The 267,955-nt window shown below is 38.7% G+C and overlaps 2 protein-coding genes across 2 annotated transcripts; both read right to left on the bottom strand.

Moving 5' to 3' along the window:
- Positions 1–26,113: 26,113 nt before the first annotated feature.
- ITGA8 (integrin subunit alpha 8) lies at positions 26,114–156,509 on the bottom strand. Its single transcript, XM_063303582.1, has 31 exons — positions 156,174–156,509; positions 152,618–152,742; positions 136,521–136,621; positions 129,318–129,441; positions 128,190–128,251; positions 125,101–125,146; positions 121,790–121,915; positions 118,519–118,563; positions 117,011–117,054; positions 115,642–115,698; positions 115,344–115,396; positions 111,177–111,382; positions 109,587–109,778; positions 102,327–102,372; positions 99,139–99,246; positions 91,936–91,991; positions 88,110–88,264; positions 86,065–86,202; positions 85,534–85,601; positions 83,828–83,975; positions 80,556–80,648; positions 77,954–78,033; positions 76,766–76,846; positions 74,634–74,739; positions 71,338–71,496; positions 68,503–68,625; positions 65,037–65,150; positions 48,772–48,873; positions 34,310–34,432; positions 26,769–28,168; positions 26,114–26,449 (listed from the first exon to the last, which is right to left on the bottom strand). Exons 1-30 carry the CDS (start codon positions 156,398–156,400, stop codon positions 28,082–28,084), a joined length of 3,195 nt encoding a protein of 1,064 aa, XP_063159652.1. The 5' UTR covers positions 156,401–156,509; the 3' UTR covers positions 26,114–26,449; positions 26,769–28,081.
- Positions 156,510–165,240: 8,731 nt separating this feature from the next.
- Positions 165,241–198,437, bottom strand: MINDY3 (MINDY lysine 48 deubiquitinase 3). The gene is made up of 16 exons (XM_063303572.1): positions 198,287–198,437; positions 197,577–197,865; positions 192,996–193,075; positions 192,284–192,341; positions 190,940–191,113; positions 187,010–187,061; positions 185,811–185,925; positions 185,071–185,144; positions 184,630–184,709; positions 180,323–180,393; positions 178,852–178,932; positions 173,613–173,685; positions 171,399–171,471; positions 168,640–168,727; positions 168,095–168,166; positions 165,241–166,320 (listed from the first exon to the last, which is right to left on the bottom strand). Exons 2-16 carry the CDS (start codon positions 197,671–197,673, stop codon positions 166,171–166,173), a joined length of 1,338 nt encoding a protein of 445 aa, XP_063159642.1. The 5' UTR covers positions 197,674–197,865; positions 198,287–198,437; the 3' UTR covers positions 165,241–166,170.
- Positions 198,438–267,955: the final 69,518 nt, after the last annotated feature.

Below are 267,955 nucleotides of genomic sequence, written 5' to 3'. Positions count from 1 at the left end.
TTCTTTTTCATTATACTAGATCCCAAGGTTGAAACCAAACATAAGGAGAATTCAGGGTCAATAAAAGGAAGTCCTTCTTCACACCATGCACAGTGAAAGAATGGAATCCACTGTTACCAACTGCGATGGCCACCAAATAAGTCAACTTTTAAATGGGTTTAGAGAAATTCATGGAGGATAGAACTATCAGTAGCTATTAATGTTGATGGCACATGACAGAAATACCAGTTGCTAGGAAACAATAGTGGAAGAAGTTATAATTCTCATGTCCAGCTTGTGAACTTTCTTGGCCATTTGACCACATCTGCACAGAATGCACAGAGTACAGTATCAGATGGCCCATTGATCAGACTGAACAGGGCTTTTTTTATATTCTTAATGGACACACATCTGTCAATGCTTTGGTATCAAAGGGTTCCTTGATTTAAATCCATTTTTAATATATTTCTTCCAACAGCTTATCTCTAGTAGTGGAACATCCATCCTGAACTGAAGAAGCAAGGCTGTTCCTTCCTACCTATATTGTTCTGTGGGCATCCGTGGAGGGCAAATGATGACATCAATCAAGGCATTCACATAATAATATCATCATCCACATACTGCATTTTAAATTCGTGTTATTGGGGTTTGCTGCATATACCACTGGGCGATCATCTTAAATTTGGAGAAGATGGCTCTTCCAGTGTCTTGGTTCTGAATCACTTAGATTAAGAACACCTTCAACCAAGCCCAGAATGACTGGCCTCATTTAACGTAGTATTCTCCTCCCAAGTGTATCTTCATTACACCTCTCTGAGCTATTAGATAGCAAAATACTGACTGGCTGAAAATTATCCTGTGCATCTCACAGCTGGGTGGGAATCTCCCCAGTCCTAGTCCAACATTCTAATCATTACACTCCAAGATTTCTGCACCTTTTAAACCACTCCTCTGAAAAAATCCACGAGCTTCCTGCAGAATAAGTGTCTGCCTAAAGCTATCTATCCCTATATACAGGGAACATTTTACTTCTGAGCCACTATTCAAGGAAAACTGCTAGAAATGCACTCTTGAACTAATGACGAAGTATGGATGTTTTAGTAATAGGACTTTGTAAGTATTTTACCAGTCAATTTTTTCAATACTCATGGGCAATATATTTCCAGACGAAAACAGAGTTTTCTTCTTTGTTAGCAATCAGCTTCTAGCAGTCAGACTCTTGAAAAGTGAGAAGGATCGAATATTCTTGTTTACATTTAGTTCTTCCACTACAACAGAATTAGCTGTTGCAGGCAATGTACTGTCAGGGAGTAATCTCTTTTAGATTCTGCTCCTTTGCACTGGGGTAGCCATGATCCAGCTGCCATTCACTAATACCAAAGCCACAGGGCATCTGACCAAGGTTTTGCTTGCAAGTCAGACAGGCCAGACATAATCAGGATAGGGCAGTTTGAATGACATGTTCAGTGACAACACATACAGCTAATTTGGAAAGTTTTGCTGTAGGAAAATAGATCACATTCTTAAAGAATAAACAAATCAAAATAGCACCTGTGCCCATGTATAGATCTAGCCGATCAAATGTTGGCAATGAAAGGAAGAAAGGAGGCTCATGGGGCCAACTTCTGGTCTGGTGAGGCCTGAATGCCTATGTTGGCCCAAGCTGAACAGGTCTGGCACTGATCCCATCACCTGCTACACTCTGGACATACCTTCCTACCCAAATGTTGCAAGGACTTAGACCTCAGTCCTGATATCCAACTCTAGAGCAGTAGTGACAGCTGGATAGAGGAGAGGAGACCCCAAAGCTCCAGAAAGTGGAAAAGAGAGAAGAATTTAAGTGAAACAGCACCTCTACTTACTTAGACAGCCAACTTCATAAGCAGGAAATGCAGAAAATAGCTAGAACTGTTAGAAATAATTCACATGGGGGTTTCAAAGAAAAAAAAAAGAAAATAAATAAAAGCCAAAGGAAGAGTTTCATTGCCGTTCCTTTCTTGAGTTCTTACCTCAGGCCTATAAAAGGCTATACTACACTGCTGTGAAAAGCAATGGCATGAGGAATTTCTTGTTAGGATTTTGAACTCCACTGATGTTTTCTTCAGTAGATGATAAATGTGCTCTGAAGATGCCATGATATAACTAACATGACTCACAATACAGAGACCACCCTTGATGATGGGAAGATATTTGGCTTCTGGCTGTAATATGCATCTGGCAGCATATGATAAGGATGCCTTCATGTCTCTTGGACTCAATGTAAGGTGCTAAACTTGTGTATAAATTCCAATAATATGTGGGTTAAATTCTTTAGTACACAGCAGCTTTTCCCAATCTAGTGTCCTCCAGATATATTAGCAGGCAGCTTCCATGGTCTTCAGCAAATAGCCATGCTACTTGGGGAACACATCTGGAGGATAACAGTTTGAGAAAGGTTGACATAGAACATGGATCCAAGAGAATCTACATCATGCTAGGAATTATAATCTCAACTCATTTGGCTGTTGCAAAGTTGGGAAAGACTGAATACAGGTATGCAAAATGTTTCAAGCTCAGAGCACTTCCAGTGAAGTTGGATCAATATTGGAATCTTTCTGGTAAGGTCTGAATAACCTGGTTCAAACTGGAAAGGTTGAAAATTCAAAATGTTTTGCACATTTCTAAGACCTAACTAGATGTTATTTTAATGATCTACCTTGCCTCTCTCTTAATAGCCTAGAGCAAGCTCACATCAAGGTTTGGCCATCAAGCATGAGGAGGGAAGATTTAACCCTTGCTTCCCTAGTAAAGCTCTACAGAACCACTAAAGAAAGAAACAATACCTTCCATTGGTGCAAGTGAAGACTTTCCTTTTTAACTGCAACATGGGAAGCTCGAGTAAATTTGGGAGCTGATGGGGAAAAGACTGACCTTTCTCCTTTCATGTTTGCTTTAGAGGAGAAGTGTCCCCTTTGGGTAAACATAAAGATTTCATTCCTTCACTTCATACCTGCCTCCTCCAATAATTCATTTTAAATTTCAAAATCACAATTAAAAACCAATCAAAGCATTTGTGAGTATAGAAGATATACGTCTTTCCACCCTCAGTTTTTTTTATACCAAGCCTGAATAATTTGTTTCCATGATTAGTAGCTTGTGAGCTCTAGGGCTGCTAACTTATCAGAGGCTTTTTAATTCTAGGCAGTGGGGAAGACAGAGCAGAACAGAGGTCACTTGCAACATCAAGCCTGCTATGCTGCTTGTTTGTATAGCCAGAAGTGCAGAAAAACCAGCTTTATGAAGTTATGTCCATGAAAATGGGATGACCCATAGAGCTTGCTTGCACACTTGGAGTGAAGAGACAGATATTTTAGCAAAAATGCTCCAGAGTGATTTGCTGGGAGGTATCTTTGGCAATCAACTCAGACCTAAGTTCCAAAACCTCTTGGTTTTTCTCTGGCAAAAATTGAACATAAGTGGAAAACAGTTCCTCACAAACTTCCAAATGGGATTTTCAGCCATGATGTCTGGGAACTCTCACCCAAAATCATCCAACTGACAGGCTAAATGAGATTTTTTTTTTCACTTGAGATCATTTTCAGGAACCTGGTTCTGAAAAGTTCGAGAAGATTATGAGACATTTCTTGGAGTTTGGCTATAAATGCTTTCATTTATGTTTCATACATGAAAATAAATGTTTCAGAAAAGCTGAAAACTATGATTTTCTAATACTTTAAACCTTGGATCTTATCCAGGATGGTCCAAAAATAGGTTGGCTTCTTTCTTCTGTTCATAAATCCATTCAAGCATATTTCCTTTGACAACTACTGGATCTCAGAGCAGAATGGAGTAACTTTAAGAGCAGCTCACAAACCTTCACAAATTAACAAGGCAAATTATGATACTGTTTTCATGTAATTAATTGTCTTAATAGTGAGATGAGGCATTCTCATAGAAGGGAATACCAAGCAATGAAATATGCAATCCATCCAGAGGATGGATTATTTTTTCTGAAATCCTATTCGTTAGCTCACCATTGCTAAAGCTACCCTCGGTGACAACTCCAACCCTTTTTTTCTAATTCAGCTAATTTGTTTTTAAGAACGTTACCACAGTTTAAATATTTTATCAACATGGATGGTACTCCAAAGCTTGAGAAAACAACATTTCTTCTTCCACTATCTTGAGCTACGTACACACATAGACAAATAATGGAGTATAAATCCCTTTATGAGTTAATTCACCCCAACTAATGGCAAAAATGGGCAAGTGTTGACTTTTCTAGAGCGTGAACTTGAACTATCATTAGCTAAATCACTATGGAATCGGAGAAGGTATTTTGTGGGAGTTCCTTCTTTCCTCCCCTAACAAAACGTTGGCATCCGTCAGAATGCAAGGCTTTGGAAGCCTTCTTCAGAATGGTGCAGAGTTTAGTTTCCTTTGCAGTCAGACGGACTATCTCACAGTAAATTCTCACAGTCTTATAAAATGTCTCACTGTCCATTTTTATGTTTTTCAAGGAGTTGCAGTTGGCAATTTTGTAATAAAGTTATAGTGAATTTGGCTCAAATGTTCAAGTCAATAAGGATGCATGGTGTTGTTTCTGAGTTTTTACATATTTTATGCAATGAGCATGAATGATGACTAGACTGTATGAATAACTCACAACAAAAGCCTTTCCAGGACAGAAATTCCTATTCTGTCTCTTCTTCTGTCATCTCTCTATTATTTTTAGCAAGGAATTTTATCTGTGAAACTATGTTGAGGCTTGCCTAAATTTTCATAATTCCAAAGACTAATGCTTTTACTTGCGTTTCTCAAAATTCCCTTTCTCCTTTCTCCTATGTTCTTTTGGGGCAAATTACATTAACTCTACCAGAATATGCATTGGTATGGGGGCAATGGTGCAAATCCAGCACTTATTTAAGGACCTCAGTCTTCCAGTTACAATTCTAGGAGGGGGAATTAAACATGAATCCCTGCTTCTTCCATGCTTAATTTTTAGTTAGCATCCTGGGGGTTCATGGGAGAGCCAGAGTATCCCTGGGCTTCAATATTTCACACCAGACTTATACAGGTAGGAAGAATTTTCACAAAGAAGCACTTTCACAATTGTTATCCTCATGAAAATGTATTTTTGAATAGCTTTGCAAAAGCAAATGGTATCAGTCTGCACCAGGTATTACCTACAGTATGTTGTCAACCATTTACTGTAGCATATCCACAGGGAAAGCGCCATGGGGCTGAGGCAGTGGAGAAAAATGCATGCATGTGTCTGTGTGTGTGTATACATAAGAGACTTGTTACTCTCCAGGTGTCTTCTCTTCAGACATCCCACTTTAAATAGTTTCCATGTTTCTTTGCAAACAATGTTACATTTGCTAGTTTATAGTTTCCTGCCGAGAGTCCATTAATGTGCTTTCAAATTGATCTTAATACTCTGTAATCTTTGGGACTCTCTCAAAGTCTCTTAAATGCTTGGAAAAGTGCCTTTGAAAAGTTTTCTCACTTCTGGCCCACTAGGGTTTTGTGTGGGCCTTGAGCTTTATCTTTATAAACTGATGTAATGTTTTTTAGGGCCACTGCCAATCTTATCTAGACTGTCATCTGTGGGCAAGTGAACCCTGATGTGTGTAAGAAGTCCATATTCCCTCCCCTTTGTATGGACAGATACAAATGAACTGCTAAAAGGATGTAGCATTTCTTATCATGCAACCTCTGCTCGTGGCTCTTTCTGCAAGACACCCAGGGATTATCCTGGGCCTATTATGTGCATAAGTTAAAAAAAAAAAGGCTACCCTCATCACGCCAAGGTCTTAAGAAACCTGAGTCACTTACCAACAAAAATGAGAAACAGTATTTTGCGCTTGAGGCAGAAAATTCTGCACTTTGGTCATAGATCGGCAATAGAATTGCTTCCACATTCACTCAATATGGTGATGCAAATATTCACATCAAAAATTTGATTAAAACATGATTAAATTGTTGAGGACTGATTTGAATGACTTTGACCTACATGCTCATATATTTTTATATTCTGATTTTATTTGAACCCAAACTGTCCAATTTGGTCCGAACTGATCAGTTCAGACTGAATTGACACAGTAGTCTAAATCAAACTGGTGGCTTGAGCTGGATCAAGACCAATTTGTATCCTCTTGCAATGCGATTGTATAGCATTCTCCTGAACAGAAGCATCACCACTTGTGTACAATACTCCACTCTCAGGAGGGGAATATAATTAGGGAATATATTTGGACTAATTGAACAGTTGCCTTATACTCCCCTCCAGATGAAGGGTATAAGAGAAGTTTAAGTTTATTCCCTGTCCAATCTTTACCCTACACTCTCTCCTTTGGGGTCTTTCCAAAGTTACAGTACACTGTCCTGTCACCGCTTAGAGGGTGTGAGTAGACAGAAAAGTCATTTATAAATATCCAAAGCATGTGCTGTTTCATGGAAAAGAAGCCACATTATCAGTAAATGTCCATATTCAGACGGAGCAGATGTCTGGGTACCAAATACTGGGGCAAGCCTCAGGAAGGGATCCTTTTTTAAAGCCTGCTGGTATGCATCACAGAAGCATCTGGACAGTCACTGTTGGGAACAGAAAGCTGGATTATAAATGGCACAGATCAAGAAAACCTCTTCTGTATGGTTTATGTAGATTAGCACTGCAAGAAGGAATCCATATCCCAGGAGGAGCCTGTTTTCAATCCTCCTGTGTAAGAAAAAAAAAGCTGATCTCTCACTGAAGAAAAACACCTTTTGATCGGGATGACTTCATGTTTGACTGCTCTCTGATTCATACACATGAACTCTGAGCTGCCTGGGAAGATTCAAGTCATTCAAATTATGCAGGCATCGTCAATAGATGGCGGTCAGCAAAGCTAAGCCTCCTAGTTTCAGCAGAAAAGAGAACTTTAGCTTTATTCATTATTTCCAGAAATTCTCAAGATGAAGTGCCCCCAAGTGCACAGAATAGGTGCTTACCAGCTGCTGCACTCCCTTTGATTCAAATGGTGTCTTGGCTATTAAGGTGGCCATTTCAGAATGGGATGCTCTTTTGCATCTGTTTTGTGTCCTTAAGAAAGCACTTTCAGTTTCTGTTCCAAGCACAGGTATGAATAGGTGGGCCACCTGATGTGACTTTGGGCCCTTTATCCCCCCAGTCTTTTGCCCTGATCACTACCAAACTTTTCTACCATTATCAAATGTTTATTCTGTCCCACTTCTTCCATGTTATTTCCCAACTGGTGGGGCGAGAGCCAGTTTGGTCTAGTGGTTAAGGTGCTGGGCTAGAAACCAGGAGTCTGTGACTTCTAGTCCCACCTTAGGCATGAGAGCCGGCTGGGTGACCTTGGGCCAGTTACTCTCTCTCAGCCCAACTCGGTGCAATGTAGATTAGCCTCCTCATGGTGCACTCCGGGCAACATGACTTGTCATGGCTAAATAGTCTACACATCTGGCTGCTGGACCTCACAAGGATTTCCCAGCAAGAAAAAGCAGCATGAACACCAAACTGCTATGCCATATGATAAAACAAAAAACAAAAAACTGGTGGGGCCATGTCTTGTTTTTTTAAGTGCACTTATGTGAGAGCAGAGGTGACTAAGGTTGTCAGCTGGCCAACTGGAGTAGAGCATCCATTCCTGGTCACTTCTATAAACTAGTTAGGGTTAATGCATAGGGACTGTCTCTAAAGGAACTATGCAATACTGTGTGTATTAATTCAGAAGCAGTTCCCACTGAGTTCAATAAGCCTTAATCCCAGGTCTGTCTGCGAATGGGATGGCAAATCATATTAAGCTCAATTCCCATAAGAAGGAAAGGCTACACAGTTTCAGTGGGTGGCCCAAAGGCAAGGTCTAAATGTACAGGGGCTGAAGGATGGGAAGGCCAGTATGTGCAAATACTATTCATTCCATTCAACTTCATTGCATGGAAAGAATACCATGCAAGCTGGAGCATTGAACTTGCACCCCATCAAAATCTGTGGGAGAAATCATGAGCTAAGTCTCATTAATTTCAGTAAGTGTTAAGTGCTGTTCAAGCTCTTTTCTGGCATTAAGCCTGAAAGTGAAACAACGGTAGAATAGAGCAGTGTTTCTCAACCTTGGCAACTTTAAGATGTGCGGACTTCAACTCCCAGAATTCCCCAGACAACAAGGCTGTCTGGGGAACTCTGGGAGTTGAAGTCTACACATCTTAAAGTTGCCAAGGTTGAGAAATACTGGGATAGACGGTATGAGATGCTAAGACCAGATTCTCAATGTCTCTCTGCAAACAGCTTTAAGCTGTCTATATCCAGCCTTCCATTCTGAATTGGAAGACTGCAGAAGGTATAGAATAGTCTGGGTTATATATTTAGGCTAGGTTTTTCTATAGTAATACTAAACTGAATGTGAAGTGTTAAATGAAGTATTCAAGACTCAGTATGTGCAGTGGGAACTTAAGTATTAGAAGAATGGATTATGTTTAGAAGCTACTAGAACTAGAAGGCACTAGTTTATTTGGCTATTAAGCCTTGTTATGTGACATGCTATTAAAAGAAGCAACAAGAAGGCTGCGGAACAAGATGTGCCATCAGACGTTACATTTAATTAAGAGATTATGAGGGAATAAGAAGGGTCTGAAAGTTGGGGTCAGTTTTTAGAAGGTTTCTCCATCAACTACTGCTGCTGACCTGGACCCCACCCACTCAGCACTGCTTCATTTCTACATCTGCTCACCTGGGTTCCACTGGCTGTCCAGCTAAGGGCCTACACCTTATGGAAAGATCTGTTACACAGAATTGAGAATTGTTAAGAAGTTTCTGAGAGTATTTGTGAAGTGAAAATGATTTTACTTTCCTGTCTGTAACTGTTTGCTTGCTTAAAAATCATCTGTGAAGTGTTGGCTGTTTTCCTTTGTTTACTAGAGCCATCTGGTCTAAGAGGATCTATGGGGAGAAAATAGAAAGGCAAAGGAGTGAAAGGAGCAACCTATTGTTGATAAGACTTTTCCCAGAGTGGACTTACTAATTCACCGCTGCTCAGAAAAGCTCAAGGCAGTGTTATGTAAGGCCGACAATCCATTGCTCTGGTTCAGTGTTTCTCAACCTTGGCAACCGTAAGACGTGTGGACTTCAACACCATCCATTACTGGAGCCTGGAAAGAGGCAAGGAAGCTTTTTTCCAAGACGGGTGAAAAAGCTGAATTTTTGCAACAGGTCAGTTGCTGGTTTGAATTGGTATCCTGCAATAGGGAGGAAGGAAAGTGTTCAGCAGCAGAGGTGCGCTCAAACCACCATGCTTTGGGCTTATCACAACCTTGCAGCACCCTTAAAATTTGTTTTTACCAGAGCTGTGAAAAGTTGGGGATATTATTCTATCCGTAAGTCCTCCTTTAAAAGAAACTGTCAGGAGGCAAAGTGACTTTTTTGATCAGATGAGGAGTGTCAGACAAAAGGGAGTGCAAAACATTTCGCACCCAAATGCTCTCCTTTACACGCTGATGTGGACTGCAGCACAAATGGAAAAGCCTTGCCCACACGGCCTCTCAGCCTGGCTTCACTGTTGACAGAGAGGTGAAAGGTCAGCTTGGACAAGCTAATTAAAGCCATGCTAAACTCCACGTGCAGCTTTTACAGGAAGGTTTTGGATGTGAATGGGAACAGACAACGCCTTCCTGTGATTTCGAGACCGGACAAGTCAATAAGTGGAGCTGCGGTACCAAATGCAGAAACTACTGTAGAGGCTGCTTGGTTGCTTTCTGATATAAGCAGCTCATCTTGTTCAGAACGCTAAAAATACTCTGAGTTTAAACAAAGCAAAGGTCCATTCTCTGTCTTGATTTCCTTTTGCCCTGTAAATAGCCTAGCAAACAAAACATAGTTGTGCAGATTTCTTCTTCTTTGCTTGAGGGGAAGAGGGAGATCTCATGACTCACACCTCCGCTGCTGACCCTTCTGCCCCGTATTCTGGTAACAGGAAGGGGACTGGATTTTGGAGGATAGGTTTGGATTTCAAGGATGCCCTTGCTATCTAAAAAAGCTAGCAATTTATTGAGGTCACTGGGTCCCTCGCATACCTTCTTCTTTGTTTTCCTGTCCTCAGGGGCAACAGCTTTGAATAACAACTCTTCTCTCCTTGTAACTGAGGACATTTAAAAAAAAACACTCTCCATTGTCCAAATCCTGGGCTTTGCAAGCAGCGTTCTCAGCATGCCCAAGACTCAAATCACTGCATCTGTTTCACATTGTGCTGCACGGGCCCCTTTTTTTGCTTATGTTACTTTAGGCTGTAATCAAGACTAAATCCCATTGTGCTGAGCATCATGGAACTTGACCTTGACCTATAATGTGATGCCATGGGTCCTATGGGCACAGTGCATTGGAAGGTTTCCAGGTTTTGGATCTCTGGCTGTAGGAGCATCTATGATTTGGCCCCATAGAGTAGCACTGGTAGTATCAGTGACTGAAACATTTGAATTTGGGTCTATATGGTAATGTTAGGCTTCTGCCAGAAGTGCAGGATGAGTAAACCAAAAGTTTCCCTGGTGGCACCAGTTCAGTGTTTCACTGAAGCTGGCTCTGTTGGGGCAATCTTCTGATGTCACAGAGGTTATCAGTAGCTTCTAGCAAAAATTGTCATCTGCATACATGAGTTTATGAACACAGCCAAATTCAATTCCATGCTATTTTCTCATGAAGGTCTATTGTAGTATTGCATAGCAATGCAGATAGGATGCATCCCTGGAGTACCCCAATGTGAACTGGGAAGCTATACGCTGATTCATGTTTGAAGGCAAGCCCTGCAAGTTAAGTCATATATGGCTTTAGGAGTCCTATGATCTTACCTGGCAATTCCTCAGCAGCAAGTGCTTTCCAATGAGCGGGTTGATGCATGCTGTCAAAGACAGCTGTAAAGTTAATGAACGCTATGAGCCATTTGCTGCAATGGATTCATTCTTCTGTGACTTGTAGTACAATGATCTGGTCACAGCAAACCTGATTTGGACAGAAACCAGCCTGTTCTTCATGGACTGCTTGTTCTCTCTGTAGCTGTTTTTCGAGTTGGATTATCTGCACAAATATTTTACTAATCACAGAGAGTGCACTGATCTCATGATGGTGTTTTCACTTGTGGCTATCTCCCTTTTTTTGAAAAAAAAAGATGAGGACTGTGATGGCTTGCTTCCATGTGCTTGGTATGTCTCCTGATATCCAGATCAACTGAAGGCCAGTGTGGTATAATGGTTAAGGCAGTGTTTCTCAATCTTGGCCACTTTAAGATGTATGGACTTCAGCTCCCAGAATTCCCAGGCTGGCTGGGAAATTCTGGGACTTGAAGTCCACACTTCTTAAAAGTGGCCATGGTTGAGAAACACTGAGTTAAGGTATTAGACTAGAAGCAGGGAGACCCAGGTTCTAGTCCCCCTTTAGCTACAGAACTACATTAGATGGCTTTGGGCCAGTCGCTCTCATTCGGGTGGTTGTTGTGAGAAAAAAATAGGAGGAGGGAGCACTGTGTACACCACCACAAGTTCCTGTATAAAAGTGGGATATAAATTTAATAAATAAGTAAACTGAATTAGGGAGTGCAGTCATCACAGCAAAGAGCCATCTCTTGAAATGGTGTGTGGGAATAACCTTGGGAGACAGGAGGAACAGCTGCAGCCTAGACAGTGGTCTGATGAATGAAATTTTAGTCCGAAGGAGGAGAGGTGGCGAAAGCATCTCAAAAGGGACCATTACTAGTTTTGGGGAGAGTAAAAGTGAAGGAAAGAAGGGACTTTCAGACTTGCAAGATTCTATTAATGTAACCTTATAATAAAGATAAAGCTAATCCTCCTGGTTGTGCTAGTTGTTTGGACTACTTGCAAAGTTAACATCAGATTTGCAATTTCATGTGCCACTGCAGTTGGCTGAAAAGTGACAATACTGTCAATGCCTTTTGATCCACTGCAAAATCAATGCATTCCGTGTGCTGGTGACCCCCCACCCACAAGTTATGTAACATCATCCATTCTTCACTGTCTGGAATGTTGATTTGTATGTTGCTTGAGCCAGGCCATCACAGTTCAGATAATGCAGTTATCAACATCCTGTAGTGCAGCAGTTCATGCACAATTATCTTTTTCTGGCCAACATGGAAGCCAATAAAGGCATTCCAGGAAGCCACTGTCAGCTGTTTCTTTGGCTTGAAGGCTTTCCATCTTGACCAGTAGTTAACTTTTCATTGGTGTGCTGGTTTAGGTTATCCACCAGGGCCAACCCCTCAGATGCAGTAGCATTATTTTGCAAACATTTCTGCTCATGTACATTTGTGCCCCATTTTATGATCCCTCAACAGGGGATTAACTCTCCCTGTTCATACAGATATCTGCATGGCTGGGTTGAGCATCATGGAGAAGCTTAAGAAGTTGAGGTCTTTGCCTCAAAGGAGATAACCCTCAATATCACTGGGGGCAACTTGAACAAGATATAGAAATAAGGCATGGTCTGGAGGTATCACCAATGAATCCTCCATCAATTGTCCAATGAAGAAATTGAGAACCAAGGATTATGTTTTGAATTATGCAGCTATGGTGACCTTCTCTGACTTGGTATCTTCCAGTTGTATGGGACTATATCTTCCAGAATTCATGCCAGTCTAACGATGGGAGCTGTAATGTAAGACATTTGGAGTCATTAGCCATGCTGGTAGAAATCCTGAGAGTTGAGGCCCAACACATTGGAAGGGCAGAAGGTTAGGGAAGACTTACATACATGGAATTTCTAATTCCTACTGGCTAATTACCAAACACTGTTCCCCACTCTCACCCTCCTTACAGAAAAGATTGATTTCCTTCTAGGGGCTTTGAAAGCATCAGTTTCTAATAGATTGAATATAGCAACCCGAGGCATCTTGGAAGAGAAATAGCCACCGATGTTGGCACGCCGGAACTTTATAGGCTCTTTTTACCCTTCATTCTGACTTATACTGATTTTTAGGAGGTTGCTGTAGAGCCAAGGGCTACTAATAAGCCGTATGAAACAAATCAACATCTATTGTTTCTAAGCTTGATCTGGAGTTGTTCACTGTGACCTACACTTTTTTTTCTTTTTTAAATATTCCATATGGAAATATTCTGGACTGCAAGCTTCAGAAATTCCTGTCTTTGTATAAACAAAATATATTTGCTGAAACTTGCAGGAAAATGTGGAACTGTTTTAATGGCACAATGTGCAACAAATGTTTATATCGCCAAACTCCATCGAAAGAGCATTAATCTAAAAGCACATTTAAAAAAAGCTTTGGGACACATTTTATAGACACACACACACACACACACACACACACACTCAGTGTCCTTGAATTCCCCCTAACATATGGGAAATGTACTTAACTCTTTATGAGTAGGTGGAAGCAAAATCAGCATTTGGGAGCGATTTAGTTCAGAAACCCCATGTAGCTAAATCAATGCCTGTTTTTTTTAGCTCCAGGGCATATAATCAGTTCTCACTAGAGGGTCTCAACCCTGCCTCTGTGATGTGCTTCTTAGAGGGCAATGGGATGTTTTCTGATTTTGGGAAGGAAAAAGGTACTTCACACTGCCTGGTCTTTCCAGTCACTCTGTGTGGTGTCAAAATTATTTATTTATTTAACTTTATTGGCTGCCCAACTCCAGAGGACTCTGGGTGAGGTACAAAACTAGAAAAAACATAAAAACAGCTAAAAATATTAAATCAAACAGACAGCCCAGACTAAATGATCTAATAAATAACAAAACCAACATAACAAAACAGGAGCCATTGAACCAATATAAATATCAACCTGAGGCCTGTGACTAGAGCATGAGTGACTGTCTGAACACTACTAGCAATGCACACTTAAATAGGTAATTGTCTTCAACTATTACAGATGTGAGCAACTATCCCAAATAGATCCTTGGATGGCTGGAAAATGTAACAATTATAATCAAAGATATCTTGGGAGGGGGGAGCACAGAGACCTCTATAAAATTCCTCTATAAGTCCCTTATTTCAAAGAAACCCTGGCAAATTTACAAAATGGGCACTACTGCAGGTTGTATTTGCATATGTTATGTGGAGAACCTGGACTGACTTAAATCTTAAAGGATTTAACATAATCCAGATTAATCTAGAAGTTGACTTTCTATGGTAAGGAAATGTAGAGCTCCTCTGCCAAAGGAAAAAAAGAAACATATCTGGATAAATCAAATTGAACATTAAAATACTTTGTATTTGTATAATGATTTTACTGAATGTTCAAGTGCTTAATAATTCATTTGCCTCATTTTAGCAGTGCACAAAAATGCATTTTATCTTGGTGCCATGTGGTTACATGTGATTTGTCAACAGATGCAGTCTTTTTAGGGAATACATCCTAAAAAAGGAATAAACTTAACCGGTGGTTCTAATCTTTGTTAAACCTTTCCATAAACCCATCTTATAATTTATATGATTTTTTAAAAAAATTAAAAATTAAGGTCAGTCTTCTGCCTTCCAGAAGTTTTGGACTACAACTGCAATGGTCATGCGGTCTGGAGGTGGTGGGAAAAGGCCAGGTTGTGTGAGGCTGTGGATGTATCATCAAGTATATATGTTTAGAAGTAAAGCATTGGTAAAGAATAAATGTGTATGTGCATGTGTGTATTGAATATTCCCACTGAAGTTATAAAAGAAGACCTGCTCCATTGGCATCTGAGAGACCTCTGCTATCTTTTCGAGCTTAAATCTGCCAAGTGCTGACACATAATCTAAGATGGGGCAAGCCATCTAGATTTTTATGTTTTCGAAGCATCTGGGATTTTTAAAATGAAGAAAGGCTCTATGATTTATGGTTCTTAATTGTCTTATGAGAATGTTAGAAAGAATAGATTATCACTGGAAGCCAACATAATACAGATGTTCCAGCACTGACACTTTACTGCAAGGAATATTTTTCTTCCCTCCTTTTTAAAAAAGATCTTGTCTCATTTTTCTTGTACATTTTGTATTTTTTCTTTACTTCATACTTTGGAGGGGTATTAATGGTGAAAAGAAAAGCCGCAAAACTAATCTTCCAAGGGACATTCAGTGCCCTGCAGCCATGTTGGCTATGGACTCACCTGGAAGTCATCTATGAAGTCCCTCTTTGATTTCATGGTGAAATGAAAGCGGGAGTGAGCATGTTGCCATGTACAACGATCTGTGCTTGAGTTCTACAGTTGTCCTAACCTTTGGAATGAAGATAGAGAAAGAAGACATCAACACATAGTATCTAACATTAGGAGGCAACTGTCCAGTAATAATTTTCCAATTAGTCTGACCCTTCATACCTCCCCAGAACCAAGAAGCTCAGCATCAAAAAGGAGAGCCAAAAAGACAACACTGATTTGTTGAAGATTTGCACATGCTAATTTAAGCCTATAAGTGGAAACTGAAAAATACTATAATGTAAATTGGTGTGATGAACTTCTGTCAGCCCTTCAAGGTAGATCAGACTAGGAATCCAATGTCACGTAGATCAGTATAATAAAACTAGCAGTAACAGAATCTTGCAAGTCTGAATGCACTTCCCCTCTCCCTTCCTTTATCTTTGTGAGAATTGGGGAGGACTTATCCGAGATGTTTACTCACATTACATTCCTGCCCCAGACTCAGGTCCCTCATATCTGACCATTGTCTTGGTAGCAGCTTTTCTTCTTGCTCCTGAAGGCCATTCCCTCTGCCTCTACAACTCCAAGAATTCCCTCCCCCACTCCGTCAATAATCTATACAATCTCCAAAATCTCATGTACTTCTTTTTCATGTTTGGCATTTGTGTCATCTTGTGAGCTCATGCAAACGTTGTTGGTCCCTATGTTATAATATAATCTATAGTATTAATATGGCTCCAACCCTTTCTTTTGTATTGTCTTGATGATTACACATGAATTATTCAAGGGTTCATTGCTACCTAGCCATAACTGATGATTTAAGAAAAGAATACGATATTTATCATGCTTTACTCAAAGGCTAGATCTGCTGCCCTGCATCCCACTGTACACAAAAGCATTGTGATCTGACGTATAAGTTAAAGAGTTGAGTAAGTCAGATTGCTAGGCACAATGGTAGCCCAACCATGTACAAGTGTTTCTTTTTGAAGAGCTTTCTGTCTTTCTAGATCAATAGAAATCTTAATACCAGCTGTCCTGTGCAGCAGATGGCTCCTTCAAGCATGGTGCCCCCAAGTCTCCTACATCTTGCACCAGTAGGCAATTTTAGCTATGGGAGCTCCATACTCATGAACATTTTTTTTCATATTTGGACACTTCCACTTCACTGTTTTGCATAATTTCTGGCTTGACTGTGCACCTGATTGATCTCACAGTATTCATCTTTTCTGGGAAGCTGACTAGATTTATTTCTGACCCCATTTCACTTTCTAGCTGCTATTTTCTTTTGAATAACTTTGCTTCCGGAGACCTTGCAGGTGCTCTGCATTTGTTCTTCTAATTGCTCTACATATGCTTATATATTTTAGGTAGTATTAGGATGCTGAGAACATGTTGTGTTGTGTGGGTTCTGTCCCAAAACATGCCTATGGACAACATGGCTGACATGGAGGATGTGGTCAATCACAGAACTCCATTTACCAGAAGACAAACTGATAAAGTTACTCCCCATTACTCCCTCTAGCAGTACAGGTAGTCCTCACTTAACAACCATTGTTTAGTGATGGTTCGGACTTACGATGGTGCTGGAAAAACTGACTTACAACCGGTCTCACACTTACAACCATTGCAGCATCCCTGCAGTCATGTGATCACAATTTGGGTGCTTGGCAACCAGTTTGCATTTATGACTGTCCTAACAACCAGGAAACACACTGAGACAAGGAACTGGTCTCTAATATTTATTGCTAGTACTTAACAGGAATCCTAACAAACTGAAGAAGCGTGGGGAAAACCCAGACATGTAACCCCCAAGGGTTAAGGCGGTCCCGATCTGTGTCTCTTTGAATGGCTGAACAATTCATCAGTGCTACGCATGCGCTTGACAGTCTGGATGGGAGCCCCCTGCTCACCATCCTTACTCATGACAATGACTATTGCAACATCCTGTGGTCACATGATTGCCATTTTTGACCTTCCTGGCTGGCTTCTGGCAAGCAAAACCAATGGTGAACTGCATGATTTGCTTAACAACCACTTGGTTTACTTACCGCCCATGGTGATTCACTTAATGACTGCCACAAAAAAGGTCACAAAATCGGGTTAGATTCGCTTAATGACTGCTTTGCTTAGGAACTGAAATTCTGGTCCCAATTGTGGTAATTAAGTGAGGACTACCTGTATTACCTTTTTTTCCCCAGGCAAAATGGGAAACTTCCAAATAAAATCCCTGGACTGCAATTACCCTTAATGTTTATTTCCTAAGAATGTCTGTGGGGCCCAGCCACCTCAATTGACCAGACTGTCGCCAGACAGAGTCCTGCTGGTCACAACACGCTTTTCATTTGTCTCGATTCCTGGCTTTTCTTCTCCAGGTTTGGCCAAAATTCTTGGCTATTGGATCTTCCCATCTCTTTGGAAGTTGGCCAATGGGTCTTTTTACTTCTCTTGGATACCATTCAGCAACTGCTGTTGTCCAATGGCCATCTGACATGCGCACGGTGTGTCCTGCCCAGCGTAGTTTCCATTTGCAATATTTGACATCATTTATTCCACTTTATTATCCATTTATTCTAATCTGGCTGCTTGGGATGTGGTCACAGAGAGAAACTTTCAGCATGGATCTTTCCATAGCCCTTACTGCTCTTGAAAGCTCTTCCTCTTCTGCCTTTGTTAGCAACCATGTTTCAGTTAAAAGAATATTTTTTGAAAATTGATGGAGAGGGAAGAGAGCTTGGTGAATACCAAGAGAAGGGTCTAGGTACTGGATGAGTCAGTTTGTGATGATTGGTTTAATCAGGTTTTGCCCTGTGTACGCAATATTCTCTTAATGGTTTTTGCATTTATTTTATTGTTAGCTGCCCAGAATCCCACATCAGTTGGGTGGCCATAGAAATAAAATCAATCAATCAAACAAACAAATAAACAAATAAAGGTTATAAGGCATGCTGGCTGGGGAATTCTGGGAATTGAAGTCCACATGGATTGAGCCAAGATTGAGAAACACTGAGATATATATAATATTTGAGCTTTTCAACCAACCTTCTATTGTTGGCTTGGAATTCTGGGATCTGTAGTGCCAACACATCTGGAAAGCTCCAAGCTAGAAAGTTGGGTTAAATCAAAGAAATATTAGATAGGCACCGCTTCCTCCCCCCACCCCCAGCAAATATTTGGCAGCAAGAAGATGGAGGAGAACACTGTGAACACTATAGATATATAGTGTTAGGAATACCCTTTGTATTCCTAAGCTAGCTGACTGTCTTCAGGTGCAGTGGGGGTAGATCCAATGGCTTTTGTATATGGAGTTGGAGGAGTACCCCATTTTCCTTTCCCCAGGTCATGAAATGTCTTGGTCCACCTCTAATCTTGGGAGTTTTCCATTCTTGAATTTGGAGCTGATCACTTGGGGTTCACGGATGCAAGCTAATTAAGTTCAGATGGATTTGTTCTTTTCAGGCTGATGCAGCAGTTGCATGTGGCAAAACTGGAAAGCAACAAAGATGCACTAGAAAAACAAAGAGAGAACATTTCTATAAATAGTCTTCTCCATGGAGTTTCCATAAGACTTGGATTCACTGAAGCTAAGCAGTTCTTTTTGCATTCTCCCCGAAGAAAACAACATTGCTGTACACAAGGAGCTTCTGTATTGCCTACATTCCAGCTGTCTCCAGGATACAACTTTTAACTGTCTCCAGATGTAACCCTTCCAGTTCTTCCTTTTTTCTTGTTTTTTAAACAGCTTATTATCCTTCCAAACAATCAAAATATGGGAAAACATTTTGGCAAGTGTCACTCTAAATGACAATGATCTAATGCAGTGTTTCTCAACCTTGGCAACTTTAAGGTGTGTGGACTTCATCTCCCAGAATTTCCCAGCCAGCTTTGCTGACTGAGGAGTTCTGGGAGTTGAAGTCCACACACCTTTAAGTTGCCAAGGTTGAGAAGCACTGATCTAATGTAAAGAATAAGATTCTTATTTTTATCCTCACAAGCTCCCCTTCTAAAAAATATACGATTAACCTTCAGCCCTGCCTGCATTCTGAATTCCAGAGCACGCAGAAGACACTGGGTTTTTTTTTTTACTGAAATACCAGGGCAGTTTGAGGGATATTTTGAAATTGATAATGCTTATTTCAAAGCCATTTAACATAGAAATGCATTCGTTAAATTTTTCAGGGAACTGGGGACATAAATTACACTGTCCTGCAAATGGCCAACAGTATATAATCCCAAAGGAAACCCTTAGTTCTAAAAGGTACCCCATGCTTTACTTTTGAAAGATGGGGAAGAAAATCAGAAATAAATAATGGAATCATACAGATTTTTAAGAATAAAAATAGCCCATTCAAGCTTAGTAGACTGAAGTAGGTGAGCTGAAAAATTACTTCAGTTGGCAAGGGGAAATTTCATAATTCTTGACCGAATCTGTTTTTCATCAACTTTGAGCTCTGCCCAAGTTCACAAAGAGCTATAATATAGAAATGTCCATTGACGTGAATCACCTTTTATCCATGGAAACAAATACTTCTGTTCTTCCCCACACAACACTCCTCAACAGGGGGATATGCAGATTTTTTCTGCCTTTGATAAATTGTATGTACCTGAAGCCCTAATTGATTTATTTGAAAATGTTGTATGCTGACCTTCAGAAGAGTTTTCCCATGGCAACATATAACATACCAGAAGTCCCAACACAAGTACAGAAGGGCAGAGTTTGTGCTGTGGGCTTGCAAGGCACATTCTCCCTCTTGACACATATAATAGGAATAATTTTTCTTGGTAGTGGCCCCACATTATCAAGTCTGCTCTCCCAAAGGTGCAGTTGGCCTTAGTTTATGTCAGTGGCCTTCAGACCCTAGAATAGTTAGTTTTCTTTTCTTTGGTTTGCTTTATTGTTGTTATAACTAATGTACTGTTTTAATAATGGAGGTATCCTGTATTTGTTTTATTCCTATAAACCCTCCAGAGTCTGCTAGATTGGGGTGGTCTATAAATATTGTTAAGCAAATAAATAGTAAAACTTCAGTTTAAAAATGCAGATGCAAATAGTGATTAAAAATACAATATGATTGTTAAGCATAAACCCTAAAGCATAAACAGTAATAGATGGATTTGAAAAGCAGCACTGAAGCATATTTGAAACACTAAATGTACGTTATTAAACATATAACATATAAATTTACAGTCATAGCATATATTTTCCCACATTAAAAAGGCTTGGAAGATAAGAAAAAGGGATTTCTGGGCACAGAAGAACACTAAATTCTAGGCATGTCTCTTGGAGAAGGCCTACCAGAACCAGGGGTTAGTGGTGATTTATCTGGTAGCTATTTGCAGCATCTCAGCTTGGAGAAGCACATAAAACAAAGTTTCTTAAGTTACAGGCAGGACTGTAGAGGAAGAGATATTTCTTCAGACACAGTGTTCTTAATCTATGGCTCTGGAGGAGTCCTAGGTTAACACCAGCAGAACTTGCTAAGGTCTCTACTGAAGATTCCTGTTAACTTTCTTTCAAGGGGGAGAATAGACATGAACCCATTTACCATCAGAAGTGTTGATTATGTTAAATTCACCCACCACTAGAACCACATAAATGTCACCCTCCAAAAAAATGCATTTTTGCTGTTTGTGAGAATAAATAATTCAGGGAAGCATCCTGTCCAGTGCAAGGACCCTCCCAAGCCTAGCTGCCATAGGGATTGCTGTTACAACACATTTGGAGAGCATCAGGTCGAGGTTGGTTGACATATAATGACTGAACTCCCACCCCAAACCTGCCCATACAACCAATTCTAGATTGGATTTTGCTGTTTTCCTTGCCTCTTGGGGTTGGAGAACAGCAGTCATTCAAGCATAAGAGACCAATATAATATATTGTCTGAAAGAAAATCATTTCAAAAGTATGGGCATTTTGTAGCCAAGTGCCATGGCTGATAAAGCAATGCTTAATAAGGTGAGCTGAGTCTTTTAACAGAAACCCAAGGCAGTTCCTTATAAGACCTTGGTAACTGAAGTGGAAAGGAGGTATACTGAATATTAATCGCTCCCACCCACTTGGCTGGCTTTCCACACAGCTTGGGAAACAATTATCTGCTGGTTTTGCCGTTCCTTAATGTTTGCCTTGAAATGATGAGTTTAGCTGGTTTCAGGCAGATGGTAATGCAATAAACAGGCCTTCCAAAGGTTCTGGAATAATGGCCCACTCGTCCCTTGCCCATCATTCATTAGGTTTATGTTATCAGTAATAGTTATTGCCCTTTAAGTGAGGAAAATATCAACTGTTGATAATCAGCCACTTTAATATTACATTTTAAAATAGGTTTCAGAATAATAGACAATAGCCTTTGGCTGAATTTGACAGGTATCCAATTTACCTAATAGTGATGCACCTGGAGATTTAAACAACCTGCCCCCCAAACACATTTTTGGTATCTGCATAAAGATATCTCATTAATCCTTTAAAATTCTTTTAACTTCCTACCTCTTCTTCCTTGAATCTATATTTGACTGAATTAAAATCAATGTAATTAATTAATTACATGTAATTAATTGGATTATTTCCCCTGTATTTAATATTTTTCTCCCTCAGTCACATTAATCTATTTTCTTTTTAAAATTTGTATGCCAACCTTCACATTTCTCCAGAGTGGCTTATTTTCATTTATTTTAAAAAACAGAGTTAAACTTTACAGTTTTGTGGCATCTTCTAGAGGGATATTGGGGTTTTCACTCAAGTCACAGAGTAGGCCATATGAAGACCTGGGGTCACAGGTTATCAACTGTGTTTTAAGTTCAGGCTGTAGCTAAGCTATTTAAACTCCCCTTTATATAAGTATCATTTATAAATCTACATGCTGTTTAATGTCAAAGAGAGACACTTCCATAATGATAAACAGGAAAGCATCTTTTCCTCTCCAAACATTCGGGCAGTGGGGAAGATTGTCACTTCGATATGCTTATCTCAGAATAGTACGCAAGACAAGCCAGAAGTGCTTCTAGTTCTTTGGTTGTAAGAAAGAATTAAAGTTTTTTTCTGGTTTCGTCCAAGATGAAAATCAGTGATGCTTTGGCCTTAACCTCATCTTCAATTTGATGAAAACTAACGAGCAGACAAGAAGGATATTTTGAATTGTTATGATCACCTTTGGGAGATTCACCAGTGTTTTTGGCTCATAGAGAAGATTGTTACCAGAACAGTGTAATATTGACTAATCCTTTATTGAAAAAGGGCAAAAATAGAATTACCTCAGTATTAAACATCCTGTTCTGTTGAACTGTTGAGTAACTATTGCCTGCAGAAGACAACAGTGAGAACCAAATATTGGACTTGATATTTTTTGTCTGGTTTTCTTTTCCAATCAGCTGCTTTGTTGTTGTTGTTGTTTGTTTTACACTCAGTAGGGTAGCAACGAGGAATGATGTCCCTGCAGCACAATCTGAAGTCAGTTAAAAACACACTAGTTCTTAGATATTAAAAACATTCCTGCTGTGTCATATCATGGCGCCAGCATATGCTAAAGTCAAGATTTTACATTGTCAAGAGGCACTAACTTCAGAAAGCATTTCAACATGGATGTGTGCCAGCCAGCATAAATAAAGAACTTGCCCATAAACAATAGCTTTAGGAAGTATGTGAAGCATTTTTTTTACTAAAAAATATTTGCAGAAAAGGAAGTATGCTACAAGAAATTAAGTACAAAGTATGATTGTCTGTTTAGGACTTCCCATTGTCTTGTTGATCTGTAACCATGAAGAAAGGCCATTTAAGCAGTTCCTCAGATGCTGGTATATCTGGCAACAGCAGTCACAAGAAGAGAAATATTTTATATTTTACCCAATAAAAACTCTGCACTATCCTCCAAAAATCAGGACACTCTGGCCCTTGAAATGCTACGTAAAGCCTGGTATGGCTCTTGAGTCAATAGATGCTGTGCTCTCCTGCCCTAAGAGTACAGGTTGCTCAACCTAATCAACATGAAGTATAATGGCTTTCTTATTAAATACTGTATAAAATGCATGCAATAGAAAGTTTTTTTTTAAATTAAGAACCCACTAACACTAACAGAATAACAACAATTTAACCAAGCTAAAGTTAGCTATTAGTACTAAAAGAAGATAATAACACAGATACTTAGACCAGTGATTACACAAATTGGATGATGTCACTCAGAACTCCATCTTGCCAGTCACCATCCACCTCTCTTCTGATGGCAGAGTCTTCTGGGAAAAGGCATCAGATAATGATCTTAATAGACACACATGCTGCTGAAGAAAAAGTAGCAGATGATCCTTCAGATGTCCTTGGTCCCAAGTCATTCACGGCTTGAAAGAGACTGGTAACAAGGAAGGACACTTAAAATCCTTGAGCATATATTCCCATTTTATTGGTCCTCATCAAAACCACCTGTGTGTTTCAGACCACACATTCTTCTTTTACATGACTAGAAAATGATTACAAACAATTCAGTCTATGATTCTTCCATTTAAGTTAGGAAACTGGCATACTTTTTTAAAAAAAAAACTCACCCCTTACTATTAAATATTTAAAAATAACAAAATCAAAATATCTTTAAAGTACCTCACTTAAAAAAAATGAATGGGAATTTGATTCTTGCTACCTTTCCCTGAAAACTTAAAATTTCCTCTTTAGTCTCAATCAAGGCTTAATCATCATAACTTTGTAGCTTTATCCTGATTGTGGAAGGTCTGGTAGGGCAGTTTAATTTTATCCTTGTGCACTACTATATGCATCAATAGCCTTCTTATTGCTTTGATTGCACTTATAAAACAGAAACAAAATGATCTCTCTCTTTTCAATTTTTTACCTTTTCTTTGGGACAATTAGTGTTCAAAGTCAGACAAAGAAAAAAATCACTGTGATTGATGTTATTTCCCTTTCTGTAACTTCTCCATTTTTATTTTGCTCTTCACTAAAAAAACAATGAGCAGAGACTTAATCAAATATAGGTTGACTTTGATCCTGATTGTACTTGGTGCCTCTTTATGGGCATGGTGGTTGTCCAGCACTTGTTGACCTCATTTATTTTAGCAGATGAATAGATCTGTGAGAAAGACAAAGATTTGGCTTCCCCCAGTGAATTGAACGAGTTACCCTTTGTGTACCTCTCTCAGGGCTGTCCTTGTAGGTGAAGCAAATAGTTGAATTTTCATGGCCATTGGGAAGCAGTAGACTAGTGTTTGTGGCTGTTCATAGATCTTTTTTCATCAGAGGACCATATAAAATGCTGATTCTGTTTTAAATAAATGCTAACGAAACCTGTAGGTAAGGTAACACTTATTTTATTTCTTAATACATCTGAACTTCTTTAAGAAACACAAATGCCAGTGTAAACATGCACCATGTACACAGATAGTACAAAAGTATTGCACATATGAAACTTTAAAAAAACACATATTCTATCTCATTCACCCAAGAGAGTTATGTGTCACTGATGTACATGTGTGTAATGGTACATGGGAAAGACCTTGGGAGACGGAGCTAATTCTACTTTATTGTAAAGCTACATTAACAGAATCTTGCAAGTCTGAAAATACAATTTTCCCACCATTTCCTTTACAGCCCAAGAAACTAGGGATGGATTTCTTCTGAGAATCTTTCTGAGCCTCTTGCCCCTCCCACTATGCAGCTGCGGGTTACGCCCTCTCTTATCTGACCGTTGCCTAGGCAGCATCTCTTCACCCCATCTCCCAAGGTCTTTCCCACATACCATTGCAATGTGCGCAGCCAGGCCATTGTTCTGGATTATTATAAATCAATATTTACTATTTACAAAAACAACACTAATTGCTTTCTCTACATAGATGGATATTAATCAGTTGAGGAGGAACTGCTTTTATAGCTGGAGCAGTCATCCTTTACATGTTTTATATAAATCCAGAGGAAATAGCACAATAGCACTCCACTCTTGACTATTCTTCCTCAATTCATTGTACGACAGGTTCCCTCCTCCCACCCTTGATCAGTGTCTGCTGAAATGAAGATCACAGTAAGTCTAATTATGATCAGGTAGAGATCTCAGGCTAAGGGAATACTGTAGCCTCTTTAGGCGCAAGACAACTTTTTTTGTGTTGAGAGTTGTAACAGGAAACAATGCAATATAATGTTATACAGCTAATACTGTACAGTGCAGCTGAAGAAAGTAAGTGAAATTAGAATAAAAATAAATGGACCATAATTCTCTCCTTTCTAATACTTTATTCTTTTTGACATTTACTTTTCTTTCTTACCAGTCAGCAGATATTGCCAAAGAATAGAGTTCATTCTTACCAGGACTCTCATCACTTGCAAAGGCCTCTTGAAATGAGATCAAAGGCCAGATGAAATTGACCAAGGGGCAGAGGTTGTCCCTCCCTAGCTGAGTGATTACAGGCCTCCTCTATTTTTTTAAAAAGCAACTGCTTGTTTAAATACTGCCCTGCAAAGGTTCTTTGACTCCTACAAAGCCTGTTACTTTTAAAATAGTAGCCAATGGAATAAGATTTTCAAAAAACAGGTGACAGCATCTAGCTAACCTTGGCTAATCTTGAAAAAATCAAACAGGGTCAGACCTGATAGTACCGGGGCCACCAGGAATCCCAGGATTGTGGGTTAGACTGGAAGGTAAACAAAAATCCCAGAGAAAGACAAAAACAACTTTCTTCTAGCTACCGAGTTAACTGTTGGAAATTCAGACTCTTCTTTGAAGAGAGGATCAACAGGTACAACGTCATCTAACGTATTTCTTGGCTGGAGAAAAATTGTACAAAAGGTATTGGCATGTTCAAAGGGTTCTAGCAGCAGAATGGGATAGGGGTCTGAAGGAATAATTTTTTTCTCTGTGTCTACCCTGATGTCAACAGAAATGACATAACGGTTTTGGGGTTTGGCAGGTCAAACAGTAGGAGTATTGGAACACCTGTAGCTAGGACATCTGGTGTTAGACATAGCATCCATAAACCAACCAAGGAGAAGAGAAGATAATGAGATGCTGAAAAGCATAAATACTACAAAACTTAATGCAGACTTTTTCATTGTTTGGTTGCAAATAAATGCATTTACTCAAAAAACACAAATACATTTTGAATTTGTTTCAATGTTTCATACTTTGGTCCTATCATTATATAACCTATGGACTGGAAATCATTTTATATTTGGCCCAATAAAAAAAATACAATCCATTAAAAAAACAAGAAAGAATGTTCACAAATCTGCTCGCTGTACTGAAGTCATTCCATGGGAGATAGCTCCCAGGCTTCTAAAAGCTGCTGGAATCGTTCTTATATGTATAAGAACTAATGTCTCTGAACCGTCTTCCATTAGAGAGCAGAAAAACATCCCTATTGGAGATACATAATTCTAGATTACCTACACTTTTTTTTTTCATCGTATGGCATAGCAGTTCAGTGTTCATGCTGCTTTTTCTTGCTGGGAAATCCTTGTGAAGTCCAGCAGCCAGATGTGTAGACTATTTAGCTGTGACAAGTCACGTTGCCCAGTGTCATGAGTACTGACACCCAGGGTGCACCACAAAGAGGCTAGTCTACATTGCACCGAGTTGGGCTGAGAGAAAGTGACTGGCCCAAGGTCACCCAGCTGGCTCTCATGGCCAAGGTGGGACTAGAACTCACAGACTCCTGGTTTCTAGCCCAGCACCTTAACCACTAGACCAAACTGGCTTATCAACCTGCACCTAGAGGGAGTCATGGGAGCAAAAACACAAACAAAATACACTCATTTCAAAAGCGTTTTGAACAAAGTTGATGAAGGTCCTTTCCAAGATTAATCTGCTAGCCAGATGTCCCATAGTGAGTTTAGGAATGATTTATGTAACTACATCTTCAAATGTTTAATTCTTATGAATAATCCACCCATTCAAAAGAAAAGTTAACTATAGTATTAGTGAACCATAGAACTTTTCTTGGAAAGGCTTGGGGAATGATTTTTATTTCTTGATTCGATTTATTTTACATAGGAATATTTTTACCAAATCAAATTTTCTAATTGGTTTTTCTCTTTGCCTGCTTTTATAATCTGTGACTTGGAAAGAAGTTAGATATCTAGTAATATAATCCAGTTCCTATTAGAAAGATCTGTATTTACTTGAATATAGATAATCTATACAGATTCAACCCCCATTCCCCATTTTAACTTCTGTCTTCTCCCTGGGATACCAGACTTCTCTGTGCTTTACAGTCACGATATTGCAAACAATCTTAATCAGTTATGTTCATGGTGTAGTGTCATTAAATAAATGGAAACATCTATTTTGTGCCTTAGGAATTAGGGTAACGTTGAGGCTCACTTCCAAGGCCTCCAATTCTATGGATCTTTATAATACATTTACTCCTATAAAATAATATATAGCTTTGCTTCTTTCCAAACATTTATAATTGGTATGTGGAATGCAAAGGATATATTCACTCTATTTACATATGAGATAGTGAAACCATAAAATTTCAGACCCCATTTTTGTTAGGATGCCCAGTCTACAAAAGATGGAAAATAAATACTTGTGTGCCTTACTTTCAAGAAGTATTTTGAAAGGTTATTTTTGCTTTTTGGAAGTACTTTCATAGTATCCATATCATTGCTTGTCTCCCTGAGCCAGAGTTTATAAAAGTTCCTATCCCTAGGGAGATGCCTCAAGATTTTGCCTTTATACAGTAAAGTTGAACATTGTGTCTTGCTCGTCCTTCCTCCATTTAAGCATCGTTGGCATTCCATCACTGCCCCATTTGGATTTATGAATGCTTTTTATGTATCCCATGATCTCACGAAGAATCAGTTTTGAAAAACTGAAGCAATTCTTTTTCATTTACTCCCTTGGGATGGAAGGTTGCTCATCAGTTCTGAGGCAGAGATAATATTCTTTTCTGTCATCTATGTTCTGAATGTGTAGAAAATTGCATAGGTCCAATTACAGCTAGTTGGCCATCTTGAATCCAAATTAAGGTTCCTGGCACATGAACCCAAGCTCTTGATATGGACTCTCATTTTCTACGTATCAGTAGTCTTGTCACTTGTTAGTTGTACTCTGTCAGCCATGTCATCTCTAGGAGGCCTGGCTCTGTCAAAGAAGCCACACTAGAACAAAACAATCAAATGTAAGCAAGTTGGGAAATCAACCATCTGATAACTCTAACATCTTGTTTCCAAACTTCAGACTACCATTAGGACTTGACTAGATATGCTTATGGTTGTCTCCAGATGTATTATAGTTCTCGTAATCATTGGCAAGTGGAGCTTGAGTTGCCATTTAAAACATCTGCACTTTTGAAATTAAGTCATTTTGGTATATTATCTTTTTCAAAATAGTAAGATTATATATCAAACTGACTTAAATTCAGAACTGTTTTTGTATATAGAGAACTGATTCAAATGCCATGCAACTGATAGAAAGGCTACAAACAACAAAAAAATCCTGTTGCATGGCATATGGAAATCCTATTACTACTACTACAAGGAGAACTTCCCAGAAGCACAGCATATTCACAAGTGTTTAACTTATCTATAGAATCAGTCTTATGTACACTTACCAGGGAATAATCTTACACAAATTATAAACTGTTATAAACTGAATAAGCAAATTATAGGTTGTAAGATCCTCGGCTGTTGCTTTGTAATGCCAGGTCTGTTAACAGGAAGGCCCCCCTCATATGTGATTTGATCACAGAGGAGGGGGCAGACGTGGCATACATTACTGAAAACTGGCTGGGCCTGGAAGGAGGTATGCCTCTTTTGGAGATGTGCCTGGCCGGGATTTGAGTGTGGCAGCAGCCAAGACTTCAGGGCAGGGGGGGACCGGTGGCTGTTGTCATCTGGGAATCTCTAGTGGCCTTCAGGGTACTGCTCCACAAGTGGCCAGGTGTGAGACCCTGTTTTTCCAGTTGGGTTCCCAAGAACAGTTGGGGGTGTTGCTACTGTACCAGCCTCCCTGCTGCATAGCGACCTCCCTGCCTGAGCTGCTGGAGGCTGTCTCGGGGTTGGCGGTAGAGTTCCCAGGCTTATGGTTCTGTGGGACTTCAATCTGCCTTCCTGAGGTGGGCCTCAGAAGCAGCTCAGGAGTTCATGGCCACCATGGCAGCCATGGGCCTGTTTCGGATTATTCGGGACCCAACTCGAGACAGTGGCCTCACCCCGGACGTAGTTTCCTTGTAGGAGCAGTGGCAACGTGATCTGAGGGGATCAGATTTCCCCTTTGTCATGGTCGGATCACACCCTGGTGACCTTGAGATTCTCTTATGCCACCCCCCTCCACAGGGAGGCAGGACCTATTCGATTGGTCCATCCTGGCGACTGATAGACCCGTTAGGGTTTCAGAGGGAGCTGGGGGTTTATAGCTGAAGATCTGCTACACAGTCCAGCAGAGGCCCTGGCTACAGCCTGGAATAGGGAGGTGACTGGGGCCTTGGACAGGATTGTGCCTGTGTGGCCTCTCTTGTCCCATCGAACCTGACACTTCCTGTGGTTTATAGAGAAGTTGAGGGTTCTGAAGAGCCTTAAGAGACACCTGGAGCGCTGCTGGAGGAAGACAAAGACCGAATCTCACCGAACACAAGCTAGAGCCACTATTAGGGCCTACCTTGTGGTGGTAAGAGTGGTGAAACACCAGTATTTCTCCGCTCTTATTGCATCTGCGGAATGCCACCCAGTGGCCCTGTTTAAGATTACCTGATCCCTTTTGGGGAAAGGGGATCCAGAAATCCATCTACAGGGCCATGCTGAGGAGTTTTCTGGGCATCTGCAGGATAAAATCACTCAGGTCCGTTCCAAGTTCCAAGCATGAGACAGGGTCTGTGAAGATGCTCAGGGAATGTACTTACCCAGTTATCTGGGAACAGTTTGACCCTGTTGGGCCCAAGAAAGTGGACAGGATCCTCCGGACTGTAAACGCCACCACTTGCCAATTAGATCCATGACCCTCCTGGCTGGTGAAGGCAGCCCAGGAGGGGACGTGTGGTTGGGTCCAGACGATGGTAAATGCATCCATGAGAGAGGGGGTGACTCTGCCAGCCGTCTAGTCTCCCACCTCCCCTTTTTGGGGAAGGTGGTTGAGAAAATGGTGGCATTGGAGCTCCAGAGGATCCTGGATGAAATGGATTATCTAGACCCCTTTCAGTCAGGTTTCAGGCCTGGTTACGGGATGGAAACAGCATTGGTTGCATTTATGGATGACCTCTGGCAGAAGCGGGATGGAGGCAGTGCATCCATCCTGGCTTTTCTTGACCTCTCAGCGGCTTTTGATACCATCAACCATGGTATCCTTTTGGCTTGGCTCAGGGAGTTGGGGGTGGGCAGCGTGGTTCTATACTGGTTCACCTCCTTCCTCCAGGGCTGGTCCCAATCGGTGTTAATAGGGAGCAAGAGATCCAGCCCATGGCCCCTTTTTTGTGGGGTGCCACAGGGCTCGGTACTCTCTCTGCTCCTTTTTAACATGCTCTGTGTGAGATCATCCATCACCATGGGATGAAGTATCACTAATATGCTGATGATACTCAATTATATATCTCCATCCCGGGTGAAGTAAGTGATGCCATGACCACCCTCTCCAGGAGCCTGGGGGCTGTGGGGGCCTGGATGAGGAACAAGAAGCTTTGACTGGACCCTGGGAAGACTGAGTGGCTGTGGATTAATGGCACCTCAGGATCTGGGAAATTGTCATCTTTAGTTCTGGATGGGGTTGCACTGCCCCAGACAGACCTGGTGTATAACTTGGGAGTCCTCTTGGACTCACGACTCCTGCTCAAAGAGCAGGTGGCAGTTGCAGCTAGGAGGGCCTTTGCTCAATGTCATGTACGCCAGTTACGCTCTTTCCTGGACCGAGAGGCCCTTCGAATGGTCATTCACATCCTGGTCATCTCCCATATAGACTACTGTAACGTGCTCTACATGGGGCTACCCTTGAAGAATATCTGGAAGCTACAACTGGTCCAGAATGCAGCCATACGGTCAGTCTTGGGTGCTCCAAGGTTCGCACATGTAACACCTTTGCTATGTGAGCTGCACTGGGTTCCAGTTTGCTTCCGGGTCCAATTCAAGGTGTTGGTTATTATCTTTAAAGCCCTACGTGGCATGGGTCCAGGTTACCTGAGGGACCATCTCATCCCCATCACTTTGACCCATCCCACCCGGTCATATAGAGAGGGCATGTTATGGACCCTGTCCATAAAGGAATTCCATCTGTCGGGGTCTCAGAAGCATGCCTTCTCTGTAGTAGCTCCCACCCTTTGGAACATTCTTCCCCTGGAGGTGAGACAGACCCCCTTGCTCCTAGACTTCCATAAAAAACTAAAAACCTGGTTTTGTCAGCAGGCCTGGAAAGGGAAGGGGAATAGCCATTCCCGGGGATGGCTAGCGCCCTAGAATGATTTTAGAAGGGTCCGTTATATTCACGGACTGATAGAGAACTCTCAGCCATCTAGATTCCATCTCATTTTTATTCTTATTGTATTTATTATATTTATAATTGTCTTGAATTTTAACTCTGTTCTTATTTTAAACCGCCCAGAGTTCCTCCTTTTGGGGGGAGATGGGCGGTGATAAAATTTCATAAATAAAATAAATAAACTCACTGAATGTAATAGGGCTTCCTTTTGAGTAGACTTGATTGGGATTCTGTTGTATATCTCAGAAAGAGACTATGGTTGAATCAAACATAAACAAGGGCCACAATGGAGACAGTTTGGTGTTGTGGGGAGAGAGCCAGTTTGGTGTAGTGTTTAAGGTGCTGGCCTAGAAACCAGGAGACCGTGAGTTCTAGGCCTCCCTTAGGCATGAAATCTGGCTGGGTGACTTTGGGCCAGTTACTCTCTCTCAGCCCAACCCACCTCATAGGGTTGTTGTTGTGGGGAAAATAGGAGGCAGGAGTATTAGGTATGTTTGCTGCCTTGAGTTGACCAAATCTATTTACCTATAAAATAATAACTTCAGCTTTATATCTCAATACTGTGACTGGGTGCTTTGGATGGGATATACTTTAATAGCTACATCCAAATTCATACAGTAATTGAAAATGATGTTATTTTTTGCAGAATGATACCTACACAGAAAGATACTTTGGTACAAATGTTTAAGACTGGGGAGTTAGCCTGTCTACAATTCTTCATCCTCCCAGTGTGAAAAACACTTGTTTCATGCTTATGAGAGTAGATTACTTTATAAAAGATATAATGGTGAAAACCAAGCATTCAATATCAAGAAAAACATCTTTACAGATTTCAAGTCTGAAACTCTTCATAACTGTGACCATGATTTATCCTGAAAGGCAGATCAAAACAGCTGGTGAGTCTTTACTGAGTATTATTGGTGAATTGCTATTTCATACCAAGTTGCACTGTGGCTGATCTGTTTTCCAACAATGTAAGCAAGGGGCAGATGAAAGCCTAATGTTGAACAAGAGCCAGTCTAAGTAGCTGGCTGTGATTATCTGCCTAGATGAAGGTGATATAAAGAAATGGAATGATTTTTAAAAAAAATTAAGAGCTCTGCATGGCATGTCTTAGGCAGCACTTAATACCAGGCATGAATAACTTGTATCTCACCATGCAAGGTGAATCCCACCCATCATGTCTCTTTGACAGAATATCATCTAATTACTCAGAATATTATCTAATCAATCAGAGATTTTTGATTAAAAGGAAAATTGCATAACATTACATTTATGGTAAAATAACCTAGCACAAAAATCAAACCTGAATTTAATACAAAAAAGTTGCTAAATACTATACTCAAGTTTTAAACTAAATTCATGTTCCTCTCAAACACTTTATTTGCTTTGTTAAAAGAAAATCCTTGGAGAAAATTAATTTCTTAAGCATAAATATATGTCATGCATTGTACTGTGTCATGTATATGAGATGGGCGGGTATAGATGGGCGGTTATATAAATTGAATACGTACATAAATAACAGAGCAAATTATGAATATTCATGATTCTTTCCACATACACAAACATTTTTATTTTATTTCATAAAGGAACACAGTTTTATACAATAATTGTTGACACTCTTTCTGGAAAGTTCTGGGCACTTATCTCATAATCTATCATATTTACTCTACTTCAATTAAGTGATTTTGCATAGTGTACTTTCATATGTACATCATGCAGATCAGAAGTCTTTAAATTTAAAATTGTTATGCTAAGAATAAATTCAGGAAGTGAATCAAGATCAAACTGTTCTTTTGTCTTGTTAATTTAAAATAATTTAAATGGTCCTTTTAAAAGTTAATTTAGCTGTTACATGATAATAACATTTAACTATGTCCCAATTTGCAGTCTGTATGGATTTTCTCTTAAAAAATTAAATGTCTAGAAATTATCAATAGCCATTAATGGTTCTTTTGTAGGATTGCATTATTACTGTCCTAAGATACCCTATTGATTTCAGTATGTATGTGACACTAGTCTACTTTATCTGATATACAAAGATCACCAAATTCTAGAATGACCAATGCAAGTAGAATAAGTAGATAATATTAGGACCAAATAAGGACATTTCTATAAGAAATCAGGATGAAATTACTACAGATTCAAATTATTTTAATTTATTTCTAATTTGAGCAGATAGTACCTAATCCCATATGTTCTATCTGTTATAGAAATGCTTATCAACATATAAATACCAGAGGAAGGATTTAGGAAGAAGCTAAATCTGAGAACATATGGGACCTGATTAAAAAAGCTGGTAGTCATTAATACACTGGAAAACTATCTCTGCGAAAATGCTGTTTCCATATTCCCTTTCCAAATTAAATTATGTCTCAGATGTTGGCTTATTGACTGCAAGTATTTAGTGACGTAGTAAAAAAAATTAAACAGAATCTACCAATTTTAAAATAAGATCGCATGAAGCTTTACAAAACAGTATTTATTCTCCTCAAAGTAGCACACAACAACATGTTGCAAAAGATAACCCCTTGAGGATTTAGGACGAAACAATACTAGTGATGCTTCTTTGTCACATGCCGCAGAAACTTTGTCTTGCTGGACAAAATATAAAGGTCTTGGGAATCACAGCTGATCTTTCACTCTTACTTATAACCAGCCTTTAATAATGTGTGACTTTGAAAACAAGCTGTCTCTTTTTTTAAAAGACTAGCAACACAAACATATCTGTTCTCCATTAGAAATGACACACCCTTCTCATATATCTGTTACTGTTTTGATGAGAAGAGCAAATTCTTTTCTCTTCCCCCTCTAACTCCCAATTTTATAACAGAACATACCTTCCACAAAGCTAAGGTCAACATAGCCAGAACCAGCAGTCCAAGAAGTATGGCCAATATTATAACCCACAATGGGATTATAAAGGAAACATTTGGCGTAGCCCAAATAACAGATGTTTTTATCTGAAATGAAATATGAAAGAAATTAGTAAAGATAAATGAAGAGAAAAACTCTACATTACTGAATCACAAAGAATATATGGATAATATGTAAAAGGTAGTGGGAGTAGCATTCCTGAAGCAGCAGGCTAGGAAGGAAGGAAGCCTGGCACACAGTCCTCTCAACCTCACTGGTCCCTCTCTGACTCTATCATCTAAGAAACATGCGTCATTCTGGCTGCCCCTTTTCCCCTGACCTTTCTATACTTGGATAGTCACTCCTGATGCTTAAATCACCAGCTGCAACATAACTGACTGTTACAAGCTTTTACCTGGACACAGAATGTCAACTGAAGCAGCACTCAGGAAAGTACAGGTACCTAGAATAATTAAGTTTATTAGGCCAAGTTTGCACTATGACTCAACCCGATACATCTGAGTTCTCTTAGGCAATTACAGACGTAAAAGTCACTTCCCAAATAGCTATAAGTTAGCCCTGTGGTCTCAGGCAGTTCATGTTGCCATATGCTCTTTTAAAGTTTGGGTAAAAAGCCCCTAAATAAGCCCCATAAGTTTTTTTCTTTCTTTACAGGAAAAAATTAAATTAAAATAAGGACGCAAATGCAACATTTATTTATTGATTTTATTCTACTATCCTGCCTTTTAGTATTATTATAAATAACTCAAAGGGGCGAACATACCTAATACTCCTTCCTCCTCCTATTTGTCCCACAACAACCCTGTGAGGTGGGTTGGGCTGAGAAAGAGGGACTGGCCCAGGGTCACCCAGCCGGCTTTCATGCCTAAGGCGGGACTAGAACTCACAGTCTCCTGGTTTCTAGCCCATTGCCTTAACCACTAGACCAAACTGGCAATACCCTTTTATGTCATGTGAAAGAGCCAGCAGACTTATAGAATGACAGACAATGTTCTTCTCTGACACCCTCAAATATAAAAATAACTTGAAATATAATAAAAATATAAAATGCATTAGCACCATTTTACTGGGTTTTGATTTAATCGTGACTACAAAAGCTGGTCTAAATAAATGGGTCTAGTAAAGCTTTTGAAATTTATTTAAATGTTGGCTTCCTAGATCACCAGAGGAAGATTACAAAAGGAAAAATATGTATTTCTTAATCCATTCATAGTTTCCAACGTAAGTTGAATGCGAATGCTTAAAGCCTATTTGGACATGATACAGGGGAAGCAAGTATTATAGATGCAAACCTTTGAATTCTGAGCATTGTTAACACAGATGAGTTATCTGTGGTTACATTATTGATCTATAATATACTCTAGAAAATGTAGGTCTGAAAATCTCCAATTTAGATATTCAATTAATATATTAGCAGATATTCAGAAGGCGAAGAAAAATACACTGTAATCTATGAAACTGGGGAAAGGGCCCAAGCCAATTGGGCCCCCAGCTGAATGGTGCAGAATTTTTACTGGCTATGGCACCTATATTGTTGAAGGCCTATTATCCATCATTTAATCTTTCTATATTTCTTTATTGCTTTACAAAGCTTACATTACAATAATATTAAAGCTTGAGAGAGAGCCCACAAGATGTATAAGCTATACAGCAGTATCTGGTTAATGCAGACACTGTAATATTAAGTAGATAGAAGGCTTTAGAAAGTAATATCATTTCTCCCCTCTCAATCTAGATTTATAAAAAAAATATAGACACCTGACAATATCCACCTGATGATTGATATTCTGCATATTGCCATAGATAAATTGGAATCCATTGTTATAATTTTGTTAGATGCTGAAAAGGCCTTTGATATGGCCCAGACTGACATTATTAAACGCCAAGAAGATATGGGTCTCCATCATCTTTTGTTCACTGATTTTCAATTTTTTATCTTTACCCACTGACTAGAGTTCTTATGAATGGATTTGTCTCTCAACATATCAAGTTATATTGTGGCAACCAATAAGGATGCCCCTTGTTTCCTTACTGAAGATTGGTCCTTTAACCACTGACTTCTTCCATTACTCAGTCTCAAAGTATTAAAGGTGTGGTGCATTCAACACTTATGATATTATGGCTACCCTTGATAATTATACAATGTCATTACCAAAACTTATTGAAGTAATAAAACAATATGGTTTATATTTTGGTTATACTATTAATTGGAACAAGTCTAATTTGCTACTTTACCTATAGAATGCCATAAGAGATTAGGATTTATAATTTGTACAGACTTGATAAAATACTTGGGTGATATGTTTCTCGAAATATATCACAAAGTGTTGAATTAAATAGGTCTAAATATATTCTTGCAATTTCAGTAGATATAACTAGTTGGTTAAACCTCCCATTAAGATTAATGTTATCAAAATGAACTTTACATCAAGATTAATGTACATTTTAAGAGGGATTCCAATGTTAATTCCTGTTAGATATTTTATAGAGATAAATTAATGAGAATATCTTTATGGCAGGCTAAAGCCCCTTGAAGATTTGGCCAATTGGGTTGATCTTATCATGATGGTGGGTTTAACTTATCAGAATTTTTGTCATGAGCACTGATGGTGAGCAGGAGGGGGCCCCTATCCAGGGGGGAAAACGCATCTGTAGTAGCGAGGAATTGAGCAGTCATTCAAAGAGACACAGAACAGACCCGCCTTGACTTTTGGGGTTTATCTGTATGGGTTTTCTTCAGTTTGTTAGGATTTTCTATCTAATGTAGCAGTAATAAAACACTAGAGATTTATTCCTCATCTCAGCGTGGTTCCTGCCTGTTAAGACAATTTTAACTATATCATCATTAGACTTTTATTTAATTTTTAAATGAGACTTTATATGAATATTTCTCTCTTTGGACCCATTTAGAAAGCAAGTGTATAACACCTTTAAAATCTTGGCATGTTTTAGAGTCCAGGTGTATTAAAAAGGGATCTTGATTTCCAGCCTTGAATGCTGTTAGCCACATTTATTATTAATAGGCAAGCAGTTATGTTTTCATCCCAAATCACATGAAAAATTGACATTGTGGAATAATGCAAATTTGAAAATAGTCCAATAGTCCAAGCAACCTTTGCTTTGCGAGTTGCACTGGACTTGGGCTTCTGGGTGAGATTCAAGTTGCTAGTCATCACCTATAAAGCCCTTCATGGCATGGGTCCAGGTTACTGACGCAACTGCCTTTCTCCACTTGTCTCTACCTGTTCAATCAGATCTGGCAGGAGGGGCATGCTCTGAGTCCCATCAATTAGAGAGAACCATCTTGTTGGACTCAGGAATGTGCCTTTTCTATCTCAGCACCTGTCCTCTCAAACACCATACTACCCAAAATTAGATTAGTCCTGACCCGATCCTGTTGGCTTTTCAGAAAGCTCTTAAGACTTCTTTATTTTAAGAGGCATGATGGTCAGGAAGTTTGAGCAGGATGGTGGTAGTAGTGGTGATGATGGTTTCCTTGGTTGCCACTGTATAATGTTGCTCTTTAGTTCTTATATCATTCATCATTTTGTTTTAAACTTTGGTAGCAGCCCAGAGTTGCATTTGTGAAATGGGCAGCCATATAAATTGATTGCAATAAATACATACATAAATATACATATACATGGATCTTTGTGTATGTGTGTGAATTAGTTTTCTTTTTTAGATCATATTTAGTTTATTTTAATTACTATAACATGTTTAGGTTTTCTTTCTTCACTGTAGAAACACTATCTACCTTTTTTTCCCTGTTGTTATTGTAGGGATTTTTTTTTTATTTCACCATTTTAAAAAACATAAAAATACAAAAACACAAAGTCCCAGTGTTTTGCAATCTACTACGAAGAGATGCAATTATATTTAGGCAAAAATAATTAAGGCAAACTCAATAATTTAAATATGCATTTTAACATTTGAAATTAGTTAAATTTTAAGAGTGAACACTTTGTTAATTCAGAGAAATTTGTATTCAAATCCACACCCCCAAAATCATATCCAAATATATGGTATGATGAAAGTTTAATGAGTGCATTTTCCTAGTGCATCAGTCCCTTTTGGGTACTGATGATGGGTACTGATTTTGGGTACTGATGATTAATTGTAATGGTTTTCTAGGTTAGCATGTCTGACAGTTGTAGGGTGTGGCTCAGTTTAATTAGCTAATAAATATTTTTGAATGGCTTTCCTTGTATTTCTCACAAGACTCTAGCTGGCATGAAAATAAAAGGGCAAGATGAACAAGAAAAAGGTCATTAGAAGAAAAATAACAGTACTTCTGTTATTCCTATTCAGAAAGAGTATATGATGAAACAGATACATCTGGAGCAACATACCGTCCTTCAGAGATTCCTTCATGCCCTAGTCACCTCATGAATGGACTACTGCAATGTACTCTCAGTGGGGCTGCCCTTTAAAACCATTTGGAAGCTACAGCTGGTCCAGAATGCAGGAGTGTATTCTGGAGCATGGTGGGTGTGCTATGATACATCCATGTGCCATTGCTGTTTCACAAGCTGCACTAGTTGCCAGTTGGCTTCCAGGTGCAATTCAGGGTGCTGGTAATCATCCATGGCATAGGGCCTGGCTATTTGAGGGACCATCTATCTCCAATAGTTTTTGTCCATCCAGTAAGATCAGGCAGAGTTATCACACTCCAGGTCCCTTTAATTAAACAATGTCTTTTATCGGGACCTAGGAAGCAGGCCTTCTCTGTCAGTCTGTGGGAGCATCCTTCAGAGATCAATATGGCTCCTACCCTGCAGCTGTTCCAAAAGCTTTGAAAACCTGGCTTTACTCCCAGGCTTGGGGTTAGGGTGGCTGTCAAGCCCAGTTGATTTTTTTGGTGTGTTGAGTTTGTTTCTTTTCCTTTTCCAGTGCTTATTTTAAAAATATAAGCCGTTTAGAGTTGTCTGGGAGTTGGGTGGTCTCTAAATCAAATAAGTACACAAACAAACTAATAAATTTTTATGGTCACTAGCTAAATCACCTATAGTAGCATACATAGTTATTTTTTATTACAGAAATCTATTTAGCATTTTTAATGAACAGCCACCTTTGCCAGCCATGAGATTTTACCTATTTTTATCTACATTCTCTGTGCTTGCTGCAGATGATGAGGATTATAGCCCAAGATACTTTTGAGAACTTCAGTTAGGGTAAGGCTCCTATAGGAAGTTCCAAAATATTGTAGGGTTGCAATTTTGAAGTATAATTTAAAGAGAACGTTCAGCATGTTTGAAGGCATCTACTCAGGTCCCCAAAATTTTGTGAATGAGAAGAGATTTTACATATGGGTGTACAAAAGGCAAGTCTCAAATTCTTCTATAGTTTTCTTTGTGCCTTCATCAGGGGAGATTCTTGGACAGCACAAGGTTGGAGAAGATTGCTCACATCTGGAAGGTACCAGTTTTTTGGAGGAGAGGGAGATTGCTCTGTTACAGCTACATTATATGTGACTGACTGGCCTTCAGGATTTTCTATAGTTTCAGCACCCATGTTTTCAAGGTTTTCTCTGCTACCATGGACCTTAGCAATGCCTTTTAAGACAAAAAGAAGAAAAAAAAGAAAGGAAAGAAAGAAAGAAAAAGAGAAAAAAGGCTTAATAATATTCTCACAATTTTGATAAAGGAGTATTTTGCATTCTGTTCTCTCAAGCCAGATGGCAGATACAGTAAGTGTATTTGTTTTGAGATATGTATTAATATAAGCAGCTGCTGCCTTATATTCTGCACAGTCATATCAACCATTAGCAAATACAAGAAGCAAGATATTACACAAATCCACCGAATGGGAACTGTATCACAAGAGAGATGGCATTTTATCAAGTGAATACTATCCTTTTAAGGATACTTCTGGCATTCACAGACATATGAACACAGCAAGGTGAAGGCACAGCACTGTCTAGCAGTTGTATGCGTGGAAGTCAGAAATGGACAGATCGGTTTATTTCCCATCCCACTTCATTACTAGCCCTGGTTTATCCCTCTACATTAATCTACATTAAAAAATAAGCCACATGAAAACTATTTTTAAAATACCGAAGCATATTTTTATATCAAAGTACACATTTTAAAAGCATTCTGAGCCACAAATTGCATAGGCAAATTGAAAGAAATTAAAAATCCAAAAGATTAATTTTTGATCCATATCATAGTAAGATGCTGTACTTCCAATATCCCACATTGTATGTGCGTGTGTGTGTGAACACCTACAAGTACAGTATTGCAATATACCACATATTAAGCTTTTATTTACAGCTTACATGGGTGTATGTTCTGCAACTTGGATAGTTTCTGCATTGTTCCATGTGGTTTTAGAGTTAACACTATTTTGTGAAAAAAGAGCCAGTAATAATTCAGAAGTGTTTTATCTCTTTCAAAAAACATTTATTTTTATTGCATTAAAAAATCTAGGGACGCGGTGGCGCTGCGGGTTAAACCGCTGAGCTGTCGATCGGAAGGTCAGCGGTTCGAAACCGCGCGGCGGGGTGAGCTCCCGTTGTTAATCCCAGCTCCTGCTCACCTAGCAGTTCGAAAACATGCAAATGTGAGTAGATCAATAGGTACTGCTTCGGCGGGAAGGTAACGGCGTTCCGAGTCGTCATGCTGGCCACATGACCCGGAAGTGTCTATGACAACGCCGGCTCCAAGGCTTAGAAACGGAGATGAGCACCGCCCCCTAGAGTCGGACTCGACTGGACTTTACGTCAAGGGAAACCTTTACCTTTACCTAAAAAATCTAGGAATGAAAGTCTCAACAAATATTTTCTGTTCATCCTTTTATTTGACAGGGCTGATAATACAGACGTGGAAACTTTTCTAGAGATCTTACAGTATTTCTGGCAGATGGTTTGTTATGTACTGGCTTACTTATACAGTACAGTCATTGTTAAAATAATTCCTATTGCAAAAATAAAAATATCTCTTTAACACGATAAGAAAATTATGTTTACAGAACTGAATAAATGTTGCATGTTTTCCAGTATGCCCTCTATGGCAATAGGAAAACGCTTATATCAGGACAATGTGTCATATAACTTGGTACTGAACATCGGGATGATGCTGGTTGAATTCGTTTAGTCATAGATGTTAAGTCTGGACTCTACTCCTGATCTATTATTTTTCTGAATATTAAGAAAGCAAGTGGATAAATGATACAAGCAAACCAGCAGCCAGAAGAAAAAAATGGGAAGGGATTTTGATGTGCCTTCAAGAGAATGTTATGAGAAAGCCATCCAATATTCTCTGCAACAGATCACAAAATGTATTCCAAAGTATAGGGACAATATTCAGTTCGACTGTATTACGAAAAACTGAATGTTGGACTGTATTAATGTGTAATTTGGAGTGATGTGGTTGCAGCTAGAGATGGATGGATCAGCTGGTTCTGGTCTGTGACATTCTATACATGTCCAGTTATAGAAACAGACTTTTCTGTACATATTTTTAAGTGTATCCCAAAATTCAGAAAAGTATATGGTTCAAAACCCAGTTGTGTTCTGATGTACTTACATGTTAACCTGGGAAGTATGAATTTTGTCAGCTAGTTTTAAAATGTGAACAAAATTCTCCAGCATAGCTACCTATTGCTCCTATCTGATTGCTTCTACAATACACTGATTGAATCATTAAGATCCTTCATGGCACAGAAAAGCTAAAGACTGACTAACATCCACAGAGGCGTTTTTTTCACTATGGAGAGATACTGCCATGGGAACCCAACTTTTGGTTTTTCACTCCTACATCATTACAGTTATGAGTGGGAAGTGATCTAGTGAACAAACATGCTGCTGCAAGTGATGCACATAGAAACCCTTTTTTAATTAGCAGTGATGCAGCCCTGAAAACACTCACTGAGGCAAAACTCCTCCCCTTTACCCTAACTCAGTTTAAACAACCCAGTTGTTTAAACAGGAAAGTAGCTACCTGAAGATTTCAGCTTCTACATAATTCCAAAAATAAGCACAGAATTATAGGACAGATTCTGAGGTTTTGATATACTTAGTTTACTATTCTTTTTTAAAATTACAAATGAATGGGCATACCCTGATTTATCTGTCATAGATGAAAAGTTACGGTAGCATTAGATTTACAGTAAATAAGTTATTTTTGTAATGCTGTTGGTGTCTGTTTACATAATACCCCTTTCTCTGATCTTTAATCATTTTTGTTTACAGAGGTTAGAAGACCATAAATTACTCATAGACTATTCCTGCATGTTATTCTCAAATATTTAACATTGTTTTCAGTTTGAAAAGGGTTTCAGAGCAGCCTTTAAAAGCTCCTCTGAGATGAGTATTGACATCTGGGCATTCATATTATAACTTCTTTGCATAAATATATTTTAAAGAGAGCACAGGCTAATTAAAAAAAAAACTATTTCTGGTCATTTATTTTCTACCAGCATCGCTGAAATTATGGAGCCGTCTGCACCTCCAAATGTTACCTAATTTGTTGGGTTCCAGGTGTGGTGGAATATCAGACTTTTGGACACGCTGATAAGGCAAATGAGAGAGTTGTAGTTCAAGGTCTCTAGGAAGGTTATCCTAGAATATAAACAGTATGATACTATGAGAAGTTTATCAGCTGAACCACATTCATTTTCCTTGTTATGTAAACTTATGTTTACATAATGTAATTATTTTACAATGAATTTTTTAAAATGTATTTCTATTTGCATGTGTTCGTGGTTTTATTGATTGGTGTACGGTGCTCAGAGTTGCTCTTTGGGAGATGGGTGGCCATATTAAATTGGAGTGAGTGATCAATCAATCAATCAATCATCTCGCTGCCAATTTGTTAACAAGGGGTCTCTGCTCACAGATAGCGGGATTGGGGAAGGTGGGGCAGGAGAACTCTTGCCTTGGGGGTTTCTCACTTTCTCTGTCCTGCTGGTCACATGGACCCAAACCACGTGAGACAGACAAGTGTGATTAACACTGTCAGGTGACAGTGCACAAGCTTGTTCTGTAGTGAAGCTTCCTCACAAACTCTCTTACCTGGCACCCCTCACACGGGATCAAGTTGCAACCCTTGTGGACCTGCCTTAATTCTTTCCCCCTGTGAGCAGTCCATGGTCAGCGGATTCCCTTCCACATTCTTTCACCTTGGTTTCAAGATTACGCTTTATCAATTTTTTTCTTTTTTCTTTTTAAATAAGGGGCTCCTATGAAACCTCTCCAGCACATCCTTGGCTGTTAGTGTTGTACATTTAAACCCATTACATTTTTTCTACCAAATATTTATGAGATACAGGCATAATCCATAGAAAGCTCTCTCTGTGTGCATGGGTCTGTGTTTTAAATCCTACACAACTCAGTGGGGATTAAATGTCTAACCACAAACTTTGTTTTCCAGGAAAAAATAATGTTGATCAAAATGATCAACATGTAATCTATATCATTAATAATTGTTTATTAGTCAAAATTACTAAAAGAGAGGAAGGCTATCTGTGGACATCATAGCCTTGCTTTTAGCCATGAGGATGGCCACTGTTCTTCCTAAAAAGCATCTCACTATTTCACATAGCACACAATTAATTAATTCAAAACACTGCCATACAACATGATGGGAAATAAAATGAGAGTGAGCTGGGCTCTACTGGATGTTTTTCTTATAGGGTTCTCCATCTTGCAGGGCAATTCCTTACATTCTCATATTCACAAACCTCAAAACTGGCACATCATATGCACTCCTTACTGTGTATGATGGTCTCACTCATTTTCAAATGGTATCTAACTGGAGAAAGACTGAATCAGAAATGAAGAAATTTGAAAAAGAGACTAATTTCAAAGATGTCATAAAGGAAAGATTACAGGGAAATATAAATGAGAGGGCACATTGTACATTTGTCTGACAACAGGTAGACACAAAAGTGACCTGCGGTAGCCTTATAATTGCACATGGCCACGTAGATGACCTCCTACGACATGAAGAGATAGGTTACAAAAGGATCTTGGTGCCAATTGGCACCAACACTGAATGAAATATATAGTTGCTTCAGATATCAATACTATCCAGATGAATATGACAAAAGTAAAAGTGATCTAACTGGAATGTTAAAATCTAAGAATATGTCTCTGAATACTAGGTACTGGACACCAACAATAAAGGTGGACTATTGCTGTTTTACTTATGGGCTTCCTGGATAGCATCTAGTATCCATTTGTTGGAAAAGGAATGCTGGATTTGATGGCTCCTTAGTCTGATTCAAGAAAGCTCTTACTTATTTGCATTCATATATGCAAGGTAAATGTAGAACAAGTTGAAATGAGTTGTAAGAAAATTAATCATATAAAATAGTATTGTTCTGCTTCTTTGAAAGCATTGTAAACCCAACCTGGTTTCTTTCAGATGTGTTGGAATTATGCTCAGTGGCTATGGTCAATGGTAATTCTGAGAATTATATCAACACATCTGGAGATTGGGGAAGGTTAAGTTGAAGGAAGATTGGGAAACAAAGTTTCCAAATCAATAAACAAGAGGCTTTTTAAAATGAGATACATCAGTTACTATTATAAATATCCACAGCAACAATGATGGCAAAATGCATATGTTCTTTTCTTTGTACTTGTGATATCACAGGCAAGGACAGAACAATAATGGGCAGAGTTTACATTGTGACATCACAGTGTACGTTTTGTTACTTGCCCCTCACCCAATCTCATGGCTACACAGGCACATGGCTGTTGGCCTATCTTTTCTATACAGTATATTACAAATAACTCCTAACAAGATCAGGAATGCTTAGCTCCTGATTCCACTCATATAAAGTGATAATACAAAGAGCAGCAACGAAGTTTTCTGTCGAGGGTGGAACTGACTGTTTGATAAAGAAATAATGCCTGACTAGCTTTTGGTGGACACATACATAAACATTGCTTATGTATCTCTGGAAAGTAACAGTTTAGGAACAATCTAAAATTTGTTGCACAAGCATTCTGTAAATAGGAAAAAGAAAATCAAATGTATATGAGGACCATTCAGAGTTATAATAATGTTGAAGATTGCTTATATGAATTTCTGAACACTTTCAACCCCTTACTTTGGCTCGTGTAAAGAAGCTTGATGTTTCAAATATCTCCCCTGGACCAACAATGAATATTCTATTGATTGATTCCTGGAGGAGAGTAGATAAAAGCATAGCTAGTACAAACTTCAAAAGAATCTCTGCCTACAACACATCAAGTTGTAGAACTGGCAAATCTCCATAAAACATGGTCAGATCTGAGAAGACATAAAAGCAGTATCATTTTTCAAGAGTTTATAGTCTGTTTTGGGCATCTGGCAATAAATCAACTGTATGGAAAAATATGCCTCATTCTCAAGTAGTCCTTAAAAACATTTATCTGATCATTCTGCATATCATCTGAAACTTGTTGAGAACACCAGGGTAGCACCTGCAGGAGAGCACACCAGTGCAGATGGAGACAATACTTAGCAGCCATTTTAAAGAACACGTGTTTTTGTTATAGAAGACATGCAGGGCAAACATATATACACACCTAAGTGCCAGAATTTATCTTCCACTGTGGCATTTTTGAACCCTTTGGATGAGCAGTAAATATGAAGGATCAAAACATTCAGCTTTCTACAGTAAGAAAAACTGATTCTTAGCTGAATCCTTCTTCTCTTACAATATTTTTCCTATGGTGTTATCTCTTCTGCTATTAAGGAATGGGTACTAATTCTTAGTAGTACATAATAAGGACCTGGTTTTAATACTTACTTTTTGAAGTTTGAGAAAAAAATCAATAAAATGAATAGCCTAAATATATATAATTCATATATATGGGTATGTATACTGTATATCTATATTTATATCTACTGTATATCTGTATCTTTGTGGTTTGGCATGTATCAACTTCCCAATTAGAAATGATGCCTCTCTGAAATAATCCTTATGTTTACTCTAACACAGCAGTGAGGATATTCCAGGATTTTGTTCAACCAGCATCTGTAAACTGAACAGATTCTCACTTCCTGGGCTAATATGCATATTGGAATGTAGGCTCAGTTTATGGATTTCTCTCAATGCATGATACAGTTGCACAAAAAGATACCAAAATGCATACCGTAGAGTCTCTTTGGTAAAACTGTATGCAAAATTATATGTTTGGATCAATACTGAAATTACTTTCTTTAATAAACAACTTTGCAGATTGATGTGGAAGCATGATGGAAAATACTTAAGCATGAACCCATGTGAAACTGAAATGGATCACTGTTGGAGGGCGTAGTCCATTATCTAAATGGTAACTGACAAGTTCCTGATATGTAAATGCTGCCAAATCTGTCCAGTACAGACCCTCCAGATGAATTGGACTTTTGCTGTGGATTATGGGAGTTATATGGAGGGCATTCTTCCTTTCTCTTAATTTCAGCTACCAAAAGGTATCTCTATCTATTTCGTTCGAGTTAAGTTTCTAGTAGTCTCTCTTTTTGGATAGGTAAATGGAACAACAATATGTAGAAGTATCTTTCTGAATATTGGATATTGAAATGAATAGAATGTTTTCCACTTGTATGTGATACCCCAGACGCATGCCAAACAATTTTTGGAAGCACAAAGCCTCAAAACAGGGAGACATGCCAGTTGCCACAAGCTAATCACCAAGCTAATCACTAAAGTCAATCTCAGAGATCATAGGTAAAAACTGAGGAAAACTTTAATCTTTTCCCATACTCCTCCTCAAAACAAAAACAAAACAAACAAACAAAAACCATGAGGAAACAAGAGCACTGTTAAGAATGAAGATATTAGTACCATAGTAGCAACGGGTTACAAGCTCCAATCTGTCTTTTTGGAACATTTTTACTGTTTCAGAACTGGCAACTCTTGAGATAAAACAACAGTCATAGATCCTCTGCCTCCAACCACATGGTGTTCCTAACTCTAAAGACTAAAACTGCACCTTTCAATTCCTAAAGTGCAGGTCTGATTAACGAAGCTCCATGTGTAACTTCCCAAACTCTTCAAACTATAATTTTTGAGACAGGAAACATAGAGTTTAATTTTAAGCTGTTGAATAGCCTTTAGAGATAAAGCAATATCAAACTTCTCCCCCAACAGGGCAAGGGGTGGAGGAGAGGACACAGAAAAAGCCAGCCCAATTCATGTTTATTTTAAGATGTCACCAAATAGGAATTGAATATTAGTAACTGTTACTATAGTCCTTTTCTGGGAAGTTCTAGAAGATGAAACCACAGAAGAGATGCCAAAAGCACTGTTAAAGAAAGACAAATAATGAATTCAACCAAACATGTGTAAAAGCCTACATTATGGATTACACTGTAATCCATGTAATTTTGGGGGGTGGGGGTCTTCCTGGACTCCCAGTGTCTGTTCAAAGAACAAGTGGCAGCTGTAGCCAGGAAGGTCTTCATACAGATTGGTCTTGTGCACCAACTGTGCTGATTACTGGACTGGGAGGACGTTCTCACAGTCACTCAAGCCCTGGTTACCTAACATGTGCTACTGCAATGGGCTCCTCATAAGGCTATCCTTGAAGACAACTTGGAAGCTTCAGCTGGTCTAGAATGCAGCCATACAAGTGGTTATAAGCATACATACCCATGTAACACCTCCGCTTTGCTAACTATACTGGTTACTGGTTACTGATAGGTTTCTTGTTGCAATTTAAAATGCTGGTTATAACCTACAAATCCCTACGTGGCATACAACCTACTTATTAAACTCATGTTGTCTCTGCCCATTCCGCTCCAGGTCCCATCCATTAAATAATATGATCTGATGGGATCCAGGTGGTGTGCCTTTTCTGTTGTGACTTGCCCTCTGGGACAGCATCCCCACAGAGTTTCAAACAGCCCCAACTCCACTGTTCTCTAAATGAGCTTTGAAGATCTGGCTCTTTCTTCCAGTTTTGACTCCTTTTGTGAGGGGTTCCTATGTCTGTTCCACTGGTAAGACCACCTTTCTTTTCTGTTCTCTGATGTTGCTCTATTTCTTTAGTTTTCAATTTGTACACTGCCCAGGATTGTTGAGAAACTTGGTGGCTTTAGAAATGTGAATTATAAGCAAGCAAACAAATATAGCATGTGTGTAATATGGTCTTGCTCATTTTGCATCACTGCCTCATCCACTAGGACCATTGCCCTTTCCAAGAAGGTCATGTGGACTCCGGGTACCAGAAGCATATCTATCCTTGATATATTGGGATTTGGGTTTTTTCCCCCTATTATATGCAACTAAGAACCATTAAAATAGAAACACAATCAACATTAGGATTATTTGAAAACTCTCAGATGACAAGCTTTTAAATAGCATTCAAAGAATAGACCTGCATTAGAAAACACAGGAAACACTTATCTTGGAACTCTTGTCTATAAATATATTCTGTCACAGTAATCAACATTAATGTTCTATATTTATTTTCTGTGCTACTCACAGCTATGCTTCCTTCAGGAAGTTTTGCCGGCTGAACTTTGTATGGCATCTTCTTTACTTCAAATGACACATTGATTGAAAGAGCATAGCGGTAATTTTTCCTCTGAAAAATATGATACAAAAAAAAAGTTTTGATTAGTCTTCTTAGGCCAAGATAACAATTGAATCATAATCTCTCCCATGATGACAGACAGTAAGTTGGGACTTAGAAAGATGATGAATAAGGAAGCAGAGGGAAAACAAGATAAAAACATATAAAACTATATACAATATGGAAAAAGTAGATAGATGTTTTTCTCCCTCAGGACACATTATTACAGGAAGAATCAGGATTGATAAAAGGATGCTTCTTTATAGAACATATACTTAAACTAAAGAATTTACTGCCTCCTCATAGGAGATCCATGAACTTACATAGTTTAGAACAGGGTTTCTCAACCAGAGTTCCATGGAACCCTTGGGTTCTGAGAGAGGTCACTAGGGGTTCCCTGGGAGATCATGATTTATTCAAAAAATTATTTCAAATTTGGGCAACTTCACATTCATTCTTTATTCTTCAATATTTATAATACTGCCTTTTGGAAGTTTTGAACTAGCACTCCAGTATCTTCCCAATGGCCATGCGGGATGGGGCTGATAATTTTGAGAGCCAAATTATCTAAAACATACTTGTTTGCTCACCCCCGAAACAGACCATTGGCCCAATCCAGCAAAGTTCTTGGTATATTTTTATGGAGAAAATTCTCATGTTAAAGAAATAATTCAAATGTCCTGAATATTTATCTGAAATGTTCCCTACAGTATAGCATTCTAGACTTCATGACATTGGAACAGAAAGCATGAAAGGTGAGATTTTACATGCTGGGCCTTTCTGCTTCTTTCTGTTGTTGTTGTTGTTGTTGTTTGTTCGTTTAGTCGCTTCCGACTCTTCGTGACTTCATGGACCAGCCCACGCCAGAGCTTCCTGTCGGTTGTCAACACCCCCAGCTCCCCCAGGGACGAGTCCGTCACCTCTAGAATATCATCCATCCATCTTGCCCTTGGTCGGCCCCTCTTCCTTTTACCTTCCACTCTCCCTAGCATCAGCATCTTCTCCAGGGTGTCCTGTCTTCTCATTATGTGGCCAAAGTATTTCAGTTTTGCCTTTAATATCATTCCCTCCAGTGAGCAGTCTGGCTTTATTTCCTGGAGGATGGACTGGTTGGATCTTCTTGCAGTCCAAGGTACTCTCAGAAGTTTCCTCCAACACCACAGTTCAAAAGCATCAATCTTCCTTCTCTCGGCCTTCCTTATGGTCCAGCTCTCGCAGCCATATGTTACTACAGGGAACACCATTGCTTTAACTATGCGGGCCTTTGTTGTCAGTGTGATGTCTCTGCTCTTAACTATTTTATCGAGATTTGTCATTGCTCTTCTTCCAAGGATTAAGCGTCTTCTGATTTCCTGACTGCAGTCAGCATCTGCAGTAATCTTTGCACCTAGGAATACAAAGTCTTTCACTGCTTCTACATTTTCTCCCTCTATTTGCCAGTTATCAATCAAGCTGGTTGCCATAATCTTGGTTTTTTTTAGGTTTAGCTGCAAGCCAGCTTTTGCACTTTCTTCTTTCACCTTCATCATAAGGCTCCTCAGTTCCTCTTCACTTTCAGCCATCAAAGTGGTATCATCTGCATATCTGAGATTGTTAATGTTTCTTCCAGCAATTTTAACTCCAGCCTTGGATTCCTCAAGGCCAGCTTGTCGCATGATGTGTTCTGCATACAAGTTGAATAGGTAGGGTGAGAGTATACAGCCCTGCCGTACTCCTTTCCCAATCTTAAACCAGTCTGTTGTTCCGTGGTCTGTTCTTACTGTTGCTACTTGGTCGTTATACAGATTCTTCAGGAGGCATACAAGATGACTTGGTATCCCCATACCACTAAGAACTTGCCACAATTTGTTATGGTCCACACAGTCAAAGGCTTTAGAATAGTCAATAAAACAGAAATAGATGTTTTTCTGAAACTCCCTGGCTTTTTCCATTATCCAGCGGATATTGGCAATTTGGTCTCTAGTTCCTCTGCCTTTTCTAAACCCAGCTTGTACATCTGGCAATTCTCGCTCCATGAACTGCTGAAGTCTACCTTGCAGGATCTTGAGCATTACCTTACTGGCATGTGAAATGAGTGCCACTGTTCGATAGTTTGAACATTCTTTAGTGTTTCCCTTTTTTGGTATGGGGATATAAGTTGATTTTTTCCAGTCTGATGGCCATTCTTGTGTTTTCCAAATTTGCTGGCATATAGCATGCATTACCTTGACAGCATCATCTTGCAAGATTTTGAACAGTTCAGCTGGGATGCCGTCGTCTCCTGCTGCCTTGTTATTAGCAATGCTTCTTAAGGCCCACTCAACCTCACTCTTCAGGATGTCTGGCTCTAGCTCACCGACCACACCGTCAAAGCTATCCCCGATATTGTTATCCTTCCTATACAGGTTTTCTGTATATTCTTGCCACCTTTTCTTGATCTCTTCTTCTTCTGTTAGGTCCTTGCCATCTTTGTTTTTGATCATACCCATTTTTGCCTGGAATTTACCTCCAATGTTTCTAATTTTCTGGAAGAGGTCTCTTGTCCTTCCTATTCTATTGTCTTCTTCCACTTCCGCGCATTGCTTGTTTAAAAATAATTCCTTATCTCTTCTGGCTAACCTCTGGAATTTTGCATTTAATTGGGCATATCTCCCCCTATCACTGTTGCCTTTTGCTTTCCTTCTTTCTTGGGCTACTTCTAGTGTCTCGGCAGACAGCCATTTTGCCTTCTTGGTTTTCTCTTTCTTTGGGATGTATTTTGTTGCCGCCTCCTGAACAATGCTGCCAACTTCTGTCCAGAGTTCTTCCGGGACCCTATCTACTAAGTCCAGTCCCTTAAATCTATTCTTCACCTCCACTGCATATTCCTTAGGAATATTAGTGAGCTCATATCTAGCTGATCTGTGGGTCTTCCCTAATCTCTTTAGTCTGATCCTAAATTGTGCAAGAAGAAGTTCGTGATCTGAACTACAGTCAGCTCCAGGCCTTGTTTTTACCAACTGTACAGATGTCCGCCACCTTTGGCTGCAAAGGATGTAATCAATCTGATTTCAGTGTTGTCCATCTGGTGAAGTCCATGTATAAAGCCGTCTCTTAGGTTGTTGGAAGAGAGTGTTTGTTATGCAGAGTGAATTGTCTTGGCAAAATTCTATCAGCCTGTGTCCTGCTTCGTTTTGTTCTCCCAGGCCATACTTACCTGTAATTCGAGGTGTCATTTGACTGCCCACCTTAGCATTCCAGTCTCCTGTGATGAAAATAACATCTCTTTTAGGCGTGTTGTCCAGTAGGTGCTGCAGATCCTCATAGAACTGCTCTACTTCAGCTTCTTCAGCATTTGTGGTTGGGGCGTATATTTGGATCACTGTGATGTTAGATGGCTTGCCCTGAATTCGAATTGAGATCATTCTGTCGTTTTTTGGGTTGTATCCAAGCACTGCTTTAGCCACTTTACTATTAATTATGAAGGCTACTCCATTTCTTCTGTGGTCCTCTTGTCCGCAGTAGTAGATCTGGTGGTCATTTGATGTGAAGTGGCCCATTCCAGTCCATTTCAGTTCACTGACGCCCAGAATGTCTATCTTTAATCTTGACATCTCACCAATAACCACATCCAATTTGCCCTGGCTCATAGATCTTACATTCCAGGTTCCGATGGTGTGTTGATCCTTAGAACATCGGATTCGCCGTTCACCACCAGCACCGTCGGCCGCTAGCCGTCCTTTCGGCTTTGAGCTAGCTGCGTCATCACGTCTGGGGCTAGTTGAGCTCATCCTCTGTTCCTCCCCAGTAGCATTTTGACCATCTTCCGACCTGGGGGTCTCATCTTCCGATAGTATACCGACATATCTCTGGTTGTACTGATCCATTTAGTTTTCATGGCAAGAATACTGAGGTGGGTTGCCATTACCTTCCCCAGGGATCGCATTTAGTCTGACCTCTCTGTCATGACCTTCCCGTCTTGGGTGGCCCTTCACGGTTTAGCTCATGGCATCATTGAGGTGCTCAAGCTCCAGCACCACGACAAGGTAATGATCCTTTGCTGAAGGCTTCTTTCTGTATGTCCCATATATGTGGCTCTGTGTCTCCCATCAAATACACAGCAAAAGTTCATTTTGAAAACCCTTTCTTCTCCAATATATGGAGGGCCAGGGCAACAAGTATTTTTACAATAAGACCCCTCACCATCTTGGCAGTCTTCCTCTGAACCTATTTTTGTTATTGTCCATTTTGAACTGTGGTTCCCAAAACTGGATATATAGTACCAAATGGGGTCAGACCAGGGCAGAATAAGTGGGACAATTACTTCCCATGATTTGGACTCTGCTTCTGTTAATTTGCCCCAAAGTAGCATCTGCACTTTTAGCAGCTGGTCATGTTTAACTTGTGGCCTACAAGGATATCCAGATCCTTTCACATGTCTTATTACCAAACCAGATCTCCCCCATCCAATACTTGGGCCTTTCATTTTACCAACCCAGATGCAGAATTTTACATTTTTGTTTGTTAAATTCCCTCCTGTTCATTTCAGCCCAGTGTTTATGTCTGTCCAAATCTTTTTGAATCTTCTTTCTTCCCTCTACAATACATATTAGCTGTCCCTCCCAGCTTTGGGTCAACTGAAAACTTTATAAACATCCCCTCAACTCCACCTTCCAACCAAGTCTTTGATAAAAATGTTGCACAATGTCCAGGACAGAGCCTCTGACACTCCACTTGATACTTCCCTCCAAGCTGAACTTGAACCTTTAAAAAGTACTTTTTGGGTGCAATCCTTGAGCCAACTCTGAGTCCATCAAAAATAGTATTAACTAGTCACATTTTATTATTTTATTAAGAAGAGAATTATGGGAGGCTCTGTCAAGACACTCTGTGTCTGTAACATTCCCATGGTCTGCTAAGCTACTAACTCTAGCAAGGTAAGATAAGCTTTGTCTGACATGTTCTGTTTGCAACAAATCCATACTTGTATCTGTTAATCGCAGCATGCCTATCAAAATGCTCACAAATGTGCCATTTAATCATTTGTTTGAAGACTCAAACATTAAGCTAAATTTGTTGTAAAGTAATTTCTAAATTTTTATAGCTTTTAAAATATAATTATAAATAACATATTATAAACAAAAATCCACCAGCGGACAAATAACGGAGAAGAGCCTATTTTATCCAAATCTTCTCACTTTATAGTTAACGCTCACCATTATTACACTCACTATTTTAGTAATATCTTATAATCTTTACAATCACTACAATCATAACCAAATTCTTTACAAGTTCTGACTTATACAGTTGTGAAGGAAGAGACTGTAAACTCTGGGAACAAGCACTCACGTAATCTTGACACCTTCCCAATACCATCCTAATGCTTCTTACTTTTACTGCTTTGCTGAACTTTCAAACTGCCCTTCAAGGAGTTGTGTTGCCTTTGTTGGGAAATGCTGTTCTAATCCTGTCGGCATTTTCTTTTCTCCATGGATGTATACAGTACTACAATTTCACAGTGTTGTTATGCTTTTGAAACATAGGCATGATCTGAAGAGAGTTTTCAAGTGAATCCTTAGAGGGTATGGCTCTCATTTTTATCAACTGCTTCACAGTTTGGAAGCAATGGCTGGCATTTCTTGAGAGGCCCAGAATAATTGGCAGAACATCTGAATTATTTTAACAATCTAATCTAAATCCATACATATAAAAGTTGCAATATGATTAAAAGTGCAGTAAGTATACAACAATCTACTTGGAAACTCAAACAAGTGGAGAGAGAAATAAGCAAAAGATATTTCCACTCTTCTTAAGGTATATTTTGCTAAGCAAAAAGAAACTGCCTTATTTGTTGGCACAATATACAGTATTAGTATCATAGGGAAACATGTATTGGGGGATTCCTGACTTACGCTTAAGGAAGATCTCCTTGGCTTTCTGCTACAGGACAAATTTTGGGGCTTTCTTTGGTACATTTTCAATGTAGCCAGAATTTTTATCTCACCAGTGGTAAATGTTTATATCCCTTGGAATTTCCTGCAGTGTCAGCATGCTCCCCCATTCTTGCAGCTATACTTTTCCCCTTTGCAGCTGCTGCTCTGAGCAGGCTTCCTTCAGTTATTTTATCTCTCATCAGCAAGAGGATTTATGAGTATGCTAGACCCTGACCTCTGGTGGGTGGAGCTTATTCAAACACATATTCATTCAAAGCTCATATGATGAGCTTCTTGCTTTTTTCTTGTGAGAGGAAATCAGCTGACCAACTCCCTTCTTTTTGAATTCAGATGTTGGCATTTATTAACACCAGGCATTAAGAAAATGCACAGCGGCATTCCAGATATCCAGAACAGCTAACAAAGGATCGAACAATTCTCTTCCTAATATGTGGTGGCCCTTCATTTATGCTTTTGATTCCTATCACTGAGAACAGAGTGGCCAGTTGGGTATCACCAAAACAATGCGTACATACTAATTTATATGTACAGCAGCAGTTAGAAACAGTGGAGAATGGAGGATTCCCCTTTCCTCCTCTTCTTTAGTTTTAAAACATGCTTGAGCAAGACCAATCCAAATAGAGGACCATCTTTTCAGAGCTCTTCAAACACAGACCTTTCCATTGTAAAGGGGACCACATAGACAATCTTCCTGATTTACTGCTTATTCAAAGATTACTTTGAACTCTGGATCCAAAGGCCATCAGCCTGGCTCAGGCCTATCAACTTAAGTCATTAGTAATAACGGACATTCTTTTCAGCTGAAAAGGAAAGAGAAAAACTGAAATCTGGGTCATAAAGGCAAATTTTGCCATCAAAATAATGTATGGTGTTTAACAGGATGGACATTTAATTTCCAAAGGATTGCACTAAGGGGCAACTGTGGGGTGTATCAAAAAAGTCAAGATGATGAGGGAGATGGGGGAGAGGGAGTTAGAGGAGGTATGATGAATGGAAATACTGTTGCATGGGGCAGAACCTTCTAAAATTGGAAGTCATGGTCAGCAATAAGATTTTATCCTCAAAATGTATACTCCTGCTATGCTTTATACTAAACTGAGAAATAAGAGTTTTGATCCAAACATCACAAATAATTTCATGCTGATTTTTATATGAACCAAAATATGAGCTAATTTTGTCTGAAAATCCAGCACACAAGTTGCATAAAAATGGATAAAGTGTGTTCTCAGAATTAAACAAAATATGTTTAGTATTCCAATAAAATAAGGAAAACTATTTGATTTGAATGAGTTATTTGATGCAGGGAAGCATTATGTGGGGAAGAGTCAAAGATCTCTTCCTTGTTCTCTTCTGATTCCAAACACCCTTCCTTCTAAGCAGCTTTCCAAGTTTCAAAACAGCAACTAGACTACTATTACACTGTTTGGGGGAGACTATAGTTCAGCTTTCAGTGTTGCTTATTTGCAGATGAAAAGAAATCTGAACAGCACTTATTGATTTTACCCTTATTAGAATCACAGAGCCAACTCACTCAAAAAGACAATTATGCTGGTTTTGGTCAGTGGTAAAAGAAGGGGCCACCCTAGGACTCACTGGCTTGACACCATCAGAAAGGACATTGGAATGACTTTGATGGAACTAAAGGAAGCTGTAAGAGATAGAAAGGCATGGAGAGCATTGATCCACAAAGTGACCGAGAGTCAGACACGACTGAACGGATAGACAGACAGACAGAATCACAGAACAGAAAGAGTCATGGTTTGGTCTCAAATCCCTTGCCCTTCAAAACGATCCTCTATAATTCAGATAATACTTTTTGTCAGGAGTGTTATAAGCATTTTTGATTTCCACTTTACTATTGTCAGGATGCACCATTATCGACACAATCATCATTTTCGTTTTCCAGATGGCATGTAAATAGCTGAGCATCCATTTTGGTGAAACAAATAATCAGCGCTCTCTCTTTCTCTCTCAATATATGTATATATGTGTGTGTGTGTGTGTGTGTGTAGAGAGAGAGAGAGAGAGAGTCAATTTTAAAATGTAATGTAAAATCCTCCCGTGATATTGAAGTCTTCTGTAAAGTGAGTTCTTAAGATAAAATAACAATCCCCACTATAATACATGACCCCATATGATATTTTAATGTTATCTCCTTTCCAGATCTTCTTTTTCTATTATTCCCAGCTACTGAATCCCCCAAAGATAGCAAACATGTTTATTATTAGTCCCCTGGTATATGACCACAACAGTTTACATTTTTTCCCTGCATTCCATTTCTCTTATTTGAGGTCATGGGATCACCCAGTTCACTCTGTATAATTTCTTGATGGTTTCCTGTAATAATAATACTGTCTCTCTAGATGGGGTTATCAGTAAATGCCATCAATGTACTTCCACCTCTATTCCACAGATGTTAATAAAAATAAAATAGATCTCACACTGGTCCTCTAGCAACATTATTTGTAACGTCCCTTCAACTTGAAAGTCTACTTTTTGACATCATAATCAGCATGTCATTCTTGCCTTTTCTTCCTCTTCTATTGGACACCGCTGCTTTATGCACAATTTTCCAATTCCAATTCTTTTCAAATCCTTTCAAACTGTTGAAACTCATCATTTTTGTTGCCTTTTACATACAGAGGACCATTGTGTGCTGTAAATGTTGGCTTCCTTATTCATGAAACATCTCTGAGGAATTAAGAACTCTAATTTTCCAGGGTTTTCAAACACATGGAGAAGTTCCATGGGTGGAAAAGGCTCTCCACTGTTATAGCCACCATTAATCATGAAAAGTGGTGGGTGTGTGTGTGTAAAATTTACAGATAACTATGCAAAGGCTTAGATGGTTTTTGTTCTGGCCTGAGTCTAAATGAAATCTGTCTATATTGGTTCACTGGCAGTTCTCTTGGGAAAAAGATATGATTTAGCAGGTAAATTAAATTAAAAATAAAATACAGTTTTACCATGCTTCTCTCATGAGCCACAAGTGCTATGTTTTATCAGTTTCTTTAATATTTTCTTTTATTTTTCTTGGATCCTGTCTACATAAAATCTGTTTAATTAAGAACCACAGCAGTATCTGCCCTTTCTGATAATCAGATTAGGGAGCAAAAACAGGCTTATGCAGAGGTAGGCAGTTTGTGGCCTGCAGCCCCCCAAATTCTTTTTGGGGGACCTGGGACCCATTTCAATCATACTGCTGAATTTTGGTGCACACAGTCCTACCATTTTGAGACAGACTGTTAAAACTCAGTAAACAAAGTATGGCAGAGTATTGGCTTCCTTTAACTGTAATAAAAAAAGGCGTAGCACCCGTAACTTCCACCCATAGATTTAGTTCATTGTTAACAACAATTATTTATTCAGTCTTCTGTGTAAGCAAGAATCCATCAAAACATGTTGTTCTTGATATTAGATCCCATAAATATTCTGACCTTTTATTTTTCCAAATACTGAATACAATTAAGCACCAGAAAGAGCTGCAATGAACATGAATATAGAAACTACAGTGGAATTACTTTGTTAAGTGTGCCTGGGAAGGTGCTTGGCAGAATTTTGATTGAGGGGGTGAGAGGTAAGAATGAACAAAATTTGAGAAGGTGCATAGGTATGCAAACCAGATATTTGCTCTTTAGCACATCACTGCGAAATGTGTGAATGTGAAAAAGAAAGTTTATTGTATATTTGTTGATTTAGAGAAAGTGTATCTTGTGCAAATACAGAGTTGAACGTTACTCACTTCATATGACTGGTATATAATGGAAGTGAAGCATACTGTACATAAGAGTAAACTGAATGTTTAGCAAGTAATCTGGACCCTTTTCAGTCAGGTTGCAGGCCTGGATAAGGGATGGAAACAGCATTGATTGCACTTTTGGATGATCTCTGGCGGGAGCCGGATGGGGGCAGTGCATCCATCCTTGCTCTCCTTGACCTCTCAGTGGCTTTTGATACAATTGACCATGATATCATTTTGGGTCGGCTTAGGGAGTTTGGGGTGGGTGGCATAGTTTTGTGCTGGTTCACCTCCTTTCTGCAGGACTGGTTGCAATCGGACTTGATAGGGAGCGAGAGATCTGGCCCGTGGCCCCTACTTTGTGGGGTGCCGCAGGGCTCAGTACTCTCTCTGCTCCTTTTTAACATCTACGTGAAACCACTGGGTGAGATCATCTGTCACCACAGGATGAAGTATCATCAATATGCAGATGATACCCAATTATACATCTCCATCCTGGGTGATTTAAATGATGCTGTGACTACTCTGTCTTGGTGCCTGGTGGCTGCAGGGTCTGGATGGGGAATAACAGGCTTCAGCTGAACCCTGATAAGACAGAGTGGCTGTGGGTTAGGGGCTCCTCTGTATCTGGGAATTTACCATCTTTAGTTCTGGATGGAGTTGCACTGCCCCAGACATTGCTGGTGCAGAAACTGGGGATTCTCCTGGACTTATGACTCCTGCTCGAAGAGCAGGTGGCAGTCATGGCCAGGAGGGCCATTGCTCAACTTATTTATTTGTCTATCTAATTTATCCCTACCCATGTCCTCCCGTTGGGGGACTCTGGGCGGTTTAGAACGATCGATTAAAAACTTCATGTTGTGTGCCAGTTACACCCCTTCCTGGATCAGGAAGTCCTATGGTCAGTCACTCATGACCTAGTAATCTCCCATATAGACTACTGCAATGCACTCTATATGGGGCTACCCTTGAAGAGTATCCAGAAGCTACAGCTGGTTCAAAATGCAGCTGTGCAAGCAGTCTTGGGTATCCCAAGGATCGCACATGTAATACCTTTGCTTCAGGAGCTGCACTGGGTGCCAGTTTGGTTCCAAGTCCAATTCAAGGTGTTGGTCATCGCCTTTAAAGCTGTACATGGCATGGGTTCAGGTTACCTGAGGGATTGTCATACTCTCATTACATTGACCTGTCCCACCCAGTCAGGCAGAGAGAGCATGTTACGGACCCCGTCCATGAAAGACTGTTGATTAGTGGAGACCAGGAAGAGAGCCTTCTCCGCTGTGGCTCCCGCCCTATGGAACACTCTTCCCTCAGAGGTGAGGCAGGCCCCCACTCTCCTGGCCTTCCAAAAAGGGGTGAAGACCTGGCTCTGCCATCTCACTTGGGGCATGAGGAGGGGTAATCAATCCTGGGGTGGTTAGCATCCTGAAGAGGCTCCCATGAATTAAATGAATTTAAATTAAGAACTTCTTAACATCTCTATCTTGTATTTTATATTTTTTACTCAAGAATATTGTTTTTATTGTATTTTAATCTTTATTTATTTTAGTTTTATTGTAAACTGCCCAGAGTCCCTCTTTGAGTAAGATGGGCAGTGACAAAATTTGAAATATAAATAAATAAATAAATAAATAAAATAATGCAAGGATAGAAAGGTACAGTGGATTGTGTCTGTATAAAGTTTATTTAGCTTTATTCCCTTTATTAATGGATGAGCAGTAAAGGACATGAGCCATTTCCATAGAGCCCTTCTAGAAAATACATTAACAGTAGAAACTTCTTTCATCATTGGGTGCATTCTTTTTCAATTCTGAGCCTTCAGCACTGATCAAGGAATAAGACAAGGATGTCCTCTGTCCTTTTGGTTGTGTTTGTGGGAAAACATATGAGAATATATAATTCTCATGAACATGTTAGATGTGTGTTGGCTGTGTATCTGAATGAGTATGTACTTTGTATGCAAACCAGGCTGTGTTGTTGAGAACCTCAATGATTTGCAGCAAATATTATGTACTTAAGCAGTATGTGTGATACAACAAGAAGAGGTAAGTTTAGGAATGAATGAATGAATGTGGATTAAATACAGAGATGAGTAATCAGTATTAAAGAAATAACTTGAGATGATCTGCTCATATACAGAGAATTAATGAGACCTGAACCACAAAACAAACATGAAGGAAGTGGGAAGTGTTGAGAGGAAGGGAATATTGAGAAAGTTGTGGCTGGATGTTGCTGATGAAATCCTCAAAGAGAGAGATGTGAAAAGGTTTAAAGAGTTGCAAAAAGCAATGTATGAACTGACTTATGGAGATGGTGGAAGCAAGCGTGGCTTGCAAGGACCGAAAGGTACAGTGGATTGTGTTTGTCTAAAGTTTATTTAGCTTTATTCCCTTTATTCCCTTTATCCCTCATGTCTTCAATTTCTTTTGCTTACTATTTCTCATGCCTTCTTCCATGCTTTGTATAACATTGCTTACCCTAGAATAGTGTACAGGTTTGTATGAGTAACATGATATAAAGCAATATAGCTTCCTGTGAAAAACTTCATATATTCAAGCAAGCCACTTAAACGCTATAAAAAGACCCTAAATTAAAGGCATGTCCTATCTTCCTGACATAATCAAATACACACACTCTATGATTAATGGATGAGCGGTAAAGGACATGAGCCATTTCCATAGACCCTTTCTAGGAAATACATCAACAGTAAAAACTTCTTTCACCATTGGGTGCATTCTTTTTCAATTCTGAGCCTGTCACAAACCTACTGCAGTACGTTTCCTGGGGATTACCATCTGCCAAACTTCTTTTTAAAACTTAAACTTTGCCTTGGGCCATTGAATCCTCAGAGTTGCTTCATAAGCTCTAGGAATTCAATTTTTATCACTTAATATAAACTGAAGATGGGGAGGGATTGATGTGGGAAAAACCTTGTACAATGTATTATTTCAATACACATGGAGCAATTTGTCTGTGGTAGAAAGCTATTCATGCAATATTCACAGCCAGCAACAATCTGCAACTGAATCTTTCAGATTTCTCCTGGATGTAGACACTCTATGTTTCCCACTCTTACATATTCAGTTGACATACTTCTCTTCAGCATGGCAAGATTTAAGCTTCTAGTGCTTAAACACTCAATTTTTGCTGGAATAGTAGAAACTGTGGACAGTTCAAAATATGATGTTACAGGACTAGTAGAAGTTGTGTACCAAACACTGGAACAGTTTTCCAATATAAGTTTAGTTTTTTTCAGAAATTATTTTCAGTTAGTTAGTTGGATCTGTGACGTGTCCCCACCTACAACCCTGTGGATTTAGCTCTGAATCTCATGTGCTTATAAATGTATTTAAAGGGACAGATTCCTTCATTTGTATGAAGATATGTAAACATTTCATGAAAATAAGACTCTTGTGCTATTCAGGATCCTAATCTATGTGTTCATTTAAATGTAAGTTGGTGACTTTTTTAAGACATTCACATCAGACATCAGTAGTATTGGGCCAGTTCTTCTTTATCTATTTCCACCTTTGGCATGGGATAAAACCTTGTTAGAACAAAACCTGAAATATGTTTTCTCCTATTAAGCATTATAAATTCATATCTGTGTAACAGAGATGAAGGGGTTTAGAGAGCTCCACAAACGTATGGTTGTAATGATATCTTTTATCATTCTCTGGAGTATTAGGACCCTTCCAAATGTTAAACGTATTCAATCTATTATCATACTAAAAAAATGAGAGTTTCTGTTTCAGCAAATGTGAAACATATGGGTACCTGGATTCCAAATAGCTAAGCACTTCCAAGACATGCTGAGTACAGAATCTGTCTGCATACTACCCAGACTCAGGCAGAGGTAATTTGGAAAGCACATCACCTATCAGCCCACCTAAGTAGTAAAAAACAATTTAAATGAGTTCTCAGTAGGCCTGGTGATGGATGATGGTGCCTGCTTTGGTCTCAATGAAGCACAGCAGCAGAAGTCAATAACCCACTCCAAAGGTATATAGTGGAGGCCAAGCAAGGCATCTGGCTTGCAGGTGGGATTCCTGAGAGGAGGAGAAAGTAGTCGTTTTTCCCAGTCTCAGTAGTCAACTCTATTGGGGAAAATTTAGGTTTCTCTTCAGATTTTAATGATTTTCTAATCTGTGAAAATGGGTTTGCTACTAATGCCATAGGACCAAGCCCCATTGCATTTGGCTTGCTGAGTTATACTTGGGGAAGAAAAACCTTTTCCACTCAGAACAGCAGTATCACGGAAATTCTTCTAAGGTAGTGAGTGGGACACATTTTTTTCAGGCCAAGGATTGCATTTGTCTGCTGAATAGTTTTGGTGAAGGACATCCCACCCCACCATTAAGGTGACCCAAGACAAAAAATAAATTTCATTTCATTCAATTGAATGAAAATTATTAAATTAAATCATTACAGTGTATATGTTTATAAGCTATACATTTAGTAAGCTTCCCTTCTATGACATTAAAAAGTAAACTTCTGTGGCAACCTTTCAAAGGCTTTATTTGTCACATCTAAGGCTTTCAAAGCTGTATGCCATTCTGGAATTATAGGCTGTAAACTCCTGCTCTCAATACCAACATTTTTCTCTCTTTAAATTGGGTTCTATAATCTGTTGTTAAGTTATAAGATTGGTGTCATACTTCGGACACATTATGTTTTTTTCCCCTAAACTCAAAGAACTGTGGGTGGGGGAAGAGCCTGGCAGGCCCCCAGGGAGGAATCTGTGGACATATTGAGGCTTTGGTGCTCATGGGCTCCCCATGCTTACCCCAGTACTATACAGATTGCCTCTTCAATGGCTGTGTATTGTATTTAATATAGATGTTGTTGTTGTTTGTTTAGTCGCTTCCGACTCTTTGTGACTTCATGGACCAGCCCACGCCAGAGCTTCCTGTCGGTCGTCAACACCCCCAGCTCCCCCAGGGACGAATCCGTCACCTCTAGAATATCATCCATCCATCTTGCCCTTGGTCGGCCCCTCTTCCTTTTGCCTTCCACTCTCCCTAGCATCAGCATCTTCTCCAGGGAGTCCTGTCTTCTCATTATGTGGCCAAAGTATTTCAGTTTTGCCTTTAATATCGTTCCCTCAAGTGAGCAGTCTGGCTTTATTTCCTGGAGTATGGACTGGTTTGATCTTCTTGCAGTCCAAGGCACTCTCAGAATTTTCCTCCAACACCACAGTTCAAAAGCATCTATCTTCCTTCTCTCAGCCTTCCTTATGGTCCAGCTCTCGCAGCCATATGTTACTACGGGGACATTGCTTTAACTATGCGGACCTTTGTTGTCAGTGTGATGTCTCTGCTCTTAACTATTTTATCGAGATTTAATATAGATAGAAAAGCAATAGAAGACATACCAGAAATGCAATTAATCTAACCAAATAAAGCTATTTCTTCTTTGTATGATTAGGCAACTGATGACCTGAAGGTTCAGCTACATTGATGACAAAATTTAACATATGTTTCTGTTTACATTCAAGTTTTGAAATAGAGCCAAATACTTGCTCGTTCTTCTTGGCCTTGATTCAGCAGCCTTCATTATCTTTGTTGGCTTTTGGGGGGACCTTAAGCAGCTTGTTTACTCAAGCTTGTTTAATCATCTCACTTCATACAGCTCCAGTTTGTGAGAAAATGTTAGGCCTCAAATGACAGATTAGAATTAGCTGCAAGATTGAACAGTCAGCAAGTGTCATTTTAATACTGTGGAAAGTTAGGTAATCATTGAAAAATTACACAAAATCAATATAAACATAACATTCATTGAAATGAAATATGCATTCTTTATTCTTAAAATAAATCATAATGGATTAAATCAAGATTATGCTTTTGTATCTGAAAGGATATGCTATTCCATTATTTTGCCATATGTCACATTGGACTACAGAACAGAATTCTTAGTGGGAGGTGTTTTCTATCTTTTTTCTCCCAAACATTTAAAACATTTTGTAGAGAGAAAGGCAGGCAGGCAGGCAAGGGAAGGCAGCTTAAGTCAATGCTGTAGAATAAAATAACAGATTCACATACTCATTTATGAGATCCTGAAATCAACCTATAAACTGAGAGCAATTTGGGAGCAATTTGTTGCAAGATTTACATACTTTTCAGAGAAAATATCAATTGATTGACTGACCTGAATTACACAGTCCTTGCATTTTCTTGAGAGCTAGTATGGTCCAATCGCTAGTTGGAAGTGTAACTGAAGATCTGGGAAATCAGATCTCATTCTGCCATATTTTCAAAACAGCTTCACACATTACATGTTTTATTACAAGGCAAGTTTTAAAATGGTAGATTGCAAACATTGCAAAAGGGAAAAACATTTATTTTGAAATGGTAAATTTATGTTTGATTGTTTAGCAATCAAAATGGTTTCTTGATGGTGCTTGAACTGGAGTGAAGTGGGATTTCCAGTATTTCCGAGAAGCAAGAGGCATCTATGCTTACAGCTGCAATGTACAAATTTATTCTATGCACAGGATAGAAATACTTTAGTTTGCATTTCCTTACCTGTAGAAATGTTGAAGCCCATAAACGAGATCGGATTTTCAATGCAGCACTTTTCCCTCTTTCCAAGAGCCCCACTGAACAGGTGATCATTAAACATTCCACATTTGTGCAGTTCTATACAGAAAGTAAAAAGACATGCTAACTATTTATTGAAGACATTCACATGGTCAAATCCATTAGGGGAATCTAGAATACCAACATGCTCATCTTTCATTTTTAGAAGAAAGGAAAAAAAAGAAAAGAAAAGAAATGCTCAGTTTTGAGAAAGAGAAATAATACCAGCTTAAGTTCTTGATAAACCTGTTTAAGTAAAGAATTGTCTTGTTGGAGAATTGTCAATAAAAAAAAATCTGTGTTTCTGAACTAAATTCTTGGTTTTGGTGTTAAAAGTAAATTTAAATTTTCTCAGTAAGCTGCATAAGGAAATAGTACTTATGTTGATATTTAGTGATGTCTTCATAACATTTTAACAATATTCTTTTTTTCCTTACATTTAAAACATTGTTAATAAATCTTAAAGAAATGCATGAGTTTGCGTATCGTGCCATCAATATCTGAAATATGATTTGTTAAAACAGTCTTAAAGTCAGCATAACATTCAGTTTCTTTTGCTATTTGATCTTGGATGTAATGTATGCTGAAAATCCACTTTTCATTACGGTATGTTGAAAGTATAGTGCTGTTCAGGGAATACAAGCGGTTTGCGGGATATACTTTAGGAAACACTGGCTTTGCTAAGAACACTCCTAGCATTTCAGAAAGAATCATCAGTAATGTAAGTAGTCACCGCTTTAATTAGAACATGGATCGTCAGTTGGATGATGATACATCATAGGAGGATCACAAGGAGCCACCCGGACATATGTGCATTTATGAATGGATGCAAATCACACAACAGGATAAATATTGGGTTTTAAGACCTGTGTCCAAATCCCGAAGTCCCCAGTACATAACTTGATACTCTGGGTTTCTGTAAAATAAAATGCTCTCTTAGAAAAATAATTGGAATTATATAATGTTATGCTCTATAAATGCCAGGTTAAATTTGTACCCAAAATATAGAATATCACAACAAATGTTTCTTCATTAAAACTGAATGAGAGATTGTGTTTTTTTTGTTCAACTCCCATTCACTTCCTCAGCAGGAAACCGATTATACAGAGCTTACTAAAAGGCAATGTTTTAGAGGAAGTATTTGTTTAGTTTTTCTTATTTAATCTCTCTTTAATCTAGCCAAAGTGTTTATTCTCTCTAATGTAGGAGCAATGAAGACATGTCTTTCTTTCTATTCACAGTCATACTAGATCAAAAAAGAGCCTCGTAATTAAAGGCTAAGGCAGATACTTAAAAAACAAAACAAAAAACAGATGCATGTAACTTAGATTGAAAGACTATTTTGTTGTGACTTTCGCAGTAATTAAACAGACTTACAGGCCAGGACTCAAAAAACTGCTCATTTACTTTTCTACACTCATGGGTGGTTTGGACCTTTCCCCTATTTTTGAATATGACCCCCTTTCCAAGTGAGCCACTTGTTTTTGAAAGAGGGGGTTTGAAAAACAGTTTGACATGCTGTTCAGAAACAAGAAAAGAAAGAAAATGAGCCAAACATTTTTCCTATGCTAAAGCAAGACTTGTGGCTCACCATGAGCAGCTTTCAAAAATTCTAACCATGGAGTTGTAGGATTTGATATAATCTTGGTTTGCTGTAGATGCATTCTTCACCCAAGATAATATGGTAGTGCCACACTGAAGTATACATGGGGGTGGGGGGATGCTGAGATATATAAACAGTGAAGCAGATGATTAATCATAATCTCTTTTCCCCTCCCCCAATCTCAGCTGCTTAGAGGTATATAAAATACAAGTTGAGAAAGATCTAGAATGTAAAGTGCTACCTGGCTAAATCCAATGCACTTGAATCAAACTACTGGAAAAAGATTTAGCTCTGTTTATTTTTACTATAAAAATGCAGGTTCTCTTCCCCCAACCTACCCGTACACAAATTTTAACAACTGGGATAACCATTTGGTTGTTGAATTTGTTTTGGCAGAGGTTAGTTGTTGCAAAAAATAACAACATCTTGAAGCATTATTCTGTTATGGATGAATAGGCTTTCTATAATATAACACTTGTTTCATAGATGGTCTTCCCAGAAATTAGAATTTATATTTGCTTAACCTTGATAATCAGGATAAGAAATCAAGAACACTGGTAATTTTCGTTAATTTGTAATTGGATTTACAGGTTCTTTAAAAAAAAAAAATTAAATAATACCAGGTTTTAAACCTGCATAAAATGTGTTAGAAAATACATCCAAATATAGATTTGAATTAGAATACCGAAAAATCAAGAGGAGAGTAAAAAGTGAACTGCAGATTATATTTTTCTGTCTTTTTCTTAGCTATTATTTCTTTCTCTCTCTAAGAGAAATGAGCAGAAGAGGACGGAGAACGTTACAGGTATAGAAGGAACAGAGAGAACTACTCCATTGCATAGATAGGACATTTTCCTGTACATGAGAAAAAAATATTTTTAGACATCATTATGATTCAAAAGTAGAACTGTATACAGAAATCAATGAAAAAATTAAGATTTTAATTGACTCAAGCTGTTCCACCCAGGGGAAGCAACCTATACATTATTTAGAATGAAATAATTAAAAGTAACCCTTGTTAATGCAAATTCTAAAACAGCTATTGTCTCCATATTGCTGGCTGAAAGAGCTTGTGACTGGAAAGAATTACTTATTGCAACTATATATTGTGAATATTGCAGGTCAAGCATTGAGTAATTTACAGCAATCCAGCACTGTAGGGTAGAGATCTTATACCACTGCAGGTTGGTATGAATCAGAGTAGCTTACAAGAACTCTGCAGTGGTTTCTGTTACACTTACACTTCCATGTTGTGTGCTTGGTTAAAAGAGTAGTTGCACTCTTCTGCCCCAACTGCAGATTGAGTGAAAGGTGCTGGACTCAGAGAGTAATTCATAGTAGCCTGTTATTAGAACATTACAGTATTAATATTGTAAATCAGTATTGGGGCTGAGGATAGCTTTGATTCCCAGTTAAAACTTCTCCCATACCTTTTAAGATATGGAAATTAAAGAAGCCAGAGAAACTACCATTATCTCTTATTGTGTCCAATCTTGGCTGACACAGCTAATTTTATATTCACAGGTTGGTCTGAGAGTTCCACATCTTGTTGCCTATTAGCTAACTGTAAATGGTTCTCTAAACGATGATGCCTGAACACAATAAACTAGTATTAAGGTTTTTTTTTCAAATGTTCCTTCTTCACAAAAGAACAAACAATAAAAAGTTCTTCCATGAACATGCCAAGTAAAATGAGGGTCCTGCTGGCATTACCAAGGCCAAGATAAAGTAATCATTCTATTCTTGTAATTGAATTGTAAGCCTTGTATTTTGTATTTTTGTAAGCACAAAAATATATAATTATCTCACCAGAATTTTTGCAGAGTTCTTTTGATGCTCCATCAATTTGGCTTCCCTCCGCCCAACAGAGTGAGGGACGGAGGAATTGCGTAAAAAAGCAGCAAGTTCTGGAGTGTTGTCTGGGACAGTAAACTGCAGAAAAGAGAAATGAATTTTAAATCCACTTCACAATTGTCCTAGAAGATGCATTGTTCTCAAGACATCTTGGCTTTCATCCTGACCTCTCTCTCCACCACATTAATTGTTCTTCCCTGAAAGCTCACACTTTATAATTAAACATCAGCAGGATAAATTACTGTCTAGAAAGATCCTGTATTTGTGTGTGTGTGTGTGTAATTATTATTATCCAATTATTTAAAGCCTGGATACAATCCCTGTATGATGATACTGTATATAAATAACACTCTTGGGGCCAGATTCTGTTACAGTCATATAGAACATCAGCATTGATAAGAAAAACCCTTTCATTATTAATTAATCATTCTATTAGGACCAATAAGATGCTTATTAAAAAATAGACCAATAAGCTGAAATACAGGATCCCTTACGGTCTCCAAATCACTTTTCAGAGAATAGCAGAATATTGGAGCAACATTACTTGCCCCAGTAGAATTTATATAGTTATCTAGGTTCCTTGTATTAATTTTGCTCTGAAGTTTCAAAATGGGAGGGGAGTGGTGAAAGGAAAGAGGGGAGAAATATTTAAGTCAAGTACACAGCTGAAGTAATGCAACACAGGCCTCGTAAGATAACTGTATCCAAGGTCTAAAACTGCTGCTTTCCAGAACATGAAATATTCAATCTCTGACTGAATAGGTCCAAATATAACAATGCAAAAAGAGTCAATATCTACATGACTTTTCTTTGCAGGATTTTTTTACATTATTTTTATTTATAAAATAATGGATTTAGATTCAGCTTGGTTTTTTGTAAATAGGCAGGATATGAATTTGGGAAAAAGTTAATTTGAGTCTCATCAGCAGAAGGAAGCTGTGTTTTTCACAGTATTGAACCAATTAGAGCAAAGCATTAAATGCTTTGCACTTTAATGCTGGAAATCAACACTGGCATTCTTGCAGAAATAGGTACCTGGAAACTTGTCTCACACAAAATGGAAATGATAACAAAATTAGAATATATGCCATAAACCCTGAGACTATTCTCCCACTGGGCAAAAATCCCCAAGCATTCTGCATGGCAAGCAGAAATTTCACTTCTGTTACAGGTTGACAATAGTTCCACATGTTATCAGAGCCATAAGTTAACTGTAATTAAACTGTATTATAGTTAGAAAAAACAAGATAGCTTCCTAAACTTTGATTTTGTTCTTTTCCACTGAACTACAGTATATTACAATCAAAGTCTGTCCACGTTTGGATGATGCACTAACTTATTGTTAATCCAAAATCAAAATCAAAATGAAAAGTACTTGCAGGTCTGCTGAGGTATTTCCCACCCAGTCTGGCTTGTAAGCTTCTTTTAATGCTAAGTTATGATTCTTCCCATCCATATGGATCAAGTCAATACTCTTTAATTTAGAGGCACCGAGTTAAGCTAATGTAGCATGATGTCTGAACAAAGCTGAAGATTTTTCAGATATTTGAAACAGAATATTTGCAAACAACAGTGGATTTAAGTTATTCTATCTTAGAATTAGAGTGGTCATCTAAATAGGCTGGACAGCTAAGAGCTGTGTAATTTTCTTCTAACATAGTTTTAAAATGAGGTAAAACTGGATGCCTCTATTATCAGAAAACTAATTTCAGTGTAATACATCTTCTATTCAAATATTATGGCTGATTGTAATTTTTTCTAGAAACTCCATGGAGCATTAAGCATTAAAAAATCTTGACTGGGGACATTTCCTGTAAATTCCATGGGCATTTTTCATTCCAACCATTTTCTAATTGCATTCTTCCATACACAATTTCCCTTGAAGAAAAATACTGTATCACAATTGACTCAGAGGTGGTTTAAATTTAGAAATTCCTATTTTTTTCTGAATATCTTTGCATATACTTTCCAAATTTGCTGAGATTATGATTATTTTGAAATATTTAAATGAACCTTTAGAAGCATTGCTTGATCAAACACTTCATATAAATATACGATTAACCTTGATGTGTTTGAGGTGAGGCTGTAGAAGAAAAAGCAGTATTTTGCACTCACAACCTAGCATGAGCAAATATATGGTAGAGAACTGGGTGCACACTTATGTATTTAGGTTTATTTTCCTTTCCTTTTTAGAGTGGGAGCGATTATGCAAGTTGGCCTCATGTGTAGTATACTTGGGTTACATATTACATATAGCATGAGAAATGAGAAGAATGCAAAAAGAATTCTCAGCTTGGCAAGTGATTCCTGATCAAACAAGGGGAGGAGATAGGATAGTCCCTAAAATCATCCTTGGAAATTTAATAGACAGTTATCACTCCTGTACCTCAGTCTCTTATGAGGAAGGTGCTATTCTTAATTTGAAACTTTAGCATGATGTAATTATATAAATAGCCGCACCAAGGTACACTTGAACTGCAAAGATGGCTTTTCCATGTGACAGAAAGTGTGACTTTATATGAAACAGCTTCTTTAGGACTTGTATACTTTTTACTGCACAACTGCAAACTAGAAAATAAATCCTATATACTAGTACTGATTGATAAATAACCAGAATTACCCACAAGCCACTTCCTATGAACAGCAAGTTTTCCAACTTTATGCTGCTGGCCTATATGAAAATACCTCTAAATAATTCTAGAATTAACTTATTGGCATGATCAAGTTTAGAAAAGTCTAAAAGAGCAAAGATTTAGTGAACAGGAGAATCAAGAAACTCTTTTATCTTACCTTTACTTCCAAACTGTTAATTGCAGAGCTTGTGTGACACTGCAGAGGCCCATGTGTCTGAATGTGAAGAATGTAAAGAAGGAGTTCTGTTTTGCTCAACACTGGCCATTCCACATACAGGACTGTATCATTGATGGCACTTGGCCCAATGTTGTGCAACTATTTGGATCAATAATAATAAAAAAATTAAGCTAAAATTGGATAGCAAAGATTTTATTCACATTATTATGCAATTTTTTATTTTATTCCTACCTCAGTACTGCAATGCCATCACTACTTTTTGAAGCCACAGCTATGAAAATTTCCCCACCGGGGTGTAGACTGAAAACGTAGTTAGATGATGTTACCAAGACTTCCCTGCCCTGGGCCAATAGTCATTTGGCCATCATTGCTCTAAGTTAACCTTCCCCAGTCCAGATGGATTGGATTGCAACTTTAAAAAAATTAGGTGGGATTTCTGGGAACTGGAGTCTACAGATGTCCCAAAGGCCCCAGACTGGGGAAATCCACTCTAATCCCTTTTTGGTTGCTTTCTTGTGCCTTTCCTCTTAACTTTGTGGCCTCCACATTCAGTATTTTTTCAGGCTTCTGCTTTTTGGATCATTTTTATCTCCCTTCTTTAATTACTCTAATGCTTCATCAGCCTTCCTAATACAACTTTCTTCTTCTCTCTCTCTCTCTATATATATATATTGTTACCAAAAACTGATTAATTTCCACTTTCTTTATAAGCCCATCATAGAGCAGGATGAGACCCCAGGATGGGGTGGGGAGAGTATACTGCCAGTTGTCTCACTGTCTGTGTGCATGTGCCTTTGGCATCACAGAGAGGCAGAGGATGCCAAGTGCCTTCCCAACACCCAAAAGGATGCCCTACTTAAGGAAGTCATCAGATTGGAAAATTGAAGTATTTTGATTTGCCTTTTCACTTGGATTTAATGTAAAGGCAGCAAAATCATAAATGAACAAAATGAATGTCACAGGACATTCAGGTATTTTCTAATATGGGCATGTAAAACCTTTCATTTCTAATTATTTTGAGTGCAAAACTTCATGAAACTTTACTATGAAAATATTTCCACACATGTTCAAACAGCTGAGCAGAACTGCAATTTTGCATGGAAATGTGAAGTTTTGCACTTGAAATGAAACACTTTTCATTCTCTTTTTTTTATGATTCAGTAACATTTGGCAATTTGACTATTCACTCGAAGCTTAGCAGTACTTTAAATTGACTGAAAGTCTAAGTTAATTATTAATTAGATTACAGGTAGTCCTCACTTACCAACTGCAATTGGGACCAGCAACTCTGTTGCTAAGCAACGTGATTATAAAGTGAAATGTCATGTGACCATGCTGACTTACATCAGTTCTGGCTGTGGTGATTAAGTGAATCACCCACAGTCGTTAAGTGTGATGTAACATGACTGCAACTTGCAACTTCCTGCTGGCTTCCTCATTGACTTTGCTTGTTGGAAGGTGACAAACAGTGATCACGTGACTGTGGGGATGCTGTGACAGTCACAACTTCAAGCTCTGGTCACAAATCTCATTTTTCAGCGCTGTCATAACTTTGAATGGTTGCTGAATGAGCAGTTGGTAAGTGAGGACTACCTGTAGCCAATTATTACTAGGTTGTCACAGATATTCTCAGAATTCTGACAATCAGATGCAAGGGATAATTTGGGAGCACAATACCACTTCCAATAATATAACATTACAACTAAAATTCTCTCTTTAAAGGTATGCTGCTAAAGCAGCTATGTTATCATTCTGGTCAATAGCAAACAAGTATATTAATGTGACATCAGCGCAACCACTCTTTTCCAAATGTTCTCAACTCTGCAGCTTTCTTTTCCCCACTTCATATCTTACCCATTAAAGCTATTAACTTTTCCGTTTACTCAAAACAGTATCTTAGACATATTATAGTTCTGTAATAAGGGGCTTTAGGAGCACAGCCTAAAACTATGATAGGTATGTTTTTAATACACTAATGTGCTGAGCTAGTGATAGCATATTAAACTTAATTCCAAATTATCAAGAACATTCAGTAAGCCCTCAATAAGCGACACAAACACAGTGTTTGCCTTGTAAGATTTCAATTTATAATTTTGTTTATATTTTGTCATCCATGGTTCCCTGAGATTGCCCATCCTGTCCTGCCTACTGATTTGTAAATAAAAACCATATGTGAAACATCCTGTTTCACTCTCAAATTTGAGTTATCCATCAAATTCCAAGGAGATTATGTATTCATTATATTTCCCTCTCTCCATAGTGCTCATTTGAGTAACTCTTTGAAATGAAATGATAATAATATATATTAACATTTATGAAAGGTCCACATTCATTTCAAGATGTGATTCTGAATTTGTTTTTAATTTGCACTTCACTGTAATTTAGTTTGGTTCATCTTGATTGTTTGACTTATCTAATATGCCTAGTTTCTGGGATAAGGGCATGAAGTAAATGTTAGGAAAAACATCATTTTTCATCATGTCCCAAAAGCTTCATAATACTGAAGGAATGGCTATTGAGATTTCCTATCTTTGCCTAGTAAATTAAAGATAAAAGAACGCAATATACTACATATATGTCCAGTGGTTTAGAAAGAATATTGCAGTATTCACGGCAGAATTTTAGAAGGAAGAGAGAAAGAAACATTAAATAGAAAGTCACAGCCTTGCTTTCCTAGAGTAGCTCTGCAATTTAAAGTAACAGATGTACTTAGCTATGACTGTCATGGTGTCACAGATTCAGTGCAACTCTTGCTACATTCATGCATGCCAACTGAATATGGTCATGGATGGGTCTTCTTCATTTGTCACAATGCTTCTTCCCCAAACATGGTCACATTTAGTTGGGAACCTGAAGAGACAAGAGGGCTGCACTGAATCTGTGAATTCTGATGCAACTTCTCTAGATGTTGAGAAATAAAGAAAATTCCTGATTGGCTCAGGCAACCAATGTTGCCTAAAGCAAGGTTCTGAAATCAGCTTTTCCAGAGATTTGCATTAGACTATAGTGGGGAATCTGTGCCTTCCAGAAGTCTTTGGAATTCACAACGACCTTCACAAATGGCCATGCTGTCTGGTATGCAGGGAGTACAGCTAATTGTAACCTGAATAATTATAGGTTCTTCACCCAAGATCAGCAGAACAGATTTAGTAAATTAAACATAGCAAAGAGATTTTCACAATTCTCAATAAACTTCACTCTTTCTGTATTATGCATTAAAAATATGCAGTTTCTTATTAGGAAGCTGTTTTTATATTTGTTTGTTTGTTTTAAACCTCATATATATGTTCCACCAAAGGTCCAATCTCATCTTCTTTAGTAGGCTCATCGTTTGGTTCCCAGTTATGAATTGGCAACACAATTTGTGGAGGATGAGAGACTCTGAAATGGTTCATAAACATAATCACATGAGATCAGTTGTTATGTTTAACAAAGGAAAAGTATTAAATCCAATAGAAAAGGATGGATAAGTAAGATACTAAATGGTAATTCATCTTCTACTGATTCATTTATATAAGTCATCCATAAGCACTTCCTTACAGATAAAGCTCATATAGCTTTTTAGAAAGAAAGTTACAAATCTTTAAGCATGCTAGAATGCTAACAGAGAAACGCTCACAATACAGCTCTGCAGGCTTTATGGAAGAGATAGCAACTATGCCACTAGTTAGGGGCATCTGTAAGATGGGGTCAAAATGTCAAGATGGCAGCCACAGCTGTATGATTGAAGCCTCAATACAGGTAGTCCTCGACCTACAGCCACAATAGGGACTGGGAAATTTGTCATTGTGGTGTGGTTGTTAAGCGAGGCATCACATGACCGCACCCAAGTTTATGACATTTTTTGTGGTGGTCGTTAAGTGAATCACATGGTTCCCCATTGATTTTGTTTGTTGGAAGCCAGCTGGGAATGTCACAAATGGTGATCACATGACTCCAGGATGCTGTAACCATTGTAAATACATGCTGGTTGCCAAGCTCCTGAATTTTGATCACATGATTGCAGGGACACTGTGATGGTCGTAAGCTTGAGGACTGGTCATAAGTCACTTTCTTCATAGTGTAAGTAACTGTTGTAACTTCAGTCAATAAATGAATGGTCATAAGTTGAGGACTACCTGTTGTTATTTGGGGTTGTACATATAACATGAAAAAAATTGACAGGGCTTTGATTGCACAGCTGCAATTTTGTGACCTCCTTGTGGACACTTCTGACACTAGTCAGAGATTCCAAAAAGACTACCATTTCAACATCACATACATATCCATTCATTTGGTATTAAACAGCACCTCTCAACTCTGTTGTATAGTTTAACTTTTAATACCAATGCAAATTACTAGATTACTAAAATACTGTACGATGTAGTCACTTAAATAAGAGCCAATCATCAGTTCTTGATTTTTAAAGAAAATATTTTGTAATGGGCAACAAAATGAAGCAGAATGTTTCAAGAAGGGATGTCATCTTAACTGCGTATATATTAATTCTGCTAAAACCATCCCCTTGAATGTTCCTTAGGAAATAAGGAAATGTCTTTGTTTTACATGATATGAGTAACATCTGTACTGGCAGGATATTCTTTCAGGAAATATACAGCTATTGTTAACTGTGCTCAGCTATAGGATATGAAAGATACGTATAATTTTTTATTCCCTCAGCAGCATTCTTCTAAGGATCAGATGATTAGATTTAGATATTTAATTAAAAATTTACATGTCAGAATATTCACACTTTAAGAATGTTTTCATGTCCCATGTGGAACCTTGGCCATTTGTTTTTGAAGATGAGTTTTTCATGTTGCTGTGGTGTGCACTTGAAAAAGTTGCAAAAACAGTGCGGAAATCATGACTTGAGGCAATCCTGCTGCATGAATAGACCCTCTTGGGTAGCCTAAAGGAACTCTGACTATTCTTCCACTAACTTAGTAAATTTAAATCTAATTTATTATGATGGAAGACTCTTCTATGAATAAGAATGAATAGAATGGCACAGGATGTCATGGTTTTACGCACACACACACACAGGAAAAGTAAGAAAGTTGCCTGGTGCTAAATGAGCAGCCAAACTGGTAATTGTAGTTTTATTGTATTATGTGATCACATAAAAGACCCGTTGGCACGGATTCATCATACTCCATCAGCCCTCACATGGCTGTCACCTTACCGTTAAGCCAATATGCCAGTTTGCAAATATACAATCTGGCCATGCACGTGATACAGCAGCATCAGAAGATATGTAAGAAGAATTGTTTTGGTAGGATGAAAACCAGCAGAACTTCTGAAAAGAAGTATCTTTTAAGGCCTACCAGATTTGGGAGCCAATAATCACAAGTGCCTAAATAATGCACAGCCACAATCAACTAATTATGATTCATTTTATATTTGAGCTCAGAATAAATGTACTTACCCTCTGATCTGTACTTGAGCTATTGCACTGATGTCAATCTTAAGTTCAACCAAATTACTGTTGGGATTAACTTTGTTGGAACTAAAATAAATTAAGGTAAAGTTTAATTATGCTTCAAATATATAAATCTGAAGCATTTTAACTTAAATCTACAATGCTCAAGGGATATAGCTTCCTCTACCAAGCATATCCTAGATGAGTAGACTCCCTAGATATGTCCTTAGTCAAAGTAAACTGGACAAATTAGTATCAGTATAAAGCAGTGTTTTCTTAAACCTTTTGTGTAGGACCCCTTCCCACTTTTAAAAATTATGGAGGACCCCAAAAGAGCTTTTGTTTGTATGGGTTATATTTATTGATATTTACTGTGTTAAAAATTAAAACTGACACATTTGTAGAGTATTTATTTATTGAGTCATGTAAAAAAAAAATTAAATCCATTAGATATTAACGAAGTATTTTTCATGAAAAAATGCCTACATTTTTAAAAAATTTAAAAAAAATGAGAAGAGTGATTTTGTTTTAAAATGTTGCAAATATCTTTAAGAACTTACAAATCACTTTGATTTTGTGGACCCCTGAAAGGGTCTTGGGGGGCCCCCAGGGGTCCTCAGACCATACTTTAAGAAATTCTGGTATAGAGAAAGAATAGTACCCCCACGCCCTTCAATTGTTTTGGACTGAAACACCCACAATTCCTTCTCTATTAATCTGTGCTGTTGAGGCAGATGGGAGCTGAGGTTCAGACAGGATCTCCAAGGTACAGTAGTGTAGTGAGGTGAGTTAATAAAATATACATATGTACCCATTTTAACACTCTTCCTTCTGCATTATTGGTGGGTAGGTTTCATGAGAGTTTTTATAATCACAGACTTTGCCCTTGTGGCTCAACGGAGATAGAAACAGTGTCTTTTATATGATATCCTGAGATGTGTTTTGCTTTCCCCAAATATTTCCAAATTTGAGAGTCATATAAATCAAGATAATGTTCCTCATTTTTTAAGGGCCAAACCTTTTTACCAAGCCAGACAACTGTGCAAAACTTTGACGTAGATGTGTTGTTCTATTGTTTTATGATAATTTCTTGGTAATGGGTTTGCTGTAGCTATATACTTCCTTTTCTTATTTGTAATGCTGGTCAAAGACCATAATAAAGAAATTTTTTTCATTATACATACGTATTCTTACCTTTTCACTTGGAGCGTGAATTGAATGCTCAGTTCAGGATTTTCAAAATGCTGAACAGTAAATCTGATGCCTGTAGAAAACTACAAAGTGAAACCTATATGTTAAAACTATGAACATGTAATTAAATTGTGTATATATGTTAAGATTACAGTTTATGTCTCAGGTGACCAGACGTTGCCTTGGGTAAAGTCTTTGTCATGAGTACTGATGGCGAGCAGGAGGGGGCCTCTATCCAGGGGGGAAAACGCATGCGTAGTACTGAGGAATTAAGCAGCCATTCAAAGAGACACAGATCAGACCTGCCTTGACTCTTGGGGTTTATCTGTCTGGGTTTTCCCACGCTTCTTCAGTTTGTTAGGATTCTGTCTTATGTAGCAGTAATAAACACTAGAGAGCTACTCCTCATCTCAGCGTGATTCCTGACTGTTAGGACAGTCTTGTTACTTGCTTTTCAGCAGGCATTTCAGCAGACAAGCTGCAGAAAGGTACACTGTGGCAACTAATTCTACCGATCTATGTACCTACCTTCTGTCCTACACATCGACTACAGTAATCTTAAAAAGAAACTAGTGTTTTCAGTTCTGTCTTTCCCAAAGCAGTAAAATACTTCACACTGTGTCTATCTATTCTCTTTTTATTAGAGTACTGACCCTAAGGTCAAATGTATGCAACCAGAAATGTGTGTGCATGTGTGTTTGTATGCGTGTGCATGTGTGTATGTTTATATGATTACCGAAATGTACAATATTACAATGCTGTTGGCTTGAAAGCTGATGGGATTTTAATGTTTTTGCTTCCAAACTTGCAAAACCTCAGGTGGGAACATTTTGTGAACTTTGGTGATTTTGTGAGATTGCTAGCTTTTAAATAAACTTTATTTGTTTGTTTGTTTGTTTGATTTATGGGGTCCTATGTGCCATGGAATCCGCAGGGACCAATTTCCTGGATGCATGGTATTCCTCAAAATCTTTCAATGATGAATTGCTGGTTTGTATATAGGCTGGCTATCTTAAATTCATGAAATGAACACTGTATTTTTTAAGGTGTTTTATTGTAAACCACCCAAAGTGTTTTGGCTATTGGATGGCTTACAAATGAATGAATCTGACTGGAAAAATCCAGCATAAAAACCCACCATATCTGTACTGCCCCACTCTGCATAGCAAATGTCTCTTGTAGATTTAATAGTATATTTATAACATCTATTTCTGGCAGCTGAGTATAGAGTTTTCTGGTTCCCTGAGATCCACTGGAGCAGACATGTACTACAGTTCTGGTGATCTATGAAAGCCCTCATTACATTAGCCTTACTTTAATGCTTTATTTAAACATAAAATTGTACTCCTGATGTATGTGTTAACGAGCAGCAGATGGTGCCTCTGGGTGGCAATGGGCTTTAATGATGGCTTTTGGTCCTTGACACTGCTAGTAATAATGGGCAAATGAGGTTCACATATGCCAACAATAAAACTCCACAGAGGTCAATGGATTTTATCTGTTTAAAGCAGTAGGAGAGTTTTTCTGAAGAAAGAAAGAAAGGGAGGGAGAGAGAGACAGCGCTAGCTTTTAGAATACTTTCACACAATGTTACCTCACAAGTTCTTTCATTTTTAATGTACAGATAGTCCTCAGGTTACGTCTATTCATTCAGCAACCATTCAAAGTTATGGCAGGGTTGAACAAATGGCAGTTGTCCTTGGAGTTCCAGCTGTCACAGTGTCCACACAATTATGTGATCACAATTTCCAATGTTCTCTGCTGGGTTCCCACAAGCAAAGTCAATAGGGAAGCCGGCAGGAAGTTGGAAGTTGTGGTCACATGAGGTCCTCGCTTAATGATGGCAATCGCGACTGCTGGAACTGTCATCACTAAGTAACACAGTGATGTGACGTCACGCTTTATGGTTGTGAGTCTAATGACAACTTTGGCTTCAAGGTGATTGAAGTAAGCAAAACCATAATTGGACCCATTGTGATGTACCCTCATAATAAAAATACAAAACAAATAACATCAGTGAATTGGGAAATTCTCATGATATTTGTGCTACTTTATATGATTCTACTCTCAGATTTAGCTGCATATGGATATAACTACAAGTACTTTGAATAATTGTATCAGTACAAACTAGTATGTGTCCACTCAGAAGCATGCTCAGTGGTACTTTCAGATATATGACAGGGCTGGAGCCTGACAATGTACACCTAACTCTGGAGAAATCACATCTATAGAATTTAGTGGATTTACTCCCAGGCAATTGTCTATCAGATTACAACCTAAATATCAGTGAAAACTATGGAACACTTACATGCTTAAGCCCTCAAAAATGTAATTAATCTTATGTGGTCGCTGAGAGTTGACAACAACTTGATGGCACATAATCAATCACCAATCACAGCAGCTGGAATGTGTCTGGGGTCACAAATAAGCTCACTAGAGTATTATCTTTTTAAATATACAGTATAATGTTGTCTCCTGTTCAACTACCAATTTCATGCCTGCAGATTTTTTGAAGTGATCATTCACTGACATTTGGTAGTTTTCCATTAATTCTCCAAACAATTTAATTTGCTAAAACCAACAAATGTTTTTGGTTTTGCCTTACATTTATTCCAGCTGCCATGGGGTTTCCAAGGTCGCAAATCACCATTCTAGTTTCATTTTCCATCTTATAATCACAGCTCAGCACACGCAGTGCCTGTAACCAAAGAACATCAACATGGAGGTGAAAGGTCAGTCCAGAATGTATCCTGTTGGAAAAATGAATGGCTTTCAGATAGCAAGATTGCTGATTTCAAAAACCTGCACAGAAGTCCAATAACTTATTCATGAATAAGGCAGATTTGACATTAAAAAAAAAAGAGATTTGCCCGAATTTTAACAGTGCTCAAAGATATGTATGTATGTATGTATGTATGCATGCATGCATGCATGTACATACATTTTGTCCCTGGTATCATTTGTTTCTTTACTGCAGGTACGAAAGGAACATGGAGAGATTATTGGTATTACATAGCTCAATCACACGAGGTTGGGAAGTGAAATAAAGAAAGCTATCTTGCCCTAATATTCTGACAGCAGAATTGGAATTCACAATAAAATATATTTTTGCAGATCTCAGTAGTTTAATTTTTTACAGTGATGTTTATGTTGGAAAGCTGCTTTATCATAAAACAGCATAGAGCCATAAAACAATGTAAAAGTCAATACAGAAGTACTATAAAACTTAAAAGGCAAATGCTGCCATAATCTTTAAATTGATACTTATATGGCAATATAAGACTGGATGAGAAATTTGTTCAATTTTTGTTTAATGGAAACTTACTTTATTAGCATTTTCTGAACCTACGTATGAACTTAAATGGAATTATACATTAATATCCACACAAAATGTGTATTATAGGAAAAATGCTTGCAAAAAAGTGTATGTTAAGGGAAAGTACATACAAAAATATTTATATTAAGAGGAAAGGGCTTAAAATGCACATTTATTTTTATCTGAACCTGATGTAGGAATGGGATTGAAGAAATTAAAGCTGGAAAAATGGGAAAATGAACTTGCCAAATTGGCCCATACTCATACATAAATAGTGTAACTCAAATTAAATACATGTGAACTTATAATATTGAGGAATACATCAAGCACTAAATGTATAGTTAATAATTAGTATGATAGCATATAGATCAGTGTTTCTCACCTTGGCAACTTAAATCCTGGCTGGGGAATTCTGGGAGTTGAAGTCTATACATCTTAAAGTCATTGAGCTTGAGAAACACCGATCTAGACAATGGCTGAAAAGTCAGGGCCACACGCGATTCTGTGTGTAGCTTAAGTCTTGACAAAAAACAATGCCAAAATAGTTTGATATGTTGATGACTTTTTACTCCCTAGTAAATATAGTGCTAACTTCTTGTATATTATCTTTGGTCTTTGCTCCCTATCTGGGTCAACTGAATCAATTCAATTAAACAGGAGATGGGAAGAAGGAGAAGCATAGAAAGGTGTAAGACATGAAAAGTTACATATAACAGCCTTCAACAAAACAAAAACATATTTGCCTTTTTTTTTCTTTAGCATAATTCACAGGAGAAGTAACATCATTTAACAATGTATACAAAATGCTTTTTAAAATCATAATGTGGCTGGAATGACTGCTATGCATGTTACTAAGCAAAGGTATCTTTTGCAACCTGATGCCTTCCAGATATATTTAACAATCATTCCCATCATTTTACAGCCAGTGGGGTAAGCTAATTATTCCAGATGGGCGGGAAGACCTGCCAGATACCAAAAAAGATATTTGTGCATAGTAATGTCCTGAAATACTATGCTGAAGACTCCAGCTCTATATAACCTGAGATATGACCTAAAACAGTAGCTCATAATTAGACACTCTGGGATATATCAGCTGTCTGAAACAAACCCAGGGTACCAATATTAATGCTGTTCTTAAGGAACCATGAATAAACAGAGGGAACCCAACATGCTTAAAACAACAGTCTGATAATCAAAGATCTAAGTATTCTGCTCCCATAAAGAAACCTGTGGTTTGAAGTCATGTCAGGTTACAGGACTGTGCACATGTATTTGGAAAATAAGACTTGGTCTGTGAAAAGGGAAAATATTCACATGTTTGGCTGGCAACTTTACTGATCATATCGGCATATCTAGAAAAACCTCTAATACCTGTAACAACTGGAAAGCAATCAGTTTTGGGTTTTTTGTTTTAATAGTAACACGTGGTTCATTTTACAGCTCTGAACAGTAGCAAAGCCTGACCAATTAGCACCAGAATGATCTGGAATTGTTTCAAGTGGAAACCACTGGAAAGTGGGTGAAAAAGAGACAACCTCGAAAAATTACTGGATTAATAATGTTGTAATCTTTACATCTCGCAAAAAGGCTTTCATGACAATGATTATCACTGATCAATTTGTATTTCTCCAAAGATCAATGAACTGAGTATTTCCTGTTTTAGTTTCATTGTCTTTAGAAAACATTACTCATTTGTCAACATTATTATTAGCTGGAGGGGAAGGTGAAAGATTGTGCAACAAATAGTTTCAGGGCTGTTCTGGAATATTCATTTAGGTTAAATATTGGGGGCTACCAAGTGAGTTTTAGATATACAAGATTAGAGATTTCAAACTCAAACAAATGGTCTAGAATGTATCAACTTTCAACCATTTGTAGTTCAATAAAATGATATATTCCTCTTGCCCACTGGTGAATACATGAACCATGTGTGCATCTAAGGGATAGAATTTCATCTTGGCTTTTTGAAAAGTACCTCTTCTTTATACTTTTTAAGTAAAATGTGCTACATCTAGATCAGTTCATGCTACACTTGCCCTGCTGAACGTTATTGAGAACTTTTCCTAACCCACCTTCTCATAACCTCAGCCTTCTGATGAAGATTTATATTGAAAGAACATTAGTTATTTCAAAATCTGGGCCACATTTTAGGGATGTGTGAAGATCAAAGATTAAATTCCAAAGTGATTCAGTTGAATCACCTTTTCAAATCTGGTCTTTGAAGTGAACTGCCAATAATTATACACACTAAAGCAGGTGCTTTTGAATTAATGAGAAGATCTGATATACATTTTTATTCAGTTGAATTGAATCTTCAAACTTTATTGATTATTTGAATCAATCATACAAATCAAATTTAAAATGTGAATCAAACCAATTATTGAAATTAAATTCTACGATATACTGACTGAATTGATATACATCAGTTTAAAACCCATATGAGACAGGACAGTTGTTGGGTTCCTGCCACCCCACCCCCAAATGTTACAGTTTTGTGCAAATTTTGGTTATGCAGTCTCCAATGGAGATAAAAAAAAAATAAAATGAGTGCTGACCATTACCTTGTTATTCCGCTCAACACCCGTGTAGTCTGCTTCTGGAGGTATTTTTATATGCAGCTCAGCTTCATAGGCACCTTCTCCTTCATTTCTTGAATTGACTGTAAGCATGAGATAGTTTTCTTCGCCAATTACAATCTGATCCCTATCTCTATTAAAAAAAAAAAGCATTGCAAAAGAGTTTTGAACAGGAGCTAGATCTATTTCTGAGCAGATTGTGATCTAAAACATCAGTTGTATTTCACAGATCAGGCCAACTGGTCCCATCTTTTGTTACTAATCCACCCATAAGATGGACAATCCCAAAATTTGCCTTGGCAAATAAATTGATATTTCAAGATAATGTTCCACATTGGGTTATGCAATGTGTGCCCAAAGTTTCCCCATACTATATATCTTCCTTAGTGCTCTCTACCCAGCCTTTGCCTTCCGGCTTGTGAAAAAGGATGCTTAAATGAAAATATTGAAGTAGGAAGCTGGTATACTGCAAAGTGAGGCATCAGTCTCTAGAATCATATTTACTTACAGGAAAGCCTTTGGGGTGCATATAACTCCCAGAAGACGATAAAAGACATTCTGGGGTGCTAGATCATGTTCTAGTAAATGTGTGCTTTGTGGCTAGTCCTTGAGTAATTGGAGCACCTTATAAATAGGCAAGTCTTCCCTGAAAGCCATTATCTAAATCTGCCCCCGGCATGATCTCAAAATTCTACATCTCCTTTCTTCCCACAATCTGCCTGCCCAGATCTGATATGTCCCTTATTTAGTCATTGGATGGAACTGTGCTGAGAATCCCAGAAAAAAAGAGTGAATTAATTTGACTACAAATCATGACAAATAGTTTTGAGTGCCAGATCCTGTCACAGATGGTGCCACAATGAAGATAGCACAAGTGAGTGAAAAGGCACTCCTGGGGATTCCAAAACCCAAGCTGGTTACTATAGGAGAATGCAGTCTTTGAAATAGAGCAGGAGCATCTGTATTTGTGTAGTGGTGGAGTCAAAAAAGTGATTATGGTTGCATGGTCATGGCCTTGATGATGATGATAATTTACAATCCTAACCCTCTTCCCCCTTCCCTCCCCTCCCCTCCCCTCCCCTCCCCAAGGCTATTAGCTATGAATGCTAAGCTCTTTGGAGGAAAGGCCACATATAATGAAATGAAATAAATAATAAACAGAAGCAAACAATGTCTGGGAATAGCAGGGCAAAAATGCATTCAAACAGTGGAAACAGCTACTGGAATATAGCTGATTGTACAATGTCATGCATCTCTACAGAATGTTTCTGAAACCTGTGTCCTCCAATCCATTATTGTGGGAGTAGGCTATATGGTATGAGGCTAGAACTGCAGCAATGTTAAGTCAATGCATTCCTGTAACCATTCCTGTGACAAATTCTGAGTGAAAGTAAATACATGGAGTTTTGCTCTAATGAGGCAAAATGTTTAATCTTTTGCTTAAATAAACAAGGTTTGAAGAAGCAAAAATATACAGAGAGGATTTGGATTTTGAAACTGCAAAGAAAAGTAAGCTAAAGACTAAAGTTAGCTCAACATGCAGTGCTTAAAACTGATTTATAATTGCAAGGCATGCCCCTTCCTACTATTTTACTATTGTATTTTATACCACCTCCCACACACACACTTTTTAATGACCACCTTTATTCCATTAAGTACAAATACATACATGTTTACTTGTTCCAACTTACGGCATAACGGAAAGTCTCAAGTCAGGAATGCACACGTTGTCTTCTCCACAATCCACAAGAATGTATGCCTAAATTGTCCAAAACACGCATTGCTCATGTTAGGGCTATTTGGCAGGAATTCCAGCCATTTCCTTTCCTTCCTTTTTGTTTCTTTGATAGCCATTAAAAATATCTTCCCAAAAAGATTTTGATCCTTCCAAATCCTGATCTCAGTACAAGCCACACTTAGTTACTTGTATATGTAAAGCCAAGTTATGTTCTGCATATTGGGTGTGTATACATATTTTTTCCATTCCAAGGCAAGGAATATGCTTTCACATCTTGTTACTGTTAGCTAGGACTACAAGAATGAGAGCACTTTGAAAATGCAGTTGGAAGACGGTAACAAATTTAAGGTTAGTCTGGTTCAATTAACTCACCACAATGAACTAATTCAGCTTTTGTTGTTAAGGGAATGCTGAAACTACTGAGTAGACCACCTTATAGAATAGACTTCATAATATGATAGAATTTGCATGCAAAGACCCACACCTGTTCCTCCATTCTGTTTTCTTGGTAGTAGTTCAATACTGGGCTCACAGCTAATCCATCTGAAAATGTGGATTCATCCAGTCTATAGTTCAAGCTAATATTGATTGGAGACAATTTATCTCTAAATTCAGTTTCATCCTGCAGGAATTAAATTATAGGAAGCTAAATTTTGAGATATATGCATCATCATACTTCATGAATGTACAAAATAAATATCTGATCTTTATTTCAATAATAAAGCAATTAATATTCCAGCCCTATGACTGTCTATTTAGATGTTGGGATGACTACTTTTATTGGAATGCATTTTTTCACTACAAATAAATATGCATATGATCAGAGGCTATGACTTTTAAAAAGACAAAGAACAAGTTTAATTTGTATTAAAGCGTCTATGACACTTTGCCTTCATGAATTCATACTTAAGAAGTAGCTAGCTAAATTTATTTTCAAAAGTGATACAATGGTAAAAACACTGGATTTGGGAGCTCCAGATTAAAATCCACACTGAATTATGAAGCTCATTCAATAGCTTCAGATCAGCCACTGTCTCTCAAAGTAACCTAGGCTTGTGGGATTGTGCAGAAAAAATGTGTGAAGGAACTTGTACGTCCCCTCTGTTCCTGGAAGAAAAATGGGAAAAGAAAAGAAGAGTTGACAAATCTATGGTCTTCCAGATGGTTTCAAACTGGAACTCCCAACATCCCCGACCGCTGGTCAAGTAGAGTGGAAAACTGAGATCTAGCCCATTTCAGAACAAAATGAAACTTTTGCTGCTAGCCTATTACATAAACATTAAATGCACTTCAGCAAAAAAAAAACTCTGGAGCTTTTGCCAGCCTAAAGGGCCCAACTGATTCTACACTGTCTGTAACAAATACATTTGTTTCTGTGCCTTTCTGACCATCCTCCAGAATTAGGAAGATAAGCAACACCAGAGAAACAGAATTGAACTCAGCTATTAAAATTGAACATATCTGATGTTCTTGCAACATCTGCAAACACTATTCATACAATTGGTGTTGTATACATGAGTATTATTACTGTATTTGCATACAGTTGATATAAGCTTGCACTAATATATTCTACCTCATCAAATCTGATGTCAAATATTCTCCACATATTTTGTGGATTTTCAGATATGTTTAGGTATTTTATATTTGCACATGACAGCCAATTATACCTCATTTCAATATCTGACATCTCTCAATTGACTTTTCACAGTTCATACAGAAAGAATTTAGTATTTAATAGTACTGATAGTTGATATCTTCTAGTGTATCAAAATATTTTTGAAGTTACTAACTTTTGGGAAACAATTTTTGAATTAAAATTTGCTATGATATTTTGTTATATGACTGCCATGTCACAGAAAGTTCTTGGTATGTATATTAAAGTGCACACTGATATTAAAGTTATATTAGATTTCACCACTGCCAACTGTGAATTTATTATGTATTTCCATGTGGTTTGCATTGCAAAAAATGTGATGGGCAACAGAAATAAGACAATATTTCATGAGCTTCAAATACTGTATTATAATCTGAACAATCAACAAGGAAACTTTTGAGAAAAAGATTCAAAACACAGAAACCATTTCTTTGATTTTGGCCAAAATTCTGAACACTCATAAACAAAGGAAAGGAGAAAATACACCCCAAATTTGTGTGATCTAGATACATTCAAGTTTTTCTTAATGCCGCAGGCACAGTCCAAATAAGAAAGTAAATGGGATCAATTTACACCTTAAAACAGATAACCCGCAACTCATCTCACTATTTCCCCCCCCTCATTTGTTGAGTGTTTCAGCAAGTATGGCTATCTTTCAACTATTTAAAGTTTGAAGGAGAAAGTTCATGGAAATGATTTATTATCATGCATATATTCTAAAGCCATACAATTAGAAATGCATTGAATTTACAAAATCAATTTTACTATTTTAATTGATTTTAGCTGACATTGTTTGCTCATCCATATTCAAACTATATTCCAGAATAACTACCCTGAAAGTATAATTTTCTTGACCAGCAAAGAACAAAACTTACTCTAAGATAAATCACAAAGTCCTTGCAAGTCAGCCAATTCTGTGTAGTTATCATGAAGGAGAAGACATGCTGTGACTGATGATAATCAAGGAAGAGAGTCCTCTTAACAGCTCCTTTGGTTTTTAGTGAATCTAACTGTAGTTCAGCTTTCAGAACTAAAGAACATTAGGAAACAAAATGTTGTAAAAGGCAAATATTGTCCTTCACATTCTGCTCTGGTTTTAGAGAAAGCTGCTGTTTTGGCAGCATCTATACATTCAATGGATCAACCATATTTTTCTACAAGTAGGATATCCAGATATTTCTTATGGCATTGTAAAGAAGAAAACAAAGACTGTTGTGAATTCTTCACTGCCTTTTAACGACAAATGTACCACATCAAAACAAAAATGTACAATACCTCTACAATACTCTCGCAAGTAAAATGGTTCTAAGTTTTACATTTTTGACAGACCCAATGTCTTTGCAGCAGAACTGATACCAGCATCTATGGATTTCCACAAAGACAGCCTTGATTGTCTCTATCCTCTTTTAAAACATTATTTAAACAGCCAAATACAGTACTACGAAGAAAAGTGCTGGGTTAAGTGGCAACAGCTGCCCTCATCCCACAGAGTGGCATCTAGAGGCTCTGAGAAAATGAAGTCAAAGGAGCGCAGTTCAGGCAAATTGGGAAAATAAGATGATTGCTGCAGTTGCCCTCATCCAATGCTTCTCTTCAGACTGTCAAATTAAGGAACTGCTAACCTCAGAAAGTGCCAGTACTCTTCCTCTCATGGCCACGTATTCTTGTTTGCTTTATGGCAAGCTTTAGGAGGGCTGTGGCCCTACCTTAAATCTTCTATAATCTAGACCAGGATTTTCTAATCTGTGTTCCATGGAACCCTAGGTTCTATGATAACTTTATAGGATTCCAAGAGAGACTAAAGGAAATAAAAGTTAACTTGAACCCAGCAAATTTTCTACCACTATAGTTTTTTCTCTGGAGCTGGGGTTCCAGGATTTTTCTTTAAATTAACAGGTTCTGTAGCCTGAAAATGTTTGAAAAACCCTGCTCTAGAACAGTGCTTCTAAACTTCAGCATCTTTAAGATGTGTAGACTTCAACTCCCAGTTGGCATGCTCCCAGCTGGGAGTTGAACTCCACACATCTTAAAGTTGCTGAGGATGAGAAACCCTGCTCTAGACTTTCCTCCTTAAACATTCCAGTTTTCTCTTCTGGCTCAAAACTCTACCATCAGCCTGAGGAAGTCTCAATGTCCAATGAAAAACTAGTCACTCCACCTCAGGGACAGCTCTCAGCAGAACAAACTATGCCTTGCTGACCTGAGGGCACAGGCCTTCTCTCATCTTCAGATGCCACACCTTTGCCATTCTCATAGCCAAGTGAAAATATGAGGCTATGGACATAGCTGGGGCATCTTTAAAAATTCACAATCAGCATCTATCAGGAGTGGTACCACTGAAGCACCAAGCCTTGCCAATCTCTTTGACCCCTTTGCTATGAGTAACATATGGTTATATCTACTCCTGGAGGGAAGAGGGTTTTTTTTAGAATTGTGTAAAGATTTTTGTTAATCCCGCCTTTCTTATTTTTATAAATAAGTCAAGGTGGGAACATACCTAATACTCCTTCCTCCTCCTACTTTCCCCACAACAACAACCCTGTGAGGTGAGTTGGTCTGAGAGAGTACTGGCCCAAAGTTGCCCAGCTGGCTTTCATGCCTAAGGTGGGACTAGAACTCACAGTCTCCTGGTTTCTAGCCTAGTGCCCTAACTACTAGACCAAACTGGCTCTTTAAAATGGGATATGAACTAGTTACTTCTAAATAATTTTATTTTTTTATTTTTTTATTCAATTTGTCCCCATCCATCTCTTCCGATCAGAGGACTCTGGGCGGTTTACAATAATTAATTAAAACAACAATCATACTGGCTCTTAATTCATAATTACGTTACATGGGCTTAAGTTTTGTCTCATTCTACCAGATTTCTTACAGCACAGGGACTGCAAAGTATACACACAAACACCTTATTTATTTATTAATTTATGATAGATGGCAGAACAGTTTACAAACAGAAGACTAAGAACAGCAAAAAAACAAAAACAAAAAACAACCAACCAACCAAAACAAACCAAAAACTCAAACCAAGAAGAGCTACTAATGAGGACTGTACTTGAGAACCACCTAAAAACTTCAACTACACATTAAGCAGGCAACCCAGTGTTGTTGCTCAGCACAAAGAATGCAAGAGTTGCATTGGCTTCCAGTTGGTTTCTGGGTACAATTCAAGATACTGATCACCTTCAAAGTCATACATGATTTGGGATGTGAGTCAGCCCACTTAAGTGTGCCTGTAGAGTGTACTTGCTGAGATGCCCCATTCTTTGTGAGGTATGTCCAGAGGGGACTTTGAAGGCCAGCATTCTCTGCAGAAGCTTCCCTCCTGTGATATGCCCTCCCTTCAAATGTAAGGTACATACATTCACTTTTAATATTTAGGAAACTTATAAACGTATTTTTTCCAGTGTGTATTTGAGGACTGATGTGGGAATAGCCAAAATATCTGAGTATGAAATGAATTTTTTTATTGATGGATGATACATGGTGCTATAATTAAAATATACAGTAACTGTTTATTATATTTTTATGGTTTGATCTATTTAATACCTTTTCTTTGATTGTTGTATTAGTCTGTATTTATATGTTGCTGCTTCTGAGTTGCTTAGAGTAAAAATGATTGAAGAAGCATAAAAGTAATGACTTAAATTAATGGACCCATTTTGACATTTAAAAAGCAACAATAAAAACTAGTACAATTGTTGAAGATTAAATGTCTGCTGAAGGAGAAGTTCTTAGCTTCTCGTCTTAAATGCTTGCAATGAATATACTAGCTGCCTCTCCCTTGAGAGTTTATTCCACTGTTAAGGGGCAGAGATAGCTCTTTTCCTTTTAAATTTATTTATTATCCCACCTTTATTATTTTTATGAATAACTCAAGGCAGTAAACATACCTAATACTCCTTCCTCCTTCTATTTTCCCCACAACAACAACCCTGTGAGGTGAGTTGGGCTGAGAGTGAGTGTCTGGCCCAAGGCCACCCAGCCAGCTTCCATGTCTAAGGTGAGACTAGAACTCTCAGTCTCCTGGTTTATACCCTAGCACCTTAACCACTAGACCAAACTGGCTCTCATCTTCTTATGGGCAGTGGCATCTAGAGAATAACTCTGAAGAAGAACTTAATAACTGGGGAGGAACAAATGAAATCAGGTTTCAAAGGTATGAGTTTCCCCATTCACTTCAATTGTGTTCTTAAAATTAAAGGTCAAACTAGTTATGATGTTAATTGCATGTGTTTGTCACAATGGCATCTTTTCTTGACATGGCAGTAGCAACTTATGGAAGCAAACTTTTGGAAGAATTGTTTCAGTGAGAGAGTCCTAAATTCTCCTACCACCTGTTAGTCTTCCCTAACATGGTGATCTCCACATGTGTTGGGTTACAATTCCCATCATCCAGAACTTGTATGACCTTTAGTCATACATACTGAGAGTTGTGGAATTTGAAGTTCTGGAAGATTCTGAGCTGAGGATGGTTGACTTAAAGGTTTTATCATCATCTGTAATTTTAAACATAAAGCATGCTTGTTATTTGCATTCCTGGTATTAACAACTGGTTTTAAGAGTGTTAAACTGTGCAGGTCATAAAGACAACTTTAATTTTAAAAAATCCCTCAATGTTCTCATGCAAATTTTCAAACCCCTTGCCCTCACCCCCACCCCACAACCTTCAATGCTAACATGCAAATATTAAAAAAGACTTACCTATTTTATCTGAAAAACCCGGACTTTGAAAACCTGCACAGACTGTTACAGTAAAACTGTAAAGGAAATGGGGAAAGGGGAAAGAACTCTTATTGAAGTTCTAGTGAACATTTAAAAAAAATCTTATCAACATTGTTTTCTTTTGTCTTCCTTTATAAAACCTGCCATAGAAAACATCCTACTCAAATAGCATTTTTGCTATTGGTTTATCAACCTTCCCATCTCCACTGCTTAACTAAAGGAAATCTAATTCTGAATATTTCCTTTCTAGGCACCATCACTAAATAATTATGCTTTCTAAACCAGGGTTATGTAATCTGAAGCTCACAAATCCCAAGGCTTATGCCCAGTCATCTAACAAAATCTGTTTCCAAAATGCAGAAATTTGGTTGTGATTTTTCATAGGTTTTGCTCAAATAACAATTATGGGTGCTCAAGCCACTGGTGGGCTTAACAAACCTATTTTACATATCCTAACCCTTCCCACAACAGTAAGAAATGGCAGCTCATCCCCTTTAGAGATGTTACCCCTTATTACCAGCTCAGTTTTTTTTTTCCAAATATGCATATTATGATTGGTTTGCTGCTTAATTGGTCTGTTGTAAAGTTGGCCTTAGCTTCCAGGTCTGATCACACTGAGACATTAAATATTTTATATATCCCATTTATCTGGCCATTGCCTAGTCAATGTTACAAATTAAGTCATAATCTCATAAACTGAAGAGCATTTCAACTGTAAGATTTTCCCATGTATTATAATATAAATTTTTAATCAGCCTATATTCAAAGGGCTTTCACAAATAACCACAGATAGATGGTTAAATCATTATACCCCCCCCACACACACATGTATGTCTATATGTATTTTGTGCCACAGAACTACAATTTCCTGCTAACTGGAAATCCATCATCTGTGACTTGACCCTGATGATAGTCTATGAGCTCCATGCTAAAGAAGAGGAACAAAAGCCACACACAGCAGAATATGCCAGCTTTCCTCAATCTGGAATTCTCCCAGAGGGTATATATGGCTAGGAATTATTAGGGGATACAAGTTAGGGATGGCTGTTTTACAGAAACTAATTATTCCTAGTACAGCAGCAAAACATTTCATATATGAAGTCTTCTTAGATGCCAATTAATTGGGGAAAACTGTAGGATATATATAAGCACTGTGTTCAGATTTCCCCCAAATACGTCTGGCAGAGCAAAACATACAGTTATAGTTTCTAATGTAATTTTGCTAGAAAAAAAAAGTATGTGTACAATGAAAAAGCCTGATGAAACATTATGTAATACAGGTAATCCTCACTTAACAAGCATTCATTTAGTGACAGTTCGGATTTACAACAGTGCTGGAAAAACTGACTTATGACTGGTATTCACACTTATGACTTTTGCAGCATCTCCGCAGTCACACAATCATGATCTGGGCGCTTGGCAACTGGTTCGCATTTATGACCATTGCAGAGTCATGTGGTCACATGATCTCGATTTTCAACCTTGCCAGCCAGCTTCTGGCAAGCAAAATCAATGGGGAACCACGTGATTCGCTTAACAACCATGTGGTTCACTTAACGCCCAGTGATTCGCTTAACGACTCCACAAAAAAGGTTGTAAGATCAGGACAAATTTGCTTAATGACCGCTTTGCTTAGCAACTGAAATTCTGGTCCCAATTGTGATCATTAAGTGAGGACTACCTTTATGTAATGATTTCAACCTTGAAAAAGTTTTAGGCCAACCTTCTTTCCATGTATGTGGACTTAGCCTCCCAGAGTTCTCCAGACAACATAGCCATTGCTGAGAATTCTGGGAATTGAACTCTACACATCTGGAGAACACTAAGTTTGTGAAAATCTGCTCTAGTTTTTAAGTATTCTAGTCCCACTCTTCAAGGGTCAGAAGGTACTATCTGAACCAGGTTGTACTCCGTTAATTGTATGCTTTCCTTTCTGATCCTTGCCCGCATTTATAATTTTGGTGTTGATAATCAGTCCACTCCCAAATCACCAGAATGTCTAATGCCCAGTTAAGTCTACCTTAAGCTGGCTAAATTCTGCTATGAATACAAATCTCTCCTGAAACAGAAAAGATGGTGTTCATTTATTTTAATTTTTGTTGAACTCTACTTGGATTCAGTGTGTGGGAAATTACTTAGGAGGACTGGACCTAGCCAGGCCTTATTTATGCTGGCACAGTGGGAATGGCCTTAGCCTGGCTAGTGTTTGAATATGGTATTACTTGCTCTGCCCCAAATCTGCTCCCTATCCCCCAGCTTTTCTGCAGGCATAGCTCGAAGTCACTAAATCTTGGAGTCAACCAACAGAAGGAGCACTCGGCACACTAAGGTGATTCATGCTTCATCCAAAAAAAACCCCATCCATATAGATAAAACATGTCCCAGTTAAATGTACTAGAAAAAAAGGAAAACAAAGGAAGCAATCCACTGCAGGTATCAAGAATGTATGCTGCCATGCTATAGTCTTACTGAAAGTAATGGGACTTAAGATAATTATGAGTAGCTTTTTCTGCTGATTTCTATAAGACTAATGCATCACTAACTTAACTTGAATTCAACTCCCTGCTTACTACTCAATCCAAGCTTTAAATAAAGTTTTTATGATTTCTCTGTAGGTAAGAAAACAAAACTCACACATTTTAATAACAATTTCCCACTCAGTTTAAAACAATATTTTCTTTATACTAACGAATACTTTTATATTAGAATTCAAATCTTTAAACTTCTTGGACTTTTTCTGGTTAGTAAGATTTTTCATTCATTTTATCTTGAAATGTAAATCAATAGGCATTTTGTACAAGTTGCACAGCTGGCTAAGAGATACAGAAAGCTATCCCATGGGGTAAAGGAAATCTTTGTCTCTTGGAGTTTCCCTAATAATTGTTTGCATGTGTATAACATGAGGCTATAAAAACTACAGAGAAAAATTACAGAATAGAAAACTAGCAGCTGCTCTTCAATCATTTGGGAAGACTGGATTAAATTTTTTATAGTAAGAGTTAAATCTCCAGGGCGCTATATTTTATAATATAATAGTCCGAACTATAACCATCTATCAACTATTGCACTCATGTAACATATGCACTTGTACATTCTATGAGAAAATCACATTTAAGCAATCTCTTTCCCATAAAATCCAGTTCCAAAATGATAGGAGAAATCAGAATGTAATCGGGCCTTGCCTACCTATGCAGAAAAATGAGAGAGAATTCTGAGAGGGTAAAATGAATTGAGCCACATCTAGCTGTGGTCTCTCATAAATTAAATTATTTGCAAATTAAAAGAGAAGCCAGTATGTCATAGAGATATATGTGAAACCAGATAGCTATTTGTGCAGAAATATTTTGGTTTTTTTAAAACATAAATTCATATTCACATTCAAAAATGTGATTTTTTAAAAGTGTAAATCCACCAATCTGGAATGGAATATTCCATCAATTTTTTGACTCTGCTACTATTTCAGTTTGCTACGTGTAAATTGAGTATCAGTATAGCTTAGTCTCCTCCAATTCCCTGGCCTCCAAATGTGCTGGATTTCAGTTTTCGTAAGGCTATGCTGGTTGTGCCTTCAGCAAAGGATCGTTACCTTGTCGTGGTGCTGGAGCTTGAGCACCTCAATGATGCCATGAGCTAAACCGTGAAGGGCCACCCAAGACGGGAAGGTCATGACAGAGAGGTCAGACTAAATGCGATCCCTGGGGAAGGTAATGGCAAATTGGATGTGGTTATTGGTGAGATGTCAAGATTAAAGATAGACATTCTGGGCATCAGTGAACTGAAATGGACTGGAATGGGCCACTTCACATCAAATGACCACCAGATCTACTACTGCGGACAAGAGGACCACAGAAGAAATGGAGTAGCCTTCATAATTAATAGTAAAGTGGCTAAAACAGTGCTTGGATACAACCCAAAAAACGACAGAATGATCTCAATTCGAATTCAGGGCAAGCCATCTAACATCACAGTGATCCAAATATACGCCCCAACCACAAATGCTGAAGAAGCTGAAGTAGAGCAGTTCTATGAGGATCTGCAGCACCTACTGGACAACACGCCTAAAAGAGATGTTATTTTCATCACAGGAGACTGGAATGCTAAGGTGGGCAGTCAAATGACACCTCGAATTACAGGTAAGTATGGCCTGGGAGAACAAAACGAAGCAGGACACAGGCTGATAGAATTTTGCCAAGACAATTCACTCTGCATAACAAACACTCTCTTCCAACAACCTAAGAGACGGCTTTATACATGGACTTCACCAGATGGACAACACCGAAATCAGATTGATTACATCCTTTGCAGCCAAAGGTGGCGGACATCTGTACAGTCGGTAAAAACAAGGCCTGGAGCTGACTGTAGTTCAGATCACGAACTTCTTCTTGCACAATTTAGGATCAGACTAAAGAGATTAGGGAAGACCCACAGATCAGCTAGATATGAGCTCACTAATATTCCTAAGGAATATGCAGTGGAGGTGAAGAATAGATTTAAGGGACTGGACTTAGTAGATAGGGTCCCGGAAGAACTCTGGACAGAAGTTGGCAGCATTGTTCAGGAGGCGGCAACAAAATACATCCCAAAGAAAGAGAAAACCAAGAAGGCAAAATGGCTGTCTGCTGAGACACTAGAAGTAGCCCAAGAAAGAAGGAAAGCAAAAGGCAACAGTGATAGGGGGAGATATGCCCAATTAAATGCAAAATTCCAGAGTTTAGCCAGAAGAGATAAGGAATTATTTTTAAACAAGCAATGCGCGGAAGCGGAAGAAGACAATAGAATAGGAAGGACAAGAGACCTCTTCCAGAAAATTAGAAACATTGGAGGTAAATTCCAGGCAAAAATGGGTATGATCAAAAACAAAGATGGCAAGGACCTAACAGAAGAAGAAGAGATCAAGAAAAGGTGGCAAGAATATACAGAAAACCTGTATAGGAAGGATAACAATATCGGGGATAGCTTTGACAGTGTGGTCGGTGAGCTAGAGCCAGACATCCTGAAGAGTGAGGTTGAGTGGGCCTTAAGAAGCATTGCTAATAACAAGGCAACAGGAGACGACGGCATCCCAGCTGAACTGTTCAAAATCTTGCAAGATGATGCTGTCAAGGTAATGCATGCTATATGCCAGCAAATTTGGAAAACACAAGAATGGCCATCAGACTGGAAAAAATCAACTTATATCCCCATACCAAAAAAGGGAAACACTAAAGAATGTTCAAACTATCGAACAGTGGCACTCATTTCACATGCCAGTAAGGTAATGCTCAAGATCCTGCAAGGTAGACTTCAGCAATTCATGGAGCGAGAATTGCCAGACGTACAAGCTGGGTTTAGAAAAGGCAGAGGAACTAGAGACCAAATTGCCAATATCCGCTGGATAATGGAAAAAGCCAGGGAGTTTCAGAAAAACATCTATTTCTGTTTTATGGACTATTCTAAAGCCTTTGACTGTGTGGACCATAACAAATTGTGGCAAGTTCTTAGTGGTATGGGGATACCAAGTCATCTTTCTTGTCTGCCTCCTGAAGAATCTGTATAACGACCAAGTAGCAACAGTAAGAACAGACCACGGAACAACAGACTGGTTTAAGATTGGGAAAGGAGTACGGCAGGGCTGTATACTCTCACCCTACCTATTCAACTTGTATGCAGAACACATCATGCGACAAGCTGGCCTTGAGGAATCCAAGGCTGGAGTTAAAATCTCTGGAAGAAACATTAACAATCTCAGATATGCAGATGATACCACTTTGATGGCTGAAAGTGAAGAGGAACTGAGGAGCCTTATGATGAAGGTGAAAGAAGAAAGTGCAAAAGCTGGTTTGCAGCTAAACCTCAAAAAAACCAAGATTATGGCAACCAGCTTGATTGATAACTGGCAAATAGAGGGAGAAAATGTAGAAGCAGTGAAAGACTTTGTATTCCTAGGTGCAAAGATTACTGCAGATGCTGACTGCAGTCAGGAAATCAGAAGACGCTTAATCCTTGGGAGAAGAGCAATGACAAATCTCGATAAAATAGTTAAGAGCAGAGACATCACACTGACAACAAAGGCCCGCATAGTTAAAGCAATGGTGTTCCCTGTAGTAACATATGGCTGCGAGAGCTGGACCATAAGGAAGGCTGAGCGAAGGAAGATCGATGCTTTTGAACTGTGGTGTTGGAGGAAAATTCTGAGAGTGCCTTGGACTGCAAGAAGATCCAACCAGTCCATCCTCCAGGAAATAAAGCCAGACTGCTCACTTGAGGGAATGATATTAAAGGCAAAACTGAAATACTTTGGCCACATAATGAGAAGACAGGACACCCTGGAGAAGATGCTCATGCTAGGGAGAGTGGAAGGCAAAAGGAAGAGGGGCCGACCAAGGGCAAGATGGATGGATGATATTCTAGAGGTGACGGACTCGTCCCTGGGGGAGCTGGGGGTGTTGACGACCGACAGGAAGCTCTGGCGTGGGCTGGTCCATGAAGTCACGAAGAGTCGGAAGCAACTAAACGAATAAACAACAACAACATGCTGGTTGTGCAGTAGAGGAACCTGTCCAATAAATCTAGAGGGCACTGGGTTAGGGAAGCTTGGAACAGAGTTATGATGTAGATCTTTCTTGCTTCAAGCTAGGATTTCAGAAGATTGCAATGGCTGGAGACCACATTTCAGATTTTCTTCTATAGAGGTAGAAAGACCAGATGGATAAATGACAAAGCAAATAAGCACAAGCAATTTAACTATAGTCCTTCAGGTTTTCAGATATAATATACCTGTCCAAAGTTTGTTGGTTGCTTAAAAATTCAAGCACTGATTATTATTTCTGATGGTGTCAGAGTATAGACCTATACTCAGCACAGTGGAGAGTTCAGATCAATAGATTACATTTAAGCTTCCATGCACAGTATGGTAAATTTCTACTAATTGTAATGAGGGTGTCTTAAATGTTGGATTTTCTCCAGGAGAATTTTTGAAAAACAGATTTTGATAATGACATTACAGGATTTGCACAAGCAGCTTTCTTTTTTAAGCTTCAGTTCATGCATGTACAAACTAGGATCACAAACTGCCCTGTGCCATAATGTGGACTATTTAGTTTTGAATTAGCATAGTTATAATATAAGACCTCAGTGAGAAAAACCACTTCGCAAGCAAATGAGGAAACCTTGTCTGCAAAATGTTCATCTCTTGCAACTTACCAGGCCACCAAAGTCATAGAGCCAGCAAGCTGACATGTTTTATTTTCTGGATTTACAATCACTGGGGACAGCAGAAGCTGAGCATCTATCGTCACAACAGGTCTTGCTCTGAAAGGGGAGAAAAAGTAAACCAAAACATGCTTTAAAAAAAACAGAAAAGACAAAAGGCCATTTTCCAGTTTCTGTGGATGTTCATGACATTTAGGAATACAGAAAATATGAGTAACACTTTATGCATACAGTAAACATCAAAACACCAGCAGGGACACGTATACAAAATACCCACATCAAGATTAGACAGATCTGTCTACAGGGATGATGCACAAAACTCTGCTTTCAATGTTAATGATTCACTCATGTCTGCACATAAGATAGCATCTCTCTCTGATCTCTATTGATAGCAGTTAGCCAAATGCTCTCCAGAAAAAGGTACACAAGTAGGAGAAGATAGTTGTTCTTGGTACTAAGATATGAAGCAGCAGGGATTTATTTTTACAAATAAACAAATAAAATATATGCATCACATTCCAATGAAGTTCACAGCCAAACCGTAAGGCTACAGTTCCCAAATGTGCCCCACAATGCCTCAGGGTGCCTCAGCAAACTCACAGGGGCACAACAGGATAACACAGTGATACTTGACATCTGTCATACACCACACAAACTATTAGCCTAGGGGCACCATGAAAAATTTCTGAGACACTAAGGGCGTTGTGAACCGGGAAAGTCTGGGAGCCTTTGCAAAGTGTTACTTTATACAATTCTAACATGGCAAAATATAAAACAAAGCTAGTACAATCCTATGCATATTTACTCAGATATAAATCTAATTGAGTTCAATGATATGGTCTAGATTACAGACTTTAATCCAGAAATGGAAAAGAACCATTTTATCAAGAAGTACTTTACAGAGTGGATCACCTGAGATCAGTGGAATTTAAGTAAATCATGAAGTAATCTGGAACCACCCTCTGATGTCACAGTGAATGACATCTGAGGGTGTCCTAACAGTCAGAATCACGCTGAGATGAGGAGTAGCTCTCTAGTGTTTATTACTGCTACATAAGACAGAATCCTAACAAACTGAAGAAGCGTGGGAAAAACCCAGACAGATAAACCCCAAGAGTTAAGGCGGGTCTGATCTGTGTCTCTTTGAATGGCTGCTTAATTCCTCAGTACTACGCATGCGTTTTCCACCCTGGATGGGGGCCCCCTCCTGCTCGCCATCAGTACTCATGACAGAGGGACAGAAAAACTAAAATGTTGTGTTATAAAATAACTATTTTTAAACAAAGTGTCTTTAGTGATGTCTGATGTTTCTAAAGACACGTTTGCAAATAAAAATTGCATGTCTCATAGATGACTCAGTAGAAATCCAGATACAGGCATCAAGTGTGAAATCCATAAAAACCATGGATTCTAAGGCCTGCTTCCTACTTGCTGAGCTGGAGTGTGACCCAGCTGAAATAAGCAAACTCATATTCTGCTGAATTCTTTGTTCCCCTCTTTTTTGCTCACTGATTAGCTAAAAGCAGCAAATGCATGCTCACTATTTAAAAACACACATCATAATTTCCTACAGCTTAGCATGGGGGGTCTCAAACTCAAATTGTCACGAGTGCCCCATGAGGGTTAGTTAATTAGCTCAAGAACTGCAACACTGAAGCCTTTTCGTATATTGATGTAAAAGTCTCTAGCAATTAATATAAAATGAAGAAAATGAATATGACGGTATGCCTTTAAATGCAAATTAATTAAAATTAAAAACTTGAATGTACAACAGAGCTATTTCATATTGGCCATTTAAGCTGTGGTGATGGCTGTGTGGAGACAGTTTACCTTCCTATTGCCATCAGAACTGGGTGTATGCTGGATGGCTCTTGTGTGAGCAGTGAAGGCGCTGGCGCTGTGGAAGAGAGTCCAGAACCCCCTTGCCAAGTGGAAGCATGGAAACTCCAGACAGATGTGTGTGTGCCCCTGATCCTACCAGAGCTGTGCCCAGACCATTGCTCTGCAACTACAGCTATGGCTATCAGGCTACTACTTACTCAAAGTCAAAGTGACCAAAGCATATAAGGCAGGGAAAGATATTCAATCTCAGCCCCATTCTACTGATTCAAGAGACCAAGTTTTTAATGTGCATAAAACTATATCTCAACAATGTAATGTTCTTTCTCAAACATACAGACAGAGAAATTTGGCTCTTGTTTTACCACATTTTATCTTTGTGATTAATATGCGAGAAGAAAGGAACCTTTTTTCAGATTGTTCTATGGTGTAAAGTAGACATACAGACAGACAGATTTTGCCAAGTGGCCAAAAAGCCAAAAAGAAAAAAAAAAGCTAATCATAAGAAAGTGCAGTTGGAACTGGCATGGCTATAATAAGTGAATTAACTGTACCCCTTTCATTAACACTTTTAGAAGAAAATTATAAAGAAGAAAGTGATACGCAAGTATATGGTTCATTTTCCTTCCAAATTCATAAGCTTTAATAATAGCACAGAAAACAGACTAAGAAAAGTACATACGGCAGAAAATAGTAGCAGCAGGTAAGTTCTTCCATGCACACAATGGTGTAAAATCAATTTAAATGTTAACTATAACTCATCAACATGAACTTTTTCAAATATATTGTAGCTTCAGACTGTAAAGTTACTTGTTATACAATTGCACATACAACCATTGTTTGATGATTATTTTTTATTTTTAAAAAATTTATTTATTTTCTATCCCACCTTTATTAGTTTTATAAATAACTCAAGGCGGCAAACATACCTAATACTCCTTCCTCCTTCTATTTCTCCACAACAGCAACCCTGTGAGGTGAGTTGGGCTGAGAGAGAGAGACTGGGCCATGGTCACCCAGCCGGCTTTCATGCCTAAGGCGGGACTAGAACTCTCAGTCTCCTGGTTTCTAGCCCGCTGCCTTAACCGCTAGACCAAACTGGCTGTCTTACAAATCCAATGAATCCAATTTTATTACAATTATTCCCAAGTATTTGATCTGTTTCTACAAAAAAAGAAGCCTTTTCCAGTAATATTTGAGTTCTGTTATGAGCTAGAATACAGTTTGAAAGAATGGGCTTATGAAAGAAGGGATTTGCAATGGCAAAAACATTATGCGTATGTGGATTTTTTAATTAAAAAATTAAGGGTGGAAACAGTAGGAATAGTAGCATTGCATACCTGTAAACAACTACTTTTCCAGCACCAAATGCACCAACAATTAGATCTGTGGGGAAAACACATCACATACTTAGAATAGAAGGAAAATGGTTAGAATAGTAATTGACATTATTGATACTGAAAATGAATGAAATTACTTAATGTACAGTTTTATTGTGGAAGCATGAAAATTCACAGAAACATTCATTTTTCTAACTTTAATTCAGATTCCATTCTCATTTTTTCATACTCCTCTCTCCTATTCCTGCACACACACACACATACTTTCAAACAAAAAAGTAATAGTGACAATGACCCAGCTCCTGCTCAAGTATCAGAGCATCTTTTATCCCTCTTCATTATATTGTACCACTTCTTATCCATATTCTTCTCCCTGCCCAAAACCATAATTATACATTTCAGTCAAACAAAGAAATCAGGCCACAAAAATCTCCTTGTAGATTGTCTAGACCACTAGGTTGGCTAACAGGTTGGCCCAAATGGAGGTTTGGATGTTGGAGAAGAATTTGGACAAAGATTTGTAAACCTAATAATGGATGGAAGACAATAAAAATATAAACAGTGCAGTGTTTTTCGTGCTGATAATTCAACTGGTTTTAACACATTTTTATATAATTTCATCTTTTTTTACTATTCAAAAAAGGTATACTATTTAACAAAACAATATTATTATTTACAAATAATTATTAGGAATCTTCAAAACATGCCTCTTTCATGCATGTTCATAACGTGGACAGCTCCACAGAAAATCAGCTGTTTTCCTTCTTTAGTTTCTTCTGGCTAAGAAATAGCTTTAAACATCCTGAGTGCCAAAATCATTAATGAGTTTTATAAACATTTTGAATTCTGCAAAAGAAAATAATCACAATCAAGTGTTCAAGCTGTCTACATTATCAGAAGTTTGGCAGCACCATTATCCTAAAAATAGATAATGTTTTAGTGAACACTGTTGTATTTCTTCCTAGAAAATACCAGAGACAGAATTTGCTAGCTGAAAGGAAAATGTTTGACACATGCAGAATATTGTCAGCAAAATAAGAGATTATAGTACTACATCAAGTATCTAAATCTTTCTAGCAGAACCTGGAGAAAAACTGCACATATTTTTTTTAAAATGATACTATTTCATTTTCTAAAGATTCAGCTTTTATTGCTTACTTTAAAAAATGAACAAATCTTCATGGCTTTGATTTAGAGGGAAAATCTATAAAAATAATGTTTAGAATACAGCTGAAATTCCAGTGTTTTGCATTTTGTATCTCTGAATTCCATTTGTGCATTTCCACTTCCTAAAGGAAGCAACCATATAGACAATGAATAATGCTGATCATTACCTTCTATGGTTATGACTGAATCTTTAGAAAGTAATGAACTAACCATAGACACATTTCTAAAAAAGGAGGGCTGCCAAGATCTCTAATACTTTGTAAAGATAAGGAAGACTTTTAATCATCTGATTTGTCTCCAGCTGGTGAGTAAAGGGATCAAAATTAGCAATAATCCTGAGGGGACAAATTGTTCTCTAGGGTTATGTTAGCCACAATTGTTGGGTGTGTGTGCATATTTTGATAAAACATCTATTCACTAGTCTGGGCAGATGTTGTTACACAGAGTTTGATATAAACACTACTGTATTATTTTAAGATGTAACAGAAGTAGGAATGATTACTTTAGCTGTACTCAAAATAGTCAAACCCATTGCACATTAGAGCCTACAAGGATGCTAGTTTATCATGTCTATTGCTTCTTTGGATTGGGCTATAGCAGTTATGACATATTCACTGTACTCTTCCAAAATCTGGAATTATGTAACGCTTTCTATAGCTATAAATTTAAACGAGTAAGAGAACTAGAAACAACTGAGCTATGAACTAGAGCTAACTGCCAGCAACTGACTCTGATCGCTTGTTTGCAAACAGCAGATACAAAACAGCTCTAATTCCTTGTTTGATTTCTTTTTCATTCTATGTACCCTTGTTTTCAGTAATGCTCCTGAATGGACTTCATAAGGGAAAAAAACAATCTCAACTGAAAACTTGGTAATTGTAGAACTGCTGGCATTCAGCTTACAAACTCTGTTATTTATATATTTCAAAACCCCTGCTACTAAAATATTGGAAGGTTTCCTGCTATACATCTTGATGCATGTAACAGATGAGCCACTAAGAATACTATTATTGAAGGAGGATTATTCTTTTATTAATTTTCTTTAGTTCCCATTAGCCACAGCTGTTGCTTTTGTATTGTTAGTCCATCTAGGTAGCAGCACCTAGTTGATCTTGGTTGAACTTGAAAAGCCAAGCAGGATTAGACGTGCTAAAACTTCAGATCAACAGCAAATCCTGGGCCTGTTGGCTAGATTCAGATTTTTTTTAAAAAATCCTAAAATAAGTCAGTGACAAACGACCACTTCCATATTATTGCCAAAAACACCTACATGAATATGCCTATGAGGTCACCAGGAGACAAGGCTATCCTAAGGGAGATTTCAGATTTATTGTTGTTTATTAATATATAAGCATATATAATTATTAAATTCAAAGTTGATGCAAACTTATTCTGTGCTATAAAGAAACACTGAGCAATTACACTTATACATGACATCAGTCTTGGACAAAGTTTCTTCAGTTTGGATTATACTTGGGGCATAAAGAGTAACCAATGTTACTACAATGACAGTCCATATCTATATTCATCACATGACATTGCCAAACCATAATTAATGTCACTGAATTTCAAGGATAGAGCAAAATATATACTATTAAAAATAAACCAAATTATGGCAAGAAAAAATTGGACATTTTTCTAGATATCACATGGGCGTTATATAGCATATTGTTTTTGAACTAACAAACCTACACACTGGATTTTTTAAAAAAAAAATAAAGCATCTTTTGCTATTTAAATTCACATTAATAATATTAAACAGATGGGCACAATGAGTATATTACAGGAGTTCCCCATCACCACCACTACACAGTTACACTGTGCCTTCCATATGTCTGGATTCCACTTTTCTTTGGAGAAGGGGCTAGCTCAATGTCTTTAGAAATCATCCTCTCCTAGGCAGTTCCTTAATAATTATTTTCTGCCCCACGGTGCAGCTCTAAATGTAGCTTTAAAGCACATACTTCTCTGTATCAAAATTTATACAATATAGGAAACTGGCTTATGCTGATCTGATTCACCCAGCCAATGGTCCAGTTTGGTGACTGAGCTAAACCATAATGAGATTTGTTTGGTTTTCATCTTTATTTCTATCTACTTTTCATTCACTGTATTCAAAGATCAATCTATCTTCTAATACTTTTTCATGCAGGACTTCTACTTTCTCTTCCTGTACTGAACGTTTTACTTCAGATTATTTCCTTTTCTTTCCAAGTTCTACTCCAAAAATGGTCTGTGAAAATCTTTCATCACCCTTATGTACTTCACTAATTCTCTCAAACTTTCACCATAAACAATAAATCGACAAATTGCCAGTCACTGTTCTCATTCTTTCTTGGGCCCATAACTTGTCCAAAGAGTTTCTGTACTCTGTTGTCTTGTTCCTATTCAGCCATCATGTCACCTAATGTTAATGCTGACTCTCTGAATGCAGTTAACCAGCCACATGTGGATCTACATTACCAAGTGACAGACAAACCACACTTTAACAACTATTAATGAGAATGTCATGTGGAGCCTTGCCAGAAGCTTTGCTGAAATCAAGGTAGATTATATGCATGGCATTCCCCTTGTCCACTAAAGTAGATATTTTGTCAAAGAAGAAGAGCAGAACTATGATAGCACCTCCTTATATATCTTTTAAAGTAAATAAAATAGGATGATATGGTAGGAATATGTGGCTGAGTCCAAATCTACTCTGTGTCATTAAGAAGTGTATTCTAGTATTAGTTTATCCACTAAAAATCCTACAAGTTTTCTAAATATATAGATTTTTTTCCTTCACAAGTTTCTCAAATATATAGGTTAGACTCAACTTGTAAAATATGTATTTTTGTACACTTTTTAATTTGAAAAATATTTTGAGACTCCATGAATTACACATGTGCTCTCAAATCCATTACAGATTTCATTTCTCTCTTTAGGATGTGGGGGTGTCTTGGATCAAAGCAAAATATTGGAGAAAAAGCTTATTTAATATTTTTATTATTCCTAGCTCTTGCAACTATTTTTGTACTAGCTGGGAAAACCCAACAATGCATAAAGATTCCAGGTATCTACCTTTTTATCCACAATGAGAATTAAGGTGGTCTATTAGTGGTATTAGTTTAACCAAGGAGTAAAGTTACTCTAAACCAAGGTTTCTCAACCAGAGTTCCATGGAACCCTAGGGTTCTGCAAGAGGTCACTAGGGGTTCTCTGGGAGATCACGATTTATTTAAAAAAATATTTCAAATTCCGGAAACGTCACATGAAAGAGGTCAGTTTCATTCTTTATGTTTAGTTTAAGAACACTGTTAATGCATATATACAGGCCTACACATGAAACAAATATAATAATTTTGTAATGTCTGGCCTATATTTGAGCATGAATGTGCAGGGGTTCCCCAAGGCCTGCAAAATATTTCAAGGGTTCCTCCAGGGTCAAAAGGTTTGGAAAGGCTGCTTTAAACACATATATCTCTACTTCTATGTTTACGTTTTGTTAAATCAAAAGATCTGATTGACCTGTCATGTAACTTTGTTTAATTCCAGGTTCCATTGATCCCAATACAAACAGTCCTCTGTATGGAGACTGTTTGGAAATATTCCAAGGGAGTCTCCAGATATGACTTTTATCAGCCAGTCACTCTCCTAAATCACTTGATTTTATAGGAGATCCAGAGGAGCTTACTTCAATGTATAACCTGTTTATATTTTCCCACTTCTTCCATCATCATCATCGTCATCATCACCACCAGCACCACCAGCACCACCAGCACAAGATATACTGTACAATTAAGGTAGAAGAGATGGCTTAGCTTCACAATGCCTTTTGATTCGTAATGGTAGGAGTTGGAAGCATCTAAAATACATCTTCTGAAGCCTTTGTAAAGATCCCAAAGAACATGAAAACACCTCACATTTTGTTCTTCTTTTCCTCTTTTTCAAGGTCAGTGCAGATGAGAACACAAAACTACAACCTTAACCAGATGGATGAATGTAAACAAAGGAGGGTGGGGAGAATCACCGAAAGCAGGTCTAAAACACAAACCACCCCAAAATATTAGCACAGTAGGTTAACAGAGCAGAGTGGCAAAAATATTCCAGAATGCTCTTCCAACAATTAATTACTATGGGATGCATGCCAGCAAAACAATCTACAGCTTGGATGACAGCAACTCTACTGCGTATGTTATGTTACAAATGTTTGAGAGCCTTCTCAGATCCAAGATAGATAAATGTTGTGGTCTGCTGTATGCTGATCCCAGAAAAAAGTGGTGGTAGTGGAAGTGATGGGGAAATGGATAAAATCAGAAGTTGTGCATTTAGAGTATAAATGGTATTGGAACACTGCCCTAAGATGGACAAGCTCACTTTCAAAATAAAGACCAAAACCTTCAGTAATGAAGCAGTGTTGATAAATACCAGATGACATCAGTAAAATATTGTTCAAGGATAAATATTTTTAAAAAAATAAGAAAAAAAAAACAATGGAAGCAGCCCCATTTGAATCAAGTTAAGTCTTAGCAAGCAAATAAAATTGTTTGCCATACTTTGCCTTCTGTTCTTAAAAGACAAGCCTCTTAAAAGCAAAAGTATTTAAAGGGAAGGATCCTGATATGCTTTGATTCAGACTTCTCCAACAAGGAACCCTCCAGATGTGTTAGAGTATTACTTCCATCATCTTCAATCTATGCAAACACTGGGTTGTGATGGCTGACCATGATGGAGGCTGTATTCCAACACATCTGGAAGGACCCTGGTTGGAGAAAATTATTTTAATCCCATTTAAATGTATGAGACAAATGGATTATGATTCAGTTCAATTGGTTTCAATTGAATTATAACACTGCTAGCTTAGTCTGGATCCAACCCAACATTTAAATAATGGTTTTCCTAAGTGCTCAAAGAATATGTTATTATAGCACTCTTTTAAAAAGCCAGGTAGGTCAATATTACTATTCCTTCTCTTCCATGTGGATCTCTCATGCTAAAAGTCAGATGTTTGCATTAAGCCATCAGATTAGTTAATAGTTCTTGAAACCTTGATCTTGTTGCTTATTCCAACCATCCACAACTTCATGTTTTCCAGATGTTGGGATGATTCCCACCATCCTTGACTCTGTAAGAGGTTATGTCTAGCACATTTGAATGGTACCAGCTTGAAGAAGACTGTCTTAGCCAAAGCACTATACAGTAAACCCTTGATTTACTGGACTTCAGTTTAGTGGACTTCAGATACAATGGCTTGTTTTTTCCATTTTACACAACCATAAAATCCCATTTATACATCCCTCCCCCCTCCAATAGTCTGTCAAACTGAGTGTTTACTGGTTTTATTTTCAGTGAGTTTAGTATAACTAGGAAACTATGTTCACTTGATATATCTATTTGGTACAATGTATTTAGTACACAGCAGATGGTAGTATCTGGCCAATCTTCACTAATCATGTAAAATTAAGCAGAGTCAGACCTTGTTAGTACTTGGATGATATGGCTCTAGGGACTAACAGGTCTGTACACCAAACTGGGAAGTTGAGAAAACATCCCAGAAGAAGGCAAAGGCAGACCACTTCTTTATTGTTCTCAGGAAATCTATATGGACATGTCCATCAGGACTCCAGAGTCTTCAACTTCAAGGAGACATTTACAAATAAATGTAAATGTTTGTAATCTACAACTACAAATAGGACAATATCATAAATGATTTAATTACTGATCATTCTATTTTGCTTTATAGTGACAGTTTTATCTATATCTGTGTCTATATAATCACTCTGGGAATTTTCATCATTAATCTTCATCCAAGATATACAAGAGAAATTCTTTCATTTAGTTTTTGGACAGGAAACAGAAGAGTTAATATTCTCTCTTCTTCTTAACAATTCAGGTGCATTATGTTAATGTATCCATTCTTGGAGCTATGAGGTTCAGATGGTATCTCAAAACAGGAAAGAAAGTATCTGCTTTGTCCAAATTCTCAGGGAAGCAAAGCTAGAACTACACACAAAATCAAAGCCTAGTCTGTTTTGACCTCTGCTCTCCAAAAAGAACAGGCTGAGAATGATGCATTTTCCAGAGAAAGAAATTCCCCCTCTGGTAGAATGTTACCTGGGTAATCATTCTTGTCTATGTCTGAGTCTCCTCTCAGTGTAAATCCAAATCCTGCAGGCATAGATTGGGAGGCCCATAGGCCACTGAGAATCTGAGAAGGGTTAGGATTTAACCCATTTCTGGCTCCATTGTAGATGAATACCCTCCCTCTTCCATCTTCTCCTGCAAATGGAGCACCTACAGCAATATCTGCAAAACAGCAAGGTCAAATTGCACTGTTAGAAAGGCCACTGAATCTGTTCTGTATCTCTTGTTGTTGTGCCTGCCCTATGGAAGAGCATTTCCTCTGAGATCCAGATGGCCGCTCCCTGACTGCCTTTTGTAAGGCCCAGTTCTTTCCTCAGGCACTTGGTCAGAAGATACTGTACAGTGAGCCCATCTGGACTGAATGTTTTGGGTTGTTGAATTGCCTCTGGCATAATCTGCATTGTCTCTTCTTCTAAATTATTTTAGTTTTATAATGTTGTTTTACTTTTACAGTACCCTAAGTCACATGTTGAGAAGGCAGCTATACAAATGACTGAGTGACTAAATAAATAAGTGCTAAGTTGACACGGGCAGGAAACGTTTCAGCTATTGCTGCACAGGAAAAAGGATCCTGCTTTCTTTTTCTTCTACCAGTTCTTTTTCAATTAGATGAAAGAGAATTTGGGGGCTGTTCTTGCACTAATTTGGTTATCAGGTAGCCAAGAGGCATGAGTGAACATCCTGTCTCTCAGCATACAGTTCTCTCTCCAGGAATCTGCAGGTTCCCTGGCTTCCAAGGGAAGACATCATGAAAAAGGCCCGAGAATCAGGTAGAAAAAAATGTCTCTTTCACAGAGGAAGAAAACTTCTGAGAGATTGCAAGGCAATTTTTGGCACAGCGTTAGCTTCAGCTAGTTTTGCTTTCATAATACGCTGACGTTTGGGGCAGTATTTGAAAAGGTGTGAATAGTTTATGAAGGAGAAGAGGATATGGATCCCTTGCCAAGCTAACTGGCTGACATTAGTTGACCCAGGTCCTGTTCCCTGTGGTTGGAACTGAGGCTGTAACAATTCAGGAGGGGATTTAAAACTTCTCTCTTTTCTCAGGCTTTTTAGTATAGAGTTTTTTACATGGCTGGTTTTAATTCCTATATTTATTCTACTGAATTTTAACTGAATTTTGGAGATTGTAAGCCACCTAATTGCCAAAAATGAGTGAGCTGCATACAAATGGGTAAATAAGTACAATAAATAAATACAAAAGAGCAAGACACTGTAACTGGAATCTACTTCAAGAATAAAGGTATATGAATGAGCAGCTACCACTGCTGCTGCTGCTACTCCTCTCTGGACTGAAAACTGTGACAATTCCACCATTCAATCCACCCATCCATTTTAGTGATAGCACAACATCCTTCAGGAATGATGAAGGATGTCATCGGTGTGTTTTCATCACCTTCATTGTGGGCAAGACAGTAGCCTATCAAGAGTTCAATTTTCACAACCCCTGCCTCTACGTAAGTATACTGAGATTTCTTAGAGTAAAAGAAACTTTGCTACTAACCATTCATCCCCCTAAATTATTTATGTACATCTCTTTAAGATGTTGTAGTGCCTTACCTTTATATCCATCCTGATTGATATCTCCCAGAGGTGCAATGGAATTGCCAAAACGACCAAAAACCTCAGTGCCAGACAGTGTCTGTGCTTCTCTGAAGTACAAGACAGCATCTTGCAGGTACAGATACACCTGCCCAACCTCCTTAGGATTGCTCTCAAATTCACGTTCCATAAAGAGAGGAGCACCAACGAGGATGTCATCCATACTAGAGAGGAAGAAACAGGAAGGAGGGTCAAGACTGACATCCAAATTGGTCCACTCTCAATAAATGTGCTTGTTTTGCAGTGGTATCTATGGGGAAGGACAAAGTGGACAGAATGACTAAAGCAGAGTCACCCTGTCACAGTGCAAGCCCTACCCATTTTGTAATTGCATTGTGATACCTCATGCACGTATGAAAGTGGTGGAACTTCGGGTGAAGCAGCATGTTGATGAAAGCAGTAAGATCCTGCAGAAACCCATACAGCCTTGCATTGTGCTAAGATTTGATAGGGCTAGATTTCTACCCATTGGGAAGTTACCCAGCCCTGATCCAACATCCTCTCTGAAAGTTTCTCATGCATAACATCTGGACTGCACAGGGGTTACCTATGAACCAGAATTAAATGGCCCAGCAGTACCTGCTTTTTGGGCAGGACACTGCTGAATGACTGGTAGATGAAAGGTTTACCCTTCCTTAGTTACTCTCCCTTCAGGTTTTTGTATGTCCTTGCGTCAATGCATGAATTCAACATCTTAGGCTGTCTGTATCACTGCCTCTGATCTTTGCTATACTTTGTTTTTCCAACTCCAAATTCTGATAACAAAAACAATGATGTCAATTTCACTTCCATTTGTTCTCTTCTCCTGTTTCCAGCCTGTCCTGAATTGTTCTAACATTGCACAGGGTGTGTTTTAAAACATCTGTTTAGAGTAGAAATTTTTAAACTTGAGAAACATTTCTGTTTGTCTGCATTTATAAATAGCCTTGTTTCTGAGCCAAGCTCAGGCTCACAACGGCAAATGGGATGGGAAATGAAGCGGCAGCTTTACAAATGTAACAGAACACTGCAGTTCACAGTGGTGTTTAATACTGTGCTACAAGCTGTGCCTGCTACACGTTGCTTCCAGTCAGGAGCGTCAAAAAAGTCTGAATGGCTGTCATGACTACACGATTGTGGCTGCCATCTTGATTTTTTTGACCCCCAGCAGATATCCCCATTTCCAATGAAGGAGGAAATAGACTTCATTGCCAGTTGGTGAGAATCATTACCAAAAAAGTAAGTTAGGTCACCCATGTCCTGCTTGTCTGCTTCCTATTGGCATCCTTTTTGCCATAATGTGAACAGAAGGTGGGACAAGAAGGGTATTTGGTCTGACCAAGCATCAATCTTCTGTTCTTCCACTTTCACATCTCTGCACTGGTGCAGTATTTGTGTACCATAAATCAACAATGTACCCATGCACTGACCAGGAGAACCCTAATGATTTCCTTTTAAGAAAAATGACATTTAAGAAGCACATGCTGGCCACCCACAGAAATTTTATGCAATTATTTTGTGTTCTACTGGGTAGTAAGCAGCAGGAGTGTAGTGCAGCATCTGGGGATCACAACTTAAGTATTTAAAGCTTTGATATAATATGGGTGATGTATTTTTACTAGACATTTGGTTTTAACTCACATAAATAAATCTCTACCATTTCTATGAATCTTGTGCATAAACTATTATGGCTCTTGACCACAGGTACTGGTGCCTATTTAAAACAACACTAATTCCCACTAATTGTACCATCAATGCAACCATGCAACTATTCTATCAAGAATATCACACATTGAGCTTTTAATGTAAGGGTTATACGTCAATAACAGAACATATGCTTCTATTTCAGATTTGGAATCTGGGGCATTTTTGTCCAAGAGACAGTGTGGTGTAGTGGTTAAGGCGCTGGACTCATTCCTGGGAGACTGTGGTTCAAGTCCACTCTCAGTCATGGATGTTTACTGACTGTCTTTGGGCCAGTCGCTCCCTCTCAGCCCAACCTGCCTCACAGGATTGTTACTGTGTGGAAAAATGGGAGGAGGGGTGCTATGTACCTTGCCTTCAACTCCTGAACAAAAGATGGCATATAAATATATCAAATAAATTTAGAGGAAGGAAAGATGTATGTTAGTAACCTACTGTCTTAAGTATCAAGTTAAGCCGGGGGGAGGGGGCAACTTTCAGCCTATGGATCATATGCCTTCCCTTAGCCCTCTTCTGTGCCTGTCAGCCCTTTGAGGTAGACCAGAAAAAAAGCACCAACCATGAGTTTTACACTACTTTTACTGTAAGGTTACAGAAACAGAATCTTGCAAGTGTGAAAATACCTCTCACCTGTCTTATTTTTACTCTCCTGAAAACTAGGGAGGGTCCCTTCTGAGACGCTTTCTCTACCCCCACCCCTCCTTCAGACTCAGATTTCATTTATCAGACCATTGTTTAGGCTGTGGCTCTTCCTCTTGTCTCTCAAGGTCATTCCCCCATATCATTACAGTGACCCCTGAATATCCTCAAATTTTATAAAATACTTCTTTTACAGTAATTCAGTAATTCACATTGAAGCAAACTATGGCTTAGTGCACTGTGAGAGCCTAGCCAGATGTTTCTGATTCCATCAGCACCTATCAGAATTATGGGACCTATAATCCAAAATACTGGAGAGTACCAGATTGCTTCCCTGTAATGCACACAATGTAACTGAACTTCCTAGGATTTTGAGAAATAAATCCTGTCTGGACCCATCCTCAGTTTTGAGCAGCAGGTGGGGTAGTGGTGGAAGGCCTCAAACAAATATTTTCTCCATGTTCCAACTATTCTCAAAGCTATTAACAGAAGCAGGTCTTTTATCTTTCCCTTCTATCCACTCCCATATCCAGCTGTGGAAAAATCCCTTACAAAATCGCAAACTTATTCTCCCACTTCAGCTGTTCCTTAAGAACTACTTGTTTTTGAAAGCTTGTCCAAGTCTGAGCAAATTAGGAATCAACTGACTGAATTGGGAACTAGTTATAGCAATAGAAAAAAGTAAAACAAAACACAAAACACATAATTCTTGAAAAATAAAGTGATCTGCAATGTTTGGATGAGGAAATTTATAATTAAGTTTCTTATTTTGCTGGGAATGCAATAGTTTTTATGGTAGCATTTTACAATTCAATGTTTATTTTTGCATGTTCTAAAGTTTTAAATTTTATGTCCTGAAAGATCAAAACTGAAATAATCATATGCAACTGTCACTTCAGAAATCAATCTAAACTCCTTAATTATATCCTTGTTTCAGTTACAAATAGTCAGCAGTACTGCTGTAATATAGGTCCTATTAAAAATAAAATACTCTAATAATTCCCTCTGCATACCAACACAAACAATTTTAAGATGGTGAATTAACACATCTGCTGGGGGAGCACAGACAAATGCACTTGGCTTACTAACACACGAACCTAAAATTCTGAAATAAATTAAAGGGAAAATATTCCAAACAGCATAAACTGCAAGGGAAAAATGGAGGAGTTTGCCCCGACACTCACTCAGCCATATTTCACATACTATTCCAAACTTCAATGGGGCCAGGACTGCCTTACAAAAGAGGTTGAAGCCAGAACAAATGTGTGGGCACAGCAAAGCCAAAAGGTACCTCTATTTTCATTTTAAATTCAAATTTGATTTGATTCAATTCAATTAGATATAATTTATATCATTATAATGTACTCAAATGAAGCTGGAAAGCTATGAGAGCTATGAGTGCATATATTGGAATTTTATTGTATAGTTATTGTTTTATGCTGTAAACCGCTCAGAGTCCCTCTGTTCAGAGAAGATGGGCGGTGACAAATTTGATAAATAAACAAATAAAATAAATAAATAAATTAGAACCGAACATATACAAGTGAGTTACAAACTTTTTCAAGATAATTTGTTTTGGCTGGCCCAGAATACTCCCCTAGACCAAACAAACAATTTAAGAATACTCCATAGGGTTGTTGTTATGAAAAAAAAATGGGAGTGGGAGTGCCTTGAGTTCCTGAAAAAAAGAGTGGAAATCCACTCAATCAATCAATCATGTTTTAAATCCAACTGAAAAGCTTAAACAGGGTACAATCGTATAATAATGCACTGGAGTTAATAAGTTGTTATTTAGCAACTTACCCATCATTGTTAATGTCTGAGACTGCAACTGTGTATCCAAAGTAAGATGCCATCTGTTTAAAAAAAACATATGTTTTAATCAGCTATTAGCAAACTTTCATTCCAAATAATGTTGCTTTCTGTATATTGTGGAACATTTCCATACTGTTGCCAAAAACCAAAACAAAATAGGATGTATTCATGAAGTTATCAGGAGCCAGCTCAGAGTGATCTTTACCTTTTATATTGTAACCTTTAATTACTATAATCCATATCTTGAAACACAGAATAATTATGTAGAATTATCAAAAATTATTACCTGCTCGCCTGTGAAATTCTGAATAAAGGTCAGATCTGTGGAATTTATGATTGTAACCTGAAAATGAAAATGCTGTCAGACATGCCATAAAGTATTATATTCCAAAATCATTACAGGGATCTATTTTTAAACTTTCCCTCCTATTGACCTTGGTGGATATAAAATAATGGAGAAAAAATGGCATTGGCATAGGAAGCCATTAAAAAAATGTGGGTGGTTGCAGGACTCAAATTAACATCTTTGCCAGGTCTAGGGTACATCAAAGACCATATTCTCAAATGAAGCCATGATGGACTATCCACATTCATTTCTTTTGGGAACTATAGTTCTAAGAATAACAAAACCTTTATTCTCAGCATTTCTTTCCATTTCTTAAAAGCAAAAATAATTAGGCCTTTATGGGAAACCACCCAGGGGTATTTACAGGCAGTCCTCATTTAGCTACCACAATTGGGACTGGCAACTCCGTTGTTAAGCAAAGGGGTTGCTAGGTAAAACTGCAACTGTGCTTATGATCTTGCTTCAGCTTTACGTTACTTTACAGACTTGCGAAGGTCATAAATGCAAGGATTGGTCAGAGTTACTTTTTCATCACTGTCGTAACTGTGAATGATCACTAAACAAGGCAGTCACTAAATGAGGACTATCTGTATGGGGAAAGGGGCAGACAAAAAATCATGATGATGGCTAAAGCTTGTGATCAAAGCTCTGCCCTTTTTTAAAAAAAAACATATCTGGCATATTCAGTGCATATAAAAAAGGAATGGAACTTTGATAACCCAGTCCCAGCTTCCATCTTGACTTTTTTGCAGCCCTGCCCCAATGCTGCTGGAATGACCAGAGGAAAGGAGGGCGTACTACTGCTATAGAAAAAAAGTCCTGCTACCTGAGTTCATAGCATGCTAAACAGCAAACCCAGATTAGCAAATACATTACCTTTCTAAAATGTGCTACTCAAAGAAACTATATTAGGGCTTAACTTGATGGCCTGGCTTACACTATTTGCTAAAACAATGACGGAGCTCTTGTAACATACTAAAATGCCAAAGCACCCAACCCCGTTTTACCCTGTCTAACATGTCTGTAAACTAGGTTATTGTGTGTTATAAATCCCTGGATATATCTAAAGGTGTAAACTGGATTATAATCTGCTGCACTATTTGTAAAATCTGCAGCCCAATCTATTTTTCCACTTTATTGTTATAAACAATAAACAATTGTAACCCTTGACTGAAACCTTTTATACTTAGAGTTAAGGAAGGAATGAAATAACTATTTTATAAGAATTGATTTCTGTCTTTCACAGACTTTGCTTAATGCTAATGGTTAAAATGAGGGGATGAGGGAAAATACTCGGTAGACTACATACATAGCCAAAGTTCTGTGCACCTCTTGGAACTCCAGTTACCAGCTCTGAAAGAAATGAACAGACTGAAAGTTAACTTAGTATAATATCTGCTCACATTGCCATTGCTCAGAAACTGCTAGCCATTCATTTTAATATTTTAAGAGGATGTAAGTGACATTTGGAGAGGGATATAACTACTATTAAGTATATTATTAATATTCAAATGTGTGTGAACCATTTGACATAAACATTTTAAAAGCCCAACTTCAAGAAGCCCTAGGATCAACATACAAGATAGTAAGTTTACAAGAGCACACTGATATAGATATACCCACCCGCACATTCACAAATCTTCAGTTCAAATAATCTGGTATTTGATGGAGGAGGAATGCCCTTGCTTGCTGATGAACCTTACTGAAGATCAAATAACAAGAAAGAACAGGCATTCCTGCTGTACTATTTCCTGTTTTTCTTTATTCTACAGGAGGGCCATAGTAGCCCACTCTGGCCAAGGTATATCTCATATGGAAGAGAGGCAAGCCTAACCCTTTCCACCAGTTCCCTTTTTTCTATATAAAAAAAAACCTTCCATGGGTGCCACTGTAGGATTATTTGGAAGCAATGAGGCTGAGGGGAAGGACAAAACTATCCATTCTCTATGCACTCTATCTGGATCTAATCTCCATACACCTAGAAGTGGTACATAACAATTGTTTAGCTTAGTTCTCATACAATCAATTGGGAGAGTACTAAAGATATGAAGCCGGAAGCCAAACCATATACTGTAACTGACATTAGAGGAACTGAACCCTTTCTAACACTCAATACTGCTATCTAACTGGTAAGACGAAAGAAGTTCTATATCTATGTGGCTCAACCCCAGCTGTCCCCATCTGGCGACTACAACTGCTATCGTCCCTGTGCTAAGAATAATGGGAATTGTAATCCAACACATCTGGAGGCTATCAGATTGGATAAAGTTATTCTACATTGATGACTCTCAGAGCTTGATCTGGAAACCTGCAAAATACAGCTCAGGACGGGAATGACAATATGATTAGTAGTTTCATTACACATCTGGAAGCTCCAAATTTTTTTATATAGAATCTTACTCAAGGGAAATTCCATAAGGACCCATATGAACAATACATTTATAGATTATACAAACCTGTGACAAAGGAATTAACATAGAATTCTTAAAATTCATCCAATTTCATTTGTCTTCCTATTGCTTTTATGGCACTAATGCAGGGTGTAGTACCTTTAGAATACAACAGAGTGTTTGGTCCATGCAAGGGCTTATGTGGATACAAAACCACATAGCATTAATTGGCCTCAAGTAACTATGCAGCCCTACAATTTAAAATTAACCCTTTTCTTATTTTGAGAAGGAAAGAGAGTAAGGCTGTATTCTAGCTTGGACCAATGAACTCAGTTTGGAGAAGGTATGCATTGGACTGCACCATATGCATACGACTGCATTGCAAGTAGGTAAATTATGGCCCAGACCTCTCTTAGTAGCTTCTTACCTTCATGCAGATCTCCAGTAAATTCACCAGCAGCCACTGAGTAACCTGTTTAAAAATAAACCTACAGAGATGAAACCTGACAAACAACCTATGCTTAAAGAGATAAGAATAGCCAGATCTATCCTCTTTTCAATTATCTGTAAGAAAAACATTATAAACTGGAGTATATAAAGCCAGAGAGTGGTAAATAATTTTTTAGGATCTCAGGATGAGCCTTCATTATATGGCTCAGAAGCATAATAGATCTACAGAATGAGATGTAGTTTCCTATAACTAGGAAAAAGATTGACTGTAATTATATCATAAGATGGTTATCATTCACCTAGATGTAATATTTCATTGTCACCATGGGATGCTCAATTCCACCATCTTACATTTATGTACACTCCTTTCCAAGGAAGCTTCTTAGAGCACAAATCAGCCCAATTCCCCAAATATATCTGTCAGATCCCCCCGATCAAAGGTTTCACAGAAACCCTTATCGTAGCATCTCCCATCATTTCCTTCTCCAAGGAATGGAATCTGTGTTGCCAGATGGGAGCGGGTGTGAAGTTGGAGTGTGAAGTGGTTATTATGGATATGGAGGACATCAAGGACACGGGGTTGAGATATGCCAGGAATACCATCTGGATGGGAGGGGGAGTGACATGGTTTCATGGGAAAGGGGACTAACTAAGTGAATGTAGTTTTAAGTTAGGTTTGAGCGGGAAATCTTTATTCGCAGCTTGCCTTCTGTACTGTTCATTACGCTTCATTAAAACAGTTAAAGGAATCCCAGCCTCCTGACTGTGATTGTGTGAATGCTCGAATGACCAGGTGCGGACAATATCTGACATAATGTCTGAAATTAAATAACCATTTCCCTCAAGCAGGGTAATGCTTAATTAAAGATTTGTGAGCACTGTCGAATTTTCCATTTGCCAGATGCTCCTTTACCTTTGTTCCTGTTCTACACTCAGAAGTTCAGAATTTCTTTACCCAACTTGTTGCAGCCTACAAGATTTCCATCCTTTTGGCAAGTAGAATTCTTGTCTACCTTACAACCTTTGCCTCTTTTCCAAACTGGGCACTCAAAGAATTCCATTCCTACATACACACATCGCCACCTAACTGAACCAATCCCCAATCAGGACAAAATTGGGGGAATTCATGCAGTTTGGAGCAGAGCCTAGGATGGCATGACTGGAGTGGAAGGGGTAGCACACTATGGAAAGTAAACACTGCAACTAATAATAGCCAAATAAATAATATTTTGTGCATTACTCTTATTTCTTACATTTTTAATTTTTTCATATTTTATCTTTTTTATAGTATACATGTACATATGCATGCAGAAACAAACATATATGTGTGTGTGTGTGTGTGTGTGTACACACACACACACAAACTTGTCAAGTTGCAGATGTAAGAGCAATCATTGAAGGCATACTGTAGGGGCTGACTTGGGAGGTTTTAGCTCTTTCTTCATCTATTTTTCTTTGTCTTGATTATTTTTTTATCTGCCATACTGTAGATAGTAGTATAATCAAGGGCAGTGCTACTTCTTAGTTCCCTCTATCCTCTGATAATTTATATTCTTTTTTAGAATGATTTTCAGTTTTATAACAAAGCTCCTGGTTTCTTGGAGTTCTTTTGTCTTTGGCTCTACCTACCATGAAGTCTGATTTGATCTCTAGTTTGTTACACCTTCAGTTAGCTGCTTGGGCCCTCCATGCAACTCTGTAGTGGTTTCCTAAGCTAGTTTGTTGAAAAAAATCAAGAGTGTGTGGCACTTTTAAAGATTAACTCATATATTATGACATCAGCTATCAAGGGCAAGAATTCACTTCCTCAGATATATGATATGTTAATTTAAATGTCAACCGTACTATGGATGGAGAATAGAGATGATAGATAGTGAAGTAATAAAATAATTAAATGCAGAAGTATAGACAGCAATAATCAAATTATCAAAAATAGTCATTCACAAAAATAGTTTTTGGAAACTAACACTGCCATTCTATGTTGTGAACTAATTAACACATCTAGTGCAATAGAAAGCTTTATCTCAGCTTTAAATTAGAGGTATTAGGATTAATCTTTTCATGATTAATCACCCATTGGGGAGAGGGGCGGTAATATAAATCCAAAAAAATAAATAAAATAAAATAAAATAAAATAAAATAAAATAAAATAAAATAAAATAAAATAAAATAAAATAAAATAAAATAAAATAAAATAAAAATAAAATAAAATAAAATAAAATAAAATAAAAATAAACAAACAAACAGGAAAGTTGCTGCAGATTATAATGAACATGATTTTTAATTATGTATACAGGTACTTGCTTACTGTCTGCCTCATTTAGCAACTATTCAAAGTTCTGACGGTGTTAAAAAATAGCTTTGCAACCAATCTTTGCATTTATGACCATTGCAGTGTCTGGCAGTTCAACGATCGCCATTCAGGTACTTCGCAACCAGCACACATTTATGACTGTTGCAGCAACCTGTGGTCACATGATTGCCATTTGTGTGTTTTGCAACTGGTTTGTGACAAGAAGAGTTACTACGGAAGATGGAAATGAAATTATAAGTTGTGGTCATGTGATGTTAACAACAAAATGGGAAATGAGGTCATAAGCCTGATGTGGTCATGTGATTTTCCACTTAGCAGCCATGGTGCTTAGTGACAGTTACCAGTCCCAACTGTGGTCGCTAAGTGAGGACCACTGTATAAAAATATTCTGACGAAGTGTTTGAATGATCAGGATTTCATTACATTTTCATTATATAGAAGAAAGTTTTGTCTAGTGGTTAAGGCAACGGACTAGAAACCGGGAGTCTGTGAGTTCTAGTCCCACCTTAGGCATGAAAGCCGGTTGGGTGACCTTGGGCCAGTCCCTCTCTCTCAGCCCAACTCACCTCACAGGGTTGCTGCTGTGGGGAAAATAGGAGGAGGGAGGAGTATCAGGTAGGTTCGCCGCCTTGAGCTATTTATAAAAATAATAAAGGTGGGGTAAAAATAAAATAAAATAAATAAATAAATATAAATTTATTGAACTGACAGTTATTGTTGGAGTAAAAACAGGCAACTCTTCATGTTTGCAGAGACATATATTCATATCAAAAGTTGAGTTGATAATGCAGTATTTTGATTTATATTCATAACAGTGGACATAAAGGTGTCTTATAGATCTGAGCCTCTCCTGCTTAATCAGAGCAAATATTTTCTTATATCAGATTTCTAAACAAGATGAATGCCACAACCAGCGAAATCACACGTAACTTACCCAAATAGTTGTCATCATATATAGATGGGGCCACTCCAGTTTGCTTTTCTTGTAAGAGTTTCCTTAGAATATTCTTGAATGAATAATTTGTAATAATATCTGCAATGCTGCTGGTGATAACCTGACCTGTGATTCAAAAATATAACAGGTTATCCTGCAGGGCAACTAGAGAAATACAGGCAGCAATTAAAGTTACATCAATAAACCATCCATTTTTTATGAAGTAATTAATATTAATTGATAGGAACTGTAAGGAAATACAGAACAATTGCTGATAGCTTCATAGTCTAAATAAAAAAGCAAGCATGAGAAGAAAGAAGAATGGAGGGAATAGAGAAGTTTTGCAAAACCTGGGGGAAGTAAACTAAGGTTTTTTGTTTTTTGTTTTTCACTAAGCAGCTTATAGATGACTATAATAGAACAGAGACAGAATTTGTAGAAAATATTAAAGAAAGGAGTCTACCCTGCCCTGATATCCTGAGTAGAAAGTGGGATATGTATATAATAAAAAAAAAAAGTTTGATTATTTCATCTTAGTTTTTCTGTTGTCTCTAATTTAGATTTCCCAAATATGTTGGAACACAACATTCAGAATTTTGAGCCAGCAAGTTCAACCACCCACCGATTTTGGTAATCCAACACATGCAGCACTCCTCTTGGATGGGGAAAGATACATTATTGAAATAAGAGTTTCTTGAGAATATATGACACCAGTGTATTCCGTGTAATTAAGAAAACAAAAATGTAGGCATCTGTCCAAGATCCAGCTCTAGGCAAACAATGTAACTCCAAGCCAGTGTCACCAAGTTGTTCTAAACTTCAAAGACTTTAATGAGCCCCATTCTCTCAAAGATGTCTCCACTACTAAGTCTTGCCAATCTCCTACATGCTATGAACTACCAATCAGCAATAGTAATTATAGAAGAACAGTGTCCTAAGAATTTTTCTACATGGATGCCTAAATTTATCCTGCATTTATAAGGAATCTTTCTCCAGCAGCTGCTGAATAACACCCACCTTGGGCTGGGGCAGTGTTCTAATATGCCACAAAAACTATTCTAGATTGAAATATATAGTATTTTGCTTTCTAAAATGGCACTATTGCAAAATGTATTCAGGCTACTTGTTTCAATTAACCCTAGAAAACAGACATCACAGTGATTGTGTGCAGTTGGATCAGCCAGAGGGCAATGCCTTGGGGGGAGGGGCTGATGCCCAAAGGCCAGATGTACCCCATCCCCTTTTTGTACCCTTTTCCCAGTCCTTCCTCACACAACTGCAAAAATCAAAGCCCTGACTTCCTGCACATTGAAAAGAAGACCCCTCAACTGATCATGTGACTCTTTAAGAGGCTTAATATAAATAATTTTCAAAGAATAATCCCATCTCTCCCCACAAAAACACTAATAATAATAAAAAAGAAATCCTGCCTTTCTCTGCTTACATCATTGGTCTGCCTACTATTGTATTCCTCCTGCAAAATGTTAAACCTGGGCTCTATCCTCTAAAAGCAATTGTATCATCTGCTCTTTGCGTTTTTGTCTCTTAATACCAAAAAATAAATAACATTTGGTGCATGATCAGGTATGTCTTTTAGTCATCACAACCTGTAATGCATTTTCTTTATATAATTATCTTTATGCATCCTGTCAGTATGGATTACTGATATCAACAGATATGGCATCAAAGATGAGAAAATGGAGGGAAAAATTTTAAGAAGGGCAAATGTTGATAGAAAAGTAGCACATAGTATGCAGTTTGATTTGAGGAGTGAATGTATGTCAAAAGAAGTAAAAATGGCTATGTATAACAATGTGATTCTGCCCACTCTGTTGGGGGAACTGAGAGTTGGGTATGTCAGAAGAACCATAAAAGAGCTGGATGCAGTGGGTAGTAAAACAAGAAGAGACTGGATCAAGAATAAATTAATGTGGATTGAATACAACAGCAAGGGGCCAGTATGAAACAATTACAGAGAGATGGTTTGGTCACACAGATAGAATGAACTAAGAGTGAATAATAAAAGAAATATGTGAAGGAAGAGTGAATGGGGCAAAAGGAAGGGCAAATCTGCTGAGAACACTGAAGTTGGATGGAGATGGTAAGATCCTCAGAAAGAAAGAGGTGAGAAATTTACAGGAGAAAGGGCAATGTATGAAGCAGTGTAAGGATATAGTGAAAGCAAGAATGGTTTGCAAGGACAGAAAGGTAAGGAGTGAGTGGTGCTGCGTAAACTCAATTTAGCTATATTTCTTCTTTCTTCTCTTGTCCAATACATTTAATTTTTTGGCTTACTGGTTCATACTTCTTTTCTGCATTCTACAGAATAATGCTTACACCAGAAAGGAACAGCGTGATTGGGATGTATGTATGTACCTACCTCAAAAGATATTGGAAAATAAAAGGAGTAAAGAAGGATGGAACATGTTGAATGGGGGTAACAAGAACTGCAGATGGAAAGCATAGCAACTCCTGCCCTAAAAGGCACCTACATTATCTTGGCATAACTTGTATCTCAAAATACATGCAATGTTATGAACATGAAAAGGTTCATATGAGCATAAGATAATAAATTTGTTTGCAAGTCTGAAGAATATAGGGACTTGCAAAAAATACCAAAACTCTCAGCTCAATCTCCAGCATAGCTAGGAAGAGCTGGTAAAGTTCTTGTCTGAAGTCCTGAAAGGCAATTTATAGGCAGTGTCAATGTTTAAGGATAGTTGGACCAAACAGTTTGATTTAGGACAGTTTCTATGTCTTGACTGCACTCACAGCTAGCAGAGGGGAGTAGAACTGCAAACAGTAACATCAGAAGCACATGAAAGAAAGGAATTACAGTGATAATTACCATTGAGTCGTCATTTGCAAAACAGTTGGTGTGATACAGATATTTTTGCAATGGAGACCTGACAGACCCATGCAGTGCAATAATAACCCTTTTCTCTGTTTTAATCTATGCTTTACAGAATAGAATAGATACATATGTTATTTATCTTGTCTACAGCACAGCAGAAGAAGTAAGTATAACCTTTTCCCAGGCCCTTTACTCTTATAGAATAGAACATACAATGTTCCAAGAAGGTTTATAATTCAAACTATAATTCTGAAAGCAATCCAGATCATGTCAATTTACAGAGATAGAGAAGAATGGACAAAAACTTGTAGTCCTTTATAGACTGACTCAGATGTAAATCACATGTTGTAGGGTGGGGATTATTCTCCAGAAAATATGACATATTCCATGACAGGTTCTGCTGATATTTCACTTCCATTTTCAGATCATTTTTTGCTAATGAAAAAGATGAACATACCTTGCCAGTAAAAACTGCCGGGTCCTCCTACTATGAGTTCTCCATTCTGTACACAAGACAGACAACAGCAGCAATAACACAAAATTAATGATATGCACCAAAGACCAAAATCAAATACATAAAAATCATCCAAACAATTAATATTAATCAACTAATTACAATTATAGTCAGGGGAAAAAAATATAAGACACTCCCCACTGCTTGGCTGTTACTCAGCACCAGTGCCAAACCTTGTGCTACCCATACTTGCTGGGAAACCAAATCCCTGGATGGCCTTTGCTGACTGGAAATCCTGGGAGACATAGTTAATTGTAACTGCAGAGTTCTAGATTAGAGATAACTATGCTATAGTATATACATTATTCCAATTAGGACTGCTGCTGGAAGAGGTATTTTTGATATTTCTATGGGAATGATAGAGATATGTTGAAGACTAGAACTGAAGTGAATGCAGTAGTTAGTGTCCAAGAAAAAATGAATTAAAAGAAAATCATAAATGTTGTAACAATGTTGAAAAATGGTAAGGCTGCAGGTACAGATGGCATAACTGAAGGAATGCTGAAATATACATTTGAAAAGCTTCTGAAGTAGCTTTGCAACTTGCTTCATATGTGTGTGCAGACTGCATCTAAACCTGACAACTGGAAGAATGTCAGTATTGTTCTATGCAAAGCACAAAGTAGGATGCAAAAGTTATGGGAGGGGGGTTGTTTTGCATTGTATGCCTGGGAAAATGTTTTATGGAATTCTGATCAAAAGGATAGAAGAGATGACAAACTGATTTATTAATCACACTGACAGACTGCTGCAATGCAATGGGAATGAGATACTTAAGCATCATGGTAACACAAGAAGAGAAAGGGTCAAAACAGGAATAGGTACTGAAGCAATGTGGATTGAATACAAAAGTAAGTGACCAACATGAAAGAACTAGATTTTACTGTTTTGTCATACAGAAAGGATATATGAGGGTAGAACTGCAAAACCAGTTCATAAAGGAAGATTGTAGACAGGGAAGATTGTCTTTGGATGAGTTAATGAGATCTTCAAAAAGAAAGAGGCAAGAAGTTTAAAAGACAAAAGACATATATAAAGCAGTGAGTGAACATGGTGGAAGCAAGGATAGTCTGCAAGAATAGAAAGATATGGAGGGGTATAGTGAATGATGTTGGAATAGATTAGTGTTAACATGTCCTCCCCCCTCTCTAATTTTTTACTCCCTTTCTGTGATTTGTATAACATTGTTTACCCTGAAAGTGAACAGTGTGATGGGTATGGATATATGTAAATATGTTCTTAAATTGCTTATAATTCATTTTAGATAGATAGCCCTGTGGATACAAAGGGAAGAGTACAAACTGAAGTAACAACAGTAACAACCACCACGGTGACAGCAACAACTGCAACAACAATTGGATTACTGCAATGTGCTTTACATGGGACTGCCCTTGGAGAATATTTCAAAACTTCAGTTGGTACAAAATGTGGTGATGCAGGCAGTTATGGGTGCTGGTCATTTGGCACATGTGACACCTCTGCTCTGTGAGCTGCACTGCCTACCAGTATGTTTCCAGGTGCAATCTGAGGTGCTGGTGGTTACCTTTAAAGCCCCTTAAAGCTTAGGGCTGGGTTAATTACAGAACCATCTCTCCCCAGTGGTGTCTACTTGTGTTACGGAATGTGTCTCTGAAAGGGAAGGTGATGTGGTGGATTTCGCTAATGTCGCTGTTTCTCAGGAAGGAGGGAGCACATTCCAAGAAGGGGAAGAAGATAAACAGAAACATAGTCCAGGGGGCAGTTGTGGGAAAACCAAGAGACTCAGAATAGCCTCGCCTTAGAGCTTTCCCAGAGATAGAGTTGGGTTAGGTAGAGTTGCTTTAGTCTGGCAAGATTCTATCTATACGGCATTAGCAAATAAAGAACTGAAGTTTGGCTGGATTGATTCCTTGTAGTTCTTGGGCTGGGCCTGACAACTCATCCCGTTAGATCTGGCAGGACAGGCATGCTCCGGGTCTCATCCACTAGAGAGTTCAATCCACCAGGAACCAAGAACAGAGACTTTTCTGCTGTGGTGCCCACCCTCTGGAATAGCATCCCTCTGAGATTAGACTTGCTCTGACTCTGCTGGCCATTCACAAGGCATTACAAACCTGACTTTGCCATCTAGCATGGGGCCCTGGCAGTAATGGTGAGTCCATTTCATGGTTGTCTTGAATGTGGAACATTGTGAATGTTCTCCACAGTTATTCTATGCTCTTGATATATATATTTAAAATTTTGGCTGTTTTATCCTATGTTTATTTTGTTTTAAGTCATGTATATGAAATGGGCAGCCATATAAATTTATTAAATAAATAAAAACAAACAAACAGGAAAGCCTACCTGTGCCATTACTGCTTAATAGCAGCACCCAGCTGGCACCACAAGGGCAGTTAAATGTCTCCATCGTCTCATCACAGCTTCACCCAGGCCTGCTTCTACCAACTAACATCAGCTTGTAAGGACATGGGTGGGGGGCTCAATTTCAGCTCAGGATTGTAGCCAGGAACTGTAGTTATTATATTATGTTTTTGTTTGAATAAGGACAACTGACATTAAGAAAATGTTGTTTTTACCAGCCCTGCCTCTTGCCAAGAATTCATCTAATATCACTGATAGAAGAATAAGGATCTTGTCAACAAAATTGCCTGTTTTTATTAGAACTGTTAATCAACTACAGAATCTGTAAGTGATTAATCTCTTCCTTCAAGAAAACATATTCTCCCTCTGGTGCAACAAGAAAATTGCACGTTTCCCATTGTTCATTTGGATGCCTGCCTAGGATTAGTATAAGAATTGGGGAAAATGCCAGTTTTGTAGAAGTCTTTTAATAAAACTTGAGTTTTTAGGAGTCTTGAGATATTTGAGACTCAATACAATGTATGTACATATGTGTATGTGTGTGTATGTGAGTGTGTTTGTGTTCATATATATATAGACAAATATTTTTGAGATGGGAAATGATGAATTGGAGGAAAAGGGTGCATATGAGAGTCAATGTGAAAGTGATTAGAAAATCTAGCAGCCAGTCAATCACTGTGGATGCTCACCTTATAAAAATCTAAGCTGAATCCTGCTTGACAGTAACCTTGCCCCTCAGGATCTGGGTTATCTGAAGGTATCAAAGGATGAACACTGAGTTAGTTTTATATTGTAAATTGACTCAAATATTATTATAACTAATAAGGGAGGGTTTTCCATGAGTTAACAGGCTGCAAATGTTGTGCTAAAACCTAGGCAACAATTTTTAGATGAATTCTAGATCCAAAGTAAAATAAGAATGGTGACAGTGAAAATGATAACACATGATCATCCAAAGCCAAAATCAAAACCAGTGTGTGAGTTTTAGCAAGGAATCATTAATCTAAGCAAAAAGTTCATATTTGGAAGATCCAAAGATGAAAATGAAATCCTTGGTTTGGTTTGTTTCTACATGAGTTTAGCTTGAGTTGGGGAAAGGACCTTGGATTGCACACATTTTGGCTGCAGTCCATCATAGCCAGAGAGTCTGCAGAGGGGCCAGAACATCAAGATGGCAGCTGCAATCACATGATCAAAGCACCATTCCTTTTCTACTTCCTTTTTGCATATACCATGCAGATAAAATAGAGGCAGCCACTATTTTGAATTTTTGAGCCCCTTCTGGATGCCCCTGCCTCTGTACATTCCGATGTAAACTGTCTTTCATATATGACCAACACCTTAACGGGTGCACTGAAGAATGACAATTAGAAGGCCTGCAGGAATTGTGCACTTCTCTGTTAATTTAGCAGTCTCCCATCTCATGCTGTACCATTTCCTTGTTCACAGACATAATTATCTTAGCACAGGTTCAAGCAGTTAACTGCCAGTTCTACAAAAAGGAACAGAGAGAGGGATGGCTATATCTGGAGTAATCAGCTGCTTTTAAAATTTGGCTTCTGCCTATCAAGGTCTGTTTGCCATACTGAAAATTCTTTTAAATTAAGCCAGAGTCGACTTGTCATCTTTGTAGCACCAGCCCCATCATTATTCTTTTGATGAAACATAGAAGCATCCCAAATGGAAAAAATATATAATTAAATGTCTCTTTGTAACCAAGGGCTATTGATTCAGAACTGTATGCCTAGGCTGAACGCGTGAGACCACAGATGAAAGTTTTTCTACAGAGTTCAAATTGTACTACCCAAAGAACTTACTGTTGCGACAAGGAGAAAATTCTGCATAAGTACTGAAATTCTGAACAGCAACATAGCAGGTGCCCACTGGATCTTTTTCAGGAGCAGCCTTCAGAGTCCTCCAATGATATAAGGGAGCACAAGCCTATCAAAATATGAGTTGCACAACAAAAAGCTTTTAGGTGTTTGGGTTAGGTTTGCAGTACAGTAATTTGTGTAATGTTGTTTATTCGTTCAGTCGCTTCCGACTCTTCGTGACTCTTTTCCCTGCTCTGTCCTATCCTCCATTCTGCTCAAGAGCAACTGTACTTCAGGACCCAACAGATGAGAAATCCAGGATCTCTCCCCATCTCTCATCTTGTTGGCTGTAATACTCCAAACAGTGGGGCAGAGTTTAAAAAAACCAACAGCTTCTGCCTGAGCCGCCAAAGAGTTGTTCTAATGTATATGCATTCATTCATTAGATTTATATCCCATCTTTTATCCTGAAATTCAAGAACCATATACAACTTGCCCTCCTGGAACTATCCCTGTGGGGTAGAGCTGTGCTATGAAATAATGACTGCTGCAAAGCCACACAGTACAATTCCATGACTGAAGCTGAGTCTTGCCAGTCCTAATCCAACCCTAACCCAACCATGGCATCTCACTGCTTCTTTTAAGATAGATCAGCTTAACACAACTGGAGTCTTTAGATGTTTATTTATTTAGAATATTTGTCACTACAGGTAATAATTAGGTTACCACCATTCATTCAGTTACTGTTCAAAGTCACAACGGTGCTGAACAAGGAGGATTTATGACCAGTCCTCGAAGTTGTGGCCATTGCAGCGTCTCCATGGTCACATGATCCCAATTTGGGTGCATGGCAACTGGCTCACACTTACAATGGTTGCAGCCACAGTCACATGACGACCATTTGCAACCTTCCCTGCCAGCTTCCTACAAGCTAAGTCAATGGGGAAGCCGGCAGGAGGTTGCAAGACGCCCTGGTAAGTTGTTCCTGACACTTTTTCCCCCGAGGAGCCCCTGGGCAGCAGGGCAAGTGCAGGCCCTGGGTGGGCAGGCAGTCACACACCTGCCCACACTCACACCAGACCAGGCCATAGAACCTATCCCTTGCCTGGCTGCACTCACGCCACATCGCAACACCCTTTCCCCCACCCACCTGCACTCGCACCTGGCCATAGCATCTACCCACGTGTCCAGCCACACTTCCCCACGCCACAGCACCTGCATAGCTGAACTTGCACTGCAGCACCCACCCACCCCCTGCCTGCCCGCACTCTGTAGCATCACCTGCCTGCCAGCCAGCTTGCAAGCTGCCTAAGGAAAGGCTAGTCGTGACCAGGATTTGCAACTTCCTGCCAGCTTCCCCACTGACTTTGCTTGTTGAAAGCTGGCAGGAAGTCACAAGTCATGGTCATATGTGGTCCTCGCTTACTGACCTACAATCCTTGCTTAACGACAGCAACAGGAACTGCTGGGATTGCCATTGCAAAGTGATGCGGTCATGTGACATCACGCTTTATGACCGCATTGCTTAGCGATGGAAATTCCAGTTCCAATTACCATTGTTAAGCGAGGACTACCTGTACTGCCTTAATATCTCATGGTGGTCCATGTTAAACTAGAATGTTCATTATCCCTACCCTTATTCTCATGTACTGTGGATAATACAAACTCTAGCAAAAATTCTGAAGGTCCTAAAGTTGGGAAAACCAAGGACAAATACTTTGATGTGCTAAAAGTCATGTTCATATAAGGGTACTTTGACCTGTGGGGTTAGTATGGATTCTGATATTAAGCAAACAACGGTGAGTTGGTAAAAATATATTACTATTCAATATTTGCACAGTAAAGAGGGGCACATGTAGCAAATCCAGCATCACTGCTGCTTTCCACGTTCTCTGATCTTTGAACAGAGCCTGTCTGGGGAAATTTCCTGGGCTATACCACTTGAACAGAGACACTATATGGATTATTATATGGTGCGACTGGTGGCCAATATGGCACTTTCCAGCCTACTGATTTAGTGTTCTTTCTCCCACTAAACTTAGGTAGGTCCGCAGGCATTTTATGCATAAATGAAAATAAACAACTATTACTGCAAGTGAGCAGCACGGAGCCTGAAATATCTTTAAAATGGAAAAGCATATGACAGAAAATTAGCTCTCAGAAAACTTACTAAACAGAAGCACTTTTAACCTGGCTAGAAAACACTTCCAAGAAGGCAATCACGTTTGTTGCAAATGTGATTACTGGATGCCTCCTTTTCCCATTCAACATCCAACTGATCTCAGAAGGCAGGAGCATGAAAGGAGGAAGTCCTTCAGTTGCTCAAACTACTTAGGGCATCAAGGCTTAACAGAGCAGAAAATATAGTGAGGAGCTTTCCTAATTTGCAATGTTGTTTGATACTCTTTATATTTAAAAAAAGTCCTGAATTGCTAATGGAATATTGTGACCTCCTTTCCCGCTTAAAAAATCTGATAAACACCACAGACCACTGATCAATAGATTTTACAAATAGCTATCTTAGGCTTCTGCAGTAAACTAGGGATTATCATTACCAGCAAACAAACTCCTTCAGCAATCCCACTGCCTTTTCTTCTAGCCTCACTTTCTCAATGAAGGCCTTTTTAAAAGAGGATAATGAGTTTCAGCTAGAGATATTGTCCAGTTAGGATTGCAAACTCAAGGAATGTCCTTAAACTGTTACATATGTTGGTGGGAAACCAGACTAACTAAGGGGCTTGTTTCTTGGGTGTGACTGAGGGTATTGCTGTTGGATACATGACAGCCGCCTCAGTTGAGATGAAAACAGTAGGAAAGGAACCTGGCTACCTCTTTGGAATGCCTCTGTTTCTTCCACTTATGGGTTGGGCACCCTTTGGGTGGCTTGGAATTCTTCTTAAAGAGATGGCTCTTATTTTGGGGATGGCTGGGATTCTGACCCTTTCTCTGGATATTTGAGATTTGGGGGTTTTATCTTGTTCTACCACTTATTTTAAGCCGGTTTGAGGATATTACACTGCAGCTGATGTAATTTTTGTCTCAAAAGCGAGCGAATTGATACCTTTGATTACTAGCAGTTAAGGACAAAGAAGGTTCAGTAGGCCCAAAAAGGGGTTTAGGACAGTGGTACAGTGCTACATAAAACATGTATTACAAAGGTATCTAAGTTCTCACTCAAGTCCAGAAATTCTTACCACTCAGGGAAACAAGGAGCATGTAGTAATAATATTTTGTCATAAGTAGCTCCTCAACAGGCTCTTCCATTCACTGCAAGAGACATACAACTAAGAGTAAAGATGTGTGCTTGATCTTATGCTTTGGAAGAAAATGGCCCCTTTGCTTGACCTTCATGGTTGACAGCTACCAAAGATTATTTCATGACATTCTATGCATGCTTCGCTTTTGACAGTCATTTTGTGTAAGGAAACCAACACTGCATTTCAAAAAGAGGGAGAAAAAGGAAGACAAGCAAAGGAAGGTAAATCAGTTTGGAATCTGAGAGCTGGGACTGCTTGGAAACTGCTGGGAATTTCATGTGCCAACTAGCTCTGTAACAGGATAGGGTGATGTTTTATTCATCACCTGCTTTATGTCAAGGTCTTTTTCCAGGGTTAACCACATGAGCGAACATTTCAAGCAAGGCATTTCCTTTAGACACACACTCCCATTTAGAAATAATTCAAACGATTTTGAAACAAATCCCCAAGACAACACTTGCTGCTTCATAATTGTTTGAGAAAATTAAGCATGACCAAATCTATAGTTCACAACACAAAATGTTTTGCTGTCCTTTCTAAAGCTTTGCATTAAATCCTTCTACATTAGCTACTAATGTGAAATGCCTGCTCTGGTAAAGAAACCATCACTAGTGACTTACAACTTAATAAAACTGCTCAAAAGAAAACAAATAGATTGCTATGGGGTTTCACCTGGGGATTTCCATCAGAGCTTGTAAACACTCTGCACAAGGATTTATGAGAGAAACTTCAGGTTTAGAGCCATAGATCCACTGATTCTACTATAGTAGAGCAACAGTTCTACAACTGTGAGGAACATTCTCCAAGTGAGGTAATGGTAAGCCAGGATTTATTGAATAAAACCACAATTGCTATGGTTCACACAATATGTTAAGCATAAGTCATAATTTTTTAATTGCAACACCGAGGTTCACACAATACATTGAGTCAGCTGATTGCTAAAGGAAACAAAAGTTGCTTTCTAGTCTCCAAGCTATTCCTATCATCCTACTAGCCAGGCTAGTTAGACAAGTATTCTTTCCACTACTATCTAATCACCAACTCAATGCAACTTTGAGACAAATATCTACTGAAGGACCATAGAGGGAGGAAATAAGTTAGACTTACTAGGCTGCTGAATATGTAGACTTTAGAGTATTCACACCAGGACTATCAAAAAAAATCCAGGTCTTGTAACATTGATATATATTAAATATATACACAAGTTACTCAAGTATATGTTTAAGAACTGTTCCATGTTCCTTCTGACATTTTTCTTCCTCAAGAAGTGATGGATACATAAAAGGAAGGCAGCATTCCATGGTCAACTCAGTAACTCAATCAGAGTTCCTCCTTGCATGGCGGAACGCTAATTTCATCCCAGTCCACTGAAAAACAATTGACTAAGCTTTTTTCCCCCAAGCTAATATATTAGCAGATATGCTTTTTTGCTTTAAATCACCCAAATTAAAACAGCTACTTTTTTGTTAATCGTTTTTGCAAATTAAAAAATACTAAAAAGTACAGAATTTACAAGAAAATCGACCAGTGAAAAAAATCAAAATCAACTGAAGATAAAGAATAAAAATTGGGAATGTATGTTTCTATGTATCATGTGTACATAGACCACTTCTGATTTGGCCTGACCCAAATAATGCTCTTTCCCAAAGTACCAAAATAAATAAATCTTGTGGTTGCTGGACACCTACCTTTTACTAGTGTTTTAAATTATTCATGTTTGTAATTATGTATTATTTTATTTTTGTGAACAGCTCTTTGAGTCTCCAATTAATATTAAATAATTACAGCAAGAGTTTACATAACTTGGACTCAGAATGAAATTCATTATTTCATTCAGCCTTTGAAGCATCTGCCTGCACCCTGACTTGGAAATTAGACTTTTTGAGAGAACTCTATATTTATATGCCTCTTAGTACCCACATTTAAAACATTATTTTACAGGCTAAAGGAGAAGATGCACACTTCTTTTCCCAGAACTTTTCAGGAGCAGGCTGGTGACTATACTACCGAAAGTGGCAGGGGGCATGCTGGACAAAGAACTAGGTAGGAGAATGACCAAGAATAAATTTGATTAATTTATATTCAAGAGCCAGTTTGGTGTAGTGGTTAAAGCAATGGGCTAAAAACTGGGAGATTGTGAGTTCTAGTCTCACCTTAGGCATGAAGCCATCTGGGTAACCTTGAGCCTGTCTCTCTCTCTCTCTCAGTTCTAGGAAGAAGGCAATGTCAAACCATTTCCAAAAAAGTTGCCAAGAAAACTGCAGGGCCTTGTCCAGGCAGTTGCAAGGAGTCAATGCTGACTTGAAAGCACAACACACATACACACACCTAAATTCAATTAAAATAACTAAATGCAGATAATATATTACACTCCCTGTACTGAACCTTTTCCCCCTTCTCGCACAATTTAATGATAATTTTTTGGAAAAGCTCCAGATCCCTTGAGCTATTTTTAGAAACAAATAAGCACATCTTTTTCCACCTCTTTCTGAGAATAGTTCCAAACCCAATACTAGGCGCATACATGAGAACAATGGGATTTCTTATATAGGCCTGATTGGAAATTGAAATAGGGACAACTAAAGTACTAACAGGTGCCGAAATCTCTGTTCGTAGTCTTGTTATAACACTAACATGAACTATGGAATTGTGTGAGTTAAACACTGAGGAAGGTTCTAATATTACAAATTCAACTTCTGGAAATCTTTTGATTGCCGTCCTAACTTATTTTCAGTATATAATTTCCTTGAAGCATGCTTTATTTTGGTCTGCTAAGTCTTCCATGTGTGCGTTCACCATGGATATTGCACTGAAAGGGCTATTTAGCAAATGACTACAATTTATAACCGAACTGAATTTCACAGCATTTAGGTTATTACAATCTACTCTGGGAAATAGATTAATTTAGAATATAGATGTAATGGGAAGTAGGAATAACCTCGAGGAGGATGAGCTGCAACCAAGACAATGGCCAGATAAAAGGAATTTGAGTCCAAGGCAAAAATGTAATTTGAGAAAGCACCTCAGAATTGATCCTCCCTAGTTCTCAAGAAGATAAAGGGAGGGAGGGGGGAAGTGTATTCAGACTTGCAAGATTCTATTACCATAATCTTATAATAAAAGTAGTATTCGCATTCATAACTTTGGTTTCCTGGTCTGGTCTACCTCGAAGGTAAAAATTTATCCTAGGATATTCTTCAAAAATAAAGCTCAACATTAAAATCAAAGCAAAATCAGAGCAAAAACACTGGCAGTGTAGAATACCCCACCCTCAGAGCCAGTTAGCAGTATAGTAGTCTCTTCCAATTAGAAGAGCTTTTGTTGACAAGTACACAGGAGGCATTTATTGTAAACCGCCCAGAGTCCCTTTTGGGAGATGGGAGGTGATACATTTGATTAATAAATAAATAAATAAAATCACGTATGTGCACACGCATACAAATACCCTGCAAATTATATAGATTGATAAAGACCTCCCTTTATTTATTTATATTGCATTTATAGCCCATCAAAATCCTTTAGACTGAAATGATTTTGAGAGCACACTCTCTAGGGTTGGGAACTGCTTTGGATACATGCTTTGCAGCAAGAAGGGGTGTGCATGTAGTATCTTCTTAAAACCAGATGTGTCTTTACCCAAGATCATGCAGCAGCTGCAAAAGATAGCTAAACAATCTTGGAAAAAGGATGTAGCTCCTTTAAGGAGCTGCAGGCAAGTGCATCTTGTGCTTGCCAAAGCACATTTTGCCTTCATACCTGAATCACTAACCCTAACCCTTATATTGTCTATTTCATGACATTTTGGCTAGTCTAATAAAGGCCAATAATGGAATTTGGAATTTTCTTCTTTAAGAATCCGCATAACAATATTTTTTAAACAATTAAACACTTTGAATATATACAGCTGAAAATAAGAATCTAAAATAACAACAAAGGTGTAAAAACTTACTACAACTTTTCCTTTATGAGTTCTGATTGTTGCTCCAAACCATTGATTTGATTTAAATTCAAGAGGTTCTCTCGTACCATTGACTCTGATTTTCCTGTTGTCTGTAAAAGAAAGAAAAATGTCTGTTTTTACATTTACCCATGCTGAAAAGGAAAAGGAAAAGGAAAAGGAAAGATTATATACAAGGTTATCTCGTTTTCATTGCTATTTACAATGAATTGGATCTGGATTAGATAAGTTTAATTTTTTCCCACTGAAAACAATGTGACCAGTTTTTTTTATTAATTCATTCAACTTATTTCAAAATACCATTTATCTGCCTTTTGAGGTAGACTAGGTTAGAAAACTAACACAAGAACTAGTGGAACTCTATCATTATAGGGTATGATAACAGAATCTTGAAAGCCTGGCAGACATTCTCTCTCTCCTCATACTAAAGAAAAGTAAGGTGGTGCAATCTTGACCTTTTTTCTCACTCTCTGTCTGAGCTAAGATGTTGCTTACATAGCAATTGTTGAATCCCTTCTTCGAGTTCATCTCTGTACTCCTCCATACCAGTGAAACCCATCTGCAGCCAACCCAATCACTGTATCCACTCCATATAGGTTAAAAATAAATAAATAAATCATTTATTTAATCACAGCTTACTCAGTTGGGCCCTTTTGAGGTTTGCAGGAAACATTGACCCACAATCTAACCACTTGGACTGCTAGTGGTTAGATTGTGGAATGCTAGCCTAAAAGGTGGTTCAGTGGATACAGCAAACACAGACAGTACTGATAAATATATATTGCTGAAAACACTAAGATTTTTTCCAAGGTTGATTAAAATTGTAAAGATAGTTTTTCTCCAAATCATGATTTTTATTTGATTGATATGTCCATGTCATTTTCTTGGCAGTCATATCAAAGTAGTTTGTCCCTGCTTCCTTCCAGTATGTTTTTCAATTCCCCAGTCTAGCCCAGAGCTCTGATAATCCCTGGTGGATTCCCACCAAATTCCTATTCTGCTTAGCTTCTAAGCAAAAATAAGACTAGCCAAGTTCTGCCACCTACTGAGACAACAAAGGAACTGTTATAAAAGAAACTTTTTGTATTATTTACCCTCACTCTCCAAGCTTTAAACTCAGGACAAGATGTTTTAAAGTGCTCCAGGATACCTAGAAAAGTAAAAACTGAGCAACAGTTCAAATTTAAGTCCTCCAAACATAAGAAAAGTTTCTTCTGAACACAGGAACTCTGATGTGCCCCAAAAGCTCCTATAAATTAAGTTTTTCTTGGCCAGAGACTGATGCACAGCAGACTAATTTTTCCCACCAAAAAAGAAATGCTCCATGTGCATTTTACAATATATACCAAGCTCTGCATCATGGCATGGAAATACAAACTAAGCCTTTTTATATACTTCGATCCCCAGTGTGCCTACATACCCAAAATAGCAATCAATTTCTACAGTCGAAAAATATGTGAATATTCCAGTGTCATGAATACAGGTGCTTGGTATCTCTGACTATATTTAGTTTAAATACACTAACAATAATTGGGAAATTGATGTAAAAAAACAGTATGAAACCCATCTAGATAGGAGATTCAAAATGCTACTCAATTGTGATTATAAATACATTTCTAAAAAGACACTTCAATACTTTCCCCTTTGTAATGAAATGCGACAAATTATACATTTTTATTTGACCAGCGTGACTTCTCAAACTCTGCTGCTCCATTCTGGCTACTAGACAATTTCGTTTGGACCAATACTACATGTGTACCATACTGCCACAAGAGACAGCTCTGCTCACTGTTTTATATACACGTCACAGCTGTCATCATAAGAAAAACCATCTGTGTAAAAGTTCAGCTCAATTATAATGTATTTCAGGTTGTAATAAAAAGCAGTCCTCCCTTCCTTTCACCCTTAGTCCTCTGAAGTAAACTGATTTCCCATATGTTCCTAAGCTGTGTTCCTTCTTCACCAGTCATTCTTAATGAACTTCCCTATTTATCCCCCCAACAAAGACCGTACTCCTGGCCTTTCATATCTGGGTAGCTCTGCCTGGTTTCTGGTTCCTATCAAGGAGTTCACCAGATCTATTCTTGTTATTTCAGCTAAATAAAAACAAAAGCATATACACTGTGAAAGGTGGAATTTGAAGTTTTCCCCCCAGTGTCAAATTATATTATCAGCATTAGCAAAAGTGCAGAGTGTTTGCCACGGTTTAATACACTCTGCATTAAACACACAGTATATTTTAACTAGAGTGTTTAATGACTGAGAAACTTTTGTGTAAATTAGATCTAACTTGCTGCCCATTTCTGTCTCTCCCACATCCATGGCTCACGTTCACCACTGTAACATTCAGCATTACTAACATAACTGTGTCCTCAAAACAAAGCAAAGAAGGCATGCAGAAAACAAAATGGATTGGAACTGGTTTAAAACAGGTCACAAAATGAATCTTCCATGGAGTTGGTACTGAAGGGAAATTTCAGTGTTGCTCACAACCCAGCAGCTTGGAGGGAATGTGTATAGAGGAGAGCCTCTCATTAGAAAGCCATGGAAGTGCAGCAAATGGTTAATTATTTAATTTGCATTTATTGCCTGTGTTTTGTCAACTTGTGAGAACTGCAATCAGGTGTCAATGACTTGTCTAGTCAGCATTGTTGCCCACCATCATAAGACAGCATCAGTCCTCTATCTCAGGTGATGATGGATCAGGAAAAATGACTGATAAGGTCAGGTCCCTGCCAGATCCCTACTACCAGGAAGGTCCAAGATGGATGCCCCCTTTGATAATGCTGCTCTGGAAAGTCATGAATATAAACAATTTGGACCTTCATCCCCCTTTACAGTATCATTTCCTTTCCTTATTTTTTCTCCTCTGTCTTCTTGTATCTCTCTAAGGCAGTGTTTGTTAAACTTTTTGCTCTCAGGACCCCTTCTCACTTCTAATAATTATGGAGGCTTTGTTTGTGTGGGTTATATTTATCATATTAAAAATTAAAGTGGATGCATTCATGAAATATTTATTTATTAAATCATGTAAAAATAACAATATTAAACCCATTAGATATTTAAAAAATTAAATATTTTTCATAAAAAAAATATTTTTTAACCAATAAAAAGTAAGAATGAGAAGAGTGACATTGTTTTAAATTTTTGTACGTATCTTCAATATCTGGCAAATAATTTTGATTTCGCAGACCCCTGAGATGGTCTTGGGGGGCCCCCAGGGGTCCTTGGACCACACTTTAAAAAACATGGCTCAGGGGATCTGCAGGAAACAACTTACGTGTTTTGTTCTGAACTCAGAAAAAACATTCCAAGTGGACTCTCTTGTAATGAAACAAAACCTCAAACACTGTGAATGTTCAGCCTATAGGAAATATGCTCCCTTTATTTTCAGCCCCCCCAAAACCCAGATAGGTATATAACAAGGAAGGCATCCTAGAGGTCAGACCAGCCCCTCTCTCTGAAGTACTCTGGTTCTGCGGTAACTCATGCCTGGAGATGAACAGCAACTGCAATAGGAGATCCTTTCATTACAGACAGTCCTTGTTTAGCAACTGGCAAATCAGTCATTAAGTGAAGCAGTCACTAAGTGAAACCGCAACTGTGGTTACAATCTTACTTCAGCTTTTCCTTTGTTTTACAGACCTGTGAAGTTCGTAAATGCGAGGACTGGTCTTAAAGTTACTTTTTCATCACCGTTGTAACTGCAAATGGTTGCTAAATGAGGCAGTCACTAAATGAGGACTACCTATACCACCACTTTCTCACTTCCCCTCTGGAGAAAGCAGAAGAAGGTTGAAGGGTAAATTCTCACCCCACCCCTGTCCTGGCTAAATACAGAAAGGGAAACCAAACAAAAAACTTTTGGGAGTCCATTGTTCAGCCAAGCTGAGGTGGGTACTAGAAGATCACTGGTCAACTCCATGATTTGAACAAACATCAACTTTCTTAAAGGTGCCAAAGAAGATAAGGCTCCACACACTTAAAAAGAGATTAAATACAAAAAAAAACCCCTAATGCAATTCTTGCTACAGCCAAACAACTCAATTTCCAACCTTGCCTGAGGTAACCTCCTCCTCCAGGACTTCAGCCAACTCTCCCCTCCCTCCCCTGCCAAACTCTTGCCACCCAAAACCTGACAGAACCCTTTCTTTTCCTCTATTGGCTCTCAGGGGTCAGGTGACTCCCTTTGGGCACATAAGGCAGGTTTGTGCTTTAAAGGGCCAGCTGCTCCCCACTATAGCATGGTAGTCTGTGCTGACTATTATCGGCCACTCAACCTGCAGAAAAATGGGCAAGCGTTGAATTTCAAAATATTTTTGAAAACATTAAAACAAATCTCCATAGGAAACAGTGGGAACACAACTCTGCTGTCCCCATTGAGTTTATTTATATTTGAACTTGCTATAAAAAAAAAAACCTCTTAAGGTTTTTTTTGGAAAATACCTTTGACTAAATCCTAAAACGCTAAACCAGAATAACAACAGGGCAACACCAATTATCTCTTTAATGTTCCCTTTAATTGCTATTTATCTTAGCATGGAGATAACCAGCCCCAGACAGCCAAGTACAAATTACACTATGAGATTTTCATAAGATTTCCATTTCTTAAAAAAAAAAAGTTTTTGCTAATTTTTCCATTGACATTACCACACCACCAACTTAAGATCAATCACAGATTTCTTTTGTTTTACAGCCTTCCTGCCCAGCAGAAAAGCCCAGTAAAAGCAACTTTGCTGATGTTGTTACTTGCACAGATGGAAGAGAGAAAAAAAGCTATGTATGCAAAGCTTAAAAGGGTACTTTGCCTTGATGAAGCTTCAAAGCATACCTTTAAAGCTCTCAGATGAAATGAAGTGACTCCCACTTTGAAACCTCAGAGTGGGGCAGCCATTTCCCCTCAGTCTGTTCATCAAATGAGGCTTCTGTGCCTTGTTAAAGTGAAAATACCTAACCAAAAAGATCACAGAGCATCCCTTCAGATAAACTGCATAAACAACATTAACGTTAGTACATGACAAAAGAGCATGCACAGAATACATACATAAACCAAAGCTCAACAAACCAGCCCAGACCAACACAGAATTTCTGAATTTTTAAAAGCTCAACATCAACAGGAAATTAAAGCTGAAGAAACAAACCAAGCCATCATTGCACTGAGACTACACCACCTCAATAGCATTAGCAACACTCATTTGTAAAACACTATAGCACACATGCACCAGCATTTCTTCATCATCTAAAAAATATGAATGTTATCCTCTCCTTAACACAGATCTTTTAAAAAATGTATTTTTGGCAGGCAATTTTCTTCTTCTGTCTGCCCATCTGCCCCACTGCTGCTTTTCTTTCAACACTCCATGCCCATATCATCCCATTTAGTCTAACCCAACAGCAACTGGGACGTGACTGGATCCATCTGCTATATTGGCTAGGCTAGAAAAAGTAAACAGACGCAGACACACTATCTCCACTGCAGCATTCAGAATGGATGAAACTCACAAAACTCACAAAACAACTCAGAAAAAAACACTCCAAACACCACATTTTGTTTTGAATTGTAAGCAAAATTCTCAAAGCATACATATTGTTTTGAGCATGCACGCTCAAAATGTCAAGTTCAAGCTTAAAACACTTTGCACATCGCCTCTCCCTGCTTCTCCTTCTAGCTCTGCCCTTCCTCTTCCCTAAGCTAGACCTCTATTCCAACTGCAATGTATAGTCATCACCAAGAGGCTCCCTGCTCTATGTGGGAACCTCTGCTGATTGTTAGCCATGCTAATTCAATATCAAGAGTCTCATTCATTAGACGGGCAGCTATATACATTTGATAGATAGATAAATAAACCTAGATCTAATTCACTGAGTCTTTGCAACATCAACAAACACAATTTCCTCACTACTACAAAGTTAGAAACAAACATCATTGTCAGGAAACAGACTTTGCATGCAGAAAGTTCAATTTCTGATATCTCTAGCTTCAGGCTGCTGTACTCTAGGTGGCAAAAATCCACTTGACTGCAGATGGCAGCAAAGTGTTAGAGCTTGCCAGATAACTTTGCTGTCATTTAGTGGTGAACTGGTAGCCCTAATCTAACCAAAATGACTAACAAGCAGATTCTGAAAATCTGGAGAATTTCTGTTAGTCTGAAGAGAAAAGACTGTCTGAACAGACAGGCTGGGTTAACACATCACAGTAAGCCAGCGTTTATTTATTGAATGAAAGCACAATCAGCTGGGTTTGCACCAACATACAAAATCATAAATCATAGTTATCAGACCATAGTTATCCCTATTTTTGCTAAGGCTGCTTGCATCCAAATATGATTTGGTAGATATAATGTGATATAAATTACCTTATTTTGTTTTTTTTAAAAACTAACTGAACATTTTTGGGGCTGAAAAAAGCTCTACATACTATGTTTAGTCTTTAGAATAAATTCAAGACTTGTTCTTTTAGCCAAGGTTATGTTTTTGTTCTGGTCTTTGATAGTTACAAGTGCATATTTGAAAAATTGTGCATTCAACTATACTGTACCAGTTTAATCCTAAAGAACAAGTTTACATATGGAATACAGGTAATCCTCATCATAAATCAGTGGCTTTCTTGACCCCCTTACTAGCATATTTCCTAAAATACTCATAGGATTGGGGCTGCTTCACACACGCAGTTGAGCAAGGTTTCCTTGTACATACAAAATGCATCAGCCACATGTTCCATCGTCAGCCACAGCTGTAGCAAAATGTCCCCACATGGAAGTAATTTCTAGATATGGCAGTCCTGGTGCCTGTAACGGTCAGTGGCTTCTAATACAATGCAGTAACTAATTACTAGCAGAACATCTACGAGTCCACAAATCTATAAACATATAGAAATAATGGAACCCAGTATGTAGGCTGCACTCAGTTAGTCCCACCATTTTAAAAAAAGAGGCACAGGATGAATAATAAAAATTTTAAAAATCATCCAGATCTGGTTATCTAGTTATTCCAGATGTCGAGGTATTCCCCTTGAGGTGAGTAATAGTTTTACCCAACGTGGTAACAACATGAGATCCAAAAAATTGCAGGTGCACTAGAATATCTTCTGCAATGACTCTTTCCTAGACTGCAAAGCTCGCTTATTGCTTTTGGCAGAAGTAAGCAATCTATCTATGGACCCCAGAACCATTTTTTAAAAAATGGCCTACAGACCTTCCTCAGATAGATCACCAACCATTCGTGGTACGTACTTGTCCACCTTGAGGTGGAAAACACATAGAAATCATAGCATAAACTGTGGTGTAAACCATTGTAGTGTAGCCACTAAGTTGCTAGACCAGAATTGGGGAGACCCAGATTCAGCTTCAGCCCAAGCCATGGAAGCTCATTATCTCCCAGCCCAGCCAATAGGAAAGCTTTGTGGTCCTGGAGAAAACATGGGAGGTAAATCTGAAGGAATGAATAAAATAGAGTCAATATAGTGCCAATATCTTTAAAAGAATTTCGGGTGGAAAACCACAGCTGTCTCCAACCACATGCATGACACATCCCAACTTAGTTTGCGTCATGACTCCACCAACTACAGTCCTCAACATCTGAAAAAATGCTAAGTGTGGCCTCTGGCCCCATCTCCGGCTTATATACAAGGTCACCCATCTGGGATGGGGTCAAAAAGTCAAGACAGTAACTGCAACTATGCAGTTGAAGCCCCGCCCCTTTCCCAAGTGCACAGAGGCATGGAAAAGAATACACCTTAAGTTCCGGGGCCAAGCAAGATAACTTGTATCTATTTCTTTCCTTCCCTAAAAGGTAGTTGATAAAAATAATCAGGCCTAAATACTTTATCTTCAATTTTAAAGGTAAATTGGCACCCCCAAATTGCTGGTATCCCAAAGCAGTGAGAGAATATTATTTTTCAAAAGTTCTTTTGACACTTAAACCCTATTTCATACTACATCTCTCACAGGGCCTCATCGCTGTCAATAATCTTTTCGTGTAATTAAACCTCTGGAGACACACAATATACAATCCTCTTTCCCTAAACAATTCCTGGATTCTGTTACAGCCAGCTCTGTTTCTGGACAAACTGACTTAGCTCAGCTTTATATTTTGCCAAGCCCCTCCTTGATTCTTGACGTGGGGTTCCTACTTTGGATGGAAAGCATAACCTGTACTTTTCAATGTACAGCTTAGCACACACCAAAGGGATCAATGAGCAGCATTTCTCTGGTGCTGTGGGCTTCAGTACTAGGAGGAGGAGGAGGAGGATGCAGAGGAAACAGTTCCTACTCGCAGTTTTTTAAGGTACATCTTTAAGGGAAGAATTTGGACATCATGCGGTATTTAATATATTAAATAATTTATATTTTTGCACCAGGGAGATGATTCATTTTAGGTTGCTCTCTAGCTACCCCTTCTGGCAAATCAGAGAATGACAATATAATCATAGCATTTTTCAAAACTGTTTTTGTTGCCTAGATTGATGATATATGTTCAGCTTACAAAATAATAAATCTAGACCAAGAAACCTATCAGCTTATTACACTAGAAACAAATTTCAGTCTGAATAGATCTGTTCCAATTATTGTTTCATTAAAAATATTATTTAGTCCAATAGATTAAACTAAAAATACTGAAAATTGTTCCATGAGTAGTATCTGTATATCTTCATAGAGGACTCATTGGAAAAGACCCTGATGCTGGGAAAGACTGAAGGCAAAAGGAGAAGGGGACGGCAGAGGATGAGATGGTTAGGTGGCATCACCAATGCAATGAACATGAGTCTGAGTAAATTCTGGGAGACAGTGGAGGAGAGAGAGGCCTGGAGTGCTATGGTCCATGAGGTCATGAAGGGCCGGACAAGACTTAACGACCGAACAGCAACAAAAATCTTCCTTAAATATATTTATATTTCGCGTTTCAGTACAAAGGCTTCTGAGATGGTTTACAAAGTAGAGCAAGAACACTGTATCTTTTAAAAAATCCTACTTTCCTTTCCGTCTCTCTCTAGCACGCCTTACTCTCCCCGCCATACAAATATATATAAATGTATGAACTTCAGCACCCAGAATTCTCCATCCTGCACAACCCTTTCTGAGAATTCTGAATAATGAATTCCACCCCCCTGGAAGGCACCCAAATTGATGATGGCTAATACACAGCAACAGTTGTTAGGCTAAAAGGCTAGATCTGGCAGAAACAAATAGTTAAACGATGGAACTTTCTCCTACATGTTCAGCGGTAGGCACCAATCTCTATTGTTTAAAAAGAGATAATACAGGTGTGTAGACAGAATGGGGTTAACCTGGCTTCTGGGCAGTTGTTTGTCGTTTTACCTTTGTATCCCCTAGTGAAATAGGGGGTCAGGGAGTTAGTGCAGGTGAGACTGGAGGGGGGAGGAATCTGGCAGTTCATACTGTGCTGTGGATGGTATGGACAGCGATAGGCTATTTTGTACTACATCTTTTGTCAAGAGGGAAAAGATGGCTTAAGCTCCAGACAAGAAGAAGGTATGCATAAGCAACTCAGAAAGACACCTCCCTAATTCACATGGGTAGAAGGGGCAGGGAAGTAAAGCAGTCTGACTTGCAAGATTCTGGTCCTATAGCCAATATTAATAAAAGTAGTTCTAGTGTTCTTGCAAAGTAGATCTCTTGAGATTGACAGATGCTCAGAAGTGCCCTAGGGCTGACCACACAATCTGTCGAGAGAGAATTATGATTTGGTGTGTGGATGGGACTCTTGAACTAGGTGGAGAGAAGGCAGGAGTCGGGGGGAATTAGTTTCCCTGCCTGTGCTGCTGGATGATGTGGCTGGGCTGGCAGTGCAGTTTCCCAGGCTAATAGAACTGGGGAACTTCATCCTGCCTTTCCCTGGAACATACTTAGAAGCACTCTGGAAGTCCATGGCCACCATGGCCCTGACCCAGCTTATTGAGGTCTCAACCACAAGGGGGTAGTCACATGTTAAACCTGGATGGGGAAGAACAATTGCTTAACCCTACTCTGTAGAGTAAGCAAGATCACCTTGACAGAGATAGGCAGGAACCTTTACCTAGGCAAAAGGGGCTGAAACGTTTTTTAAGTCTAGAACAGTGTGATAATATTTGGAAGCAGCTCAGACAGATGCCTCCCTAATACACTGAACTATAAGGAGGAGGAGGAGGAGGAGGAGGTGGTACAGCACTGTCAGACTTACAAGATTCTGTTATTATAACTAATCTCAGTTAAAATAGCTTTAGCCTTCATGTGGAGTTGATTTCCTGGCCTGGTCTAGATAGTGGGGCTGACACCTTCCAAATATTTAGTAACAGTTCTTGGGCCCCCTGGATCTTGGGACTGAAGATATTTATTTATTTATTTGAATTTATTAAGGCCAGCCACTCCAAAAGATTGTGGGTGGCTTGAAGAGCAGGTGGCAAGTATAGCCAGGAGGGCCTTTGTACAACTTCATCTTGTGCACCAATTGCATCTGTTTCTGATCAGGAGGCCCTGCTCATTGTCACTCAAGTCTTAGTCACCATCTAGCTGCACTATTGCAATGCACAGTACATGAGGCTGCCCTTAAAGGCCATGTGGAAGCTACAATTGGTCTGGAATGCAGCAGTGCTGCAGGAGTGCTGGTAGTTATGGGAGTATCTTCATATGCCCATGTAACACCACTGGAAGCCTACAGGAGGCCTGTAGGCTTCCGGGTACAATTCAAGGTGTTGTTTTTATTTGTTTGCTTTTATGGCCACCCATTTCAAGTACATGACTCTGGGCAGCTCACAACATTATCACCTATAAAGCCCTGCATGGCACTGGACTGGGTTATTTGCAGGATTGCATCTCCCTAATGGTATCTGCCCATTCCACATGCTCTAACAGGGTAGGCATGCTTTGGGTCCTTTCCCTGAAACAGTGTCTAGTGGACCCTAGTAGGCATTCCTTTTCCACTATGGGTCCTGTCTTCTGGAACAATTCCTCCCCTTCTCTTCCCCAACAATCATAAAGTTGGTCCTGACCCTGTTGGCTTTTAGAAAGGCACTACAAACTGTTGTTGCTGATGATTCTCAACCTGTGTTCCACATACTAGAGAAATTCCACTAAAAACAGGGGGATATAATCCTATGCACCTCTTATTTATGCATGTTAGATGTTAGACTATTACTTCCAGTTTCACTTGCCTCACTCATACTGTTGCACAATATAATAGTTGCCAATTTTAAATAATGACTTTTTGTGAGATGCCAATGTGAAGTGATGTTCTTTATACATTAAGTGGTTGGAACATGGGAATACAAAAATTGATTGGTGGTTTTTATCTGGCAAGCTCAGGAGAACATATGCAAAAAAAAAAATTTCCTTATGGAGTGGTTTGCAAAACATTTTGATGATGATGTAGCGGTCTGCAAAGGAAAAGTCTGGGCACAGCTGGGCTATAAGTTGACTCCAGGATCAGAGGCACCATGTCTCAAATATCAGTCCCTAGGAAACAGCAACAGTGGAAGATAACAGAACCATAGAGTTGGAAGAGGCTACTGAGTCCAACTGTCTGCTCTGGGCAGAAATCCAAATTAAATCAGCTCTACAGATGGCTGTCCAGCCTCCACTTTAGCACAATCAAAGTCTAGAGAGCCTGGATAATTGGTACCATTGTCAAACTGCACTTACTGTAACAATTTTTTCCTAATACTCAACTAGAATCTTCTTCTTTCCTGTAATTTAAATCCATTACTCCATGTCTGCACTCTGGGATGATGGAGAACAGATCCTGGTCCTCTTCTTTGTATCATCCTCTCAGGTACTTGAATCATCTTACCATGTTTTTCCTCAATGTTCTCTTTGCAAGGTTAAACATTCCTAATTCCTTCAGTCTCCTCTTCAGTGGACTCTGCTCCTAATCATCTAAGTATCATTATCCTTCTCTGAACCTGCTCCAATTTATATGAATCTTTAATGTTCCAGATAGCCTTCTTAATGGATTTATAACGTCTATTTTTTCTGCCCCAGGGATTACTGGAAGCATCCACCTGGCCCCTGTGTGACTCAGGATACTCAACTAGACAGAGTCAGCTTTGATCCAGCAAAGACTGCTACTTGATCGCTAATGACTGCTACTGGAATGAGTTGGTACTGCACTGTATAACACTTGGGATGGCGGAGTACTGTTACACTAGCAATACCCCACCCTTCACGAATTCACCCAACATGAGATTGTGGCGAGATCTCACAAGATTTGGCTGAGATTGTTCAAGTTTTTGGTGATTTGTGCATATCCTAATGCAAGAAAAAGGTTGCTGAGAAACTCCAAGGCAAAATGCAATCATTTCAAATTGATACAAGATGTATGCATAATTGTTTTTTTTTTCAAGAAAAACACTTGTAGAAAGTTATCTCCTTCCCATTGCTGGTCCACTGACTACATGGCTGTTATTACTGGCAACAGAAGTGAGAAACTCATCCAAGTCTGCTGTGCAGTTTCCTTGCATGGAAAGATTAGAAGACCCATATACTATCCAAAAAGCTAACATAATCAGGGACAGGGGAGAGAAAGCAACAGCTTCCCCTCCTAGTGTGAAAAATCTTTCAAAGGAGTCTTGTGTTCAGCATTTAAGAACAAACTGGAAATGGAGTCCAAAACAGGAATGTGATTCACAGTCTGATATTTTTACCTTTTTGCCTGCAGCTATTTTCTGTAATCTTTTTAATGTAATAGTGATGTTTAATGATGTTATTATGCAAACATAAATTTATAAAGAGACTGAATTTATTCTTAAACATGTATGTACAATTTACTCCAAATTTCTGCACCTAAAATATTCTGTTTTAATAGTAATCCTCTACCTTCCTATATACCTTTTGTCACACCTAGAACTTTGATAAAGGTAATTCCAAGTCTTCTATAAAATGATTGTAACATTTGAAGCACTCACTTTTTAATTAAAAATTTAAACCAGTTGGATTCCATTCCTAACCTGTTCTCTTTCCCAAGATCTTTTGGGGTGCAGAGGATGAGAAGACTCAGGAGACGGCTAGAGAGTGATGTAAGCTTTCAGAAGCTCTCCTCCATTCTACCAAGACATTTGCCCATGTACCTCAGTCTAATGGTATCAGAAGTGGGATGTGAAGATTAGTCTAAATATAATCCATTTCACTGTCCATCTTGCAGGGCAGATTTCTGTTTCTTGGCTCTTTTATGTCTGGATTTTAATTATGAATGTACATATTGGCTTGTTAATTTGTGGGCAGGAGAATATTTATTTTGAAAGCTATTAAGTGGCCTAAACTCTTGGCTAATTTCTTTTATTTCATAAGGTGGGGCTCTACAGCTTTTCAGCACTTCCAAGAATTAACATGCAACTGCATAATAGGGTTGCCATGAAATGGGCCTACTCACAAAATGAGGATAGCACTGGCAAATGATGCTTTCCTTATAGCCTTCCTTTCCTATTTTTATATTTATTTTTAATTAAAAGAACCTTTAAAAATTGAATAAAGCACATCTGAGAGCTTGACAAATGCTAGCCTTTAGGGGAGAAAATGGTGGTTTGCTAAGAGACAACATTAATCTGCTTTGGTGACAGGACAGCAGATACTAATGGCTGCTTCTTTATGGTCGAAAATACCTCTTTGCTAAAGAGATTTTAGGATTCTCCATGCCATGCCACAAAAGATAATTCCTAATTCTGATCAGAACCACAGTAATACCCACTTATTTCCAACAGACAGACAGACAGACAGACACACACACACACACACATACACACACACGCACACACACGAATATAGATAAGCTTTACATTCCAGCTGTCATATGGAATCTTCTTCATCTAATGTCACCACCCTTCTGGTAGATCAGGGGCTTGCAGGATCTACTTTGTTTTACTAGACCCCTAAGATTCACTAGTTGGAACCAGATTCAAAATGGTAGCCACATATGCTTAGAATTAATTAGCAGGATACCCCTAAACATACATTCAGTGCAGGAACTTGTTTTGGATCCAGGACTGAGCCTACCTTCCTTTCACACAACAATTCATTCCTGGGTTTTCCTTTAAGCTTATATATATCAGCAATTAATCTAGGGGAGGGGAGCATTTTTGCTGGCACCATCAGTAAACAGTTGAAAGGATGCAGAAACCTTTATTAATCCATGGTAGGTCATTCAAAGCTTCGCCAATAGTTCACCCTCCAACTTCTACCTTTACTCCTGCTGGAGGTCCCAAATTACTTTGCTAAGGAAAAAAAATAATTATGGATTAAAAATCACCCTGTCTCCTGATCAAATGTGGCTCCCACTGTGACCTCTTTGACTTACTTTTCTCCTCACAGAGGATTTTGATGCCACATTGAAAAGGCTGGGAACTATACATGGGAAAACATAAGTGTCTGGAGGCAAAAGACCATTGTTTCTTTGTGAGTCAGTAACAAGAGCCTGTGCACAATTCCTTAAGATTTAACTCCATTGTTTGTCAACCATTTCATGTGCTGAGGCATAGCTCGTAGCAATTACACTACCAATTCTTTCTGGCCCAATTTTATCCTTCAAGGTCTTTTTTGCTTGTCGATTGACAAATTAAGCTTAAGATCCAGCCTCCTATTTGTTCCTGGGGAGATACTGGTATACTCAAAAGATAACACCTTACTGATGTTGATTCTTTATTCCAGAGAGGTTCTAACATCAAAATGAGTGTGGATACATTCTTGCATTCACAAAAGCACCAGAAAAACCTAAGCTGAGCTTGATGAATCATAGCTGTCACTTCTAAAAATCAGATCTGTTTAAATTAAAGCCTTTCAGTTTTAATGTTTCAGAAGACACTAGCAATAAATGGTTTTTGAGGGCCATACAGAGAGAAACAACAGAAAACATAAACAGCACAAATTGTTTCAAATGTGTTTTCCCTTTAATTAAATAAGAACCATCTGTTGTGGGGGGAGGCATTTGGATGTGATCCATATTATCCCTATGTTAATTTCCATCCAGCCTCCATTACTTTGAGAGAAATATGCATGCAACACTGGGTGCTTTTATGCTTGTATTGGACAGAAGGCTTCTTATATAGAAGGCTGCTAAATCCCAACATTACACACATATTAATTTCAGAAGCCAATGATGAACCAACCTGTAGGTAAAACTTGAAATCAAATATATATTTAAAACAACAGATTAAAAATTAAATGTGAACAAGAAGACATGAAAAAATCAGAGTCACAGGGTTATAAAGAAGGCAGAAGTGGATTATCTGAACCCCTTTGTTCTCACAACCATGGATTATAACATCCTCCTTGGCTGCTGTGTTTTAATTTTTGTTATGTGATGATAATTTGTTTTGTGATTGTTCGCCGCCCAGAGTCACTTGTAGTAAAATGGGCAGACATACAAAATGAATGATTGAATAAGTAAGTAAATAAATAAATAAATGACTGGTTGCAAAGCTATTAGTTTTTACACTGTTGTAACTTTGAAGGTCACTAAATGAGGCAGTTGGTAGGTGAGGACTACCTGTATTTGTTTAGAAGATGCTTCCCTTGCAGCATTTCCTGTAACGATTGGGAGATGCACAGTGTTTGAAGTATTACAGAATCAATCTCTGGACAAACAGCCCCATACTACTGTGGATATGCAGGGCATTTTTACAGTTAATAAAAATACGTATATACAGTTTCCAGCTGTCTTGTATGCCTCCCAGAATAAGTCCAAATCCTGGCCTGTTGCAACTGGTCCAGCAATTTTTTCTCTAGAGGTGATACTAAAAATCTGGAGGAAAAACTGGTGAACTAAAAATCTAACCGCTAAATGGGCAGATGAATAGAATAGATTTCCTTCAACTCTAATCAGGGATAATCAGACATCTTTGTTAAAGTAGAAAATATACAAGTCCAATTCCTGGACATCACGGCATCATGTTATTTCTCTTGGGACTCTTAAAGACTTTTGCACAAGGCACATACATAAAACATCCAAGCGTCTTGTCTCCTCCAGAGAGCCACTGATTTAGATCAGACAAACTGACATAACTAAAGGGAGCATCCAATCTGCTCACACCTGAGACAATGATCAGTGACAGAGTTCGGCTGAATATTCCCATGCAGAGGGTGCCCCAGAAGCAATTTACTCACTTGTATTATCAAAAGGGATCTGTTTACACTCCGTGGCTGGCCAAGGGCAGTAGTAGACAGCTCCTCCTTCCACTATGTCTGGCTGGGTTGTGTTGGCTTTAGGAGCTCCAACTAGGACACTTACTCTGCAAAAGACACAAGGGAGAAACAGTAAGTGTGGATCTGAAAGAGTCCAGGCAAGTTGCTTTGTGGACAGAGGTCTGATTCCAGAAGCCCTTGGCCACTCTCTGATAAAAACCTGACACCTCTGTCAAGAAAAGAAGCAAAGCAAGACCAAAAAACTCATTTCTAATCCCAAAGACTGTTTGTCAAATGGCAAAGATTGTCAGATGACAACCTATGGCACTCAAGAAACACTAAAGAAAGAACTGTGTTTTTAGGAGGTTTACAGAAATATCAAGAGCTAAGAAACAACGTTTTCCCGCCATTTCTCTGAGCATTTGTTTGCTTATAGAAGGCCAGACGCAGAGCTCGAGGTCAGGTCACTGGGTTCCAGGTTAGTAAAAGCTCCTGTCCCACCAGTATTGTTTATTTCATGTATTACTTTTTAGTGATTGAGCTGAAGACCTACTTTTGGCACACAGCTACATGGTTGCATGTCGTTTTCACAGCAAATGTGCGCTCTAAGGAAAAAAGAGAGAGGCTTCTACACAATCATGTAGAAAACATTGACAGAAGCATGCATTCAACCGCTCCTGCTTTTAAAGGCACTGCATTTTTTTAAATGTAGGGCCTACCTTATCCCAGAAATCTTACAATCAATACAACTATAAGGATTACATTATCATGGAGACCTGAACACTTTCCTCAGCGGGTGAAAAGTAAATTTGAAGGGCTGGAGATGTTGAATTACAAATTGGAGAAGTCCCTGTTTAAAGAGCTGATAAGAAGACAATCAAAGACCTCCCAGCTGTGTGGATTCCATTTCCCAGAAATCCTGCCACTGCTAAGAATTCTGGGAGATATACATAGTCCACAAATATAGAGGACACCCAGATTGAGAAAAGCTTCTGTAAGAAAGCCACTCTCTTTATCTTAGCTTTAAAGATTCCTTCCCACTTCATCTGCCACACAGAGGATATAACATTTTACAGAATGGTTATAAGGATTGTGTCACATAGTTGGTAGCTGATCTTGGTTGATCTTGAAAAAGTGAAGCAGGGCTCCGATCTGTATTGGATGGAAGATCATCAGGAAATCTTAGGGCTATAGGCTAAGTTGGAAAATTTATAAAGGCAAGGGCAAACCACTTCCATATTATTGCAAAAAAAATAATAATGACACAGATGAATCAGTGTAGTAACAAGAATCCAGTTCAACTTGGAGACTTTATGTTTTTGTAAGGATTATAATTAGATAAAATTTGTGAAGCTCCTTGAACAAATATTAGAAAAATGTTGCATATATTACCCACAATAATTAAACTATCATTATCATTATTATATGGGCTTTGCTCACTTTTGATATATAGTCCCAACTTGAAACAGGACTATATATCACCAAATTTCATCAACTTGCCTATTTGAAGAAATGGTACTGGGCATGCAAAAGGATACAAAAGACTCCTTCCCTAAACCAGTCATTAATACACTAACATCTTCTGGGATCCATCCAGTCCATTCAATCCATGCCACCATATTTCATAATTAGAATGTAATCTTCAGAATCATCAGATACCTACATGATTCATTTCCCCAGTGTTGAGAAAACACTCTCTTTTCTACAGTCAATGCCCACTCCTAAACATTGGGATGCAACACCATTCACACTTCTGCATCCTGTGCCTGCAATATCCAATGGTGAATTGTAGGTATAAATGGGATGCCACAGAGCAAAGACCACAAATAGAAGTTCTCTCTCTCCCCACACAGACTTCATTTGCATGTGCAGGGATATTGGTTCATCCATTCACTTATGAAGCATAAAGCAGTTTAGAGTAGAAAAACCAGACAAGGCATACTGGCTTCACCCCTATACAGATTTCATCAAGGCAACCTCTTCATTCACTTTAATTACAATAATTCACCGTTTGTAACAGAATGTTTCCTTGATGTCTAAGGAGAGAGCTCACCATACACCCAACACCAGTAGAAAACTGCTTGCTTCTAAAATCAGTAACTGGTAATTTGACTCCCTACCTATTGGGTGAAGGTAAAGACTCCCTTGAGTTGAACTCAATTTCTGGTGATTTCTTGGACACACTTAAGGAATTTCCCTGGCAGCAGTGTAGAAATGGTTTGCCAATGCATTCCTCCAGACTTCTACGGAATTGCATTCTACAGCCCTGGGCCTTCCTGATAATCTCCTCGTCAAAACACCAAGTCCTAATCTGTTCTGACTTCTGACCCTTGCTTAGCTTTTTGTGGCATCAGCCAGGGTTGTCTCAATGCTGCCACCTGCTGAATTCCTGCTCAGACAGAATAAAGGTAATTGTAGGCATTTCAAATTTGAAACAGAAGAAATCCGTTTTTCTTTACAGCTTTTCTTTAACTCATATAAAGTACTGATAAACTGTTACCATCCAACTTAATAGATGAAATATATAGATCTGAAATCCGTATGCTGAATCTGGGTTATTTCCAGATGTGTGGGGACTACATCTCCCAAGATTCCCAGTCACATGGCTGGGGAAAGCTGGTACAGATCTTTTGAAACTAGGTGGTCAGTGCATTTTCAGGAAAGGCTGTATTAGCCTGAACACTGAAGTAGAGTTTGAAGTGGCTTGCAAGTGAACATCAATCAAGCAGTTCATTCCTATAGGTTCCCCTATGACTTTCCCACTTTGCTGAATAGCAGCTTTATGGAGTTCCACTGACTTCAGTGAACTCGTATCAACTGGATCTTCCCCAGAGCCAAGGGATATGTGGATGCATGGGTGATTCCTCCTCAGGCCCCCAGCCCACCACACTACAGCTCAGTGAAAAGATAGGAAGTGCTGGATTTGCATCCGTTTTGCTGCTGTGCAATCAGTATTGTCACTAAAATTCACAATAATTATCAGAGCACTTATTAAATTCTCTGGCACTCTGGGCAAAAGATGAAGGTTGGTTTGCATGGGGGCGCAAACCCACCACTTATTTGCTATGAAATGTTTTTTCCAGAACCCCCACTGCTTTAATCTATGGAACCCCCATTAGCAACAGAACCTGTACATTTCTACTCAAAATTTAATCCTACTGAATTTAACGGTGCGGAATCCCAATTATGCAGGTCTTAATTCTCTGATAATGCCATTGCTACGCACATTTGCTTGGAAATATGTCTAACAAGGGACTTGTTTCCGGGCAAACTTGTGCAGTTCTGCGTTGCACGGTCACAGTCAATAGGCATTAAGGGAGTAACGACTTCGCTGACTATGCATAGGATGGAGCTGGAAAAAAGTAAGTCGACTCCGCATAGCAGTAAACCGACCTCAGCTCGGCATCTCCCAGGGCTCAACTGCGCTGTGGCTTGCGTGGATGGATCGCAACGGCCGAGATCCATCCTCCTTCTGCAATTCCCAAGCGAAAAAGAGCAAGGCACATCCTTGCGCCCGTCAAAGGGGAGCGCTACTTACGCATTCGGTGCCGGGCTGTAAAAATCTAGCGCGTAGCCGAAGTAACTGCCATCGGGGCCGCTGTAGACGGCGAGCTTCTCTTCGTCCAGGTTGAAGGCGCGCAGCGGCCCCGCCAGCGGCCCCAGCAGCAGAAGCAGCGAGAAGACGGCGCGGTCGCCTGCCGCGCAGCGCCTGCACCAGGCGGACGAAGTCGGCAGCGGTGGCAACCTACGCCGCCGCCTCCACATCCTCCTGGCAGCGGCTCCCTCGCTTCGTTTCTTCCTCCCTCTCTCTCTCTGGGGTCTGAAGCAGCCGGCCGGAATTGGAAGCTCGCCGTCTGCGAGCCTCACGGGGCTACCTCTGGCCGCCGCCGCCGCCGCCGCCCCCGCGTCTCGCTCTGCGCGCGCCGCCCGCCGGGCAAAGGCTTGGCGAGGGAGGCGCAACGCCATCCGCCTCAGAAAGTGCGAGCCAGCCGCGCTTCTCTGAAGGAATCCGGCTGCCTCTCGTGGCGCCCCCTGGTGTCGTTCCCGCGGGTGAGATTCGGGAGCGGCGCAAGAACCGGAGGACAAGGCTTCCCGCTTTAAACGGTCCGTCGCCTCTGGTCGTGGCTTTTGCACGGGCGGGTTTTTAGGCTTCTGCCTGACAACCCCCCCGCACCTGTTGGACTACAAACCTCATCCCCCATAGTTGGCACCAACTGCTGGCTGGGAGTGATGGGAACAATGATCTACGTCCCATTTTTTTTTCTGCAAACAACAAAACACGCATGGCACAAGCATAGGCAGAACTCACAGGGTTTAAGCCATAAATTGCTTTATCTTGGTTTGCTGACTAAGGCACAATTGGCTAGATTCACATAACATCCTAAGACATGGGAAAATAACAAATCACATTTGAACAGTATGAGTGAATCCAGCCAAAACCATTCAGTTCATCCCCTGCCATCTCAGATAACCTAGCACATGTACTGGAATACACAGGAGGGCATCACCTCAACAGGACCTCCCAAATCCAATTCACATGCAAGCTTTAAAGTTCTCCAGAAGTCTTCATCGGTCTGGGTGATACAAAATGCCTCAGATGAAAGAAAAGAAAGAACCAAAATCAGATCAGGTCTTCTGACCTTGAAGTTTGCAACTTCAGTTGTCTCTCACTTGGTTTAATGAAATAGAATTTTGTTTTAAAAATGTCCTCCAACCGAAGGTGTCCACATGGTATGGTCAAAATAGTCAAGATGATGGCTGTGATAGTGCAATCAAAGCTACTCCTATTTTTGTATGTGTTGTGACACATATAAATAACAGGCAGGACTTTGATCACACTGCCACAGCTGCCATCTTTACCTTTTTTTTACCATACTCTCCGGATACCCCTGTCTCCAATGGAGAAGAGAAATTCAGAGAATTTTTCATGAATCAGGTGTACAGTAGTGTTCTTGCACTTATTTAATCAGTGGCAAAGATATTTAAGTATGAATATCCTGTCTTTTGGTGCTCAGTCATATTTCCAGTGGTCTATGGTATTCATGGCTTTCTATGTGCCAATTAAATTCCTAGGAAAGACATCACGAAAGAGTGTCTCCTGTTGGTGCCACCTTTTCTACTAATTTGTTAGAGAATTTCTCCTTCCCCTGGAGAAATTCATAGACATTGTCCACCTAGTTGCCCAATAATTTCAGAACATCATTTGTGCTCAGTTCTAGTCACCAGGATCAATAGATCATGCAAGTAAAGAGATGTCAGGGCAGATCCTGCTGCACACGGACATGCCGACTTTACCCCTTATCTAGTTACCCCAAATTATTACAGGACCGTTACCTTATAAAGCCAGTCACAATTTCAAGAGTTTATTCACAGACCCATATAAGCCAGAAGAAATAGGCTTAGATCTTTGAATAAGTGGACATCAAGTCTGACATCAGATGGGGCAGTATCCAGAAACCAGTAACCATCCATGTAAATCTTGCAGGTGATTCCATTGTTGACTTTTAAGATGGGTATTCTCAAACAAGGGAGAATGCAGCATCAAACAAACTGATTAACATTTCTCAAGAAGTTTAATTTTATCACTTATGGTTTAAATTGAGATAACAGATCTTTATTCCTAAAAATGTGAATTTATTTAACAATTATAAACTACCACTATCATGGTGGATGAAGCTAAAAGCTTATGTAGACCAATATGAGGTGTCACACAGAAAGCAAAGGGTGGTACTCCATTTTTGCTATCAGTACTCATTGATAGCCTGATCCTGTTCTCCATGAATTTAGCTAGATCCTTTTTGGAACTTTCTTTGATGATCCCAGTAGCAACTGTATGCAAATGAAGTTTTAACTGATCACAGTTGTCTCTATTTCCTTTATTTTATCCTTGTGATATCCTTGTTCTTCTCCTGCTCTTTCCCCTTCCTACCCTTCTTCCCTCTACTCCTTGCATGCATATGCATATCTGGCATCTTAAGAGGGGCCACATGTTTCTCAGGAAGTAGGTTCTGGTGCACAAACTCTTCTGCTAAAGTTGGGCAATATATGGCTCAGCTTGAACAAAAAATGGACATAAGCCAGAGTGGCCAGTAGATAATCTTCCAGATGTTGTTGGATAGGAGTTCAACACCTGGAAAGCTATATATTGGCAGCTTTGGTTTATGCTGCTGCTGCTGCTGCTGCTACTACTATTACTATTTTAGTCTTCAAATTGCTCTGAGACTCTTGGCTGTTTACAGCTATAGACCTTATTTAGTTGTCAGGGTGTTTCCTCTCACTGTCCCATTCTGTGACCATCCCATTCCTCTCAGTCCCTGATAAGTGCCATGTTGAGTGGTAAGGTCTGAAGTTAATGCTTTTTGTCTTTAAATGAATGAAAGTCTGAGAGCAATGGGGAATCTTCTTAAAGCAGGGTCCCCCACTGTATGGGAAGCTCAAGTGACCATGAGCAGACCTCCACTTCAGATCTTGTCACTCAGTAGAGCAAGAGGGGAAAACATTGGGACATCTGTCTTGCACATGGGAACGTTCCAGGTTTTAGATTGAACAAGAAGCAGGATTCTAATCAAGATTACTTGCCACTCTGGAAGCCCTGGTCCTGGCTCTATTCTGCATTAGATGCACATTTCCCACCTTCTGTTATAGCTTAGAGCAAAATGAACAAACATGACTCAAGTCTGTTTCCATCCAGACCAGCTTATCCTACAATCTTGATGAGACAAAACTAAAGAAAAAGCAGTAAAAGGAGAAAAACTGAGTAAATATAGACTTAAAAGGAAAGTTGGAGACCATGTACGGTGCATACATGAACAGCTGAATGTGCTTACTGAAGGCAGAGTATCTTGGCCACAGCTAGCAACTTGAAAAAAGATTGAATTTATTTCAAGGGTTAAGTGTCCTGCCCTGAGCTGTCATCACCAACTTGTAGGGACTCACCATATTTTACTCTGAGAATCTCCCATCAGCTGCAGGGTTAACTGTTACATAATCACAATGGTTGTAGGGCTATTCTAGGGTGAAGTTAACAAATCACCTTCCCAGACCAGAAGGGACAGAGTCACAGACATCCTCTTTAATTCAAAACTGGATGGCAGATTAGCACAACTGAAACAAAACACAAGATCTTCATTTGAATTACAGTTGTTCACTTTTTTAAAAAGTGGGAATAAAAAGAGCTGCTTTGTTTAAAATTTATGCTGAAAATTAAAAAGAAAAGAGAAAGAAAAATTGCATGTGTTCTTAGTTCAACAAAAGACTTGGAGAAAAGACAATTATGAGGTTATATGATAACCATCTTGGAATATTTGATAGTCTGTCAAGAGAGGATGGAAGACATCTCTACAGTCCCGGAAAGTAGAATCTAAAGCAAAAGACTCAAAGTATAAGAAAAAGTGATCAGACTAAACATTAGAAAAAACATCCTGGTGGTATCAGCTGTTTGAGAGAGAACAGACTGCCTAGAAAGTGGTAGAACACCATTTTGTGAGTCTTTAATGCAAAGGTGGGCCACCCCATTGAATGTCAATTATGAGTCTCTTGCATTAGCAGGAGGCTGCATTTGATGACCTCTGAGTTCTCTTCCAAATCTCTTATGCTAAATCTATTTATGACGTTTTTAGATTGCCTAGCAACAGCAGTACTCTGGACAATGTACAAATAGAAGCAAACATATAAAACCACCATATAATTATAATGAATGCACGAGATAAAACTGGCAGGCTGGAGTAAAAATAATACAGTATGTAATAAAATAAACCAAAAGTGTCAGCAAACAATAAAACAATGTAAAATCTTAAAACCATGCTAAGAGTTCTTAAAATGCCTTGGGCCATCTGTAAAGCAGTATTCACCTAGCACTGAGATGATAATAAAGTAGACAGATATTCAGAGATGGTCTATGAATACGGGGATAGATAAGCTTTCAGGTAACTTGTCCCCAATTGTTTAGGGTTCTAAATAAGTACTTTAATGGACTTTGGGAAGAGAAATCAATAATTTTCCTTTATATATTTCAACATCATGTTACCTTATTTCTAAGCCAAAGCCATGATGTTGACTACATTCTGAATTCAGAATCCTCAGTTTAACAAAGGTGTTCACTCTCAGCCTTTAATCTGACCCTCAAATGACATAATGGAAAGATTGATCAATATGAATCCAGACGGGTAAGGTTTCATTTGATGTTCAAAATCTGGTTCACTTTTTCACATCAATTGCAATACTGTATATATGGGTATTGGTTTCATTGGTTTTTGTTGTTCTTTATGTGTGTGTGTGTTTGTGTGTGTTTTGCAGTCCTTTTTCATTTTTTCCCTTTTGTAAATTAGAGCAACAAAAATAATTTTTATAAGGCTAAGACACGGACTGACAGCCAAAACAGATGGCAAAGATTTTTCAAATTTGTTCTTCTCAGAATATGTTAAATTGCTTTAGGATTTCTTTTCAACATACTTATATGGAGGCAAGGTGGTGGACATGACTCATCATGGGTGTCCACAAGGTGTAGTAAAAAAAGTCCAGAGAGGCCCATGACAATGGTGAGATCAAAGCTCTGCCTGTTTTTGTTATGTGTGTTGCACACACAATGCTCATAAAAACAGACAGAGCTTTGATTGCACCAGTGGCTGCCATCCTGCCATTTCTGGCTCTACCCTGCAGATAGTCCTGCAACTTGCATAGTTTCCATCCCTCTCTCTCCTGTGAAAGGATTTTCTCCTAATGTCTTCCCTCGGAACTTAATCGAAAGAAAAAAGACAGTTGCAGAATCCAAGGTAGGACATTCACACACATCCTTTGGCCATCCTGTAGCTAAGGAACATACAAAACGGTTACACCCCATTATGAAAATTATCCTGAAATTATTCTTGTCTTTGAAAAAACTTCCACAAGCAATTTTTTTTCCATTAAACTCAATGAGAAGGGTGGAAGAAAAAGAAAGAAATGTTGTGGTGTACCATTGTGACATATTACAAAATTACACAGGCTTGGTGATGTATGAAGAGACCAGAAGAAAACATGGAAAGGGGCACCAGTCACTTCGGATGCCAATAGATGCTGTCTGCTTTCTTGAGCAACTGACCCTAAGCAGGTGCTGCCCAGTTGTGCTGGACTGCAATATCCAGCATCCACATCCATTAAGGCTGGGAAACCTTTTGGTTTGTGATGATGGAATTTGTGGTCCAGCAAATTTGGAATGGGTGTTTTTGAGAGATTTTTTTTAAAGCATATTTTTTTCTTTAATTTTTTTGTAAGATTTCTGGGGAATCTGTTCAGGAAAGCAGTAGAAGCAGCAGGAGTCCTTTCCTGTAAACAACCATTTCATTCTCCTAAGAAAATAAGCCTGTAGCTGTGATATATGGAGAGGAAGATGAACTTGAGCCTCTATTGCTGCAAACAGGAGGGAGAGGGCAGCAGCACATCCAAATAAAGCAGGAAAAGAAACAATGTACCCCCCCCATGGAATTACGCTAATGACAATTGTTATCGCTGGAAGGAAACCTTTCCCAGGAAGGCCTGGGGGTCTCTGCAAGTGGGGAAGAGTGTGAGAGGGGGGAGATCACCAAAGGGGGCCCTGATCAAGGCAAACAGAACCTTTCCCCACAGAGGTCTGAGTTTATTTTACAGGGTGCTTGCCCACCCAGAAGAACACACAAACACAATCAAATCAAGATCTTAGCCCTGTCTCTGACCTTGTTCCCTTGCAAGTTATGGAGGGAAGAGGGCCACTTTATAACCCAAACAAGAGAGAATTATTCTATCTCCAGATCGCTAAAAGATCTTAAAAGTGTCTAAAGGATGCTTAAGATGACCTCAACTTGATCTTTGTGGCCAAATGTCATTGGGAAAATACTTGGTTCCATGGTTCGAGTCAAGAAGATCTTACCCACACCTACCCCTTTGGAGGTTTGGAGATGTTTTCTACTCTAAATGCCACACTTCCACCACACTAATCCTGCTCTTTTCCTTCTCTGCTTGGGTGAGGGAGGCAGGAAATGACTGAATTTTTTAAAATAGGGAGCACTGCCTTAGAGGCAGGATTAGCCACTGAATGGAAAACAATTGGGAAGGGGGGAAACAAAAGTAAGTAGATCTGTGTCCCTCACACCCATAAATGGCAAAGGATGAAAGTTAATGTGCTCTGAGCACCCCCAGCTCAATTAATTAACACCCCCCCCCGCATTGAACTAAATGTGATTAGTGTTAGTCCCTCTAAACCCAAGGTCTTTGAGGATGAATCTGATCCTTTTGTGTGAATTACTTACAAGGTTTGCTGTTTATTCCTTGGTGCTAGAAGAGATGAAGTCTGAGGAAGGTCCCATAGAAATGGGGGTTTTCTAGGAACTCTATCCCTCTTTCTTTTTTTTACTCCTCCCATGGCCACTGGGGTGAAGCAGGCTGGAGAAGAGGCAGAAAGGGGTAGGTGTCGGTAAGATCTTCTTGACTCAAAAGAACCATGGCTCACTCACCCTGATCATGCCATTGGAGATTTTTTAAATTCTTTTTCCCTTTGATTAAAAAGTAAAAGTCAGGAATTGATAGCCTCCCACACCATGGGTAGAATACAAAAAAATCACCACCTCATGACTGATCAATGACTGTCATGGCACAATCTGCTTCTTCAGTAAGATGGTGGAATAAAGATATTGACTGGGGTTTTTTTTATGTCCAGTACTGTTTGTCTGAAGCCTCATGAGGCGCAGAGTGGTAGGTGGGGGTATTGCAACTGAAACTCTCCCCATGACCAGAGTTCGATTCCAGCTGAAGCTGGATCCTCTCTCGGGTAGCCTGCTCAGGTCGACTCAGCCTTCCATCCTTCCGAGATTGGTAAAATGAGAACCCAGTTTGCTGGGAAGGTGACAACTGGGGAAGGCAACGCAAACCACCCTGCTATAGTCTGCAAGAAAACGTTGCGAAAGCGGCATCCCCCCAAAGGGTCAGACATGACTCGGTGCTTGCACAGGGGACCTTTCACCTTGCACTGTTCGTTTGCTTTAATTTGGAAAATACCAAATGTAGTCCTCCATCAGTGAAAAAATATTTTATACCAGCAACACTGATACTGACTTCCCTACAGCAAGGGATCCCACAGATGGAGGGGTTTCTTCAATTGAATCAATGGAATATGATTTAAATTAATCTGGACCTCGTATCCATTCTTTCTGTTCAGTCATATTTGATTCTGTATGACCTTTTGTGCATTTTGTGCCCAGCCCAACTTGTCTTGCATCAGCTCTCTACCATCAACCCTCATCCCACTGTTGTTGCTCAGCTTCTATAGATTTAAAGTTTAGCAATTCCCCCTTTTTCATCCCTGGAAAAGTCCTGTTCTACAGATGACTTTTTCCTACTCTTGCTTAATTACCAGATGGGAATTTAAAAACAAAGTGTTGTTTAAAATACTTAACATGTAACATTTTAAAGGGTCAAATAGAAAGTGTGAAAAGCATTATTAAACTGGGGCTGTAATCTGTAGTCAGTTGCTAAGACAGACAACACAAAGCACATAAACAAGTTGGCAGAAAACCCACTATAAACTAGAGACAACGATTATAATGCCACTTCATAATCATGAGACTGGCGTTTAGGCTGGACAAGCTACAAAATTGAACTGGTACTTCAGTGTTTCAAGAGCAATAGCAAACCACATGCTAAAGCTTCTAGCCATATGATCTCTGAATTTCCAGTGCAATCCAAACACACAAGGGCAGGGCAATGTTATTTAGCAATAACACGTTTCATAATGGTTTGAATCTTAACTAAGAAAAATCTGTGGGTCCTTTACTGAAACAAAGTAAACAGCTCCTCTGCCTACTCAAATATCCTTTAGAAGGCCATCTGTCCATCTGAGAAGGCCCATACCAGATTAGCAGATATCAGAGTTACAAATATGAATTCCCAAGTTAATTGTTCCTAGCCAAATGATAACACCTTTTTTTGTACTAAGATACATTTCTACCCCTTAGGAAATCCAGAGGGAAGTCTGCCAAATAGGAAAACCCTAGAAGATAAAACTATTCCAAGGAAAGTGGAAAGGTTTTTTTTTTTCTTGTTTGCTTATTTTAATGAATAATTTTTTAAAAGATCAGTGCTGGTACTTAGTTCATTAAGCTTTTGCAAAATACAACTCCATAGATTTAACAATTAAACTTTTAGTTCTAACTATAGAAAGCCTAAACAAAGACTAACATCATTTAGCCAATCATGTTCCTTGTTCTCAAAATGATCAGTAACCCTCAGGCAATTAGAATCTCATTCATGACCAGAATAACTGAAGGGGGCTATGCGGAATGGGGGAGCTGGTTTTTGTGGGGCATGAAAATATGGCGAAATGCTTAACTTTAAGGATGGTACCAAAAAATAGCAGTCATGAACCTTTGCTACCATGTTGCCCCAGCAATTAAGTTTACATGGTGCTAAAGAAAATAATTCTGTAGAAGAAATGTTAATTAAAAGAAAGACTTGCCAAGACTCTACGTAGCCAAATTACAATAATTAGCAAGAAGAAAATAACTCATTCATTACTGAGCAGATTTTTTTTAATTTAGATTTTGCTAGATAATAAATAATACACTATACTACTTGAATAACAGATGTTCTCATGCATGTTAACATGTACAGTAGTGCTGTAGGCATATGTTTATTAATACATATTGAGAAGAAGTATTTGGCAATAATAATATGAACAACTCCAAAAATCTCAGCGCATTTTTTTCTTCTGTTAGGTTCTCTTTTACATTTCCTTTATACAACTCTGAATATTAATATGCAATTTTATTTAAATCCTGCTTTGTCTAATAGGTAAACTTTGAGAATGGCATAACACCCAATAAATAGTATTTATCATTTATCATCAGCCATACTTTAAAAATCATCATTCTTGTTTCATTTGCAAAAAGCTACATAGGTAAGAGTCAGATTTTCAGAGAAAAGCAGCAGAGATGTTACTCATCTAAGCAAATTCAGTGCAAATATCCATCTAGTCCCCAAACTATGATACTCTAGTACAGGCCACAACCCATCAGATAAGTTTTCCGGCAGAAAGCCTCCTGAAATAAGAACAACCTAAGAGTATTAACTCGTATTTTTATAGTTCTTTTTGTTTCAGTGGGGCTTGGACATGGGGACTCCCAAAACAGGTTGTACCCTAAGGCAGTTTAATTCAAATAAACCATATGGCTGAACAAGTGTGGAACAAGTGAATACTATGATATTTAAGACAAACGTAATCTACTATGCAGATGCTGCCTTACTAGATCACTTCCTTGTTCTTTTTAGGCTGAATGAGCAGGTTCATGGGTGAGAACTCACATTTTACCTATACTACAATGGCCAAACAGGAACTGTTTTAATACAAATCAATTCAGTGGTTTTAAAAAAAAATTCTAACACTGAAAAAGTGTTTATTTACAATTTCTCAGTGACACCAGTGTATAGCCGCAAAGTAAAGTTTGTTCTGTTAATTTAAATACAGTCAGCTGCCTATCCCGCATTCATTCAAAACGTTGGATAAGGGAATACAAAGTCTCTTCTTAACATCAATTTAACGAAGGGGATCGATCTGTAGTCCAAAGTAGTTCTATATAAGGCCATTTTGTCTGCAAACAGCGCTTGATTGGCGTATCATCAGTTTGTAGCATTGGGTCTTCAAAGCCCATAATTACTGCTGTACCTTCCACATACATGACCTGCCAAAATAGTATTATCACATTTAATCCTATACAAATGGAATAAATAATCTAAAGTTGCAAATAAATTTTATCAGATATGCCATTTTACACATATAAGATACTTCAAGAGCCAAAGCACTGATGCTTTATATTTCTTTATTAGCAATGTGAAAAGATGTTTAGAACTCTTAAATAGTTTTGTCCCTTACTACATGAGTTCTATTATTCAGAAACAAACTCCAGACCAGCTTTGTCTTTAAGTATGAGCCTTTGAATCTGATTAGCCCTAGGCGCTCTCTGAGCTTGGTTGTTGGGCTTGCAGACGTTTCATTACCCGACTAGGTAACATCGTCAGTGAGAGGGAGTGTGGGGTTTGCTGCCTGTTTATATACAGCAGCTTGCCCTGCCAGTGTTGGAGGCGGGGTGTTTTTCTTCTTGGTAGTTCCTTGATTAGGGTATTGTTTGTCTGCTTGATTGTTAGTCTACTTGGTAGCTCGTTGAGTGAGGTATTGTTTTCTGCTTGGCTGTTTGTCTGGTGTTAATCCCTGCTTATCTGGGTGTAGGCTGCTGGAGAGGATGTGTTCTGGTCTTCCAGTCAGGTAATGAAATGTCTGCAAGCAAACAACCAAGCTCAGAGAGCACTAAGGACTCCAACAGTTCAACACTGAACTACATATATTCTGCTCTACTGCTTAGCCCTAAGTGTCAAAAGGGATGCATCTTCTCATATAGCAATGGTAAGCAATCCATGGTTTGCAACCCCTGAAGCATTCAAGAACCTCTGCCAATTTGCTTCTTCCCCACTGTCACTATTCAGAGCCCACTGGCTACCTCAGTCCCCATCTTCGCACATGCCCTGGTGGCCAGCTGGTTCTCGAAATTGATCAGAGGCTGAAAACTGATTCACTGATATATAAAAGCAGTAAAACAAGTAGCAACGTGAGTACTAATATCCAAGAAATTGACAGATGAATGTCTTAAACACAGTTACCAAGTCCACATACGTTGAACTAAATGGAATTGTAATTTACACAATGAACTCCAGAAGAAAAATGCATATAGGAAATAGGATGATAAACCATTGTTTTCAATTTTATTTTAATTCTGGGTAGTTTTTAAAAGAATTGATAGATTTTATTGAAGTAAGGAGAAATACTTTTTTTTGGATTACGTGTATTTTATTTCATTATTGAAACTGCCTGGATTTCTTGTGAGCGAGCAATATATTCATTCACGTAACTAACGAATACATGAGATTTTATTGAGCTGGAGTCTCTTAGTACCTAAGTAGTTTTTACTGAAAAACATTTTAGATCAGCTACAATTCAGTTAATGTCCATGACAGCAGAGAGTTTGCTGAACACTGGCTTAATGCATCTATTCCATTTCAAATTCACTATAACCCCATAAACACACCACAAAAGTTTTATCCCATCTATGCTAGTAATGTCACTGTGTTATTGTTAAACCTCTGTGGTCCTTGTACAGGTGGAAGGGGTGGGTTCAGAGAGAGTACGGCTTCTGTCTGAATAACACTGCTTGCCCCACTATTCTGTACAGAAAGAGTGTTATATTGTTTTCACAAAGGAGGTGTAAACCTGCGTTATTTAGATGCAAGACCCATGCTGATCTAAAATGCAGAAGGATGCAGAATACCAACATTTATTTTCAAATTCCAGAATTTCTGTATTAGAACCTGTGGGGACTATTTACTGCAAAGCAGGCTAAAATCTACTGCTCTCCTTTTCTAAGGAAATGGCAGTCCAATTATATGTACCTGACATTCTCATACCTTTTCATTATAGTTAGACTGCTTCAATCCATTGTAGTGGTATACAGTGAATGATTCTTGAACCTTTGAGTCCTAAGAGTAAACATAAAGCAATCCATTTCAGGTCATAAACTAATTCCATGCAGCAGATTTATTTCATCACTCTGCATTTATACACTGTTTTTGGTTTTTATTACAAACGTACTTCCAATGATTTATAGCAAAGTAAGGTTGTAATACTATGATATTTACTAGGAAGAAATCTTCACTCCAGAAGGAAAAAGAAGGAGAAAACAACTAGCAGCAAGCTGGATGGACTTAGTAACAGTGGTGATGAGTGCACCGTTGAGAGATTTGAAAAAACAGGTTAGAGATAGATTGTCATGGAGAAAATCAAGGATTGTCTGGAAATTCATCATAAGAGCTAAAGCATCACAGCAAGTCTCTGCATTAGGACTGGCTCTATTGGTTTCAGAACTAAGATTTACTCAAAGTCTATCTAAGGTTTACTCAAAGTCTATTTACAAATGCTCTATCATAGGAACACACAAATATGGCATTATTACCTGTTCAGGGAAAAATTCTTGAAGAAAGGGACCTAGTAAGATGATTCCTAGTCCTTCTGGATCTAATTTTGTCTTCATCAGGTTTACACTGATAAGATGAAACACACAGAATATGGTACATTCATATTTTTACATGATTAAATACTATACTTTTAACTGCCAAAAACAATCAAATGGTTGTACTTAGAATCTGAATAGCAAATGCAAAGGAATGGCATTTTGTTGCCAAAATAAGGTTATTTATAAATCTAAGTAATCTTATTTAAAATCAAACCAGCAGCAATAATAGAGACTCCACGCCTTATTAGGTAAAGGTTTTGTTTTTTTTTAAAAAAAGCTTGATGTCTAACTCCTGGGATTATGCTTGAGAAAACTATACAATTACTGCAAACATTTCTCAGCATTAACACATCCATCATCTTTCCAAATGTCTTGCAGAGGCCAGCCCTGATTTTACTTATTTGGCAGGATGCAACAACAGAACTTGTTATGTACCAAACTGTAAAAGGATGGAGAAAATAATACTGAACCTATCTATATAGTACACTGTACATTCAAACTCCTTGAAAGGTGTACTTTTCTTAGATAAGTGGCATTCCCTCACTTCATTTATTTATTTACTCACTCCATTTATATAGCTGCCCATCTCACCTTTATGCGACTTTAGGCAGCTTACGGTTAAAACAAACACAAAATACATAATATAAAACAAAAATAAAAATACTTAGCAGCCAGGCATGATCTAATCTATCATCCATATAAGCAGGAGACAGGTTCTCACTCTAACCCACACTCCCCCAGGCTCGAGCACAAACCCAAGTTTTCAAGGCCTTACGAAAGGCCAACAGGGACAGAGCCAATCTAAACTCAGAGGGAACGATGTCCCAAAGTGCGGGTGCCATGGCAGAAAAGGCTCTCCTTCTAGGCCCTGCCAGCTGACATTCCCTAGCTCACAGTACCTGGAGCATGCCCTTTCTGCCAGGTCAGAGAGGACAGGTAGAAAGAGAGAGAGAGAGTCCTGTGAGTAACCCAGTCCTAAGCCATGAAGGGCTTTAAAGATGACGAACGCCATCTTAAATTGCACCTGGAAGCACATCGGAAGTCAATGCAGCTCACAGAACAGCGATTCGCATGTGCCAAGTAACTGCACAAATAACCCCCTGCACCGCCACATTTTGCACCAGTTGAAGCTTCCGAATACTCTTCAAGGGCAGCCCCATGTAAAGTGCATTGCAGTAGTCCAATCTAGAGGTCACAAGGGCATGAGTGATCATGAACAGGGCCCCCGGTCCAGGAACAGGCACAACTGACGCAGAACCCTAAGCTGTGCAAAGGCCCTCCTAGTCACAGCTGCCACCTGCTATGTGAGCAGGAGCTATGAGTCCAGGAGGACCCCCAGACTGCACACCAGATCTGCTGGGACACTGCCAGATGGACGGTCCCCGGAACCAGGAGGTCCAAAAACCCAGAGCTACTTGGTCTTGTTTGGGTTGAGCTGAAGCCTATTGCCCCCATCCAGGCCTCCACAGCCCTAGGTACTGAGAAAGAACCTTCATAGCATCACTCATGTGGCCTGGGGTGGAGATAAAAAGCTGGGTATCATCAGCATACTAATGATACCTCACCCCAAACTGTTGGATGACCTCACCCAGCAGCTTCATGCGGATGTTAAACAGGAGGGGAGAGAGTACTGAGCCCTGAGGCACCCCACAAAGGAAGGGCTGCCGGCTGGATCTCTCCCCGCAATCAACAGACTGGAACCAACCCCGGAGGAAGGAGGAGAACCAGCACAACACCATGCCACCCACCCACAACTCCCGGAGCCGGTCTAGAAGGATACCATGATTCATAGTATCGAAAGCCGCTGAGAGGTCAAGAAGAGCAAGGATGGACACCTCACCCCCATCCCACTCCCACCAGAGGTCATCCAAGAGTGTGAACGATGCCGTCTCAGTCCAATACCCAGGCCTGAACCCTGACTGAAACCCTCTGAAGCTGCAATGCAACTACCTTTTCTACAATTTTCCCTAGAAAGTTTGCCAGTGTACTATGCAGATTTTTGCCAAGTAACTCTTGATTTGAGTAATTTAATTATCTGACACATGTTTTGGACTTGAATATTAGAAATACACTCTTTCACATTATTATAAACAAGCAGCATGACTGTCTCAATTTGCTAATCATCTAGCCTAGATTATTCACAACACATTTGCAAGAGAAAATGGATGACTGATACATAATTTTAGTTATGTACAAGACAACATCAAGCATTTCTTCAAAACACACATTTAATACAATGAAGATAGCCTGTTCAAGCATTGTAATTTGGGTTAAAATGAACAAACAAGCTAGGAGCAGAACCAAGTAGCTCCCTTATGTAAGTGATATACCTCCAATTTCATAGTTTCAGGTACATGGAAGATACTTGTACATATAACCCCCCCCTTTCCTCTCTCTTTGTAGACTACTTCTGAATTCTATTCATGAATGTCTGTGGAGGTGGGAAGCTTCATAACCAAAAATGGAGAGATTATCAGCACAGGCTTCTTTACATGTATGTCTTTATTTTAGTCCCAAGGAAGGCCTCTGAAAAACTAAAATCTGAAATGGACAAGCAAGCATTTTACTGACTTCCTCTTTTAATAGATACATATTGCATTACTGAAGAAATTCACCTTCCACATCACAGAACCTTATCCCCCCAACCGCCAAATTACCACAGTTATTTTATATCATAACCACAGGCAATTTATACTTACTATTCAGGATCCGATACAAGATCCAGAGCCTTCATTATATCTTCTAGAAGAGTGTCTGGTATAAAGCCATTATCTGAGGAAAAAATACTTTAATTAACATAAAGTAGCAGATTCTGATGTAATGTTTTTGTTGACTGATTAGCACTGATACTCCTTCCTTGGGAAGCAGTCAGCATTTATTTATATGTTGATATGAAAGCAGCTCATTAAGGTGCTCTCACGCATGACGTTGTCATCGGGGGGATTTTCCCATTTTTCTAATGCAATACTCGGCATAGTAACTGTCTATTACTACATCACAATCTCTGGTCTAATGCCTTGAAATGATGGAGGTTTCGAGCCTAAAAACCATAAACTGGCATCTATATACTCTTGGATCCAGAGAATCAGGGGCAGTTTAAGGGAGTTGCAGGATATGCAGTTGTACTTGGTCCTGTAAAAGTGCAGACTGTCTAATCGGGGTACCTCTTCTGCCCCTCTCTCCCAGCTTCTGATCTTCTAACTAGTTTAGATTTCTGCAACCCAAATCTGACCGCCTTAGAAAAAAACGAAGATAAAAAATCCTGTGTGTGTGTGTAGGGATGTGGAAAGAAAATGTATGTGTATGAGAAAGTCAGTGTGTGTATTTATTTGTTTATAGTACACTATGTACTACACTCCTCCAGAGGGGAACTTCAATTAGACTGGCCCAATGTCTGAGGAAAGAGCCAGGTTTTTAATGCCTTTCTAAAGGGCAAGGTGTGCATGCGAGCAGATTAAAAAAAGAGAAAGTTCTGAGTTTCAGAAAAAAGGTGTGTTTGTTACTGAGAGTGAATGTAAAGGGAGAAGTACAGTGTAGCATTTTGTTCAGAGACTCAAGAAACAACATAGGTTTGCTAGCTTATCTAGAATGCCAAAATGAAAGACTTTATTTAACACAGAATGGTCAAAAGCGCACACGTTTATAACCAAGAACCAAAAGGACGACCCTGTGTAAGTGGGATGTGGACACTGGCAGGAGAAAGGTTTGCTAGACAGCTGAAAACCGCTAGACAGTGCCAGGAAAGGGCATAAATATCAATACCAGTCCCATTCTCATTTTTCAGCATTACCACCATCCTTTCTCAGGATAAAAGCCATCCTAGCCCTGTGGCTGTAACCAGCCCTGCCAGTGCTCAGCTATGCTGCTGCTGCCTGACTGCCAAGACCGGCTGCTCTGCCAGGGCTTTTGCCAAGGGGCAGGGAAGAGTTGCCTGCAACTAGCAAGCCCAGCAGGTGCAGGCAAGACACGCCACTCCTCCCATCCTGCTTTCCGTCTTCCAAGCCGGGAGATAGAGAGGAGGTGGAGGAGAGGGGGTGTTATTTGATAGTATGAACAGGCATGTGGATAGAGGTGATTCAGCTGACCTTTTATATTTGGACTTTCAAAAAGCTTCTGACAAAGCTTCTACTAGGCCCTCTTAAGTAAGCTTAGTAGTTGTGAGTCAGGCCTTCTCATGGATAGGTATCAAACTAAAGGTCAGGAAACTGGGTTGGAATGAACGGACACTGTGACATTACTTAGTAAAAAAGATTCTCAGGGTGACCAGTATTTCCTTGTTCTGTTATTTATCCTAAAATGAGGCAATTGCTACAGCACAGAGGACAGAAATTAAGTAAAATAGTCTTTCAAAATTAAAGCAGTAATTTTCTTCTAGATCAGTGTTTCTCTACCTTGACGACTTTAAGATGTCTGGACTTCAACTCCCAGAATTCTGAGCTTCTCCCAGAATTCAAAGCTGGCTGGGGAATTCTGGGAATTGAAGCCTACACATCTTAAAGTTACCAAGTTTGAGAAACACTGTTCTAGATACTTCTTTAATATTTAGTTCAAATTCTATAGGTATGCAAGAATCTGTCTGCAGGGTTAATCTATGGCTATGCATACAGTAGATGGGGAGAGGACAAAACTGGTGTCCAATTGGGCCTCAAGTTCCTTTCACTGGTCCTGATCTCAGTCTCAGAGCAGCAATTACTCAACACGGAAAGTTGTACTTAAAGAAGCAGGATACAACAGTTCCCAACAACACAAGAAATATGGATATAACATTACAAAAAATCCAGACACTTTAAATTGTCTGTGAGAGATAACTTTACTGATGAAATTGATTTTTTTACCTTAACCAATACATGCAGAAAGAAACTGAGTGAGACTTACTTCCAGGTAGGCAACTGAAATCCCCCTAGAGTGCTTACCCTCAGGGTCGTATGTTTGAAAGACTCGCCTGGCTTGTTCTGAAGGGGCTTCAGGAGCAACAAGAGCCAGATCCTGAAGAGAAAATTCCACAAAATTTAATTGAATCATACTGCCACAACTATAAGGAAAATGCTTTATAAATGAAATATAACTTTCTAGAAGAAACCAGTAGAAAAGTCTGTGACAAATCTGTGTTTTTACTACAGAAAAACAGCATGAGGTCTTTACACACACTATATACTGCAGAAAGGATCTTCTGAAATAAAAAATAACATTGGCTTGGCTTTAGCTACCACACCAAACAGTGGTTAAAGAAGCTTTGTGAGGTTTGCTATAGCCTTCTACATAAGCCTACAAACTATACAAGTCTACAAAAATTTTTGTTAATGTGAGGGGACCAGATGAATAAAGGAAGTAAAAATGTAAGTGCATGAAGATACTAATATTATTAGGAAGACCATCTGTTAACCTGGCAACTCTTTTTTCAGCCAAGTATAAAAGAAGGATCCTTTCACCTGGGACTGAAACATATAAGAACTTCTGAAGTTGTTAGTTATTCTAAGAGGAGAAGAGACAATAAAGGAATGGAAAAGGCAGTCCTGGCAGTGTTCCTTCTTCTGCCCAAAGCAAGAGACTTAGTAACCAATTCCTGGGATGGGATATGAGAAAAACACTTCCATAGGACAAAATTCTGAGAGTGCCTTGGACTGCAGGAAGATCAGACCAGTCCATCCTCCAGGAAATAAAGCCAGACTGCTCACTTGAGGGAATGGTATTAAAGGCAAAACTGAAATACTTTGGCCACATAATGAGAAGACAGGACACCCTGGAGAAGATGCTGATGGAGTGGAGGACAAAAGGAAGAGGGGCCGACCAAGGGCAAGATGGATGGATGATATTCTAGAGGTGATGGACTCGTCCCTGGGGGAGCTGGGGGTGTTGACGACCGACAGGAAGCTCTGGCGTGGGCTGGTCCATGAAGTCACAAAGAGTCGGAAGCGACTAAATGAATAAACAACAAGGACATTGAATCTCTTGCTATATATTGCAAGTGAAAGAGTTGGCATCTCAAAACTTCCCTCACACTGTATTTGCTTACAGAAAATGTTTTGCTCTCCCTCATTGTACTTTAATGAGGTATACTTTTGTTATTACCAATTATAGAAAAGCAAACTATTCATTCACTCTGGGCAGCAGTAATATTTATTGACATGTAAACCTCTCCCAAATGTATTTTATCTTCCAAAATTCCTGCCAAACACAAGAACCCAGGTTATACTTATTATCAGAATACACGGAGCAAACCCCACACCTACTAGCACTGATGATGCTACCTAGTCGGGTAATGAAACATCTGCAAGCAAACAACCAAGCTCAGAGAGCACCAAGAACTTCACAGTTCAATCCTGAGCTACAGATATTCTCTTCTATTGGAACTCTTTAAATCATATAATAGTCCCACTAAACCATTTTCTCCTATTTAAATCTTGTTTTCCTTGATAATACAAGTTTATTTTAGGAACTCATGTTTACCCTGGAAGGCAAACACACATACTCCATTAGTATATTTTAATGAGAATTTCTCAGCTGTTTTCATTCTTAGAAATCAAAACCAGCACATGCAAACCCTATAGCAACAATACTGCTGACAGAATTTCCTGGATTTTGTTTTAACAAACCATTTTTAAAAACTTTCTAAATTCTGTTAATCTAAAAATAGGACAAAGCTATATACAATTACTATATAGTACAGTACTCAGAAAACCAAATTCATATGTGCTCCTCCGCTATGTAGGTGTTAATCCTCTTTGGAGAAGGTATTACACAGCCCAGGACAAACAAAAAGCTTAACGTTCTGGTAATAGTTTTCCCAGTGCTCATTTCAGGCTACAGATTAATTCAAATATACTCTTAAGTGCAGGTGTATAGCAGGATAGAACAACAGTGACAGAAATATGTGTGCAAAAAGTTCTGCACAGCTTAAAACTTTTAAGAATCTATTTGGAATATACTACAGCTGTCTTAGGGATGCGGTGGCGCTGCGGGTTAAACCGCTGAGCTGTTGAGCTTGCTGATTGGAAGGTCGGCGGTTCGAATCCGCGTGACGGGGTGAGCTCCCGTTCTAGTCCCAGCTCCTGCCAACCTAGCAGTTCGAAAACATGCCGATGTGAGTAGATTAATAGGTACCGCTTCGGCAGGCAGGTAACGGCGTTCCGTGTAGTCATGCCGGCCACATGACCACGGAAGTGTCTATGGACAAACACTGGCTCTTCGGCTTTGAAACGGAGATGAGCACCGCCCCTTAGAGTCGGACACGGCTGGACTTAACGTCAAGGGAAACCTTTACCTTTACCTTTACCTACAGCTGTCTTACGACTGAAAAATACATTTAAATTTAAACTTGTTGCTAATTCAGTATAATTTGAGACTATACTGAGTTGAGGCATGCCCAACAACCTCAGTCATTTACATCAAAGGAGCAGTTGCTGTATTTAACATGAGAACTATTCAAGTTTTGTATTTTTTACAACTTCATTTCTTCTTAATGAAGAACAGATTTTTTTTTAAAAAAAAGGAACATGGAATTAATTTTATCTTCTATTTATTTAAAGCTCCATAAAGCCCTTCTTTATGGGCTTGAGCCAGTTTACAAAGCCACAACATTTAAATACAGGATATCAGCAATTATCTACTTTTCAGTAAGGGCAGTATTTAATAATTACGTTCACACTGCGCTCAAAGCACAGTAGCTTAATGGAGGTCTATGACCATAATAATATAATTTAAATTATTCTTTAAACCTATTGATAATTTACAGTAGAACATCCAGATTGTTTTAAAATCTTCTCATCACTTCACACACAGAGCAGCATCTGCAACTCTTTGATAAATATCAGGATTGTATTTAATATTATATTTGTCATGAGTAATGACGGTGAGCAGGAGGGGGCCTCTATCCAGGGGGGAAAACGCATGCGTAGTACTGAGGAATTAAGCAGCCATTCAAAGAGACACAGATCAGGCCCGCCTTAGCTTTTGGGGTTTATATGTCTGGGTTTTTCCCACGCTTCTTCAGTTTGTTAGGATTCTGTTTGTGTAGCAGTAATAAACACTAGAGAACTACTCCTCGTCTCAGTGTGTGTCTCACTGTTAGGACAATATTATTATGTTGAGTGTCTTAATATCCCAGGGCAAAATCAAAATAGTCTAATCTGAAATTATGTTTAATAATCTGAGCTGAGATTGCATATTTCATGTATTTCCTTTCTGACAGGTACAAATTTATATTGTGAAATATTCAATTAAAAATAACATCCAAAACCACTAAATTAAACACCAACACCAAGTTTTTAAAGTATTCTTACATGTTCTCCTTATCACTTTTCTCTTATTAGAGAGTAATAAAACCATTGTGTATATTGGTATATATATTTCAACACAAGGAGACAATGAAGAAAATCAAAGACTTGTTTCTTGCCACTTCAAAAGACAGCATGAAATGGATTTGCGAGGTTCTTTAATTGCACTTGTAAAGAATGAAACTAAATGCTGTATACAAGAATATAGGCAACGTAGGTGGGCAGTCAACAGCTGTCAAATCCATTATTGCCTACAGAATGATCAAATAGCTAACAGGCGACAAACAGACTAGTACATTTTTGTCATCCATATAATTGCATCAGTATCCACAAAGTTTCAACGTTTCTAGTTGACATATATTAAGATGCTTCAAAGTCAGCTGTAAAGCACACAGCAGATTACACAAATCCAGCTAAATATGAAAATATGGATGTTTTGTTTTGAAGTAAAAGAATATAATACAATAAAACTCCTACTAGTTTTTTAACTTGTTTTTTAATGTACCTTCAGTTCTTTGGAACCTGGATACAAAGAATAACGTGTTTACAGAAAACAGGAAAGGACAATATTGCTTTCGTTTCTCAAATGGAACAGAAGAAGATCTTTGTATCATATACTTTCCCACTGCTTTTTCTGTAGGTCAGCTTTTATTTGTTCATGTTCAAAACAATACAGCTTATTCCGGATCACAACATTTTATATATTTAAAAGTACACAATCTTAATTTGTCTTCAATAAGAAACCACTGTTTTTATGAGACTTTTTGAATATTGTAGTTCAAACACTATAGTATCTCCACCTACTTAAAATGCAAAACATTTTGCAGTTATGCCATGTAGAGTTAACTGCTAAAATCTTGAAAGGAAGTAGATAGAAAATAGATTTTTCTTCCAAAAGGAAAGAATTTGCTCTACTCACTAGGTGTATAAACAATTCTATTTTCATGGTCCACAGTTAGTAATGAACAGTAACTTTTCAGACTACCATATTTAGAATCTATACACGATAAGATTAGTTAGAAAAAATGTACAAGTGCTGAACTCAGCGACACAGAAGTGGTATAGCTTTGTCTACTGATCTAATTCAGTCTTGCAGGGAATGCATCTTATTAAATAGAGTATAATGTAGTTTAAAGTTTGGTTTTGATCATGAGTATGCGTATCTTTAATGCTAAAAAACAATGGGAAGTTCTTTAGCTTTCTTGGAAATTCAATATTTTTACTTAATATTTTCCTCATTCCTGTTTTTTGAACCCCCTTAGTCTGATGCTTCTATTATTTTTAATTTTTCTGCTGTTCATTCTTAGCCTTTTTTTAAAAAAAAATCACTCAGTTACTACAGATTTGATGGGAGCTGAATATGATGAAAGATTTAATTCAGGTTATTAGAATCCCTGACAAGATTTAAATAATGTCGAACAGAAGCAAATTCCATCTCTTCAAGCTCACAGAAGACCAATTCAATACAAGCAACAGCAGAGCCATTTCTTGTTTTGATGAGCTATTCTGGAATAAATCAGAACAACCCTTTATTTCTACCACTGAAAAATCACATAATACAATACATAATTTTCTAAAAATACCCATGTATGAATTTGTTGTTTTTGAAACAGTATTACAAAGGGTTTTTATTTCCTTGCCTTACCAAACAATCAAGAAAGTTTTGAAGATATTTCAGTTGTAGCAAGCCACATATTTAAAACTTTCTTTAAGTCCAACAGATTTAGAGAAATATGTTTCATATAACATTCAATATTACCAATGCATTTTAAAATACACAACACCATTGTGTGGAAAAACTATTATACTTTAAGAAACACTTGAACTGTAAGATTCAAATAGGGCCTGAACATTGAAATAAAAAAGGAAGGAATCCTACCTTGGCAAAGAAGACTGTGAGATGAGTTTCACTGCCAAGTATCCAAATAGGGAACTTTGGAGACTTCAAATAAGAGCCAACCTAAGAAAAACAAGAACATCAAAACAAAACAAAAACAGAAATCGAATTAGCACATTTCTAATGGAGCACATAATGCATATTTCTCCTTCAAAACATTACTGTGTAAACGAGACTCAGAATACTTTTTATGAAAAGAACTCTACATTCTAGGTACTGGTTTTGTAACTATGGCTTAACTTGTATTCCAAGGAAAGTACTACAGAGCAAGAGGGAGGACCAGTGGTTACTTAACTTCTGTACTAAAACATGGAACAAATATAAAAACAGAGACTCAGTACAGCATATAGTGAAGGTATTAGATTATAGCAGGGAGGCTCAGATCTAGTTCTGATCATGGAGCATACCAGGTAACTGTGAGCCAGTCTTCCTCACAGAGCCCTATGTAGCTCACAGAACTGTTGCTATGAGGTTAAAGCGAGGTGAGATATAAATATCAGGCTGATGGAGTGATTTGCACTGGAAGGGAAAAAGATGTTTCAGAACACAGTGGGATGCTTGTATAGCACCTGTCAGCAACTCCTTAAAACAGCTGTGTCTTTTCCCTGGATCGTGCAGCTACCCTCCACAGCTGTAATACAATCTTAGGAGAAGACGTGTTTGGCTTAAAGAGTTGCCAACAGATGTTATATGCATGCCCACATGTGCTCTGAAACACATTTTCTGCTCTGCATTTGAAGCACTAGATAGTCCTAATAAATGCAATAAGTGACTGCTGATACAATAAAAGAGTTACGTATGCAACAAAAATCTCAATTTCCACTCAGGAATATTTTGATCTTTCCCTTTTATCTGACAAACCACTTTTCTGTATTGTTCGTTCACATTTCTAACTGCTATTGTAGCACTGAATGCTTCTTTTAAAGAAGAAAACTGTAAATTTAATATACAAATATACATCTATAAATATAAATATAAAACTCTAATTTTAAATCATACATATTGTTCATGCTTACATGACATACCCAGAGACTAAAAAAAGTCTAGATACAATCTTGTACTAATTTGCTGAACGTAGGAATAAAAAAATGTGATGTTAGTCTGAATGAAATAAATGTATATGTTGAAGAGGTGAATGGGTCTAACTTGCGCATCAAGTGCTGATACTTCACAGAAAACTACTGAACTATCCACAATAAAGTACAGAATCAAGCATATTGTTTGTGGATAGGCAGCAGCCAGGAAGGCAACATTGAAAGACAAGTTTATAGTTCATATTAAACTGATAAGAACAGATACTACTGTTTATGTAAAATTATATAATTATCTCTCATATAAGAAATTTAGGATGACATTGGGCAAAGCTTTCATTCATTAGAGATATGTTAACTATTTTTTCAGTAGTATAATTCATCCTCCATGCTTTTTACATGGCAGGCTTTAAAAAGCTTACCTTACAGTATCTCAGAGATTCCATAAGTGTCAAAAAACCAACAGCTACTTGCTTATGAATTCCAAGTAATTCTGAAGAAAGATAGTATCCCTGTATTATTCAAAGCTTGATTCATACTTCTTTTCCTTATTTAAACCACACCATGACATTTTGCTCCATATTAACAAAATGAATGACAAACAGAAATATATAGTAGTAATAATAGAGTTGAAAGAAACTATGATAATAAAACATTATTTCTTCCTTTTTAAGCCTTTTTATCTTTAAGAAACAATGCTAAAATATGAAGGAAACCAGGTTCAGCTGATTAAAAAAACTGTTGCCTTCATGCAACTTCTCAATTTTTGAACATACCAGGCACATGTATTTGGAGGCGGAATCATATGTATGCAGGATCTCAGTAAAGAAGCTCACACATGTAACCCAGAAAGGTTTTAAAAAATAAAATAACTAAGATCTTAAACAAAGCAAGGATGTAAAATTGCCATTTGGGTGGCATCTTAACCAAATCCATGCCTAGAACCGATAGCAATAGATGGTCTTATCCATTTCATTCGTTTTTATAAAAAATCATTCTGAGTTTCCCACTCTGTATCCTAAAAGATGAGCTGTTTTCTCAAAAATGTATTCCTTTCCATTGTTTATAATTCGCTTCCCTTTTTGTAGGATTCTGCTATTTAAATCAGAACAAAAAGATACAGCTGAATAACTCCTTCACAGCCTGCCCCAAGGACTAATATCAGAGGAAATCCAACCCTTCTTCTCAAACCTCATGTATTGATAACATGTATTTAGAGTAGAAGAGTCATTTCAAGTCACTGCTTTCCTGTTATAGAAATGAACTTTTTGCTTGCAAAAGTTTCAAAAATCATTATCTCACATATTTGGCCACAATCCGAAGGTGCCTTTCCATTACCCAATTGCTGCTGCCAGTTAGCATAGACTATATTGAGGTAGGTGGACCATTGCATGACTTTATATACCAGTCTGTTATGCTCCTAATTTTCATTTTCTCCTTTAGATGTTATTTAACATTGTCAGCAGAGTCATTAGCAAAGATTAAGATTCTCAAGCCCTTTTTTAACCCAAATTCTGAAACACATTTTACTGCAGATCCTTGCTTAAGGTTTACCATACTGCTGACCAATAGCTTAAGAAAGGTTAAAACTGATATAAAATGGTGTTTTAAAAGAGAGAGAGAGAGAATTTGCTTCATCACATTTAGTTAAGAAGGAATTATATAGTACCTGCACTGGCCTGTTTACACTGTAGCGATGCATAAAAGCATGTGATGAAGAATCAACAGTCACAGACTTAAAACAAGGGTGGGCAATCTACCTGCCACATTAATCCCACAGGTTCGTTTTCAATCCCCGGAGCCTCTATAAGATCACATCACCAAAATTAAGCAGTAGATATGAGCAACAGCAACATAATTTCTTGCTTATAATCAGCCAAAATGAAAAGAGATATAAGAATGCCTATGGAAATCATAATGCACCAATAAAACGATAAAGACAGAAAGAGTCCAGCCCTGTTCTTAGTTAATGTTTCAGTCCTATACATCTAAGTCTCTGGCTTAAAGACTGAAAAGGAAGATACCCATATGCCATAAAGATGCTATGTGCTGCAAGGGATGAAACTAAGAAAAAGGCGAATTGGAAGCAGAACAGATAGTAAAACAACTTTAAAGAAATTTTATCATGTATACATTTATGTACAGTATTCAACTCCTTTGCTCAAGAAATACTGCTTGGATACTATACAACAATACAATTTTTTCATCAGAAGAGTAAATGGTATTTTACATCTATTCTATTTCAATTTCCCCACACTGTTATTTCAAGCTCTTTCGCCCAACAACAAAACAATCTAGAATCACATTTTTAAGTCTTTCAATAATTCGCTTCTAAGCAAATTGCAACACATGACAATACATGCAATATCCACTTCTTGAATGGTTAAAAACAAAAAAGTGACATGGAGATTAAGCTTTCATTCAGAAGGACACAAGGCTAGATTCAAGGATGGAAACTGTTACATTTCTCATTAGTATGGTGTCAGAACAGTTTGATTGCATGAAAACACTTTCAGTGATCTAATTCCAAAATACTTAGCAATGAAAAGCTAACACTTTTATATGCTTACACACAGTAACAATCAAACAGCATTTCATTATCATCGATTTTGGGCAGGCATTTTTATCTTATTCTAAAAGCTTGAACTAGCTTTTTTTTCCCTTTAGGAGCTACTGCCATCCTGTGGATTAAAAAAAAACTACATTTATTTATTGGCATGTAATCTAAAGTCCGAAACACAACAGGGGCTGAAAAACGAGCAAACGTCTATTTATATTCCAACACTCACACAAACACACAAAACTGCTAAAGAATGCTTGAACTGCTAAACAACTGAACTTATCTCGCATGTTAGTTCCAAAAAGACATTTATGTTTGCTTTATTGATTATACAAAAGCTCCAGTTCGTATAACCAATTGTAGATAGCTCTTAAAAACATGAATGTGCTGGATCACCGTTGAAGAATTTGTATGATGACCAAGAAACAACACTTCAAAAGCAACTAAATGGTTTAAAATTGGGAAAGGAGAAGGGAAGGATAGTATAATGTTATATACTATCCACATTATTTATTTAATGTATATACAGAATATATCCTGTGAAATGCTGGAGTAGAAGAAATAGATAATATTGCTGGGAGAAACATCAATAATTTTAGCTATGCTGATCAACCCACTTTGATGGCTGGAAGCAAGGTAAGCCTAAAGCAACTTGTTGAAGATGAATGAACAGAGTGCAAAAACTAGTGATACTTAATATTTTTTTAAAAAACTTTTAAGGTTATGTCACAGCAATGCCAGCCCAATCAAATAAGTAGACAAGAAGTAGTGGACTTTGACTTCTGAGGCTAAACATTCACAGGGACAGTGACCAGCGCCATGAAATAAAGAGACATCCACTACTTGGGGGAAAGCCTATGACATATCTATTCTATATATTAAAGTGCACAGACATCACACACTGCAAAGGGTATGTATTATCAAGGCCCAGTTGTATCATATGGCTATGAACAATTGATCAAGAAAAATGAGGGTGCTGGAGGAAATTGTTAAAAATATACTGGACCGCAAGAAGGCCAACTAATTTAATACTAGATGAAGGAAAACCTGACTACTTGCTGGAAATGCTACTAATGAAGCCAAAGCTTAAGTATTTTGGAGCCATAATACAAAGGCAAAAGTCACTGGAAAAGATCCTGATGCTTGGAAAAATGAAAGGCAATTGAAAAAGAGGTCAATAGCAGACCTCATCATCACCGATGATACAAGTATGTGCTTGTAACGGAAAGCAGCAGATACTTACAGTCGATCATGGCAAAATGCTGATCTTAGGTCATAAAGCAACTGAATTATATTGCACATTAGAAATCAAACACCCTTCCTTAGAAAGTCCCAGTCTCAGAGATGCTTTATCCAGCAGAAACCTACATTTCTTTTTTCTTTTTAATTGCTTGTAGCTAACATAAAGGGTACAAACTTATTTAGAGTAGCTCTAGTACTGGTCTAAATAACCTTTCGGTTTGGGAGCCCAACCTTCCAGGCTGTTTTTTGAGATGAGAAAAAAAAAATGTTGCATCAGATGTTGGCAAGAAAGTGGAGTGATTATTCAATATTAGATTTTATCCTTTAAGATCAGAGATATCTCAAGGCTATAAGATCAAAATTATAGGATGAATGTATAGGATGAATTAAATGCACCTTTGGAAGGAAGGAGTTTAAGGTCATATGTTGTTTGGCCAGGTATTTTAAGCTATTTTCATCTGGATGAAATCCAAAATTGGATTGAAATAACAATTCAGCCAGATGAAAATAGCTTAAAATATCAGGCCAAACAGAAAAGTCAGGGTACCACCATGAAGAATCTACTGGTACATACAAATGCAATATAGCAGTTTACTAAAATAATGATTTTCTATGTTATACAATTCCTTTAAAAACTTTATTGGAGCTCAATTACTATTTCTAGTATTTAAGCCTGAAATAAAATCTTATGGAGAATCAGTTTATCAATTACACCTGAGTAGAATGTTGTGGAAAATAAGCTTAATTGCAAACCTGGAGGGATATCAGTAGGAAGTACTCATTAAACAGAAAGAAACATATAATCATTCCAATAAAGACACAGGATTAATTTAACTGAACTGCACACAATTCAAATTCAGAACAAAAGCAGATAAATATGCTGCCTTTATTCAACATTACTATAAGGCAAATCAAATACAAACTTACTCATTCCTGAGCATTCCCTGTCTCCATCCCAGACATTAGATACTGCATGTCCCGTCAACAGAAGATTAATTAAACTTTGGCTTAAAAGATAGAAGAAAAGATTTTTGATTCATAAATAATTGCACCTTTGCCTTTTACTAAAAAAAAAGTTCAGATGATATTGTAACTAGTCACTCAATTGTATGTTAAAATACAGTATCCTGTGTATACACCTTTTCGGATAGCTAAGACATTCATTTTAGATTACATGGTGTAAAAAAATTAACTTTCCACACAGTTCTGTAAGAGGTACTTAGATCAAGTAATAAACATTACATAAAAAGCTGTTTTCACATATTTTCTATCAATTTATTGATGATTAATTATTATATAATTAATGCTATTCCAAAACAGCATTTGTTCAGTCATTAGTTTAAGGAAGATAGCACTAACTAAGCTTACCTTCCATGACCATAAACAGGATCTATCAATGGTTCAGTTGAATCTTCAATTTCATTTTTTATATTTTCAATACCCTTGAAAAAATAGGACAAAGGCCACACATTTGTGCTAAGAAGTATATTTTTCCCAAGTCATACAATTTCTTTAGCATGCATATTTAATATGCTTTAATCAATCTCTGAGATTTTTGCTGTACACAAAAAAAATTAGTTGTGACTGAAAATTCAGACAAATGACTTCCCTTCCACTTTGTCTATTTTTCCACATAATAAATTAATTGCCAATAATTATTATCCTATCCAATATCCTCTTTCGTTGTAGTATGAAATTAAAAGCCACTTCAGCTCATGCCAGATTCCTTAAGAAAATCTTATAACCTGTACAAAATAAGAACTAGCGAAACCTCCATACTATTGAGCAGACTTAAAATTCAGCATATATGCAAGATACTATTACCCTTTAAAATATAACATATATTATTCTGTTCCTCTTAAGCTGGAAAAATAGGTTATATATTTAAAAAAATCCTTGAATCTCCTCCTTCTAACCACCCCCATTATAATCATTTCAGAAATATAGGAGAATCTAGCAAAGGCCAGAATCTATAACTTTTTTTAAAAAGCATACTGAAGTTGGAAGCCTAACTCCTATAATTTAACGAAGCAATTCTGGCAATTCTAAAATAAAAGTTTACTCATTTCTAGACTGTTATAATTCAACATTTTATTTTAAAAACACACCTTAGTGAGTATCACAGAATACAGAAAAAGTAGCACTCCAAATTTATTTGTCCAAACTGCATGCTGATTCCAAACTGCATCTTTGAAATCAGAAAAGCTGGCATATGAATGCTTGCTAAAGATTAAAACAAAAGCCAATTAGACATTCAGAAGGCATTCAGTACTTGTGATTAATGCATTTGCAACATAACTAAGAGCAATTGTCTATTGGAGAAAAACAGTGGTTACAGCAGGTATACATTATTAGTGGTGTCAATATAGCAGAATAGATTAAATTTTAGAAGCGTGATTAAGATTTCACATCTAAAAATATTTCACATATTACAAACAAAATGGGTACCTTATTAAAATCTCCATGTTTATATCTATTGTAAATTAATTTATGTATGTATGTATTAAATTTATAGACTGCCCAATTCAAAATGACTTTAGGCAGAATACAAATTAAAAACAGATCCAATACAATAGAAATTAAAAGGCATGTTCTTCCTGACCTAGCATCTGGAGAAACAATCAGGTCTTCCGGGCCCATTTAAAGGACATCAGGGTTGCAGGAACACTAACATTACAGGGCACACTATTTCAAAGAGCGGGTGCCTGCAACAGAGAAGGCCCATCGCCTGGGGCCCATCAGATGACACTATTTCCAGACTGGGAACTAGAGCCTGCCCACTGGGTCAGATCTTAACAGATGGGCAGAAACAACAGGAGAAATGCAGTCCATCGGACAGCCAGGCGTACACCTTGAAGGGCTTTATAGGTCACAATAATAAGCACTTTGAATTGTAGCTGGAAATTTACTGGTAACCACCGCAGCTCACACAGCAGAACTGTTGCCAAGAGATAGCTTAATGTGCAGGTAATAACATTTTATCTTATAAATTATTTTCAAATTTGTAAACCCAACAGAGCTATTGGGCAAAATGGCTCTGACAGAAAACTACAGACCCAGAAGTCTGCATGCTTAACACCCATTTCCATCTCTGTTTCAAAAATTGGTATAAAACCTCAGGGGTTACTTCCCACCACTCCTAACTGCGTATTTCTTTCTGGTCTTCAAAGCACTAAGTTGCATGAGCCTAAGCAGGTTTAACCTTGATGTTCAGCCACATGGGATAAAACAATACTAAGCTTATACTTTAAAATGCTAATTTGGACTATAAGATAGAATATGTTAAGTGTTCCAACATGTTACTTACTGAATTAATGCATGAAATCGTTCAAAGCCAAGCTCTTCGACAGCCAAGGCAGCTATACACAAGAGATACTTTTCAGCACTACACACGGCAAAAAGTGACACAAGAAACACACAGCAAGCTGGAATACTTTCAAGCTTTTCATAAGTGAAGTTCAACCCCCACCCTCTTTCAGTACAACTTCTAGTATGTTACATTGTACAAGCCAGTTTAATGTAATCCGTTTGGGTCTCCACTATAAAAATAACTGGATGCACAAGCAATTAAGAGTCAATATTGCTAAGATTACAAAACCACTGAAGTTCAACAGCTCTGCAAATTACCAGAGTCAATTTGGCATGAATTATGAAAACTAATGCAGGAAAGTCATCAAGCACAAGTATGTTTTTTCTAACAGGAGAACTGAGTCATTTGGATTTCAAATGATTTTGAAATCATTTGGATTTCAGAGCAGAATTAGTGTTAAGAAAGCTGTATTTTTGTTCCATTTCTCTCAAGTTGTTTCACTACAAAACAACAAACTAGGAGCATGTGTCTTTTTAGAAATGTTTTGCTTTTAAGAACTAACCAAACAGTAGGAAAAAAAATCCAATATTTAATGCCTTCCTAGATTCAGATTTTTTACCAACTTTTCTCATCTTTTGAAGGAAACATTGAAGGGAGCTTCTCAATGCAATTGACACTAATCAGTTTAAAAGTTATAAGTGGAAATAGGTTAACTTAGCTACTGAATTTCATAAGCAATGAAAATCAGCTATTTAGGGTTAGGTTAGTTTCCTGTAAGAGTGCTGTATCTGTTAAAATTATGCTAAACATCCAAGGAACAATTGCAGATACTGAATTTTATAAACAGAGTTCTACTTCTGATAACAGAAAGAAGCACAGCTGAAAGCCAGACAACTAGATCAAATAACAAAAAGGGCGGTCTCTTAAAATTAGCCTATTTGATTAATGTTAGTAGAAAAATCTTACATGAAGCTTTGTGTAATAAATGCTTTTGGAACAGTAACTAGGCATAAACAATAAGCCTTAATGAAAAGTATCTACTGTATATATTTATTGCATCTAATAAAAATGTAAAATCATGAATAGTCTGAGAGAATAAGGAAGTATCTGAACCTGTGAGCCTGCCTTATCAATGGATGACAAATAAATCATTTATGTCTGCACAACATAAATAAATCCAGCAATCCATGTATCAGTTACTCTCATCAATTTCATTGAACCTGAATTAAGTGCAATAGTATAGAAAGAGAGAGGAACAATGGAGGAACATACTGTAGAAATCAAAGTCTTGCATGAAGGAAAGCTTGAAGTTACTGTAAGCTGATTATTTAATAATATGCAGAGACAGGTATAAATATAAGAAATGAAAAATCTTTCTTTTTGCAGCTACCAACTCCAATACATTTTACTACTAGAATAAGTTTCATAATTAATGTTTTTGTTCCATGAGAAGCAAGTAGTAGAACAAGAGTAATAGCCACTGCTTCTCAACTAATCCCTTTAAAATAGGAAGAAACCATAAACCAGAATGTATTTTATATAGAAATGTCACCTGAAACAGAAGATTCCAGCAATTACGAACAGAAGCATGTGAATAGGCAAGTTGATGGTCACCAGTTTTTCTCAGCATGTTATGTATCATGGAGCATTGATCTGAAATGCCACAACCTCTGAACTGTGTGTGGGGTAGGGTATTATCATAAAAAATGGAAAACTATGAAGTCCCTGGGTTGTATTCAGTAATGTCATTCTACTGACAAAATTTGTTTTATCAGAACAATGCCACTACATCTCAAAGAAAGCCTCCTTTAACTCAAATGAGCCTTAATGTGATGGATTGATATAAATGGGCTGCATACATCATCTGTGTTACTAAGTAACATTACTGCAAAAAGAAAACATTGTGGTACCTTAATCAATTTACAATATGAATAAGCAGTGGCACTCTTTACCAGGCTATTTCAGACCCAGCTAAACAAAACTGCATTCTATTTAGGTGTGCTACATTTTTGTTTCCAAATAAAATCTGAGTTACAATGGAATGGCTGCATATTTAAATTTTCTTTTTAATATTCCTTATATATAAGTCTGTGGTCCGATATGTGAAAAGATAATGAGTCCTCTTCTAGTGCTCTCTCTTCAAACATCAAGTATTTTGCAAAGTAGTTAAAAATGAAGATAGAAGTAAATCATTTAAAGTTTTTAGAATCTTATCAAAACAGATTATTCCTTTAGTATAAGATGATTAGCATTTTTCATGACAGTCAGTAGCCAGAAAATAAAATTATATTTTTTCATATGCTTTATTACCAAAATATATATTCCCACAGTAGGCTTTTTAAGGCATTAAATATTTTAGTGGAAAACAAATTACATGGACTGTACAAAAAATAATGATACATTAATGAATGTATTCATCTAAGTATGGATGGGTACATTGAAGGTCTCTACATTCTAGACAAGATGGGGATTCTTCCGCAGCAGCAACTTCTCTGAAAACATTCCACCTAACCAACAGTTTTGTTTCTGATGTACTCGTACAGATGGCAACATGAGTATTTAGTTCCTCACAATTCCATTATAACTAGGTTAAGGCAGAATAAAAATGTGCAAAACAGGAGGTGCCATGGTCTAGCCAATAAATGTTATATCCATACACAGTAGATACTGGATGCATGAAAAACATTTCAAAGCTGGAATGTACTAATGCTGAAAGGTCCCATTCTAACTTTACCAGAAGTGGTCCACTTTTGGAACATGCCTTGAAATATTTCAGCTTGAAACGTTTTACACACTTCCAGTTAGGTACCAATGGTATGGAGACAAAAACTAATATGGCTTTAGAAAACAACAAAAACAACAAAAAGCTTAAGTCAATGTGTTACCATAAATAATAGTTTTTAAAGAATCATAGTATCAGTAGTGTTATAGCATTCTCTTAGCTGCTCCTACAACAATTAGGTGCAAGTCAAGAAGAATTTGAACCATGCTAAAATGTTAATTAAGAAAGCTTAATTTCTCAGTGTATTTTTGTACAGTATTAATATAAGAATACAATTTTTATTTGCTTATTTTGAGGATAATGTTTCAATAAGAACTTCAGAGTAGCACTAATTAGACTAGAGGATACTTCTCTAGAATTCTCTGTAAATTAAGTAATATTATACTATAGAACAGACTGGCATGCAGGTGTGTACTAATAGACTGATTTTGTACCAGGATTATAAAATAACTTGGATCAAATGAATGGAATGAATTCCTTCCCATCACAGGATGCATTAAGAGGAAGTAGAAGAAGCGATTTCTGTGGATTCCCCCCTCCCCCACATTTCTATAATGAAGCTTCTCTTTTGAGTGTCTCATAAGCAGATCTTTGCTCAGAAATTGTTTACACCAAAAGTAGCAGATTCTAATTTCCAACCTATGAGCTTGATTTAATATTTTAAGTCCCTCCACATTTGCGTATTATTGATGTATTGCTAAAGTTTTAGGTTATGCACACAGCACATCAAGCATAATATTAGAAAAGATAACTTGATGTGTTTAAGGAAGAGAGAGAGGGATATATCCTTCAAGATCACATTTACAATTTACAGATTCTCTAGAAACTTTTTAAGAAGTATGTTTATGCAATAATGAGTTACCTGACTTATTTGGAAACGATCTAATTCAGTCAGAATATTGACAATATAAATACTCTAGCCTAATTGTGTTTGTAGTTACATAGTATCACAAATTTAGGCTTAAAAATATCTCAACTACTTTAGTTCTATCAAACTTAGTCTATTAGTATCAGGGTAAAAAAAATAGGAACAGAAGACAAAATGATCTGCAGAACCATATTAAATAACACATATCTCGACAAATACATTTTGTTATGCAAAGCACAAAGTATTGTTGAATCATATTACACAAAACATATCTTACATGATTGCTCCTCTTGATGGCTCGACTCTGCTGAGCTTTCAGAAATATTAGCAGTATCTTCCACAGTTTTTCCTCTTTGCCATGTTGCCAAACAGTATGATTCTGAATGATCAGAGCAAGCCAGTTCCAAAATTTCACTTAGTGTATGACAAAGGAGATTTTTCTGCTCTTCCTCTGAAATATTCAAAGTTAGAACAGATAGATATTTGACCAGGTTACTTGCATGAGAAACATGTAGTAACATTCTTTATGCCATCTAATACTGAGTTTTGCTCAAATCCCTGCAGATTCAAGGCAATTTAGGAAAAGAACTGACAACCAATAACTTGGAATTACATCCATTTCTTGGGAACTACCTAGTACTTTGTCAGTTCAAATTTCTAAGCTGCTTAAAATATTGGGCATGACAAGAAGGCACTTGGGAATTAAGTGGTCTCATACTGGCTCACTCTTTCATTCAGTCATACTCTTCCTGTTGGCTCAGCTGACACATAAATCTGGTTCAGAGCTACAGGTATCAACCTTGGCATACCTTGAACTCTTACATCCATCCATCAAATTTCTATCCCCGCCCATCTCTACTTCATCTTTCTCTATCCAGAAGAAAGGCTGTTAGGTTAAATAAGTAAGGAATATATTGGCCTGGTCAGAACTGATCCAAATTGTAGTTAGACGTATATTATATCATATGATATGATATGATATGATATATGATATGATATAATATAATATGTCTAACTACAGTTTGGATCAGTTAGACTAAGGCACACTGGAATAAACCAAAAGCAAGCAATACTTTATTATCTTTAAATGTGTCAATAAAGCATAGTTTAGCTTAGCCAGTTGGATCCAATCTAGAGTTTAAATCAGGAAGCAGATGCATCTATTCTGCTCCTTCAATAACACCAGAGAAGAAAGGGAAGGTGAGAGTCTGTCTTAACTGTTAATGAATATACACAATATGCCATGTGGATTGGACCTGTTTACAGCTTATGTCAGTGACAGGCGTTTTTTTATCCCTTTTGAATATAATGATCAATGAGACCTAGCATATCAGTTAGAACTGAAGTATATATTGTAGAATTTCTGATGCTTGCTTATTTTTTATGTTGACTCATTTTGCAGGATTTGGGGTTTCCTGTTAAGGTTTATAAGCCTACATTTTATTTTTAATTTTAGCCTTCTATTTTTTAAATCATCAGCAAATGTATAATTTGCTCAAAATTATGCAGATTACTGAGTATTGATTATAAATAATAATTAACTATTGTTTGGTTTAGCACATCACAATTTGCTGGTAAGTATGGCATCACAACCCTCTTGGAGATGTAGGTTTGTAGTTACCTTGACACTGTCTCCAGGTAGATTTCTCACAAGTAAAAAGCTTCTTCAGAAGGAATGCCTTATATTAAAGACAATATTGACATATCAGAAATGTATGATTTGATCTTCAGTGGTGCAAAGAGTTTCCATTTTCAATATTGGTTTAATATTTTTTTTGGAAAAGGGTTATACATATTCCCAATTACTGAAGACCTTTTCCCCTATGCAAAGATAGAATTTACTATTTTAGCCCCGTCATTTAACAATTACAGTTACCTGAACATATCACAGTATATTTAACAAGATTCTGTACAAAGTGTTATCCCCTTTTGTCATACATCCTACCCTATTTTGAAAAAATATGAAATATTTTGTGTCAAGTAAGGGATTGCAGACCTACCCCTGTTCAGAAACACCAGTTACCTTTATTGGAAATCAACTGCTGCTGAAATTTGAAGATCACTTAATTCTTAGATGTATTTTTCATCTGACTTCAAAGCTGGTAGTTGTAGTGCTCAATGCATACTGTATTATATGAATATTGTAGACTACAACATCTCAAAATACTGAGTTTTAAATTCAGTACTACCTATACTGCATGGCCTTTTGACATAAATCCAACCAACATACAGTTGTTTATTCTAGGTGATTTAAATTATCAAGCAAGGCAAATAACAGTAGTGAAACATATATTTCAGGTTCATATACTTTACTCAGATCTTAGCATTATTACCTGAACTGGTGCAATGACAGCACAAGGGCCTCCTTCAAATTGTTCTAATGCAGTAGATTCTGATTCACTGAACACAAACCCTGATGAAAGAATCACAATTCTGAGTTAGTTTAATTAATAAATGAATGATTAGTATTTCATTAATAAACTTTAGAATGTTTGATAAAGTATATCTATTCCTTGTCAAACTCCAAAATGTTCTTCAATATTCCAAGTCTCAGCCTAATCTGTAAGTGCTATAACCAATGACATTCTTTTTCATTTGCTATCTATATGTATTTCTATAACTATCTTTTCTGAAATAAAGATCAAGAGGTTTTCCTAGCTCTACTCTGCAACATATACTGAGAAATTATTGCTAGACTATGTTGATTTAAAGAAATAAACAAAACAAAAACAAGGGAGTAAGCATATATAAGCAAAATATGTTCAGCCTCAGAGCCTTCCAAAACCTTGAGAGAAGGCCACGTGTGATTTGGACAAGGGGTGGGCGCAGCCTTGGGAAGTGCCAGGCAGGGTGTGCCTCATCAGCAGAGGCAGGAAGACGGCGGCAAAGGTCAGCTGGAAGCAGCAAAGCCAGTGAGCGCAGGGTGGCCAAAAGGGCAGAAATGGGGGTGAAATGGGGGGGAGTTGAAGTCCCCTTGGAGGTCATAAGTACGGGCAGGCTGCCAAGTGCCCAAATTTTGACCATGTGACCACATGGGGGCACTGCAATGGCCCTAACTTCAGGAATGGGGCATAACTACCATTTATTCAGTACCGCTGTATCTTTGAATGGTTGCTGAACCAATGGTTGTAACTTGAGGACTACCTGTAGTATACAACCTATTACAGACTTCACTGGACACAATAGCAACAAATTGCTCTTACACAGAGGCAAGAGAGCTAGTTTTATCTGAATCAGGGCAGCCTTTCCCTTTGGATGAGTAATTAATACAGGTAGTCCTTGCTTACAGATTCAGCAACTGTTCGAAGTTGCAATGGTGCTTAACGGCTGTCGCAGCACCCCTGCGATCACATGATCACAATTTGGGTGCTTGGCAACTGGCTCACACTTACAACGGTTGCAGCGCCCCACAGTCACATGATTGCCATTTGCGACCTTCCCTGCTGGCTTCCTACAAGCAAAGTCAATGGGTAAGGCAGCAGGGAAGTTCACAAGTTGCTCTGGTAAATCCCCTGGCCTTCCTGTGCTCATTCTGCACCATCCACACCCTGAACTTCCTGTGCTTGTGCCACGCCATTCCCCCCCTGTGCTCATGTGTAGCCTGTGCCGGGCCTCCCAAGCCCTCCCTCAGCCTCCCCCAACTCATGCATGACGTGCACTGGGTCTTCCCTGGCTTCTTACTTGGGACTCCTGCTGCTTCCTGCTTAACAACCCGCATGTCGTGGGTTATGATGGCAACCGGGAATATCATTGCTAAGCGACGCAGTCACGTGATGTTGCGCTTCACAACCACATCACTTAGTGATGGCAATTCCAGTCCCAATTGCTGTCATAACCCAAGGACTACCTGTACTGAGATACTGAAACATGAAAGAAAGGCCTTGCATGGTTCATGCTGTTCCAGGCTGGATATTATGAAAGTGTAATACTCTCAAATGTATCCTATTGGTCAAGTCACACAGATGTGAATAAATATGCACTATACCCATAACACTCACACTTCCCAATATATGTCTCAAAACCACAATGCTTTTCTAAAGATAAAACATTTAAATGATTTATGCTATTCCTTTAGATATCCACATACCTTAGCTACTTCAAGACAAAAAAATGGACTATGTATACAGCTCTTCAGCTAAAGAAAACAGAACACCATTAGTTACTGGCATCCTCATATTGCTTAGCTTATGATCACCCAGCATGTTAAGCTATGGTCTGTTAAGCATGGCTTAATGAATGAACTATAACTGGCTGGCTTTGCACAACATGCTAAACTATGAACCATGCTTTATAAACCACAATGTCTGGATTCATATATCTAGCCACTAACAAACAAGGTAAACCACATTCTGACTTAAGATGTTGAATGAACCCAGTCAGAGACTTGAATTTTTCCAATCAAGTCAACTCAGAAAAGAAATACAGAGACACCTGTCAAACAAATATGACAAAGCCACAGTTGAGGGTAACACATCCACACTTACATCATTCCCAGAAACTGAGCATATTCACAACAAAGGATGTAACACAAAAACACACATATACTTTTATAAAGGACAGAGGAAAACAAAAATATTTAATATGGGACACTGGCTATACAAGATTGAATAGTGCACTATTAACAGTAGTAAAAATGTCTTACATAAAGCATAAAGGGGAACATTTGAACAAAATGTGGAAGATTGATCTATAGTAAAAACAAGGACAGCTTTGTAGCAGCTAGGCTCTCTGATTCCATAAAGGTAGCATATATGGATATGACCACTGTCAGTAAATATATCTGTAGCACTCGTAACAGTTTTTTTTAACTGATGAAACCTCATGGCCAGGTGAATAAGCAGCAGCACCTTCCATCAGTAAGAAGGTTAACTATGTGTTTTGCTTAAAACTTGAGACTAACTTCTTTGCTTAGCACTTGAGACTAATTTCTGACCTAGCATTATTGTATTCTTTCTTCAAAACATCTGTGATGTAAAGTAATTATTTCACTGATACAGAGATCAGCTTTAACTACTGATGCTTTTCTGTAGCCCTATTGGGAAATTATCTAGACACAACAACTGAACAACTGTTCTTATCACTGCAGAGTCACCCAGGATCATTTAAGACTATTACTACTGTACCATGTGACTGCTTTCTAAACAGGTTATTCAATTGTTAGCTACTCATTTTGTTCAATCTTATATTTTTCACAAAATGTACTAATTTCATTTTCCTGAATAACTACACATTTCCAGAACTAGAGACATTACCAACTGAAAAATACAGACTGGATTCTATTCAATATAAGCAACAGTTTGCCAAATAAACAATTGGTAGTTCACACAAGATGCTAAACCAAAATCAATTACCATACATTATAGTTTTGGTTAATGTGGTGTTCGCCCCCTCCCCAGCATTTGGGTTCATACAACAACATTACGATGGAAATATCACAAAGACCAATCCAAGTGTTTCAGTGAGAACCCAAATTTCAATATCACTATATGCCCAAAGCCAATAATTCTATCTACTATAAAAGACTCTTTCATTGTCTCTCCTTCCCAATGTTCAAGTAACTAGTGTAGACTCTAGTAAACTATTTGTGGTTTGTCCTTTTGAGATTTGTTACTTCCAGATTAGAAAATCATTATCAACAGATTAATTTGTCAGTTTTCTACATTCATTATACATTAACAAGCTACTGATATGCATGTAGTTTCACTGTGGGGAAAACAGGAAGAGGCAGGAGTATTAGGTATGTTCGCCACCTTGAGTTATTTATAAAAGTAATAAAGGTGGGATAGAAAATAAGTAAAATAAATAAAATACTTTGGCAGAACTATCCAAGATAAAGCTTGGAGCAGAGAAGGTTGAAACAGGAATCTGACACTGTTTTTCAAAAGCCACTAAAAGACTATCAGATTCTTAGTTTAGGTAGTTCTTAGAAGCCAGCTTCTCCATAGATCAAAACATACTTCAGATTTCTAGGCAGCAGCATCAGTTTCTGTAAGGCACTAGAGAGTTTTCTAACTGTCAAATTGGACAGGTGCAACATGCATATACAATGTAAATACATATATATACATTGAAGAAGCCTAGCAGAAGAATGAGCAATTATTGGATTGGCCATTATAAGAGAGCCAAAGACCTTTAATTAATATTTGTTACACAAACAAAACAAGATATTAAGAAAAGCAATAGTAGAATTAACTATATTGAAATTAGCTGCATTATTTACATTTATGTTGAGAAAACAATTACTCCTCTGACTAAAGACACAATGAAAGGAGCAATGGGGAAATGATCTGCATCAGATCTCCTAAAGCAAGAATACAGCTACCCTGTATCAATGTAACTTTTTTTTTGCAAACTAAACAGCTTCTTAACTTCATGATATAACCAAACATCTCATTTCCAATATAGGGGAGGGAAAAAAATATTTAAACATTCATGTCAATTACAATTTTGTTAGTGTATTTGCCTCCTTTTTGCCCACTTTGAAAACAGGGTCTGGAAAGGGCAGAATCCCAACAGATATTAAAGAGGAGTGGTCTAGAGACAATACTGAAACTGAGAAATGAAGGAGGAAAGAGTAAGAAAGAGGAAGCTGGCTGTGTAAGAAGCATCCCTCTCTTTGTCATCACACTGTAGTAACTGACAGGACCAGTTTTTAATACCATTGTTACTGCCTCACCTTTCCTGGAAGACACCGAAGAGGAAGATTAATGTAACAAATCCCGAGTCAAAGATAAAAATGGTTGTAAACAGAAAGCATACGTGGAAGGGACACACTTTTTTGAATGAAGAATGGGATTTTTTTTTTTTTTGGAAGAAAGGGAGGTGGAACTAGGAAAAAGAGCACGAGGCCTGGGAGACCCGAGTATGGGCTGGGTAGCGGTCAAGAGGAGGAGGAGAAGGAAGAGGGGAGGTACCTTGTGCCCAGCGGCAAAAGATGGTATCCGCGAGGCCCTGCGAGCCGGGCTTCTTGCCCCACACCAAGTGGACGACCTCCTGTCCTAATTCAGCCATGGAGGCGGTTCCCTGGCCGGGCGGCACCCCGCGACGAAACCCAAAAGGCGACCACTCGGAGGCGGCGGTTGAGGGGCGACTACCGAGCCGCTTGCCTTGAACATGGGCGGGAGGCAAACACCGGCGGGGAGGCGAGGCGGTCTCGGCGGGCGGCGAGAAAGAGGCGGCTCCTCACCCTCCAGGGCGCCAGGCCTGAGGAAGAACACGAAGCGGCGCGTCCTCAGCAGCGATGCCCCGAAGGAGACGCGGCCTCAGCGGCGCTTCTCTCCCGCGGAGGAGAGAGAGGAGGAAGGCCATGACCGGCAGCGGCCTCTCCGTACGGAGGCTTCCTCATACATTCAGCATTGCAGCCTTTCCTCGATCCCAGCGCTCCTCCCAATGCGCTGGGACTACATACCCCAGAATCCACAGCCGGCAAGATTCCTGGAGATGGAGTCCCAGCCCATCAGCAAGGGAGCCGGGAATAAGGAAAGGCTGGTAAGGGGGAAAGGGCTATTCCACCCACTCCCTCAGAACCCGGCCCTCCAGACCTGGCGATCATCCCCGCCGCTCCAACCCTCCCCACGTAGGAGGAGCTTCTCTTAATTTCCACGATTCGGTCGACGGCACTTACTCAACGGCGCGCCCCGCTTCTCCTCACTTCAGACTGATTCACTCTTTTCCTCAGGCTCGCTGCTAACATTCAATGGAAGGCTCGTGAACTACGGGTGTTTCTCATTGGAGCAGCTCCTGACGAGCAAGCCTGTGGCCGAATCAGGAGCGGAGTTCGTAGATTCCTTTTCCCCGCCTTCTTGGGCTCCTGGACTCGGACTCGTTCGGGGCGAGGCGGGGCGGGGCACAAACTCCGTACACGCGCCGATTGGGAACAGGCCCGGGTGGGTTCCGATTGGAGAATATCACATGACAAGTACGTAGACTAACCAATCACGAACGGGAAGTGGGGAAGGACCCGGCTGGAGTGGGCGGTATTCGACAATCAAGGGAAGGAAATAGAAAAAGAACAGAGGTGGATGGAAAAAGAAAGAATTGCGTCCGGCTTTCACTTCCGTTTCAACTTTTCTATGTAATAACAGATTGAATGTAGGACTGCACACAAGGGCAATCTTCTGCGATTCTTCGATTTCCCCTGAAAACATTACAGAAGGAAGGAAAAAAGAAGGCAAATTCCAAAAACTAAATAGACAGCACATAACAAAACTTTAATCTTTTTTAGTAAAAACCATTAAGAATACCTAGTTCGTTAATTTGGTCTAATGTAAAAATCATAATGCTAATGGAAGCTCTTCTCTCTGGACAGAGGGAGATAGCAAGGCAGACTGTGGATAGTAGAAAATGATTAACCTGCTCTCCAACAAAACAAAAATCACATCCCAGGGCCTGCTATTCATTATTTAAAAATATTTAAGATAGATCTTATGAAAAGGCAATACACTACAAGGAATTCATTATTTTTTAAATTGCACTGACCTCTGTAGGGTTGAAGGACTTATTATGAGGATCTGCTCAGTCATCTTGAGTGATCTGGAGGAGTTTTGGAGGAGTTTCCCAGAGATTGGCAGGCAGCTTTGTTGATTGCCTGGTTGATCTCCTGCATCAGGAAGTGACCTGGGTTTTCAGTCAGATTGCCCCTGAGTGGTCTTCCTCTCTGTGTTGATCCTGGTGTGTCCTTTGGTTTTCTGGGGGTTTCCTGGGGATGAAGGGACAAAAGTGATGCCTGGAGTATTGACTGAGGAGGACTAGACATGAATCAGACTGAACATGGCTACAAGTGCAAATTCAAGCATAGACCTTGGCAATAAGAAAGGCAAAGTATAATTTTACCTTCCCTCACTGCACTGGAGGGATGTTAGCTGGAAACTTTGTTTAGTGTGACTCCTTTTTAGGGAGCGAGGAACATGTAAAAACAGTCTGGTTGCTGTGATAATTTTGCATAGCCCTTTGCCCATAAATTTGCTCAGATTCACCAAGGTCTTGAATCCGCATGGGTAGAATTGATATGGATGACTGAGACAGCATCTTGCCATGTTGTCTGGAACTCCTTTCGGCCTATGGACTCCGAGGAAGTTAATGAGGTGCTTTCTAGCATGATCTCTGCCAAATGTGGGCTTGACCCATGCTGTTCCTTGCTCCTTTGAGGAGCATGATGAGCTGGATCTTGGAGGTTTCCAGTACCTCACTTTGGCAGAGGACTATGGCACCATCCTTGAATGAGTTGTGGTTGCCCCCTCTTTATAAGACTCTCTTTGAATCAAACTGTGTTTGAAAATTATTGTCCAACCTTTTTAGGACAGGTTGTTGAGTGTGTGGTGGGGATTAAGCTACAACATACCCTAATGGAAACAGATTGCCTGGTTCCCTTTCAGACTGGTTTCAGACCTAGACACGGGACAAAAACGGGTCTTTGGATGGTGATGCGATAAAATTTTGCAGGCCTTATACTGGTTGCCAATAGGTTTCTAGGTGCAATTCCAAGTGCTGGTTTAACCTCTAAAGGCCTACATGGCTTGGCACCAAGGTATCTTTGAGACTGTCTCCAATGTAGCCTTCCCAGGTAGAATAGGCAGGGAACACGACCAGATGAGCAAATTCTACTTTATTGTAAGGCTACATTAACAGAATTTTGCAAGTCTGAAAGTATAAATCTCCAGCTGTCTCTTTGTACAGTCTGATAAGTTAGGAAGGTTCCTTTCTGAGTTTCTTTCTCTTCCCATTATGCAGCTGTGGGCTCCACCTCCTTCTGATCATTCCCTGGGCAGCATCTCTTCTCCCCATCTCCCAAGGTCATTCCGACATTCCATTACAACGATCAGATTCAACTTACTGGAGGTGTCTCTCCCAGGAGAATCTGGTAGTAGTGTCCTATTTCTAGGAAGGAAGGGAGGGCTGTAGCCTCTCCATGCTGGTTCAGGTTCTCCCCCTGGAGGTGAGATTGGCTCCATCAGTAATAGCTTTCTGGACTCTAGTTAAGATGGCATTCTGGAGGGCTTAGGGGTGAGCTGTGACATGGTGATTTTAATGTTAATTTATCTTTAATTTATTGTGGACATTTTATTGTTGCATTTTATAATACATGCATAATATGAGGATTACCATATTTGGATTGCCAACATATGGATGATCATAAGATGGCAAACATAGTTTTCTGTGTTTCTTTGTCTAGTGGTCATATAGTTTTTGCAGCTCAGATCAGGTAGTCCTAATGACATGCAAACATTTGGGGCCACTCCTTCAGTGTTTGTTTGAATGGGTAGGGGTGATGTGCCAGACAGAGCGTGAGATCAAGATGTAGTAAGAGTTTAGAGGATTTAGCTCTGAGTGTAGTGAAGGCTGCTGTGTAATTGTGTCAGTAAGGTTCAATTTTGTATGGTATTTGGAGAGAGGTCTTCCATATTTTACTTTGTAATGTAAAGGTTCAATGGGATTTTGGAGATCATCTAGTCCAACCCAACCTGCTGCCCAGTGCAAAAATCCATTACTACAGTATTCATTACTACAGCATTTGTTACTAATACCCTTGATAGATGACCATCCAGACTCTGTTTAAACACCTCCAGTCAAAGTGAATCTACTATCTTCCAAGTCAAATCTGTTCCACTGTTGAAAAGCTTTTACTGTTAAGACACTTTTCTTGATGTCCAACCAAAACCTATTTCCTTATAGTTAAGATATATTGTTTATTGACCTATATTCTGGAACAATTCTGCTCCTGAACATGAGAGCCCTTCAGATATTGAGGATGGCTATCATGTCTCCCTACAGTCTTTTCTTTCCTGAGCTAAAGATGGGCCATTCCTTTAAGCATTCCTTGTAGCTTTTTTCTTCTGGGCCCCTTATCATCATGGGTGCTGTTCCTTGGACCCACTGCATTTTGTCAATGGCCATTGTAAAAATGGTCCAATTTTATTGAGAAACAACTTTTCTTCATCTTGACCCTGTACTTTAATTGATGCAGCCTAGGGTTACATTTATTTTCTTTTCCAGGTGCATCATACTGTTTATTCATGCTCAGCTTGTAACCCAGAGAAATACCAGATGATTTTTTTGCATGCGCTAGTTCCCAGGATGCCTCCGCCCATCTTATACTCATGCCTTGGATTTTATTTATTTATTGAAAAGATTGTATAGCTGCCTGTCTTATACCATACAACCCATATCAATTTTGTGATTGGTACAAAGAACGTTGTAATTGTCCCTACTGAAAGTCACCTTGCTGGATTCTGTCCATTGTTCCAGCTTGCCAAAAGCTTTCTGAATCTTGATATTGACTTTTAAAGTGTTTACTATTCTGCATATTTTATTGATTGATTGGATTGGATTGGATTTAGGTGCTACCTGACTCTGAACCAACTCTGGGCTGCTCACAATAAGGTATAACAAAACCGGATAGAGTCATATTATAAAATAGATAATAGATAACAAGGCGGGGAATCCAGCCGCTTTACAAAATGTATCCAACAAGAGGGTCCATCCACCATCTTTGTGTCATCTGCATATTTCATAATCGTATTTTATACCCTCTCATACAAATTATTTATAAATACATTGAATGGCATTGGACTTAGAACACATCAGTGCAGTATGCCACTCAGCACTTCCTTCCAGAGCTGCTGATATATTTGGCCGGCTGCTATCATAAATTAGGCAATATTGGACATGATGGGAAAATAGACTTGGTTTGTGCATTGTGCTATGATTAACCATAGTTTGTTGACAAACTTCATCTGGCCCAGTTTGTACAATCCATTAAGCAATCATAGCCTTATGGCTGAAAACCATAAGGACTAGATTCATACAACATGTGATTTTTAATTCAAACAGGATGCGTTCTGGTCAGTGGATGTCAATCCTTTGTGGTAGGCCAGGTCAGAGAACAGCAACACAAGGACTATTGGAACTCTACTTCATAACAACAGACTCTTGAAAGCCTGACAAGCAAAGGAGGGGGGTAGTGGGTAATGGTGGGGATTGCAAAAGATGGCTAAACCTGCAAACTCTGCAGGTCTGCATAGCCCTGTTTTCTGGGACTTTATCATAAATCATTCAAGATGCCCCAAACAGAGCACAAAACCAGGGTAATCCTGGTCTATCTAGGATTCCTAGTAAACCCAAATGAAATTCAGTCTCACTTTCACTAGGGATATATTTAATGAAAATATTTCTGTCCTACCTTATAATCGGAGTACGGCAGGGCTGTATACTCTCACCCTACCTATTCAACTTGTATGCAGAACACATCATGCGACAAGCTGGGCTTGAGGAATCCAAGGCTGGAGTTAAAATCTCTGGAAGAAACATTAACAATCTCAGATATGCAGATGATACCACTTTGATGGCTGAAAGTGAAGAGGAACTGAGGAGCCTTATGATGAAGGTGAAAGAAGAAAGTGCAAAAGCTGGTTTGCAGCTAAACCTCAAAAAAAACCAAGATTATGGCAACCAGCTTGATTGATAACTGGCAAATAGAGGGAGAAAATGTAGAAGCAGTGAAAGACTTTGTATTCCTAGGTGCAAAGATTACTGCAGATGCTGACTGCAGTCAGGAAATCAGAAGACGCTTAATCCTTGGGAGAAGAGCAATGACAAATCTCGATAAAATAGTTAAGAGCAGAGACATCACACTGACAACAAAGGTCCGCATAGTTAAAGCAATGGTGTTCCCCGTAGTAACATATGGCTGCAAGAGCTGGACCATAAGGAAGGCTGAGAGAAGGAAGATCGATCCTTTTGAACTGTGGTGTTGGAGGAAACTTCTGAGAGTGCCTTGGACTGCAAGAAGATCAAACCAGTCCATCCTCCAGGAAATAAAGCCAGACTGCTCACTCGAGGGAATGATATTAAAGGCAAAACTGAAATACTTTGGCCACATAATGAGAAGACAGGACACCCTGGAGAAGATGCTGATGCTAGGGAGAGTGGAAGGTAAAAGGAAGAGGGGCCGACCAAGGGCGAGATGGATGGATGATATTCTAGAGGTGACGGACTTGTCCCTGGGGGAGCTGGGGGTGTTGACGACCGACAGGCAGCTCTGGCGTGGGCTGGTCCATGAAGTCACGAAGAGTCGGAAGCGACTAAACGAATAAACAACAACAACCTTATAATCACACCTATCTAATTATAAGAAATACAAAATCACTATAGAATCCTTCAAACTATGAAAAACCTGATATTTCCAGTTTATGGCCTTGCTTAGGACAAATAATCACAAAAGTGTCTGGGAGACGCTGAACATTATCTTCTAGACCCAGACCCTTCATAGAGTCAGAATTCCAGAATAATTGACACACAGCAGACTTAGTTATTAAAACTAGATCTCTGTGTACTGTTTCAGAACACTGCTTCCTTGCAAATGTGTGTGACCATTGTGACTTGATTCAGCTTTGTGGTGGGAACTTTCTTATAGTAATGGCTTGCTAACAGGTATAAAATAACTATAATGTTAAACATTATAACAATATCACATTTGGAACCTTGAGAAAATGGTGGTGGTGGTGATGAGAATCAGGCTATAACATTTACATTTATTTCCTCCTCTGTAGATAGTTTGTGTTTTGGAAGTGGAGTTTGGTATAGACAAATAGAAAATAATTAATCTGGGAGCAAGAGACTAGTCCAGGAAATGTGTGCCAAATGGAGCAATCAGCCCACATATTGGCCAGGGAAAGCAGTAGGGAATTTATTGTGGAAATATCTCAAGACCAATCAGGTCAACACATAAAATCCATGACAAGTGAGGGTGAGCAATTTGCTATGTTGAATAACACACCCACACACAATAGAAAAACAAAAGGAAGGGGACTTCAGTCAGAACTCAGAAGGACAGCAGCATGAAGAAAAATCTGAGAAAAATGCAGGGCTCATCTGAATCTCTGCTTTTCTGCTCTGGGTCTTGGAGGCCGTGGCAGGGAAAGGAACTGTAATGGCTGGAAGAGGATGGAAGCTATTTAAATGTTGCATGCATGAGAGAGAGTAAGGGTAAGAGAAAGAAAACATGCAGAAATATTACAAAAGACAAGAAAGGTTGTTATGCCTCTTATTCCACCCACTGTCCAAAAATTAAGTTTTCAATGGCTCCTTAAAATTCTTTTCTACAAAAGTAATTGACATTCACTTTTCTTATAGTTCAAATATTATCATTACAAGTGGGTACTTGATGTTCATGCAGCAAGAAAAAAAACCTTTGGATTTTAAAAAGGCATCAAATAGTTGGGTGAGCAGGAACAGGCTAAGATCTAACCATTACTACTCTTAATTGTAGTAACTATGTGATCTATAGAGAACATAAAACTTCCTATTGATTTTGCTTGCAGCTTGCATTAGTGGTAATCATCTTTTATCTAAAAGGAATGAAAAATAGAGCAATTCATAGGTCTGTTTCTATTGAAGCTCATAATTCTAATTACCAGTAGAACATTTTTATTGCTTTTATATTAAAGCCAATTTATTTTTGGCCCAGAGGCAAATTTTGGATTTGATATTTGCACTTGCCTTGAACTAGGTATTTGAATTATATGGTTGTAAAGAAGGTGCTGTTATTTTATCATTATCATCATAATCTTGCATTATTGGGAACACCCATCACCTATGTGATTTACAACTTTCAAAAAGAATAATATTGTCTAAAGTTTACATATTATTTTATTTCTTAAGAAAATTAAATATAAGAGAAACATGGAGAAAATTAGGTTCATAGGTTTCTTTTTAAAAACACAGGAGTGGTAAAACAAGTTTCAACAGTAAAGAACAAGTGGTCAAAAAATACGGTGCAGACCAGCACGTGGTAGAGCAGCCATGAAGCCTTGGAAAAGATATTCAGATGCCGTGATGTGTCTATACCTACAAAGATCTGAATAGTGCAAGCTGTGGTATTCCCTGTGACATTCTGTGGAAGTGAAAGTTGGACTTTGAAGAAGCAGAATAGGAAGAGTATTGATGCTTTAAATTTTGGTGTTGGAGAAGACTCTTGAGAATACCATAGATAGCCAAGGAAACAAACAAATGGATCATTAAACAAATTAACACAGAGTTCTCACCTGAGGCACAAATGACCAGGGTCAAACTATCCTACTTCAGACACATTATGCAAAGATCCAGCTCTCTAGAAAAGGCTCTAATACTGGGAAAGGTGGAAGGAAAGAGAAGAAGAGGATGACCAGCAGCAAAGTGGATGGATTCAGTTACAGTAGAGATCGGTGCACCATTGGAAGACCTGAAAGACTAGGCTAGGGACAGATTGTCATGGGGAAAAAAAAAAATCTATGTGGTTGTTAAGAGTTGACAATGACTTGATGGCACATAATCAATCAATCAATCAAAACAAGATACATTTCTAATATTTATTTATTTATTATTCACATTTCTATCACCGCCCATCTCCCCCTAAAAGGGGGACTCTGGGCGGTTTACAATAAAATTCACCTTAAAACCTAACATCATAAAATCACCAATATTAAAATAATAAAAATAATAAAATAATATGATTGAATGTGATAACATTTTAGTTATTGGAAAAAGTTATTACACAGCTTCCTTTTCTTTAATTGTTTATTGTCAGAGAGGTTCTTTTCAAGGAGTTGTGAAAGGCTGATATACATACCATCTAGTATTATATCCATGATAAATTATCCTAATTCTGTTCATTTGTTCTTTGAGCAGTGAAATTTTCTAAAAGAATCTAGAATTCATAAAGAATGAAGCAGTGGAAAAGGGGATGATGCACTTCCCGAGTTAATAAAAGTGCAAACATTTCCACTTGCACAGCTAGCCAGGAAATCTCCCACACGCTGAATTAGACCTCATAGAATCAATGGGATTCTGCGCTATTGATCTCAATGGATGGGAAGTGTCAGTTATAATTCTGCTTTCTCATGCAGAAAGACTGCAGCATAATTTTAGAAGCTGCTCATGAGTACTTCTGCTTGATAATCAATATTTACTTAACACAGCCGATAATCAATACCTCAGTGGTTAATAATAAATAATTGGAAAGGTATAAATAAACTGATATTGTCAGGAAATAATCAGTAAAGGGCATTTTTATCATCTAGTTCTGCATTGAAGTATGACTGCAACTTGGATTTATGTAAGAAATATGAGCATGGCTAGAAAATGTGTATAGTATTTCCTATTTCTAAGCATGTAATTAACAGCATAGAGCAGTGTTTCTTGACCTCGGCAACTTTAAGATGCGTGGACTTCGACTCTTAGAATTCCCCAGCCAGCGTGCTGGCTGGGGAATTCTGGGAGTTGAAGTCCACGCATCTTAAAGTTGTGAGGTTGAGAAACACTAGTATAGAGCTAATAAAACTACAGTTTGTGGGGGGGGGGTTGGAAGGAGAGCTGACGTCAGGGGTTGACATATGCCTCAGCAGGAGGCCTCCATCCAACCTGCACCTATTCCTATTCTTCTCTACTATTGGTGCTGTTCCCTGAGCAATAGTCCCTCTTGGTGAGCAGGCAGGGACTGATACCGAATGGAAGCCTTTCTTCTTCCATGTCCTTTCCAGATTCAGCAACAAAATGAGTATCCTGTCTCCTAATTCAGAGATAAAAAAAATCTGAGACTCTGGGCCCACACAGGAGGCCCTGAAAGCCTTGAGGGAATGTGACAGCCCACCCCTCCCCCTTCTTGAAATGCACAACTAGAAAATAGTCATACTAACAACAAGTACTTTTCACAAAAGGTACATGGAATGATATCAAATGTAATTTTTGTCCTGGCACAACTCCTTTTTCGGAAGCAAAAAATTAAGTTTGACAGCTGGTTCAGCAGGGGGTGTCCACAAAGTGTGGTAACAACAACAACAGCAACAAAAGTCAAGAAGGTGGCTGCGACAGTGCAGTTGAAATCCTGCCCGTTTGTTATGTTTTGACCATAGCCTGTGGACATCCCTGTGGCTCAGGACATGCTGTGCATCGCTGCCCTAGTGATACTACAGCTTAAAGTTTTGTGTGAAAGAGCAAGGAGTCCTGGGCAGTTGCAGCTCTGAAAACAGATTCCTGTGCTTAGAGTTCTTTTAATTTTAAATGGATCTCAGGATTCTAACCAACAACCAAATAGATTTTGCTAGACTCTGACTTCAGCCCCCTTTGGGCAGGTCTTCCAATTCAGGACTGCCTACAATACTAATAGCCACAATTCTCAAGGATTTCAACCAGGAGATGCTGGAGCGTGAAGCTGCAAACCTTCTGCCAATAGACTGTGATATTTCCCTAATATCACCAGCTTTATTCTCACATTGAAGCAAAATCTGTAGTAAATGTTCATGCAGCTGTGATATTTCTAGCTTGGATATTTGTTCTTAGAACCTGTTTAGTAAAATGGCAGTTGATTCACAAACATTTTTTAGATTAATATCTTCATATTCCAAATAAAGCTGCAAGGGTATTTGACACAGTATTTATGAGAATAACATTGCCAGGTGTGACTACGAAGTACACTTCATAGAAGTTACATCAGTGCAGTTACACCCTCAAATTATGGGAAGGCTAAATAATTTGTAAAGAAGACACCCCTGTAGCAAACTCTATAGCATGAAAAGTATTTGTTGGCTGGTTCCTCATGAGAAAGCTATGCATTCCAAAGGAGATTTGTACATTTCTCCATTTTCAGTGAAATAGCAATTTCTACTGGGGATGTAAAAGAAAGCTTGCACAGATTTCTGTGGTAATGGTTTTGCAATATCTGTCAAAATGAACCTTGGCAAGATATGGATAGCAGTACTGAACTACCCGTAGCATCTGACTTTCTCTAGTCAGCAATTTGCACAAGTGCAAAATTTGTTTGTGTGAGATGTCTCTGAAAAAGTAGTATGTTTCTGAAAGTTGTGAATAAACAGTAGTCATGTAGAGAAACAGGCTTATGTCAGGGAAAATTTCCATTAACCAAGCATGTATAAAAGAAATGTACATAAATCGTTATTTTGGAAGTCTGCATTATAAAACGAAAATCAAGAAATGTGTGTTAAAATGTTTGCATTTTTAGGAAAATTGTATAGAAAAGTATATTGTTTAAAAATCTGAAAAAAAAACACAAAACCAATAGTGGACCAGAACACTGCCTCAAAGAATAAAAAGGTGCCTGCTAAAACAGTAAGTAAGCTCTCCAAATCCCTTTATTGTAAAACTTGAAAATGAGTTTCAGTTCAATTATGAATCATACTGTCAACCACGTCTGTCCATTAGAGGGCACTGTAGTTCTTAACATACAATAGCAAAATATAGCTGCAATATAGCTGCAATAGCAAAAGTTGCTCTATTTGTTAAATTCGGCACAAAATCCTTCCAAAATACAATCTAATTATAGATAAGATTTTATTTCTCTAAGCCACCCAGAGTCACCTATGTGAGTTGGGCGGCCATATAAATGTGTTTAATAAATTAATAAATAAATAAGTATGAGTGAGAGATACTAGTTTAATATTGGCAAAGGACCTGACTTCATACATACACAAGGGAAAGAATTCAGCGATGGTTTTTAGCAGCTATACTGCCTAACTGTATTACACACAATAACCAGGTTCGTCTTCTGAGCTGTCGGTTATTTAACTGCAAGTTATTCAGTGAGCCACAGTTGGCTGGGTTTAGCACATCACATTAAGTTACAAACATGTAGACCATATTATAGCTTTCTATAAGACCAATAATTGGCTACTAAAGGCCAAGCTTTATTTATTTATTATTTATTTATTAATCAAATTTAGCCACCACCCATCTCCCCCAAAAGAAGGACCTGGGCGGTTTACAATAAAATCAAGCACGAAATATAAACATTAAAATCTCATAAAAACAGTTACTATAAAATACAGTAAATAAATAGAATCCAAGAAAGGTATAAAACCCAGGCTGGTGGGAGGGACTCTAGGGTGCGAGCCACCCCCAAGAATGGTTATTCACTTTCCCGCCCCAGGTGAGACGGCAGAACCAGGTCTTCGGGGCCTTCCGGAAGGTCAGGAGCGAGGGGGCCTGCCTCACCTCTGGGGGCAAGATGTTCCAGAGGGCGGGGGCCACTGCAGAGAAGGCGCATTTCCTGGACCCCGCCAGATGAAATTCTCTTATGGACGGGGTCTGCAACATGCCCTCTCTGCCTTCAGTTAACATCCATCACTTTTATTTTTAATAGAAAGTACCCTACATCTAGAATACAATATACTCCTGGTCTGGATTGGAGCCCTAGACTAGCTTACCATCAAGAATATTGTCCACAACTGCTATTAAAAGGGTGCCATTAAGGACAAATAATTGGCTGATATATTGCACTGGGGTAAAACTTCCCTCTCAACTCCTGGTGACTATATGAACCTGTCCGTGGGGACAGTCTAGTGGTTTGCCATTGTCTTCTTCAAGGAAATGGACGTGTGTGTGTGTGTGGCTTTTTAACTTTTCAGTCTAGCCTGCAGCCTTGGTTGTCTTGGTAGTCTTCCACCCAAGTGCTAACCAGGTCTGATCCTAGTTGGCTATTTCTGGATCATCCAAATCACGTACTGTGCTTTACATTGGTGAAAGGTTGGGGAAATCTGTCAAGTCTGATTTCACTTAATGTTTCAGTTTTTCAAATATCTAAAATATGGATTTGCATGCACATTTCTTCTAATATATGAATACTACTTGTACTTTTCCTAATCTTCTTTTCCCCACGCAAGTTTCCTAATGCGTTTCTGGTACTTTTCCTAAACATAGCCATTTCTACATGCTTATTTTTGAGTAGCAAACTGCATCATAAAAAATTCAGTGCACACAGGTAGTACTCACTTACTGAACCACAGATGGTTCAGCAACTGTTTGAAGTTGCGACAGCACTGATGAGTGGTACCTATGACTGCTCCTTGAAGTTCTGGCCATTGCAGTGCCCCCATGGTCACATAATCACAATTTAGGCACTTGGCAACCAGCTCTGACTTATATTGGTTGCAATGTCCTGTGGTCACATGTTCACCGTTTGCTATCTTCCCTGCTGGCTTCCCACAAGCAAAGTCAATGGAGAAGCCAGGAGCGAAGGTCGCACGTCGCTCTGGTAAGTCCCCCCAGCCTTCCTGCGCTTGCACCATGCTGTACCATCCACCCCTGGCCTTCCTGCACTCATGTGCGGCCTGATCCAGGACTCCCAAGCTGTCCCCTAGTCTCCCCAACTCATGTGCAGCCTGCGCCAGCCCTCTCAGGGCTTCCCAGGACCTCCCCTAGCCTCCCCCACCCCCTGGCAGCACTCCCCACTCCTTACTTGGGACTACTGCCACTTCCCACTTAATGACCTGAGTGTCTTGGGGTTATGACGGCAATCAGGACTTCCAGAATTGTCATCGCTAAGCGATGTGGTCATGTGATGTCATGCTTTATGACCGCATCACTTAGCAAAGGCAATCCCAGTCCTAACTGCCACTGTAACCTGAAGACTATCTGTATCTATCCATTCTTTTATGTGTTCGAAAGGTATAGTATATTTGCATACAAATTCAAATTATTTACTGACTACATTTCTATCCTGCTTCCTCTCTGGAGAGCTAAAGACAGCATACATGAAATCTCCTTTTTTAAAATCTCTAAAACAACTCTAAGAATAGGTTGAGCTGAGAGAGTGATTGGACCAAGTTGTTCAGATCTTGCTCAACTGGGACCTGGTTCTGTGTCTTCCCAGTCCCAATCCAGCATTCTAGCCATCATTGCATATTAATTTCTGTTCCATACTTATCTTGGAGTAGTAAGTTTAAGAGCTGAAAACTTTGATGTTTCCCCAAATACTTCATCAGGTGGATTAAGTATTTCATGATCAAAAGGCTTTCTGTTAAAATATTTACAAATAGAAGACAACTAGAAAAAAGCATGAAAATTGTAAGTTAAAACACAGCCAACGTTCATCCACTGTAAGCAATAAGCACATTTTCTACACTGGTATATGTATTGACCATGTTTACACCAGAGCTGTCACACATCAGTGCTTTCCCTTGGTTTTTCAGTCACAGTTATTTTTCTCTGGAAGGCAAACCTTCCAGTTGTATAACCTAAGATTCCAGAGTCATATCAGTCCCCTCCCAAACTTGGGTGTGATTCCCCAGAGTCCCTGCTAGAATTTCCACCAAATTTTAATGTGTGTAAAATTATTAAAGACATGGAAAATAATGTATTAGCAATATTTCATTATTGAATCAAACTAAAATTAAATCAAATGTCTCCCTATAGTTTTATATAGATGCTGCCCACTAGCTGGAATGTGGTCTCCAGGATGCCACTAAATGGCAGATGCAACCCTTGACTATATCTATTTTACATTCTTGGTAGGGTCTTTCCCTACTTACGCTTTTAAGTGAGTTCTTCTCCAGTAGGTATTTGGTGTTTGGGAAGAGTATGATTTACCACTCAGAGATAATCTGTGGGCTCCTCTACTTTCTTATTAAGTGTTGTAGGAAGTTCAGTAGTGGTATAACTTGAATATCTGCAGGAAGTTTCATGTGGCTTGCAGGTTCTCCATAAATAGGTTAGAAAGATTACCATGGATTATTTGCTGCAGGTAACACAAAATGTGGACACAAGTTTGATAAATGGACATTCAGAGATCCATACATAAGATAAATAATGGATATAAAGATACAGACAAGATCAAGTAGTGTGATTAATATGCTTTTGTCCAAGTGTCCTAATAATGGTAATATTCAAATTAACAAAACAATTGCGGAGGTAATCATTGCTCTGTTCATTGACCTCAGCTTTAGTGGACAACTCAAATAAATAGCTTCCACCATAACTCCAAATATCAGAGGCTATATTGGGATGTAGAGAAAGTGAATTATAGAACTGGTAAGTTTTCTTAAGGCACAATTTTGAGTTAACTGAATATGAATGCATATTCCGCTTAACTTGGGGGTTTGATTTAATTGAAATTGTAACCTGTGAACTAGCAATGCTAACTTTCTAGCTCAAAGGATATTTGTGAGGCATGTCAAGCTTTATCTTGTGAAGTCACCAGGGATGTAAACTAAAATCCTCCACTATTACACATTTTAACCTTATGAAAGTTTGATTCAAACGCTTGCTGATCTTTCAAGGCCTTGTTGATCTAATAAAAGGTACAATTGCACCAATTCCACTTCCAAAAGATATTGTTTTTAAGTTGGAATAAATTTCATTCTGAAATCTTTTCTTGCCCTCCAAGATTATCAGCAACTGGGAACTAAGGGATTTAGCAAAGAAATCTGTGACTGCTGGACGGCAAGTCTGTTATTATGACGACACAAAAGGACGAGAGTGAATGGATGCTACAGCGATATTGTGGCACAACTTCTTTTGAGATATCTTAGCTGTTCTATGGAGAGTGGATGAGAAAGAACCTGACATTCAGATATTCCACTGGGTGAAAGAAATAGCTGCAGCCAAAACGCATTCTATTGAATAGCACAAATCACAATGCCTATGAAGTGTATCAGTGCTTTCATTGTGTTTTTGACCTAAAGAGCACACTGGCCTAGTGTTATCCAACACTGAGTACATAATATAGAGTGTGCAAGCTGACTTTTCATCTCTCTGCTTCACCAGAATTAGATGGGAGAGAGAAATCTTCATACTGTGTTATCACACCTTATAAGTAACTTTTAAACAGTGCTTTCCTATAAGCCTGTGAACATTTATTTCACAACCATCCTACTTTTTCCAGCACCAATGGACTTCTTTTAATAGCAAACTCAGGACCCGAGGGTAAGCAGCACTGAGGTAAAAAAAAGAGCCACTCAGAAGCCCGAGAGAGACAGCAGTATATGTCAGGAATGCCTTGGCGGGAAAAATAAAAAGCCCAGGATGGGGGGAAAGCCCAGTGCTCAGCAGTCACAGCATGTGGGGTGTTCGTTGGGAAAATTAAAAAGAAAAAAAATCAGGGTTCGATGAAGAGTTAAATAGGATGAAGGAGGCATGCCTGGAGGAATGGTCAGGAAGTAGGAAGAAAAAACATCATAACATTTTGTTGGAGTCCCCATATGTTTTATCCACCATTCATAGTGGCAACGTTCATGGAAGATGATCCACAAAGCAAATTACTGGTAATCAGAGGGAAGAATCACAGCTGAGGAACAGATTACACCTTCTATACAGGTAGTCCTCACTTCATGACCACAACTGGGACTGGAATTTTGGTTGCTAAGCAATGTGGTCATTAAGTGAATCCAGACTGATTTTATGACCTTTTTTGCAGTGGTCATTAAGCGAATCACATGGTCATTAGCAAACCACATGGTCGTTAAATAAATCATGCAGTTCCCCATTGATTTTGCTTGCTGGAAGCTGGCTGGGAAGGTCAAAAATGGCAATCATGTGACTGCAGGATGCTGTGATGGTCATAAATGTGAACCAGTTGCCAAGCACCTGAATTTTGATCATGTGACCGCAGGAACTCTGCAACAGTCATAAGTATAAGGAATGGTCAAAAATCAGTCTTTCCAGCACCATTGTAAGTCTGAACCATTGCTAAACGAATGGTCGTTAAGCAAGAACTACCTGTACTAGAAGGTTTCAGGTGCCATCTCTATCATTACAACTGTAATGATGGAGAAACTTCTAAGACTCTGGCAACAGGTGTGGGCGATGGGCAGTGATAAAGATTGATAAATAAAATAAATAAATAAATAAATAAAAGCTGCTGCTAGTCAGAGGAGACAATATTGGTTTTGATGAATGAACAGATGGGATCCACATATCCTGATGAGCCAAATGTGGTTTGTCTGACTTTAGCTTAGTGATCTGGGTTGCAAAACTCTGGATAATATGGATATTGAGTCAAAGTGTTTTCCACCCATCCTTATATGGGCAAAAAACTATACTACCCTGAAATGTGCTGTCTCCTTTGCTGATCCCTATCTTGTCTGCTCCCAATCACTGCCAGCCCCTTGCCTTCTTTTCAAGGTTATGGGTAGAGAAAACCTAGCAGATTTAACACATCTTGAGACTGCACATGGATGGTGGCAGAACAAGGGTGAAAACAAATGAAGGCAATACCATTGGACACAGGTCTAAAGATGATGTTGCTGTGACATGTTTGTGAGCAGTTAGGTGCAAGTGGGGAAAAGGTCTGAATAACACGAGCCAGTTCCAAAGCAGCAAACTGTGGGTATAATGCAGTGTTTCTCAACCTTGGCGGCTTTAAGATGAGTGGACTTCAACTCCCAGAAATCCCCAGCCAGCCATGCTGGCTTGGGAATTCTGGGAGTTAAGTTGAAGTCCTCCCATCTTAAAGTCGCCAAGGTTGAGAAACACTGGTCTAATGTATCCTGCAGGGCATGGCTGCTGATTGATCAATTCTGTATAAAGTTTCTGCATAAGAATGCAGAACGGATTTTACGACAATAGGTTAATTTAAGAAACAAGTAAGTAGTATATTTACGTGGAACAAGAGCCAGTTCTAGCTGGATGCTTGAGAAATGTTCTAATAGCAAGAAAAGTTCAGCAGTGGAATATGTGGTGGGCTTATCTTTGCTGGATGTATTTATGCAAAGGCTGGATTGCCATCTGTCAGGGAAGTTTTCATCTGGATTTCTGCACTGAGCAGGAAATCAGATTAATGGCCTAAATGGCCTCTTCTAGCTGTGTGATTCTGTCATCAGGAAAATATGGAAGAAGACGTGTTGATTGTCTGCCCCATTTAATGTAAATCAGGCACTACCATAAGAATTAATTAAACTGAGAGTGATATATAATTTGGGGGTATATATGTAAGAGTTTAGGCCTGGGAGAAGTACAGCCTCACTGACCCATTCTGGCTGTCGTAATTTTAGTTGCATAGAAATCTTGTACTGTTCTAATTGCTGCCAATAATTATGGGTACGCAGATGTATACCCTTGTAACTCTTGCTGTAAATCTTTTTTTTAATAAAAGAAAACTTTTCAAATACAACTTTAACTTTGCCTTATTGGACTTTGACAATGATTGTGATTACATCAATGCAATGCGTTGCCTTCAGTCCTGAAACTGGTGACTTCTGAACTTGGGAAGCCAGTGGGAAATCTGCATACAATTCTCCTCTGAAGAGCTGGGCTAAAGCTCCTGGTCTAATTTTTTTTTTTAAATATAAGTGATAATAATTGCAGGAAACTTCGTTTTCCAAAATGCATTAGAACTCTGTGATAACTTACTTATCAAGACCACCCTCTGGTCTTGATAAGTAAGTTAAAATTAAAAGTTTTAAGTAGTTTTAAGGTTGGATGTGGTAAGAGATGGTGGATGAAAAAAGGAATCTGCTTGTGAAAAGAAGAGGGTAGGTGAGTGAGTGAGTGAGTGGAGGTTAAGTCAAATATGGCTTATACTCTGGATGGAATTATTTTCCGTTTTGATCACACTTTCTTGCCCACCCGTGTGAGGATCCTGAAACTTTCCATAAAACCCACATTAAGCCCTCAACTCCCAAAATGTTATGCTGCCAAAGGATATGAAAATACCAGGAGCACGTTCACCAAAGACAATATTTCATCCAAGTCTGATGGTGAGTGAGTCCAATAATGGGCCTAATTTAGCCAATCAAGGCTAACTCCAAATTAGCATGACTTTGGGACAATATTCCCACTTCTTCCTCCTCATTCTTCTCTTCCCTGTTATTGATGCCAGTGTGCTTACCCTCTCTTTGCCAAGTGCTTTGGCAAATGCCCAATTATGCAATCCCCTATTGTCGCTATGTTATTCGTGTCTACAGTTTTTCCCCAATGACGTCATCATCTATATACCTACCCCTACCATTCTTTCGGCTCAGCTCAGACTGGAAACAAATTCCAAGTGTTGTTTTCACTAATCTTGATCCAACCAAAACAACAACAACAATGTTTTAGGAGGGAGAAACAAGATTGTAACACTTTTTCCATCCTACGTTTAACTTTTCTAATTTTATTGTTTCACTAACTTTTTTCCCTTGCCAGATCATATTTCTATGTATAATTTTATTCAGATGTAAATGCTAGTTATAAAATATTACAGGCTTGTCTGGGATTAAAAATATAAAGCAAGCATAGGGCAAAGGCTTCTAAATCATTGCCAAAGCACTCTATCAATTTCTAACTTTACTTTCATCAACTAGAATATTATTTGTCATTCTGCTCTTGTAAACTAGGAAAGAATGAAGGATAAGGATTTATTATTGCCAATAAACAAAAATATAGTGAAATCTGGCAAATAGTTGTCGAGATAACTCAATAACTTCGTTCAGTTCAGCAGATATCAAAAGTACAAAACACCCCAAGTGGTACATAAGACATTTTAGTTCTTTGTAAATTTCTCTTTGCAGTATATAAAATGGAAATAATGGTATAACTCAAGGAACAATTCTCCTTAAAATGCAAATCTTCAGTTTGTTAGAATAGTTTTGGTCATGTAGTGCAAAAGCAGAAATTGCTATTTCTACTTTGAAGTATGAGATACAGAGTTAAATTTTAAATTAAATAAAAGTAGTCCATTGTTATTTCTGTGATTTCTGGGTTCTTCCTAGAATCTCTTATCTGCAACAACAAAAACATAGACAATATTTTTAAAAAAAGCATACATCAAAAATAAAATAACATACAGGTAGTCCTTGCTTAACAACCACAATTGGGACCAGAATTTTGGTTGCTAAGTGAACAGTCATTAAGCGAATCTGACCTGATTTTATGACCTTTTTTGTGGCTGTCTTTAAGTGAATCACCACAGGCGTTAAGTGAACAACGTGGTCATTAAGCAAATAATGCAGTTCCCCATTGACTTTGCTTGCCAGAAACTAGCTGGGAAGGTTGAAAATGGCGATCACATGACCATGGGACACTGCGACAGTCATAAATGCTAACCAGTTGCCAAGCGCCCAAATTGTGATCATGTGACCTGGGGGGATGCTGCGACAGTCATAAGTGTGAGAACTGGTCGTAAATAATTTTTTTCAACACTTTTGTTAAGTATGAACTGTCACTAAACAAATGGCTGTTAAGTGAGGACTATCTGTAGTACATTTAGATTAGACTACTGCAATGAACTTTATCTAGGTCTGCCTTTAATTTTTTTTTATATATATATTGTTAAATTACCTAAGAATAATGATCTGGATGGATTATAAAGAGAGATTTTTGGAAAGGTCATAAAGGAAAATAGTAAGCACTGGATTTACATGTGTATGTATATGTATATGTACTGTATATGTCTATGTATTTTCTTGTCCATGCATGGTTTGACAATACAAAACCATGAGAGAGCAGAGGAAGTGCCATGGCAAGACAAGTCCCTGCATGGGATGTACCATCGACAGATAGCTGAGGTGGCTGACCTTGGGAAATCCTACCAGTGGCTGGAAAGGGCTGGACTAAAAGAAAGTACTGAGGCACTGATCACAGCAGCACAAGAACAGGCACTAAGCACCAGATCCATAGAAGCAGGGGTCTACCACCCTAGACAGGACCCGAGGTGCAGACTGTGCAGAGAGGCCTCAGAGACAGTCCAACACATAGTGGCAGGGTGTAAGATGCAGGCAGGAACACCATACACTGAATGGCACAACCAAGTAGCTGGCACTGTGTACAGGAACATCCGCACAGCGTATGGGCTAGACCCTCCCAAGTCCAGATGGGAGATTCCAAGAAAGTCATGGAGAATGACAGGGCTAAGATCCTGTGGGACTTCCAGATCCAGACCGACAGGCAGGTTCTGGCCAATCAAGCAGACATCGTGGTAGTAGACAAGGACCAGAAGACAGCAGTGGTGATAGATGTAGCAGTGCCAATTGATAGCAACATCAGGAAGGAGTATGAGTAGCTGGAGAAGTACCAGGGCCTGAAGGAAGAACTAGGGAGGATGTGGAAAGTGAAGGCCAAAGTCGTCCCAGTGGTAGTAGGGGCACTTGGGGCTGTGACCCCCAAGCTGGGAGAGTGGCTCCAACAGATCCCAGGAGCAACATCAGAGCTCTCTGTCCAGAAGAGTGCAGTGCTAGGAACAGCTAAGATACTGCGCAGAACCCTCAAACTCCCAGACCTCTGTTATAGGGCCCGAGGTCAAGGAAGACAGTTTGAAAAGCCAATTTGGTCTAGTGGTTAAGGCAACAGGCTAGAAACCAGGAGACTGAAAGTTCTAGTCTCACCTTAGACATGAAAGCTGGCTGGGTGACCTTGGGCCAGTCACTCTCTCTCAGCCCAACTCACCTTACAGGGTTGTTGTTGTGGGGAAAATAGGAGGCAGAAGGAGTATTAGGTATGTTCGCCACCTTGAGTTATTTATAAAAATAATAAAGGCGGGATAGAAAACAAACAAACAAACAAACAAATAAGAAAGACACATACCACCCATAGGGGTGAGAAGGGAATTCTATATCCATCCATCCATATCCATCCATCCATCCATCCATCCATCCCAGTTTTGGATGCTAGTTTTAACTTAGTTAATTCTATGTTATAAAGCAAAGGAAGAGCCTGGACAAGACACTGCAAAGAATACAGTGGTAGCTTTCTAGACATTTTCAACATAAAACTGTGTAAAATGGAAGGAATCATGTGGCCATCTCTTCTAAGTGCCTGCTGGGTAAAGATAACCCAAAATGGAGTACCCCTTGCAGATGGCTGTCTAGTTTCTGCTTGAAGATCATCCCTCCAGGTAATAGATCACACTGATTAATGGCCCCTACTATTATGAAACCTCTTCCAATGTTCTGTGGAAATCTCTTCTCCTGCAGCTAAAACCTTGAAAGAGCTTCAAAAGTGGGACTTGTCAGCCTCTAATTAAGCTCTTTTCTCCCAGAGACACCAACCCGGAAGAGGATTTTCCCATTGGTTGGGAAAACGGGAACAAAAATAATACACGAATGGCTTTGTTTAGTTTCATTTTGATGAAACCTGTCATTGATAAAAGAGAGTTCAAGCTTCACTAAACCAATTAAAATGTTTTCGCCTCAGGAGTTAAATAAAAACACATGATAGGGCTAAAGCAGAGTGGAGAGTGGTAATCAGTACAGTAGTTCAGTATTGAACAATATTGAACACTGTAACAATAACACATAATAAATCATTTTGAAAGGTGGATTCAATATATTCTTTTCCAAGGACAAACGAAGTATACTCCGGAGGATTGAAACGAGGCCCTCCATTGCTTTTATGATTCATTTCAGGAAGAAATGGCTAAAAGAAAGATTTTTCCTTCTTGTGCTGTACAACATTCCTTAACGCTGTGCCAGATGCAGGGCAATCTGTCACAAGGCAGCGAATGTAGCTAAAATGAGAGAGAGAAAGTATTGTTTATGTGTTGCGTGATGTGTGTGTGTGTGAGAGAGAGAGAGAGTGTGTATGGAGATTTATGTTCGTGTATGCGTGTGTATGTATGCATGCATCTCTCGTTCTCCCTCCCTCCCGCCCATGGCTGTGCGAGGGGCATGATAGTGGTGCAACAATACTATTGAAAAAAGAAAGAGCGGTTTTGTCCTGTATAGCTTTTCATTATTGTATAACATAAATCATGCTGCCCTAAATCAATTACTTTCTACCAAATTTTGAGGAGAAAATCTTGGGGAACTTCTGGAGAAGGAAAAGGCTGAGGAATGTATATGACTTGTGGACTATGCTTCTTTTAGGAAAACAATTAAAAAGTGTGACTTATAGCTTAGCTTGCTTCATTTATTTGTTTATTTATTATATTTATACATTTATATCAAGATGGTATGCTATATAGGCAGGCATCAACTTACCAAGGCAACTATTTATTATAGCTGTATCCTGTGGCTTCACTAAAAATAGCGCCCAAGGTGGCTGGCAATAAAATACAGCTAAAATGACAAATGTATAGTTAAAACATGATACGCTAAATGAAATTGCAATAAAAGAACTCATGAGTCTTTTGCCTGCAGAGACAATAACTTGGCTATTTTTTTACATGTGCCAAGTATGGTCCATTTTCCATAAAAATGAATGGTTAGGAGTTAATATTTCCAAGAAGAGTCTCAATAAGTACTTCAAAGATGTGTGTGTGTGTGTGTGTGTGTTTTTCAATTAGTTTCAATTCTTATTTCAGCCAGTTTCAGTTCTTATAAACAGAATAGTGATGGGTTAAGATTTAGAATATTTTACCCTTTCTTCTTCTTTTCTAATTTTTAGAGGCACTTATCACAATAAATGGTGGCCAGCACATTAGAAGGCAAGAATTTGTTTATTTTAAGATTATACATCAGTTGATATGACTATGCAAACTCAGAATATAGAGTATCCTATTAGAACAACTACAAATAGAATAAGTAAAATCTTCCTCACATTGAGCTTAACTCCTGTAACTCCTGGTAACTTTCTTGACAAGTAAATTCCATATCTCCAACATTCAGATCAGTCACAGACATTTTGGTACTGGAGGCCAGAAATGAAGGATGCTAGGAAATAGCAGAGGATCAGGGGACAGATATAGAAGACATATGTCAAGTTCTTTATAGTAAAATTTTGGACAACTCTTGACCATTATTACAGAGTTTGCTCTTGAACTGGATTCTTCCACACAATCTCAATTCCTACAAGAAATACCTTTGATTAAGCTTTAGTTCCCAGCAAGCAACAGGTTTCATCCAGTGATACACAGAGAAAAGTTGCTAGGCTTGGTTAGCCTTCATCGATCAGGGCAAAACCCAAACATTTTTCTGTCCTTCAGGAAAAGAACATCCAAGGGCAAGTGCCAGGAGCACCATCTGACAAGGTGTCCCAGAAGCCATCTGCCAAGCAGATTACTTTAAGGGTTTCTGTTTCTGTTTTGCCAGTCAATTCAAGGGTAGAAATATTTACGCTTACACATGAGGGAAGGGAGGGGGGTAACATGAAAATCATAATTAACAGCGTTTGTTGCTATGAAAAGATTTTCACATCTGAATTAATCAATTGCCAGTAGGCCTTTAGGAAGGATGACCCTGAGAATGAAGAAGGAGATTCCTAAAGGCCTTTCTCTTCTGCCAAGCTAGAGTGCCAGCCATCTTGTCATGTTCATCGTTCCAATGTACTGAATACATCGTAACGTTTCGCATGTCACTTTCCTGATCCGTGTTTTACGGTTGTTGAGTGGGGATTTCCAGCCGTGCCAGGCTGTAATCTCCTTACTGTAACTGTGGAATGTATGTTTGGGTTATTGCCTGTGTTCAAGGTTACTTTCTCAGGCCGATGTGTATGACGGTTGCCAACACCTGGGAGGGGGTGGTTGCTAAGGGGGAGCAAGGGCGGATCGGGTTTGAAGCGAGGGTTTTTAGTTTGTATTTGGCGCGCTTTTGCTCATTCTCAGCTTTCTTTGTATTTGCACACTATTGTTTCAATAAACCAGTTTTCCCTAAGCACCTGCTTGTGAGACTGAGTCTGTCAGAATAGGCAACCATTACACATCTATTCTTAAGATGGAAGAAAGCAATAGTGGCATAACTGTTGCTGTTCTCATTGCTGATCCATTTCCCACCTCTACTGTATCTCTGCTGAGCAACTGCTGAACAGCGCTGTCCCGATTTTTCTATATGCTGCTCATGATAGGCTGGCTTACTCCTCTGGCTCTGTTGCCCTCCCTCTTCAAAATATCACCAGTCACAGCCCAGCAGCAGGATCTGGATGGGTGGGATATAATAAACTGGTGTTATATCACCTGTGCCTATCTAGCTTCCTTCCTTCTGCCGTAAAACCCAAGAAAAATCAACTGCGAATCTTGAAAAGGTTGCTGAGTTGCTAGCAATGGTTCTTGGAAAAGAACATGCTGTGATTTCTCTACCTTTCTTGTCATCTCACGGTGAGGGTATTTCAGCCTTGTGCAAACCAGGAAGGGTCACAGAGGTTAAGCAAGCTACCATGGTCTATTGCTGTTGTACTAAACTGGTCAACTACCAGCATAGCAGCTGGCAGAGTCACTGCTCCAACAAGTTATTTACATTTAAATGGCATGGTAAAATCTTAATCCAATCAAGCTGAAGTCCTGGTGACCATCTGGATATTCCATATAGAGGTTTTTGGCAAATATATGGAAATGTGACAAATCTGAGATCAATAGTCCACTGGAGATCAAATAGTCCACTGGAGGAGGGAACATCTGATCACAGTGCAATGTGAACACATGTCTGATGCTAATCTTGGAATTTCTTTCAAATTGTGAGCATTGTCAGTAGCAAGCAGGGATTTCTGCAGGATGTGGTCAAAAATATCAAGATAGCAGCCCCAACAGTGCAATTTTATTTGTGTTACACATTAAAAAAAAACACAACAGGTGGAGCTTTGTTGTACCATCGTAGCAACCATTTTGACTTTTTTTTGATACACCCTGAGGACACCCTTGGTAACAACAGACATGAAGCAGCTCCCACTACTTCAGAAAAACAGTCTTTCCCACTTCTGGAGTGCATGCTCTACTGCTGTTGCACATATCAGATGGTGCCTCATGTTCCAAACTTTAGCATACTTCTGAAAAGTAATATAAAGTCTCCTTCAAATCCAGTGCAAATCCTGACAACTGCATCTAGGTAGGGTTTTGGGTTTGGGGGTGGGTGGAGGCAAAAATGCACGTCAAGTAATTTTCTTGACATTGCAAAGTCATTGGTGGCATTTCTGTGCCTGAGGTGCTACTCTTGAACCAAAACACCATGCTGTAGTCTTAAATTGTATGAACATGGTTGCTTAGACATTATGGGAATGTGGTAATCCTTCTATTAGACACACTAAAGAAAGTGCCTCAAACAGCAAATGCTGGAAAGACAGAGGTGGTAGCAAAATGCTAGCTAAGCATCAGTGCTGGGGTGCAATTCATCCTATCTCTCAACCAAGACTGCTTTCTTCAGACCACTGGTGCTGAAATAAGATTCAGCTGCCCATCTGATCAGCTGTGGTGTGGAATGGGATATATGCACACAGGATGGTCCTTTGCTCCAGGCAGCAAAAGATTTTGGGTGGGGTGCTGACCAGGAAACTCTGATAAAGATCTGCCCACACCTCAGAAGACTATCATTCACAGAATTATTGGGGAATATCATGGAAGTTGAAGTAGCATACAATCCACTGGATCTAAGTTATAGCATTAATAGGGGCCTGAGTATGCATAAACATTCATGCTTTGATTAAAGCTGTTTCTGTTAACTATATACAAGTAACCACCCCATCTATGTTTACCGAAAAGCAAGTCCCACTGCATTTTGGTAGAATTCCTTCTAGGAGAGTATCTCGTTTACATATAGTTTTGCATTTCTAGAAACCATAAATATGGATTGTGCTTTTTTAAAAAGATTGAAAACAGTGATCCAGCCATCTTAAATTAAAACAATCTAGTCATCTCAAATTAAATTAATTTCCAGCCCCCCACCCCCGAGAGGAGTGGTGGAATAATGCAAACTATTGTATATTGGGATGTGACATAATGTAATATCCATCTCTCTCTCTCTTTCTCTGCTCTGAGAGCTTAAGGGAAGTTGGACTTCACATACCATTCTAACAGATTCTATATATCTGTTCCTGCAACACCACTGAGTATCAGGACTTGTATAGCTACTAAAAGTAATGCATTGTATACAGTCATCTAAAGTGCAGTGGTCCATGATTTCAACTCTGGGTAGAGGGTTTGAACCCTATCGAGTATGGCTAGGTATGTCTGATGAATCCCAATATAGGGCAAAACTGGTCAGGTACTTCCTCATAGTGGTCTGAATGAATTCAATAAATACTAGAAAAAAAAAGGAATTAAATTCAATCTCATCCTATTTGAACCAGGCTGACTGGTCCTAAATGAAAATAATTTGTTTTTATGTCTATTTTTTTGTTTTGGTGCTTTTGAGTCAGTTTTTGGCTCCTGGTGACTGCCTGGACCAGCCCCTGCAGTTTTCTTGGCAAAGTTTTTCAGAAGTGGTTTGCCATTGCCTCCTTCCGAGGGCTGAGAGAGAGTAACTGGCCCAAGGTCACCCAGCTGGCTTTCTGCCTAAGGCAGGACTAGAACTCACAGTCTCCCGGTTTCTAGCTGAGTGCCTTAACCACCACACCAGATTGGCTCTCCTTTACGTCTATTAGGGTTACCTTTTCTAACCATACACCCTCACAGTGCTGGCCACAAAGTGCAGTCCAACACAGCTAGAAGGTAGCCAAAGACTATCTAGTGCTATTGCTCACTCACTGAAGCAGCATCCTTCCAATTGTCCAGTGTCTCCTTTTCTGCTCAGTTTTAGGATGCAACCTAGAGATAGGAATCTTTTCCAAGAATATAGACCACTTTTTCAGGTCAGGATTGCCCATTGCCATTGAGGTAGCATGCCAATGCCCACACTCCCCAAAGTCAATAGGGCTAGCACAAACAAGTGGCAAGTTCAGGACACTTTTCTAAATAACATTCAATGTATCCTTAATTAATGTGATTTACTCTGCGTCACCTTAATAACGCTTCCCTTTGGAACCATTAAAAATGACAGTTCAGCAGCAGTCTTTGGGAAGACTCTGGAGGCTGAATGCAAAGCTTTATGGTTAAATCAAATTTTGTTTTCCTCCTAGTTCAGTCTACTAATTTGGGGAGGGTGGCCTGTGACACCCCATTCATAGGCCAAGGGCCAGTCATTTTTCTGTTGAGGAAGAAAAGAGTGAGAGCATTCCCCTTTTATGAGCTGTGCAGTAGAATCCATTTTAACAGATGGCACAAGACTGTCCTAGTTTTTGCCTTTTGCCCTAGTCTTGGACAAGCACTGTGCATTCCCCCCACTGCCTGTCTCTCTGTTCTTTGCCAATGACGCTTCCTGGCTCAGGAGAAGAGCCAGTGTAGGCCTGGCTCCTAACCAGGAGGGGCAGGTTGGCAGAAGAGGCCACCTTAGGCTCTTTCTTTTGGCTTTCACACTGAACACCTCTAAATCTCTCCCAGAGGTATAACTTTTCCAAAAATGTGAAAAAGAATGACATTTTGAACTCACTCAAGCATAGTATGGACTTTTTTAAAAAAAAAGTGACATTCTTTGCAGATGGCATATATGTAAACTATCACATTTCAGGTGTTCTGGAAAAGCCTGGAACTGCTCCTCTACTATACAAGCTTTACTATTCCCAATTAATTGTGGAGGAAAAAAACCCCTCTTCCATTAGTAGAAAAGTAAAAGGTAGCCCAGCACTAATGAAAATAAATTGCAGCATCCTTAACAGAAAAGACACAATTCTTTAAATTGCTTTTTGCCTTGCAGCATCAGAGCAGCTGAGCATAATTTATGCCCCCCATCCCTCAACACACAAACTTCTCTCATTTCTTCTTTTTTTTAGTTTTGTTTTGCATGATGACATTATATCTAGTTCATGCAATATCAGGGTAATAACAATGATATTCTAATATTAATGCATGGAGAAAAAGTATACACTGTGATGCATAATAGCCCCATGTTTTTGGATCTCCTTGCCAAGTCATATTAAAATGACAAATAATTGCAATTGCTTTGCAGAGGAATGAACAGGCTCTGTAGTCAAAAAGCACATTAGGGACCAGGGGTGTCCATTTGTTATCCTTTGTCAGGAAAACATGGTTCTTAATGAAAGAGAATGAAGGGACACTGATTGAGGATGGTGACACTAAGCCTCTTTCTCAGCAAGAGCCCTGACATGGGTATTAAGAAGCAAACTGAAAGGTTAATTCACAACTTTGGAACTTGAGAATCTGAAATAATACAACTCTTGTCATTTGCCTAAACTGCCATTTAAAAAATGGCCAGATAAAATGCTGTGGCCAGCTACCTGAGGTCATGATGGGCAGACAGCAGCTTGTAGAGGCAACAATAAATGCCCTTTAAAAAAGAAAAACAAAATATGTTTTTAGAAAGAGACTTCTGCTTTCTCTACATGCCTTATTTATTTATTCTTTATTTTTCACTTTTTATCCCAAGGTACTGTTTTTCCAGCTAATAGCCTTAGCTAATAGCTCCAGCCAAGGCATTTTTCCTGAGTATTAATGAGTATCTTTGGGAGATCTGATGGTTGGCAGTAGAAGTCAACCATATGGAAGATCATAAGTCTTTGGGGGCCCAGACCTTCAAGCTAGTGCTCACTGGGGCTGAAGAAGGTAAACATATACCAATTTATGATTATGGACTTCAGTTCCTGCAGCTCTCTACCCCGCCCCCACCCCTGAGCTCTCATTTGCTTTCATCTTGTTAATCCCAGCTTGATAAACAGTAAGAACATCCTTCTAGATCTTTCCTAGCTTGGCCCTTTCCTCACAGAAAACCCTTTGCACTAGCTGCTTGAACTCCATATGCTATGCAATATGGTGTGGAAAACACACTTGGGAGGTACATGGTTTCTCTTGTTCGATTCCTACCCAATTGTCCCCTTAGAAAGCTAGCCAGTGAGAAAGAGTTCAGACACCTGAACCTTCACCTCATTGAAAGCACAGCAGGTCAGCTGCCATATCCCAGGTCAGTCTCTTTAGCTATCTAGTCGATTCTACTAGCAGTTACAGCCCACAAACTCAAGATTTTTCCCCATCATCTGCTACCTGTTTCTTTAATCAGAAATGCTGGAGATTAAGTTTGGGAACTTCTTCAGCAAAATGAATGAACTTCATCTTAAAGACTTTGCAGTTCCACAGAAAACTGAGAGGGAATGTCCACATGAGAGAAATATAAGGAAGCTTACAGTGCCACATGGAATCACAGTGGGAATAATATGTGAGACTGGAGGTATTATAGAGAAAATCATATAGGCACAAAAAAACTACATTTCTATGATTAGATTTTGTAATGTATAGAATTATTATAGGTTGGAAAAACTCTGGTGAAGATTTTTTTTCACTCTCTCTAGTGAAGTTTTCTTGACCACAATAGGAGGACAAATTGTTCATAGATCTTATGTGGCACTTCTGATACAGTATATTTTCTGTTCTGTAATTTTCATGTGCAATGCTTGGACTAGAAGAAAAAAGAGACAGAATGCCAATATCTTGGTGAATAATGTCCTTATTTGTCTTGTTTATAGTTTGATCTTTCTGGACATTCACCCTCAGACTCTTAGTTCTAATGAGACTAAAATGGAAGATCCAGTAATTCATTTTGGACGCTGTATAAATATAGAACTTTATAAAGGAACTCAGTGACAGAAAACGGAACATCTAAAGAATGAAAAGATAGGAAAATGTACCTGAAGTAATACGTATCTTTGTATTGTGTAAGTTTAATTTTTATCAGCAGGAGAAGTGAGCTAGGAAAGAAATAAAGATCTAATTTTGCTTAGGTTACAGTACAAAGTCTTTAGTTTTACTCAGCATGATGCACTGTAGATGTGTTTGAGTTAACATTTGTTATGCCCCAGTTCTGTTGAACTACAAATCATTTGTTACGAAGGATGGGCGTTATAGTCCAATATATCTGGAAGGAGGCGGATTCAGGAACACACACTCCTGGGAATAGGATTCAGTGGGACTTATTCCTGAGAAAATATGCCTACAATGTCATTATAAAATAATTTGCATTGGTAGTGTCCCATGCTAATTTTATTGACAGTCTGTCATGTTCACCGTTTCAACGTTCTGTTAACATCGTAACGTTTCACATGTCACCTGTCTGATCCGTGTATTGCAGGCTTGCAGGCTTGCTGGTATTTTTCCGTTTCTCTTTGTTTCTTATCTTGCTGCTTAGGAATGTATGTTTGGGTTTGTAACTCTGTTCAAGGTTACTTTCTCAGGCCGATGTAACGGTTGCTAGCACCTGGGAGGGGGTGGTTGCTAATGGGGGATAGGGGTGGGATTGGTTGGGAAGCGAGGGTTTTTAGTTTGTATTTGGCGCGCTTTTGCTCATTCTCAGCTTTCGCTGTATTTACACACTATTCTTATAATAAATCAGTTATCTTTAAGCTCTGGCTTGTGAGACTGAGTATTTTGGAGTAGGCAACCATTACACAGTCATCCACTAATGAATATAGTTCTCAAGTAACTGTATATAGGATTACAACTTTTATTCTGTTAATGGTATTACATGAAATAAACTATTGGGAGAAACAGATTAATGGTATTTGAATCTGAAGAAAAATGTCAACATGCAGAGGATGAAAAACAACAAAAATCCAGATCAGGTCTGGATACCAACCAGCAGAGATAAAAACTGCCATGCAGCAGATTGCAAGGAAAAATCCATCAAGACCAAAGCAGGTCCAGAATTACAGCTACCAGAAGCAGGTCATGTAACAGTCAACAAAAGGCTTAGGTGGCATAGAAAGACATGTGCAATGGATGCTGCTGGCAAAGCATTCAAAGGAAATCTGTAAGGGAATTCATTTTCGGAGGCTTTCGTGTGCATCGTCTCCCCTGGTGCCTTGTCTCCCCAATAGCCAAAATGAGCTTGGGGGGTGCCAAAATGAGCACTGGGGGGTGCCAAAATGAGCGCTGGATGGGCACCAAAATGGGTGCAGAATCCATGTTTGCCCCGGGTGACAGAGACCCTAGTAGCGGGCCTTCCCCAAGGGTGCGAGCGACTGGCTCATGACACTGCAGCTTCCACTACAGAATAGAAGTCAAGCCACCTTGATCAGTGCCTATGCCCACACAATAACCAACCCTGATGAGATGAAAGACAGGTTCTGTGAAGAACTAGATGCCCTACTATCATCAGTGAACAGAACCGGCAAGCTGATCTTGCTTGGTGACTTTATTGCAAGAGTAGGGTGCAATTCTGCAGTCTGGCAGGGAGTTGTTGGGAAACAGAATGGGCAAGTGTAACAGTAATGGCCTACTCTTACTGAAGACCTGTGCAGCACATGACCTCCTCATTACCAATGCAACTTTCCACCTGCCTACCTGTAAAAAGACCTCCTGGATGCACCCTCACTCCAAGCATTGGCATCTTATTGACTATATCATTGTCAGGAGAAAAGGCAGGCAGGATGTCAGAGTGACCAAGGCCATGTGTGGTGCTGACTGTTGGACAGATCACAGGCTCATTGTCTCCAGAATGAAGCTCCACATCAGACCCAAGAGGCGACCACAAGGAAGCAAGGCCATGAAAAGAATTAATGTGGCCAGGCTGAAGAACCTTCAGCATTGGCTGAAGACTTAGAAATTAAGCTTGCTGACCTATATCTTGCTGGTAGTGCTGAGGACGACTGGGAATGCTTCAAGGATGTTGTCCATTCATCTGCACTGAAGATGGTAGGGCCCTCTACTCACAAGCAGCATGACTGGTTCAATGAGAATGATGAGGAGATATAGGCTTTACTTGTTGAAAAGCATCGCCTTCATTGTGTCCATCAGAAAAACTTACCATTGGCTGTCCAGAAAGATGCCTTTACCAGTGCTTGTAGGATATTCCAGAAGAAACTGCATAAAATGCGAGATGCCTGGCCAAGCGCCAAGGCAGATGAAATACAGGGATATACCGATAGAAACAACCTGAAATGGTTCTATAAAGCCCTTAACACTCTCTACCGACCTCAGCCTCTTGGGAGTTCCCCCCTCCTGAATATAGATGGTACAACTCTCATTACAGAGAAGACTCAGATCCTGCAGAGATGGGCTGAACACTTTAAGCCATCCTCAACTGACAGTCATCTATTAACAATAAGGCGATAGACAGGATTCCCAAGGGTTGACATCAACAGCACCATGGATGACCCACTGGTTGTAGCTGAAGTCATGGAAGCTGTCAGCCAGCTATCCAATGGCAAACCCCCAGGGGCAGGTGCCATGTCTGGAGAGATATGCAAAGTTGGTGGTCCTGCATTTATAGAGAAACTTACTGAGTTATTCCAGTCATTTTGGAAGCAAGGATCCATTCCTTGGGAACTTAAAGATGCATTCCTCATACACCTCTACAAGAGGAAGGGCAATCAACAAGTATGCTACAACCACCAAGGAATCTTGCTGCTCTCCATCACAGGAAAAACCCTTGCAAGAGTTCTGCTAAATTGTCTGGTCACTCATCTGGAGCCGGGCTTGCTGCCAGATGCACAGTATGGCTTCTGCAGAGGTCGTGGGACTATTGACATGATTTTTGCTGTGCAGCAACTTCAGGAGAAGTGTCAGGAGCAGAATTGTGAACTCTATACAACCTTTGTTGACCTCATGAAAGCCTTTGATACTGTCAGCCAACAAGGCCTGTGGAGGTTCTTGTCAAAGTTTGGCTGCCCCACCAAACTCATTTAGATGGTATGCCAGTTCCATGATGGCATGATGGCCAGAGTGCTGGATGGTGGAGAATCCTCTAAGGCATTCCCAGTCCCCAATGGTGTTAAACAGGGCGGTATGCTTGCACCCACGCTCCTTCAGCATGATATTTACTGCCATGCTGAATGATGCCTTTCAGGACATTGATGCTGGAATCAGCCTCAAGTATCAAGTGGATGGGAAGCTCTTCAACCTGAGGAGACTTCAAGCTATTACCAAAGTGAAGGAAACTGTTCTGAGAGATTTCCTCTTTGCTGAAGAGTGCACCCTGAATGCTGGCTCACAGCCAGAGATGCAAGTCAGTATGGACAAATTCTCTATGGCTTGTGACAACTTTGGACTCACCATCAATATTCAAAAGACTGAAGTCATGCACCAGCCTGCTCCTCATGCACCATATACAGAACCCAAAATCACAATCAGAAGGCAGAAACTACAGATAGTGGACCAGTTCAATTACCTCGGCAGCACCCATAAGTAGTGACCATTGATACAGAAGTTAACAGCAGAATAGCAAAGGCAAGTTCTGCTTTTGGTAGGCTGTGCTCCACTGTATGGTAACATTGAGGAATTATTTCAGCAACAAAATTGAAGGTCTACAGAGCCATGGTACTCACTACCCTTCTGTATGCTGTGAAACGTGGACTGTGTATCAAAGGCATGCAGGATAGCTCAACCATTTCCACATGACTTGACTTTGCTGAATATTAGGCATCAGCTGGCTGGATAAAATACCAGACACCGAAGTTCTCTCTAGAGCAAGCCTACCATCAATTCACACACTGCTGATGAGAGCACAGACCTGGTGGGCAGGTCATGTCATCTGTATGCCAGACAGCTCCTTTTTGGGAGAACTCTCTGCTGGAAAATGCTCACATGGAAGGCAGAAGAAATGTTAGAAAGATACATTAAAGGCCTCCCTGAAGTTGCTTGACATAAACACGACCACCTGTCAGAACCAAGCCTGCCTCTGATTTGGAAAGTAAAACTCTTTCAGAGTCAGAGGAGGAATTGGAAACTTATTGGTCGGAAACTGGGAAAATGAAACTCCAGGCTGAGCCAGCAGCATGGGAAGAATCCACAGCGCTGATTGGGCAAGATCCAGAGGAGGATTTGAATATGCCAATCAGCGTGTGCCAACAACGAGCTGAAAAGCGTGCGCAGGAAAAATCAGCCTGATTGGCTATAGTAGACTCCAAGCACGCCAAAGAATGGTATAAAAGGCAGCCGTGTGGAGAGTGGGCTGCCGGAAACAACTGATCCTCCCAGCCTGCAGCTTCGGAAGAAGAGTCCTTACCTGTCGGAGGTGGCGTCTGTTACCGGAGAGGAACCAGCACCTTCGCTCCACTCTGAGGAAGGATTGAAGCCCGCTTCTGCTGCAACCAAGGAATCTGTATCAGCCGCGCCTAGCAGCCTTCACCTTGAATCCAGCCTTGAAACTCCGCGAATCTCTCCGCAGCATCATCGCACCTTGAAGCTTCAGCACAGCCATTTGCCTCCAGTCTTGTGTGACCACGCCTCTTATGCTTCATCATGTTTTGGAATTTGACATCTATCTTGTCCAGTATCTGAGTTCCAGCCTAGTCCAGGGCTTCCAGCCGAGTCCAGCCTTGCTCCATGTGTCCAGTCCAGAGAATCCAGCCTAGTCCAGGGCTTCCAGCCAAGTCCAGCCTTGCTCCGAGTTCCCAGCCTTGCTCCATGTGTCCAGTCCAGAGAATCCAGCCTAGTCTGGGGCTTCCAGCCGAGTCCAGCCTTGCTCCATGTATCCAGTCCAGAGAATCCAGCCTAGTCCAGGGCTTCCAGCCGAGTCCAGCCTTGCTCCATGTGTCCAGTCCAGAGAATCCAGCCTAGTCCAGGGCTTCCAGCCAAGTCCAGCCTTGCTCCGAGTTCCCAGCCTTGCTCCATGTGTCCAGTCCAGAGAATCCAGCCTAGTCTGGGGCTTCCAGCCGAGTCCAGCCTTGTTTCGAGTTTCTAGCCTTGCTCCGAGCTCCAGTCCTATCCCAAGCCACAATCTAGTCCAGAGCCCTCAGCCAAGCCCAGTCTTACTCCGAGTTCCAGTTCTGCATCGAGTCTCACTCTAGTCCAGAGTTCCTAGCCAAGACCAGCCTTGTGCCCGGTTCACAGTGCTGTTTCAAGACCAATGTTCTTCCTCTTCGAGATCTGCTGCCTCCAACACACTGCGTTCCAGTTGCATCCAGCCTGCCTGTCCAGTGTGAAGTCCTGTTTCACTGCTTGTTGTGCCCAGCTGGGCTTGTTGATTCAAGTCTCCACATTTCAAGGACGTAATTATTGCAAATAGTTATTTAATGAAGTGTGTGTTATAAGACCTTGCCTGGTTGCATAGTCTGAACAGGACACCACCTGGTTACCGCTGGCACAAAATTGCTCTACCTGGCATGGCCTCGTCCATAAGGGCTGTCAAGCTTACAGAGTAAGGTGCACTGCAGAAACACAACATAAGTGTGAGCGGCGCAAGTCTAGAGCCATCAGTGCAAGAATTGCAGTGTCTACACATGTTTGCCCAACATGTGCCAGGACATTCCATGCCCGAATTGGCCTGACCAGTCATCTTCGGACACACCACATTTAGTTTTACTGTGACTAATGGTTCTGAGGTCTCCATCGATGACAACGGACGAACCACAAGCTTTGCTCTTGTCCTCTTGTGCTGATGAGATTCTGTTTTGTTTAACTTTTGCTGATTTGATATGAGCTCTTTGTTCTTTTGTAAGCTTTTCAGAATGTTTGCTAAAGGTAGAACTTCTTTCCCCCCTGTTGAATGGTGTATGGCTGCTTTTTCTGCTCATTGGCTGGCTGATAGCAGTCAGTGAGGACTTCCTCCCACCTTCCTTTGTGGTGCTGAGGTGAAACACCAAGGACAGATGGGGTCATCTTACAAAACAATCATAACGTTCCATGTTTGATTGCATCAGGTTGCCAAAGTTGAGAAACACAGCCATAGAGACTATGGGCTACTGAGTGATTTAATTTAAGAGAAGCTAACTTAAATAAGTCTGTGGAACTAAGACAATTCTCACTGAGGTTTTTTAGTACATTACACTTAGAATTTGTCTGGTATTTTGAGCAGTGACAAATACATTTGTTTTTAAATACACATTCGTTAAGCATCTAATAATGTACATTCTTTCCCCTTTTACTGGTGCTACTCTATCTGAAGTGGGTAGAAACTGAGGTGCTAGGGACATTATGCCAGCTATCTCTTTCCCCTTATTTCTCCTTCCCCATTCTCCTTCTCTTCTGCCCTTTGGCCTGCTTTAATTTAATAGGATAACCCGTCACCAGATGCCAGGCAGATAAATGTACTAGAACCCTGCTAACATTTAATCTCTTTATGGATAGATGCAAATATTGCTGTCGATGATATCAGAGCCTGGTCCAGCAATCACCCAGGAAGCTGCTCATCCATTTTCCTATCCTGTGCTCATTACAATCAGTCACTGAAAATTGCGATCCAGAATATTCTTGATGAAAACAATAGAATTAAACCGAGCCCAGCTTCAGAAAATTGCTTTCATATTCAAGCAGTGCTACACACAACAGACACCTTGCTGATGATTTTACTGCCCTGAAGAAAATATATTGCTCCTGCCAGAAACCTGTCTTTCGGTGCTTTGTCACATACAAGTGATGATAAAATTCCAACAGAGAGACTTCTTTTTAATCTTACAGGTCATCGTTTGTACTCTGGACAGTTCTCCCTTTTGTCCTCATTTAGTCTAGATAAGTAGGAAAATTCCTGTTAGTTGCCTCCAAACTTCTCTGAATCACACTAAGTCAGAAGTGTGGCTGAGCGTGTGGTTCACCAGTGGTACTTTTGTGTTATTGCCTCCATCTGTTTGGCATGGAGAATATTCTTAAATTGGGCTATGCCAGTTTTGACTTTCCATATCTGTTAAACACTAGTTCCTATCAGCACCAGTCAGTATGCTTTATGTTCAGGGATAAGGGGATTTGTAGGTGCAAAGAAATTCACCAGGTTTGCCTTACATTTATTATCCTGAAGCGATGTGTGAATTGAATAACAATTTACCAACCACTCTTTCAATGCCTAAAGAATGCTTAAGAATAATACTAAGAATGTGCAAAAAATAATTGTAACCACAATGCTGGAATGCTGATGCCTAAGAATAATACAAAGAAATAACTTAAGCCGCACTTCTGGAAATAGGAAGAAGATGAAGGAGCAGGGGGGAACCAAGGACAGCCATCAGCAAAAGGCTTTGGCAAGCTTAATATGTTAAATTATAATGCCAGCTCTGAATGGAGATGGAGACATTCTTCCTTTTCAGTGGTACTTGTAGTATTCTCTTGGGAAAGTAAATAGGCTGAATTCAAAAACACAACCAATCACCTACTTTTATCTCAGTTGTTGAATTCAGCTGGTGTAGGTTTAGCCCTGGCCATATGGGATCCACGAATGTATACTAAATTAGTGATTTTCATTCATTCCTGTCTGCAAAGAACAAATTATAATGAAGGCATAATTCATGATCGTGTTGCCTTTTACCTGGTTAGATGATTTGTCCATCTAGGTCATTATGTCCACAATGTAGGATCTTCTAGGTAGAGTTCCTTTAATACATACTGTCTGGAAAGTGAAGCTTAATACATATAGAGGGCACTTGGTTAGGGAAGAATGATCTAGATTATTCTACTCTGACTAATAGGGTAACTAACATAGCCTCAGGCAGATGTTTCTCACATCACCTTGTATCTGATATGTGATCCTTTAAATTAATTGAACCTAGACCTTCTTGTATATGCTCAGACATTTAATTCTGGTCCTTCTTCAAATGACAGCGTAAGAACGAACTTTTCATAAATGTTATACCCTGCCAGTAATTAAACAAAAAAGTTTAAAAATTCAATCAAAAAGCAAATAGCATCAAGCATGTTATAAATATAGCAGTAAAACCCCAATAATATCAGCTTCAGTGATGGTAGCATAAAGAAAATGACTAAAATTATTTTAACAGTGTCAAAGACATTATTTGATAAAATCAGGAATCCCTGGCTTGAATCTTGATCCTGCCATGAGCTCATCTGATCAGTTTAGGTAACCCACTCTATTTGAGCCTGAGTACCTTTTTCCATAATATGTGGGATATTGTAGATACCATCAAGGATCTTATGCCAAGTAGCCTTCTAAATGTGGCTGTTTCAATGTTGCTGAGATATAGTTTTGGGCATCCCCATCATTGGCCATATTCAACATCTAGAAGACTAGGTACCTGACCTCTCAAATAAACAATTGTTACAGGATGTACACAAACTATATACATTGCTTTTAATGATTTGTTATTGTTTTATTAAAACAATCACACTGTTAAAGCAAAGACTTTTGTGGAATGGCAAAACTTCCTAAAGGAGGCCTCCAAACGGATTTTTCTGAAAATTACCTTTTTATATCCCTATATAGAACACACAAAGTTCCACCTAATTATTTCAAGCACCCCTGCTAGGCCACTTGGATTTTCCTGCCAGTAAAAGTCATGCACCTAAAAAACTCAGCAGCTGCTCTGATTCAATACAACTAAAGTATACAATAGCCTTTTGATTGATGTAATTTGTCAGCCAGTGATGAGTCCACTTCAGTGTCATGCCAATGGGAAATAGATTTATTATTCAGGAGAAGACAGAGGAGGAGGAGGGCAGATGCAGAGAACATAACTTAGGAGTTAAGGTATCAGGTTCTAAAGCTAAACTAAGGGGGAACAAATAAAATTATTTTTTTTAAATGGAGATAGACTTCTGAGTTCCAGCCAAGGTGTCAAAATGCATTATGGTATTGCTTAGGGTGATGCTGTCATTTTAATAATCAGTGGTATGTATTGTTTTTTTAAATACACCGATTGCACATGACTTAGAACTTATTAGATAAGCTTTCATTGCCAGAAATCTGGTATTTGTTTCTCCCATCTCCAAGGGTATTCTACTAAAAGTAGAAAAGATTTTAGAAGCTATTTTCCCAGCAGTTCAAATTATTGCTTATCTTATACATAGATCTTATACATATTATACATAGATCTTATACATATTATACATAACGGCGTTCCGTGTTGTCATGCTGGCCACATGACCCGGAAGTATCTGCGGACAACGCCGGCTCTAACGGCTTAGAAATGGATATGAGCACCGCCCCCTAGAGTCGGACACGACTGGACTTTACGTCAAGGGAAACCTTTACCTTTACCTTTTATACATAGATCATCAGGTTTCTTATCTAGAAGGCTAACAGTGCAATTATATACATACCTATTTGGAAGTAAAATTGCACTAACTCAGTGGATCATTTTTCTAAGGAGATCTATTTCTTATTACATGTGAAGCTGTTGAAAGCTAAGAGAGAGGTGTCATTACCTGACTAATTAATTTTAATCCAGTTTAGAAATGTAATATCTTGTATATGGGTGGTGGTGGTGGAAATGAGGAATTATTCAAACCTCTTGGCTATTTATAAAAACTAATTAACATCTTCCATATCATTGGGTACATCTCCTAATCACTAGTTATATACAGTATGTTTGCTGTCAATTCACATCTCAGTTACACTCATTTCAATAAAAAGAGAGTTGAGGACTTGAGATACCTTAAAATCATTATTTATATTTAGTAATCAGAACTGTCTGCCATCCAGAAAGATCTGCTAAAAGCAATGTCATTTGGGTTCTTCTTTTTCCATCTTTCTTTTTCTCAGCACTCAACTACTAAAATTCACCTCAGCAAACGAGGCAGTTTACCCATCAAAGGAATGCCCAAGTGAAATGAACGGTTTAACCGAATTGTGATATAAAAATAGGTAGGTAGGTAGGTAGGTAGGGCAGAGTTCAAACAGTAGGATGGATCAGAAATTTGTTCAATTTGTATCTGAATTCAAACTTAATCCATTTTTCATTTTCAGGCCAATTCATGAACAGAAACTTTCTCCAAAGCTTGCATTTTAGTTCACCAATCAAAGATATGATATACTGTAATGAAAATCCTGGACAAAGGTGAATATATAGTAGCAAATCAGGGACAGGACAATCTTTTGGGGCCCAAGAACCACAGTTAACATTTGGGGGGATCTGAAAGCTACAAAATGGGTGGAGCCACATTACATGGGTGGGAGGGGTAGGATTTTCAGAGCAAGTTTGGGGAAGTGTCCTTCTTTTTTAGTGGTGATCTATTATTCAGGATTTACTCATAGCTCTTCACCTAAAATGACAGGATCCTGTGCTATCAGTTTCAAGCAATTATGGTCAGAGGGAACTCTAAGGGGCTGCAAAAAGGGGATTCAGCCTTGGAACTGCAGGTTGCCCATTCCTGATGCATATAATGAACAAAAATGCATTACATTAGCAAAAACTGTGTGTAAAAACTATGCACATTAGGCAAAAGTGCAAGCAAAAATGACTGCATGTGGACAAAACTACATAAACATTTTAGATCAATCTATTTTTTAAAGAGTGGATGTTCTGCTTGTGCCCTTTATGACACTCTGCTCACAATATATGGATGAATTGCCTCTCCCATTGAAAAGATAAACTATTGTTAGTCTAGTGAGCCCTAGTTTTAAGGAGGAAAAGCGTTGGGTTTCTTTTTTTCCCCAATTTTTGCAAAAATGCCATTAAAATGCATTGCACAGTTGAATTAGAAAGAATAGCATGCACTTCAAACAAGATGTTGCATTATAATTCTTTATAGAAAAAGCAGGTGAATGGACTATTTTATGGTCTTATATAATTTTAAACCATAAAGCAAGAAATGCTCATAAACCACACTGTAAGGCTCTAACTCAGAAGTGATATAGAGAAGACTATGAGTTAAAAAACTTTCGGAGCTGCCACAAACTCCTTTCTTGACAAAGAGAGTTGAGAAGTAAAAAGTATTAATTACAATATTATAGGGCCATATAATGCATGAGTTTTATATGATTTGCTTTTCAAGCTTAGTTCTGAGCCTCTGTATACTATTGGCAAACAATTACAATACATTTTACTAGCTCTGTGGGCCTCACATGAATGCTTTTAATTGGGCAAAATCCAGCTTTACTTGAAGACGGTCACTCACTGTCTGAGTACTAGCAGACAGGCCCAAGATATATCAAATATAATGTTCAATTATTTTGCCACATCATTCTAACTCATTAAAAGGCCTGCATAATTCATAGTTTTTGCTTCTTGTTACTCTGAGGCACTGAATGTATAACAGTTAATCATCAATAAACAAGCTGTGAATGTATGCAAAGTACACAAATTGCAATGTCCGTAGACACTTCCGTGGTCATGTGGCCGGCACGACTACACAGAATGCCGTTACCTGCCCACTGACGCGGTACCTATTAATCTACTCACATTGGCATGTTTTCGAACTGCTAGGTTGGCAGGAGCTGGGACTAGCAACGGGAGCTCACCCTGTCACGCGGATTCGAACCGCCGACCTTCCGATCAGCAAGCTCAGCAGCTCAGAGATTTAGAAGGCTTTATACCATGATTTCAGTGACTCTGCAGAAAGGAAAATATCCAACCTTCCTCCCATCTGAACAATCATTTTACCCAAAGAAAAATAAGAAAATGCTTTAATTTTGAGGTCTAGCACTTAAACACAGGATAATTATGCAGATAGGTGAGATCTGGATATTGAAGTGATTTTTGTTTAGTTGGGGGATTGAAAAGGATTTTTAACATCTTTTTTTCTAGATGCATTAAACCAATTGGGTATCTTATACATGACATTTCCTGTTTTTCTTGCCAAAAATTGGGTAGTCTGTTAGATAGTTTTTGAGCCTCTGTGTCCACAGAAAGAGGTTTGGTGGCTTGAGGTCTGCCCTCTCTTGTCTTAGAGTGAAACTATGAAAACACAAGCCAAAGTACATAATTGCCAGGAATTTTTTAAAGGATTTTAATGAATATACAGAAGCACTTGAGGATAGTGGGAAAATAATGGTACTTTTAGGATTGAAAGCACAGAATTACCTGCTTTATAAGAATTACAGAGTTCAAGAAACCTTAGGTTAAGGCTTTTCATCTAAGCTTATGTGATTATGGGTTTAGTGAGAAAGAGGAGAGAGAGAAATATAGAGACAATGTTCTATCAAGTCTCAGCCTGGCTTTTGGAAATTTTGCTGAAAAAAACCTATCCCATCCCATTGTATACAGCTTGCATTGTTTACCTAAAGCTGTTTCTGGAAGCTACAGAGACAGGCATTTAATAAATTCCTAACTGAAGAGATTGTGAAATATCCACATAGTGCAATGTTCCATCTCAGATTCAGCTTGGCTGAGATGATCTTGATGATCTTGATTTAAAATGTCCAATTTTCTGTATTTAAAATGCAAGGCAGAGTTGAACCTTAGTCTGGCATTGTCAGGACAATTTGTCTCTGGAAAAGACAGGGTTTTTTCTCAATTGAAGCAAATATTTGTAGTTCACGGTTGAACTGTGGAGTCCTTGGTGTTCTCTGAGCCTTGTTGTTTTCTTGCAGACGTTTCATTGCCAGACTGGGCAACATCTTCAGTGCAAAGAGGGAGTGGGCCTTGCCCTCAGTTTATATGCCATGGCTTGCCCTGCTTGTGTTGGTGGGGGTGCTGTTCTCTCCTTGGGAGTTCTCTGATTGGGCTGTTGTTTGCTGCTCGGTTGATTGCCTGAGTTAATCGTTCCTTGATTAGGGTATATTGTGCTGTTTGATGGTTCATCTGGTGTTAATCCTCATCAGTAGAGGAAATGATGGTAAGTTAGAAACACAAGTCTGCAGGAAAGCTACCTACACCAACCAAGTGCTCCACTACCAAAGTAACAATCCAACCTCCCACAAGAGAAGCTGTGTAAGAATATTATTCAGACAAGCACTTACACACTACAGCAACCCAGAACACCAGAAAAAAGAAAAAGAACATCTGCACAGCATCTTCCAACAAAAGGGATACCCACTCAACTTTATCAAAAGGTGCCTCACCACCCAACCCACTACAACCCAACCAATGGAAACTATGAAAAGGATAACACTGCCATACATCAGAAACATTTCAGACACATAGAGGTAAATAACATTTACATACCATTGAAAAGAGACAATAGAAAAGCCAAAAGACCAGTACACTCCCTTGCCAGCAATCAACACCCAGATATGCAAAAATCAACACTAGGATTAACACCAGATGAACCATCAAATAGCACAATACACCCTAATCAAGGAACGATTAACTCAGGCAATCAACCAAGCAGCAAACAACAGCCCAATCAAAGAACTCCCAAGGAGAGAACAGCACCCCCACCAACACAAGCAGGGCAAGCCAGGGCATATAAACTGAGGACAAGGCCCACTCCCTCTTTGCACTGAAGATGTTGCCCAGTCTGGCAATGAAACGTCTGCAAGAAAACAACAAGGCTCAGAGAGCACCAAGGACTCCACAGGTTTTTTTTCTTCCTATTTTTTAGGTAGCTTTCTGAAAGAGAAATTCCCAAATAAATGTTGCTTGGAATGTATATGTTGCCTCTCTACAAACAACAAGAAGAACAAATTATGCTAGGACTTGCCAGTTTTATCCATTGTAAAGACATACAGTATTTTCAATTTGGATATTTTACCACCTGTTTTCTGTTTTCATCACACTTGCATCACAAATGTAGTTCTCCTAAAGTATCTGAAAACCCATTGCTTTGAAATTTCCTTCTTGAATTAAATGAACAGAGAAACAAAAGTTATTTCACCGAGTTCAGATTGTTCAGTGACCAAAAAAAAAGCACTTCAGAATTCTGTGACGATTTCTGGTAGCTGATGAAGCTAAAGTAGATAAAAAGTTGAAAACAGCCATAGACAGCATTGAAAAACTTGAAGGTATTTTCATCCTGAGCCACATTTTAAATAGTAAATGTGGTTTTATGTTAAGTGGCAAATGCCTAAGGAAAGTCTGATAGCCATTGTGTTTAAGATTTCTCCTGCCCATTCTCTAAAAGTCTTGCTATTTCCATGGGACCTGTGTAGAGTTTGGCATTGGATCTCACTGATGTCCACATGACATTCCTGAAGATTTATCTTCCTCTGTTAAATGAGCCATTAGATTGATCTTTTTTAGTATCATAGGTCTTCATTCAGTCAAATAAACCATATTTTGATTACCATCCTGAAAAGATATAAATGCTAAATACTGTTTAACTTCATTTTATGAGATGGAATAGTATATATTTTTTTCCTTTCTAGTGACCTTTTATTGCCTTGTGAATAAAAAAATAATTTACCAGGCAGAAATAACGGCTAAAGGAAGATGCGATTTATGAGCATGTCAGCTCCACTAAAACCAAAGGATATAACATAATGGCCTCAGAATAAAAATAGTGGGTTATCTGTTTTGCTTTTATTTTTTTTAATTCAGAAGGAAGATCCTGGTTTGGGTCCAAAAAGTTAGAATACACATTCCTTTCATCATCTAGTGGGAAAAACATACATATGTTTCATATTCTCTATGATCATATCTTTGTCTGCTAGCCTGATGATGGTTTCTGTGAATTTTTAACCAAACATAGAAAGGTTTGTGAAATAAGAAAAAAGAAAAAGAAACAATTCAAGTGATTATGAGTTTTAGAACATTAATAGAGATTAAGGTGGTAAATTCTACTTTTCTCTTTGCTGAAGGATTAAAAGTTCTAAAGGAATTCAGACAGCTACCCCATGCACTTAAAGTCAGCATAAGAAAACCTATACGGCTATCTCCAGACTTCCTTAGTGATTAATGCCACCCAATAGCATTGTTTTTCACGATGTGATAGGTCCTTCCTGTGCTGATGTGTGCTCAGGAAGATTCTTTCAAGTGAGGAGTGGGGCTGATTAAGTCATTTTTATAGTATTTCTCTGTCCAAGTTTCTGAGGAAGTGGTTAACCTTACCTCCTACGAATTCTTTGCAACAGAATACACAACCAAATTCCTAACAATACCTAGTTGAGCATCAACCTATCAAAGAATACATAGTACACAGTCATCTCAAGATTGTCTCAAGAACCCTGTAAGGTTTCAGCCGCATGATTGGTTCAGTATCCTATTCATAATCCTATATTGTAGGGATTTGCAAGCAGGATAAAGCATTTCCTGCTACCACTTTGACACCAATTGCCAACTCTGTGAATAAATGTATTTGCTGACAATAAGTCCTACCACTCAAAGACCAAGGTCAGCCTTTGGATTGAAAAGATTGCACATCTTTTGTTTAAGTCAATATGCTGCAAACTGGCTTAATGTCTTAATGTCTTAATGTTATTAATTCATATGAAGGTTATAATAAACATTAGCAAGTGATAATATCTGTTAATGTATATTACTTAAAGCAAATCTTGTATTTGTTTTATCATTGTGCTATGGAGAGAGAGAGAAAAAACGGGAAAGAGAGGTAAGGAAGCATGAGGTGGGAATGTATATTGGGCTTTGAAGAGGAAAGAGGAATGTATCAAAGAAATTGAAGAATGGACAGGACACCCTTTTCAGTGTTATTTGCAACTCTGGATTAACATTACTTAACCATAAGGTATCACATTCAGAACTGTGACCCAGACATTTCTTTCAGATACAGCACAACTCAAGATTTTCATCTCAATAGGAGTTTCTCTTGAAGTGCACAATATTTATTTCATATATTTAAAATTCAGCATGAAATATTTATAAATGTATGAATGCATAATATAATGTATAATTTAATTATATTCTATAATTCATAAGGAACTATTTATTAATTTATTTAAAGTGTACATTTTAAATACAATCCACAAATGCTCAGCCAGTTTCAGATTTCACTGGGCATCCCAAGATGAAACATGAAAGAAGAGCTACGTAGAATATTGAAGCATGAAGCACCAGTGTTGCTAATGAATGCACAGAGATTCACCAAATTGCTTCTTTATCAGCCCTGAATCCAGGAACTCAGACTGGGAGGAAGCCCCTGCACTGTGTGCAAGACCCTTTCACCATCCTTCCTTCAGTTCTTTGGAAAGTTTGGAATTCAAAAGCCTAGAGGGCAGATGTTCAACTCTCTGAACTGTGGATATGTAGTTAACCATGAATGCTGGTCTGGCCTGCAGCCTTGGCAAAAGGACTTCTGTCCAGTTGTCTTCTTCTATTGTGATAGAACAAAGTTTAGAAAATGGTCATCCCTCCGGAAAGAGAAATTGGCTTGTATCCACCTAATGCTAATGGGAGAAAAGGTCAGATCTTTCAGACAAGCATTTCCTCAAGAATCCTTGCCTCATGAGATGCAATATTCCTACTTAAGATGATAACTGGGGCTGGTAGAGTTGTTCCTCTTCTGTAACATCATTTACTCACCATCTGCCTATAATGACAGGCATTCTTAAAATTAACTTCTGAGTGCATTGTTCACAAATAACCTTCAAAACATCCAGTGTTAAAGTATTTTGCTCCATTCTGTGTTAATGAGTTGACTTTGTAATCTTTAGTTTCTTCTAGTTCTTTCTAGTGTCCAAACTTCAAAGTTCCATCTTACCATGTAATTGAAATTGATTTGAATGTGGATTTAAAAATGACAAGCTGCAAGAATGATATGGAAAAACATTATATACTGGATATACAAATGAAACCTGTTGATGTTTTAATAATTAAAAGGCGCATACAAATAACAAACCAGAAGAGTGCTTTAAGATGATAACTGGGGCTATCAATGATGCTTGAGGCTGCTGGAGATACAGATGAGGATCGAATTATGTCTTCCAGATAGGCAGGCACTACAGCCCCTAGAATTCTTCATGGAAGCCAATAGACAGAGGGTCAGAGGTCTTAATGCAACTTCCCCAAGCTTGGCCTTCTTTGTGTTGCCATCATCTGGAGGATATCTAGTTGGGGAAGGCTGTCCTAAAATGTCCCTAATATACAGTAATATAATCCTGAGGCAGAGTAAGAACGAAAATATGGATGCCCTGTAATTTCTTATGACACCACAGAGCTTCACTATGTCAGGAGAAATCTAGAGTGTTAAATGAAGTTTAAATAGCAGCTCCAATCTCTCCTAATGGTATTTAACAATACAGTTTAAAATCTAATTTGGACTTCTTAGACAATTCAGAAGGAAATTAAACAATTTAATGGAGATGTGGGATATCCATGAGTATTAGTCATAACAGCAGGCTCCAAGGAACAAGGGTGGATGGGGACTATTGCAGTTCACTCCTGCTAGTGGTTGTCCAGCAGCAGGGGTGTCTGTAGGGTGCGCTTTAAAAAAGTCAAGATGGCAGCCGTGAAGGTCCGATTGGAACTCTGCTTTTTATGTGTATAAAAAACAGGTGGAGCTTCAATCACTCTGTTGCTGTTGCCATTTTGACTTTTTTGACCTTATTTCATGGAGACCCCTGTACAGTAGACATAGAGTTGGCTGTTATGGGAAATCAAGATGTTGGACTAAATTGGTCTTATTTATACAGGGTAAGGGGTATGACCTTGACGGAAATATTGAAAGAACTGAAACCTACTACTATAGTTCTCAACTTCTTGTGGAGTTGATTTCCTGATCTCATCTACCCAGTGGGGTTGACATTATTTGAATACAGCAAAAAACTTCTTATATTTCTTTAAAAATACATTATGACACATGCTATGCCTTTCGAAATCTTTGGAATGTGGACCTTCTTGGTTCACCTCAGGAAGATGTGTATGCTGCTATATAAGTATGATAAATAAATAATTCAAAAAGCACTGCATGAATATAAAAAGTAAGATCAATGGCTTTCTTGAACTGCACTCTTGTGAATTCAGATGGTTAATTTTTATTGGTTGGCATGTAACTAGTAAGTAAGTAAGTAACTTTATTGATTAGTCAAATGACCATATCAGAAAGTTGGGCATCAGCCACTGTAAGATATAAAATATAAAATATGATGCCATAAAACAATAAATACAATAAAATTAGCTAAAATATACTATGGTGTGATAAAATACAGTAGGGTAAAATGGAGATAAAACTAAGATAAAAATGCAAGATGTAATAAAACAGGTAATGAAATACAGAAACTATGTGAGTTTAAATGAATTCATCACCTTTACATGCCACCACAATGTGTTCTATAAATTGCGTTCTCAGTTGTACAGCCCTAACTATAAACTTAACAATTCTATTGACCACATACGTATTTGTGCCCTGGAGGAAGTAACATAATCTTTTGTTATGGTCCCAGTATGTGGTTCTGTCAATTAATGTCTGAAGGTACTGAGCCCTTACTGGGGCATATAGTTGGCAGTTAAATAGGACATGTGCAATATCTTCTACTTCAGATGCTCCACAAACACGTGTCCTCTCAAGGTAAGGCACTTGGTGGAATCGTCCGTATTTGACCATAGAATCTAGTTGCTCAAATCTTGCGCTAGTAAGAGCTATCCTATAGTATTGAGTCAGACCCATTGTCAGGTATGTAACTAAATTTGGTTGGTATGTAACTAAAGAGAGCCAGTTTGGTGCAGTGGTGAAGGCACCAGGCTAGAAGCTAGGAGAGTTCTAGTCCCGACCTAGGCACAAAGCCAGCTGGTTGACCTTGGGCCAGTCACTCTCTCTCAGCCCTAGGAAGGAGGCAATGGCAAACCACTTCTGAAAAACCTTGCCAAGAAAACTGCAAGGACTTGTCCAGGCAGTCAACACTGACTTGGAGGCATAAAAAAAAAGTAACTAAAGTAAATTGCTAAAAATTATATAATTTGGCAATGACTTTATTCTTTCTAGCTTTGGGCAATTATCAGAAACCCTTTCTCACTGATCTGCTTGAAATAATATTTTTTTTTCCTTTTGCAGCCATAAGTAGCTTAAAAGAATTCTCCCTGATTCCTAAAGGCAATTCTTAAGCTAAAGCTGCTTAGGGATCTCTGTGGTCCTATCAGCTGATGTGGTCATCAATCACTGAGCCAAGTTGTTTACTACTCTGACTGATCTCTAAAAGTAGGATCAATGTAACTCATTCTTTAAATCTGAGGTTTATATAAGAGAAAATAGCAGAAAAGACCATTTTAAAAAAGGTCATGCCTTAGTTCAGCCTTCTGCAGATTAGCAACTTCCAGATATGTAGCACTACAATTCCCATAATTCCCAAGTAGTATGGCCAATATTTTCCCATTCATGTTGTTAGCTGATTTGTTACTGAAAAATTCTAGAAAAGCAAAATACATATGTCATTGGATCAGTTGTATTTTAAAATGTGAGAAAGTGCTTTGGCTGAAAAATTAACATGACAACAAGCTTTGAAAAAACCTACAATTTTTAAAAAGATCAGGACTTCTTCTTGAGTTTGATTCCTGGTTATTTCATGGAAAGGTCCATGGCATCTTCTTGACAACATTGCAGAAATGGTTTGGCATTGCCCCTTTCTTAGGTATTTGCAACTTGCCAATCTATCTTCAACAGCCATGGTATCCTTTGGTAATCTCACATCCATGTACTAACCAGACCTGATCCTGTTATCTGATGAGACACAATGAAGTGCTGTTAGCAGTGTTTTTCCTCATAAATTACTTAATCTCTGCAAATTTTATTGTGAACAGAAATATGGATAAGGGATATTTAAAATGTTTCCATTTCTCCTTAGGATCACATATTTAGTTATGTACAGTATATTCCTAGGTTTTCTTTTCAACTTGCTTTGTTTTTCATAACTGATTCATTTTTAGATATAGTATAGATACAGTATTTTAGAAAATACCTTCTCCTTAGAAATATATTCTAAAGCATGGCATTATTCCTTGGGCAACAGGAATTGCATCTGTTCTAATTCTCTTGTAATGGTTCCTGTAAAGCAATGTTTTTTAAACCTGGCAACTTTAAGATATGTAGACTTCAACTCCCAGAATTCCCCAGCCAGCATCTTAAAGTTGCCAGGTATGAAAAACAATGCGCAAAGCATAAGAATGCAATCTTTTTCAGGTCTCAAATGGCTTTTGAATAACTGGCTTAGGTTGGCCAAATATTAACACAAGAGTTGGGGCAAAAACAAAGGAGTGGCATGGCCTAGACACAAACCAACTTAATTTATTTATTTTAAAAATGTAATTTTTAACTTTAGGACAGGTTCACAGAGCCATTATCTTAAACACAATGGCTTCTGAGTCTCTGCAGGGTCAAATCTACAATCCAGATAATATCACCTGGAAGGACCAGTTGTATGAAACATTCCTCCAGCTGTAATGGCAGACATATGCTGTCTTAGATTTATGCTTTTTTGTAGCCTTTTTAAAGTGTCCATCTGTGTTTGTTTGTTTCATGTATACCTTGATTTTTCTCAGAGAGGGTAGGATAGTATACAGTACCCTGGATGGAGAGAAAATGACTAGCCCATATCTCCCAGTAGGCTCCATAGTCAAATGAAGATTTCAGCTTGGATTCCCCAGACCTTACTCGCTGTACTGTCTTGTAGGTCTCATTGTAAAAAATAAGAATCATCAATCCTGGAAGAAGGACAGCAAAGTCAGGCACATCTTCCTTAATGTTGACTAGAGCCAGTGAAAAAGAATACTATTTAATCAAGGCTAATTGATGATGGTCACAGGAGGTGGTACAACCTAACTAGTATTAGCTGATTTTGAAAAGGCTAAGCAGGGCTGGACCTGATTATTATTTAGATGACAGAGTACCAGGAAATCCCACAGCTGCAGAATAGATTAGGAAATCATCAAACTTCCAAGATGATAAACCACTTCCATCATGCAGCTAAGTAAAGAACATGCACTTGTCCACCAGGAGTAGCATATGGCTCAAGGGAGACATTCCCTTTACCTTTAATCTGGAATGAGAACTGCATTTTCAGTTACCTGTCTTTTGACAATACATAAGTGACTATCCTAGTGAGTAGACAGTAATGGTTAAATCCTGAACATGCAAGCAGTTTGTAATTAATTGCCTTAAATGGTAGTTCATATAGCACCTGTATTTCTGCTTACTATATTCTGATTTTACTATTTATTTATTGTTTATTTTATTTATATATCCTCTTTCTAGTGAAAGAGGCACTAATCATACAGTTTCACAAATATCTTCACAGCCATCACATCAATAAACTTTCTTTTTTTAAAGGAAGAGTGTGATGCTCAAAAAGCTGAATTCTATATCAGGTGGTAAGTTTTTCTGAGCATTCAATTAAATGCAACACTCATACTTTTGTGATGATTAACCAGTTTGAATTCAGTGAGCATTTGCTGTGTCTGATACAGAGGACTTTTAATTTTTCATTTTGCCAAACTTTCTGTGAAGATGCAAAAGACATTAGAACATCTTGGGCCTACTTGCTATTCTACTAATTTAATCCTATAATGATGATACTCTTTTCTTTTTATGGGGCTAATGTGTTATATTTTATTAACTTATGCCTTTTCTTCCCTTTGATATTTTTCCTGATGCCTGACAGTATTACAGGTTTACTGTTCAAATGCTCATCTGCTATATATTTCATACTTCATACTCCAAAAGGAATCATTTATGGTAATACTCTAAAGGCCACTGCTCCTCTTTGTCAAGAGAAAGGAAAGGAAAAAAGAGGTTTCAACTGAAACTTTCTAGGAGAAATATGTGCTGAAGAATAAGTAATGTCTTGTAGATCATTTTTTTCTACCTACAAGACATTATTTATTGCATATTGAATCTGGATAGTATAATTGGTGAGGTAATCATCAAACCATAGAGTGGGAAGGCCATCACTGCTTGCACAGGGCAAGAATCCCAATCACAGCATCCCATCACTATCTGCCTGACCTTTGACCTTAGCCATAGCTAGCAAAGAGGAGCCTTCCACCTCAGTAGTTGTTTTTGCTGTCATGCTACTCTAACTGCTAAGGAAGTTTTTAAAAAGACATTTAACTGAAATTTGTCCTTCTGTTCTTTCTGTTCTGTCCTCTGAAAATACAAAACAGATCTTGGACTTCTGACTTACACCCCTTCAGATACTTGACAACCCTTAAAAATTCTCAGGGCTAAATATACCTTCATGCTCTCCTTATGGGGCTAGTGTTTTATTTATTTATTTATTTATTTATCCAATTTGTCCCTGCCCATCTCCTCCCATTGAGGGACTCTATCCTTTGATCATGTTTGTTGCCCTTCTTCGAATGTGTTCCAATTTTTAAAATCCTTTTAAAGTATGTTGCTGTAAACAGAACACAATATTAGAATATTGGTCTGACCAGTATAGGAGATTATGAATATCTGCATCTAAATATATGATAGTGGAAGTTCAAACATGCAAGTATCTGGGGAAATAATAGTATACTTAGCTTTCTTTCCTGGTAGTTGCTCATTTAATGAAACATCCTGATATATATTAGAAACTGTAAATTCAGTTGCAAGATGGTTATTAAGAAGATGATGTAATAACAAGTTACAAGTGGAAATGAAAAAGAGACATCTAGGATTCCAGTGGTAGATACTTGAAGTACTGTACTAATATATCCTGGCTTTATAATATACAAGCTCAGCTCCTATCACCTGTATCCAGAAAGATAATGCATTACCTTACTACATAATAGTAATAATCAGCTGTTCTTTAAGAAACTAATCCATACCTGGTGTCAGTTTCCTACTTTAAAAAACAAATCTGATTTTTTTCTCTAAAAGAATGCCAGGCAAGCAAAATTCCCACTTGCTTGTAGTCCTGATGCTGATTGTACTCCTCTCAAGAAGCAATAATTGAAAGTAATTAGGTGATAAAGGCACTGAGTGGGCTTTTTTATCACAGCAAATAGTGATAAATAGAACTCACTGGAGCTGCTTACACTAACAACTAATGTGAAATGGTCACTCTAATCTTTATTTATTTATTTGTCTCTCCCTGTCTTTGTTGCAGGGTTAGGGAACAGCCTATTCCAGATATTCCAATAATTGGGGAGTCATGATCCTAACAGCAGAATGGGTCTTGGACTAGAATCAGGGAAACCCAGGTTCAAACCTACATTCAACTATGAAAGATCACTAGGTGACTTTGGACCAATTGCTATCTCTCAGCTTGGCCTCACTTACAGAATTATTATGAGAATAAAAGTGATATTTATGTCACCTCGAGCATCTAGAATATTGCTGGGATATAAACTAAATCAAATCAATCAGTTAATCAATAAATCCATTGGGTGCCATCTTAAGACATTTTTTTCTAATCTTTTGTGAATGATTTCTCATAGAATTTTGATTTTACTTGAATGGCTTGATATTACAGCTTGATGTAATGCTCTGTGGGTGTGTTGTTTGTTTTTTGTTTGTTTTTCCTAGCATTGAAAGGTTAGGTAGGACTATTCATGCCAGTTTAGTGTTCTGTAAACTTCATGGTTGTATAATTTACCACTAATTCAAAAATAGATGGATATAGCAATTTAACTCAGTTGTGAAGACAGACCCATTGTAACATTCTTCATGTCTTGTCTTAGTTTGGTGATTGTTATTATTTTTCTACTTTAGCCCTTTGGCCCAAGGTCTTTAGCAAAATCATCAACAGTCCAAAATCAAAAATGTGGGTATCTCCACAAGAATATCATCGAGGGGACATTAAATTGAAAACTAGAGAAGATTTGCCTTCACAAGTTTTCAAATGCCATTGGTTTCTACATATGCAACAGAAAGATTTAAAACTGATAAGAGTTAAACAGAAAGATTTAAAACTGATAAGAAAAATGAATTTGAAAGAGATAAAACTATATATGAAACAGAATTATGTTCAAACAATGATCATCTTACAAATTTTGTTGTTTATTCATTTAGTCACTTCTGACTCTTCGTGACTTCATGGACCAGCCCACGCCAGAGCTTCCTGTCGGTCATCAACACCCCCAGCTCCCCCAGGGACGAGTCCGTCACCTCTAGAATATCATCCATCCACCTTGCCCTTGGTCGGCCCCTCTTCCTTTTGCCCTCCACTCTCCCTAGCATCAGCATCTTCTCCAGGGTGTCCTGTCTTCTCATTATGTGGCCAAAGTATTTCAGTTTTGCCTTGAATATCATTCCCTCAAGTGAGCAGTCTGGCTTTATTTCCTGGAGGATGGACTGGTTTGATCTTCTTGCAGTCCAAGGCACTCTCAGAAGTTTCCTCCAACACCACAGTTCAAAAGGATCGATCTTCCTTCTCTCAGCCTTCCTTATGGTCCAGCTCTTGCAGCCATATGTTACTACGGGGAACACCATTGCTTTAACTATGCGGACCTTTGTTGTCAGTGTGATGTCTCTGCTCTTAACTATTTTATCGAGATTTGTCATTGCTCTTCTCCCAAGGATTAAGCGTCTTCTGATTTCCTGACTGCAGTCAGCATCTGCAGTAATCTTCGCACCTAGAAATACAAAGTCTTTCACTGCTTCTACATTTTCTCCCTCTATTTGCCAGTTATCAATCAAGCTGGTTGCCATAATCTTGGTTTTTTTGAGGTTTAGCTGCAAGCCAGCTTTTGCACTTTCTTCTTTCACCATCATAAGGCTCCTCAGTTCCTCTTCGCTTTCAGCCATCAAAGTGGTATCATCTGCATATCTGAGGTTGTTAATGTTTCTTCCCGCGATTTTAATTCCAGCCTTGGATTCCTCAAGCCCAGCATGTCGCATGATGTGTTCTGCGTACAAGTTGAATAGGTAGGGTGAGAGTATACAGCCCTGCCATACTCCTTTCCCTTAAACCAGTCCGTTGTTCCGTGGTCTGTTCTTACTGTTGCTACTTGGTCATTATACAGATTCTTCAGGAGGCAGACAAGATGACTTGGTATCCCCATACCACTAAGAACTTGCCACAATTTGTTATGGTCCACACAGTCAAAGGCTTTAGAATAGTCAATAAAACAGAAATAGATGTTTTTCTGAAACTCCCTGGCTTTTTCCATTATCCAGCGGATATTGGCAATTTGGTCCCGAGTTCCTCTGCCTTTTCTAAACCCAGCTTGTACATCTGGCAATTCTCGCTCCATGAATTGCTGAAGTCTACCTTGCAGGATCTTGAGCATTACCTTACTGGCATGTGAAATGAGTGCCACTGTTTGATAGTTTGAACATTCTTTAGTGTTTCCCTTTTTTGGTATGGGGATATAAGTTGATTTTTTCCAGTCTGATGGCCATTCTTGTGTTTTCCAAATTTGATGGCATATAGCATGCATTACCTTGACAGCATCATCTTGCAAGATTTTGAACAGTTCAGCTGGGATGCCATCGTCTCCTGCTGCCTTGTTATTAGCAATGCTTCTTAAGGCCCATTCAACCTCACTCTTCAGGATGTCTGGCTCTAGCTCACTGACCACACCGTCAAAGCTATCCCCGATATTGTTATCCTTCCTATACAGGTCTTCTGTATATTCTTGCCACCTTTTCTTGATCTCTTCTTCTTCTGTTAGGTCCTTGCCATCTTTGTTTTTGATCATACCCATTTTGGCCTGGAATTTACCTCTGATGTTTCTAATTTTCTGGAAGAGGTCTCTTGTCCTTCCTATTCTATTGTCTTCTTCCACTTCCGTGCATTACTTGTTTAAAAATAATTCCTTATCTCTTCTGGCTAACCTCTGGAATTTTGCATTTAATTGGGCATATCTCCCCCTATCACTGTTGCCTTTTGCTTTCCTTCTTTCTTGGGCTACTTCTAGTGTCTCAGCAGACAGCCATTTTGCCTTCTTGGTTTTCTCTTTCTTTGGGATGTATTTTGTTGCCGCCTCTTGAGCAATGTTGCGGACTTCTGTCCATAGTTCTTCCGGGACCCTATCTACTAAGTCCAGTCCCTTAAATCTATTCTTCACCTCCACTGCATATTCCTTAGGGATATTAGTGAGCTCATATCTAGCTGATCTGTGGGTCTTCCCTAATCTCTTTAGTCTGATCCTAAATTGTGCAAGAAGAAGTTCGTGATCTGAACTACAGTCAGCTCCAGGTCTTGTTTTTACCAACTGTATAGATGTCCGCCACCTTTGGCTGCAAAGGATGTAGTCAATCTGATTTCGGTGTTGTCCATCTGGTGAAGTCCATGTATAAAGCCGTTTCTTAGGTTGCTGGAAGAGAGTGTTTGTTATGCACATTGAGTTGTCTTGGCAAAATTCTATCAGCCTATGTCCTGCTTCGTTTTGTTCTCCCAGGCCATGCTTACCTGTAATTCCAGGTGTCATTTGACTGCCCACCTTAGCATTCCAGTCTCCCGTGATGAAAATAACATCTCTTTTAGGCATGTTGTCCAGTAGGTGCTGCAGATCCTCATAGAACTGCTCTACTTCAGCTTCTTCAGCATCTGTGGTTGGGGTGTATATTTGGATCACTGTGATGTTACATGGCTTGCCCTGAATTTGAATTGAGATCATTCTATCATTTTTTGGATTGTATCCAAGCACTGCTTTATCCACTTTACTATTAATTATGAAGGCTACTCCATTTCTTCTGTGGTCCTCTTGTTCACAGTAGTAGATCTGGTGGTCATTTGATGTGAAGTGGCCCATTCCAGTCCATTTCAGTTCACTGACACCCAGAATGTCTATCTTTAATCTTGACATCTCACCAATAACCACATCCAATTCGCCCTGGCTCATAGATCTTACATTCCAGGTTCCAATGGCGTGTTGATCCTTAGAACATCGGATTCGCCGTTCACCACCAGCACCGTCGGCCGCTAGCCTTCCTTTCGGCTTTGAGCTAGCTGCGTCCTCACGTCTGGGGCTAGTTGAGCTCATCCTCTGTTCTTCCCCAGTAGCATTTTGACCATCTTCCGACCTGGGGGTCTCATCTTCCGATGGTATACCGACATATCTCTGGTTGTACCGATCCATTTAGTTTTCATGGCAAGAATACTGGGGTGGGTTGCCATTACCTTCCCCAGGGATTGCATTTAGTCTGACCGCTCTGTCATGACCTTCCCGTCTTGGGTGGCCCTTCATGGTCTAGCTCATGGCGTCATTGAGGTGCTCAAGCTCCAGCACCATGACAAGGTAACGATCCTTTGCTGAAGCATCTTACAAATAAAATGTACAAATTATTGTTAACACTGGAAATGGAAGAGGAACTAGTATAAGATTGTATAGTAAAATGGGCAAAAAATTTTCAATATAACACCCAGCTTGAACAAAGGGAAAATATGTGGCTAAAGGGTCTTAAATTTACAGTATGTTAAGAAAATTTCTATAAGATGATGTATAGATGGTATATGACACCAGAAAAATGTTCTAAAATGTATAAAAGAGTATCGAACATTTGCTGGAAATGTAAAAGACATGAAGGAACCTTTCTACTATCTTTGGTGGTCTTTGTAAAAAAGTTAAAGAATACTGGATGGACATATATATAACTATTCAAAAGATTTTGAAAATGGGCATTCAATTGAGAAATTTTCTTATTAGGGATGATGGACATAGAAAAAGTGCATGGTACTTTACTTCTTTATATGACAACAGCTGCAAGACTGCTTTTGGCCCAACTTTGGAAAGACCAGGCATTACCCACAGTTGAGGAGTGGTTAGTTAACCTTTTGGAATTAGTGGGAATGGCAAAACCGACAGCTATTATAAAAGAAAAAACACTGATAAAATTTAAGAAAGACTAGAAGCCATTCATTGACCTTTTGCATGAAACTGAACATCGTCAAATAGTGACATATGGTTTCGATGATTAGTTATAATTAGAGATTATCGGGAAAAATAGAAGCAATAATATAAAGTTAAACAAGGGTTGTATGAAAGGTTTTTTGTATATATCCTTTGTAAAAGAAGTTGGAAGTTGCTCTGTTAAATGTCTATATAAGTTTGTATTTCTTCTTTTGTTTCTGTTCTGCACCTCTATTCCTTCTACTTCTTATACTTCCACTGTACTTTCTTTCTTTCTTTCTTTCTTTCTTTCTTTCTCAAATCTGTCACCGCCCATCTCCTCTCACTAAAGGGACTCTGGGACTTTTTAATTTATACATTACGAAAATGTATTAAATCAAAAACAGTCCAAAATCAGAATCAGTAAATGCAGTTATGGAATCAACAATCAGTCTTGATCCCAATCTAATCCAAGGTTCAAGACAGGCAAGGTATCTTTCGGACAGCCAGGATTGAGTGGGCAGAGCAGAGAGCATTGTCAGCTCCAGAAGAAAAACTATGAAAGTACATATACTGTAACCAGAAATTGTTTTAGTACCTGGGTGCTATTTAGTAACATGTTATATCCTGGGAATCCCAGTCTCCAGTCCACCCAAACACAGCCAGCACTGCTCAGATGTGAAAAGGGACTACCATGAATGTAATTCCTGAATAGATTGTCTCTCTCAAGGTTCTTCTCCATGCTATTTAGCTCTTCTCTGGCTCTCTGGATTTTGATAAAATGGCAACAGTACTTTTGCTGCCTGGGTAATTAAAATTCCAGATTTCAGAGTTTACATGATTTTGGAGTTAGGATCTTCCTTCCTTGGAGTCTACCTGGTGGTCATCCTGCCCTGCTCTGATATGGATTTATAAGATTGCAGCACAACATTTAGTTTGTTGAATACAAGTTTGCAAAATTCTCTGGTTGAATCCCTGATATCTTCGCATAGAACTGGAAAAAAATGTCTGAAATTCAGGGCAATTATTCTGAACTGAAGTTTGAGACTTGTTCAGAAGCAGAACTGGATCAGTCACGAACAAAGAAAACTCACTGTTCTGTTTAGATCAGTGGTTCTTAAACTTGGAATAAACTGGGAGTACCCAAGGGGGTACTTTGGGCATATCTGGGGGCAATGAAGCAATTTGTAATTGTTTGTGAGTTGAGGATCCAATCTGGGACTACTGCTGCCGAGATGCTTGTGTAAAACAAGTCTATTTTTTGTTGCGTGTGTGTGTGTGTATGTGTGTGTGTGTGGAATTACATTATCTGAGACAGGGAAAAGGGATAATTGGGTTGAACAGTTTAAAAACCACTGGTTTAAAGCAACTTTCTCCAACTTGTCATCCTTAGATAGCCCTTGATGGCTGGAGCTGTAGGACTTTTAATCCTATTATAACTGGGAGGCACTAAGCTGGGGAAAGCTTGTCTGTGGTCACCTTGGCTCAACTGCAGTACAAAAACATTTCTGACAAGTATATTGTGAGACAACTGACTTAATTGCAGAAATGGATTCTCAAGTGTTGTATTATCATATCATATCATATTTGCAGGACTGCCTCTCCCTGAAAAGATCTGCCTGTCCCACCAGTTCAGATAGAGGGGACATGCTCCAGGTCCCTTCCCTTAAATGTTGCCATCTTACAGGACCTAGGAAGTGGGCCTTTTCCATTGCAGCCCCTACCCTAGGAAACACCCTTCCCCTTGAGATCCGGGAAGCCTGTATCTTCTTAACCTTCCAAAAAGCACTTAAGAGCTGGCTTTTCCCTCAGGTGTTATGGTAGGGTGAGACTGGAGTGGGTGGAGAGTGTTATGGGCTGAAATAAGAAGTTTGGTTGTGGCACCAGGTTTTTCTGTTTTTGGCTTTATTATTTTTGTTTTTATTGTCTGTATATATAGTTTTTAATCCTTTATGTAAGTTACCCATATCATAGTTAGATTTATATCCTGCTTTTTCTCCAGGAGCTTCAGCAGACTTACATTTGATCCTGAGAGGAATTGCCTCAATTCATCCAATGACATTCTATGGCTGAGAGTGGACTTGAATGCAGATCTTCCCAATCCTGATTCAACACCATCAGCACTACACTGCAGTGACTCTTAGTGTGCTACGTTTGTATGTTTTCCATATTGGAAACAAATCTAATTTTTTAGCTTTTAAGTTTCTTCACAGTTGGATTACTTCAAACTACTAGAAAAATGAAAGAATCAGAAAAGACACAAAAGGTGTTGAAGGTGGTTTCAAATTATGTATAAAATGAACAGATAGGCAACTAGACAGAAAATCCAAGATAGATATATTCTTGGACTGAAAGTATCCACATCATACTGTGTCTGTTCCACTTCCAATCTTTCAGATGCTTTAAATTTATCATATGTATCCTATTGAGTATGGGGACACGGTGGCGCTGCAGGTTAAACCGCTGAGCTGATGAGCTTGCCAATCGGAAGGTCAGAGGTTCAAATCCGCGTGACGGGGTGAGCTCCCGTTGCTAGTCCCAGCTCCTGCCAACCTAGCAGTTCGAAAACATGCAAATGTGAGTAGATTAATAGGTACCGCTTCAGCTGGCAGTAACGGCATTCCGTTTAGTCATGCTGGCCACATGACCACGGAAGTGTCTATGGACAAACGCCGGTTCTTCGGCTTTGAAACGGAGATGAGCACCGCCCCCTAGAGTCAGACACGACTGGACTTAACGTCAAGGGAAACCTTTACCTTTACCTATTCTATTGAATAAGGGGTTGCAAGAATCACCTGATTTGGATGATGTGGAGGGTCCTGATTCACTTACCCAAATCCTAATCTGTGACTGTGTTTGATATTGATAATCAGTAATTTTTTTTTCTCTTTGAAAGAATTGGATGATCTTTTTGGAATAGCTGTCTAGTACATATATGGAGCTGAAGTGCAGTAAATATCTATTACGTTAGTCAAGAAAAGCTTTGGATGCTACTGAGAAAGTACCACCAGTTCAAAGAAACAGGCATTCAGTAAGATGGAAGAATAAAAATACTGGAAGCAAAATATGACAAGATGTAATCCATATATTTACAATTCTGTCTCTTCTCCATGCAAGACTTTGGAAAGTAGAGTGTTATCAAGACATTCTGTTCGCTGCATGTAAAAATTATAGATGCATTTGATGGTGGCTTTTCAGATAATGTCCAAAATGTATTGTCTCCGTTTTCATTAAAGTGGGCTCAAATTGCTACACGTGAATCTGCTGTGTGACTTGCAGCAAAAGAAAAGGAAGGTTTTGGAGACATTTCTTCATCCAAAGAAAAGCACTCTCAAGTACAGCAAAAGTTTGCATTCAATTAGCTGAAGACTATTTGCTTCTCAAAGTTAAAGTCTTCTCTTTTGCTGAGTTGGGTCATTGGTGGAGGAATGCAACATCCATCTTGCAGCCTCCTTGAGTCAGGGCCTTTAATGAATGACTTGGGAATCTGCTTTATATTTTAAAAAGATAAAATCTAATTGTGGTTCAAATTAGACTGTCTAATGAATGTGACAACAAAGCAATCAATCAAAGGATATAGGTAAAGAATGGTGACTATATTAAATAAACCTCTTGTTTATTTTGCATAAATATCTAAACAGATTGTCACTTGCTATATTGATGCATTCTTTACTGGAATTTCAGTGAGTTAAATTATTGCATCTCTCAGACTTTGAACAAGCCTTTTGTGCAAGTATATAAATGCAGTATACAAAGAAAATACAAAAAGCATAACTCATGGAAGTAAACACCGTTAAATCACAGTGACATTAATGGAAATATCTTTATATTCTAAAATTGGCCATATTGAAATCGGTGGGATATGCAGCACAATTCTATGTGTTATACTGAAGTTATTCCTATTCAGTTCAATCAGGCCTATTTACAAGTCAAAGTACCTGGTGTAGAAGTGTCTCAAAATACTTACCCTTTCTTGCAGGATAGCATAACAGCATAACAAAAGGTTAAACTGCTAAATCTGTTTACTTTTCCTTGGTGTCATTAAGATTTTTTTTTTAATTTAGCTGGGCTTTAAGTCACATGCAGTGACATTTACTCCATCACCCTCAGGTGATTTTACAGTATAAGGTTTCATACCATACTTAAGGTTCAAGAAAGACCTTTTGGCATTCTTTACGTTTAAGAGAGAGTGACAGTCTTTGCTCTGTCAAATTTTTACCCCAAATATCCTCTTTTTTTCCTGAAAATAAAATGGAAGGAATTATATTGTGTAAAATATCAATTTCACATGCAAAGCTTTCACATGTATTTTAATCATAGCCCTGAAGGAAGATGAAAAATGAATTAATTTAAATAATCTATGTATTATTTAAAATACTGTAGAAATGAAAACATAAATAAAAATATGGGAGGAAAACAATGCAATAACATAAGGAAAACTTTTTTTAAAATCCCAAACTTAAGAGCCAGGTAAAATCGAACATAAATTTCCATTAAAGGCCTCAGGATATTGAACATTTTTCTTGGTGCTTGAAGAATAATGATGATGGCACTAGCCATGCATGTCTGAGAGAGAGTTTGGGCACAACCAATGAAAAAGCCATTTTTCTGAAAACTGTCCAATTAATCTTAGAAGTCAGATAAACAGAGAAAAGGATTCCTAAACATAATCAGACCAGTTTTATATAGTTCTTTAAATTTTCCAGGTACAGACTGTTATAAGCCTTAAAGATGAAGAAGTTATATACATACATCACAATCTTTGAGTGATTATTCGCTATCCACTTGCCACTCCTGACTTATTAATATTCCTGGAAGGTCCTTATTCTGGATGGACTAATAATCATAGAGTTTTCTAAGTCCAAAAGCCAGAGAGTCTAGGGCTTTATGGGCATGGTGCCTTACATGGATTTTTAAAATGTCTGGCTGTTTGTACAGTCCAGTCTGGGCTGTGCTTTGAAAAAGTTTTGGACAAAGTCCTTCAGAATAGTGCAACACATCATTAAAATTTTCATCTTTTTGGCGGGGGGAGTTTGAAAAAAAAGGATGTAACTGCTTTAATGAGTCAATCCATTAAAGTAGTCACATCTTTAATGCAAATCATTAAAGAAACCCCAGGCTTGTGTGGAAAAAATACATTGCTGCTTTAAAGAAGTGTGCTGATACACTCCAGAGCACCTCCTTGAAATCATTTTCAAAAGATGCAGAGCCCTACCATTTATGACGGATTCCTTAATACTGGAACCAGAGCAACAGTTACTTTGGCTTTTATTCTTTTGAGGCCAATGGCAGCTTTGGTGAGATGGGACAGTGCTTTTGACAGAACAGTAAGAGGAAAAGTGCTAAGGCCATTGCCCAACACTATGATGCCAGTTAGATTTCGAACTGTGAATAGACATACGGTACAATGTATCATCAAGTTTGATGGTCCATCATCGAGTTTCAATTATTTATTTTTAGAATTGTTTAGTTTATTGATGATCCTTCAAAAATATCCTAAAGGGAAAGGAAGTCCTGCTATTTATTTATTTAGGACCATCTAGGGATGGAGTAATGTTTCTCTAAAGGGATGGATACCATAAAGTCAAAGGAGAAATTGCCCCCAAAGACAGTCATTCTGGCTTTAAGCTAAAACTCTATACAATGGCTGCAATATTCAACAATGTCCACTATTGAGCAAAGCTATAAATAATCATAGAAAGGAATAGGTCACTATTGATTTTCTTTGGGAAGGAAGTAATTACCGTTTCCCAAACATGGTCCTGTTTTCCCTTAACAAGCAACAAAGGAAGGGAACAGTAAAGGTATTAGAAGGATGGGCAATGGCAAGGAATAGCAGATAGGGGTAGCAGATGTTATACGTTTTGGTAATATCAATCTGTAAAATAGGAGCTCTGGGAATAAAAGCTTTGAATCAGCATTAGCAAGATGGAAAGAGCGTGAGTCATGTGAGTAAACAGACAGTATATAGAACACTGACTAATCAAGCTTATAGGACGATTCATAGCCCTTGCATTCAGGTGTGTTTCAGAAATTCCAGGCAATGACAGCCATCTGTGTACGTGTTCACTTCCCTGAAAAAAAGAAAGGAAACGTATCTTTCAGAAACTACAGTGAACTCTTCTCTGATTCTGAATACATTTTATTAACATGCATCGGAAGTATTTACGTTCAGTATTTACATGCCAGGTTGGAGAGTTCAAAGTCATTGCACATTTGGTTATTTGAGAAGTCCTTGCAAAAGTCTTCCTTAGTCTGGTGCCCTATCTGTTGTACGTTTGGGAAGTTGCCATTACAACATATGCCATCTGAAAATGAAAGAAAATTGCTTTACAACAAAACTGTTTGAGTCATTATGTGCCCTCCACACACACCTAGTAATTGCCTAAAGCTGGGGACAAAGACCACTTGTGAGATCCGTATATGATCTCTGAGAGCACATTTAGCATTCCTCCCTATCACCTCCAATACTGATGTTGGAATAGAGTTTGATTAAAATACTGCCCTGTCTCCAAGATCTTACTGATGCTTGAAAGATAATTTCCATTAGTACCAGCTTGGAGCTTTCTATCTAGGCTTCAGCAGAAGTTTTTATGGAGTTAAACATCTCTTTCCATGCACTGCAGTCCTAATAAACTCATGCTTACAACTCTTATTAATGTTTTTAAAGCACAGATGTGGCTGCTAATTGTAACACTAACTGGGAACTTTAAAATCATGGTTTATTGAACACACCATGGTGAGTAGGTTGAGAAATAACAGCAAGCCATAATGATTGAGTTTACACATGATAAACCCAAAATAATTCACATGATGTTGAGTTTAGCTCTGGGAAGCAAGTTATGCTGATAGTAATAGGATTGTGCAGCGATCCAGATTAGAGGGGAAAAGGTGCTTCAGGGCATGCATGGGTACGCATGAAGTGCCTATCAGCATTAATGTACATAAAATGTCTCTTTTGCTGGGATCATTCATGAGCCCAAGAAAAGATGCAGCTGTTATGTGAGCTCCCCAGCATGCTATGGATTGATGGACCTCTCCCCTTTCCTGCAGACTTCTAACAGAGAGACATTTGCCCATGACTACTTGCATTTGATCCCAGGTTGCTGACATATTTTGACTCAGTATTCTGTCCTCTATACCATACATCAGTGTTTCTCAACCTTGGCAACTTGAAGATGTGTGGACTTCAACTCCCATAATTCCCCAGCCAACCATGCTGGCTGGGGAATTCTGGGAGTTGAAGTCCATACATCTTCAAGTTGCCAAGGTTGAGAAACACTGCCATACAGAAGTATGTTAGTGAAATTGAAAATTATTATATTTGTTTCTTTTTTATTTTAGCTTCTAAAATGTGTTTTGCCTCACTGCTATTTGCATGTCATATTGTGCCATGATTCACAACTGTTTCCTGGTTCTTCGGCATTTGTTTCCTGCTAATAATTGTTGATATTAAACAAAATACACTATGGCTTTGGAACAAATGATCAATGTCAAACAAATCACTTTGCTGACAAGAAAAGAGATATGGGCAATATTAGTATTTCAAATCCTTCAGGCAAGGATGTGAAGAATAAGATTAGGATCTAAAAGAGATTTGATCGCCATCATCTCAACAACAGGATTTTGACAGCTAGAATAAATAACTTCTCAGGAGCAACTTGTTAAACTGGGTTAAAAAAGGGATGCGTAATGATATGGCCCTCTCCAGTTTCTCCTCCCAATCATATTATAGTTTATTACCCAGCTGAACTGTACAGCGTGATTCAGTTTGCAGTTAACTAAAGAGTGGGGGGGTGTCACACAACATAAAAAACTCATATCTCCTAGCAAGATTCTGGCAGAAATTGCAGATGGGAGAGGAAGGAGCTGGTATCAAGATAATAAAAGAAGGGGAAGCAGCTTTCTACCATTATCCAGTATTGTCCACTCCTACTGGTACAGATTTCCCATGCTCTTCCATCTGATCTGGTCCCATAACAGAAGGTCCTTTAACTGAAGAGCCTGCAGGAATCAATCTTGGGACAGCAGGAGAATGTTTTAATAGATTTTGCAGCTCTGGGTGCAAAATCTGAGTAACAACTAGATGGCAGCAAAAAGTTAAAGGGTTTTTGTTTGTTTGTTTTGCTCTCTTTGATGCCATCTAGTTTGAATTATTGCTGCCCAGATCTGATAGGCTTGGGTACCATAATAAGGGAACTAATATTCCAGTATGATATAAGGCAGGTTCTTCTATCCCAGGAGAGAAATATGAACTTTGGATAGGTTGGCATCTTGATAGCCAATTCAAGGAGAAGATACTATGCAGTTTGGAAAGAGAAATTAGAGGACCACTTCAGTGAACAAGTAACGTATTCCTAGCTGGAACCTTACACTGTTGTAATTATGGAGGAGACAGTAAGAATACCAAGAGGCCATGGTGAGAAAATATATTAAAATTAGACCATTCACGATTGCTGTGTTCTCAGCAGACTATCTTGGCGTGCTTGATTGGAATTTCTAAACAGCATGATCTGAATTCAGTCATTTAAAAAAAAAAATTTTTTTTTAAATGCTGCTCGTGCTTCATTTGGGTGTTGTGTGTGTGTGTGTGTGTTTTAATGTATGCTTCCTCCCAATAACTGTTGACAGATCTAGCCCTGTAACCATCTGGCTCATGAAGTAATGAGATCAAATGAAATGAAACTTGGGGGGGGGAAATTAATGTTCTTTCCCTAATCTATTAATAACTGAAAAGTGTTGATTTTGGTGACAGCCTGATACTTGATTGTGAAGCACATTGGTTAATTAGAAGAATCATAATGAAGGTTATATGAAAATGTGTATGCCCCTCCAGAAAGAAAATAAAATAAGAAATTCTCACATGCAGAAAAAAATGATCAGCAAGAATTTTAAACATGAATAAAAAATACTTAAGATAATTTGCTGTTCACCCCCTTTGTTGTTAATTTACTCAGAAAAATGCAGTTGTAGTGTTAAAAAGGAGTTGCTTAAATTGTCTTATGAATCAAGAATTTACGAGCGTATTTCTTCCTTCCTTCACATCCTCCCTCAACTTTCTCTGTCTCTCAGATCTTGACAGCTAACTGATGTCTGAGGTGTTGCTCGGTGACAAAGTTGAACTGGAGCCTTGACCTAAAATGGATCCTACTACCTTTCTTTTGGCTGTGATCATCCTGAGGGTGGGATGGGGGAATTCAGTGCCTAACCCACACAGATCTATTACCAGCAAAATGTTCCTCATTTTAAGTATGTCAGACACAAAGCACGGCTCTGTAAGAAGATACAGGCATTTGCTCTCCGCAGTAGAAATCCTTTCCTGATTCTTTCTGGACCAATAGTTTGGAGGCTGGGTTCACACTATGTACTAAGTCATTGTGTGCTTCATGGCAACCAATCTGTGGCTTGTTGCTTAGCATTTTGTGGCTTCCTCAACAAGCTATAGGTAAGAAAATCACAGCTTAGTAAAATAAATGAACCGGGACTATGAATCATCTTGATAGTAGACATCTTGTTTTTGGAAGCACCTGCAAGGGCACACAAGGTTATGCACTAAGGGCAGGTGTGTGCTTTCCAACCCATGGCAGACTTCACACTGGATCCAGTAGTAAATCTTCTTTCTCCAGAAACTCAACCCTGAACTCAATAGCTAACTTCAGAAGCTTCAAGGAACAGTATGGTTAGGTAAGTTGCTTTTACTGTACACAGAAAACACATTATACATGCACAAAAGACCATCATTCTATAGAGCGTAGGAATCAAACCGCTTATTCCTTTGTGCATCAGAGTCAGCGTTTAAATCCTAGGTCCTTTCTCCTCCTTTTTCACATCAACAAATTCTTAGCCACTCTTTTCCTAGCTTTGAAGGTCGACATCTGCTCTGTGTTTACACAATGGCTCCATCTGGCCCATTTCCCACCTCGCAAGCTTACAGAGTCTGGCTGCAAATGTGATACTAACTTTGGATAGGACTTGAGGCTCGGTTCACACACTATGTTAAACTAAACTATTGAATCCTATATTCCAAAGGTATTTGGTTTCTTCTGATTGTGCATTGGGTCCTATATGGTAATAGTGTCTTGAATATAAATTATGATACCTACCACATCCTCACTGGGTTTATTTATTTATTTAAATTTATTGGCCACCCAACTCTAGTGGACACAGCATACAAAACTAGGGTAAACATAAAAACAGCTAAAAACATTGAATTACATGGACAGCCCAGACTAAAATGATCCAACAGACAGCAAAAACAACAAAACAAAACAGGGACCATTGAACAAATAATAAATATCAACCCCAGGCCTGGGACCAAAGCCAGTTTTTCAAAACTTTCCAGAACCCCAGGAGAGAAGGCACAATCTTTATCTCTGGGAGGATGCTGTTCCAGCATCTTATATCATGCTAAGCTATAAAGCGATCTATTTGGTTTGGATTAATGTATTGCATTAATCAGCCATTGTGGTTTGTAAACTATGACTTAGCCATGGTTTGTTCAACCATAGTTTGCATATTTGGCAAACCATAGTCAAACAAACCTTTGCTTAGTGCAATGCATGAATGCAATGACTCCTACAGTATTCTCAGCATGTTAATGCAGGTGATTCATAAGAATATGTTTTGTTTGCGAAGAGCTTCTGCCACCTATAATAAATATTGGAATCACATACAGTTTCTTGATCATATGGAGGCCGAGTTGGTGGCCAATGCTATAACTAGATTTTTTAAAAAAATTCTTCAGGCAACTTCTTCATAATTTTAGATTATCTGGGGAATAGATTTTTGATCCATAGATATGTCCAGCCATTAGAAATAACTGTAGACATTTGTGCAAATGGTGTTCCCCCTTGCAAGCTGAAATCCATAAGAACCAAGTCAGTTTAGTAGTAAAGCAGAGAATGCCACATGAACCTCTTCCCCCATCTGACAGTAGAAGACATTAAAGAATCAAATTAGTTGCTGCCCTTTTATGATATCCAGAGTCAACTGCTCAGTACAAATGTCTAATGGCGGAGCCACCTACCTGCCCTAATCCATTTTATGGGAAGTTAAAAGCAGGGAGGGACTTAAGAATAAAGTATCTTTTCTCAGAAAACTTCAATTTCTAAAATGTTTACAGTGTGTGTGAAGAAACTTTCAGTTGCAGGATATCTTATACAAATCTTAAATAAAATGCTTTGTAGAAGATGTCAGATTTGAACTGCTTTTGATCCACAAGGTGGTGCCACTATGATAAACATTCTAAAGCAGAATGATTTTTTTAAAAATTAAGATTAAATGACAAGGTGATCATTTGTATTTGACAGTAGTTAAGAGTCAATCTGATGTAGTGGTTGAAATGATCGATTAGGAGTGGGGAGACCTAGGTTCTAGTCCTCCCTTAGTCATGGAAGCCAGCTGGGCGACCTTGGGCCAGTCGATCTTTCTCTGCCAAAAAGCAGCATCAGGCTCTGTTGGGAGACACAGAGATGATTTTGGAAAAACGATGCGGCAACAGTTACAAAGATATGTTTTAAGCCTGGGAAATGAAAAAAAGCATTAAAAATATCTTAAACAGACCCCACCTTAATTCTCTGGGGTATAAGAGGAAGAGAAGGGAAAACACAGTCAGTCTTTCAAGACTTCGTTATTCTAGCCCAGCCTTTGTCAACCTCCTGACCCTGGAGGAACCCTTGAAATATTTTTTAGGCCTTGGGGAACTCCTGCACATTCAGGCTCAAATATAGGCCAGAAGTCACAAAATTATTATATTGGTTTCATGGGTAGGCCCGTATACATACATTAACAGTGTTCTTAAACTAAAAAGAAAGAATGAAACTTACCTCTTTAATGTGAAATTACCTGAATTTGAAATAATTTTTTGAATAAGTCGTGATATCCCAGGGAACCCCTAGTGACCTCTCGTGGAACCCTGGGGTTCCACAGAACCCTGGTTGAGAAAGCCTGCTCTAGCCTATATTAACAATGTAGAATGCTAGTATTCTTGTGGAATCTGTTTCTTGACTGGGTCTACTCAAAGGGTTGACACTGGCTGAAGAACAAATCCCTGTTGCATCATGCATTGATGGCTTTGCCATATGAACTAGGCACATACAGTGGAAACAAGTGGGCCCTGCAAGCAAATGCTAAAAATACAAAAGAGATAAAAACGATAGTTATCATGCACTTGGCCTTGATCTGCACAATTTTTAATACATGATGCTCAAATCAGGAGTCCAAGACTGGTATTAGTGGGGTGTTTTCTATGCATGCCATATTTATAGTACAGCCTTGTGCATGTCAACTTAAAAAGAAAACCTCATTTTATTACTAGAAACAATGGATGGTAGAGTAGGAAGTTACCTAGGAGATCATCTCATCAAGAAGCACACCATTTTAATTTCTTTTCTAGCTGAGCGACTCACTTGCTCTTTGAGTTGTGTGCCAAGAAACAGACTTCAACAAACTGGCCAAAAACAAACATTGATTTAATTCCAACCTAACTGACAATTAAAATTAAGCTATATTTTAATTACAGATGATACCGTTCTACACATATAAAAAGTTCTTCTTCAGTCAGTCATATGAACAATTAGAATTCACTGACCTCTGTTGGAGCTTTGTGGGCCGGGGGGAGGACAACCTCCAAAGAGCTACAGGCAGCCCTGGGCCTCCTACTGAGTGCTTGCAATGGAGCTCAACCCCTTTCTCAGTGCACGATTTCCAACAAAGGATGCAAATCTGCCTTTCTGACAGATGGCCA

The sequence above is a fragment of the Candoia aspera genome, chromosome 4 (genome assembly GCF_035149785.1).
Source record: "Candoia aspera isolate rCanAsp1 chromosome 4, rCanAsp1.hap2, whole genome shotgun sequence".
Lineage (NCBI taxonomy): Eukaryota > Metazoa > Chordata > Lepidosauria > Squamata > Boidae > Candoia > Candoia aspera.
Note: the sequence above shows the minus strand (reverse complement) of the source record. Positions and strands in the feature narration are given on the sequence as shown.

Coding starts and splice junctions, on each gene's coding strand:
- MINDY3 (XM_063303572.1), bottom strand. CDS start 197,673: ATGGCTGAATTAGGACAGGAGGTCGTCCACTTGGTGTGGGGCAAGAAG. Junction 185,926..187,009: donor CGATTTCATGCATTAATTCA/GTAAGTAACATG, acceptor TTTAATCTTTAG/CAAGCATTCATATGCCAGCT. Junction 171,472..173,612: donor TCAAACATACGACCCTGAGG/GTAAGCACTCTA, acceptor TTTTTTCCTCAG/ATAATGGCTTTATACCAGAC.
- ITGA8 (XM_063303582.1), bottom strand. CDS start 156,400: ATGTGGAGGCGGCGGCGTAGGTTGCCACCGCTGCCGACTTCGTCCGCC. Junction 118,564..121,789: donor ATATGATGACAACTATTTGG/GTAAGTTACGTG, acceptor ATTTTTAAACAG/GTTACTCAGTGGCTGCTGGT. Junction 99,247..102,326: donor GGAAAAGTAGTTGTTTACAG/GTATGCAATGCT, acceptor CTCCCCTTTCAG/AGCAAGACCTGTTGTGACGA.